The 288,358-nt window shown below is 42.8% G+C and overlaps 3 protein-coding genes across 6 annotated transcripts in view; 2 read left to right on the forward strand and 1 right to left on the reverse strand.

The window, feature by feature from the left end:
- The window catches only part of LDB3 (LIM domain binding 3), a 201,852-nt gene extending 168,634 nt beyond the window's left edge, over nt 1–33,218 (forward strand). Inside the window, exons 15-21 of one of the 2 annotated variants that reach the window (XM_088463088.1) lie at nt 1,253–1,300; nt 4,427–4,572; nt 20,490–20,808; nt 21,800–21,980; nt 27,677–27,797; nt 30,666–30,781; nt 33,056–33,160. In XM_088463088.1, coding sequence (XP_088319214.1) covers nt 1,253–1,300; nt 4,427–4,572; nt 20,490–20,808; nt 21,800–21,980; nt 27,677–27,797; nt 30,666–30,781; nt 33,056–33,145 — 1,021 coding nt within the window. In that variant the 3' untranslated portion in view covers nt 33,146–33,160. Of the gene's footprint in view, nt 1–1,252; nt 1,301–4,426; nt 4,573–20,489; nt 20,809–21,799; nt 21,981–27,676; nt 27,798–30,665; nt 30,782–33,055 lie in introns of both variants that reach the window. The other variant, XM_088463090.1, reaches the window with a different exon arrangement.
- A 62,351-nt stretch (nt 33,219–95,569) lies between these two features.
- BMPR1A (bone morphogenetic protein receptor type 1A) lies at nt 95,570–199,092 on the forward strand. Of its 3 annotated transcripts, none has more exons than XM_088463098.1 (13): nt 95,570–95,918; nt 135,013–135,125; nt 160,310–160,489; nt 175,044–175,206; nt 178,650–178,752; nt 181,315–181,414; nt 182,770–182,872; nt 184,819–184,957; nt 185,048–185,240; nt 186,946–187,243; nt 189,641–189,816; nt 190,588–190,718; nt 194,680–199,092. In XM_088463098.1, the coding sequence occupies exons 3-13, from the start codon at nt 160,405–160,407 to the stop codon at nt 194,803–194,805; spliced, it is 1,617 nt and encodes a 538-aa protein (XP_088319224.1). In that variant the 5' UTR covers nt 95,570–95,918; nt 135,013–135,125; nt 160,310–160,404; the 3' UTR covers nt 194,806–199,092. The 3 variants fall into 3 exon arrangements, with proteins under 3 accessions (XP_088319224.1, XP_088319226.1, XP_088319225.1); XM_088463100.1 differs by having other exon boundaries at nt 160,313–160,489; XM_088463099.1 differs by lacking the exon at nt 95,570–95,918 and adding an exon at nt 119,538–119,613.
- A 31,858-nt stretch (nt 199,093–230,950) lies between these two features.
- Nucleotides 230,951–286,166, reverse strand: MMRN2 (multimerin 2). The gene is made up of 7 exons (XM_088463077.1): nt 285,851–286,166; nt 252,799–252,921; nt 248,003–248,109; nt 247,147–247,221; nt 244,789–244,944; nt 241,141–243,003; nt 230,951–234,117 (listed from the first exon to the last, which is right to left on the reverse strand). Exons 1-7 carry the CDS (start codon nt 286,126–286,128, stop codon nt 233,735–233,737), a joined length of 2,985 nt encoding a protein of 994 aa, XP_088319203.1. The 5' UTR covers nt 286,129–286,166; the 3' UTR covers nt 230,951–233,734.
- Between the last annotated feature and the right edge of the window lie 2,192 nt (nt 286,167–288,358).

Below are 288,358 nucleotides of genomic sequence, written 5' to 3' on the forward strand. Positions count from 1 at the left end.
AAGGCTTAAAATTCAAAGGGTAGTTAACAAACAACTAAACAGCAAACTGATCAGTACAAACTGCATTATGAAACCCAATTTAAAACATCCAATTTTACTCCTCCCATTGTACATGAACCCATTTCTACCTAGTGTCCAATCTGGATATCTGATGGCGGTAAATAAAAACAGCCACAACCCCAAATTTAGAGAGTTCCAGTCAAATGTTGATTACCACTGGGAGCCTCCTGGATGGTGATAAACAGGGTAATGAAGTATTCATAATGTAATAAAGTAAATATTATTACCTCTATTAGTAATGCAATAATATGTATTACCCCATGTAAATAAAATGCTTATTAGTGCCCCCATACAAAGAAAATAATAAGTAGTTCCTCTGTATAAAGGAAATAAATAGTTCCAACATAATCAAAATGATAAGCAGTGCATCCTTATAAAGTAAATAAGTATTGCTTCCATGTAAAGTAAATGATAAGCAATGCCTGATCCTCTAAATTAGGCAAAAGATAAGTAGTGCCTCTATTGAAAGAACGTTTGTATTTGTCACATGTGATTAACCTCATTAAATTTTAGGACTTGGTGAGGACAAGATGACTGGTTATTATGTAACAACAGTAACACAGAAGTGAAAGAGGGTGTACTTTACTTTGTCACATGACTATATGTTTAATTTTTATATGTTTGATTGAAACCATAAAGATGATTGCATTTCAGAAAATGTAGCAGCATAAAATAAAGGGTAAATTGGGTTTATGTACTGTAGTTTACATAATTCTACTTAGATGTTTGAACAATTGGTGTTTACAGTAAATAGGTTGCCATCAAATTTATAACTATGGAGATTTTTTAAGTTCTGGTGCTCTGACACAACTTAGCCAAGAAAAAGTAACTTTATACAGTATAAAAGGAAAAGCGTTGAGGTAGCGTGGAAGAGCCTTGGGTTGTTGTCTAGCAATCATTCATGCCAGGGCAAATTTATTATGGTAATTTAAGAATATAGGGCAGGGGTTGATAACCTGCAATATTAACAAATAATGATAAAAGCACATCCAGCCAGTATTTTTCATCTCTCGGCAACATCACTTCATGCGTGATAATACTGATGAGTGTTAACTGACATCACCGTAGCTCATTCATTCTGCTTCCTGTTGGTAAACTGTTTCAGCCTCACCTGTGACTTTATTTTATATGGATGTACAGTACAGTCCTACAGTAACAGTGGTAACAGAGTTGAACTTTTGTCCTTTTTTAGCCTTCATCAGCAAGCATCCTTCTCTTCCAGCTACCAGTCGAAAATGAGGTATTGCCAAGATCTGTTATGTCTACAGTTGTATAAAGGAAGTGTAAACCAACCTAGTCATGTTCTTTAAAAGATCATTCGCACAGCTCACTACGTAGCAAACTTTACTGCCAAATTTTCAGCTTTTCACCAAAGCCGCAATTTTTTTAATTTTTCTTTTTAGGCAAAACCTATCTTCCTTTGACAAACTACAGAAAAAATAGCAATTTTGTAAACTCAGAACCTATTAAATTTCCCACTTTGTATAACTATGGTTAAGCCATGGTAGTTTGTAATAAAAGCACACGTTTTGGCATGGGCATGCTAGGGCACAAAATGACTTGAGTATGATTTACAATAATACTAACTGGAAACCCGTCTGTAACAATGTGCAGATTCTCCACTTAAAGGCCAACTATAGCAAATCTGAACAGCTGTTAATAGCTTTATTACAATTAGAAAGTAAAGTAGCCTATATAATAATGATTTTCATTAAATCCGACAGCTGCAAATTGCCTGCTCACAGTTATGCTTAAAGTATAACAATATTTTAAACCCCCAACTACTATCTTACTTTTGCGATAATAAACAATAATCTATTTGATTATATATATATATATATATATAAACATATATATATATATATATACATACATACATACATACCAGGGCCATAACTAGGGTAGTATGACCTGTGCCATGGCACAGGGCACCGCAGGGCAGGGGGCACTGTTTGGGTCTGTCAATTTTCCTGTGTATTATCATTCTTACTTGTAGCTTCCTCTTCTTTTATCCCCAGCATCTCCTGGCTGCCCCAGTAGTACTACCCTGTCCCTTCCCTATGAGGCCATGGTCCATTTTCAGGTGCACTATCTTATGTCCCTATTTAAAAAATGGAGGTAGGGGGGCGCCAATGCTCTCTCTGGCACAGGGCACCAAAAAGTCTAGTTATGGCTCTGAGATATATATATATATATATCAAATGAACAGGGGTCCGGCACTCGCCAACAAGTCAGTGTAATGCCCCGGTGCCACAATCAACCATAAGGTGTAATATGCTGGAAAAAACTGAAGGGCACTCAGCAGGACTTTAGCAACCTTAGCAACTTAAATAAATGAAACAGGCAGAGCCAGAATAAATGCCAATGTTTCAGCAGATTAGTGATTTTATCAAGATATATCTATATATATATCAATAATAGTTCTTAACTGTGATGGTACATTTGCTGAAATAATATTGATTTAAGTCACTGTAATACAGGGCACAGAATTGAGAGTGAGAATGTAACTCTACATTTCCTTAAATATATACAGTATATACACTGATCAGTCATAACATTAAAACCACTGACAGGTGAAGTGGATAACATTAATTATCTCATTACAACAGCACCTGTCAAGGGGAGGGATATATTAGACAGCAAATGACCACTCTGTTCTTCAAGTCGATATGTTGGAAGCAGGAAATATGGGCAAGTGAAGTCTAAAGGTGCGTACACATGGTACGATATGAACAATAACGATATCGTTCAACGATATATCATTCATATCGTTCATTCTTATGCAGTGAATGAGCAACGATGTGCGTTCCCGCATGAATGATAACGATATCTATGATCGTTCGTACATGCAGACCAATCTGGACAATTTCATCGACTTTGCCTGTTCAGAGATGTGGCAGGATGACTTCACTGAAAGATATCTTTCCAGTTGTTGGTGGTACAGATCGCTTAGTGTGTACCCAGCATAAGGATTAGATCAACTTTGACAAGGTCCAAATTTTGATGACTATACTACTGTGTCAGAGGCGACAGTGTTATGGGCGCTCAAGGCTCATTGATGCACAAATTGCTGAAAAGTTAATGTTGGCTATGATAGAAAGGTGTCAGAACACATAGTGCATTTTACTTGCTGCATATGTGGTGGCATAGCCACAGACCTGTCAGAGTGCCCACTCTGACCCCTTTCCACTGCCACAAGTGCCTACAATGGGCACATGATGGTCAGAACTGGACCATGGAGCGAAGGTGGCCTGGTCTGATGAGTCATGTTTTCTTTTACCCCATGTGGACAGCCAGGTGTGTGCACTGTTTACCACGGAAAGAGATGGCATCAGTATGCACAATGGGAAAAAGGCAAGTCGGTGGAGGCAGTGTGATGTTCTGGGAAAACTTGGGTATTGGCAGTTATGTGAATTTTACTTTGACACATACCACCTACCTAAACATTGTTGCAGACCAAGTACACCCCATATTTCAGCAGGATAATGTGCCATATTACACTACAAAAAAGGTTCAGGAATTGTTTGAGGAATACGACGTAGAGTTCAGGATGTTGACTTGGCCTCCAAATTCCCTAGATCTCAATTTCGATCGAGCACCTCACAAATTATAGGCCTTCAAGGATCTGCTGCTAATGTCTTGGTGCCAGATACCATAGGACACCTTCAGAGGTCTTATGGAGTCCATGCCTGGATAGGTCAGAGCTATTTTGGCAGCACTAGGGAGACCTACACAATATTTTTCAGATGGTTTTAATTTTAGAATGTTATGGCTGATATATGTTTAAAGAAATGTTTATATTCTCACTCTGAATTCTGTGTCCTGTAGATGTGACAGTACCACCTTTATTATAAGCAGAATATTTGTATTTAACATGCATGACGTCATTATCTGACTACATATGACTGCGTGTATGCACATATATGTGTCACAAACTTGTCTATTGTATAGCACATTTATGTTACAAACATGATCAGTTTTTTAAGCAAAAAACCCTAAAATGTGTGCCTTCCATATGCGGAAACTGTAAACAATTGAGTATAGAATACATTTGGGCAACAAAAAGAATCAGCTTTACATGAATTATAAAGATAAATTGTTGGAAAATAAAAAATGAAGCCAGAAATATACTTTAGTTATGGACAAATCAATAAAATAAAGTTGTTTGAAGGTGAAACACAACAGTAAATCTTTTTATAGCTGCTACACGCAGCTCAATAACATAGTCTTCAATGTAGACCATAATAATTGAATTGGATTTCTCCCTAGTCATAGAGCAAACAGTAGTGCAACTTTCAGATAGATAATACCCAATGCTGAAATGTAACAGTGCCTCATCATGCTCATGATATTTATCTGCTTTTAGTGCATCTAGCCAAGGTTATTCTTCAACAGCTGCCAAAGGTCCTGTGCCATATGGAGGAGGGTATAACGAACCCTCAGCCCCTGTGCCCAAGCCACGGGTTGTAACAACTGCAAGCATCAAACCTTCTGTTTATCAACCAAGCCAAGGTAAGGAAAACAAAATTGGCAGATACACTAAATGATTTAAAAACTGCTAATGTTATTGTTATTTGTTTGTGAATTTGTGAGTATTGGAAAAAAAACACTAGTGGCGTCATAGTGAGCTATATTGCAGCAGAAAGCTGCATGAAATTGGGAGCTGCTGCATCAGGTAAGCAAACTGAGGCAATAGGAATAGCACTGAGGGAAAATAAAGTTTTAACAAGATAAATCAGAATTCACTAACAAGGTTTTAAAGAACTGTTATGAGTTATAAGAACCATAACTAGGAGTGGGCGAGTGGTGGCACCGCCTGAGACGCAGTGCCTAGGCTGGTGGCACTGGCGCTGCCTTGTGGCACCTGTATTTGGCATGCAGAGTGCTTGGAAAGGCACCCTGCAGTCTAGAAAGCCACCGCCTAGTGCATCCTTGGGATTCTTCAGACACTCGCCCTCTCGCTAGTCCCTGTGGAAAACTGCTATAGCGTCGCCTGGAGCGTCCTTAGGTTGTGCTGGGTGCTCTCAACCGTTGCCTGGTCCAGTAACCCGCCCCTTTGTAGTGATCTAATGATGTCACATGCTAAGGGGAGGGGCATGCACAGGGCACATTACAGCCCTGCTATGGCACTGTGAGATATTAAAGTAATCACTGAGGTGCATAAAAATGATTAATCAATGTATTCCATTGTTTCCTGATCACTGAAGGTAATAAAACATTCTACTGACATTACTATTTTGAAGAGTTACAACCTCCATTGTTTCTGTTCCAGTAATTAAGTGACGCACAGTAATGTGGAGTCTGAGCTGCAAAGGTTATATGGTTTAAACTGGAATAAATAATTCCATGACTGATTCAGCAAAGGCAAATTGGGCCAGTGGCTCAAATTCATTTGAAAAACAAAACTCTAATCAGTTTTATTGGTAAAGCAGTCTACATATAAATGAGGCAGGGGCTAGCTTATATATTATTCTAGTTCTGCCAACTTTTCTGATAAAAAAATGTTCAGCCAATGACAGCATTTGGATAAATCCATATAGTGAAATATATGAAAGAAAGGGTTTGGATTAATCATTATTAATGATGTTGCTATTAATATCTCTACAAGTATACACTTAATATAGCTTCGGGACACTTTTTTCCCAAATAAGTTTGGATTATTAATGAAAGGCGTCTTAAGATAAGTTACCAAGAATTTAATACTTTATGCACAGATAGTCCTCTTTGGTTAATAAGGTTAAAAGCCCAAGGGGCAAACAAATCCAGGTGTGGTCATACAATAGTATTTACAGTCACTTCAACATTAACTGATAAACAACCGAAAAGGTAAACAAACCATTCTAAAGGTGTCCATCCACTAGCAGACATGAAAACGACTGCACGATTATGACATTGTAATTGTGCATTTGTTTGTCAGTCTGTGATGAGCCTGCACTGAACGAGCAGTCATTCAGTGCAGGCTCATCAATCATCTGCAAACATACTCAACCTGACGTTATTGTCAGGTTGTCCAGCATGTTTGCACGATGATAGATGTCTAAACAACCAGTGGGAGCACGCGCATCGCTGGTCGTTTTAGACATTTTTGTAAACAATTTATGAACAATTGAATAACTGAACGATCGTTATCATTCAATCGCTCATCTTTATCGTCTAGTGGATGGGCACCTTTAAGGTGCTCATATATGGCATCATTCTTCTGTTGGCCCAATAATAAGTATCTGGATCTTTGGCAGATTTGGCCATGTGTGTACAGAGCCAAATCTCAATGATCTAGTTGCCCATACACAGTGATATCTGGTAATCACCCAACTGTATATACCGTCTGTAAATCTACCTCAGGATCAACAATCTCTTTGATTGCTAAAGCGGGGCATTCAGATGTGAGCCATAAGGAACAAAATATGTTTTATGTGCTTATGTGCATGGGAACATGCTCATCTCTTCTTCTTCCCCTTGTGAAAAATGCACCTCATGTAGATGCTCAGGGGTGCTGAGAAGGGGGAGGCAGCAGGTACTAATTAGCCAGGTCTGGGCTTGCTGGAGAGGCACGGCAGGGGCTCGGGTCTGCAACTGCCCCCCCTGCCTCTAACCTCACAGCTGTCCAGCACACGCTGCTGTGTGCTGGGCTGCAGTGGGAGACTGCTTGCGGTGGCAGCAGTCTTCTATGCCTGTGGGGGGAGCGATCACACTGATAATGCACCCCCAGGCTTTGTGCCATGCTGAGGGGCTCACAGCACCCCCTCAGCGCGATGCAAAAATTATTTTTACATTTTTTTATCCTTAAGGGGCATGGTCCCACCTCCCATTATTAGGCCACGCCCGGCGAGGCTTTTAGTGTCCCTGTAGATGCTTCTGTTAGGGTGCACTTGCTCTTTGCCAACATCAGTCCTTGGGTACTGTTAACCCAGATTTATAATCTTATTTATTGTTATTAACCCTGCTATCCCTTTATTATATAAGAGCTCCCATTGCCCTACCTTTGGTTAATTTTCCTATTTACCACACTGGCCTATCACAAACCCGACTGCATGCGACTCCGATTGTTGGAGATCTGCACATACGCATGATCTGTACTGGACATGTGCAGATATCCTTCTGTGAGATCGCTCGCAGTGCCCGGGCGTGCAGATTGACAGGTTGCAGCCATTTGGTGATGGAGCAGGGGCAGCATGAGGCAGTGTCCCAGAAAATGGGGCTGACACCATTGGCTGCGTCCTTGTACTTCACTGGTTTCAGCTGCATGAAAACACTGTCCATCCTGAGAAACCTCAAGGTTATTCAGCTGACCTATGTTCTTCCAGTGGACTTAACCCTCCACCATTGGTGCATCATCATGATCACAATAAACACTTACGATTCCCTATGGCAGTGTCTCCTTCTGAATTTTCTCTAAATATGGTCTCTGTAGCTGCAGCTCTGCATTTGAGAAGGCACCAATGTTCACTGACACTCCCATGGCACTCCCATGACACGACCATGACACTCCCATGACACGACCATGACACTCCCATGACACGACCATGACACTCCCATGGCACTCCCATGACACGACCATGACACTCCCATGACACGACCATGATACGGCCTTTTGTTGCATTCACTTCAACCTGCCTCCCAGTCACCTCCCAGGTATGCCCATGGCTATCTGCCACCATCTCCATTACAATCGCTCCTTTCTTTCATTCTGTGCAATTTATTCCCAATCTCTCTGTTTCTATTTCTCATTTTGTCTCATTTTATTCCATGTTTTCTGTGTCTGCTGCTACAATGTCTCTATAACCCTCTCATTTTCCCTTTCTCTGTCATGCTGTCCCCCTCCTGTCTGTCATCTGCCCTACCCAGTCTATTTCTCTCCCCCGCCCCCTTGGTGCTATTCTCTCCCTATGGGCCTGACTCAGAGGTGCATGCTATTACAGCCAGGACTGCGTCTTTATGTTAATGCTGCAGCTAATCGTATTAGTACAGAGACACCCACCGGCTGCAGCACTAATCTGCTGCTATGCATATTAAGATGCACCATCAGATGCAGGTTATCTGTGTGAACATGGCCGCCTGTATCAGGAAAACTGTGTCTTAAGAGACCGAGACACACCTGTGACACGTCCCATGTCTGGCTAGCCACCCCCATGTTATCATTTAGAAACATCCACTGAAATTGCCTCTCTCTGCTCCGAAATTTGCTCTGCGGCTTAGAATGGAGCCCACCGGGATGCAGGCGCAGTGCGACTAGGACATATGCGCAGACTGATAACATTGTCCGCTTGTGTGCTGCATTGACACTGCGTGCTCCCCTGAATCAGGCCCTCTGTCTCTTAAATTTACTGTCAGTCTGTCAGTCTCTAACTTATCTTATGGCGGACTGATGCCTTTTCAGCTGGCAACTCCTCCATCTGTCTCCTCACTGGCACTGCTGTACTGGCCTCATGTCACATCCATAGACCACTGGGATTGTTTCTCCCAGTGAGTAGGGGAGGCTGGCCCTCTAAGCCTCTGGGCCCCTTAGCAATGGCAATCACTGTATCCACTATAATTAAGCCCCTGCCCGTAATTGGCTGTATCATACATATTTATTTATTTATTATCCTTGCAATTGGAGGCAGCAAAGTTGTTCTCTGTATAGAACTATATTCAATACAAAGAACACAGCAGATCCGTTTCATAGCAGACGGCGCTAAACCAAACAAGTTAGCCTGAAGCCATAAATATGGCTGAAAAGCACAAAGACGAGCCAGGAAAATAGAGACAGCTATTGAGTGAACCTGCAGGAGCACATGTGCAAGCCATTAAATGGAAATCACCTGGAGGCGGAAAATCCCTTTAAAGAATGGACGCTAAGAGACTGCATAGGCAAACTCCTTACACTCTATATATTAATTGAAACTACAGTACATTTATATTTTCTATGCAAATGGCCATAGTTCAGATTCTAGATCTCTAGATTTTCATCTAGGACCCCCACCAAAAAATAAATAAACAATGCATGAACCTAAAGACAAATGGGCCAGTTTTTATAACAGCATGTGGTTAATTTTAATAACAATTGCCTGTAAAATCATATTATCATCATTCCAAATAATTATTTTGAAATAATTAATATTAAAAAATAATTGAGAGTGTATATATTACTTGTTAATACATAAGAGGTAAATCAAAAGAAGAAATATTTATTTATTGTTGGTTAATACACAAAAGGTAAAATTATCATAGCATCTTATTCTAATTAATACAGAAACCCCCTTTTCTGGGGAGGGCTCACTAGTATTGGAGGGTGTTAGACAGAATAATGCAAAATTCATAAACCATTTAGATAAATCCATAACTATCTTAATGAAGCATACTTGCCTACTATCTAATTTTCCTGTCCAGGTTAGGCTGGGGTGCAGGGCAGACCATCCACGTTATTACCCACTCACGGTAAAATGACACTAATACCACATATTTAAATAGGGTACAGGGCCAAATGATGCACTTCTCATAGAATCATTAGTCATTGCCCCTACTCGAGGACCGCCAATTCTCGCCATTCTGCCCACGTCACTAGGAAGTGGGTGGGATGCGAGGGAAGTGCCTACTCTTCCAGGGGTGCATCAATTTACCCAAAAAATCGGGAGCTTCCCGCAGGTTCCGGGACAGTAGGCAAGTTATGTAATGACGTCTAGGCAAATTATTGGAAAAATGAAGACAATAGCAGTATATTGTTACTGGCGGACATCCTGAGTAACCTAAGGGTTACTCAGATGTCTGATGGCCCGGCGATGGTCACACAGATGATTTGATTCTTCATCTTTAGATGCAGCAGCGGATCAGAGAAGCCGCCTCCAGCGGCTTTTGCATATTTTAGCACAGCCGCTGCGTACACAATTGCAATGCCAGTGCCTTTACCGTCCACCTCTGAGTCAGCCCCTATGTCTGGTCTAAGGCATAGGTTGAAACATCACTTTACTGGTATTTTTAACCCTATTAAATGCTGGTGAAGCCAAGAAAAAGGGAAACAACATATACATCACACGCTCCCTGCAGGAAAACAAAATACTTTGTAGAGTGCATCTCTCCATTTCCAGCACTTTCCACTAGGTGGCAGACAGACCCATGTGTTCATAAGCAACGAATCATGTCTTTGAAATTGACATTTATATTGGGAAAAGCCTTGCCAGTTAATCAGTTATGCCAAACTATAAGGAAGGATAATATCAGCTGTAAGTTATGTACATTATGCTGTCATTACCTATTGTAATAATTCTCAGGTCAGTGATGTCTGTGTCTGTGTTTCCCCACATCTAAACTCTATATACAAAAAGCCACGCATTGAGTATAGCTCCATTTCAATCCTGACACTGCCAGGCCTTTATGCAATTGGCAGCTGTCCAATTGTGCAGTGCATTTGGCATTTTGGACATGCATGTTAAGTTCTTTCACTCATCACTCCACAAATGTTTTAAAAATAGCATTGCTTAATACCCATATGACTCTGAGACCTATTATTAAGGGAAAGAATGCAGCCAATTCTCCCCCAAAAAAAGGCTGGTATAGGAGAGTTGACACATATTGAGTCCATTTAACAATGGGGTACCTCAGCAGATATCGGAGAAATCTAATGTGGTCGACCTCTTGTCGCTTATAAAAGTGGTCTCCATAGCTTTTATTTGGGAACTGTGAAACAGCTGCTTTTTGGACCTGTTAGCTTTTTAGTTCACTTAATAATCTCGTTAGGCCATTGTAGTCTATGGACTACATTTCCACAGTAAACTTTTCTGGTAACAGAATGTGCATCCCGCTAGCCCTGGCATCTGACTAATAATTAATATTAAAGTCCATTCTAAACCAGTGCGATATGTGGCGATAAGGAATGTTACTTTACAAGCCTTGGCCATAATATTTTATAAATAGGCCCTTCTAAATGGTACAGCTTATTAGTTTTTAAGGTAATGCTATTTTTTAATTGCAAGGAGAATATATATACCACCTGTTTCAACGCCTGCGCTGCGGACTATGAGTGGGGCTCGTCCTCTGGGTACAGTAAGACTACAGAGGATGAGACTCACTCATCCTCCACAGCAAGGAACAGAAAAACCCTTTCTCCTTCTCCCCCACCAGTCCTAATGACCGGTGGGGACACCTGGGCCGCCACCGAGTCACATAGGGAAGTGATGCAACGTCACTTTAAAAAAAATGAAAATGGTGGGTGGAGGTACTTAAAGTCCCTCTAATTCATCAACCCCACCACCTAGAAAGATGTGGGTAAATAGCGGAGTACCCTCCTTCAAACTGTTTGCCCAAATAAAAGTTAATGCCTGGTAATTATACTGTACAGAAAAATACTGTATTCAAGACATGGGTAAGAGCTCCCCAATCTGGCTACAAATTATTTCTACCTTTAGAAAGAGCTGAGTATTCTCTTTCAAATGTTGGGGCCCATTAGAACATATTCCATGGTGATCACTTTTTTTACCCCACTCTAAGGAAGTCATATGTTTTTCGTAAACAGCCACTACGTGCCCTTCACTTCCCCCCCCCCCATAATGACAACTGCCACCAAGCGGGCACCCATATTTGAAAGTGGGTAGTCAACACTTTCAAATTATAGGTTACAGATCCAAATAGTTACCTGGATAGGGAACAGTAGGATCCCTCCCCGGCACTCTCCACTTGTGCATAGGTAATCTGCAAACTGCTCATGTGCAGTCGTGCCCACATCTCCTGAACAAGAACTGAAATATAGCTTCAGCGATCACTTCACTTCTAAAACACCGCAGGTGCTTCTTAATTTCTTATTGTAGCAAACAGTGGCAATAAGAAATTATAATTATCAGGTCTAGGACCCGATAATTAATAAATATGCCCTTAAGACCGAGAAGGGGCATGTCCTTGATAAAACCTAGATTGCAATGTAAAAATAAAGCTGTCCCGCATTTGTGCCTTACATGCAAAACAGTCAGTATTTACCCTATATGCAAAAACAATAACTGTATTTACACCCCTTGCATTGCAACATGGTTTGTCCAACAGCAAAGTTGTTCATTTTTCTGCTGTGCTCCCAACATTCCTTCAGCAATGGTCTCCACCCATTTGTGATGGTATATGGATAGCAGCGGCTCCTTACCTGCCTGGCCGGAGGGTCTGCTTGTCATAGGCAGCAGTCTATGCAGCCCGATGGCCTCATGAGGAGGGTGCAGACCACACCCGGGTGTCAACATCGAAAGGGGTGACACCAAAATGCCGGCTACTCTGTAGTGACAGGAGCCGGGTGCTGCAGTGTGACATTCTCCTTCTGTACCCGGCTACTGTCATTGAGGAGGAGCCGACAGTGCAGACTGCCCAGTCTCTGCAGGCATTCCAGAATATCGGTGATGCTGGGCTGCTCCCGGAGTGACGTTAGCGGGATCCCCCATGAGGCCATGCCCCTTTTATTTAGGCCATGCTCCTTTTTTCAGCCGTGCGCACCTGCTGCACGTGGTGGTTATACAGAGTGCCCACCGGGTGTCATCAGACCCGGTGACGCCTCTGCGCAGCCCTCACCTCCCTGCCATCCCGGTGATTTACAGCTGATGTCACCAGTAGGCGTGGCTTAGGTCCGGCGACAGTGAGGAGTGGAACCTAAATGAGGGGGCATGGTTTAAGACCAGCGCTGTTAGCAAACAGGCTGGTTTCTAGGGACAGCATAAGCTGCAGCCCCTAGCAGCCAGATAGGGCTGCAGTAATAGCAGGAGCATGGCTTCTCTTTGCAATTGTAGTCTGGGCTGGCAGTCCCGGAGGGAGAAAACACTTCCCGTTAGGACTGCTTGTCTGGCTGTAATGATGATCAGCAGGTAGTGCTTCCCATGAGAAGTCACTGCCACTGCTAGGCAGACCCTGTAAATGGCAGATTTCCCTGTAGGGTGGGAGGGGGGTTGCAGTCTCACAGCCCCTAGGTAAAATCCACCACTGGTTATGGAGCCAACAGGTCAACAAAAATGTCAATAACAGGTTTGCAAATACGTCTTGTTTTGTATTATCTTAAACATTTGTGTTTTGTATCTATTTTACATTTTATTGTTGCCATTTAAAGGAAACTTTTATTTTTGTTTTTAAATACCTCTCCAACATGTGCAAAGTATACGTAAACACATTAATAACTTGGGGGTCTCTGCATGCATGTATCATGTTTGAGATGCTTCTAATACCCATTATATATTACTTACAGTACCGCTCTGCTCCAGAGCACAGGAGCTTCTAATACCTATTATATATTACTTATAGTACCGCTCTGCTCCAGAGCACAGGAGCTTCTGATACCTATTATATATTACATATAGTACCGCTCTGCTCCAGACCACAGGAGATTCTAATACCCATTATATATTACTTATAGTACCGCTCTGCTCCAGACCGCAGGAGATTCTAATACCCATTATATATTACTTATAGTACCGCTCTGCTCCAGAGCACAGGAGATTCTAATACCCATTATATATTACTTATAATACCGCTCTGCTCCAGACCACAGGAGATTCTAATACCTATTATATATTACTTATAGTACCGCTCTGCTCCAGACCGCAGGAGATTCTAATACCCATTATATATTACTTATAGTACCGCTCTGCTCCAGAGCACAGGAGATTCTAATACCCATTATATATTACTTACAGTACCGCTCTGCTCCAGAGCACAGGAGCTTCTGATACCTATTATATATTACATATAGTACCGCTCTGCTCCAGACCACAGGAGATTCTAATACCCATTATATATTACTTATAGTACCGCTCTGCTCCAGACCGCAGGAGATTCTAATACCCATTATATATTACTTATAGTACCGCTCTGCTCCAGAGCACAGGAGATTCTAATACCCATTATATATTACTTATAATACCGCTCTGCTCCAGACCACAGGAGATTCTAATACCCATTATATATTACTTATAGTACCGCTCTGCTCCAGACCGCAGGAGATTCTAATACCCATTATATATTACTTATAGTACCGCTCTGCTCCAGAGCACAGGAGATTCTAATACCCATTATATATTACTTATAATACCGCTCTGCTCCAGAGCACAGGAGCTTCTAATACCTATTATATATTACTTATAGTACCGCTCTGCTCCAGAGCACAGGAGCTTCTAATACCTATTATATATTACTTATAGTACCGCTCTGCTCCAGACCACAGGAGCTTCTAATACCCATTACATATTACTTATAGTACCGCTCTGCTCCAGAGCACAGCTCTGTTTGTGTTAGTACATAGAGCACTTGGTTTCTATGTGATTAAGTTTATTTATCTGTACAGAATTGTGCTCTTGTAAAAGATAGGTGCTGGAAGTTTGTGGATGAAATTCTTTCTGCTGACAGCTATGTTACTGACATCAGCAACTGGCAATTCTGCAGTTACTGTATGTGAGGTTACAGTATCAGCAGATAAGTGCTTTAATATTGTTTCCTAGGCATTTATTTACCAGCATAGCGTGATCCCTGTGTTATGCACATGACTGCCTATAGCTATATCTCTGTGCTTTTACCATGTTTGCTAAGCAAACTATCCACAACACTACTCCACTTTGACTAAATATGGGCTTTATCAAATAATACATTTGTTATACATTTACCTCTATGGACTGAGATGATTTTTTATGACTGTGGGCCTGATTCAGTAAGGACCGCAATTGCAATGCTGCACGCAGGCTATAGATATGATGGATGCACACAGGCAGCTTTGCAATTGCAATCCAAGCAATTATGGTAATGCAGCAGAAGGTATTACGCCTCCTGCTGCATTAAGTATCTGAGCTGCGTTGTCCAACGCAGCATCGGATACTCTGCGGACCATCGGCCGGCTGCGTGACCCAAGGGGTCCCGCAGCCGGCCGCTGCAGATTAGAGTAAAAGGCCAGGAAATCTTCGTCAGCTGACTGATATCCTGGCCTTTTCTCTCCCCCCCAATGGCGGCGACACGCCTCCGTTTCAGGAAGCGGAGGCCATCACCGCCCCCTCCCCGGCCCGCAAACGCCAGCAGACTGTCAATCACTGATAGTCTGCTGGCAATCTCCGTGCAGCCTCGCTGACCAATTCTGCACATGCGCAGAACGGGTCTGGCACCTGTGCAGATTCCCAAACATTGGGAATCTGCGTTCAGCAGTGCACTAGTGTGCATTGCTGAATTAGGCCCTGTGCCTCATCGATAGCGTAAAACTAGAATCTGACCTAGTGAGTGATTTCATTGACACTAAGATGCTACTACACTGCTTATAAAACTCACCAAGGATAAAGTACTCTGGGAAACGCATAGCTAGATTAGTCACAACTAATATAGTAACTGTATTATGAGCTGTAGGGGAGGTATGAGATACTTTGCATACCCTAATGTTTCAGTATTGTGGGGATTATTGTGCAGCTCTTAAATACAAGGATATAGGGGCCTATTCATTAAACCTAAAAATTTGATGGCGATAATTAGGTTTAGAACTCTCATGGAGTTCTAGCTAATTATAGGTGGAATTCATCATTCCACCTCTCCATAAGTATCTATTCCGAAAAGCTGTCATTTTTGCGATGACAGCTTTTCGGGAAATAGATACTTCTCCCTGCCTACACTACCTTATCACATCTGGAAACAGTGCTGCACATGCGCTGTTACATCTGTAAAACCAGCGCATGCGCAGCACTGCCTACAGATGCGGTAAGTTTGTGTACCCCCCCGACCCTCCCCCCTCCGCTCACCTCCCCCCCCCGACTTACCTATCGGCGCAGTAGCCTCCGGCTCCGTCCTGCTGGTCTGTCATGTGGTTTCCCAGCAGACCACATGACAGATTAGAAAAAAAATATATATATTTTTCTAAACTTTCTTGTGCTCTGCTGGGGAGCACACATGTCCGACCAGCCTCCGGAGCCTGAGGACAGAGCAGAGCGCCGGAGGGACTCGTCAGGGGACCTGCACACGCGGATACAAGTAAGTCGATTCTGCTATTCGCCACCTCACAGTGGCGAATAGTAACTGCATCAAATTCCGAAAATTCATAATTTTTGGAATTTGATGATTACCACAATTTTCACATCCCCATACTAATGTATGGGGAGTGTGGAAATTAATGCAGGGGAACTTAGCAAGGAGATATCTGTGATATCTCCTGTGCTAAGTCTGTTCATGAATACCAAAATAACGTTATTTAAGGAAAATGTCCTTAAAAACTTTATTTTAGTGTTGATGAATAGACCCCATAATTTTTTTATTATATATATATATATATATATATATATATATATATATATATATAAATATATTGTATCTATCAAAAAAGAGCCAAGATCCAGTTATTTCTGATCATTATGTAACCATGGTATTTATAATAAACTTATTTTGTACATACAATTGTTTCAATATACTTTGAATTTGAAATCTCTATTTTTTGCAATCAAAGTAACTTTCTTAACGAAAATCCATGAAGGTATGTTTAGATCATTTATATTTATATTATATGGTAGAAAACATATTTTAAGATGGTGAATATATAAATATATATTTTTGCCTATCCTTGAGGACTCATTCACAGAATCATAATTTCCCCTGCACAAAAGACTGCATCATAGCCACCCATGTGTTAGGCCAAAATTAACAGTAATTTTGTTGCTCAAGCTATATATGGCCAATATTACTTTTAAAGTTGAATTTACTAATAGGTAACTGTTTTTTGCTTCTTCTCCACCACCATGTCTATACACTATTGCTAAATCCAATACTGTCTTTTCTTCAACATCGCTGTACTCACAAATTTAGTGCACCAGCAGCAACAAAAGCGCTCTTGCTGCAACCAAGGCCGGCCAAACCCTAATTATTTGAGGAAGCGAATATAGATTATGGCACCCCATGGTGAAATGAACTGTAAAGTACTACACCAGACTTCACCCTCAGATAACATTAATCATTTTAATTTATAGGTTCACAAGTCCCTTACATAAGTACTGTGTGATATAGAGCTGGCGTCAGGCTTTACCTGTGCTGGAATAAACTATGCTGTTAGACCTCATGTCACATATACAGTATGTGCAGCTTTACAACTTTAGGCCATAAAGGAGCCATGTTATTAACTTCATCACTGGACAGATTTGCACTAAGGCCCTGATTCAGACCCGCTCGCTGCCGAAGGCAGCTCGCAGGTCTGATGGGCGTTTTTTTTTTGTGTGTCCGGCCTCCTGGCCGCTTGCTAAGCTGTGGGGGACCACCCACAAGTTTTGCGAGCGGCCATGTGATGGTCGCGATTATTGCGACCATCAGGCTTGTGGCGAGACCCTTGTGGTAGGATCTCATCTGCTGCAAGCCCCAGTGAGCTTCCTGCTCAAATAGAGCAGGAAGCTCACTACTGGCATCACGAGTGTTGTCAGTAGGGCCGCCCACAAACGGCAGGCGTTCCTTCAAGAACGCCTCCGTTTGTCCAGACAACCCCCCTCCCTGCCTACAAAACGGGGCGAGCCGTTTGTAGTGAGCCCCGTAGCGAGTGAATTTCTCACTCGCTGCGGGGCTCACACACGTGCAGTGCGTGTGCACTGCCCAACCATCGACGTGCTTGCGAGCGCTATGCGCTTGCGAGCGGCTCTGAATCAGGCCCTAAGTTTGGCTTCATGCAGCAGTAGACCAGGGGGTGGAGAGATGATAAAGTCCATACACTACTACAACTTAACTAATACTCCCTGGGCACATGAGCCAAATCTAAGGACTGAGTCATAGTCAAGAAAAACCCGTACTCAAATAATGTTCTTTGGTGGGTGGCGTTTAATTTGTGTCAGAGTGGAGAGTCGCTCGCTACAGGAAGTGTTCAACTTCTTAACACAATAATAATACATTTGTTGCAAATTATCTTTGTGTGGGACAGTCTTCTGTACTATACCCTGAATTCCGTAACTGCTAACATACATAAATATATACATGTATTACAATTTCAGTCCCACAGTAGGTTGCATTGCGCCCTATGGGGTAGATGTAGCAAAGCTTGTATAGAGATAAAGAAACAACCAATCAGCTCCTGTCATTTTAAAGGCTGTGTTTGATAAATGACAGTTAGGAGCTGTAACTCACAGCTTTCTTTCAGGATGAGAGTATTATTTCAGCAGGGCAGTATTTTCTACTAGCAGGATGTACCTAGCCTAAACTTCAGATGACAGAGATAGGGACAGGTCAGGTACAGGAGAGGACAAAAGAAGGAAGGATACAGAACTTGGGGAAAACTAGGAAGGTAGGGGGGGAGAGAGAGGACTTCAGTCAAACCAAATGTGTGACCACCAGCCCCAATTAGTGCCACAATGTACTGTAATGTCTGGTAGCATGCTTCCCTTGTGGTAATGGCTGCATAGAGCACCTTCCATTGGTTGGTGTCCTATTCAGCTGTGTACCCAGAGTACCCTATGGGCTGGGCCATGTCTGTGCAAGCTACTTTCGGGTACAGCGGTTGCATTCCCATACTCCAAAAAAAAAACAAAGCATACTGGTAGGTTCATTTGCTTCTGACAAAAATGAATGAAATAGCCAGTGCATTGTCAGTGGGACGGCTGAGACTGTAGCACACATTCTGGTCGATTGCCTCCAACATCTTTACAATAGAGATGTGCACGGACCCCCATCAAATGTTATGGTTTTGGTTTTGGCAAAACTAACCTTAAGTGTTTTGGTTCTTTTCTGTTTTGGTTTTGTATTTCTTCAAAATGGATTAAAAGCTATAATCATGCAATTTGAACCTGTTTACATTCAAACCAAAACCAGAGATTTGTTTTTAAATCCTAGATCCAAACTTACAGCAGACCCGAGCCGGGACTTAATATGACTCGGAACCCCAGAGTTTGGGTGTGTTTGGTTTTCAGTAAAACCGTACCACACATCTCTACTTTAGATACTTTATCTTGGGGAAGTAAAGGAGGTAGACGAGACGTACTTAGTGTATTACATATGGTAGTTGGGCAACAGAGGATTTTAGAGTACAAAAAAAATGACAAAAGTTTATTTGAATGAACTGAATTTTATTATTTAGACAAATGTATTCTATATATTATTTTCAGTCTTCCAATGTTTGCAGATAGCAACAGATCAACGTTTTAGCTAATGTTGGTACAACTGACTTTTATTTTTTGTTCAGCTACAGATGTGCATTATTCAATTTAAAAGACTTAACATCTGCAATATAAGTTCCTTAACAGGATATAATAATTCATCCTACCTGCACTGATTAAGTATCATCCACCTATTATTATGCAGGACTTGCAGTCAGTTTGTGGTAACAATGATATGAGGTAGGAGCTAGGAAACATGTCTGGGCACCTGAATACTTTCTATGGCATTACAAGAGACACCTGCATGCTTGCTATGATGCCTCTCACTGTTTTGGCTTTTAGTTAAAGAATGTGTAATAACATTTTGGAAGATAGCAGAAACACCCCTTCACCTGCTGTTTCTGCATAATTAAGGGCAGAATTAGATGTCGCTGGTATGCAGGGCCGAATTAGGGTCTGTGGGGACCCCTGGGCAACAAACATGTGGGGGCCCCTATTAAATATATATATATATATATGCACACACTCAATGGACGAAATGGGGGTATGCGCAGTGGTGCCCCTTATGCAATGCCCCCAGTAGTGGCAGTGCCCACAGTGGTAGTGTCCCTTATGCAGAGCCCCCAGTAGTGGTGCCCCTTATGCAGTGCCCCCTATGCAATGCCCCCAGTAGTAGTGCCCCCTGTAGTAATGCCCCCTGTAGTAATGCCCCCTGTGTAATGATCCCAATAGTAGTGACCCCAGTAGTAATGACCCCTATAGTAGTGCCCCCTATAGTAGAGCCCCCTGTAGTAATGCCCCTTGTAATAGTGCTCCCTATAGTAATGCCCCCTGTGTAATGCCCCCAGTAGTAGTGCCCCCAGTAGTAGTGCCTCAGTAGTAATGACCCCTGTAGTAGTGCCCCCTATAGTGAAGCTGCCACACACCGAAAAAAAAAAAACAGACTTAAGTAAAGCCCCACTCCCGCATTCGCTGCCTCCGGTCCACCCGCTCCTCGGAACTATGGGAGAGATGTCATGACAATCACATATGCAATCTCCTATGGATTGCCAGGATAGGCTTTTATCTGAGCAGAAAAATAATTCTTATTGCCGCGATATGCAACGATTAGGTTTCCTGAAATTCTGAGTTCTAGCCACATACAACAATAAATATGCCACTAAGTACTGTAATAGGACATCTATGAGCAACACAAATTACATTTAATTTATTTTAAACTAGGCATATATAACTGTCCATAACAGTTTTAAAAATACTTTAATAATTGCTTACAAAACAGGAAGGGAGCCATATTTGTTCATTGCATATTAAGCATACTAGCATACTGTATACAGTCTGTTCTGCCCTTAGCTTTGATGATGGCATGTTTCCGATTTATTGCAGCACACTAATGTTATTATACTGTAATAGGTCCTTCTCCGGGATTTGCTCCACCACCTGCCCCTACTTACTCAGCTCCCCAGCAAGAGCCATCAAACCGTCCTCCATGGATTACTGATGATGCCTTTTCTCAGAAATTTGCGCCTAGCAAATCTACCACCACTGTTGCTAAGCAGATCTTGCCAAAAGCAGCACCTCCACCACCTGCTCCGATCACCACTCCAAGCTATACTCCTCAGCCCATAAGCAATCCACCACCCCAAGCACCAAGGGGTCTGATTCAGCGTGCTGAGAGATACCCAGCAAGCAGCAGAACACCTCTTTGTGGACACTGCAACAGCATCATCCGGTAAGCGTACCAAATAGATGGCACAAATATTTTTGTTTTTGGATTGGTCTACCAGTTATGATAGTTGGGTTTATGCTTTGGTCTCTTAAGCATTTGGTCTCCCAAACTATTTTTTGGCCTTCCAATATGTACGCTTTATAATTTCCATTGAGTGTAATTGCCTTCACCGGACTTTGCCTGCTCTGTTATTCATTTTCAAATATCCTCCCATGTAATTTAATTCTCTACCACCTCCACCACCCCTTTCTCCTGTAATTTATTTCTCTTCCAGTCTCCTCCTTTAATCCATACCCCATGGTAATTTGCTCTCAAGACCTGACTCAGAGATAGACGCACTGCCAATTTTTCTGTAGTTAAAATCCCTTGTTGTGGAAGTTAGAAATCCCTTACTGCGCACGTGTGAAACCAAGTGTCGTATGCCATTTGTAATTGCACATGGAATCCCTAATACTTGAGAAGGGGTTTGAGATCCTTGGACATTTCAGGGTGGAGACTGGGAGCAGACCTAAAGTGAACGCAAAAGGTGCCGTTTCATGGGCGTGTTATGGAAGCGCCATGGGCATGTTTGGTAATGCTAATGTATTCCCAATCACAAACCCACAGCTTCAGAGACCATGGTTAGATGGATTTGAGGAGAGTAGCTAGAATAGACCCTAGGCTACTGCATATGTTGATGGTGCAACCGATGTCACATTAATGTTGGGGTGTTTACAATTTCCATCACAAATGCACAGATCACGCAGCCTGAAAGTGGGCGTCTAAGCACTTGCACACTCCAATGCACAGTAGAGCACAAAGGGAAGGTGGGTTTAGCATTTACACATCACAGCTTACTGGATAATTATTTCAGCTAATTAAATTATACTTGCACTGAGAAAAAATGCTTATAATTCAGTGCTATTGAAACAACAGTGACATTATTTCACAGTATTGTTACCATAGTAAAAATACATATGTCTAATAACATTCATCTCTTGGTTTTAATATACAGAGGACCGTTCTTAGTTGCTATGGGTCGATCATGGCATCCTGAGGAGTTCAACTGTGCCTATTGCAAGACATCTCTGGCTGATGTGAGCTTTGTGGAGGAGCAGAAAAGCGTTTACTGTGAGCGATGCTATGAGCAGTTCTTTGCTCCAACTTGTGCCCGCTGCAACACTAAAATCATGGGGGTAAGTATCTTTCTGTATACTGACATATTAAGATCTGTACCTAACGGCCAGGGACAACCAACTGAACAACAAAACCAGGCCTGTGGTCAATAACCCGGCATGCTGGGTGCCTGCGATTAGAATACTCGTGCCGGAATCCCGTCATCCTTCAGAATCCCGGCACCGGCATCCCGAAGGTAAGTAGCGGGGTTAGGGGGAGGGTTAGAGTAGGGGTTAGGAGAGGCAATAGAGGGAGGGTTATAGCTAGGCACTAAGGGGGGAGGGTTAGGTTTAGGGTGCAGGGAGAGGGAGTTAAGGTTTAGGCACCAGGGAGGGAAGGTTAGGGTATGGAGAGGGGGAGGGTTAGGATACTGACCGACAGGATGCCGGCATTGGGATTTTGACTACTGGGATCCCAAGCGCCGGCATCCCGTACCCAACCGCTATAAAACTACCAATGGTGTATTTAGATAAAATATCATGGATTTGCCTAGATGACTGTTTGAAAAACAAAACAAAATCATTGCTGATTTTTTTTTTATGTTTCCAAAACAACAATACTTTGCTTTTATACCACTAGGGCCTGATGCACAACCGCAGGCATTGCTAATACTTACGTAGTTGAGCCATTTTTTGCAACGGTGCATGCACGACAATTTGTATGGTGCATGCGCTACACAGAAGAGCATATACAATTTGGAGTGAGGTTTTCTCAGCAAAAAAATCATGTGTACCTCGCACCCAATTGTGGTATACCACTTACTGGTCCGTTGGTCTCCGGAGGTCTCCCCGGCTCCCGGTCATCTCCCCTCCATCTTTGTGTTGAGGAGGTTGTTTTTATCACAACGATTTCAGAAATTAGCCTTTTAGGGAGAGGTAAAGTAGAGAGGCCTAAAGTACCAACTAATAAGCTTCTGTCATTTTTCTATCACAGCCTGTAAAAAGACAGGTTGGTACTTTATCTCTCTCCAAGGTTTGATAAATCTTCCCCATATAATCTTATAGACAAGTCTAGAAAGTGGACACAGCTTTATATGCTTTAGGGCAAAGGTGGCCAGACTTTTGGACTCGGTGATGTACTTTTAAAGCTGAATACCTTTCATGATCTACTGAGCCTGAAAAAGGGGGCGTGGCATGCAGCAAGGGGTTTGGTGTCTGTCCAGCCGAAATCAAACATAGTATCCCCAATTCAAATTACGTCACACAGTAGCACAATCTTATTCACATTATACCACATAGTAGTGCTCCTTATTCACGTTATGACACACAGTAGTGCCCCTTGTACACAATGCCCACAGTAGTGCCCCTTATACAATGTCCACTGTAGTAATGCCCCTTATACAATGTCCACTGTAGTAATGCCCCTTTTGCAGTGCCCCCAGTAGTAGTGCCCCTTATGCAGTGTCCCCAGTAGTAGTGCCCCTTATGCAGTGTCCCCAGTAGTAGTGCCCCTTATGTAGTGCCCCCCAGTAGTAATGTCCCTTATGCAGTGCCCCCAGTAGTAGTGCCCCTTATGCAATGCCCCCAGTAGTAGTGCGCTTAATGCAGTGCCCCCTGTAGTTATGCCCCTTATGCAATGCCCCCTGTAGTTGTGCCCATTATGCAGTGCCCCCTGTATATGTGCCCCTTATGTATGCAGTGCCCCATGTAGCTTTGCCCTTTATGCAATGCCACCTGAATTAGAGGCCCTTATACAATGCCCCCTGTAGTTGTGCCTATTATGCAGTGCCCTGTTTTTGTGCCCCTTATGCAGTGCCCCCCATAGTTGTGCCCATTATGCAGTTCCCCCTGTAGTTGTGCCTCTTATGCAATGCCCCCAGTAGTGCCCTTTATGCAGTGCCACCAGTAGTGCCCCTTATGCTGTGCCCCCAATACTGGTGCCCCCTCCCAGTATAGAACTGCCCCCCACTCCCCTGTGCAGCACATATCTGTCTTCACGCTGGGCACCGCTCCATACCGTCATCCCGCTGTCACTTCCGCAGCCGCTGACTGGATTTAACTGGATCCAGCAGGCGCACAGGCTCCTCACATATGTGTCACCCGTGCATTGCATCACTGGGAACGCTGACCTCTGAAGCAATCAGAGGCTTCTTTAGCCTCTGGTCGCTTCAGAGACCAGCGTTCCCAGTTGATGTAGCAAGTTGGTTGCGATCTACAAGATGGAGGGGAGGCCACCGGGAGAAGGAGACCCCCAGACATGTAAGTATAACTTTTTTTTTTTTTTTCACACTGCGTTGGGTTTTCAGCTCTGAAAACCCTGCAACTATTTTTTTTTATTGGCTACCGCAGGTATTGGGTAGCACGCATACCCGCGGTATTCCAAAATCGGGTGCGAGGGGCTCAGGGTTTTTTACCTCACTAAACATCGCACCCAATTGAATATGCCACTTAGCGTATGTCCTAGATCAGTAAAAATGAAAAACAATGTTTCATATGCAACAGTTACAGGCGCAGAATTCAAGAAGAGATTTGGCATGTACGTGGCTACCACTGGGGCAAACAATCATTTTGTGCTGGTTTCAAGCTTTGAGAAAGTGCTTGAATACTCCCTTCAGTGTAGAAGAAAGCTCAATGCCATGTCTTAGGTCATATACTTCAGACAGTCTGTCCAGATAACACTCCCAAACTGTGAATAGACCCAACAGTGCATTACAAGGTCACAATGCACTACATTAGCTAGATTAGAAAAGGTCTGGCAGAACAACAGAAAAACAGCATGACCTTATCGTGCTTTACTCACTGCTGCATTAGAAGAGGAGTGACGAACACTTGGGAACTGTTTCTTGGAAATTATTCTTCTATGGATGCCTTTCTATCTATAAGATTAGAAATGAGTAAGCTAGGAGTAAATAGCATTGAGGAAAGCCGCAATCATGTTTGGCAAACAAAGATGAATTATCATTTCTGTCTTTGATACAGCTGGTGCCAGAAACAGACTGTTTATAGAAAATGAAGCCACTGGGTCCTATACTGTAGCTCTTTTCTATCTATATTGAAATAAGACAGGATGTGATTTGTCACTTACAATTACAACATGGGTAGAGCCCTCAAAATACTGTATAACTTTGATATTGTTACAATGGTGACCCATAAAGGGGTAATGGAATCTTGTAATTTCTTTACTGTTCTTATAAATGACAAATAAGCCATCTCATCAGGTCTTGCCATTGTTCCCAATTCATTCTTTAGTGCTATGACAAGTTATTCTGGGGAATTCTGTAGAACGTTCGTTACAACAATAATCAGGTGTACATATATTTCACATAGATTGGTAAGAGTACATTCTTGATGAGTTACATGGGCTTGGCCTATTTCCAAGGTTGCCTCCCAGTATCCTTGGAAGGGCACCTGTTACCTATCACTTGCTAGAAGCTAGAGCTAAATTGAAGGGGGCGACAAAATGTCATCTTCATACCAGTATTCTCTGAATTTAGGCAATTGTATTGTAATTGCTTGATGTTCTGTATCTAACAAAGCCACTACCCCATGACTGTAATATTAAGGATAGAGCTTCTGCCAACATAACTAGGCCACCACTATCTATCTTCTAGACTTATGGATGGGAATCTCAAGGGGCGGCCCTCAGCCTCGGGGTCATAGCGTTTAAAGGCAGAGATCTACTAGATGGGGCAAGTGGTTCTTATCTGCAATCAAATTCTATGTTTCAAGATCTCTTTGACTTTATACCACTTTGTTTACATCTTCTGTAAATGGTTTAGCCTTGTACATCAAATTGGTCTGTGGAGCATATACCTGTACTTCTTGGCAACGCCACAGGTCTTCCGTCCATCTCTTCGAGGTTCTGGTTCAATATAACTGGGCCCATCATCAGGCTTGTGATCTGTTCTTCTTTCATTTTTCAGATTCTTTACCATGATAGCCCAATCAGTAAGTTGCTCTTGTAACGCATGGAATGGATCTCTAACTAGTTTTTGAACATTCTGGCCTTCTAATAATTCTGGAGGGAATCAAGCTGATGTGGGTTTGAATACCACAGCAACTCTGAAAACACAATGTCTGAAGTTGAACTGGTTCCAGACATTTAAATGAGGATCTTTTTAAGTCTAAGAGCCAGGTGCTGAGCCTCATTGGAATCCATTTTTTGCATAGCTTGGAAGGCTTCTTGTAAACTAGGGCATATTCACAAATCGATTCTCCCAGATATTGTCTTCTGGAATAAAAGCATATTTTCTATTCTGGCACAGTTCTTTGATCAAAGATTGTGGTTAATCTTTCTGGTACCTACTCAACACCTTTGCTTTAATTTGCGGGCCAGTAATTTACTTCTGCTATGGCTCACCCTTTCATCTGTCCTTTCAAGATCTTCATCTACTACTGCTAAGCCAGGTAATACAGATAGAATGTAGACCAGATCCTCTCCTTGAATTCAAACAAAATAAAGGAATTTACACCTTTACATCATCTACATCTACATTTACATCTACACCTATCACTGTCACTACTATATCTATTGTTTTGTGAATTTAACAGCAACGTGCATTCAACTCAAGTTGTTATTACAGTATGTCTAGATTATATACACCATGGCTCTTGAACGCCCCAGTCACCCAAAGCACACCTCTGCACTCTTGCTCAAGTCAACACACAAGCTCAGAAGAGGCACACTCTTTTCAAAAGCAAGGGACACTGGAGGCTATAATGACAACCCTGTGCCCCTACCTAAGTTTTTGCTATGAGGCATGGTGATGCACTGTTAGGTGAATAGCAATGTGTAATCCTAGTTTAGTATTCCCCACCATTGAATACTAACCATTCTTCACACTACCCCTGACAATTCCCTCTTAATTACAGGGAATGCCTTTCTAAGTGGTCAATTCCAAACCTGATTGCCTGTATTCTAGTGAGGAGATAATACATTGCTTCTTACAGAGCTGCAGTGGAATGTCAAGTTAACATTGATCAATGTTTTTTTTTACCTTTGTGGTTTATATCTGAGAATGTAATTTAGTGGTCTTTTAATGTACAACAGACTTTTGAAAACAAATTGTAAAGTCAATTTAACCCATTCAATTGTCAATATGTTAAATGCATTGTGTAGCTGCTAATTCAACCTTTTGAAAAAAAGGGATCTTTAACAGGTTTAAAATGAAAATCGTATTTTTTTATTTTTTTTTAAGTTTGTCTTACTACGTTATTGTAATGCAAGAATCCATAGGGCTAATGCAGAGGTTTATGCGTCTGCAGGCGACAACCTGTGCCACCCGTTGAATATATGCTAGCAACTATTATCATTAGTATTGGCACTTGCACCAACAAAAATATGATGGAGAGATGCAAAAATATGCAAATTCACATATGGGCATATGCTGCATGCAAAAATTCACCGTTTGCATCCACGAACAGAGATCCGTCCAACTCAGAATCAGCCCTTAAGGCTGAACATCCAACCTGTGCTCAGTTTACCAACGCTTGTTGATAAAGGGTCAACCATTCAGATCTGCCTGTGTATAGGACACTTTTAGGCAGAACATCAGAGTCTCCAACCACAAGTTCCCCCAGTACTAAGACATTTATAGTTATAGATCTTAGTTTGGGAGCACACACAGTGATTTGAGGACTGTTTGCTCTAAAACGGCTAAATTAGTCTGGCAAGTCGTGGCGTGTGGCAGCTTTAGAAATAGAAATTGGAGTGTGATGTGTTATTTTCTTCAGCTGGTTGTGATTGAGACTAATCTCTTATAATTCTCTCTTTACAGGAAGTGATGCATGCCCTAAGACAGACTTGGCACACTACCTGCTTTGTCTGTGCCGCCTGTAGGAAGCCATTTGGTAATAGTCTCTTCCATATGGAGGATGGAGAGCCATACTGTGAGAAAGGTAAGGTTGACAAAAAACCATTGCAAAGCCCTCAGGCTCATTAAACGTTATCGATTTGTAATCTGTGCATTTAAAAAATAAATATATTTGGTTTATAGAAAAACTGTTTAAAAATATATTTTTTGTTCTAAGCAGTTTAATATACATTTTAGATCAGGATTAGTAGCCGAGAATTTTAAAGTAAAATGGTTTCTTGTACAGCCAAGAGAAAGGCTACAGCTAAAACAGTGGATTATCTATTATATAAGCAGCTAATGTGTCAGTCTAGCTGTTGAGCAGCAGGAGCTGGAGGGAGGCCCTGCCCCAACCTCTCCTCACAGCTTTCACTCTCTGCCTGACGGACACAGCCTCACTTCTCCCACCCCCACCAGAGGAAAAGGTCTCTATCTGGGCTCATTCTCCCCCCCCCCCTTTGTATCCTGGGAGAAGGACTGAATCCAGGTGCCCCTACCCACCACACAGTGGGAGAAGCCAAACTGTTCCCCCCAAACACACAAACAATTGCCCCAAACCATCCCATAATGAAAGACATACTTCATGTCTCTATGCCACAATTCATATTACCAGCCCATTATATAATACCATACACTATATGTCACACCACCAGTCACTGTGTGTCCATCATTATGTCACTATTTACTGTATCAATACTGCTGACACGCGCAGTCAGACACATTATTTCCTTTATTATATGTCCGGTATACTATTTACTGTGCCAGCTGACTCACACATGACATGACAATGTCAGACACATCACAAATTGCATTCACTCCAATTGGATTGACCCTCTCCCCTTCCAACCACTGGTCTAATCAGAAGAACCTATATATGCTATTAAGCAAGTTAGCATGAAAGCAGGGAGTGACTCCTCCTCATGGCATCTGTGGCTGAACCAACCGGGAACCTTTTTGTTGCTGATTACTATGTGCTGCTCAAGACTGGCAGTGGTGGTTCTAGGGAAAGGGCGATCATTTTGTACTGATCTTTCCAGGACTGATGCAGTGGGTCTCATGACAGTGGCATGGGAAATGCGTTTACTCCTATGTATAAGCGGAGTTGATTATTAGTTTTCAATGCTTTCCCATCACTGTTGGATTATTGTATTTATTTGAATTCTAGCACAGATGCCCCTTGTCTCATACAGCAGTGACAGGGAACCAATAAAGGTAAGTGATCAGTTCCTGAAGAGAAGCAGGTTTGATGTGAAAGTCAATAGTTCCTTCCCTGTCACTACTGGATGAGTATTGGTTTTATACTACTATTTGTTTTTATAGCTGCCTAATTTTTACTATGATTTACTATTAATTTATCATTGTGGCAGTTCAGTAATGCTCAGTTATGTGAAAGTCCAGCTGAAACATACATTCAGTATGTCCGGCAGCTAATTGATAACTCCGCATGGGGAAATACTATTCAGTTAAATAGCATTTTCCTCACACGGTAAACCAGGGGTTGACACACGTTAATCCATTGATTCCACGTAAAGTGCAGAATCAGTGGGTTTTCCCTGCGCGTTAATCCCCATGGGTGCCTTTTCTCACTGACTATTCCTTGCAGCTCCTGAAGCTGTGAGGAAACGTCCACCTCTAAGTATTAATCCCGTGGCTAATTGGATTTCCCCCAAAATGTACTAAATGACAAATTAAGTTTTATACCCTTTAAACATTCTTTAAAACAGGTATGCATAACATTGACAATTTTAATATAAACAAATTGTAAATTAGCACATTTTTGAACCCTTGACATAAAACAAAAATGTCCCCTAAACTGATCCATGAGAATATCTCAATTCTAGCCATGATAATTCCTTACTATGATTAGAATAATAATACTCTTATTTTATTTTATCATGTTTGTTTTGCAGCTGGTAGAAATATGCAAAAGGAAGTAAAAATTCACTGGCTGTTGCATTTGTTTTATTTAACTATTTTTGTATGTAAAAGGAAATGTTCCGTGCAAAACAAAGTCTAGTTTTGTTAAAAACAAAAATCATGGGGGTGAAGATAAGTACATAAAGTATAACAATAGTACTACAATAAACCATGTTTGCTACCGCACACCACCTAAATGTAAGGCCCTTTGTGAAATAGAGCTGACTCGCCAATTGTTATTTTTATGCATTCTTGTCACTTTGGGCCTGATGCAGAGGTGCACACAATTCAAATGGAATGTCAATGGACTCCAAAAAGTATACAGGTTGAGTCTCCCATATCCAAATATTCCGAAATACGGAATATTCTGAAATACAGAATAGTTTTAGCATGACTGAAAAAGTGAGACATTTGCTTTCTGATGGTTCAATGTACACAAACTTAGTTTAAAGCACAAATTATTAAAAATATTGTATAAAATAACCTTCAGGCTGTGTGTATAAGGTGTATATGAAACATAAATTCATTTTATGTATGTACACAAACTTTTTTTGATGCACAAAATTATTAAAAATATAGTATAAAATTACCTTCAGACTATGTGTATAAGGTGTATATAATACATAAATGCATTATGTGTTTAGATTTGTGTCCCATTCCCAAGATATTTCATTATTTGATGCAAATATTCCAAAATATGGAATATTCCGATATCCAAAATACCCCTGGTCCCAAGCATTTTGGATATGGGAGACTCAACCTGTATTTAGTTTGGTAAGAAATTCACAGATTGGTGATTACAGCCCACTTATAATACTTACCACCATGTAAGGTAATTAAATAAACCTTCTAGAAATCAATTGTTCCATAGTATCTGAAACCTTCTAAGATAAAACACTCTGATGGATGAAAAAAAAATATAAAATGTAATATAACAATACTCAGAATAAATCAATTATAGATGGATTGGTTTTTAGCTAAGCTTTGTGTTTTGCAGATTACGTTGCCTTGTTTAGTACAAAATGCCATGGATGTGATTTTCCTGTTGAGGCTGGAGACAAGTTCATTGAGGCTCTTGGCCACACCTGGCACGATACCTGCTTCATCTGTGCTGTGAGTATCCCTTTACACTTGTAACATCATCATGAGCACATCAAGCAGCGTTTTTTTGCAAGCTGATGCTTATCTAAGTTTAAAGGGGCACGAATATTAAGTGCAAAACATGCCAGGCTTTGCATTTATTATTAGTGACACTTTAAATATTGAGGTCAAACCCGCCAAGAAGCGTCAGCTTGCAAAAACCACTGCTTTGTAATTATACTCAGGGCCGGATTGAGTGCCACATGGGCCTGGAGCAGAAAATGACCAAGGGCCTATTATGATAAGCAGAGGAGGCATGGCCAGTGCCATGTGGGCGTGTACACCTCTATACTCTCAGCCCCAATGTTCCCGCTAATTATGTAAAAGGAAAAAAATGCTTCATTTTGTGAGGTAAATAGAAGTACATTGTTACTACTATATGATTTATGGCTGGCCGTGTGGAGAGCAGATGGCCAGTCATCATGTTGTCATGACAATGGGCCTACTTTTACGTGGAGGCCTGGAGCTGTAGCTCCATCCGCCCCATTGTTAATATGGCCCTGATTATACTCCCATGTCTGAGCCATCCTGTTATTCCACAATCTATGTCATAGAACACTGTACCACATTTGTGATACAAGACTAGACATGGAATGCTTTCCTACCCATGTAGATGCTAGGCTGCCATGTGAAAACACCTACTTAGTAGGCCTGCCACTTTATACCTGCACCGCTCCCATCTAGGCACACTTATTCATGTAACTTATATTATGGTATACCTTTTTTAATATAGATTTATACTTGTCCATACTTATTGTGCACTATATGCAACATGATGGAGCGATAACAGGAAAGAAATACTGATTATCAACAGCTCCAAGAGGTATATATAATATATGGTGGCATTTCAGTACCTAGAATCTCACGGAATTCGTCTGGGGGTTGAGCTTTCAGTTTTGTGGCTCCAACCTTTTGGAACTCACTTCCCCGCACAGTTCGAGAGGCCTCCACTCTAGAATCCTTCAAAACTAGACTCAAGACTCACATATTCCCCCAAGCATTTCACTAATCCCTTGCTTAAGCTTATTTTGTATTTTGTACTGTAAATGTAAAGCACTTTGAGTCCTTTAGGAGAAAAGCGCTATATAAATAAAATAATTATTATTGTTATTATTATTATTATTATTATTATTATTATTATTATTTCAAAGCCCGTCATTGCTGGTGGTTTGCCCACAAGATTTAAAACAGCAATAACATTAAATGCAAAAACAGACAGATGAGGACCTGTTTTTTAGACAATCAGCCTTGGCTTAAAAGCCTAGTGCTGGTTATCAACTTACAGGGAAACCCTACATAATTTTTTTCACAATATCATAAAATATATACATACAGTGTATATATGTGTATAAATATTTATGTATATAAATATATATATATCTATAAAACAGCACACTTCAGCGCAATATGTCCCAACAATGTCCAGATATTTCTTCCAAATATATATCGCAGCTCAATCCCCAAAGGCCTCTTGCCAGAAGGATCATAATTTCTAAGGATGCAAACAATATGGAGAGCGCAGACGTGAGCGTTATCAGCCTCCGTCGGCTCATAGATCTCCACAGCCGTCAATGACTTAGTCAGGGTGTGTCTGACGAAGTCATCGATGAAAAGCGTTGGCCGTGGCCAGCTTACGTGAGACATTGTCACGTCAATAGCTCTTTCCAGAGGCAGCGGTACTCCGGGTGTACTTACAACGGCTGTGGAGATCTGAGCTAACGGGGGCTGATAACCGGGCTATGTGTGAAGTCTTTTACTCTGATGTATGTGAGCATTATTACAAGTAAAGTTGTTTTTATACTATTCTCATGACTGCGCTCTCCATATTGTTTGCATATATATATATATATATATATATATATATATATATATATATATTAGGGGTGTGCGGGTTCGGTTTTACTCGGATTTACTCGGATCTTTAAACGGCATTTTATTGGCAATCGCCTATCATGTGTTTTGGATAGCCAATATAATAAATCCGAATTTGCGGTAAAGTGGCGATAAGAACCGAGTAAATCCGAGTAAAACCGAGCCTGCACATCCCTAATATATATATATATATAATATATATATATATATATATATATATACACACACACACACACACACACACAGATCATAGGATAACTACTACTGACTTTAAGGGAAAAAAGCAGCACATAAATCACAACACAGATAAATGGGACATCATATACCCTCTACTATTATGCAAATAATAAAATTCCTAATTGTCTTGGGTTCCAGGTTTGTCACGTGAATTTGGAGGGCCAGCCTTTTTACTCCAAAAAGGATAAGCCTCTGTGCAAGAAACATGCCCACGCCATCAACGTTTAAAGAGCGTCAATGGATCTGAAGCTGGAGACAAGCAGTTAAAAAATGGAAAAAAAAATCACATTGTTTATTTTTAACTCGTTGCACAACATAGTGCAACTAAATCACTTGTTTTACATATGTATGCAAAGAACACCTCAGTGCATCTAAATCAGTTTATATAGAAATCAATGCAGAGTGCATGCAAAGAAAAAAGTTACCATTTTAATACTGTAACTTTGTGCCTAATTGTGATGTTTTTGTTAGGCAAGAGCATTACTTTAAATATGCACCAAGACCTTAAACAGATGGATATATTCCACATTGTGAGAGTGCCATCCTTGCAATTTAATACTGGCCATTGCTGGTTTATTAGCTCAGCAGAAGTTTAGCTTTTGATGACAAGTATTTTATTTTTATTTATTAACAGTTTCTTATATAGCGCAGCATATTCCGTTGCGCTTTACAATTATAAACATCAATAGAATAAAACTGGGTAATAACAGACAGATATATAGGTAGGAATGCCCTGCTCGCAAGCTTACAATCTATAGATAGAAAATGTTACAGAAATTATACAAGGATCTAACACTGATTATATTAAGTGTCAAACACAAGACCGAGTCTAGGCCACAATTTAATGCAGTGATACTGTTTACATGAGAACACTTTTACGTCCGTTCTCTGTAGCATCATCTCTCCTTCTCAAGGTGTGGGGTCCAAAAGTGACAGCAATTATTTAAAGTGTGTTAAAACTCTGTTACTAAAACATTACAAGACCTTTGTATATAGCTTCTGACCAATACATAGAAATGTTACCTCTTTGACGCCAGAGGGGTTTATTAAACACTCAGCATTTGAGTTTGAAGCAGCCTTGCATAAGTATTTGGACAGGTTATTGTTCTGACAGTGCTCCCAGGAGATTGAACGCAGAGCTGCAGTCCTAGCAGAAAAATAAGCAGAGTGCCAAGCAACCAGATGTATGGTATTTTTAGAGCCGCTGTGGATAGTGTTTTAAAATAAATGAAGTGCATCTTCGCCAAAAAAGGAAGTGCTGCTCACTGTTTATACCATGGTCCCGCAGCACCTTTCTAAGCATACAGGGAATTGGGAAATACAGAATCTGTTTGCCAGAATAGAATAGTCCTAGTTAAAAAAAAAGAAAACAATTGGATGATGCTCATTACAAAAAGAGTAGAATGCTCTGATTATTAGTATGATTGTGGACATACGGATGGGATAACACAGACTGTAGAATGATTGTCCATTTCTAAATCCATCATCTATCCCCACATGTCTCTGAAAATGGGTTCAGACCATTTCAGATTGGGTTTGTGTAAATTGAAAGACTTTCGACTGTCTCTGCCATGTAGTGTACCAGTTTGCATGTTTTCAGTATTCCTTTAAAAGAAAAAACTTACACCTTGTATGTGATCCGTTAACCATTCCATGTTTGTCAACTTCTGCCCAGATGATCGATTCACATGAGGCCGTTAATATTTGCCTTTGCGCAATGCCACTGCGAGCCAATCACAAACAGCCACACTAAGCTCTCCTGTCCTGTCTTCAAGTGACACCACCTCTGATAAAGATATTTGCATTCTGGCCAATATTAATACAGGAAATATTTTATATGACTTGGGTGCCTGGTTCATTATACAAACTATACTTTTGTTAGTGACACAGCCATAGATATATGAAAAATAGTGTTTCTGATTTTACTATATGACATAATTTTCTGGACTGTTAAGTGTATGTGAATAATCTCCCACTTTAGATTAGGTCTGATCAAAGAAAGTATTTGGGGGCTCATTCAGCTAGGGAATAACACATGTATATTGTGTACATGGTGTCGTGAAGTGTAGGAGTATTTCTATATGGGAATCTATAAATATTGGGGAAATATAAAAGGTGCAGACCAAAAAACATAAGTGTTAAGATTAACTAGGAAAAAAGGTTTGGCGTGAAACATGTTATGATGGGTATGTAAAATAAAAACAATATATTTGTATGGAATGGAGCAACATTGCTGTGCCTAAACAAAACATCACATCTGAGAAATTAAATGTATTACATGGTTTCAAGTAAATAAGTGATCATACTTTAGTGATGAAAGGTGCATCTCTCCCATAGGAACGATGCATGGCTAATTGCCAGATGTTCTACATATATATAGGTATATATACATAATATAAGTGTGTTCTTGTGTGTGTAAATCATGGGTAGATTTGCTGTGGTTGGGTGGATTTGCAACAAGTTAAGCCAGTGGCTTCTTAGAATATTTATTTCTGGAACAGCTGAAACTCCATTGTTTTATATTTTCTGAAAATAGCATGTTGTCAGATACTAGAGATTCTAAAAGTACTTTATTATATATAGCTTGTGTACCATTATTAATTTATCTTTATTGGTGAGACTAAATAAAATATAATACTGTTGCCATACCACAGTTACACTCAGGCAAACCATTCATTAAATAATCAATGATCACCCCATTTAAAATGTCACAGGAAGGTTAGACCAAAACATTCCGTTTCTTTGTATCAAATGGGGTGTTATTTAAAGTTAACCAACGTGAGGGTTGTGCTAGGATGTTAAAAGCGTTAAAATCACCCTTTGGCTCTTCTAACCAGTTACACTTATTTACTTTTTAGCAGTTGGAGAATAGAAAATGATGGCAATATATTTATACATTTCCTATATTTTTTTAACAATGGAATATGAGCTTTTATTCTTTTCTCTGAGACACAGGTAGAAGCTGGTCAGTGATGCCCGAGATGTAAATGATTTTCATTAATGGCTACATTTTTCATATTGTAGTATATCTAAGCTTGTCCTGATATAGAGCATTGTAAGGTTTTGTGGATGTACTATTTGTATCAAGAATTAGCACAAATTAATTTATGTCACACAGGCGCTTTGACCATTACCATTTTTCCAGCTAGAAAAGAGTTAGCTGTCATAAGAACTAAGGACTTGATTCTGAGGTTGACGCTATTCTGATTTTTCGCAGTTGGACAATATTTAGTACTGCACATGTGTGTAATGGTTTATCAATGGCGGCTGTAGTGAGTATTGGAACGCAGAGTGATAGATATGGTGCTTTTATGGTAGACAACAGTGACTGGCTAGCCAAATATGGGTATGTCTTGAGTGTTTTTTGGGCATCTGTTTCTTTGTATGTAGTTGCACTGGCACTGGCGGCCTATTTCTAACTGACATTCTAAGAAGCCATAGGGATGCTCAGAAGTTCAATGTTTTGACTGATGTGTGACCCATGGTGCATCTTCATATGTAGAAGGTTGGCTTCTCTGTACAAATTACAGTGGCTGTGGTATTAGCATAAATTCTCACTACCGCTGCTTACGAAGATGCAGCGGCAACGGGTTTAGCATCACCCTCTGAATCAGGCCCTAAATCACTCCCATGCTGAAAGTGCAATAATTAAGCTCAGAAAATAAGTTACATGCAACATTGTTAAAAAGTAGCTGTACCCGTGTGAAAGGAGAGTAATGTTCTCAATGCATCTCACCCTGTCACCAAGGGAGCGAGTATGCACTATGAAAATGTGAACATTTCTAGCTGTAAAAGTTCAATCATTCAAAGCAGCCTTAAAGCTACCCTCTTACTGTTTTATTACTATAAAACAGAGATTTGGGGATTTCAATTATCAGTATACCGAATTGATTATAGTATAGGATGCTTCTAAAAATGAATGGGCACACATTATTTAGAGCCCTTTAGTTAAATATAACTGGCAAAAATATATATATTTCTGCTTCTTTTGTTCGGCAAATAGTCATTATTTAGCATTTTACATGTGTTGTGTTTATCCTATTTACATCAAATATCCTTTGATTTTAAACACTATTTAGGAGAGCATGGCTGGGTTTGACCCACCTATTTTGGGAAACCTGTATTGCTTTAACCCTAATTGCTTTAATATAGTTTGTACTTTATTAATAGCCTTGTGTGGTAGTTGGGGCTAATTGCACTGCATTACTATAATCTAGCACTTAATTGCTTTATCAAGTATGGGTAGGGATAAAATCGATTGTTATTAATATTAACATTGTTTACCAAGGCAGGTAATTGTGTAACTCTTTTTCCTAACTTTTTTAATATGGTTTCTTGTGTAACTAATGTGATTTTTAGCCACAACTTTTTCTGTAACTAAATGAAGAATGCTCTAACAATATTTATGTAAAGGAAACTAGAACACATGGTGATTTCTAGCATTTAGTGGTTTGGGTGATTAGATTTCTGTTGTAGTTAGTTACTTATAGATTTAAAGATTGCAGTAAATATTTGTTTTTGTTTTATTTAATTATATGTGTGAATATTAATGGTAATGAGTTTTTGTGAAGTAATTTTAATATTGTGGGATAGCCGGAGTAATTGTAAGATTCACCATAGCTGTTATGCTTCGAAGTTGAAGTGGTTTTTGTACCTGTCCACTGCAGATTACATGTGTTCACAACTGGTGCATATCCATCGAGTTCACTAAGCCTGAGTACTGATTGATCGGATCTGTGCCCAATCTGGCCACACATTTTGGTTACAAAATTGGACTTCTTTGGCTACTCTCAAGCTGATTGACTGGATCAAATGTCTAGTTATAGTGTCTAGGTGTGCCAATGACCACACATATGGCAGATGAATAGGATTTTTAGGCAGTTCCAAACACCCCTGGTTCTCGAATAAAGTTGCCAAAATTGTCAGCCTAAACCACTGCATGAATGGACATTTAAAAGACATTTGTTAAAAGGAAGTTTAGATGACATGGAATTAAAGGACACTATCATGAAATTTGTGGATAAATATTCAATATTTTGCAGAGGTCTACAAATCACCATGAGCGATTTCATATAAACATAGTGAATACGTATATTTTGACATTTTATTTCAGTAGTCTTACTGCTTGCCAGGCTACTCAGCTTTCCGGCTCCCACATATACCTATTTATGCTTCTGTTGTTTGGCAGATAATCATTATTTAGCATGGGTTAATAACAATATATATATAAAAGGTGGTTTAAAATATAGAAAATAAAAGAAAAAAAGTGAAAAATTTAAGAAAAATGGAAAAATGTTTTATTATAGTAATAAACATTGTTTTCCTGTGGGCAGCCCACAAAATGCCACAGTGAGATGGTGATAGCAATTGGAGGGTAATGATGGTACTGCTGTTGCCCAGACTAAAGAGGCTTTACCATACTTTGCAGGAGGCAGAATCGTGGGTGAAGGATACTGCTGGCAATCGCCAGGGATAGTCATCATCAGTAAGGAGGTTCTATTCACTAGGTAGAAGCACTAAATCCTGCAAAAATGCAATGATACATAGACCCCTAAAACTTTTGTATACTTCTTTTGTATAAGCAAACTTGTATTTTAAGGTTATTAGTCCTCTAACACCAATATGAGCTGTACTTTTATAGCTGTTGCAGCAATCCTTGAATTTCTTACAAATTACAAGAGGTATATTTACTAAAGTGATGGTTTTATAGAAGTGGAGATGTTGCCCATAGCAACCACTCAGATTAAACTTATCATTTATCTAGCACCTCCTAGAAGATAATGGCTAGAATCTGATTGGTTGCTATGGGCAACATCTCCACTTCTATAAACCCGCACTTTAATAAATATACCCCCAAGAATCAATTTCAATATGTATTCAGGTCTCTAGTCCTCAGGAAAGTGATAGACTTGAATGTAACAAAATGTTTGCTCGGACACAGATAAGATAACAAGTTGCAGTGATTATTACTTGTATTGTAACAAGGATCTCTACTTGTTTGTTTCTGAAGAACAGGCTGAAACAAAAAGCTGAAACAACTGACAATACTGCATACTGCAGCAGCTTGGGTTGCACAAGTCTCACCCTGTTGTTCAATAGTGTAAAGGTGCTTAGTAAGTTAATATAGGTAGCAGTGTTTAAAATATTTATTTACATTTGTTTTATTTTTCGGAAGGAGCGGGTTATATTAATATATTATATGCAGTACTTGGGTTGTCGTTTCAAACATGTTGAATGGGATAAATATTAGAAGAATAAATAAGAAGCAAAACACTTTCTCCAAATGCTATTATTCAGCAAGTCTCCTGGGACTGAAATGACTGTGACAGCCTTATACAATACGATATAAAACTATACAGTACTAGTTCTAACGCAGCATTTCACGAAATACAACAAGGCATTCTCCTCTTTCTCCATCACTATCATTAATAAGAGTAGATGCCTTCATATGGGATAACACACAAGCTACTTGCTGCAGGGATAAAATTGATGTTTTACATCCATTACAATTTATGAGCTATATAATACTGATTTTATTCCTCCATTACAGGTGAAGAGTGAGTTAATGACATGGTGTAAAAGTGAATAATATGTGCAACCTAGAGCAAGAACCATTCGCTTAAGTTATTCTTTGACCATCAGCGTAGTTTAATAGACTTTGAGAATAAATATTAAATGTTTTAAAATAACTCCCATGTTTATGCTATAAGAAAAAATATTTCATTTAACAAAATGTTTTTTAGACTCTTATTTGGATATAAATTGTTATATGTTACTTTGAAAACAGATGTATATTTATTTCCATTGATGTTAAGGCAGCCACGCAAAGCCCAATGTTGCCTATTCTAAGCCTCATACTGTATAGAGAAGCCAAATGATATCACTTCTGGCCTAAGTAGGGGGAAATAGTGCCGTTGGAGAATGACCACAAACAGACCAAGCAATCAGACCATTGTAGACTGATTGATTTTGAGTCACGGTAGGCTTCCGCAGAGCATTTACCTACAGTAAATGCATTAAAGAGAAAGCAACACATCAGATTGCTAGTAAAACACAAAGTGGGATATTGGAAATAGATTTTATCTTCAGACCCATTTACATTTACTGCACTAGCAATAAAAACAATAGTAAAACCCTTAAAACTAATGACAATAGGTAAAAAGCCTTATGGATGCTTGCATCATTGACTGGCTAATTAAACCCATTGTGCTCATGTTGTGGGTCAGGGAAGGATAGTAAATGTTTGTAGAGTTAAACTTACAAGTATTATCAATATTACAATTGCTGATTCCTACTCCAAAACAACATTATCACAAATGAACAAATTAGCGAGGTAAGGGCCTCATTTACTAACGAGTTTTATCACCAAAACGAGTGATAAATGTCACTCTGTATGATAAATGGTGCTCCAGCCAATCAGCTCCCAACTGTCAACTGTTAGAAAAATGACAATGGGAGCTGATTGGCTGGAGCCCCATTTATCATACACAGTGACATTTATCACTCGTTTTGGTGATAAAACACATTAGTAAATGGAGACCTAAGTCTAGAAACAGTCACATGTTTTGGGGTAGATACTCATAGGTTAGGCCTGTTGAAGAATGGCTTATATAATGTTTTGAAGCAGAATCTATGTCTGAATTTAGTATACTACCAATGTTTCAATAGTTATGTTCTTTCTTGGCACTGTATTTGCTTAGCCTCATAATTGTTTCTGTTGAGGAACGGCTATACAGTTATATGTGACATTGACTCACAAAGGAAGTAGGGAGTTACCATATTTGGGGGAGATGTATCAGGCCATGGAGAGAGATTAAAAAAAGTACCAACCAATCAGCTCCTATCATTTTTCAAACACAGCCTGTAAAGTGGCAGTAAGGAGCTGATTGGTTGGTACTTTAACTCTCAATTTTATCTCTCTCCAAGTCTTGATACATAACCCCTTTTAGTTTGATCTCGAAGACCTTAGACAACAAATGCCAATGACCACTACACCATGGTCAACCCAACTAAAGCATCAACCATAACATTGATCACTTAACAAAATTATAATCTTTAGGGCATAGTAAACGATAATGGCAATATCTATATGTCATTTCTTATTACATATCTATAGAATGAGTGTACTTTTGCATGTAGTTTGAATGCTAAGTAGCCATGTTTTTCACCAAAACATTGCCTTTACACTGCCAAGTGCTCTTGCTTTTATATATCTTTTTTTAATGTTATCAGCAGTATTACAAAAGTAATGTGTGAACGTATAACGCATGTATTTGCTTTTGTAAAAATAAATATCCAGTAAACATGTCTGTGATGGAATACACTGAATCAAAAATAAAAGTGTTTTGCTGTTGTGTTATGTCTACTTGTCTCATATTAATACAAACTACTGATAAACTTTGATAAATACATCAGATCCATATTGAGAGACTTGTTTAAGAAAGTCTTTGGCTGAGAAACACAAACAGATTGCATAAGCATGTGGCTGAGCGTCAGCTGTTGCTTGGATGACAGATCAAAAGTAAATTCTATTCTCTCTCCCCTGCAAGTGGGCAGCAAATATAGTGTAAAACGTGTCACTTCACAATGCAGCATCATCTGCTTCCTTTATCACAGTGCCACCTCCTTCCTAGCTTTAGCTACAAGATTTAGGGGTCTATGTACTATGCAGTGTTAGGAGACAGAATGAAAAGTGATAAGTCAGTGATAAGGTGCCAGCCAATCAGCTCCCAACTGTCATCTCACAGGCTGTGTTTGAAAAATGACAGTTGGGAGCTGATTGACTGGCACCTTATCACTTTCTTATCACTTTTCACTCTGTCTCCTAACACTGCTTAGTAACTAGACCCCATAGGCAGTTCATACAGCCATGGGCAAAGTAGCAATTCTTGTATTTACTTTTTCTTGAGGGCAGCTTGCATGATCTATTCTTATTGTGTGCAATTTTACAAGCCTCAATGGGAATGCTGCAGAGAAAGACCCAGGGGGGAGGCACGAGGAGAGATGCCGAAATGCATTGTGTCAAATGTGCTCTTGTTCCCTATACAATGCTGCAATTTGCAACATTTTGGAGTTTGCGGCTTGCCACAATGATGTGAGTGTTCGCAAATTGTGTCATTATGGCCCTATTTCAGGAGGCTGGTCTGTTCTCTACAATTGGAGAGACTATGCAAGCATAATTTTATATATACTGAAAAAATATACAAATAAATTGTAAACCGTGAAGGCAATTCGATTGATCATGATGGATGTGAGCAGAGCAGTAACTAGACTTTTGGTTTCCCTGTGCCATTGAGAGCATAGGCGTCCCCCCATTATTTAAATAGGGACATAACACCTGTAAAAGGGCCATGGCCTCATGGGGAAGGGCTGGGAAGAGATAGGGGAGTAGAAAAAGGAGGGGGGTTTAACCCCCTAGTGTTCCTCAGCACACTGAATAGTACCTGCAACAATATATGAAAACTATATGGTCATAGATATCAGAGATATTAGTTGCATGCATTTGCAAATACATGGGAAGCTGCTAGGCCACGTCACGGCTTCTCTGTCACTAGCAGTCCCTAACACTAAGGGGTTCACATCTGGGGCGCAGTGCACCCCGAAAAACATCCAGCCCAGGACCCCCCAGGGCATCACACGAAAAATGGAAAAAGAGTGACAGTGCAGTGTAAAGTATAGGTGTGTAAGACTAATTAATGAGTGTTGGAAAAAGGGGTTAAAATATATGTGAATTATTACATGAAAAAAATACAAACATAATATGTGATGTAAAAAGCAACTATGTGTATTAAGTGGTGATGCCATGAGGGGGCCCAGCCAGACCAGCCCCGGGGGCCTTACGCCTGAACGCTCACCCCAAATGTAAAATATACCAATTATAAGGCCTCATGATAAAGGCACATATAAATTTTGTCAAATGTAAGGCCTCCTGATAAAGGCACATACATAAATGCATCCACATTGAGAGCCAGCTTACCTGGGAGTCACCCCTGGGAACCCCAACTAGCACTACTAGAACCAGCATGCCCTACTAATGCTGGCTCCTTCATGCCACTCATACCAAACAAACAATTTGGTATGAAACAGGCTATTTTTTACCAAAATCATAGATTGGCATATCATATAATGTGCGGTCACAATATACATGTTACTTTTACACTTATGCATACAAGTTCCAGCTTGGCGTCACTGCATTGCTTTGATGTTACGTGGGCGTGATTCCAAGTGTTTATTAATGTACCAATTTCTACATGACCCTGGTTTGGAACATTGCCTACATCAAGATCATTGCTGTGAACTTGATCATTGTTTTCATTCATTGTGATTTTGTATCATGCTGCTCAGTTAATGACCTAGGTCATATAACTGCAGCTCTCAGAACAATTGTGTGCATGTGGACACATACTATATATTATGTATCATAGTAACAGTTTAAAAAAGTAAGTGGCTTCATTTAAATATGGGGAAAAAATAGAGATTTAGGGGTTTCCCGAATAGTACTGAGAAGATTTCTGAAGGCAGTGTAATTAGTGTAATTAGCACAATCATTTTGCCATGGTAACGGCCACTGATTGGCTCACAGCTATAGAAGTGATGGAACACAAATAGTGTTAATAAAATAATTATAATAACAGTAGTAATAATAATAACAGGATTGCCCAGTTTTACTGGAGGGGAGACTTTGGATAAAGTCCTTAGGGTCACCATTCATTTTAATTACTGCTGAACATTTCTTCTCTGGATAAGTCACATCTTAATAATACTGACATGCTCTGCTGTTTCCCCTTGTGGTATGTACTAGGCGTGTTCACCGGCCACTTTTCGTGTTTTGTGTTTTGGTTTTGGATCTGGACTTTTCTTCGTGTTTTGGATCTGGATTGGTTTTGCAAAAACCACCCTTCCATGTTTTGGGTTCTGGGTTTTGTGTTTTGGATCTGTTTTTTTTTTAAAAAAAGCATAAAAACAGCTAAAGTCACAGAATTTCTGGGTTTTTCTGCTCCTATGCTATTATTAACCTCAATAACATTAATTTTCACTCATTTCCAGTCTATTCTGAACACCTCACAATATTGTTTTTAGTCCAAAAGGTTGCACCGAAGTAGCTGGATGACTATGCTAAGCGACCCTAATGGGCGGCACAAACACGTGGCCCATCTAGAAGTGGCACTGCAGTGGCAGACAGGATGGCAGTTTGAAAAACTAGGCCCCAAACAGTACATAATGCAAAGAAAAAAAAGAGGTGCAAGATGGAATTGTCCTTGGGCCCTCCCACCCACCCTTATGTTGTATAAACAGGACATGCACACTTTAACAAACCAATCATTTCAGCGCCAGGGTCTGCCACACGACTGTGGCTGAAATGATTGGTTCGTTTGGGCCCCCAAAAAACAAGCTGGCAATTAATCAGTCCCTGCACAAACTGGCTCTACGGAGGCAAGATGTCGTCCTCATCCTCCTCATCCACAGATTCCTCACCCTCTTCAGTGTTGTGTACATCCTCATCTTCACAGAGTATGAATTCGTCCCCGCTGAAATCTACCACCACAGGTCCCTCTGTACGTTCTGGAGGCTGGTCTCCCTGGAAGAGTTGGTAATTCATTTTTATAAACATCATCTTCTCCACATTTTGTGGAAGCAACCTCCTATGCCTTTTGCTGACAAGGTTCCCAGCTGCACTAAACAATCGGAGTACACACTGGAGGGGGGGCAACTCAGGTAAAATAGAGCCAATTTGTACAGGGGCCTCCAAATTACCTCTGTTATGTTCTGGGTTGTTTGTGGACCCGGGGTGGTAGCAGGAGCGATCACAGAAGCAGATTTGTAAATAAAACTAGGATTTTTAATAAGTGCTTGAGTAGACATATAATGTGGCAGTAAATAAAAAGTCCAGGAAAATATAAATGTGCACAAGAGTTCTGTGGTGGGAGCAAAAGGGTTAATGTCCAGGTAGAAACAATTAGAGCTGTCCAGGTGTGCAGGTAGTGAAACTGAAAATAATCAAGCCAGGTTTGCAGGTAGTGAAACTGAAAATAATCAAGCCAGGTTTGCAGGTAGTGAACTGAAGCACAGGATGTCAGCAGGCTCAGGCACTCAGGTATGGGCAAGGGTGGTGGAGGTAGCGGGGTAGTCCAGTGGGAACTAGGAGCAGACAGGCAGACTGGCAGACAGCGAATTCACAGGAACAGGAAAGCACAGGGAACTCCCTCTCAGCTAGGCTGAGATACACGATGCACTGGCAAAGAAGGAAGGCACTGACCCTTCCTAAATACCCCATGCCATGCTGTTACTGGCCGGAGGGAACATGTGACTCACAAGGATTGGCCAGCCGCATCACATGGCCAGAAGGCAAGATGGCGGCGCCCATGCCAAACGGAACGGAGACGCCGCCAGGCCTCACCAGCGCAGAGTGACAACAGGGCCGCACAACAACGCGCGCAGCCAAAGCCCCCCGCCAGACACCAGCTCCGCCACCAGACAGCCCGCGCCACAACGACCTCACAGGTAACACCCGCCTAGCGCCATGCTGAAATACCCTGGCCATGATAGTAACCCCCCTTTTGGGGTGGCCTCAGGACACTCACCAGGCTTCTCCGGATGGGCAGAATGGAATCTCCTGATGAGCGTTGGAGCGTGGACATCACGAGCATCGGTCCAGCAACGTTCCTCTGGACCGTAACCTTTCCAGTCCAACAAATACTGAAGATGACCTCTGCGCAGACGAGAGTCCAAGATCTGGGCGACTACAAACTCAACTCCTCTCTCCGTCTGGACTCGAGGAGAAGCAGGTAGAGCATTATGGAACTTATTCAGGACTAGGGGCTTTAATAAGGAAACATGGAAGGAATTGGGAATTTTTAGGTATGGTGGTAACTTTAAACAGTAGGCCACTGGATTAATGACTTCTGTTATGGTGAAGGGACCGATGAAGCGGGGTGCGAATTTCATAGACGGAACTCTTAGACGAAGGTTCCGAGTAGACAACCAGACCTGGTTTCCTACTTGCATGCGTGGAACTATTTTACGCTTCTTATCAGCCTGGGTCTTATAGCGAGAGGATGCCTTCAACAAATCAGACTGTACTTGAGTCCAGATGGCAGCAAAATTCTGCACCGTGTCCTCCACGGCCGGAACATCGAAAACAGGCAGGCTTCGGAATTCGGGAACACGAGGATGAAGGCCATATACAACCTGAAATGGCGTTTGGTTAGTTGACGAGTGGTAGGAAGCATTATGTGCAAACTCAGCCCACGGCAGCAAGGCAGCCCAATTGTCCTGGGAAGATGACATAAAAATTCTTAAGAAAGTCTCTAGATCTTGATTAACTCTCTTGGTGGAGCCGTTGCTTTGCGGATGGTAGGCCGTGGAAAAGTTTAACTTCACTTGAAGAACAGAACACAAAGCCCTCCAGAATTTTGCAGTAAACTGCACACCACGGTCAGAGACAATTTCAGCAGGAAGGCCATGTAGACGAAATATGTGTTGGACAAACAACTGTGCCAGGTCAGGGGCAGAAGGTAACTTCTTCAACGGTATATAGTGGACCATCTTAGAAAATCGGTCTATTACAACCCAGATAGTGTTGAAACCTTGAGAGACTGGCAGGTCTGTGATGAAATCCATGGAGAGATGCGTCCATGGACGTGATGGAGTAGGTAATGGAAGCAATTCCCCAGCTGGAGCTTGTCGTTATGATTTATGCTGGGCACAGGAGGAGCAGGAAGAGATAAACTCCATTATATCTGCCTTCATAGAAGGCCACCAATAGTGTCTTTTCAGGAACTCCAAGGTCTTCCGAGTGCCTGAGTGCCCTGCGAAGCGAGAGGAATGTGCCCAAGTGAGAAGCTGCTTCCTTAATTCCGGGGCCACAAATGATTTTCCCGTAGGAGGCTGAAGTTGTAATGCGGCGAAAACTCTTGATTCCATAACAGGGGTATTGCTTTGATTTTCAGATTGATCATCACAGAGGAGAGATCTCGATAGGGCATCAGCCTTCTGATTAAGTGCTCCAGACCGGAAGGTCAGGGTGAACTGAAACCAGGCAAAGAATATTGCCCAGCGGGCTAAATGAGGACTCACACATTGGAGGTTTTTGAGAAATAGGAGATTTCTATGGTCCGTAAATACAGTAAATGGAAACTTGGCGCCTTCTAGCAAATATCTCCATTCCTTCAATGCCAACTTTACAGCTAGTAGTTCTTGCTCACCTATGGCATAGTTCCTTTCGGCAGGAGAGAATTTTTTAGAAAAGAACCCACACGGATGGACTCGGTTGTCCTCATAAGGTTGAGACAAGACTGCTCCCACAGCTTCAGATGATGCGTCTACTTCCAACAAAAAAGGCCGGTCCAGATCGGGTTGTCGAAGAACTGGTGCTGAGATAAAGGCCTGTTTTAGAAGATGAAAGGCAGACTCTGCCTCAGGTGACCATTGGGCAGGATTAGCACCTTTGCGAGTCAAGGCTGTAATGGGAGCCAGCAGTGTAGAAAATCCCTTAATGAAGCGTCTATAATAATTTGCGAAGCCCAAAAATCTCTGGATGGCCTTCAGTGTTTGAGGTCGGGTCCAATCCAGAATTGCCTGTACCTTCTTGGGGTCCATTTCTAAACTGGAGCCAGATATTACATAGCCGAGAAAAGGTACACTGGGCACTCCAAAGACGCACTTCTCCAGTTTGCAGTAAAGGTGGTTTTCTCTCAAACGGGTCAAAACTTCTTTAACATGTTCTTGATGTTTAGCCACAGAGGGTGAAAAAATCAGTATGTCATCCAGATAGACAACAACCGAAACATATAACAGATCCCGGAAAATCTCATTAACGAAACTTTGAAAGACAGCAGGGGCATTACACAATCCAAAAGGCATTACTAAATACTCGAAATGTCCATCTCTGGTATTAAAAGCGGTCTTCCATTCATCGCCAGCTCGGATATGAATGAGGTTGTAAGCCCCTCTTAGATCTAATTTCGAAAAAATGACAGAGCCCTTGACCCTATCAAACAACTCAGTAATCAGGGGAAGAGGGTATCGATTCTTTACAGTAATGTCATTAAGGCCTCGATAATTGATACATGTCTTAGACCACCGTCCTTCTTGCCAACAAAGAAAAACCCAGCTCCGGCAGGTGAAGTAGAGGGGCGAATGAACCCCTTTGCCAGGTTGTCCCGGATGTATTCGGTCATGGCTTGAGTCTCAGGCAAGGACAGCGGATAGGTACGACCGCGAGGTGGTATCTTATCAGGTATCAATTCAATTGGACAGTCCCATTCCCTATGAAGGGGTAAGATATTTGCTTGTTGTTCAGAGAAAATGTCGGCGAACATCTGATATTCCTTGGGAATGGCAGAAGAAACTAATGGAACTGTCTTTCTCACAGGTCGAATTTTTTGGAAGAAAGGATTTCTGACAGTCCATACCCCATGACAGAATCTGCATAGAACTCCAATCAATCCTGGGATTATGTTGACGTAACCAGGGTAGACCAAGAACAATTTCTTGAGAGGCCTCTGATATCACCAGGAATTTTAAGGACTCAGAATGAAGTGCACCAATTCGGACCAATACTGGTTGAGTCTCTTTGGTGACTATCCCGTTAGTTAGAGGGCGTCCGTCTATAGAGGTCAGAGAGATGGCATGGTTGAGAGACAAACAAGGAATCTGAAATTTATCTATGAAACTAGACGTTATGAAATTTCCGGCTGCTCCCGAGTCGAGTAGAGCAGTAGCAAAGACAGGTTTGGGTTTAAGATCCAAGGCTATGGTAATCGTGAAATCTTTAATTTTTGGAGACGGGTTCATAACTCCTAACTTGATGTCTCCAGGGTCAGTTAGGATTTGGCATTTCCCGGTTTATGGGGGCAGGAGATCAGCAGGTGACCGGACTCTCCGCAGTAGACAGAGGTTCTTTTGCATTCTTCTCTGACGTTCTTCTTTAGAGAGGTGTGTATGATTCACCTGCATAGGCTCCTCTTCAGTAGGGGAAGGAATGGGACGGGTAGAAATGGAGGGGGTAAATGACCTTTGCCCGTCAGTTCTGTTTTTTTCAGCCTGACGTTCCCTGAAGCGTAGGTCAACTTTGATACACAACGAAATCATGTCATTCAGATTAGTAGGAAGCTCTCGAGTGACTAGATCGTCCTTTAGTCGGTCTACCAAACCCATGCCAGAAGGTCGAGGTGAGGGCTTCCTAATTCCATTTGAGCTCTGATGCTAAAATTTTAAATTGCACGGCATATTGACTGACAGGACGGACCCCTTGTCTCAGTGTCATGATGTTTGATGATGCTGATACAGTACGCCCAGGTTCATCGAAAATCCTCCTGAAGGATGACACAAAGCCTGCGTAATTATCCAGCAGCGGATTTGAGCGCTCCCAGAGTGGGGAAGCCAAGGCCTGGCCGGATACCAGAGAGACTATATAAGCCACTTTAGTTTTTGCAGTTAGAAAGTTGTCAGGCTGCAGGGTAAAATGTATGTCACACTGATTTAGGAATCCTCGGCAGAGTTTAGGATTGCCGACAAATTTATTTGGTAAAGGAAGACGTAAGCGGGGAGATGATCTGCTTCCTGTATTCCCAGACGCTGATGCGGATGTAGATGCTGGTACTTCAGGGGTAGAAAAGGAAGTTTGCAAACTATCCTGTCGCTTGGACATCTCTTGCAGAAATTTAGCCATCTGATGCTGCACGTTTTCCAGATTTTCTAAACGACCAGAAATGCACCTGAACAAATCCACTCTTGACTCCTGATCCGTGGCCGGCTCCATGTGGCCAGTGCAAACTGTTATGTTCTGGGTTGTTTGTGGACCCGGGGTGGTAGCAGGAGCGATCACAGAAGCAGATTTGTAAATAAAACTAGGATTTTTAATAAGTGCTTGAGTAGACATATAATGTGGCAGTAAATAAAAGTCCAGGAAAATATAAATGTGCACAAGAGTTCTGTGGTGGGAGCAAAAGGGTTAATGTCCAGGTAGAAACAATTAGAGCTGTCCAGGTGTGCAGGTAGTGAAACTGAAAATAATCAAGCCAGGTTTGCAGGTAGTGAAACTTAAAATAATCAAGCCAGGTTTGCAGGTAGTGAACTGAAGCGCAGGATGTCAGCAGGCTCAGGCACTCAGGTATGGGCAAGGGTGGTGGAGGTAGCGGGGTAGTCCAGTGGGAACTAGGAGCTGACAGGCAGACTGGCAGACAGCGAATTCACAGGAACAGGAAAGCACAGGGAACTTCCTCTCAGCTAGGCTGAGATACACGTTGCACTGGCAAAGAAGGAAGGCACTGACCCTTCCTAAATACCCCATGCCGTGCTGTTACTGGCCGGAGGGAACATGTGACTCACCAGGATTGGCCAGCCACATCACATGGCCAGAAGGCAAGATGGCGGCGCCCATGCCAAACGGAACGGAGACGACGCCAGGCCTCACCAGTGCAGAGTGACAACAGGGCCGCACAACATCGCGCGCAGCCAAAGCCCCCCGCCAGACACCAGCTCCGCCACCAGACAGCCCGCGCCACAACGACCTCACAGGTAACACCCGCCTAGCGCCATGCTGAAATACCCTGGCCGTGACAACCTCTTTTTCCTGCCATTACAGGTATGGACTGTCTGACATGCCTACTTGGATGCTGTCACCGATGTAATCCTCCACCATTCTGTCAATGGTGACAGTATCATATGCAGTGACAGTAGACATGTCAGAAATTGTTGCCATGTCCTTCAGTCTGGACCATGTGTCCAAACTTGGTCCTGCCTGCCCTGCATCACCGCCAGCAGGTTGCTTAGGATACCTAAGTTGTTTCCTGGCAGTCCCAGTTGTGGGAGAAACTGAAGAAGGAGCTGTTAACGTGTCACGTTCCACTTCAGCTGACAGTGTTTTCACCAGCAGGTCTTTGCACCTCTGCAGGCTTGTGTCGGCCAGAAAGAGAGACACCACATAGGCTTTAAACCTAGGATCGAGCACGGTGGCCAAAATGTAGTGGTCTGATTTCAACAGACTGACCACCCTGGAGTCCTGGCAAAGTGAATGAAGGGCTTCATCCACAAGTCCCACATGCCGAGCGGGCTCCGTCTTAGCTCCTCCTTCACTTTCTCCAGCTGCTTCTGCAAAAGCCTGATGAGGGGAATGACCTGACTCAAGCTGGCAGTGTCTGAACTGACTTCACGTGTGAGTCAGGTGCATACCCCCTCCTTTGCCTATGTCATAGGTGGATGTATAGGCTTGAATGGCCTTTTGCTGCTCCTCCATCCTCCGAAGCATATAGAGGGTTGAGTTCCACCGCGTCACAACCTCTTGCTGTAGGTGATGGCGGGGAAGGTTCAAGAGTGTTTGCTGGTGCTCCAGTCTTCGGCATGCAGTCACTGAATGGCGAAAGTGACCAGAAATTTTTCGGGCCACCCAAAGCGTCTCCTGCATGCCCCTGTCATTTTTCAGAAAATTCTGCACCACCAAATTTATTGTGTGAGCAAAACATGAGACGTGCTGGAATTTGCCCAGATGTAATGCCCGCACAATATTGGTGGCGTTGTCATATATCACAAATCCCCACTGGGCGATGATTTCCCTCAGTTTCTCTAAGAGGTTGTCGGTGGTGTGCCTCTTACTGAAACCGGTGATACACAGTGTAACCTGCCTTGGAACGAGCTGGCATTTCTGAGATGCTGCTACTGGTGACGCTGCTGTTGTTGCTGCGTAAGGTAATACATCTACCCAGTGGGCTGTCACAGTAATGTAGTCCTTATTCTGCCCTGTTTCACTTGTCCACATGTCCGTGGTTAAGTGGACATTGGATACAACCGCATTTTTTAGAACACTGAGGACACTTTTTCTGACGTTTCTGTACAGTCTCGGTATCGCCTGCCTAGTGAAGTGGAATCTAGATGGGATTTGGAACCGGGAACACACTACCTCCATCAATTGTCTAAATCCCACTGCACTAATGGTGGATACCGGATGCACGTCTAACACCAACATAGCAGTCAAGGCCTCAGTTATCCGTTTTGCTTCAGGATGACTGCTGTCGTACTTCATCCTCCTCGCTAAGGACTGTTGGAGGGTCAATTGTTTAGTAAAAGTAGTGGTATTCCTACTTCCTTTCTGGGATGAGGAACGACTCCCAGCAGCAACAGCAGCATCGGCAGCGGTAGGCGTAGGAGGGAGGAGGGAGTTGACGGTGTGGTTTGCAGGTACTTGGATACAACAGGACAAATGGATTTAGGTGTCCCTGGACTGCTTACGGTCTTAGCCAAAGTTTCTGAACTTGACAGGAACTTTTTATGAACGCTCTGCAGGTGACGTATAAGGGAGGATGTTCCTAGGTGGTTAACGTCCCTACCCCTACTTATTTCATCTTTACATATGGTACATATGGCAAGACAGTTGTTGTCCGGATTTGGATAGAAATATTGCCAGACCAAAGAGGTGGAATGTTTGGTCTTCTGCCCAGGCATGACCGTGATGGGCTTTTTCATCCCACGGACAACAACTGTCTCTCCCGGAGCCTGATTTAAACAAACCACATCATCATCAGAATCCTCCTTGCCAACTTCCTCCTCAACGCCAGCTACACCAGTATCCTCATCCTGTTGTACTTCAACAGTGACATCTTCAATTTGCATATCAGCAAGTGGACTGTGGGTGCTCCTTTCAGCACTTGCAGAGGGCGTGCAAATGGTGGAAAGAGCCACCTCTTCCCGTCCAGTGCTGGGAAGGTCAGGCATCGCAACCGCCACCACACTTGGACTCTCCTTGGGGATTTGTGATATCTTCTTAGAACGCACAGTTCTTCGCTGTGCTTTTGCCAGCTTAACTCGTTTGATTTTTGTACCGGGAGGAGGGCTTGCATCGTCATGGGAAGCTGAACATAGGGAAAGACCTTAGCCGTTCCTTGCCACTCCATGTCGTAAATGGAATATTGGCAAGTTTACATTTCTCCTCAGATGATTTAAATGTTATTTTTAAGGTAATTTTCCTGAACTTTGTCATTTGGGATTTTATATGCCCTCTACTATGACATTGGGCATCGACCTTGGCAGACGACGTTGATGGCATTTTATCGTCTATGTCATGACTAGTGGCAGCAGCTTCAGCACTAGGAGGAAGTGGTTCTTGATTTTTCCCTATTTTATTTTTATCGGACAAAGTTTTGTCCTCCATTTATGTTTTATTGATATATACGTGCGGCTAAGGCGCACACAAACACAGAAAAGAAGAATTTGTAATTTTTTTGGGAGTGCACTTTGGGGGTTACACCAATCTTTAACAGACTTATGACACAGGCGCACACTTGGCGCTGCTCCTTTGTTGATGCACGTGTGGCTACAGCGCACAGCCGGATGCTCTGACAGAGCCCTCGCTCTGAATCAGGGCCATCCTTCTTCATTTTTAGAGTGGCCTCCTGGCCGCTCATATAGCTGTGGGTGACCACCCACAGCTATAGCGAGTGACCAGGAAGATGGTCGCGATGGTCAAGACCATCGCGACCATTGGTCTTGCGACGAGACCCTTGTGGTAGGGTCTCATTGCTGCAAGCCCTGGAGTGCTTTTGGCTCTATCAGAGCCGAAAGCACTCCCACTGACATCACTTGTGATGTCAGTGGGGCCGGCCCCAGACGGTAGTCATTCCCATGGGAACGCCTCCGTCTGGCCAGCCACGCCCCCGGCACGCCCACCAAAGGGGGCATGCTGTCACTCACCATCGACAGCAGGCCCCCTTTGTAGCGAGACCCATAGCAACGGCTTGCCCGTTGCTATCCGGGTCTCGCACATGCGCACGACAGAGCCGGGTCCGTCATGCGCATGCGCACTGGGCCAACATCAACCCGCTTGCGAGCGCTCGCAAGCGGGTCTGAATTTGGCCCACAATTCACAACACAGAAAAGAAGAATTTTTTATTTTTTTTTGGAGTGCACTTTGGGGGTTACACCACCTTTTAACAGACTTATGACACAGGTGCACGCTTGGTGCTGTTCCTTTGTTGGTGGATGTGCGGCTACAGCGCACACAATTCACAACACAGAAAAGAAGAATTTTTCATTTTTTTTGTAGTGCACTTTGGGGGTCACACACCCTTTAAAAGACTTATGACACAGACGCACGCTTGGCGCTGCTCCTTTGTTGATGCACGTGCAGCTACTGCGCATACATTTCACACACAAACAGAAAAAAAAGAATTATTTATTTTTTGTGGAGCGCACTTTGGGGGTTACACCACCCTTTAACAGTCTTATGACGCAGGCGCACGCTTGGCGCTGCTCCTTTGTTGATGGACGTGCGGCTACAGGGCACACAATTCAAAATACAGAAAATAATTATTTGTTATTTTTTTTGGAGTGCACTTTGGGGGTTACACCACCCTTTAACAGGCTTATGACACAGGCGCACGCTTGGCGCTGCTCCTTTGTTGATGCACGTGCAGCTACAGTGCACACAATTCACAAACACAGAAATAAATGTTTTTTTGCACTTGGGGGAGCACCCCTGATGGACAGATCACCCCCTGGACAACACTACAGCACCCCTTTAGGACTACAGCCTTTATGGGACACTGCACAACACAGCCGACACAGCCCCTATGGACAACTTACTGCACAACACAGCCCAGCCAGCCCCTATGGACAACAGCAGCACAACACAGTCCAGCCAGCCCCTATGAACAACAGCAGCACAACACAGCCCAGCCAGCCCCTATGGACTTTGGAGGAGTGGACACAGCCCCTATGGACAACAGCAGCACAGCACAACACAACACAGCCCAGCAAGCCCTAACTCCCACACTTCCTCTTTACTGTCCACAGCTGGAGTGAAAAATGGCGCCGACGCGGGGACCTTTTATAGAATCCAAAACCCGCGAGATCTGGAAGGTGGGATGATGACATTTTGCCTCGTTTTCAGTTCCGTCAGGCGGGAAAACCTGAGCCGGACTCGGTTCCTGACTCGGATCGGGGGGGTTCGGATTTCAGAAATCCGAACCCGCTCATCCCTAGTATGTACTGAGAGAGCTTTAATAATACTCACATTGTGAACCTAAGTTTGTGTTTCTCCAAAATAGATGAGAATGGTGTGGCTAAAAGTGACTGATAGTACTGCATTTAGACTTGCTAGTCAAATGCTATAAAAGTTTTTGATGTGCAGAAACTGTAGCTCTTTTCCAGCATAAGAAAAGGGTGTGACTGCTGTTGTAGAGGAGGCTGTTAGCTTATCTGGATGAAAGGAATCAAAGTTCATGGGGTAAGAGACTGCTATTCCCAACGCATTTCATCCAGGGACTTCTTCAAGGGGAAGAAGAAGAATATACATATTTATTTAGATTTTATTTTTAGCCTCTATTATGACTGTGGCACTGGTTTGCATCCTTCAAGGTATAGTTTTAGAAATATATTAACAGTCAGCAGGTTGGTGATTAGCTTGTTGTGAATGGTTAAACTTCACGGCCCTAAAGCCTTTTTCTGTATGATAAATATAAATAAACAAGTTTTATATTTATAAATAAAATGCCTATAACTTATTTCTGTATAAGCAGTGAGTTTCCATGTCATCATTTTTAAATCAATATCGTTATATATATATTTACAGGACTGGTTATTTTTATTTTCCTAGTTATGTATTGACAATATAACTAAGGTTTTGGAAACCATAAGGTTATCTCTCTGCGTAATACTATGGGAAATGTTGTAAAGCAGCTTTACCGAGGAGCGAATATAAATTAAATACATTAGGGACAAGTTCTGTTACAGTAAATGCCACATTAAATATGTTCACCCAATGGACAAAATATTAGAGAAATGTATTCATGGTATAACAAGGATGGAAAACCTTGGGACACGTACCCAGGTTAGTGATTGTAAGCTTACCATACCATATTGCTTCTGATCTTTGAAGCATTATACCCACTATCAGCACTAAAAAGAGAACATATTCCATGTGCAAAGTATAAGGCTAGATAATTCAAGTCTTAAGCAATAGACAGTAGCAGTTCATCATCTGTGTATGTCATATAGATATGAAGCAGCTGTAGTGCCAAAGGTTGCATAACTCTGTAATAGGCAATCATAACATATAGGATTACAATAACACAAGGTAGCAATGAGAGGTACAAATAAGCCATGGCAGAATAAATGCCACATAGGCCTGGGGGCTAATCAAGAGCCTATTATGAGAAGCAGAGAAGGTGTGACTAGTGTTGTATGGGCAAATCTAGTGCCACGTGGGCATGTACACCCCCTACACTATCAGTCCCAATGTTTCCCTAAATATGCAACAGAGAAACATTTTAATATTTTGTAAAGGCAATTAGTAATACAATTTTAATATTTAGGATTTATGCATGTCTGTACGTGCATCACAGTTTCCTACCCTCACGATTACTGCGGGAGACTCCCGGGTCGCTGTGGAGTCTCCCGCTGCCCCGCAAAGCGAAATAAATCCCCCGGATTTTCTAGTCCCACTGTCCAAAATATGAATTGCACATGCACGCGCCCGAGTGGGACAGGGCGGGGGCAATCGCAGAATAATAGCCAGCAGTGAGAAGAGTGTGCATCATTACTGTGACAGCTCCTCTCCCGGGTGCCAGTGCGGAGCCAGCTTCCTGTGTAGTAGCATTTCCTGCTCTAAGTCCCAGTGCACCTGATACTACATTGCTGCTGCTCGTCTCTCAGAGTGGCCAGCAGCCCCATCCCCGGGCTCACATGCACCTCCGGCTCCAAGCCTTAAACATGATAGAAGCTGAGCACTGGAGCCAGGCAGACCCCTCCTGCTGCTGCACTACCAGGGAAGAAAGAGAGAGGTGAGTGGGGCCAGACGCAGGGCTGTGGTGTATGTGTGACAGGGAGGTGGCTGGGGTATAGATGTGTAAGAGAGGTAGGTGAATGTGAGAATGAAGTGGCTGGGGTATATACAGTCAGGTCCATAAATATTGGGACATTGATAGAATTTTCACATTTTGCCCTCTATTCACCACCACAATGGCTTTGAAATGAAACAAACAAGATGTGCTTTAACTGCAGACTTTCAGATTTAATTTGAGGGTAATTACATCCAAATCAGGTGAATGGTGTAGGAATTGCAATGGTTTCTATATGTGCCTCCCACTTTTTAAGGGGCCAAAAGTAATGGGACAAATTAAACAATCCTAAATCTAACTTTCACTTTTTAATACTTTGTTGCAAATCCTTTGCAGGCAATTACAGCCTGAAGTCTGGAACGCATAGACATCACCAGATGCTGGATTTCATCCCTGGTGATGCTCTGCCAAAACATACCACCTCATCAGCCAGCCCTCTACTGCAAATGTCTTCAGTTCCTGCTTGTTCTTGGGGAATTTTCCCTTCAGTATTGTCTTCATCAAGTGAAATGCATGCTCAATCGGATTCAGGTCAGGGGATTGACTTGGCCATTGCATAACATTCCACTTTTTAGCCTTAAAAAACTCTTTGGTTGCTTTTGCAGTATGCTTCGGGTCATTGTTCATCTGCACTGTGAAGCGACGTCCAATGAGTTCTGAAGCATTTGACTGATTATGAGCATATAATATTGCCCGAAACACTTCAGAATTCATTCTGCTGCTTTTGTCAGCAGTCACATCATCAATAAATACAAGGGAACCAGTTCCATTGGCAGCCATACATGTCCACGCCATGACACTACCACCACCATGCTTCACTGATGAGGTGGTATGTTTTGGATCATGAGCAGTTCCTTTCCTTCTCCATACTCTTCTCTTCCCATCACTCTGGTACAAGTTGATCTTTGTCTCATCTGTCCATAGGATGTTGTTCCAGAACTGTAATGGCTTTTTTAGATGTTGTTTGGCAAACTCTAATCTAGTCTTCCTGTTTTTGTGGCTCACCAATGGTTTACATCTTGTGGTGAACCCTCTATATTCACTCTTGTGAAGTCTTCTCTTGATTGTTGACTTTGACACATATACACCTACCTCCTGGAGAGTGTTCTTTATTTGGCCAAATGTTGTGAAGGGGTTTTTCTTCACCAGGGAAATAATTCTTCTGTCATTCCCCATAGTTGTTTTCCGTGGTCTTCCGGGTCTTTTAGTGTTGCTGAGCTCACTGGTGCGTTCTTTCTTTTTAAGAATGTTCCAAACAGTTGATTTGGCCACACCTAATGTTTTTGCTGTCACTCTGATGGGTTTGTTTTGATTTTTCAGCCTAATGATGGCTTGCTTCACTGATAGTGACAGCTCTTTGGATCTAATTTTGAGAGTCGACAGCAGCTGATTCCAAATGCAAATGTCACACCTAGAATCAACTCCAGACCTTTTACCTGCTTAATTGATAATGAAATAACAAGGGAATAGCCCACACCTGTCCATGAAATAGCTTTTGAGTTGATAGTCCCATTACTTTTGGCCCCTTAAAAAGTGGGAGGCACATATAGAAACCATTGTAATTCCTACACCGTTCACCTGATTTGGATGTAATTACCGTCAAATTAAATCTGAAAGTCAGCAGTTAAAGCACATCTTGTTCATTTCATTTCAAAGCCATTGTGGTGGTGAATAGAGGCCAAAATCTGAAAATTCTGTCAATGTCCCAATATTTATGCACCTGACTGTATGTGAGAGTGAGGTGGCTGGGGCAGGAGCATAGATGTGTAGGGTAGGTGGCTGGGGCAGGGCTGGGGTTAATGTGTGTGAGTAGGAGGTGGCTGGGGTATATGTGTGAGAGTGAGGTGGTTGTGGCAGGGCTGGTATATATGTGTGTGAGAGGGAGGTGGATGGGACAGGGCTCGGGTATATGTGTGAGAGAAAGGTGGATGGGACAGGGCTGGTGTATATATGTGAGAGAAAGGTGGATAGGACAGGGCTGGGGTATATGTGTGAGGTGGTTGGGGTATTTATATGAGTAAGGTGGCTGGGGCAGGGCTGGGGTAAATATGTGAGAGTGAGGTGGCGGGGGCAGGGCTCGGGTATATATGTAAGAGAGAGAGGTTGCTGGGGCAGGGCTAGGGTATATATGTGAGAGCGAGGTGGCTGGACTATATATGTGAGAGTGAGGCGGCTGGAGTATATATGTGAGAGTGAGGTGGCTGGGGTATATATGTGAATGGAAAGTGGCTGGGGCAAGAGCATATATGTGGGAGAGGTATGTGAATGTGGCAGGGCTGAGGTTAATATGTATAAGAGGGAGTTGGCTGGGGGTGGGACCCAGACATGACTGTGATCCAGGCCAAGCAGGTGGAGCCACAAGTCAGGCAGCAGCTGTCCGGACTGGTGGAACTGCTGGCCCGGTGCAGAGAGGACGGGCTGCCAGGGCCCTGCGAGTGGAACTGGACCAGCTAGCAAGCAGCTCCGTGGCCAGGCTATGGACGGCTTTGACTCTGTTGTTACAGAGAGCAGCTCTGGTATGGAGAGTGATAGCGAGGAGGCTGTTTGGAGCAGGAGTGCCCGGTTTCAGAGTGACTGCTGGCATTGCCCCCTGTGTGTATAGGCTGGAATTGTCCCCTGCATGTTTAGGCTGGCACTGCCCCCTGTTTGCTCAAACAGGGAAGGTTTTAAAAATATTTTGTCGGAGGACTCATTTTGGTTGAGTCAATCAGTGTCACATACTGGGACCAATTCTGACTTCTACACAGTAGCCGTGATCATGTAAATTAGCAAATTTTTGTGACTGCACATGCCACCCATACACAAACCTCCACTGGCAGCCGGCTGCACTTAGTACTTTAGTTTTCACCTTCCGCTACAGGACACACCCCTGAGTAGCGATAGATACACCCATAGCTGGATCTAGACATACCCTTTGGGTAAAGCATGACACACCCCACGGCTCGCCAACGGGCACTATGTGCTATGGGTTGTAGCCTCCCTGAAACTAGTTTTCAAAAGTAGGCAAGTATGACGTGCATACTGATATCCTGTCAGATGAGGACTGCTATTAAGCTGGGTACACATGATTCAATTCTATAGGGTCCCAACTCCTGACCAAACTGTTGACACAATCCTACTGGAGGCCTAAGTCACAGATACAACACCCAATCTATGCGTACACATGTCCAAGTTTGCTGAAGATCTCCAATCTGCATCTGCTGAAAATGGGTAAAAATGAGCTAATCTTACACTTTGAGATGTAATATCAGCAGATACAGCTGGCAACTGACAGATACCAAGCAGCATTTGTTACATCAAAGTTTAATGACATCACAAAGGCAGTTTATGATGTTAGCTTGTCACCTGATAAGCCTATTGATGTGCTAAATCTCAATCTAATGCATTTCACCACTGATATCTATCTATTGATCGATCAATCTTTCTATCTGCCTGTCTTTAGCTATCTAACATTATTTTGATATACCATGTAGGTTACATGTACACAGTGATATGTCATATGAGCAGCTTCAGTTGATAACTCATATTTCTAAACCAAGCAATGACTTTTATATGAAAGCTGAGAGACATCACAAAGGTAGCGAAAAAGGTTACCTTATACTGTGAGAAGATATAGTAGATACAACTGATAACTGTAAGTTCTATACCAAGCAGTGACTGTCATACCAAGACTGAGTGACATTACAAAGGACATTTATGATTTTGGCAAATCAAATAACCAGCCTGCTGATGTGATAAATCTCAACTTTCCTGCATTTTAACCACTGCTATCTATCCATCTATCATTATTTTTGTATAAGTTAGGTCATTAGGTCAAGCAGCAACTGTTACATCAAATTCCAATAACATCACAAATGCAGTTTATTATGTTAGCTTGTCACATAATCAGCCTTCTGAGGTGATAGACCTCAACCTACTGCATTTCATCACTAAAATCTATCATTATTTTTTAAACATTTAGATTAAAATAAGCTGTGAGAAGTCATATCAGACACAGCTAATAAATGACAGTTCTATATCAAGCAGTGACCAATATACCAAAACTGAATGACATCACAAAGGCTATTTCTGATATTAACTAGAAACATGAACAGCCTGCTGAAGTGGTAAATTCATCCTCCCTGGATTTCACCATTGAAATGTATGTATTTATCTATCTATGTAACTGTCCTTTTAACATTATATTCATACAGTATAATATTTCACTACTGATATCTATCGATTGATCGATCAATCTGTCTTTCTGTCTGTCATTAGCTATCTAACATTATTTTCATATAACATGTAGGTTTAAATAAGCTTACTGTGCACAGTGAGATGTCATATCAGCAGCTTCAGATGATAACTGATATTTCTATACCAAGTAGTGACATTTACATCACAAAAGCTGGGTATGATGTTAACCAGACATTCTGTCTACTGAGGTGGGAAATCTCAACCTGCCTGCATTTCACCAATGATATCTATCTTTCTATTATTATTTTTCTTCTATAACACTTCGATTAAAATAAGCTTACCTTACACTGTGAGAATTCATAGCATATACAGCGGATAACTGACAGTTCTATATCAGGCAGTGGGGAAGATGTATGAAGCTCTGAGAAGTGATAAAGTGGAGAGTGATAAACGACCAACCAATCAGCTCCCAACTGTCATTTTTAAAACACAGCCTGTAACATGACAGTTAGGAGATGAGTGGCTGGTCGTTTATCACTCTGCACTTTATCACTTTCCAAAGCTTCTTACATCTGCCCCACTGACTGTTATACCAAAACTGAATGACATCACAAAGTGAATAGCCTGCTAAAGTAATACATTCAATCCTCCCTGCATTTCACCACTGACATCTATCTCTACCTTCTAACATTATTTTTATATAACATTTAGGTTTAAATAAGCTTATCTTACACCATGAGATATCATATCAGCAAATACAGCTGATCCATAGCAGTTCTATACCAAATAGTGACTGTTAAACCAAAACAGAGTGACATCACAAAGGAAGTTTATGTTTATGATGTTAGTTAGCCAATCTCATAACCAGCTTGCTGAGGCGATAAATCTCAAGCTGCCTGCATTTTACCACTGCTGTCTATCTATCGTTATTTTTGTATAACATGCCTTAAATTTTGAGATGCAATAACTGCAAATACAATTGGTAACTTTCAGTTCTATACCAAGCAGCAGCTGTTACATCAAAGTTTAATGACATCACAAAGGTAGTTTAATATGTTATCTTGCCACGTGATCAGTCAGCTGAGGTGATAAATGTCATCCTGCCTGCATTTCACAACATCTATCTATATGTCTATTTATCTATCTATATATTTCTATTTATCTCTGTGTTTCTCCATGTATCTTTCTCTGGCTATCTTTTTACCTATCTATATAACCGTGCTGAGGTGCTAAATCGAAACCTGCCTGCATATTATCTATCTATCTATCTATCTATCTATCTATCTATCTATCTATCTATCTCTCGATCTAACTATTGTAACATCGTGAGATATTTTTCTTACTAGAATTCTCAGTGGTGCAGGGTTTGTGTGCTCAAATAAGTGTCACCATACAGCTTTTCTGGGTTGAAACAAACAAAATTATACTTTAATATTGTCAGCATACAGCAACAGAAAGTAAGAAATGACCTAGCCCTCATTCAGGTCACTACCTCGCTTCTTCAGGCCCTATCAAGGGCAGCTAGTGAGCGCACAACTTCAGTCCTGCCGGCTTCTAGCAGGTGTGGCCCACTTGCCTGGACTCCACAGGCTCCCTAGCCTCCACTGGCCTGGGAATGGGTATGTCCTAAGGTGAGCTCAGGGAGGACAGAAACCTCCCATTGAGCAGAAGGCCAAAAGCTTCAGGATGCCTCCTGTCACAATACCGACAGCGACATCCCGATGGTTGGTATCCCCCCTTCTCCTCCTAACCCTAACCCTCCCTTCTTGTTGCCTAACCCTAACCCTCCCCACCCAGCACCCTAACCCTAACACTCCCTGTTAGTGCCTAAACCTAAGGTTCCCCCCTTCATGCCTAATCCTAACCCTCCCCCCTTATTACCTAACCCTAACCCCCCCAGTGGTGCCTGACCCTAACCCTCCCCCCTAGGGGTGCCTAACCTTAACCTCCTCTCCCCAAAACCTAACCTCGCCTTCCCAAAACCTAACACTAACCCCGCTAATTTATCTAAACCTAACCATTCTCCCGCACGGCTAACACTAAGGGCGTCCCGGTTTACCTTCGTTTGGGCGCACGTCCTCCTGGATTCCGGCGTCGGGATTAAGATAAGCATTGGTATTTTGACGCCTATCTTAAGTCCCTTGTCGGCATTCCAGCATCGGGACTGAGACCAGCGGCCATCTAATAACTACATCCCACTGGCCTGGCTTGGCTGTAACAGCCCCACCTAGGCTGTATCCTCTCGGCAGCAGATAGGTGTGATCACCAGTGGCGTAACTAAGGAGGGTTGAGCAGGGCATGTGCCATGGGCGCCATAGGGCCAGCAGCACACGGGGTGCCACCGAGCACGGTACCGGCCCGCCCTAGTTAGCCAGTGTAGTGCCGACCGCAGTCAGTGTGGTCAGCACTACACATTTAAACTAGTCTTCCCTGTGCCCAGGGCCATCCTGTGCTGCACAGCCGAGCTCTTCCCTCCCCCTGAGCACTTACGCTATAGCACCAGGTGGAGGGTGGGAGGCGTGCTCAGGCTGGTGCATTTACACACACATCGCCGCCAGCGCTATGGCGATGTGTGTATTAACCAGCAGCCAATGAGAGTCAGACAGACTCTCACTGGCTTCTGCACACACATCGCCACAGCGCGGCGGCGATTTGTGTGTTAAGCAGCAGTCAATGAGAGTCAAACAGACTCTCATTGGCTGCTGCGCCCACTGCAAGAGCCAGCCTGGAGCCCACTCATGAGCTCCGCCTTCCGGCTCTTGCAGTGGGTAATGGGAGAGACGTCATGATGTCTCTCCCATAATGCAGTGTGCACCAGCCCAGGAGGACTGACATGCGGCGGCGGGAGCAGTGGATGGAGCCGGAGCCGGAGCTGGAGCGTGGATTCAGGTAAGTGTATTTTTTTTCTTACTTATATTTGTCTGCACTAATCGGAGGGGGGGGGACTACTACTGCTACTGGGGGCACTGCATTCGGAGGGGGGACCTCTACTGGGGACTACTACGGGGGGGGACTAATAATGGGGAGGACTATATAAGGGGCTTAGTACAAGATTCACTGCACTGGGGGGGACCACTATTGGGGGCACTACATTGGGAGGACCTGGGCAACTACAGAGGCCACTGTATAAGGGGCACTGGATAGGGAGGACCACTACTGGGGACACTGCATAGGGGGGACTACTACTGGGGGCAATATATAAAGGGCACTGCATAGGGGGTACCACAACTGGGGGAACTGCATGGGGGGAGTACTATTGGGGGCACTATATAAAGGGCACTGCATGGGGGGAGTACTACTGGGGGCACTATATAAAGGTCACTGCATAGGGGGTACCACTACTGGGGGAACTGCATGGGGGGAGTACTACTGGGGGCACTATATAAAGGGCACTGCATGGGGGGAGTACTACTGGGGGCACTATATAAGGGGCACTGCATAAAGAGGACCACTACACTAAATCAGTTCTTAACTTTTGTGTAGTTCTTATTAAAGCCATTCAGTTTTCTGAGTAGCTACTGGGGGTACTCTATAAGGGGCACTACTAGTGCCCTGCATAAGAGGGACCACTACTGGGAACATTGCATACAGTACCGTATAAGGGACACTACTGGGGTTAAGGTGCATATGGAAAGGAATGTTCAGAGAGACAAGAAAGGGGTGTGTTGTGTTGACATGCCCCATTTTAAGTAACCATGCCCCTTGTGACCACGCCCATTTTTTTGCCACACACGCACATAGGATGGGGGGTGCTCCATTTTTTACATTTGCCCTGGGCTCCAAATACCCTAGTTACGCCACTGGTGGTCACACCCCTTTCAAAACTTGTTTGGGCGGATCCCACCATCCCAGAACAGATATAGTGGCTCGCCAATGCCCCTTAGCTTCATTTTAGCACACTATCTATTATTATTTTATATACAATATTTAAAATAAAATAACTTTACACTGAGAGAAGTCATAACAGACGCAACTAATAACTGATAGTTCTATACCAAGCAGTGACTGGTATACCATAATTGAGTAACATCACAAAGGCTGTTCTGTGATGGTCCTGCCCGTGGCTTTTACTTTTAGAGTGGCATGAAGTAAATATTTAGAGGTATATTTACCAAAGGTTGGGTTTTTAGATGTAGAGCCCATAGCAACCAATCAGTTTCTAGTTATTATCTTATAGAATGTGCTAGATAAAGGATAAGTAGAATCAGATTGGTTGCTATGGGCAACAACTCCACTTCTATAAACCCGCATTTTAGCAAATATACCCCTTAGTTATGTATATATTTACATTATTACTGCATTTGAAGTAAAGTAATAATATCACTTTATCCCCTCCTATAAATTAGTTTTTAACTTTTGTGTGGTTCTTTTTAAAGCCATTCAGTTTTCTGTGTAGCCAGATTTTAACATTGGTTTCATTGTAAGATATCACTTATTGTAGTGATAGCTGATCTGCCCACACTGTCCCTCTCTCTGCCTGCGACTGTTTCCTGCTATGCCCTCTGCTCTGTTCCACCCCTCTCATCCTGCTACCCTCTTATTTGTCTGCTCACCCAGTCTGCTACTCCGAGCTCCAACCCGCCCCCACCCTTACCATTCTAGGTAAGGGCCTGTCCCATCTCCCTAGCATAGTAGCCATTGTGGAGCACAACCCAGCTCCGGCTAGGCTTCCACGTTGAAGATAGAACAGACCTTAGCATATTATTATATAGATAGTGGTTCTGACATTGCAATTGCTTGACTATGATGATAGTAGCTGCAATACTGATTTAAATGGTGAAACCAATGGGCCAGCATAGGGCCGTATTAAATTAGCCACGATATTTTCGCCGCTGACGGCGGAACCTAGTTTCCGCCTACATCACGTGTTTTGGATGCGGAAACTTATTGGGCGCCACCCAGCAATTCACCCTGTTCAATTCCAAAGGACGCGAAAACGGCAAGCCGCGATGTCGGAACAGGCGGAAAGTGATGTCAAAAATGGGGAAATCAGCCTGACACCCCCAAAAGATACACTAGCATTGGGGATCAGTATAGATGTCCCCGAATAGCCCTACTGAAACTATTTGGGATACTTAAGTGCTGTCAATTGATTCTAATTAGCGTCTTTACACTAGTGGTGAAGAATAAATAAGTAATCCTGTCAAATTTGGGGTACTTGAAATTAGGTGCAAGCATTGTTTAAATTTGCAAAAGTTAAGTTTTAAAAAACTTAAAAAATGCACCTTCAGCAAGTACCTGCAATCAAGAAAACACCTACACCATACTTGCAGACCCTCCAAAAACTTATTTTGCTAGTTTTTAAGTTTGTACCCCAACTTTGTACTTTTTCGCCCCCTTTTTCAAAGTGATTTTTTTGGGGTGGTCTCATTTTTTTTTTTTACGTAGTTATGCTGTGGGGGGCTGTCCCAAGGGTGCTGAGTGGTTTCCCGACGTTTGCAACCCAAAACCGCAATTCTGCATTTTTTTTCACAACCTATTCATAGGCGAATCTTTTTTGCCTATTACATTGCATTGCGTTTTTGCGTACACGAAAACTATTTGGAATTGAATATGGCGATAAGTTTCCACCTGGTGAAATTATGTCATCCGCGATACTTCTTCGCAGAAAACGGCTTTTCACGTCTAATTGAATACGGCCCATAGTTGGCATCAGAAGCACTGAGAGGGGGGTGGGGTGGATACTAATTACCAGCCTTGTCTGGGGGACCAGTAGAAGACCCTGAGCTGGCCTTAGAGAAAGTGAAATGCTCCCCTCAGTGTACACCACCTCTTCATGCACAGTGTTCACATTTACTGTTTATCTCTGGTATCGTGGCCCGCAAAATGTCTCAATGCTTCTGATTGGTAGAGTGCTTAGCTTTATTCCTCTCAGCTCTGAGATCTTGAGTTCAATTCCTGACCAAGGCACTATCTGTGTGGGGTAAGTATGTTATCCCCATTGTTTGCATGGGTTTCCTCTGTGTGTTCTGGTTCCTGCCACACTCATTCCAAAATCATACTGGTAGGTTAAATGGTTTCTGACAAAAAAAATGAACCATAGTGTGTATGTATGTCCGGGTGATCCGGAATATGGATTGTAAGCTCCACTGGGGCAAGGACTGATGTGAATGAAATATTCTCTGTAAAGTGCTGGGAAATATGTGTATGCTATTTAAATAACTGTTATATAAATAATTACAGTAGGCACTGTACCTTGAGCATTGGCCTGGTGGGGCAGCAGTTGGACTGCTATCTACTAAATTGTCAACCTTATAACCTAGCAGATCTCATACATGCATTACTACGCAATGGATAACATTACTGCCTTGTAGTGCTAGAGTTCAATTTAAAGCTTGGTCCAAAAATATACTGGTTTGTCCATTGGCTTCTGGCGGAATAAGCCCTGTAATGTGCTTGTGCACCTATGGCAAATTACACTGGGAGCTGCACTGGGGCATAGACAGAGGTTCCTGAATAAAGTATTTTAAATACACAGCACAATATGTTGGAGTCATATAGTAGGTTGATCTACTTTTCATGACAGAGGAACTATTGATGATACTAATTACTGTATATATTGGCAATACATATCACAGTTCTCTAATAAATGGCTGGGACTAATAATGAGTGAAGCTGCAATGATTTTATATGCAATTAAAATAGGCTTCTTAACTGAGGTACATAGACAAAATTCCGTCAGTGAAATGTTCAACGTTTATGCAGAATGAGGCAAATGTTTTGTGGAACGGTTTTAAAAATGCTTCTCTCCAACTGGGACATACTGTATACAGTGCATCCGGGAAAGTATACATTCAGAATGTCGATTTGGGCGGGAGGTGACACTAAATATGTCAACATCCACAATGTCGACAATGACACAATGTCGGAAAGACATAATATTGCCATTTTAAGTTTTTCATGATTTTAGGGTATAGGATTAGTTCTAGGGTTAGGCTGATGTTAGAGTTACATAGGAGCATTATAAGAAACCACATGGTTGACATGCCGAATGTCGACAATTTGGCCATGTCAACATAATACCAATGTCGACATTGTGAATGTCCATGTTGACATACTGAATGGAAGTTTTGGAGGAATTTATACTCTATTGGTTAACAGATGGTCAGGAAGGACTGTCCCCCTATACTGACATTAGTCAAATGACAGTATAGGTGTACATACTTGTGAGTTAGTGCAGGAAAAACATTCTGGATTCCGTACTTCTACTAAAATTAAAAATGCTAACAATTTTTTTCACTAAACGTTACTGTTTTCTGTCTTCATCAATGACGTAACCCTAGCACGTAAAACTTCATCCTTTCATATGTATGCACTTGTATCTATATTGTATGCACAAAGATCTAGCTTGTCTGACCTCAATAATATATCTTCAATTACATTTCCCTCAGGTTATATTTAGATAACTCAAAAAGATAGAACAGTGGTCATGTTATATGGTGAAAGCCAAAATGTGCAAAGTGTCCAACACCATAAGTACATACAGTATGAGAGAAAACTACATAATCCTAATCTGACACTAGTATCCAATGATAGATATCTGAGTATACGGCTAGATTCACACATATCACTCTGATTAATAAACTGTATTCTAAACTGGACTTGCTTTCTAAAAACAAATGTTGCCATCCTCTCATTGCCAGAAAGTTCATTACACAAAAGATTCTGATGCCAGTTACATACTATGGGGATCAGAAGCAGCTCTTACTTTATAAGTGAGAGGAGCTGCATGCCTTTAATCAGTGGCAGTTCTATTGTCACGTGATCACTGCCGTCAGCATGTGTGATGCACTTTCAACAAGGCCCTGCGCACTTCCAGTGCCGATTGCTAGGAAACAGCAGCCATGGTCCTTTCATCCCCTGGTCTCTTAGGGACAGGGCAGTGTTTCTTCTCAGGTGCAGCGGCTTCTTAGGAGGCATGCAGGTCATGTGATACAGAGGCTGATTCTCCCAAACTCAAACTTTTGGCTCTTTTGTACACCTGTGCCTTTTTGCTTTAACCTGGACCATGTATTAGTCTTAGGGAGAGATGTACTATAGCGGCATTTATCGCGCCTCTATAGCTCTTTCTGCTTCGCCTTTTATCGAGGCAAAACATGAAGCAATAACACAGAGATGTATTAACATCTCTGCCGCTGGAATGGGGGACAGAAAATGTGCAAGACCCATGTTGCATCAGACTAGTGCTGGTGCACCTTGTCTTACCCCCTTGGCGTTCCCATTGCACATTTGCTAAATCTCGTAGTCGGACACACACAGAAGCCGCCACAGGTTTGTACACATACCAGCAGGTAATCCTGCTAATATGTGGATAAACGATAAACCAAAAAAGTATGCTTATCGTTTTTTTAATAACATCTGAATCATTTTCTGTCGATACAATAGTATGATAACTGCAAAATCATTTGATGACATAGAGAAGAGTGTTTTTTTTCGTTTATCTGCTTTCATACATACCAATCTTCGTTGTAAGCATCACGTAACACTGATTATAATGCATTGGACACTTACCACCTCTTCTTACAACTCTTCCATTGTTACCTTTCAGTCTGATTCTGACCTTGGTCTGTTTACTGGACATTTCTTTTGATCAATATCTGCTGCTTTCCTTTGCCTTTTCACTGGGCATGGCTCTTGATCTCTGCCTGCCCATGTACTTGGTCTTATTGTATATTCCTCTTGTACGCTCTCAGCCCCAGACCCTTGTCAGTCTTTTGCTCAGTGCCCGGACTTTTTGGTTATATCTCATGAACTTCATCACTTTCTGTCAACATCCTACCGTGTATTTTCTGTCTTAACTACTCTGCAATAGTGAGAGATAACAAGCCCATACTGATCGGAACTTGAAGACCTGGTTGTCTTCAAGGTACTATCTGTGCAGGGTGTGCAGAGTTTATATATTATACCCATGTTTTCTCCCGCACTCCAAAAACACAGTGGTAGGTTTATTTGTGTCTGATAAAAATATTTACCCTAGCTTGTGTGTGTGTCTATGTGAAAGGAAATATAGATTGTAAGCTCCACTAGGGTAGGGACTGATGTAAATGAATGAAATAGTCTCTAATATTATAAAGCACTGCATAATACACTATGTAGACAAAAATAATTGGACACCGATAGCAAATAGATCAATGAGATGTTATTGACGTCGGTACTTTGTAGGTCCACCACATGCAGTGATTACTGCAGACACCCTTCTTGGCAAACTGTCCACATGTTCCTGGACAACTGCAGGTGGTATGTTTTGCCATTCCGCCTTAAATTTAGTGACCAACTGTGACACTGAAGAAGGTTAAGTCGGCCTAAAATGCACCTGTCACTCCAATTCATCCCAGAGGTTCTAAATGGGGTTAAGAACTGGACTCTGAGCTGGTCAGTCCATCCGGGTTTCTGTATACCAGTCCAACATCATCCTGGAAACATGACAGGTGGCATTGTCATACTGATAAAAACGTTTGTTGTTTCCATAGAACATGGGCCTCCCTACAAAGTGTTCATGTTGAAACCGTCACATTAGTGGCCATTTGGAACTTGTGTGCAATGGTATGCATGGTATGCATTTCGTTTGTGCGAGGGTGTCCAATTACTTTTGTCTACATAGTGTATGTGTGTGCTATATAAATAGCTGTTATTAAATACATATCTAGAACAATCTACACATACTTTAAATGAAAAGGTCATTCTCAATGTATTTAATTTCGACAATTTATTTGATACTATAAATAAACTAATCTATACGTATAATAAATTTGTAATGATTGTGTCTGTACATAGACATTGTTTTGAAGAAATGTACTCCTTGGACTGTGTATGAACTATAGAGACAAATAAAAAAATTTGTTTGTTGGTCTGCCTGTTCGTTCTGGCATCACACAAAAACTAAGGTATGAATATGGATTGTTTTTTCAATATTGTATAGCTTAGTCACCTAGAAAGAAACTTAGGTATGTATTATCTCAATGTGACATCAGGGAGAGGACCAATAAAGGAAAAAATAGGCACTTGACACTCGGTGCGTGCAGTGTGCAGGCTCCTCAAGCCAGAAATGACTAGATGTATATAAATTATAAATATAATTGTTTTTGGGACAAATATACTTTTAGGGACAGTTAATGAACTATGGAGACTAAAAATGTTTGCACGAGCTCCTCAAGTCCAAAATGACAATATATATATATATATATATATATATATATATATATACAATATATAATATATTGCACACCCTGAATGCAAACAGTTATATATGTATGCATGTAAATATATATATATATATATATATATATATATACAAACATAGATCTGTTTCACAGGAACATCCCACTATATATTAAGCACTAATCAGGCAGCTTGAAGTTACAGTTTACATGTCAGTCTAGTAGATGCTGCACCAATGGGCAGCTTTACGTGGCTTGCTCACGAGTTAGTAGTCCCAAGCATCTTTTTGTGTTAATCCCTGAAGGAAAAACTGCAAATGTTGTTTACAAAAACATTTTGTGATCAAAGTCTACAATATAAAATATACAGTACATCACAATATTAGATGCTGCTACTGTCTTTGTAAAATTTGTTCTGCTTAGCAATAACAGACATCCACGTGAGCAAAGCTGTGGGCAAACGCTAGTAAATAATAAAGGTTAACATCTAGAGGCTAAAAGCTATGATTGTGTCTGCTATGTTCTGGGTTGTTTGTGGACCCGGGGTGGTAGCAGGAGTGATCACAGAAGCGGATTTGAATAAAAAACTAGGTTTTTTAATAAGTGCTTGAGAACACATAAAATATGGCAGTAAATAAAAGTCCAGGAATATATAAATGTGCACAAGAGTTCTGTGGTGGGAGTAATGGGTTAATGTCCAAGTAGAAACAATTAGAGCTGTCCAGGTGTGCAGGTAGTGAGGCTGAAAATAATCAAACAGGTATGCAGGTAGTGATGAAGGAAAATAATAGCCAGGTATGCAGGTAGTGAACTAAGGCAATGAGCAGGATGTCAGCAGGCTCAGGCACTCAGGTATGGACAAGGGTGATGGAGGAAGCGGGGTAGTCCAGCGGAAGCTAGGAGCTGACAGGCAGACTGGCAGACAGCGAATTCACAGGAACAGGATAAGCACAGAGAACTCCCTCTCAGCTAGGCTGAGATACACGTTGCACTGGCAAAGAAGGAAGGCACTGACCCTTCCTAAATACCCCATGCCGTGCTGTTACTGGCCACAGGGAACATGTGACTCACCAGGATTGACCAGCCGCATCACATGGCCAGAAGGCAAGATGGCGGTGCCCATGCCAAACGGAACGGAGATGCCGCCAGGCCTTACCAGCGCAGAGTGACAACAGGCTCGCACAACAACGAGCGCAGCCAAAGCCCCCCACCAGACACCAGCTCCGCCACCAGACAGCCCGCGCCACAACGACCTCACAGGTAACACCCGCCTAGCTAGTGTTCCCGCTAGGCTGTTTTAGCGGGGCACGGCACCCTGCCCTCCTTCTGGAGGGCAAAAAGCACCCTGCCCTCCAGGAGGAGGGCAAAAAGCGCCCTGCCCTCACAGCCTGCGGGAGCCATTCTCACCCGCGGGACGCAGTGTCCCGCGGGTGGAGAAACATGCGGTGACTCGGTCACCGCCGGAGAATAGACGCCGGGCGCATGCGCCCGGCATCTATTCTCCCTGTCTGCAGGGCTTGGGGGCTGCCCGGCGTGTCCGTAAGTGCCGGGCACGCCCCCAAGAGTGACGAAAAGGGGACGCGTCTTATAGACATGCCCCCTTTTCCGATGACCGCGCCCCCTTCTCGGACTTCGGCGCGCGCGGGCATGCCCTCTCTAGCTCCGGCGCCCTGCCTCCCGCCGGAGCTAGAAGGAACACTACTAGCGCCATGCTGAAATACCCTGGCCGTGACTGTGTCTTATTGATGCAGTGCATGTGGACTGATTGCATAAAGACACCCTTAAAGTATGTACTCATATTATCAATTTCTATGGCTGTGTCAACATTTTAACCCAAAGATAACTTTCTTATTGTTATAACCTATACTGATTACTAAATTACATTAATTAACATTATTCCAAATGAGCAAATACAGTATATATTGTATGCAAAGATGATTACAAGGAAATAAATAATTTTACACTCGGTTACATTGGTGAATATAGGATGTTTCATCACCATAATGCTTATAGAGGATGAGCGTATCTATTGCAGTGTTGGCGGATTTACTGTGGCGTGGTCGGTGCACTAAGTTAGAAGTGCAGGGTATGGGATGCACACAGCCTCTGGGTTCAGGGGCTAACTTACTGCTCCACCAACACTGATATAATCACTGGGGAAATGGCACAGGTGGCATTTCCCCAATATCCCCAATGAAACACAGGGAAATGTCGCCAGAGATTGATTATACTGTCTAGTCTATAAAACCTATTCCCCAGAGTGGACTTATTAATAGTATCGCCGAAGCAGAAAAATCAATGGGCCCTGGTGTCCATGACAATGTGGATAAAACACCTATACACAACATAGTAGAGAAGGGACGGCACTCCGGGACTTAAAAAGTGCAAAACATATTTAGAAAATCCAAACAAATATGTTTATGTAATGTAGTATGTAATATATTTGTTTGGATGTAATGTGGATGAAACGATAGAATATGAAATAGTTGAAAGATGATGCTGTACACTTACAGTTACTACTGATAACTCTACTTATCCTGGGAATACATTGTTTATTCATTCAATATCCCATGGTAGCGTTATTGCACTTCTCGCTCGTCATTTGAAAGCATTTGCTAATATATTTTAGAGAGGAAATAAGAGAAGTATTGCAGGAAATCCTCTTACCTTCACTAAGTGGGCAATACATTCAGTTTTATGTAGAAAGGAAATAATTAATTGTGCTAGAAAGGAAAGCATCTGTATTTCCTGCTGCTCTACATACAATAGAAAGTGCCCTTATATCCAGGACGGGTGTCACGTTAACAGACATGTGGCAAGGGCTAGTTCCTGACAGACGGCAATGTGCGCTCAAATTCATGCTAGTAAGACAAAATGTAAGCTCAAAGTTATGTAATAAAATAAGAATATAATGGATAGTAATAGGGCCCATACACCTACATGATCAGCTTCCGATCCGCTTTACATCCGATTACCCTGCAGCGCCATCGGCACGTTTTTTTTTTCTTTACACAGGATCAGTCGTATGATCGATCCTGTGCCTCACGCGCTCATTAGGGAATAGGGACAAACAATCATTGAAATTACTGTATTGCCACACGATGGATCGCATGAAAAAAAAAATGCCACGTTCTGAACACGATATGATGGAACATATGTGCTGCACTTATGATTATAAGATACGATTGAAGGACCCACAGGAGCGCGCATCGGATGAAAAAATGCACGATTTCAACAAGACTGAATGTACGTCGAGTTGAAAATCGTGTGATCGTCTAGAAATCGCGTATGTGTATAGGGGCCTTTAAGGGTCCTACAAACTCCTGTGTCTATATGACCACTTAATTCATGACTATTATTATTAATTTAATTTGATACTTTGATGCTGGTTCATGTTGATAAAGCCTATATAAATATTAGCTCAGTTGAGTTTGGTTATTTGCAATTTAATTATGCTAATCATGTTTTATATTTTATAAGTCATTGGGATTTATTGCAGTACAAGACATTAGCAATAACTCGTCTGCATGTGATGAAGTTTGCTTAAGTGTCTATTTGACATTCTGCCAATTAGTTCTATCTGGTTGATTAGACACCTCACATTTATAGCTAACCCCTCAAAATGTGATTTTTGACATTTGCGTTCCCTGGGTTGTCATTTGGTTAATTTATTTAATATTCCCCCAAACTTTGAGTTCCAGATCATTACTATGGGTATATTTACTAAAGGATGATTTTAATCGATTTTGATAAATTTTAAAGCGATCTTAATAGATGTTGTTATTCTGGGGCTAAATCACACATTTACTTACACTTAAAAAAAAAATCAAAAATTGTCTGTTAGTAAATGTGTGATTTTAACACAACATTGATTTGGACTGATTTAAATCGATTTAAAACCGATCAAAATCAATTTAAATTAACCATTACCATTAGTGAATATACACACTATTCTTTTATTGGGTTCTTTATCAGTAGTAGTTACATATCTTTTGTCTACCATAACCTGACATGGGATTTAACATTATGTACCTGAGCTGATGATTTAAGTACTGCACACGCGTCCCATTTTTTATTGCACAGAGACGCAGAATGAATTTGGACGCAGGGAGCATGAATTTCAGTGGGCACACCTGGGAGGTAACATGGGGGTAGCTAGGCAGATGTCAGCGTGTCATCGGCATGCCTCTAAAGACCCAGAAATGCTCACACAGTGCCGGAGTTATAGACTCTGGGCACTATAGTGTGCCCAGAGTCTATAGTGTATGCACAGGTCACCGGAAAATGGCAGCGGCGGCCATTTTCCCTGTACTGCACATGCGCAAACGACAGGAAAATGGCCGCCGTGACCATTTTCCAGTCGTTTTACAGCACCGGACTCCCGCACCGACGTGGGACTCTGGAGAGGTAAGTAATATTATGGGTGCAGGGTGCGCTGTGCGTGGCCCCCCTGGACCCAGGGGCCCGTGTTCCCCGCACACCCTGCACCCATTATAGATACGCCCCTGGCTAGATGCATGTTAAGTAGAATCTGATAGGTTGCTATGGGCAACATCTCCACTTCTAAAAGCCTGCACTTTAGTAAATGGAATCGGTATGAAATACTGAAGGAGGAGATTCCGGCTGTCGGTACACTCTCAAAGGTTTTAATCTCAACAGAGGAACGGTGAGTACCCTTCCCCTGTCCTATTTACCCCCTAACCCTCCTTTTTGTACCCTCATACTAACCATCCCTACCTCGCACCCTAACCCTCCCGGTAAGTGCCTAAACCCTAACCCTCCCCCCTTAGTGCCTAACCCTAACCCTCCCCCTTAGTCTCTAACCCTAACCTCCCCTAGGTGGTGCCTGAACCTGACCCCCCCTGTCTGGAGCCTAACCCTAACCTCCCACCTCCCACAGCCTAACCCTAAGTTCCCCCGGCATGCCTAAACCTAACTTTCCCCCCTGGCGGCTAATACTTACCTTGCTCCGGTCTCCTTACGAATGAGATGCTGGATGCCGGGAGTTTGAAGTCAGCATCCAGAGTCATGTCGGGATTCCGGCGTTGGTGTTCTCTCTGTGATCGGGATTCCGGCACCGGGATTCTGGCAGTCGGCATCCCAATCGTCGGGATATTAACCGCATCCCTAGTAAATATACCCCTTACACTCTCCATGCTGCCAAACTATAACATTTATCCAGAAGGGAGCTCTATTAACCTTGTGGGTAATGTACAGTATAATGGTAAGATAACACATTGGCAAACCTACATGTGTCTAACTTGGGGCATTCAAGTTTATTACATAGAATTTTGTCAAATCCAAAAAGTATGGCTCCCGTCCTCTCCCAACCTTTAGATAAATCATGTCCAAAAGCTTCCTTAGTAACAACAACTAGCAGGAGGACGCTTAATGAGTTCATGGCCTCAATTGGTCTGTTTGACAGCTGGAGGACAAATAACCCCACATCAAATGAGTACAATTTTTAGGGATTATATTATCTCCAATCTGTGACTTGATCATTCCATTATATTATATTCATTTGATTTATAGAAAAGTGAGAGAGGTCACCTGGAATGGAGAATGAAAACTAGCTTCAAATTCTGCAGATTAAATAAAAAATAGCATCACAACTTCAAGATTATTTAGCTAATAACTGAAATTCAGACCAGCCTACTATGTGAGAGGCACACTGGGTGGTCACCATAGGGTCAATATGCTACAATATGCAAACAAACTAATAGATGTACAAAAAACTCAATAAGCAAATTTTATAGGCAGCCTTTAAAACTAAGAGGGAAACATCAATGATTGTTAATTTAAAAAAAATAATAAAAAAACTTTGATGGCTTATAAAAGTTATAAAGCAGATCTATTACACTAGGGAACAGTCAATCTTTTGCCAGGGATTTAGGAGTCGAATTCGATTAATTTTGTGCTCCTGATCATGAATATGCCATGCTTATTTTTCAATTGGCTCTAGTTTTTGAAATCTGCATATGTTTTTAATATTTATGGAAAATGCAATTAAACAATGTTAAAACTAGTTAAAAAGATATATATTTTTTATTCTGATTAAATTTCATTTGTAAAATGTTATAAAAACATACAGGATAATTACATACATAAGTATTAGGAAGCTATGAGAGCCGTTTTTTGTAGGATTTTCTTTTGTATTCTTGTTGCGGGCAGTCCCTCTGCAGACTCCAACAGTAAACGGCCATCATGTGACGATCCAACCTTCCTTGATATCTTTCTTCCAGTACCTGAATATCCTGGTGTAACCGTTCTCCCTGTTCTTCGCTTAAATCTCCTAGATTGGACGGGAAGTGATCTAAATGGCTGTACAAAATATGTACTTTAATACTCACCTACTTTCTCAAAACATTTTAGCATGTTGTGGACTAATTCATGATAGTTGTCTGCCTTGTGATTGCCTACAAAATTTTTAATGACATATAACTCAGCCATGCTTCAGATTCGGTTTCAGTCTTAGGGCCTATTGATTCCTACAAGTCGCTATTTAGCGCTGCAAGTCGCTTAAGAAAGAATTGCTTCCAGTCCAATCGTGTGGTTCCAAAGCACAAAAAGTTATTTATGTAAAAGGGATAACACAATGTAAGATTTAAAAATTATAGTAAAAAGCAATGTAAATAGTACAGCCCGATACATACTCGTGCGCACTGGTCTCAGTATACAGTCATCAGTGCTGATGTCTGCGATCGCAAGAAGATGTGTGTGTACTGGAATCAGGACACAAGCCTATATACCTTAAAGGTTTCAGAGTGAACAAAGGGACAAATTGACAGGTTCTCATTGGTTCTTGCTTCTGGTCAATCCGGTCATTGGTCAGTTCATACGGTGTCATCAGTGGTATAGCTCAATCTTCCAACAGTCACATTGTGTAGTTTCCCGTCGAAGAACTTGTTAATACTGGCTACAACATTGCATACTAGTAATAACATTCTATTCAATAACTCCCTATCATCCATAACTAGCGGACGCATGATGCGATTTCTTTGCCGATAGAAACGGATGTCTGCAAATAAACAGGGTCTTAGTATGATACCAAACATGACATGTCCACTATATTCTGAACCTTAGCTCTCTTTTAAGTACATCTTACATCATAATTATTAGCTAACAATACCTTTAATAACTCTGGTTATTAACTATAATGTGTGGGAACCATTTTATATGTATGCGTTCGCATATGTGCATCTGTGTATTGAAATAGCAAATGTGCGTCTATGTGTATGTACGTGAATATATACAGATGAGCGTCCATGTGTAAGTATGTGCATCCGCATATGAGCGTCTGTGTGTATATGTATATACATGTGTGCGTTATGTGCATCAGCGTATGTGTGTCGTGGATACGCGTTTTAGCGCATCGGATTGCACCGACGTAAAGTAGCGTCCTAGTAACATGTCATCAGACCATAGATGACTATATCGTCAGATAATAATTGTACAGCGATCATATCCAATTATTTGACTTTGACAGGCCGTATTCAATTTGGAGTGAAAAGTTCGTTTCGGAGATACCTTTTTGCCGATGACGTAATTTTCGCTGATTTCATTTATTCCCGTATTCAATTTGGCCGAATTTTCGCCGGTACGTAAAGTCAATGCATCAGACCCGGCGAAAAAGTATCGCCTATGAATAGGTGGCAAGAAAAAGTGCAGAATTGGGGTTTTGGGGTGCAGACTTCCAAAAACCACCCTGCAGCCTTTGGACAGGCCCCTAAAGGTAATCTGTGTAAAAAAATATTTCAAAAGTACCTTCAGATACCCCCAAAAAGTACTTTCATTTTGGGGACAAAAAAAAACAAAGTTGGGGTACAAAGTCAAAAACTAGCTAAATAGACTCAAGGGGGGTCCCCAAATATGCGGCAGGTGCTTTATGATTGCAGGTGGTTGCGGCAGGTGGACTTTTCATGTTTTTTAAAACGTCACATTAGCAACTTTAAAATATGCTAGTATCCATTTTCATGTTGACGGGACTAGTTATTTTCTCCAAAAATAATGCAAAATGCTATTCTTCACCACTTTTGAAAAGACGCAAAATAGCACCTATTGAGACCATTTAAAGTGGACAAATACCTTCAGCAGGGCTATTCGGGGGTATCCAGAGTGATTCCCCATGTCAGTGCCTTTTTTAGGGGTGTCAGACTGATTTCCCCAAAACTGGCATAACTTTTCGCTGATTTCAGTTTCGCCGGGTCCCGTTTTCGACGATTCCAAATTGAATACGGAGATGAGCGTGATACTTTTTCGCACCCAAAACCTGCGATGACGGCGAAAAGTCCAGCAACGGACTTTTCACTCCAAATTGAATACGGGCCATAGATGTGGCAAAATTTGGATCCTTCCCCAGTTTCTGTATCTGTGGGCCGTCAAATTCCTGCCTTTCATTTTTCAATACTAAAAGATTGAAATGTTCGACAAATATACGTGAATCTATCACCTGACTTGTCCAATGCTTTTGCAAATTGTTTCATTAAACCCAGTTTGATATGGAGAGGCGGCAGTATGATTTTTTTCTTGTCAATTAAGGGCTCATGTATGATGTTGGCTTCTCCTACAGTTATAACTTCTCTTGGAGGCCATACGGATTGCTGCCAATGCTTTTGCTTTGCACGAATATCCCATAAGCATATAAGCATATGTGACAAGGATACTTAGGATATCCACTTTGCTGCCCAAGAAGAAAGTTTAGCATTTTTAAATCGACACAAACAGACCACTGATGCTGAAAATAAGCAATTTACTAACTTGATATTTTCATACTGTTCTTTAAGTTGGGCAGCACAGACGGTGTAATGGTTAGCATTACTGCCTCACAGCACTGAGGTCATGGGTTCAATTCCCACTACGGCCCTAACTGTGTGGAGTTTGTATATTCTCCCTGTGCTTGCGTGGGTTTCCTCCGGGTACTCCGGTTTCCTCCCACACTCCAAAAATATACTGGTAGGTTAATTGGCTCCCCACACAATTGACCATAGTGTGTATGTGTGTGAGCATGAGGTAGGGATTATTAGATTGTAAACTCCACTGGGGCAGGGACTGATGTGAATGGCCAACTATTCTCTGTAAAGCGCTGCGAATATGTGTGCGCTATATAAATAACTGGTAATAAATAATAAATAAGTTTTGTTGAATGACCGATAGGAATTGACACAAATGTATTCCCATTGTGCAGTAATACGCATTTTAAGCTCCTTTAAGAACTATCCAAAAAGAGCCGCCAGTCTTCTGCTCGATATTCTGGTAAAACCATCATCTGGAGAAGTTCCGGAATATTGTTGCAATGCACAAGATTGTTATCTTGGCTAAAGAATGGCAGTATGGCTTGCTCTCTATTTCGATACGACGTTATAGTAACATCCGGCTCAAGGCAGTGCTTTTCTTGAAGTCTGGATGCTAAAAGCTCAGCTCCTTTTTTGTCTATAAATTCAAGTCACAAATTAAATCGTTTAGTTCCTTTCGAGAAATTTTTTTGGAGAAGAGGAACTTTCTTCAAACTCACTTTCATCTGTGTTGTCACTTGCACTGAAAGAAATTAACATTTCCACATCATAACATACAACTTCGCACAAAGAACTGAATGATGATACAGGTAAATCTTCGCTATGTGGTATCGGTTGTTTTGCAGAATTCATACTTGGGTATCCTATTTGTGTTTCTTAAATCGATTCATACCCTTCGCATTTACAGCACAAAAATAGCAGTCACTCAAGTGATCTTTCGGCTCACACCACATCATAAGTATGCTGAAATTAAGTCCTTTTCGATCACCTTTAGTCCAATTACAGAGTGATTCCACGCAGGTTTTACAAACTTTATGAGGCACCCAAATCTGGTCTTGCTGGCTTATGTGACGTCCAAAATAAGCCTGATATGCTTGTTTACGAACACAGTTATATTTTTTCTTTTTTTTTTGCAACACTATATTTGCCACAAATATAACAAAAAACATCAGGGTTGTTAGTACACCGTCTCCAAGAAGAACTCATTTTTATGGTGAAAAAGTTTTGTTTCACACATTCAGTGCTAACTCCCAACAAAAGCTGAGGACGCACTGAACAAAACAAGCCCAACTGGTGGGAAATTGGGTGTGGTGGGACAGAGAGAGGGCCGAACAAAGGAACAGGAGTTGTGCTATCTGCGTCACTCGGTCCTCTCAGTTGCTCCTCTCTGTATGCTGGGAGGAGACGTGGCTGTGGTCTGAGGATGTCCCAGCAGACTCAGCAGTGCACTACCACGCCTCCTCCCAGCATTAGTGAGGAGATATGAATGTGTTGTGTTGCTCCTCTCTGTATGCTGGGAGGAGGCGTGGCTGTGGTCTGAGGATGTCCCAGCAGTGCACTGCCACGCCTCCTACCAGCGTTAGTGAGGAGATATGAATGTGTTATGTGTCGCAAACATTACTACCAGCTACGTTATTACAAATATAACAAATTCTTGTTATTGTTGAAAGATTGTAGTTGTTAAAAAAGCAAAACTAAGTTGATTCTGTTAAGTAAAGCAGGCCTAGACTAGTAAGGTACTTCAAATGGAGAAAAATTTTGAAATTTATAATTTTTCATTAATTTGAAAACTGGAGCCAATTCAGCTATAGTGAAGATCTCCTGCGAAAATAAGATCTGCGAGTACTCTCAAACCGATCTTAAATCCTTGGCAAGAAAAAATATATATTTTCTTGTTCCCCAGTGTTATTAACTGAAAGTGAGAAATGCATGGCACCCCATGCAGGCTGTACGGGATAATAAAAGCAATCTTATATATGAGCCTAGTCTGATCAAAAACATATTTTGGGTCCTCTATAAAGCATTATATAATATTCATAGAGCAATCCCTAGCTTTGATTATATGTGGTATTTTCAGATGGTTGTAACTGGATCAAAAATTATATTATTGTGATTCCCCAACCTAAGAAATACCAATTACAGTCCCATGTCCCTTCATAGGACACACTAAAGATCTATGCTAAAACCTTGGCCATGGGCGTAACTACCATAGGTGCAAGGGGTGCAGCTGCTGTGGGGCCCAGAGCTGAGCTGGGCCTATCTTACTTGTCAAAGTTATATGTGTTATAAACATTTATCACCGTTGGGTGGTACATAGGGGCCCTTACAAACTTTTGCTCTAGGGCCTTCAAATACCTAGTTACACCACTGACCTTGGCCACTCTTCTTAAAGTCATTGATCCAGACCAATTGGGCTTTGTACCTTGTAGACATTCCCTGGACAATACCAGGTGAACAATAAATCTGATCTATAACATAAATAATGTTCTTGTCAGTAGTTTTAGCATTAAATACGCAAAACGCTTTTTAATGATTATGTTGGACCTTTATATACCAGAGAAGACACAAAACCCAGCGCTATTTATATAATTGTAAATGTACTGTTTATCGAAATTATAAAAAGATATAGGTCATCATATTAATCACATAAATAAGCAGCAGAAAAAATCAGATGCGCTAGTGGCAGCACACAAATATACCTGGAAACCAGGTGTATCTAGAAATATAAAAAAGTAAATATCTCTGCGCTAATAAATGTTATACTCCAAGAAGATCGATGTGAATGAAACACAACCAAGACAAAAACTATATTTTATATTTTTTACTAATATTATTTCAATTGACCAGTCAATATAAAAAACAATATACAAAGAACAATCACAAAAATGAAATCATTAAAAAATTAATTGAACATGATACATCATTATATCAGTACATTAAAAAGATTGCTAGAGGAGGTGGATCCAAAAAAAATATATTATTATGTATAAGCAATTGTAGTCATCCAATATGAAAACGTGGTTTATTCCTTAAATTAATTTAGAAATTGTTAAATCCTCATCCAAATGAGTGTGAAAACGTACAGATGTCGGAGGAGGCTATTGCACCCAGAAAGACAGGAGTAAAGCGGCTACCTTGCAAATAGTTGATGTTGTTCCTGCCGCGTCTCGATCCAGGCCTCTACTCGACTGTCAGCATGTATCCACCGGAATCGCGGGTCTCGCATCTCAGGTTGCAGTATTAAAGCAGGTGATCAAATGGATTTAGGTTGTCCCAATGGGTACAAAGAATGTCCATTGATGTGTTTTGCTCCACAGGTCTGGGGCTTTATCAAAGAGTTATCTCTCTTTGATAAAGTCCCAGACCTGTGGAGCGAAACATTTTCATACTCATTTGTATGTGGATTTAACAATTTGTAAATGAACCCCACATGATACTGTCTCCCAGGATATGAAGCTCTATGGAGTATGTCAAGATTGAATTCAAGTTATTTTAATCCCTGGTGAGATCATCGGATACTTAATTGCGGGTGTGGATTTTTAAGGAATAAACCATGTTTTCATATTGGATGACTACAATTGCTTATACATAATAATATATTTTTTTGGGATCCACCTCCTCTAGCAATCTTTTTAATGTACTGATATATTGATGTATCATGTTCAATTAATTTTTTAATGATTTAATTTTTGTGATTGTTCTTTGTATATTGTTTTTTATATTGACCGGTCAATTGAAATAATATTAGTAAAAAATATAAAATATAGTTTTTGTCTTGGTTGCATTTCATTTGCATTGATCTTCTTGGAGTATAACATTTATTAGCGAAGAGATATTTACTTTATTACCTTTATATAGCAAATTTTTAATTATGGATTACATGGATGGTTTCTACAGACCATGCAAGCCACACATTATCAGAGTTAATTTGGTGCCTTAGGCAAGATTTTATTACCAATTTGGTGCCCTAGGCAATATTTTGGCTGGTGCCCCCTAACAGGTAATCCCACCTACAAGCACCAATCAGAAAGCACTGCACTGGTTTAGCTGAGCTGCAACTGTACCCATTGCCTCATTATGAGCCCTTTTCCCAGCAGCACCCCTCATCTAGCACAGCACCCCTCATCTAGCACAGCACCCCTGGCCTCATTTTGTGCCCTTTTCCCAGCACAGCACCCTTCATTCAGCACAGAACTCCTGACCCCATTATGCGCTCTTTTCCCAGCACAGCACCCCTCATCCAGCACAGCACCCCTGGTCTGATTATGCGGCTTTTTCCCAGCACAACACCCTTGGCCTAATCCAGCACCCTTTCCCAGCACAGCACCCCTCATCCAGCACCCCTCATCCAGCACAGCACCCCTGGCCTAATTATGCACTCACTTCCCAGCATATCACCACTAATTCAGCACCAGCACAGCACCCTTCATCCAGCACAGCACCCTTGGCCTCATTATGTGCCCTTTTCCCAGCACAGCACCCTTCATCCACCACATCACCCCTGGCCTCATTATGCACCCTTTTCTCAGCATAGTACCCTTGGCCTAATCCAGCACCCTTTTCCCAGCATAGCACCCTTGGCCTAATCCAGCACCCTTTTCCCAGCAAAGCACCCCTCATCCAGCACACCACCCATGGCCTCATTATGTGCCCTTTTCTCAGCACAGCACCCTTGGCCTAATCCAGCACCCTTTTCCTAGCACAGCACCCATCATCTGGCACCCCTCATCCAGCACAGCACCCCTGGCATCATTATGCACCCTTTTCTCAGCACAGCACACTTGGCCTAATCCAGCACCCTTTTCCTAGCACAGCACCCATCATCTGACACCCTTCATCCAGCACGCACCCCGTGCCTCATTATGCACCCCTTTCCCAGCATAGCACCCCTAATTTAGCACCAGCACAACACCCTTCATACAGCACAGCACCCATGGCCTCATTATACGCCCTTTTCTCAGCACAGCACCCAGGGGTGTATCTAGGTATCTGAGCGCCCCTGGCAAGGTAATGGACTGGCTCCCCCCTCCCCCCATAATTTCAGGAAGTGTGTCCTAGTAGTAGTCCCCCCTATGCAGTGCCCCCAGTAGTAATCCACCCTATGCAGTGCCCCCAGTAGTATTCCCCCTTATGCAGTGCCCCCAGTAGTAGTCCACTCTACGCAGTGCCCCCAGTAGTAGCCCTCCTATACAGTGCCCCCAGTAGTAGTTCACCCTATGCAGTGCCCCCAGTAGTAGTCCCCCCTATGCAGTGCCCCTTGTAGTAGTCCCCCCTATACAGTACCCCAGTAGCGGACATTCCCCCCCATAATGTGCCCCCAGTAGTGGCCCCCACAATGCAGTGCTCCCAGTAGCATCTAATCCCCCCATAGCATGCCCCCAGTAGCGGCCACCCTCTATACGGTGCCCCCTAGTAGCCACACTCCCACACTGTGCTGTGCCAGAAAAAAAAAAGCAACTTACCTGATCCCCACTCCTGCCGACGACCGCCGCTGTCTACTCCTCCGGGTCCACTATCGCTTTGCACTATGGGATGGGAGAGTTGTCATGACATCTCTCCCATCACCCGCTGCGGGGGGGAGCTGGAAGGTGGAGCTCATGAGTGAGCTCCAGGCAGCTCCCTCCGTGGACGCAGCAGCCAATGAGAGTCTGTCTGACTGTCATTGGCTGGCGCTATAACAAACAGACAGCCGCTGCTGGCAGCTGTGTGTTTGTAAACTGTGTAGGGCAGACCGCTCTCACTGCAGTCTGCCCTACACTTAGGGCCCGGGGGACTAGCGGGATAGTCCAACCAATGACTGCGGGTGGCACTGCCAGACGGCGCCCCCCCTTTGGCCGATGCCCCTGGCCAGTGCCATCCTCGCCAATGGGTAGATGCCCCTGGCGAGTGCCATCCTCGCCAATGGGTAGATACACCCCTGACAGCACCCCTCATTCAACACAGCACCCATGGCCTCATTATGCGCCCTTTCCCATCATAGCACCCATGACCTAATCCAGCACCCTTTTCCCAGTACAGCACCCCTCATCCAGCACACCACCCAGAGCCTCATTATACACCTTTTTCCCAGCACAGCACCCTTGGCCTATTCTAGCACCCTTTTCCCAGTACAGCACCCCTCATCCGGCACCCCTCATCCAGCACAGCACACCTGGTGTCATTATGCACCCGTTTCCCAGCACAGCACCCCTCATCCAGCACCAGCACAGCAACCTTCATCCAGCACAGCACCCCTCATCTAGCACCGCACCCGTGGCCTCATTATGTGTCCTTTTCCCAGCACAGCACCCCTCATCCAGCACAGAACTGCTAATCCAGCACAGCACCACTGGCCAAATTATACACCCCTTTCCCAGCACAGCACCCCTCATCCAGCATCCCTCAGTCATCCAGCACCTCTTTTCCCTGGGGAAGTTCTTCCAGTTGACTTAGTTAGACAAATTCTTTAGTTAGGGCAAGGCATCTGCTGCCGCCTCTTTTCGTTTTTTCAGGCTCTTTGGACCTGGTGGGTGCTGGCTGCTGTAACTCACAAGCTTTGTAGAGGTACATGGGATGAGCGGCTGCAGCTAGGCATGTGCAGCAGCCCTCCTGTGGCCATTTTACTTTTAGACAGTAATAGATTCTGCGCACACACAGAAGGTCATCCTGACCTCTGCCTGATCAGAGCCGAACGCCGATCGTGGTAGCAGTAACCGCCACAGACAGAATGAGCTTTTGTGCAAATATTGCAAATTGGAAACTTAGTACATATGTCAATGCGTTTAATTAGACATATTTATTATAGCAGGAATAGTCACAGACCCTGCGAAAATGCACTTGGAAGCTAACATTTCTAGTTTATTGGTATAACAAGACTTGTTTGGTAAAGAGTTTACCAAAGAAAGATGACATAGAAAAAGTAAAGCTAATAAATCAGAAGGTGAACAATGTCATTCAGTATGGCCTTGCCAAGTATTACAGTCAAATTCCGTGTGAAACTCTGAAAGACAAGAAATCTTCTTTTAGACGAGACAACTGATGTGTCTGATAAGAAGACTTCTTGCAGTTTGTGCACTTTTTTTTAAAAAGATATAATCCAATTTGAAAGTGATGCGTTAGCTCTAGTGTAATTTCTGACTGAAGCACACAATCTGTATTTCTGCCAATCCAAAGCATTATTTTCATAAATTGCCCTAGTGAAAACTTTATTGGCTTCTGTGAGAAATAACAATAGAAAATGGATGATAATGATACCTCTTGTGGCCATATTGTAAGCAAACAATCGCTGAAAGATTTCTGCAACTACCCTAAGTTTGAATAATAAACTTTAAACCCATGCGAACAGTGGCACTGATTCAGAGATGGACGTTATTGCAGTGGTTGCTCCCTTGGCCAGGCTGCAGAAGCTGAAGCTTACCGCAGCCTGACCGGGTTCTGCTCACTTGCTAGACGCTTCTGGGAACAGTGGCCAGCCCCGCTCTCTGCTCTGCCAACAAATGCTGCAGCGTGTCAATCATGCTGCAGCTTGGGGGGTCTGCAAGTGACATCGCAGGACCCGTTCACGCAGATGCAAAAACATAAGGTTAGTGTACATCTCGGCATCAGGCCCACTGTGTTAAAGCATCCATCACTAACACACAGATACTTCCAATTAGGCAGACTGGCCAGGTCAGGGCATGAAGTAATAGTTTAAATTCATGTGATATTGCTTGCCCTATTGATCTTAATATATAAAAACACATGTCCTGACTCACTTACTCATCAACACCCAGCCCAAACCCCAGGATCTAGAAACTTTAAATTTGGGGAGTATATTCCTTCCATGACCTAAGCAGCTACTAAGCAGGGATTTTTCAAAATTCGACTACTAAGGGGCTAAAATGTTTCCTCTTGAATGAGATGATTGGGTGACAAAGCTACATGGCCAAAGTGCTGTGGGACTGTAAGCTCACTGTCTGAGACAAGTGGCGGCTCCAGTTGTGGGGATGCAGCACAGTCCAATATTCAAATGGGGGAGCCACACCAACTGCCAGTGATGTTTGGCAGCAGTTGGAATGACAGTTGGTGTGGCTCCCCATTTGAATATTGGACTGTGCTGCATCCCCACATCTGGAGCCGCCACTGCTAAGGACTTAACACTTTGACTAGATTTTTTCTTTTTAGAAAATTAACTTGATTTGTATTTGAATATTAAAAATTTACCTTAATTTGGATTGTAATATGGTACTTCACTTGATTTGTGATTTGAATTTCGAACGAGGCAATTGAGTTTTTGAATGTTAATGGGGAGATGGTGCCTCACACCATTGTCCCCATCACAGCAGAGGGAGCCTGCCTGTTCCAGTTCCTCTCCTATCTCATGTATGGTACTCAGCTAATGGCTTGAGAGGCGTGTGAGCTAATCATGAGGCACATTGTGGACAAATGGGAGGACGTCTCTATTATGTCCTATGACAGCTAGGGGGACAATTACACCAGCTCGGCTAAGTACCTCTTTAACATGTCCCGACCAGTGATGGCTCCAGCGCAGTCCAAAATTCAAATAGGGCAAACACACCAACTGCGATTTCAAATGCTGCCAAACATAGATGGCTGGGACTCACTGGCAGTTGGTGTGACTGCCCTATCTGAATTTTGGAGTGCACTGCAGCCCCACCCCTGGAGCCGCCACTGGTCCCAACCTTTTACTTATGACAGCTGATGCAAACTGGTGGCAGCTGGGCAACTGTTCGAGTTTGTATTCAAGGTATACCGCAATAGGGAGCTTTATGACAGTTTTGGTGCTGAACATTTCCCCATGAGGAGGCTACACTTTAAGCAGAATCTCTCTAATAGCAAATATCTAAGGTCTACCTAGGTGAAACCTGGCAAATCAGCTAGTTCTATATATTATAATGTTTTGATGAGTAAGATTAGATTCCAGTTTGTTATTATTGGACTAAGGGCCTGATTCAGCAAGGATCGCAATTGCAAAGCTGCACTCAGGCAGCTTGTACGACAGAACACCACCCTGCTGCATTTGCGATCCCAGCCCTGCACAGAAGTGGCAGGCTGGGATCACCATCGCGACCATCGGTGGTCAATGGTTGCAATGGTGGATGGCGCAGGGTGGCTGGACGGCTGAGTAGTTGGCTTGCGAGCTTAGCAGACTGCGTACTTCCATGCAGTCTCTGCGCTGGCCACTCCCGGAAAATGGGGAGGAAATGCCCCGTTCTGGGAACGCCAGCCTACCCCACCCCCGCATTGTCCCAATCAGGCAGAAGCATTCAAGGGCTTGCGTGCGATTGAGCAGGACACATTATGCACACTCGCAGAATGGGTCGATAATCAGGAATCAAGCCCTAAGATAGCATATCTCTCAACATTTGGAAGGTTGAGATAATGACATTAGGGCATGAACCATCAGCACGATGGCATGGGCTAACGTCATATCAGAGCCATAAAAGGGCGGCAGTGTGCCCTGTGCTGTCCCTGTCCCCTGAAACTTTGATGTCATGATGTAACACCTAGGGGGTGGAGCCGCCATCTCTGGAAAGAAGAGTTCTAGCCAGAGCATCCGAAGGATGCTCCAGGTAGCACTACAGGCTACAAGGTGTCTGCCTAGATTGTCCCTGCAGCTCTGCAGTGCCGCCATTCGCTGCCTTTCCAGGCACCCTGAAAATCACATGCAGGTGTTGTGGGGCAGCAATGGTGCCACCCCCAGGGCTTTGCACTCTGGGCCTGGTTCAGACCCGCTCGCGAGCACTGAGTGCTCGCAAGTGGGTCGATGTTGCCCAAGTGCGCATGCGCACGACAGAGCCGCACCCAAAAAAAAAGAAGCGCCCGTCCTCATTCAGAGAGAGCTATCGCTTCTTGCGACCGCCTCTGAATGAGGTCCTCTTTCTCTACCGTTTAGATGCAGCGCGCATGCGCACAGCATCCATGTAATGCGGCTCTGCTATAGAGAGCAACAGGTGAGAGAGGAACCTCCCAAAAGCGGGACTTGGGAGGTAAAATAGAAAGCGGAACACAAAGTTACTATTATTATTAATAATAATCTTTATTTATACAGCACCACAAAGAGTCCGCAACACCTTACAGCAGGGGTTCCCAACCACGGTCCTCAAGGCACACTAACAGTCCAGGTTTTAGGGATAGCCATACTTGAGCACAAGTGACTTAATTAGTACCTCAGTTATTTTGATTTAACCATCTGTGCACAATCATGGATATCACTAAAACCAGGACCGTTAGTGTGCCTTAAGGACCGAGGTTGGGAATCACTGCCTTACAGATTCTATATACAGATAAAGTACAACCATTAAGGGTATACAGGACCTCATTCAGAGGCGGTCATAAGCGGCCGCTCAGTCATACGCCTAACGACCAAGAAACTGAAAAAGGAAGCAATCGCATGGCCGGTCGGTCGCAACCAAAGTGACGCCCATACGTGAACAATGCACCTCCTCTAGCTAACGAGTGATAGCAGTTAGCGATCTAGTCAATCGTCAGTCGTTGTCAGTCACTGTATGTTAATTTTCTTCTGATGGTTGTGGCCGCTTGTGTTGTGTTGATGCCCGCAAAAAATAAAAAATAAAACGCATAGAGAAAGCCATCACCATGAAATTTATTTATTCTTATTATTCGCTAATGCAAACGCAGCTGAATCAATTACAAGCCAATTAGCAGTGTTATTAGCTTCAACAATCGATTATTAGCTGCTTGCATTGTGTGGCTCAAAATAGGAAAACATCAATCCTAACATCAGTTACGTTTGATATTATCGATTGTACTGTGTGGCTTGCTGGAGCTCCTACCCTACCTTAAGCTGTACGATCAGCCAGCCCTCTAACCTGCTCGCATAGTGACGTTTTACTACTTCCGGCCTTCTATGTTGGTCCTAGCAGGTAATTTACATACGCCCCTAAGACGCCCTCAAAACGCTGAGGCATGCCTGCGTTTTCAGACTACCACCCCCGTCAACACCCACAAACGGCCTTTCATTTTAATCAACTCTCGGAAGCCACTTCCTGCTCGTAAGCCGTACGATCTACAGCATTTTGGATCGCAAAGCCTCGTACGCACATGCGCACAACTAACCGCGCGCATACGTGGTTTGGAAACATCGGATGCGTACGACCGAGCGGCCACTTACGACCGACTCTGAATGCGGTCCACAGTGCAAAACACTAGAGAGAAATACTCTCCCCAGACCAGATATTTCCAAATTCTAATATCAACATGTAAATAAACGTGGTTGTAATTGCATAGTTTGCTATTACAAATATTTATTATTCTTTTGAAATATTAAAAGGTCATTATATTGTATTATTTTAGGTAGCAGACTGACTTTGGCTGCGGGGTACCAGAGATTCACTGTCCATGGCAGAGTGAAAACACTGGCATTCCTGCATAACCTGAGTGCTACTCAGATGGCCGATGAATGTGGATCACAGAAGCATGCAGGTGGTGCCTAATTACTCAAGACGGCTCTTGCAGCATTAGCATATGTTAGCATCGCTGCTGCGTCCAAAGATGCAGCAGCAATGCTATTATCACACAACTCTGAATCCTCCCCATAGTAAACAAAGTTTTGGTGCAGGGCGAAATGTGAATTTCCCTGTGCAAACAATTGTATATTATTAAACTACTTGTTAATTTGGTACCATTTGTATCAGTAATACGTTTATTTTTTGTTGTTGTTGTGAATTGATGTCCCCCAGCCTTTTCTTCTAAACCTGCAAGTTGTGGAAAATCTCCAACCCCTTCCCTCCAGTTCTCTCCAGCCTCATCTACCCCTGTGCCTTTCCAGCTTCCCCCCTCAGTGTCTCTTCAATCGCCTGTGTCACTCTAGGCCTCCCTGTGTCACTCCAGGTCCCCTATGTGCCACTCCAGCTCCAAGACCACTGTCTCTCTCCAAGGCCTCCCTGTAAATCTCCAGCTCCAGGCCCCTATTTGTCTCTCCAGCAGGGCTGCCATCAGAAATCGTGGGGCCCGGTACTGACAAAATAGGCAGGGCCCCCCTGGGGGATGGCACAGAGGTGGGCGGAGCTGTGTTTAATGTGGGTGGAGTTACACTGTGGGGTGGGACGTCAATTGGTGATTAAACCAGTTTAAGAATTCTCAAAGTTTGGGGTCAGGAAGGAAGGATGGACGTGGGGACACACGGCTGGGAAGCCTGGACTGGGAGGGCACAGTAAAGGCTGAGCTGGGGTGCACAGGGCAGGGAAGGCTGGACCTTAAATTGGGGGCACAGGGCAGGGAAAGCTGGCTGAACTAGAGGGGGGCAGGGCAGGGAAGGCTAGGTGTACTAGGGGGGAGGCACAGGGCAGGTAAGACTTGACTGGGAAGGGGGGACAAGGCAGAAAAGACTGGCTGGATTAGAGGGCACAGGGCAGGGAAGGATGGCTGGATTAGAGGGCACAGGGCAGGAAAGGCTGGCTGGACTTGGGGGGCACAAGGCAGAGATGGCTGTCTGGACAAGGGGAGCACAGGGCAGGTGAAGGCTGGCTGGAGTAGAGGGTTAGGGTAGGGAAGGCCAGCTGCACTAGGTGGAGGGGCATAAGGCAGGGACTCCAAGTCCTACCTTGTTTGTCAGCATCAGCGGGGCCCGGGAGACAGCGGCGCAGCGCTCCCGGCGGTCTTTCAAATATGGCATTGGCCGCGAGCCAATCACAGCTCGCGTACCAGCAGCCAATCAGGAGCGGCCATCGCGGCCACTCCTGATTGGCCGCCGGTCCGCGAGCTATAATGCTTGCGGATGGTGCCATGTTCAAATACCGTCGGCGGCGCTGCGCTGTTTCTCCAGGGCTGCCAAAGCTTGATTCTTCACATCTTCTGCCCTGCTGTCACCGGGCCCCCGCTCTCTCCGGGCCCGGGACTCCAGGCCCGGAAGACCCCCCTGATGGCGGCCCTGCTCTCCAGGTCCACCTGTGTCACTCCAGCTCCAGGCCCTCTGTGTCATTCCAGGCTCTCCTGTGTATCTCTAGTTCTAGGCTTCTCCCCCTGGTGCCCCCCCCCCCACTCCTATGTCACTTTCAACATCCCTCCGGCATCAGCCCAGTCACTTACCTTATTCTGTCTCTTCTGGCTTCTGCTCCTCTTTGCTCTGTGGCTCCTCTACTACTCAGTGGTGCAGTGCAGTGTGATGTCATGATGTCATATGTGCCCGAGCCACAATAACAGAAAAAAGTTTATTACACCGACTGCCGGTCCTGGAAGGTTGCCTGTGAATTGGCCTGGCAAGGAAGGGCAGCATGGGGCCAACAGATGTGTCCTGTGCTCACTTTGGCCCAATCCGCCAGTCCTGCTGGGACAGACATAACACAGAGGTTTTATTATTAGGCTGCAGCTGGCTTCGCTTTCCATGATGGTCTTTGTATGCCTATAATGCAAGGCTCAGTGCACCGTAGCAATAAGCTTTTAAGCCTATACCAAACTATTTTACTATTATTTTATAAGTTTACGACTGTAAAGCTGACTCCATTTATAACAAACGACCATCACGCATGACCATTAGTCAATAACCCATCATTGGCATTAGTATTGGTATGCTGCCAACAACTCAGCAGAGGATGGCGCATAGGAAGAAGACAGCACTGGACCTCGCCGGACGGTTATGTAAAATATCTGTGGCATATTCGTAAGTATCACAGTGATACAAAATTAAATGTGCCATCTGAAATTAGGATCGTCGTTAAATGAGGCCCTATACTAGGGATGGACATCGATGGTCCATGATTGCCAACCATCAGTGTTTTTCTTGTGATGGTAGAGTTTTTAACATTTGATGGCAGCATTCCGATGCTTGCCGCCATCAAATGGTAATGATTCGATGGTGTTGTGATGTTTTTTTTTTATTCTGAGAGCTGCACTGTCCCTGCCTGCAGCTCTCAGCATCGAGCGTCATGCTCCGCCCCCGGTCTTGCCCCCTGCCAGCCCTGAAATAGGGCTAATGCGCAAGTGCAAGAAAGATCTTTTGCACATACAAACAGCAAATGAATATTTTTTTTAATCTAATACTTTTGATGCAATGGTTACTTACCATCGCATGGAAAGTTTTGATGGTGTAAGCCCAGACATCATTTGATGGTGGGCTTCCGATGTCCATCCCTACCCTATACCTATTATGCATTCAACATGAAACTATTCTGATAATTATATTTAAAAAACCTAACTGCCACATAAACCAATATTATTATTAATTATTAGTAGTAGTAGTAGTCAGGGCTGCCACCAGAAATTGTGGGGCCCGGTACAGAGAAAATAGGCAGGGCCCCCCCTCATCACATTAATGTCTCCTCTCCTCCTCTACCCTCCACCCCCCTCCTCAGTGTTACACTCCTAGTGTGGTCCCCTCCTCACCATCTGGCCCATGCTATAGAGGTCGATGAGAATAAGGTGGAATACCCTCTTGTTCTGGGACCCAAGCGCCTGGCTGTCTCTGTTCCTGCAGTATACACCTGCAACCATGGAGAAATATAAACAGCGCTGCCGACGGCACTTGAGATATGTGGTGCTGGCCACGAGCCAATCACAGCTCGCGGACGGACAGCCAATCAGGAGCAGGCCGCTCCTGATTGGCTGCTGGTCCGTGAGTTGTGATTGATTGCGGCCATCGCCAATCAGGAGCGGCAGCTTCAGGTCTGCGATTTGTGATTGATCACGGCCAGCGCTGCAACGTACATCTGAAGTGCCGGCGGCAACGCTGTTTCTCACTGGCTGCCGGTGCATATCTGATTCTGCACCACTGCAACCCGGGCCCCTGCTCTCTCTGGGCCCGGGACTATGAGCCAGGCAGTCCCCCCCTGATGGCGGCCCAGGTAGTAGTATTATTATATCTCAGTACAGGTTGAGTCTCCGATATCCAAAATGCTTGGGACCAGGGTTATTTTGGATAACGGAATATTCCGTATTTTGGAATAATTGCATACCATAATGAAATATCTTGGGAATAGGATCCAAATAAACACACATAATGCATTTGTGTGTTATATACACCTTATACACACAGCCTGCAGGTAATTTTATACAATATATTCATTCATTTTGTGGTTCAAACAAAGTTTGTGTACAGAAATGAAATTAATTTATGAAAACACCTTATACACACAGCCTGAAGGTAATTTTATACAATATTTTTAATAATTTGTGCCTTAGACACAGTTTGTGTACATTGAACCATCAAAAATCAAAGGTTTCATTATTTCAGTCATGCCAAAAAAAATCCGTATTTCGGGATATTCCGTATTTTGGAATATTTGGATATGGGAGACTCAACCTGTAGTACTAGTAATAATAAAAATAAAATAATAATAATAATAATATAATAATAATAATAATAATAATAATAATAATAATAATAATAATAAATTTGTGGTTATTCGTTAATTTTATTTTCATAACAGTTTAGAGTTAAATACACCTATACAGGTATATATCCTGTATAAATAATAATTAGCTATGTAATTTTTTTGGACACTCTCCATTTGACCTGCATTATTGTCAAATCTTTTAAAAGTCACTTGTACCAGAGATGCTGCATTACTTATTTGTACACATTCACTTTATTACCAAAGTCCATGAGTGGTCTATGGGCATTTATCATGGATCGAACTAGTCTTGCGCATAGTGTAGCTATCTGATCCTCAGTCAGGGCGGGGAGTGAGTATGGGGAGGGCATGGAGGGAGACAGAGGACAGAGGAGGGAGGGGTGGAGAGAGGACAGGGAAGGGGGATGGAGTTGGATACAGTACATGCAGCAGTCTCTCACACTAGCTTATTTGCACACCGAAAGAACAAAGGAAATAACACAAGGAATTTAGATTTCTTAGCTCCTATGGTAAATCTATAGTCACCATTTTACATGCGCGTTGTGCTAGGGACATTTTCAGGGAAATTTGAGACTTGACGAGGAAAAATCAGGAACAACCAGGTCGTGTCCAGGAAATCAGGAATTTGAAAGTGGAAACACTGGGTGTGAGTTTTTCGGCCCAAGCTGCGACGAAGTGTGTGTGACCTGGGGGAGGATTTGTCCCGGAGTCCCGGGGAATAAGGTCTTTGGAAGTGCCGGCCATGGAGGCCAGGGGTGAGTAGTCACCATGCATTGTGATACTCTCTAGTAGATGTTATAATATGTTATGTGAGATACGTGCAAACTTATGTGCTAGTTACAGATACAAATTGTGGGGTAGGGGGAGGACTGAGATTTCTTGTTGTGCTATGGTTGTGCGATCTTCCCATGTCAGGCTGGTTCTCTTATGGGTAATTAGAAGGCCTGTGTTTACTATTTCTTGCATTGCTACTTGGTATATGCTAGTGTTGTGCTAGGCTTGTTTATTATTGTGGAATGGTTTTCCAGATGAAGGTAGGAATACAGTATTAAAAGTTGAATGTGTCATTACTAGACTTTGGGAGAGTTTATTTTTGTCTTGCTTTCTGACTTTTTATGTTTCCAAAATATTTTTCTTAAAATATATTTCTTTTAAATAAACTTTAATTTCGACTTGCAGCTTGACATCTAACATACAAGCTACATACAAGCTTACATACAAGAGATTTCAAGTATATAGCTGACCTTATGTAAATATGTAATTTCACATCTCTGATCACTATAAAAAGCGAATGTTAAATGCATGGTGTTATCTAGTGTCTCTTTAACTCCACAACTGGCCTTGGTAACCTCTCTATGACAGGATGTGGTATGCTCTTTAAAGGACTGTGACAATTTCTATATTCATGTGCATTGTTGGGAACCACTTTTTTAGTTCAGTATTTAAGTATACAAATGTATGTTTCATTTTTAATAAGAACATACATAGTACTGCCATATATGTTAGCATTTTGGATTAATACTGTCTAGTTTGTAGGCCTTAGGTATAGGAAATGTGGGAGATATCTATTGATCTATCATAATATCCCTTTAATCCGGGGCACATATGGATTACACACATTCTGTGGCTGGCCTGAATTTCACCTGGTTTTAATCAGCCACATAAACTGTGTATATCATTGCCCCAGATTAAAAGGATAGTCTGGCAAGCCTATATATATATGTGTGTGTGTGTGAATGTTTCTCTAGTTAGTAGGTAATTTTACACAATTTGCACATGGATTGGGGCTTGCAATATGACATGAATATTCACCATTTATTTGTTGGGTTTCACAAGACTGCAGCATCAAACAGTTCAAGTATTCGGGTAGCTATGGGGACTGGAGCGATTGCATGGCTTTTTACATTTCCTCTTAAATCTATTGAGACACTAAAAGATACAATAGTAATTGGTACAGCATTTCTACTGGATCCATTATGCGTGGATCTACTAGTATTTCTGTGCATTAAAGGTGCCTCCTATGCATTTAACAGGGCCTTTGTAACCTGCATAGAATGTGACATAATGACCTCATGAGAATATCCTTTTGCATGGCATTTACAGCTTTAACATAAGGAAAGTACTTTGAATGATATGTGTGATGATTGGGGGACCAGGAACCACTGTCAGAGGTGTTACCGGTCACCATTTGCCCAGTTCGGGGGCTTGTATGATGCATAAACTGGGATTGTTGGGCCCCATACTGTGCTATTCCTGGACCCACATTTTGCTGACATTAACAGCAGAGGTTCAGATTTATAGGTGGTTATGACAGTAATACCCCTTTTCCACCTAAATTCCGGGTCTGACCCGGAGTTGGAATAAAGTTCCTATCCGGATCAGACCCGGAATTTTGCCGACTCGGGATATTCCCGAGTCATCGCCGCTCACACCGCAGTCGGGTCTGCATAGACCCGGCTTTTGCGGAGTGAAAGTGGTCACTTGGAGATGACGTCATCTCCAAGCGCCACTGAAGCCGGACCAATCGGCCGTCATAGTGACCCGGAGTGCGCTGTTCTCACAGCTGGGTTTCACGGGCTACACCCGTGTTAAACCCTGCTAGTTGCCTGGGTTGGATTGCCGGGTCACTCTACCCGGCGATCCAACTCTCTCCCCTTTTACACCAGGGAGCTGCCCGGGTTAACCCCTCAAAAACCCGGGTATTAGTTCCGGTGTAAAAGGGGTATTAGCGAGTGCCATTTCCTGGAGTTGCTCATATAGACACCATATAGAATAAGGCCTAGGCCCATTTGCTAAGTGTGAAGAGCTGAGGGATTGTTTGGATCACAGGTGAGCTTAGTGCCTTAGTAGCCATTTTACTTTTAGCAGAGATTTGTCACGAAGTGTGTTTTTTCATAAACAAAAATAGGATTGCATGGTAAAACCCCATATACGACCATTGTCTATATACTGTTTTTTACCTTAGTTTGATAAAGTGTATTACTAGACTGTTAACTCGAAAGGTGCGTACACACACAACGATTTTTTGAACAATTGAACTATAACGACGTCGTTTTAAAAAATCGTTCAGTTTCTGAGTTAGAACGATGAACGATTATCGTTCATGCGCGTCCCTGTTTGTAGTTTGTTGTTCATCGTCCATTCTGACTGAACAACTTAACGATTTTCATCAAGGGAAAGTTATAGAAATCATTTGTAGTTCAAAAAAATCGTTCATTACATTTTGTAAATGATCGATTTTAGTAAACTATTTTCGTTCATTTTTCCCTTGAAAAAATTTACTAAAATCGTTTACTTAAATCATTCATTTACAAAATCGTTTTGTGTGTACGCAGCTTTGAATTCAATTGTTTTTAATGCGGTTTTAATTAATGGGCGCCCAACAGAGCAATTCCACAGCTGCCCAGTTTGGGCACACACATATTTGCTTGCAGCTTTCTAAGGCTAAACCCGGTACTATTGGCTGTGACAAGTGGGATAATTAATGGTCTCCCAAAACAATTGAATTGCTCTGTCGGGTGCCCATTAATTATCGCCATCCAAAAATATTTGAATTCCCCCTTTAATGAATGACAACATATATGAGCTCACAAACATGTTTATTTTTTACTGTACCCCTGGGTATGCATGCTTACAGTAGTCCCCTAAATAGATTTGTCATTTGGATAGATGTATTTTAGATACAAATATACTTACACAGATTTTTTTTTTTTTAACAGTTTGTTCATTAGGTGTTTTTATATTCTGTTGTGATTTTTGTTGCTGTTCCAGTTTGTTGTCACCCTGGGGTATATTTGCTAAAGTGCAGGCTTTTACAAGTGGAGATGATGCCCATAGCAGCCAATCAGGTTGTAGCTATTATCTTCTAGAAAAAGTGCTAGGTAAATGTTAAGTAGAATCTTATTGGTTGCTATGAGCAAAATGTCCACTTCTAAATACCTGCACTTTAATAAATATATCCATCTGTGTTTATTTTTGTATTTAAAAAATGTTGTAAATTGGCAGGTATGAACTAACAATGTGTCTCGTGCAGTACATTCAGTAAGAACATTTTCAGGTTTGCAGAAGAAAACTATTAAAGTTTTGATCAAGTAACACCATGAAAATGTTTTGGACACACAAATACATGTATGTGTTGTGTTTTTAGTAATCGCCTTAATGTATTTTGTTCATTAGCAGAAACATTATTTCAGTGTAGCAGACAGCCTTGGCAGTTTTATATTGTCACTACTAATGGGTAGACTGCTAGTTATGGGTATGCTGGTAAACTAGTTGCAACGTAAAAAAAAAAAGGTATACAACAGAAAGCCGTTTTATTTATTATTGGTTACTTGTATAGGGTCTGATGGAGAGTTGTACACAAATGGCTTCGCTGCTGCATGTTTGTACGCTGTTGTATCTTTGTACTCTGATGTAATGCAAAAATATGCAAATGTCGCAGCTACCGGGAGTTGTATTGAGACACCCACATCTGGCTTTACAAAGCCAAGTATCTGCATAAAATGCTGCAGCATCAAGTGTAGAAAGACGCATCATCGAGTTGCAGATTATTCGTTTGTTGCAGTCCTGAGTGAGTATATGGTCCCGCAGAATGTCCATGGGAATTGAGACCACGGAGCCATATACCCAGGGGCTGGCTGGCAACTTTCAGCCTGGGGGGCAACACAAGCAAGTGGCCCCGGCTTTCTAAAAAAAAAAAAAATCAACCTGTGAAGTAGTCTCACCGTGCAATATCAGCAAACAATAGGTCATCTTAATGCCAACGTTTGAATCTCCTTTATTTATTTTTATTTAGGGTCCTTGAGGAAGATCTCCAATAAAGGAGATTGATATGAAGCGATATATTAGGGTGAGACTAGGCTGGTTGTGGGACAGTGCGATGGTGGGGGGGGACACGAGGCTAGAGAAGGAGGGATACTGGCCGGGATGTACTAACAGTGGCGCTACTTACTACCAGTCACCGCATCCCTATTGATCGCATATGTACTAACATATGCCATCCGTACCGCAAAGAATAGCTCTTCCAATAAGAGCTGTCCTTTGCGAGCCACTTTTTGCCGTGGACTTCCGGGTTTATGACCCGGGAGTCCATCTGCGCATGCACAGAGTGACGCGGCAGCCGCGGGGCATGCTGGGAGGGATCCAATCGGATCCCTCATATCAGCGCGATGTGGTAGAAGCTCATAGGCTTCTATAGGGTAACGCCAGGTGGTGGTACATACGGAAAATGCGGTAAAACCCAGAAATTGGTGTTTTTACCGCATTTTTCGTTTAGTACATCCCGGCCACTGTGACTGGAATGGCTGGGGGTACAAGGTGAGATGGGAGCAGTTGACTGGTTGGGAAGGGGGGAGACACTGGGCTGGTTAGGTGGGATAAACTGGCATTTGGGGGATCAGTTATAGATTATAAGTGACACTGGGCAACAAGGGGAAGACACTAGGTGGGGGCCGGTGAGATGGGGAGGCACTGGGCTTGGGGAATGGGAGCACTGACCTGGGATTGCTGGTGTTCCAGTAGACGACATGCCTGGTCCCGCACACGCTCTCCTGCTCCTGTACCGCACACGCTGACAGCTGTCTCCTGAGCAGCCCCTGCTTAGTCTCCATCTCCCTGCTGCGGCTGCTGCTGGGATCAAGAAGAGATAGCGCTGCCTTACTTTTCCGTAGGAGCGGGGGAGGGAAGGAGGTCGCGGCTGCGGAGGTGGTGTGTCAGGCTGGCTTGGTTGGTTGTTATGCCCAGCCAGCCCAAACGTGCAGCCAGTCAGAGGCAGAGCTGAGGAGAGTGAGGACTGGAGGCGGGGCCTCCCTCCAGCTCTCTCTCTCTAGTTGTCATCACTGAGGGCCGGCTCCCAATCAGCGCTGGCCAGGGCAATGAGGGCACATGTTTAAGAAAAATAAAATACTACAATGGCCCGAAACTACCGCTGAGTTCTAAAGGCAATCTGCCCCTGGCCGGGAGACATGCAGAGGACATTCCTAGGCTGCTTAGTTTGTTAGAAGGGCTTCAAGGACGGCCGCACTGATTATCCTTTTTACACAAACTGAGTGGACGGGGAGCATTCCCTGCATGTCTCCCGGGCGCCAGACGTGCATCGAACATAAGGCAACTGGTGGCCCCATAGCACTGAAATCATACCGGCCCGGGGGGCAGATGGCATCCTGACCCCCCCCGCCCAGCCCGCCACTACATATACCCACCTAAAAGATTGTAGTTGCAAAAAAGACACACCCTCTAAACGGTAGCGACATGTCTGCGTTCTTTGTTGCAACTCCCCATTACCTCCCCAAAAGCTCACACTGCAAGTAATAGTTGCTGTGTTGGGCTATGGTGATTGATGTACCTTGACGCATGCGCAGTGCGACTAAGACGCATAAGAGGTTTACTGAGAATTGTTCAGATCCGTAAACATCAAAATAGCGTAGAACTCTGACACAGGCCCATAGTGCATTCCGCAGGGCTTTACAGAGACTATATTTGGTCAGTCACATCAGTCCATGCCCTATTTAAATTCTATGGGGGAGATGCATCAATCCTTCTAAAGTATGGAGAATTTGCCCATAGCAATCAATCAGCTTCTAAATGCTAGAAGCTAGTTGCTTTGGGCAATGTCTTCACTCTTTAGAAGGCATCCCCCCTCATATTCCCTATTACATGGACACACATACACACTAGGTTTAATTTTTGTCAGAATCTACTCAATCTACCGGTATCATTTTGGCTTACCGGAGGAAACCAGAGGACACCCATGCAAGCCTCGGGAGAACATACAAACTTCACACATATAGGGCCTTGTTCTTTTTGAGGGGGCAAAATAATCACACAGACGCTCTGATGTAAAGTTGGAAATTGGGTTTATGTTGCTTCAAAGAAATGTGCACAGGAGGATAAAATGTGTATATATTCCAGAATGCATAGTTGGACGCATCTGGAGATGCGACTGCCTCTGTGTGTGTCTGGTTTCCTACTAGTCATCTTTACCCTCAGTGCTATACTTGCACCTATCATAGGTACTAAAGATACGCCTCCAAATAGGTGTATTCTCGCTTACGTCCAGCTCTGCATAGGCTGCACTTTTGTCCTGTTTAGATGACTGAATCGTTGCATTTTAGACCACCTAAAGCAAATTCAACAAGGATGTCTGTCTTGTTGTTTGGCGATGAGCATAATCTTCCAGATTGGGCACTGTGGCAAGCATAGGTTTTGGCATTATTGTATATGGCCAAATGTAGTATGTATTGCAGTTTATTTTTATTTTTGTGTCCTGTGTGATCAGTTCAGCCAGTGTCTGTAGTTTTGTAATTTTGCGATTGTCAGCGCTTTGAAAATGTAGATAGATTAAATCAAAATGACAAACATAAGAGTCAGGCTCCATGAAAGGTTTCCAGTGACCCATTACTGAGCACGCTGGGTGTTCTGCCACAGACCCAGAAGTGACAATTATTCCATGGAATGCAGCTGATTGACTGCTCGGCTGTGAAAGGATCGATTTGGTGTTTGATAGCAGTTGTGACAGACGTGTAATAAATTCTTCCACAGTTGAGCACATATTGTTGTTTTTATGGTAGAAGAAACAGTCAGTGGGGAATGTCTAAAATAATCTGCATTGCAGTGTGCAAATGTAGCCTCATAAATTATAGAAGACAGAGGGGCCTAATTATTAATGTATTATTTGCGGTCAATCCTCTGAAAACAGACGCTTTAGGAGGATTGGCACATTCTTTACTCAGAGATGTCTGTGGCGGTCTCTTTATTTATGCACAGGTTTCTATGGGGGACTGTGGTAATGACCAACCTCTGAAAAACTAAGCTGATGAAAGCTGGCCCCAGGTAGCTAACGCCTTCTTTAAATGGCGTCGGTTATAGCGTATAGGCTACATTAAGACATCTTTCTCTCTCAGAAATTGATCTCTTGCATTCATCCCTAGCAGCTTATACTTGTACAGGTGCTGCCAGTGGGCCCCATAAGTATACCAATACTCTTTACTAGGACTGCATCTTTCCAGATTCTCTGGCCAGGCGAGTAGCAAAAATAAGGCAAAACCCTGAAAATTGATAGATAAGGCCATAAATGTTTCAAAGTATTTTCCGTGTGCCAAAACAAGAAAACACTTCCATTGCTATTAGGAGGATGAAAAGCTAATTACAACATTCTTCTTATTTACTGCCAAAATGATCTATGTAAATTAAAAAAAAAAAATACAAATAAATCACATTTTTTCATTGCCCTACTGTTTTCACTAACCACAGTATATTTATGTTACCGATAATTAACTGATTAGTATTGTCTGTGGACTGACAGTGCCCGTACATGGGCACACTGCAAATGTCAACTGCAGTGTTGCTATGGGATCTGGTCAATATCCCGACTGCAGGGATCCTGGCGATGAGAATGCCCATGTCGGAATCCCGAAACCTGTTAGAATCCCGGCGTCAGCAGAATGCCCGTTCACACTGCCCGATGGACAGATATATCTGGCATCAGCTGTGCAGCACAGCCGACGCGATGTGTCTGTGAACGATGTCATTCAGACATATCGCTGGTACACACTGGCCAACAGGCACCAGATATATTGGCCGATCAATTGATCGCCCAATATATCTGTCAGTGTTACCCAGCTGAAGACTTCCAATGCAGTGTGCTTTACAATAATGGAATATGTTACACATTTTGCAGGGCAGAAGATTAACCTATTGCTGTAATTTTTAAATGATAATTCCATCTGAAAATAATGAGCATCTTTGTGGGGAATTCAATTGTTAGCGCCAGGCGTCTAACTAATGGCCGTCTCTTGGAGCAATTCAATTGTAGCTCCAATCAGACGCATTTTTTTTCGCAGCCTCCAGAGGTGCGAGAAAAAATGTATGAAGACTTCATAGTTTGGGCACCCAGACCAGATTTTAGACAGGTTTAGCTGCTTTGCGGGACTAAACTCGATGCTTTTTGGCTTGTTAAATACTAAGATGTGTCTGATCGGAGCAACGATTGTCTTGCGCTGAAAGACGCCCATTAGTTAGACGCACTGCGCAAACAATGAAATTCCCCCCTTTAGTGTGAAATTATCTGAGAGATAGATCTTAGTGAAGCTTTTCTAATGGTCCAGAGAAGGCATTGGTACAGAGGCAACATAAATTTCAAATAAGCTCCACATACCGTACACTTGTGGATGATACTAGTAGAAGCAGCTGGCGTTTTGGTTTTGTGGTGGATTGCTGATAAAATTCTGCAAAGCTTTTTCCTTCCCACCATAACTTTTATGTTATGTTAGATAGAAGTCATCCAGTAGAGGAATTCATACTCCTGGGTTAAATGTCAGGACACCCACATACTGGTAATTGACATTTTTCTCAGGATGTGGCATCAGAAGTATGATTGAGGAGGAGTAATCCAGTACAAAAGTGAAAGTCCGTTACTATTTGTTTTCAAATAAACTGTATAAATATAAGCCTGCAATTTTTTTTTTAATGTATGTTTTGCTGTCTTTCTTCATCTGATTAGCAATCTAATCTTGGTCACACATCTAAAGGGCTGTATACAGAAGGAGTTTTCATCAGTTCAATAGAATGTGTGACCATTTGTCATTTGATTCTGAGGAGAGATGCTGTGCAGTAGCAGGGACCTGCGTTAAGACCTGCTCAAGCAGACAAATTAATAGAGTATTTTTACCGATTTGTTTTGTATCTGAATTGGTCTTTTCCTGATTACACAAGTGACCAATTAGATGGAGAGATTGTGTCTAAGCATGTGTTCCTAGCATTGCTGGTTGCTACTTAGTTGAAGGGTAAATTTTTGTTTTGTCAAAAGCTTGGCCATATTGTAGATAACATTCTGTTCGTGACACCTGTGACCTTATGTTTATCAGACGATAAAGAGATGTTATTGCGCTGCATTGTTCTCAGACTATAGCAAACTTTGCAGTTGTCCATATCTGTATGGCAGGGGGGGGGCAGCTGTTTGAGAGCTTTCGTACTGCCTGTGTACACAGCTACTCTCTTCATTAGGGTCCAGAATACAGCGGCCATGACGACAAGTGCACTTATCAACAGCTTTGTAGCAAACCCGATGGATTTAAAAGTAGTAATAAAGAAATGTTTTGAAAACAAAACAATCAAAAAAAAATCAATTTAATGCTGTATATTTTGTTATGGTTTAATTTAGTATAATTCAGAACAAACCAGAATATCCAAGTTGGGTCTCTGAAGATATCAGCTGCATTAACAGACAATAATGCTTGTTTTAAAAGTATTTTTAAGAAGACTGCTCTCATGTAATGGGCAAGTCCAAACATTGGATTTTTACCTTCAGTACATTGGACACATTTTTGCTCTGAATTTGCCATAACATATGGTTCTCATATTTTTTTTCAGCTCCGTTCTATTCACCAGAACTTCTCTTCCCCCTTCTAAATGTGTTACTGCAGTTTTCCAGCCATATTGTACTCTTTTCCACAGCCATTGACCTTGCATTGCTGCCGGGTCAGGTCGATCCTTGAGTCATTTAAAGGGGTAAAGGTCAACACCTATTTCTACAGAGTAGGAGTCTGCTGGGGTGAACTGCAATTATCTAAAATCCAGAAATCACAACTCCCGTCCCTGCTATTATGGTTGATTTTGTTTATTTTGAAGGTAATTGGAACCATATGCTCAGATTCGCAACACTATAGAAAATAATAAAGTGGAAACCAATTCATCTGTATAATAACGTCTATTTTGAGCCCTGTTTTTTTTCTTTTTAATTTTAAAGATCATATTTTCAGGTGGAATGGCTGACTAGATGTACTCACAATGTATGCATCTCAGTAGCAAGCTTTAAGCATTTACAGTGGTAAACATGTAAGTCTTCCTCATACCAATCACTTGTGATTATTGCATAAATTGGGGTTCTGTCCTTACTGGTTCCAATCGTCATGCCACTTGAGGAGCAGGCTTGCCTGCAAAAGCCAACTGAAGAATAACTACTAAAATACAGTTTAAAATATATTATATAGCAGAGGGATAGGATTTGGGGCTCATTCACAGATATGTACATTGGTCACTGCTTGTGATTTGTATGAGCCCATAAGAAACCATTAGGCGTAAACTTTGTCTCTGTTCTGCTGGTAATGTGCTTCTTTTGCTGGTCGATATTTTGGCCGATCAGTTGATCGGCCAATATATCTGCTGGCCAGTATGTACAGACGATATGTCTGTGAACAACGTCGTTCACAGACATATCGCATTGGCTGTCCTGCACAGCCGATGGACAGATATGTCTATAGACATATCTGTCCATTGACAAGTGTGTACGGGTGGTCTGCAGGACCCGCGGCTGCCGGATAAATGATGGTCGTTAAGTGTGTTTGAACGACCATCATCTACAGATATATCTGCAGATCACTTTGTCAGGTGTGTTATATGGTAATAACACCTAAGATGCATGATGAATAGTTTCTTATAGGCTTGTGTTTTAGAGAGGGCACTACCTATTTATCTTATATTAACGTTGGTTCTTTGTAAGTTCTGGTACTGTCTATGCTATGTAATTGGTGCACTAACTGGATTACTATTGGTAACTGCTATATGGTTTATGTGGGTTGGGTACAAGGTTGCCAGCGCTCGTGATCCCAGCGCCGGCTACTCGACTGGATTACAATCTTGGCACAACCACATAAGTATACTAACCCTCTCCCACCGCAGCCTAAACCTAATCTCTCCCCCATCCCCCTCCCCTTGGCAGTTTTAACCCGAACCCTCCCCTACCCCAATAGTTAACCCTCCGTATGCTGGCGTCGGGATTCTGATTGGTGTCGGGATTCCGACGCTGGGATCAAATTTGATGGAACTACTTATTTAAGCAACAAAAACCACCTAAATGCTTTTCTTCACCACCTTTTTAAAAACGCAAAACAGCAACTATTGAGACCGTTTAAAGGCCCCCACGTACCTTTAACAGGGCTATTCAGGGGTACCCAAAGTTAACCCCCATGTCAGAGCATCTTTTGGGGGGTGTCAGGCTGATTTCCCCAAAAATGACAGGACTTCTCGCTGATTTCGAATTTGCCAGGTCCCTTTTTCACCGATTTTCAAATTGAATACGGGGATACGCGGGCACGAGCGTGATACTTTTTCGCACCTGAGACCAACGATAATGGCAAAAAGTCCGGTAACGGACTTCTCGCTCCAAATTGAATATGCCCCATAGAGTACAATTTTCATGTAGTTAAAAACAAATTATGACCATTGGAAGTTATTACAATTATACGTTATTAAACTAAATATTGAAGATAGTGCCAAACTAGCATCATTAGCTTGCTACATAAGCCATTATTCCAAAGTACGGATAACAAAAATGTTATAGCCGCTTCAGCAGAAGTTATGTTTTAAGATCTACTATAGACCCATTTTTTGGGGGGGAATTCAATTGTTTACCCCAGTGGCTGTCAGTGATGGGTGCCTGACAGAGCAATTTCAATTGGTGCTCCGTTCGGGCCAATGGCGTCGGCATTTCTGCTCACTCCCTTCTGAGGAGGCGAGTAGAAATGTGTGAAAAGTCTGTGGTTTGGGCACCCTAACCAGGACTTTGATGGGTTTAGCATATATATGTGGGCGCACAAAACAATTGAATCTTCACCTTTTGTGTTCCTCCGCAGGCATGGCCACGCTCCATTGTGCATATACCAGGACACATCTTACATTCTGTGCCTCTATTTTGGGGGGTAATACAGCTAAAGCACAGAGGCTAATGCTTTTATATTAGTGTGATAAAGTAACAAGGTATGCAGTGACAATTGCTTTTCTTTACAGTACACTTTATTTTTTTAAATTTAACTGTAGACCAATCTCCTACTCCAATTACTAAGCCATCTGAGTTTTGGGGGAAGATGTATCAACTTTTTGAGAGATACAGTACCAAACAATCCCCTTCAACTGTCAATTTTCAGCTTGTAATGACAGAATCTGGTTGGTACTTTATCTCTCTCCACTTTGTCTATTTCCAAGGCTTGATACATTTCTTACATAGTCCTTTTCTTGTCGTCTTATGGTACGTTATTTGTGAATGAATACGAATATTAATAACTTGGAAAAACAAATTGGTTTATTGCACATACTAGGAAGCATTTTCTTTGAATGTCAGCGAGTTCCCAGGATCTCCCTTTATATATTTATATATATATATATATATATATATATATATATATATTTATATATATATATATATATATATATATAAAAAAAAGTGAATGAGGTAAATGTTCTATCAGTTTCCAGGCATCTTTAACTATTGTTTTGCTGCAAAGAGCTTTGCATTGCTTGTCCCTGAGGGCACATAGACTTAATCTGGTAACACGGCCTATCTGACGTTTGGTAATTGCATATACACTTACCAATCGTCTGCCCGATGTGTTGGGCTTGACATCACAACTGAACGGGCATTTCAATTTGCCTACCCAGTTGAGCTGTCACTCACCACCGAGTGCTTGCAGCAGTGGCCGGGATATCGTCAGGTCGCCTGTACACACCAGTAGATGCAGCAGTATAGATGTAGATATATATCGACCATCTGCTGTGCTGCACAGCCGAAGTGATATGTCTGTGATCGACACCATTCACAGACATACCGGGGATAGACACCCACTGACACGTCCACGATATATCGACTGATCAGTTGAACAATAACTATTGTTATCTGATGCATAATTATTTATTCAATAACTGCTTACTACTAGAGTTGAACCTAAACTACAGGTTAATCTAAAATGAAAAGCCAAGTCTGTTTTCAGATGTGCCACTTTCACGAGTGAATGCAAATTGCATATAATTTTTAAACTCTCTAATTTACTTGAGAAATGTATTTTGGCTTACTATTAGACTGTGATACCATGAGGTGAAGATTACCAAAAACTTTGCAGATGTGTTTTCTGTATAAAAATAATTACAATTATTTATTACCAATAATTTACAGAGCAAAACTTTACAGAGAATAATTGCACATCACATTTCACATCAGTCCCTACCCCAGTGTAGTTTGCAATCTATTCAGCAAGGAACGGAATTGCAAAGGTGCACACAAGCATTTCCGTCCTTGCAAATATGCATATTCAGCAGGAGGTGTCTGACACCTGCTGCAGTAATTGCAGTCCTGACCAACATCACAGGCTGGGATAACCATCGGATGGTGCCGGCCAGCTGAGTGAAGCTGGCCGGCTTGCGAGGGCCAGTAAACTGCCACCATTCTGGCCTTGCTACTCCCGGGAAAAGGGGGATGACACATCCGCGTTTTTAGGCAGAGGCATGGCAGGGGCTGCGTGCGATCGCGCAGGACCCACTCTGCACATTCCCGATAATAGGGAATCTGTGCATTCCAATGCTGAATCAGGCCTTATATTCCCTACCACATGTGCACACTTGCGTGCAATGCTGAATCGGGCCTTATATTCCCTACCACATGTACACTCTAGGGTAAGTTTGTTTTTCTTTCTTTTCAGGAGCCGACTAGTATATTTTTGGAGTACCAGCTAGGGCCGTGGTGGGAATCGACCCTACAAACTCAGTGCTGTGTGGAGGTACTACTAACCATTACACCATCCGTGCAGCCCCACACCATCTTTCCAGCCCTTCTCCCGGCAACAAAGTGCATTCAGCTAGCTGGAACAAGTTACTGATATCACATTTTGAGCACATCTCAGCCGTGTGCTATTTCACAATTGATGGGCCCTATGGCAGGTGCAAATTCTCCATCTGACTATGACCACTTATGCTTCTACCGTCACATACGCCCTACTCCCTTAATACGCCCACTGAGTGGCCCATTTTCGCATACACCACCAAGGAACGTCCATCACTCTTCGGCAACATTTCAGATACCGTCTGTCCTGATCGCAGCAGCACCTTTGTACGTTTTACACATGCATCGTAGGGGATTTCAATGTGCAGTTGCAAATAATCTCTCAACTACGCGAACATCAGCATCGCTTGCGGATTGCATGTGACTTAGGGGTCTATTTACTAAGCCTTGGATGGAGATAAAGTGGACGGAAATAAAGTACCAACCAACCAGCTCCTGTCATTTTTCAAACACAGCCTGTGACATTGCATTATTTCTGTTTACTTTATCGCCATCCAGGGCTTAGTAAATAGACCCCTCAGAATCATGCTCATTGTTTCTTTGGCCTTGCATCTGGATGGACATGGAAGCCGGGTACCTTTTGCAAACTTTTTCCACATTCTACACTTTAATTTCTCCCGTCTCAGCCAATAGGCACACAGGTTTTGTATCTCCCGATGTCAGTATTTTCTTGTGTATTGTGCGGACATGCCTACAAAGCATACAACTCATTTCCAAGCCTCCTAACATGGTACAGCCATAAACCCAATGTTGTTTGCCCAATGCATAGGCATCTATATCAGATTCCTTAATAATATCTCCATTATAGGCCCTATGCAAACTATTGTGGAAATTCATTCAAAATGACATACCCCAAATCTGCTAATTTATTGAGTTTTACAGATTTGTCATTTCCATCAATCCCAACATTTTAGCTGAGTACAGCAAGCAAGGACCATGTTGGAGAAACTGTATCTATTCCAGTATGTAGCCAACAGGCTAATCTCCACTATAGATTCCAGGGGGGCGACATCCGTGTGATTGTACGTACCCGCCATGACTTCTGCGAGTGTCATGGGCGTGTATCAAAACAATTCATGCGTACAGAGAAAGGAAACTTTTTTTCTGATAGATCTCAGGCGCCTAGCATAGGTCTGCTGCCAGTACTCACACTAATGACAGTTGCACCACTGGTGTAAAACGAATGGACAGCATAGGTTTCCGCTTGCAGGCTACCAACCCCTGCATTACTTGAACGGAATCTCGCATTAGCACCAGGTAAAAAATCTGGCTTCCGCGGCTGCCCGCAACTGCAGCCACTTTGTGCTGCACCTCAGAATCAGCCCCTATAGGACATATGTTCTCTGTAATATATTACATGAATTCTGCAGAATTCTGCCCCACTCTTTTACAAAATTAGGGATCAATGGCGGGCACATCTTAATGTACTGTCACTCAGTAGGCACTGATGGCTCTCATGTATCTGACTCCTTTCCTTTCACTGTGTTGCTTCTCTTGTTACATTTTTATTGTAGTCCATTTTTTCTTTATGTACAATGTTTTACTTTTTTTTGGTTATTAGAATGTTCCTGAAATCGGGCTGCCCGTATTCATGCCCATAGCAGTATGAAACATGCATTGGCTTTGCAACTAAGCAGAGTGTGTGCTCAGAGAGATGTAGCGTGGAGACATGGCGTCCAGCGCAGGGAAGGGTGCGGTACATTTAGTCCAAATTGATTTTGGTGCTAGGAAGCCATTATTTATTTTTCTTCTTCTTGATATGGGGATATTTATCAAACCTGAAGAAGACAATCAATCAGATTCTAGCTATCATTTTTTTTAAAATGTACTGGATAAATGATAGTTGGAATCTGGGTGCTATGGCTAACACTTCCCCCTGGTCTCTTTACATGGGTTTGATAAAACTTCCCCATAGTTTGTTATTCTTATCCATTAGGCAACCTGAAAAACTGAACGTCTAGCGTTCAGTCCTTCAGGTCGCCGGGTGCGGGGCCTGCACTAAACGGCGTTCACTGAACGTCATTCAGTGCAGGAGACCAACCTCCTGTCTGGGAACATGTGGAACCTGACTATCGTCGTCAGGTTGACGAGCATGTTCCACTAATAGTAGGGGTCGGCAAGGACCCAGCGTGCACGCGCATCGCTGATCCTTGCCGACTATCCATTAGACGACTTTCTGAACAATCCGACCAAAACCTCCTGGTTTTGGTCGGATTGTTCAAAAAGTCGTCTAATGGATATGCCCCATTAGATGCTCCTATTGAATTAGACATATGATATTGTAAATGTGTGAAATTGTTCAGTGTTGTTATGTCATAGTTAATCTAAACTTTATGTTGTGAACCGGGTCAGATCAACCAGCAGAGGCATTTCTGTTTTGGATGCTCTGTCCCTCTAATGTTAGTTTTTAATGTTGTGACTGTCCTCCCTTTATTACAGTTATGCTTATATAATTGATCGCAGTGGTGCCCCATTTTTCTGTAGCCTTCTGTCCCAAATAAATTTATTATTAACAGTTTCTTAAATAGCGCAGCATATTCCGTTGTGCTTTACAATTGGAAACAACATTAATAGAACTCAACTGGGTAATAACAGACAGACATATTAATACCCCTTGTGGAATTTAGAGCTTCACTTAGAGTAATACGATGTACTAGTATATTAGACCTGGCATTTGCCGCTCTGTCCCTCCCCTTGCTCTGTCTGGCTCCACCCTGACAGTGCTGCAGCTGCTCATCCTGAACGCTCTGGCGTCACTCCCCCTGCTCAATCCCCATACTCATCCCTTCCCTGCGGTGTTTGTCTCGTCTCCCTAGCAGTATCAGCCATTGGGGCGTGCATGCAGGCTTCCACTGTGTGCACACTGAAGGGACTGACCGATCTTCTGAAAGTATTATATAGATTAAAATTTTACATAATGGGCTCGATTCAATTGATCGTGAAGTAAATAGCGCCGGGAGGGAGCTCCCGGCGCTATTCAATTCTACGCACTGTTAGGTCGTGAAATGGCCGTTCTCCCACCCCTCACGCCTTAACAGGGTGTTTAGTCGCGAGAACGGGCATTCTCCGACTAAACTTCCTGGCGCAATGCTGTTTTCCTGGCGCTAAGGGCAGAGAACGGCATTGCGCCTGTAATTTTGTCTAATTTCTGCTCTAAATCCTTAACAGCGCGCTGAATTGAATAGCGCCTGGAGCGCCCTCCCAGCGCTGTTTACTTCGCAATCAATAGAATCGAGCCCAATGTCCTCTAGGTATTTAGGAAGCAGCATACGCTAGTTAAACGCAGCAAGTACAGCATTGCTTCTTGTTCAGTTAGTGGAATTGAGGAGTATTCTTACTATTGGAACCTTGTACTTCTATCACTGGTTCAGCTTTATCCCACGAGTGCACACATATAAGGTCCTATTATTTCTGATCACTAAAAAGCACTTCCTGTGTTTGTAAACTGAACACACTGCATGAGCCTGGAGGGACGGACTAATTTAATGTCCTGTGCCAAACATTTGAAACAGAGAACTTTATAATAGTCATTAAAATGAACCTCTGTTTACTACTGTGTACTGTTGCTAAATTGTTATCCTTTACGTGTGTGGTGATGATGATTTAGAGAGTTGTTTTTATTTGTGGATTTAACACTAATACAAAACATTCTGTTGTTGCACATTGGGTAGTTATGTTGTAAAGAAGTGTGAGTATGTACTACAAAAGTTTGCTGAGTACTAAACAAAGTATCAGCCACCAACTCATTTACTTTTTTTTTTTTTCTTGTTTGAAAGGATGATTTTATGGGGAAGATGTATCAAATATTGGAGAGAGATAAAGTACCAACCAGTCAGCTCCTTAAGCAGCAAACATACTAGACTATAAGTTGCCCATAGCAACCAATCAGATCCTACTTAACATTTATCTAGCACCTTTTAGAAGATAATAGATAGAATCTGACTGGTTGCTATGGGCAACATTTCCACTTCTAAAAACCCGCACTTTAGTAAATATCCCCTGTGTGGCTGAGATGTAACCTGAAGAATGGAAGTACTGAGCGCCTTAATGAAGACCTGAATAAATTGTTAAGCGTCTGGCGAAACTCAAAGTGGAAAGAATTCCAACGTATTATGATATTTCAGGTACCCTTATTAGTTTAGTCATGGTCTGCTGGGTGAAAGCTGGGCACCTCGTGTAAGGTTATCTGCTCACATTCCTGAAACTTCTAAATCTTACTGACCGTACTTTGTGCTATAGAAAACACGATTTAATGTTGGGACATTGCTATTTTTTTTTTTTTATACTTGATGATCACTGAGTACCTTTTTTATTTTCTGTGCTTGTGAATATTTTCCACCTACACAATGTAGCCTGTTGGTTTGTTTCGGAATATACTCTTGTTAGTGTAGATGACAAATAGCATGCTTTCAGACTGGGTTGCTTAAAAGTGTGCAGTGTTTCAAACAGGCAAATGCAGGGGGGGTATTTCCAGTTGCCTGGAAACCCAGCAGCACAGACGGTGTAATGGTTAGCATTACTGCCTTACAGCACTGAGGTTGTGGGTTCGATTCCCACTACAGCCCTAACTGTGTGGAGTTTGTATATTCTCCCTTTGCTTGCGTGGGTTTCCTCCGGGTGCTCCGGTTTCCTCGCGCACACGAAAAATATACTGGTAGGTTAATTGGGTCGTAACAAAATTAACCCTAGTGTGTAAGTGTGTGTGCATGTGATAGGGAATATAATGTGTAAGCTCCAATGGGGCAGGGACTGATGTGAATGGACAAATAATTGTGTGCGCTATATAAATAACTGGTAATAAATAAATAAAAGCACCAGCCCACACCATGATGACCACAATAGAGCATATAATACTAAAGCTGCATGCTTTTAAGATCTCTTCAGTGTCGCAAATAAAATAATTACACAACCTCTTGATTTTTATTTTTTTTAAATGTATGAGCCAGTAATGAATGCACTTGTGCACCAACTAGGAGATCTGGAAAACATGCACGGTTAGGAATGCACTGATATAGACCATCTATAGGGTCAATTGTTAATACTGTATAATAATACACTATCCAGTGCACACACTAGGCTGTTTTAGCGGAGCGACATGTCCTGCCCGATTTCTTTATTTTTTTTTTCATAAAGGGCAAAATGCGCCCTTCCCTTTTAGCGATGCCCTCTTAAAACAGTCTGCCCGCTGCCGTTCTGCCACCGCGTGAATAGATGCGCATGGCATCTATTCATTTTAAGGGAGCGCTTGGGGGAAGCCCCCATAAGTGACGCCACCGAGTGGTTATGCCCCCAATATTGACGTAGGTGGGGCCGCACCGCCCCCAACTGTGACATTGGCAGTGTCGTGCTCCCTTTTCGGGAAGCCGTCTGCGCCACTGCCCCTGCACCTGTGTGTCCTGCCGCCCCAAAGTTCTTTTACTGTGCCTCCTGATTCATGAATTTGCTCAAGTGTTCTGGAATGGAGCCGACATTTGAAATAAAAACATTCAGCTCAGGCAGGATGACTCTACTTCTGCATATAATGGCATACTGTGATCGCTGGTACTGTATACGAGTATGTCAGAATTATTACAATCACTATACATCGTATGATGGAATCGGTATGACATACCACCGGACCTAGGCCTGGCGGATGAAACACTGAAGCCGGAAGTCCGGCAGATGAAGATCCCGACGGCGCCTGGTAAGTACCCTAACCCTCCCCTCTGTCCCACCCCAACCCTATTCCTCCCTTAGGGGTGCCTAACCCGAACCCCCCCTCCCTGCTCCCTAAACCTAACCCTCCCAGTGGGGGTGCCTAACCGTGACTTCCCACCCGGGAGTGTCTGACCCTCACCTCCTCCAACCTACCGCACGGCTAACAGATCCCGACGCCCGGCTTACCTATGTACGGTATGCCGGGCGTTGGGATTTCGGCGTGGGGCTGAAGATAGGCGCTTCTATTTAGACACCTATCATTAGTCACATGCCTGGATTTCACAGTCGGGAAGCCGGCGGTTGACATTTCGACCGCTGGCTTCCTGACTACATACCGTATCTATAATAGCTGGTTAAGTGCTGATTATGCCCTATTCATGGATTGGAGACACTTGCTCTAAAATCAAGCATTTGAAAACCCCCCCTCTAGAAATCCTGCGACCAAGCTGTAAAAAAAAAATAATAAAATGATTGCAACAATTTAAGGCGGGAGTTAGTTGCACTTTTATGGACAGTCCAGGCTACTAAACCAGGCACTGATGGGTATTTCAAGGTAACAAATGTCTATTGGAGCTTTGTGAATTTGTCTCTCCTAGGGGGGCGATTCAGTTGTTTTTTTCGCTACTGATCTTACGTCCAAAATGATGGAGATCGGGGTGCGATATTAAATTGTTTTAGACGCCCATGCCTTTTCGCACATGTCGTGAAAAAGCACAAAAGCATCGAGTTTAGCTGCGTAAAGCCAGTAAACCCATCTAAAGTCCTGGTTAGGGCACCCAAAACCATGGACTTTTTGCATATTTCTGCTTGACACCTCAGGAGGCTGCAGGCAGAAATGGCGGCAGTGGCTCTCCCTCCCGAACGGAGCAACAATTTAATTGCTCCATTGAACGCCCATTACCAATAGTCACTGGCAAAAAACAATATAATTTTCACCCTTATGTCATATTGTCCTTGTTTTCACTAGATTAGCAAATGTAATTTAGTGGTTTTTGGGGTAGTTTATATTTTATGCGACCTGGAGCACCATTTTGCCCTTTATACTGTAAAGCAGTATGTGTGTGATTGCATATTTCAGAAAGGCTAGGTCTCCACTTCTGGTTTTGCTGGATAGTTGTAGCAGGCGACTGCACTGCATTTGAGACTTGGGTCTGCTCTTTTGTAACTGCCGGACAGCCTATAATATGAGCCACACGTGCTAGTGACTTGCTGCATTCATCTCTAGCCATGGTAATTGGTCAGACTCAGTCAGAATGTATCATTTTGGGTGAGATGTACTAAGCATTGGAGGGAGATATCATTGATAAATTGCCTAAGGCTGGGTACACACCTGGCAGACTTGTCCACCAACCCAGGGATGTGCAAAGCGAGAAGCCGATTGGTATGCCAATACAACCCAATCTCTCGCTCAATGTGTTTGCTCTGAGATCAAAACTGGACGGGCATTGTAATTTGCCCGTCCAGTTGAGATGTCAGTGTTGGCGGTCCCTGTAACATGCAACAGGGACCACCGACACTGACATATCAACTGGACGGCAAATTTCTATGGGCTGTTAGCAGGTCTCTTTAAACACAGCCAGATATATCTGCAAGATATTTCAGCATCGGCTATGCTGCAGGGCTGATGCAATATGTCTGTAAATGTCGAAATTCACAGACCTATCATCTTTACACACCCGCCGATGCACTATGCGATATGTCGTTCGTTGGCTGATTGAACGTCATATCGCATAGTGAGTACCCAGCATTAAGCAACCAATCAGCCATTTACCGTACACAGTTTTTTAAATTACTACTTTACCTTCTCTCCAAGGGGTTTGTGTATCAAGTTTTTTAAAATCTATAGATATCAATATATATATATAAAAAAAAAATATATATATATATATATTTCCCGCTAAGCTGTTTCAGTGGGCGCTGCGCCCTGCTCTATTTCTGAAGGGCAGTAAGCACCCTGCCCTCCAGCGCGGCACCCCGCTGAAACAGCATGCGGGTTCTGTCCTCCACACGCGGGCCGCATTGTCCCGCAGGTGGGGAAAACTGCAGAGCATTCACAGTGATCGCGGTGCTTGGGGGCTGCCCAGCACGTCCGTAAGTGCCGGGTACCACCCCAAAAGTGACGAAAAGGGAATGTGTCATAACGACACGCCACTTTTCATTGGACACGCCCTCTTTTCGGGTGTGCACGCCTTCGGCGCACTCAGAAGTGCCCTTTTTCTTGGTCCGGCGCCCTGCCTGTCGCCGGACCAGAACTCATATACATATATATACAGTTCACGGAGGAGAGGTGCAGCACTCCTAACGACTTGGTAACAAACAATTTCTAAGGCAATACGTTTCAGTGCTGTTTATTGTGGCAGTTTCTGCATAACTTTATGATCTGTAGCTATGTTCTAATAGCCTAATGCAGCCTAATCTTCGGCAGAATTCTAGTTAGCACTGCAGATCACAGTCCCCGTTATCATCAATGAGGACTCCGAAAAGTGAAGTTATTCGGAGTTTAACCCCGCTAGTTTACACCATCTTCAAATGGTGTAAAGCACTTTAAGCCTATGGGGCCGTGGCCTCTAGCCGATGGCGAATACTGACAATGTGCGCAGGTGCAGTGTTGGCTTCCCCCGCTGAAGTCTTTTACAAATGTGAAAGATATCTACAAAATGCTGGGGATATAACTCGCATGGGACAGCGGTAATCGTTGTCCCTGCGAGTTTCCCTTAGTACTACTTAATAATCACGGCAATTCCGCAATATTTAATGCACAAGCCCTCAAGGCTCAATTCCTCCCCCAATCTCATAGACCGAGACTAGTTGTGTTACAACAGTGTGCATGAACGGTAAAGTCGCCTACACACTTGATGTGCTCACGATGTACGATTTCCCTTGAATTCTCCCCCGGTAATCCTACACACGATTTGGAGTAAAAAAATGTCCAATCTGACTTAAAATCTATCGTGCATCCAGTGAATTGTGTCCCAGATTGGCAAATCTGCCCTACAGCACGGCTTATCTAAAGATCCAATGTGCGACCAGCGGGGACGCGCATCGTATAGTCATCGTGAGTGGGGACTCATGATTTCGGCAAGTGTGTAGGCACCTTTAGGGATAGGACAATGCACAATGTTCTGCGTAACTACAAAGGTAAATATTATTTTTGTCTGAAATATTTCATGTTAATTCACAAATATATTCTACGTAGTTTCCATTTACATCTCCTTTTCCTTAGGAATATCCAACTTCATATAAATAGTCCTGGTGCCTGTCTACTAATTTCTGCAGTCAGCAATATCTAACTAGAAAATGTTTTTATGGTGGTAATAGAAAATGCCCAGCAGCCCAGATAAGATTAAACAGTTTATGCAGGAGACCTGCATGTTACTGATTTCATTTATATGACACATTTATTTTTTTCAGGTGAGCAAAATAATATCTGCCTAAAGGTACCCATACATCTGCGACGGATTGCTGCGATCCTGCAACCCAACATCGCAGGATCGCAGAAATCCAACATGTTGGATTTCACCGATATGACAATTACGATCAAAAAATTATTGTGATTGTCAAATCGAAGAAATTTATCATGTGCAATTTCAGCGATCCTGGGACGGATCGCTGAACATCGTTGGTCCCTGGTCAGCATTTCCGACCTGCGGATTGGCATTTTCGCTTCCATCGCTACATTGCGACGATCCGTCGCAGATGTATGGGTACCTTTACCCTTGAACCCTTATTCTATATAACTATACATGTAGACTGGGTTACAGCAATTCATTGCTTTCAGGTTACAGTAATAGTACCAATCTGAGATTAAACTGACACCCCTCCTCTGCCAGGTAGTGAGTTGGCATGTATTCCTGTTTGTGACATTGCTACATTTAGCAGCCTGCTTTAATCTTCATTAACTTTATTATTTAGTGCTGGAAGGGTGACTTCTTGTTCAGGTTGATCACTAGTCTGTGCTGGGCCCTTCTTCTAGGGAGCTCAAATTACTTGTTAGATGAGGGAAGAGGAGGGGGAGAGATAGATCAGGTTACACATTCTGCCTTCCAGGCTTTGCAGCTACACTTGGAGGCTGGAGCCTTCCTGACTAGGAGGGAATATGCAATCTCTGCATTCAGCACAGCCCTGCCCCCCACCTTGGAGACGGAATGGTGAGGAAGCATGGGGCTTAACAAGAGTTTTTCCTTTTGGAGAGGATCAGCCTAGTACTTTCTCTTACATATACGGCTAAAAATATTTGTTTCTCTCCTGCTTGTGTGTGTATATGTGTGTATATATATATATATATATATATATATATATACACATATACACACAGACAAACTCAGGCTACAGATAGACCTTTATGAAGACCCTCTTAAAGGGCTGTAATAAGAAAGATATCTGATAGGTCTCAAAACTTTGTTGCTGTTGTGTGAATATATGCTTGGAGCTCCCGTGATTTGTGCCTTGTTATTGTGGTGTGATTGCTAGGGAATGGGTAAGTAATGCCGACTGTCAGGATGCCTCCAGTCACAATACCGACAGCGGCATCCAGATGGTTGGTATCCCGACAGGGGTCGAGTAAGTATACTTACCCTCCCCCCTTCTCCCCCTAACCCTCTATTCTTGTAGCCTAACCATAACTCTCCCCCCTTAGTGCCTAAACCTAACCCCCACCCCCAGTGGTGCCTAACACTAACCTCCCCCAAAAACCTAACACTAACTAACCTAAACCTGAGCCTCAATTTTTTACTATGTTTTCAATCTAAACACTTTGTAGCCAAATGTGATGAAAGGGCTATTTAAGCATTTGGTTTAACTGAAATTGTTGATAAACTGAGGATTTATGCAGTGTATTAACCCTTTCAGTGCTGGAGGTTTCTCACTGGATGTGCCAGGCCTGTTTGCAAGATTTTTTTATGCATATCCGTTTATGCCTTGATCTGTAAATGCATTCTTCTTTTACATGGGTAAATGTATCCCAAAGTTAGGCGTTATTTCTGTGATGAAAAAAATAAATAAAATTTTTAAAACGATGAACTGCAGAAAATATTAGGAGGCACATGAACATGTAACCACATCATGCAATCAAGTAAATGCCAGGTCAAGTGTATGGCAAACAGCAAATTGGCTAGGGTATTAGGTGCATCCTATACCCAACAAATTATACAATACACTATGCAAGAGAGTGCCCAACAGATAACCAGTTTGCCCCACAAAACTGACATGCTAGTTTGTGCCCCCATACAATTTATATGCCTGTGTGCCACTAAAAAAATGGATAAATCTGTATATTGAAAAGTTTTGAATACCAGCATATACTGAACCTTCCCCCAACAGAGTGATCTCCACAATTAAAACTTTCCACATTGGCCTCCCAAAAAAAAACACATTACACCATTTGCCATAACACCTGTTGGGAATTCTTAGAATGGGATCCTGACATTTGTTACTTAGAATTAAGTGTTGTGCTCTGCTGTTACGACTGAGTTAGAGGCACTCTTTTCTTTAGGAAGCCACAGTCAATTTCATTGTAGTTTCCTCTAGCAGCACTGCACAGCACTGAACACTGTGCCTGATTCAGCATGGATTGCTATTGTGATCGGTGCTGCGATTATGCACGCAGTTCTGCTGCAAAAATATGCAAATGTTTGCAACTGCTCAGCCAGCATAGAGACGCCCACTACCGCTTTCTCACATCCGCAATACATCGCAGTCCTGCGTATACATCGGTAACATTGAGTAACATCGGACCCTCATGCAGAATTACAGCAGGTCTGACGTGTCTCAGAAATGATAAAGACAAACCAATAGATCCTGAGCCAGAATATAATAAACAAATATAGAACCAACTATATTCTCAATAATAGAATAATTCACTTTGTTGGTGGTGCTCCCTGGGAAAAGTATACATCATACTCATAATTAGAAAAAAGCCTCTAGACTAGAGCTAGACAAGAAATTCCCTTTCTGGGGCACTCTTAATTCAATATATAATGTGAAATGATCGAAAAATAGATTAAAACGTAACCTTTATTGTAGTTATATAATTAAAAGGATGGGGGATATGTTAGACTCAAAATAGATATAAATATATGGATGAGTCTCCCCTATATTCAATAAAATTATTCAGCTCCGTAATCTGTAATTTATTCAATATAATGGCGAAAAATATTAGTCACCACTCAATATCGGTATTTAAATAACAGAAGAAAAATGTAGGGATAGAGGCCCTCATTCAGATCGCTAGATACAAGCGGTCTCTCTGAATGAGGGCGGCGGCTTGTGGTGTGAAGTGCGGCCTCCTGGTCGCTAGCTAAGCTGTGGGTTACCACCCACAGCTCTAGCGAGCGACCAGGTTGATGGTTGCGATGGTTAAAACCATCGCGACCATCGGGGCTTGCGACGAGACCCTAAGGTTGGGTCTCGGCAAGCGCAAGTCCCAGGGAGCTTCCTGCGCTGATCGAGCAGGAAGTTCTCCACTGACGACATTGCTAATGTCAGTGGGGCCGCCGCCAAACGGCAAGCGTTCCATCGGGAACGCCTCCGTTTGGCCGGCCACTCCCCCTGCCCGCCTCCCAAACGGGACGAGCTATCAATCACCATCGGCAGCTCGCCGCCTTTGGTGCGAGACCCATAGTGACGGAGCACCCGTCGCTAGCCGGCTCTCGCGCATGTGCACGTCGGAGCCGGCTCCATGCGCATGCCCAGTGGACATACATCTACCCAGTTGAGAGTGCTCAGCGCTTGCAACAGGGTCTGAATGAGGCCCAGAGTTTCCCCCTCTGAGTGCAGTTGTACCTAAAATTGTTGCTTCCCAGTAGTTATACTGGGCTAATTTGTGTGCTTATATATCTACCTATTGCATACTGACATTGGGGGTCATTCAGACCCACTCGCGAGCGGCTGTCCGCTCGCAAGTGGGTCGATGGTCCCCACTGCGCATGCGCACGATGGAGGGAGCTCCGTCGTGCGCATGCGCGAGACCCGACGAGCGAAGGACTTTCCTTCGCTCGGAGTGTCTCATCAAAGGGGGCATGCTGTCGATGGTGACTGACAGCACGCCCCCTTTGGTGGGCGTGCCGGGGGCGTGCCTACCGTCTGAAGCCGGCCCCACTGACATCACTAGTGATGTCAGTGGGAGTGATTTTGGCTCTGATAGAGCCAAAATCACTTCTGGCCTTGCGGTTGAAAAACCCAACCGCAGGCTTTTACTCGCAGTTCTGATGGTCGCGATGGTCAAGACCATCGCGACCATCATTCTGCACGCTCGTATATGCTGTGGGTGGTGAACCACAGCTATACGAGCGTCCAGGAGGACGCTCCATATTAATGGAGGTGGGCCCTGATTCAGAGCGAGCGCTCTGGTCAGAGCGTCCGGCTCTGAATCAGGGCCATTGGTAGTATACAACAAACTTAATATTGCACTTAGCCCGTTAAGTAGCAATTTTGATACAAATCAATCTATATATATATGCCTATTTAATGAAACATGTAGTAAATATTGCAATATAGCCCATTAAATAGCAATTATGGTACAAATCAGTTAATTCATATGTTCCTATTTAATAATACATGTACACAAAGTAATCCATATAATTAATTAACAAATAATCAATAATTGCACTTTACCCAAATTTACATGCTATCAGAGCATGCACATATGATTTCTCCAAGAAATGCGTTTAGCCAGGGTAAATCCTGAAAACCTGAACCATATGCATAAAATTCAGATTCCACCAAAATTAGAAAGAGATACTTAGAATGTATTCATCTCATATCCTAATCAATTTTTGGGTGCAATCCCATAGCATAGGGAAAGTAGGTAAGGTAAAGTACAGCACCTAAATCCTAATCACCACTTGCTGTCTGGGGTCTTCCTTGAGCGGACCCCAGATGAGAGAGGGATCCCGGGCAGTGCCGATGGAAGAAGCAGTAAGTGGGAGGACACTAACCCGTAAGTGGTGTTAGGCTGTCCTTGTTATCTAAGCAGCGCAGGGACTGGATGCGCCACCGGGAAAAGTCACTACCCACTGGAGAAAATACCCATGTCTGAAAGAAATAGTAGCAAGTTGCCAGTAATAAGCTGCCATGTGTTGCTCTCTACTGTACCAGGGAGTGAATGCCGTGGACGCGCATTTCGCCCTGCGGGCTTGATCTCCATGAGCCTTGCAAGTCTCATCGCATGCAGTGAGTACTCAAGCTGCGTATGCCGTCGCAGTGGCTAATTTATGCACGTCCATGCAACGGCATTCAAACGGACAGACATGCCTGCGTTTCTGCAACCAATCCCCAGTCACCATCCTCAAACACTGACATCCCATCACTTACTCTGCGATGGCTTTCTATCTGCGTGCATGATCGCAATGCTACCCTGCGCATGTTCGCTGCGGTGCATGCGCAGTACGCACCATCGGACGATCTGCGTTAGCTGTTGCAATTGCGATCCATGCTTAATCAGACCCACTGCTTGCTGTGTGCCAAAAACAGGGAAAGTACTTCTATTTGTGGTTGTTTAGTACATGCAACACATAAATCAAGCTTTTTTAAAAGTTTATTAAAATTTGCCAGATAACATAGCATGTGACCATCACAAAACTGTCCTAACCACCAAGACCAATATAATTCCTGGAAACTAAGAAATGAAGATAGTGGAAAAGCCATTTACATGTTTATATAACTTCTGCTACAGTCTTGAAAGCTTTATACACTTCTTACAAAAATATAGAAAAAGTTATGTTGCATACACACGGTACAACCTGCACAATCAAAGATATCACTGATAGATTTCCCTCCAACTTTCTGTAGTGCAGGGAAAACAATTTTGGGTGTACACACTGATAGATATTTATGATATCTATGATAGATATTTCATGTCTTTACAGGCAAATCTTGAAAAAATCGTCCAAGTTGGCCTGCGTGTACGGTTGACCATAGATATCGTTCATGCAGGAACGCGATTCGGCGTCGTTGGTCGATTGTTCACCACATAAAAATGAACGATATGAAATATTTATCGTTGAATGTTATTGTTAATTTCATTCAGGAGAATCGTCCCGTGTGAATGCAGCATTACTTGCAGCTGAGGCTCTCACACAAACCTTACATGCCAAGCAGTCCAAGTATAAAACCATAGGAAGTACACTGGGTGTACATGATATATATGTATGGGCTTACTTATAGTTGGTTATATCACTGGAAGATGGACTCTGTTTTGAAAACCCGTCAAGTATGTCTTTAAACCGAATAATGAATTAGCATCTTTGGATTTAAAATAGAATATCTGTAATTTGGTATGAAATATTTATGGATAAAACATATAATGGTAGCTTGAATGACCATACAGACCACGTGCTTGATTCTGAGGGGGGAATACCATTGTTTGCGTCGGTAGCCGTCGGCAATGGGCATCCGACGGAGCAATTCAATTGTTGCTACGTTTGGACACTTTAGGCGCCAGCATTTCTGCTCACACCCTCCTGAGGTGGCAAGCAGAAATGTGCGATAAGTCAGTGCTTTGGGCACCCTAACCAGGACTTTAGATGGTCTAATTGGGCATGACAAGTGCAATAATTAATGGGCACCCAAAAACAAATTAATTGCTACATTAGGCACCCATTGATTACCGCGACTAAAACAGCAATTGAATCGCCCATTGAGAGAGCAAAGACAAAAGAGCAAGTTACTGTGCAGACCACGAGGCAATGCCAGGACTGCAAATACATTTACTTATTGTATTTGTATGCAGGGTAAATACTGTCTGCTTTTGCATGTAGCCCCAAATGCTGGACAGCTTTATTTTTACACTGCAATTTAGATTTGAGTTTCGACACTCCCCTGTCATATCTAAAGACGCCTATACATGGTGCGATATGCACCTTGCGACGCAACCTGCGATCCAGCAGCCAATATATCGGGCGGTCCCCACACACAGAGCGATCTGCTGCCCGATATGCTGGCACCTCCCTTCCCCACCCGCATCGTGCTGCATGGGATCGTACATTGCATCCACAGATCAAGTGGAGGTGCGATGTACGACCTCACGGGAGTGCGCACTGTCCGATATCATGCCCATACATGGTACGATATAGCAGCGATATTATACCAATCTGTTGGATCGGCTGCTATGTTGCACCGTGTATGAGCACCTTTACACTCTCTGCACATTTTAAATCTTCCCCACCTGCAGTGCACTTTTTTGCTTTGCTCCCAAATTAGAATTTGCCCCAAGAATTACTAACCTACTTATTTTATCCCTTGGACTTGCACATTCAGTGTTTGTTGCTGGGAAAATAAATAAATATGTAATTTGGGAGCACAAATATTTTCCCTATGTACAGAGTAGTTACTAGTCTCTGGCGCTAGTGTATGTATATAACCTGTTATAAATGGTTGCATGTGGTTGACTGAACATGGATCTAACTGCAGCTTGAAGACTCCGCAGTGGTCTCCTAACTGTTGATATTTATGCAGTGAAAAGGTTAAAAAGCTTGGGATATACGTTTAATTCAGGGGTGGGGATCCTCAAACCCAGGGGCCGTATAAGGCCGGCGGAATCATTTGGTCTGGCCCCCTGAGCTTTTTTCTGCTAGCCTAGAATGGCACCCTGCAGCCAGAATCTATGTAGCAGTGCCGCCTGCAGCGTCCTTAGGATGCTTCAGACGGTCACACCACTGCCCTTTCAAACCTCCCTGGAGCATCCTGAGGATGCTCCGGGCATTGCTGTAATCACCGACTATTCTGGCCCCGCCCCACGTGACATCACATGGAGGGGGTGTAGCCTGCACCAGGCCCTCAAATAATGCTATATATATATTAAAAATGGCCCTCAGCAGAAAAAAGGTTCCCCACCCTTGATTTAAATAAATGAAGCAGAACAATGTATCCCATGTACATACAGTTAATACAGAAAACAGATTGCGCCCCCATCTGATAGATACAAGCCATGCCCTTATTTACTATTGCAGCACAGATGTTTTGCACCACAGACCGTTGTGCACAGCCTTGCTTAGATATAATCCAGCATTTATTTAGCAGCCGGTTGTGTATGAATCCTGCAGTCAATCAGCAGCAGTAGAGGGCGAGGTGTGTGTTTTGTCATCACTCGTGCCTTGGGATCCTGGACGGTTTGGCAGTGTTAGTAGACACACCTTTCTAGCTTCCAATTATAAACACATATACACTACAGAATACAGTTCTGCATGTAAAGTTCTCAAATCAATGAAAAATAAATTGAAAGGTGGAATGAGAGGACTAAAATAATACAAAAAAACAACCTATAATAAGACTACAGCCAAATTGTCACAATCATGCTGTGGAAGTGAATTCCCTGTTGATGCTGGTTTAATCGCTTTACAGATTGTTTTTAACAAACTTTGCTTAACTGGCTCAGTCTGTAGAACCGCCTACCTGGCGTGTTTGTCTCCTGTTCTGGCCAACAGCATACAGTAGTCCAAAAGAAAAAGGAGACAGAAGAGACACTTACTAAAATGTTGCTTTATTGAATATACTACTATAAGTAGACATCTTAAAATGCAGAATTTTGACCTTGCTGAAACAACCTGATCCATAGCTCACTTGGTAACACACATTGTATGGGTTATCTGCTACATACTTGTTTGATGATCAGAACATAGAGAGGAATGTATAGAGTCTAATGCTGGGTACATACTTTGACTTCTCCATGGGGACGATTGATTTGTTAGCGCAGACAGCTGTCAGTGCTGCGCACCAAATGGGACAATTAAATTGTTGCTTTATTCGGGCACTTACATTTCTGCTCGCCCCCTCCTGATTAAGCCAGCAAATATTTGCCAAAAGTCCTTGGTTTGTGCGCCCAAATGGCAGTTTAGGTGTCCTAACCTAGACTTTAGCCGATTTTATGCGTCTAAACCCGGTCTAATTGGGTGTGACAATTGCGATAAATAATGGGTATTTAAAAATAATTGAATTGCAACATTGGGCACCCATTAATTACCACGCCTTAAAATATATTTGAAATGCTTCTCCATGTGTCCCACTACTGGGCGGGCATTTAAATTTGCCCGCCCACTTCAGATGTCACTGTCGGCTGTGCTGCAGGGACCACCTGAAATATCTGTGAACAACATAATTCACAGACCTATAGGGTGTACACACCCACTGATGCACTCACGGTATATCGTTCGTTGATAGAACAAGCGATATATCGCCAAGTGTGTCAACAGCATTACATGCTATTAATTTATCTTTTCAAATCAAAATCTGATTGACACCATGAGAATAAACATGATGATCGCTTGTTTGGCCATACGCACTTCAATGTCTGCTGGTTTAATGGAAAATAGACTGACATCATCTCTGCCTATATGGCTAGCCATAGTGCTTCTGTGTTCCACTATTGCATATATTCTGTAGCTATAAGAGATCTGACACAGGAACTGTGCATCCTTGCATTAGATTAATTATTCTATTTAGATTTTGCAACATATGTAATTTCTACCACCGTCCCCTACACACATCTGTTCTAAAGCTACATACACACACAGCAATTTTGTAAATTAATGATTTTGGTAATAGATTTTTTTCCCCTTGAAAAAATTAACGAAAATCGTTTACTAAAATCGTTCATTTACTAAATGTAATGAACGATTTTTTTGAACTACAAACGATTTGTGCATATTCCCTTACTGAAAATCGTTGAGTTGACAAGTCTGACTGAACTACAAACGTGAACGCGCATTAACAATAATTGTTCATCGTTTGACTCAGAAAGTGAACGATTTTTTTTCAAACTATTATCATTAAACTATATTGTTTAACGATAATCGTTCAAAAAATCGTTGTGTATGCAATTTAAGGATTCTATTTTGCTGCAAGAGCTCTAACTCTCCATACACACTCTGTGCTTGTTATGCTGTCTGTTCCCACAAATCCTTGACTCTTACGTCACAATATATCAGATCTTAATTTTAATTGTCCATTTTATTTTTTCTTGTGACCTGCCAGAAGAAGGGGCCTTAGTGGTTTGATAGCTTGCAATTATTTAACTATTTCCTAGAAAATTAGCCATTGAAGCTAGTTTCTTTTCATTCACTCTTTTATTTTTAAAGTGCTTTACTCTCACATCAAAATTACCCCCCTCACAGCTAAATTACTCTCTGTATTGCAGGCAGACTCAACATAGATCAGAGGATTCCTTTCTGTGTAAATATTTCCACATAAGGAGTGAATCAAATGGTCAATCAAGACCACTTCCTGCTTTAGGTGAAACAAAGCATTTAGATGTATTTGTTAGAACTCTAATTCGTTTGGCTGAGATGTAAAATGTAACAAGCCTATAAGATTTTTACAGCCCTTTTGGAACTGCAGGTAACATTTTGGCCATGGATATAACTACCATAGGTGCAAGGGGTGCAGCTGCTATGGGGCCCAGAGCTGAAGGGGGCCCATCTTCCTTGTCAGTTACATGTGTTATATACATTTTTCACCATTATTACCAGTTATGTTTATATAGCGCACACATGTTCCGCAATGCTTTTAGAGAGAATATTTGGCCATTCATATTAGTCCCTGCCTTAGTGGAGCTTACAATCTATATTCCCTATCACATGCACACACCCATACACATTAGGACTTAAGGCGCACATCCACTAGCAGATATTAATGGATGACTGAACCATAACGACATCGTTATCGTTCATTCATCCATGAATCGGGCTCTAAAATGTTGGAAAAGACCAGCGATGCGCGCTCCTGCTGGTCGTTTCCGTCATCAATCATCGTCTGAGCATGCCGGTCAATCTGCCGATAATGACGGATTAACCATATTTGGGGATGACGGAGGGTGCCTACACTGAACGACTAGTCGTTCAGTGTAGGCACTGTGGGGGATGGGGAACGACAGTACGATTACGATGTCATAATCGTACTGTCTTCCCTGGGTCGCATAGTGGATATGCACTTTTATTTTTGTTGGGAGCCAATTAACCTATTTTTGGAGTGTATGAGGAAACCCACGCAAGAACAAGGAGAATATACAAACTCCACACAGTTTGGGGCGTATTGGGATTCAAACTCACGACCTCCGTGCTGTGAGGCAGTAATGCTAACCATTACACAGTCTGTTCTGTCCATTGAGTGGTACATAGGGGCCCTTACAAACTCTTGCTAGGGGGGCCTTCAAATACCTAGTAAAGAGGTTCCCACACTTTTTTGAATCACTGCGCCCTAGAGTATTGACGTTGTTTTCACGGCACCCCTAAGCCAAACTTTGTTATTGTGAAATTCAGAAAAACATGTAGTACAGTGAAGAAAATTGTGATTGCCTGTCATACTTGGGTTCAGTTATGTGGTGGTGGACAGGTTTGAGCTTCTGTTTGCCCACATATTTACATTACATTGACCATAAATAATTTGATTTGTTGTTGGACCACCAACGTGAGGCACCCCTGCAAGTGTCCCGGGGCACCCCAGGGTGCCACGGTGCACAGTTTGGGAACCACTGACCTAGTACATTGGGAGGGCAGAATCATTTACAATTCAAAGACTGGTCAGTCAGTACTAGCAGTCAGCAGGATCCTTTGAAGAATCAGGGAAGATGTGCATCCATTCACAATGATAGCAATGTGGGAATGGGCTGGTAAAATGGGCAAATGAACATTAAGACGTTTTTCATGCGTTGTGCTGATACATGACCATCTACTTTGCTGGTTGTGTGCGTCAACGTGTCAGAAATATGGCGGACTGCATTTGAAACTTTTAAAACAAGGCTTCTATGGCAATGTGTTTTTCATATTTTGCAACTGGAAAACACAAATAGGGAATAGGTGTAGAAATGTTGGGCACCAGCAGTGGTATGCAGTCGGGAAGCCGGCGGACCTAATCCCGACAGCTAACTTCCCGACTGCTTAATCCCAGCGAGGGTTAACTGACAGGCGTCTAAATCTAGACTCCTATCATTTTACCGACGCCGGGAGACCGGCGCCCGGCATCCCGATCGAAGGGGGGGCGAGGGTTAGGTTTAGGGTTCCCGGGGGGGAATTAGGGTTAGGCACCCCCTGGGAGGTTAGGGTTAGGCTAGGGGAAGGGGGGTTAGGCACCCCTGGGGGGACTTGGGGTTAGGCACCCCTGGGGAGAATTGGGGTTAGGCACCCCCCGGGGGAGACTTAGGGTTAGGCACCCCCCCAGGGGAGACTTAGGGTTAGGCAACCCCCAGGGGGCACTTAGGGTTAGGCACCTCCTCCGGGGAGGACTTAGGGTTAGGCACCCCTAAGGGAGGGTTAGGGTGAGGGGGTAGAATTAGGTTAGAGAATACTTACCTTGGGCGATCGGGATTTCCTCCTCTGCCAGGATGCCACTGTCGGGATGTCCAGCGGTAAATCAAACCGATTCCCCAGCAGTAACTATATTTTTATACTAGCTGATCTACCCGGCATGCCCAGGTTTAAATCTTCAAGTAATACATTTTTTTTATTATGTGGTATTGTCCAAATCCGTCCAGTGGAATTCACAGAGCAGGCTCCCTGGGTCAAAGTTCCGCCCAACATACACCAACGGGAGGTCCGACCGGGACCTCAACCCCCCTAGTATGTCTTCTGGGATCCAATGATACCACTCTCTGTGAAGTTTTCATCCAAATCCATCCAGTGGAAGGCTCAAATTTCTGTCTAGCATACATCAATGGGAAGTCTGCCTGGTACCCTAACCCCTCTAAAACCTGCCCATGATCCACCTAGACCACCTCGCATTGGTTTCATCCCAATCGCTGCAGGGGTGTCTGAATGCATAACCAAACAAACAGACCAAATAATTTTATATATAGGATTTGTCGCGTTGTTGCTATGTGGTCTAATAGTTATTTAGTATTAAAAAAGTAAGTATGTAAGATTTGGCAGCTTTAACTAGCTGTGGGAGATATTCGCCAACCAACAAACAATCAAACTTCTTTTATATATACTGTATATAGTAAATTAAGAATACTGGCTATCTAGCTCCTTGGATTTGTCCAGCCTTGCTTTAAGGACATCATTAATTCGTAGTAATATTTTGTCCCCTGGAATACATGCAGTCAGTAATGAAGTCCCTTTAATATACTATATAGCATAGAATTTATAAAGATTTTCTTAATTCGCTCCATAGGTCAGTAAAGGTGTTAAATTAGCGTTCCCGCTAGGCTGTTTCAGCGGGGCGCCGTGCCCTGTCCTATTTCTGAAGGGCAGAAAGGACCCTGCCCTTCAGCTCGGCGCCCTGCTGAACAGCCTGCAGTGTCCCGCGGGTGGGGAAACGGCATGCGCCCGGCATCCATTCTCAGTGAATGCGGCGCTTGTGGGATGCCCGGCATGTCTGTAAGTGCCGGGCGCGCCCACAAGTGTGACGAAAAAGGGACACATCATAAAGACACGCCACCTTTTATTGGCCACACCCCATTTTTGGACGCGCACGCAGAAGTGCCCCTGCTCTATATCCGGTGCTCTGCCTGCCGCCGGACCTACAGTGAATACTAATAAATCATAAATTGAGTTTATTGTCAAAGGTCTTTACTAGTAGCTGTGTTATTTAAAGACCTTCATATATTTTCTGCTTATCATCTGCTTATGATAATGACAGCTAATCGAAGGTTCATCTCATCTAATGGTGTAAGGTGTAAAATGTTACATGATTGTTTTGGCATCATTTCTCGGCATCATTCTGATTGAAGCTAAACTTTTCTCAGAAATTTGTGTTGTTTTCTGGCATTCTGTATCATCAGTCCAAGGAAGATGCTGTTCCACTCTGAGGGGCATACCCAATAGCGGGCAGGATATTGGAAAAACTAGGTTTTTCTCGTTCCCACAGCGGCAGGATTTTGCTATTCAATTAGGTGCCTGAAAATGAGACACGGTGACTTCTATGGAAAACGCTGCGTCTTTTTTTTTTTCTTGCACCTCCAGAGCAAGTCTGATTTTTTTTGTTTGTTTGTTTTAAAGCCGTTAATTTTAGGGAAAATCACCTGGACTTGCTCTGGGACACCGCTGGAACCACCCTGAGGACTAATTAAGCTATTGGGAGTTTCCAAATAGCTTAATTAGTCCTTAATTACTCACCTACCAAAGCAGTATCTTCTGCATCCATTGTCTGGAGCCAACTCTTCTGCAGTAGGGTGAGTGAGTGACTGACCCCGGTGTGTGTGACCCCCCCCGCCCTCAGTGTGAGTGTACCTCTCCCTTGTACCAGATGCTGGGAGAACTACATCTCCCAGCAGCACTTGCGCCTACCAGTAGCCCCCTCCCCAGTGACAAGATGGAGGGGAGGCCACCGGGAGCCACGGAAACCCCACGTACACGTAAGTATCTTTATTTTTCACCAACTGCTGGGATTTCAGCTCTGAAAACCCAGTGACCACTTTTTTAAATTGGATACCGCAGGAATCGGGAGCACGCACACCTGCGGTAATCCAAAATTGGGCATATTGGAGATTGTCTGGGATGGTTGTAATCATGCTCTCCTTGATTGGATTGGATGATAATTTTAAGCCCTTGAATAGACCTAATTTTATTTATTAGTATTACAGACCTGCTTAATGTGTTGCTGGCTGTTGTGTCTGGTGTTGCAGTTTTATTTTGAATTATCTGCTCTCTCCCCACCCAATCTCCGTCTCTACCCCTCTTTATATTGTCTCTCTCTTCCATTCACCTCTATTCTCCCGCATCACCGGCACCTCTCTCTCTATACCGCTGCATTGGTGTCTTCAGTTTGTGCGCACACCACCTTCCAGTACCACTGCAGATGATTATACTGGCGTCCTACAGATATAAAAGATTACCATGAGGTAGTGCCTATAAAGGAGTATAACATTAGTAGACAGCTGTCCCTGCAGTTTTGAGAAAAACTGTTGCCACAGTCTTTTGACACTACATCCCCTGACTGCTGCATCCTAACCTTGATTATGTTGAGTTTGATGCAATGTAAATGAAATATACTAATTCTCATACGCAAGCCAGTTTTATCACTTGTTGCGTATGATAATGGTGCTCCAGCCAATCCGCTCCGTTATCTGTTTGAAAAATTACAGTTGGGAACTGATTGGCTGGAGCACCATTTATCAAAAACAACGAGTTTTATCACTCGTTGCGGATGATAAATGAGGGCCTAATTTCTCCTTATGACCACGATTGTATTTATTGGTATGACTATTTTGGAGCACTTGAGACCTTTACCTGTAATCAGCAGGGCATTTGATTCCTTCCTTTTTGCAAAAAGCCTACCTATTTCCAAGTTAATTTATGAAAGTTGTAGGATTGTCAGATTTTTATTGTATAGACTTAACTCTGCTCCATTCAGTATGATAGATTTCCACCATAATCCTATCTGATTAACAATTCTATTTGTTTATCTACATTCCATCTTATTAGCTCCATTGTAGACAATACACATGAATTCTTTAGCAGTTCATTGATGTTTTGTTGAATGATTGGATTGTCGCATTTGACCATTTTACTAGTTTCCTACTAAGGGGTCTATGTACTAAGCCTTTGAGAGAGATAAAGTGAGAGTAATAAAGTACCAACCAATCAGCTGTGTCCACATACATCTTCGCTCCGTGCCCTACAACGCGCGTTAAACATAACGTGTGAGTGCTGTGCGACTCGGTAGCGCCAAACGTCTTTTCTTGCGACTTTTTACCTTCAAACATTTTCGCGACTAAACACCCTGTTTAAGGCGGGAGAGCGGGCATTCCCCGACCTAACCGCGCAGAATTGAATAGCTCCGGGAGCTCATTCCTGGTGCTATTCACTTTGCGTTTAATTGATACGAGCCCATTGTACGTTACCAGTACAGTGGATCATTTTTTTTTTTGGGAAAAGGTTCAACAAAATTGCATCAATGCATCACAAAAGTGCATGATTGTGTGTGTGTATATATATATATATATATATATATATATATATTCCCATTCCTCTCCCGTGTGCAAGGTGGTAGAGTGAAAAGCACATAGGCAATAAGGAGCATTTTGTACATTTGATTGCTGCAAATATGCCCAGAGGAACTTTTGAATTTAGGCTGTAATGCTAAAGTATATTATGCACAGCCTGTCTGCTTAAATGAAACTATATTCTATAAGAGCTAATGCCATTTAAAATGCCTCATACTGGGTTAGGTTCCCTGGTGTCTACCAAAGAGTAAACAATGGCAAATTACAAATGACTTTATTCTAATGGATTGGAAGAAAAGAGGTTGGTAACCTTGGGAGGAGGTCACGCGGATCCTGGAATTCTTCTTTAGTACTGCCATGAGTAGATAAGATTACTCACTGGGTGGTGAAGCCAGGATTATTGCATTCTACTTTTATTCAATTCCCCCCTCCCCCTCACCAAATCCTGCTCTTAGTTTGTCTTATTTTGGGTTATTCCTTCAATATAACATTTACCAAATGTTAACCTTCGAGCTAAACTGTAGCTAATATTGTCTTAATCCTGATTTGTGCTAATGTGTCCTTCATTTGCCTGTGTAGACAGGATTCAACAGGTAAAGACATTGCATTAATTCTCTAAAATAAAAGATGTTTGTTTATACTTTGAAATAATCCCATTCTCTCTTCAATGTTTTAGGTCTAGAAAAATATGCCTCAGTTTGACACTGCTTTGGAATTAATGAACTGGAAATACGGGTAATATCAAGGACCGCTTTCAGAGGGTTCTTCAGGCTGGCACTAATTAGCAAGGTACAGTACTTTGGACTAACTTTTTTTGTGACTATGACCACCTGGATGTTTCTGTAGTGTGATTTCAGATTTCATGTTCCCTTTTTTGTCTCCATGATATATATAATAATAATAATCATAATGGAACTATATAAATGTTTCATAATATGGTGAAACAAATCTCAGCTGCTAGCTTAACAAGATACAAAACGGAAATCACACTCCACACCTAGCTTAAAGAAGGTCAAAACAGTGAATTTATCTTAAAATGTGGTTTGAAAATCTTTTACAAAGCATTCTTACAAATATGATTTGCACATATTGTACACTGTGCTTCCGTGTCTGAAAAAAATGTAAGTTATTTAAGTTATTGCTTTGTTATGCCTTGCAGTCATTGCGTGACTTATTGGCTGAGCAATTACTATGGTGGATCTTACTGAAAAAAAAAAAAAATACTTTGCTTAGAAAATGGGCAGTGATCAAAGATTAAACATTCATCATATTATGTATAGTTGGCTTGTTGACTATTTGAATTATATATAAATTATCTGTGATTGGTCCTCTTAAGTAGCGACTGAAAACGCTATAGCATACAATCCTGTACCCCCCCCCCCAATACAGTTAAAAAACTATATATGGATGTGTATATATATATATATATATATGTGTGCGTGTGTATGTGTGTGTGTGTATATATATATATATATATGTGTGTATATATATATATACTGTGTGTGTGTGTACATATATATATATATATATATATATATATATATATATATATATGTACACACACACAGTCAGGTGCATAAATATTGGGACATTGACAGAATTTTCATATTTTGGCCTCTATTCACCACCACAATGGCTTTGAAATAAAACAAACAAGATGTGCTTTAACTGCAGACTTTCAGATTTAATTTGAGGGTAATTACATCCAAATCAGGTGAACGGTGTAGGAATCACAACGGTTTCTATATCTGCCTCCCACTTTTTAAGGGGCCAAAAGCAATGGGACTAACTAAACAATCCTAAATCTAAATTTCACTTTTTAATACTTTGTTGCAAATCCTTTGCAGGCAATTACAGCCTGAAGTCTGGAACGCATTTACATCACCAGACGCTGGGTTTCATCCCTGGTGATGCTCTGCCAGGCCTCTACTGTAAATGTCTTCAGTTCCTGCTTGTTCTTGGGGCATTTTCCCTTCAGTTTTGTCTTCATCAAGTGAAATGCATGCTCAATCGGATTCAGGTCAGGGGATTGGCTTGGCCATTGCATAACATTCCACTTTTTAGCCTTAAAAAACTCTTTGGTTGCTTTTGCAGTATGCTTCGGGTCATTGTCCATCTGCATTGTGAAGCACCGTCCAATGAGTTCTGAAGTATTTGACTGAATATGAGCATATAATATTGCCCAAAACACTTCAGAAATCACTCTGCTGCTTTTGTCAGCAGTCACATCATCAATAAATACAACGGAACCAGTTCCATTGGCAGCCATACATGCCCACGCCATGACACTACCACCACAATGCTTCACTGATGAGGTGGTATGTTTTGGATCATGAGCAGTTCCTTTCCTTCTCCATACTCTTCTCTTCCCATCACTCTGGTACAATTTGATCTTTGTCTCATCTGTCCATAGGATGTTGTTCCAGAACTGTAATGGCTTTTTTAGATGTTGTTTGGCAAACTCTAATCTGGTCTTCCTGTTTTTGAGGCTCACCAATGGTTTACATCTTGTGGTGAACCCTCTATATTCACTCTTGTGAAGTCTTTTCTTGATTGTTCCAAACAGTTTATTTGGCCACACCTAATGTTTTTGCTATCTCTCTGATGGGTTTGTTTTGATTTTTCATCCTAATGATGGCTTGCTTCACTGATAGTGTCAGCTCTTTGGATCTCATATTGAGAGTCGACAGCAACTGATTCCAAATGCAAATGTCACAACTAGAATCAACTCCAGAAATTTTACCTGCTTAATTGATAATGAAATAATGAGGGAATAGCCCACACATGTCCATGAAATAGCTTTTGAGTTGATAGTCCCATTACTTTTGGCCCCTTAAAAAGTGGGAGGCACATATAGAACGTTGTAATTCCTACACCGTTCACCTGATTTGGATGTAATTACCCTCATATTAAATCTGAAAGTCTGCAGTTAAAGCACATCTTGTATGTTTCCTTTCAAAGCCATTGTGGTGGTGAATAGAGGCCAAAATATGAAAATTCTGTTAATGTCCCAAAAGTTATGCACCTGACTGTATGTGTGTGTGTGTAATATATATATATATATATATTTATGAGATGTTGTCAGCATGCGGGATGCCGACGTTCAAAATACTGGCACCGGAATCCCGACAGCTTGGGGATCCTGACTCCAGTATCCCGAAGGTAAGTGTTGGGCACAAAGGGGGGAGGGTTAGGTTTAGGGTGCGGGGAGGTTAGGTTTAGGCACCGGGGAGGGAGGGTTTAGGGGGTAAGGGTTAGCATTAGGGTACTTTACTGGTAGTGTCTGGATTCTGACTGTTGGGGTGCCGCTGTTGGTATTCTGACCTGCGGCATCCCGAGTCCCAGGGCACCATACCATACATATATGTGTGTGTATATATATATAATCACTGGATATAGTCCGGCACTCAGGGATATACACAACACAGCTTGCCTGGGTGCACAGCCATACATGGAATGGAGAGCGGCAGGCACTCGGCAGGACCAAACAACTGAAAAGTAATGAAGCCAGACTGAGCCGGTGTATGGGTCAACGTTTCAGCAGAATAACTGTCTTGAGAAAAGCAGTTATTCTGCTGAAACGTTGACCCATACACCGGCTCTGTCTGGCTTCATTACTTTTCAGTTGTTTGGTCCTGCCGAGTGCCTGCCGCTCTCCATTTTATATATATATATATATATATATATATATATATATATATATATATAAATACATGTGTATGTATTATATATAGTTCAAACAAATACTTGGTAAGTGTCTAAGCTCACACGAGCAGGGCCATCTTCCCTCATGTGCTTCTCCTTATATTTTCTTCCAATCCTTTCTCCCCACAAGGGCACCTAACACTTGATTGCTGACTCCCTGCTGCTCATTATGAATGTTGTCATCGCTAACGCAGCAATGTGTATAAACCATGTTTTTCTCCTGCACTGTATTGTACTGTAAGTCACTGGATTTTTGTTCACTTATTTGTTTATGTACTATGTAAGGCGCTGCGTAACACTTGTGTTGCCACATAAATAAAGGATGATAATAATATCGGTGATTAGAATGCTAAGCAGTCTGGATATCACTACCAGCTATCAATTGCTTCACATCAGTCCTCTTCACCTGTTGGAGGCTCAGGAGGGGAAGCAGGGGTGTGGTGGGTAAAATACAGAAGTGACAGGTTGGTCCTGTATAACAAAGAAGTGTGGGATAAACCAGTGATGTCAAGTTCTGGCCTTGTTTTAAAGCGTTACTAAACTGTTGCAATACATCATCCAAACACAGTTGAATATCTGAGAAAAAAATGCACGTGCAAACTCTAACCATGCTAAACCTAATAATAACACTGCTACATTGCATCAGAGGTTCTTAGCATAATAATGGAAATAATTATGGGCCTGCCCACCGCATCCAGGTGACCTCTATCAGGCAGGTCCCTAACACTTCAATGGAACAAATACAGGGCACGGGACCCCCCAGGTCAACCCAGCAGAACTGCCCCACGGCATCACACTAGTGCGAGATTACAAGTGATAGTTAAAGAATTATAAAGAAACGCCTATGTGTTAAATCTTACATAAGTAAGAGGTTATAATTAAAAGTGTAAGAAGTGCTACAAATATAAAAAACAAACTAAAGTGAAAAAGTGTAGATAATGATGCCATGAAACAGTCCAGCCACACCAGCCACACCAGCCCAGAGAGCCCTGCGCCCCAATACCAGTCCCAAAACTAACACACAGCATATATATAGTAGGTCTTACCCTCAGTGTGCCTCATTAGATGTGCAGTCTTGGAGTGCAAGGACTCCTTGCTAATTAAAAACACCCTGGGACAGGTGGGAGGGGTGCTAATCAAGGTGGGAGGAGTCTTGTCCTTCCAGTGTACATACATACAGTACAGAATGCATAGGGGGAGGGGCCCTAGACTGCACACCTTAAGCACAATGTGAGGTGCTACCTGCTGAGACTTGTAGTGCTGCAAGCATATAAAGAGAAAAAAATGCAAGTGCACACTAACAATGCTAAACCTAATAACAATACTGCTACATTGCGTCAGAGGTTCTTAGCATAATAATGGCCATAATTATGGGCCTGCCCACCGCATCCAGGTGACCTCTATCAGGCAGGTTGAATATCTATTGGATGTGTTTTCATTAGAAATATAATTTTCTCACTGTCTTTGCATAAACTTGTATTAAGGGCATGATGAGGTTGGTAGGATATGTGAGCAGTTGTGACTCACATGAGTTTTGCTAGGTGTTATAAGCAGAATAGCTTAGGTAATTACATTTAGACAATGGTATTAAGTGTGACTAAAAATACATTTCCAAAATGCATAAATATTGCTGCACTTCTCATTTAGTTTACATTTAACTATCTTAGTTCAATGTACTTAGATTAATTTATCATCACTGTTCCAATGGATAGGTTATCTAAACATGTAGGTGGATCGTGCGGATATCCTAGCTTCGTTTGTAGGTTTTACTAAGATTAATAACAGTGTGTTTTACAAGGCATGACTGATGTCCATGCAGCAGCATATCACACTTGGCTTTTATTTTAAACAATTGAAACGAGCAGCTTAAGTTAAGTGATGGATATTTTTTTCTGTTTAGTATTTTAGATATGCTCCTCTCCCATAGTACATTGATTTAGGCTAAGATGTTATGACAATATTAAATTGTGTGCATGTCATCTTTATGTCTTGACAACTGTCACCTACACATTTTACAGATGGCAAAATTTTAATTCTGTTTACATATATTAAATTATCAAAAATACTTTTTTTTTTTTACATTTTTACTAGCAAGATCTTTCTGCCAAAAAGTAACAATATATTGGAACCCATTAATTACCTTAAGCCAGAAACACCTGGGCCAGACGTACTACTCACAGATTTATGTCCAATTTGTCCACACATGTAAGTAGCCTCATTTAAGGAAGGCTAGGCTGCCTTGATTGTATTGTACGCTAAAATTTAGTATGAGTCAATTATTGGTCACAAGTATGCAAAGTGCATAAAAAAGTGATCTGCATGGGTACCTGCAGCAGTTATGCCCAGCTTTGCTTGGTTTTGTTTTGCCTTTCTCTTTCTCTCCTCTCCCACTTTTTGCTTCTATACCCTTCTTTTCTCATTCACCTCACTCTTTTTTTTTTCTCTCCCTCTTTTCTCTTTTTTTTTTTTTTTTTTACCCACCTTTTTTTTCTCCCCTTCTTTTAGTATACCCTCCCTCCGATGTTTTTCTCTTACCCCCTCATTTCCCTCTCCACCCCCTTTTTTCTCTCTCTCCCACCTCCGTTCGGTTTCCTTTTCCCCTCTTCTCTCCTGCTTATCCTATGCCAGACCACCATTTCTCACTTCGATAGCATTAAGGGCAGTTGTTTGGTGAAGAGAAGACCCTGACATTGACAGTATTACATTTTCCATCATTAGTTGCAGTGGGTACTCTCAGCAGGAGGTGTGCACCACTGTATAATTCTCACTTCACACGTTTTAGTTGGATTATATAGTAGTTTTGTGGAACAGTTTTAAAAATGCTTCTCTCCAACTGGGACATACTGTATACAGTGCATCCGGAAAGTTTTCACAACGCTTCACTTTTTCCACATTTTGTTATGTTACAGCCTTATTCCAAAATTGAATAAATTCATTTTTGTCCTCAAAATTCTACACACAATACCCCATAAATGTGGAAAAAGTGAAGTGTCATGAATACTTTCTGGATGCACTGTATATGCTTTATGTAAACAAATATGAGAATTAGTAATGCACATATAGTAATATCAGGAAGTGTAGTTAAAGTTTCCATGAAGATGGGCAAACATATGTGAGAGCTGACTTGGTTACACATAACTATATATTAAAGCCTACTGCAAGTATTCTTGCAAATAAAGTTTTCATTAACCTCTGAGAATAGCTTCAATTTGACTCCACCCCTTCTACATGGATCTGCTATTTGTGTCATTTTACCATGAGGGGGCGGGGCCTAATGACAAGAAGCCCTCCCAACACATCTTCTGCATTTCCCTTTCAACATCCAAAGCTCCCCTTTTCTAAATCGCATTCGGTATGATTTACCGCTGGCCGCCCGACAGAGGAGGAAATCCTGATCGTCCTAAAGGGAAGTATAAACTAACCTAATTCTACCCCCTAACCTTCCTTTAGGATACCTAACCCTAACCTCCCCCTCTAAGTGCCTAAATCTAACCCCCCTTCCCCGCCGCCTAAACCTAAGTCCCCCAGGGGGGTGCCTAACGCTAACCTTCCCCCGGGGGTGCCTAAGCCTAACCCCCCTCCCCATAGCCTGATCCTAACCTCCTGGGGGGCTGCCTAACCCCAAGTACCCCCCGGAACCCTAAACCTAACCCTCCCAACCCCAACACGCGGCTGTCCGCGCCCGGCGTTCCTTCGATCGAGATGCCTGGCGTCGGTCTCCCGGCGTCGGTAAAATGACAGGCATCTAGATTTAGACGCCTGTCATTTAACCCTCACCGGGATTAAGCAGTCGGAAAGCCGGCAGTCAGCATTGCGTCCGCCAGCTTCCCGATCGTATACCCTCTAAATCCTGTCATATAACTAGTAGCCACGGTGATTGTATGTCACTTGACAAATTATACATAACGGCTTGAATTGAAATCAGAATGAAAAATTATAAAAAAAAAAAAAATATCTGATTATTTAGTAGACGAGTAGCCAGACTGAGCTATGTTAAAAGAACCACACTTTAGTTTTAGAGGGTATTACACCATTTAAATTCCTGTAATATTACACATTGACATCACAAGGTTCTGCTCTTACAAATGCAGAGTATAGTACTTTTGAACACTGTGCTGTAAATCTTCAATCCAGATAGTAATCTAACGCCAGTGGGAGACCAAGCTTACTTACAAGGATCAAGCTTGTCCCAATACAGGAGGTGGTCACCAGTGAGGGTTTTCAGGTGCTGAAAAATAGGTACAATTTTGGAGCCACCTGGGGTTTTGAAGGAAATATTTTTTACATTACGTGGGTCATCATATGTTAAAGCTGTGTTAGTGTGTACCACCATCATTACCATTAAATAGCACCTTGATTTAGATTTTTTTTTATGACCAATGTGACTATCTTGATTTAAAAGACATTTTTGCTTTAAAACCATTTTTTAAACTTCACGCTTCATCTACTTTTATCTTCTCTGTAACTCTTTCCTGAACAAAGCAGTATTTAGGCACTTGTTACTCCAACCCTACTGCAGATATTCTCGCAAGTGGGTCGATGTTCCCCACTGCGCATGCGCACGATGGGGGGAGCTCCGTCGTGCGCGTGCGCGAGACCCGGCAAGCGAAGGACTTTCCATCGCTCCGGGTCTTGCACCAAAGGGGGCGTGCTGTCGATGTTGATTGACAGCACGCCCCCTTTGGTGGGCGTGCCGGGGGCATGCCTGCCAGACCAAGGCGTTCCTATGGGAACGCCTACTGTCTGAAGCCGGCCCCACTGACATCACTAGTGATGTCAGTGGGAGTGATTTTGGCTCTGATAGAGCCAAAATCACTCCAGGGCTTGCGGTTGAGAAACCCGACCCCAGGGTTTCACTCGCAAGTCTGATGGTCGCGATGGTCAAGACCATCGCGAACATCTTGTTGGACGCTCGTATATACTGTGGGTGGTGACCCACAGCTATACGAGCGTCCAGGGGGACGCTCCATTTTATTGGAGGTGGGCCCTGATTCAGAGCGAGCGCTCTGGTCAGAGCGTCCGGCTCTGAATCAGGGCCAAAGTGTCTAAAAAGACGCATATAAAAATAGCATGTATATACATGTGTGCTGTGTTGGACACATTTCAATACGGGACCAGTTCTGTGCCAGTATCATGTTCGCTAGCTTTATGTCAGGAATACCTGGGATACATTTACACCCAACCAGGTCATAAGCTCAACAAGAGTTTTTTTTTTTTAATTTAGCTATTAGGTTTATACCACACTCAAATATGATGTACAGCAGCGGTGGCCAACTCGTGGCTCTCGAGCCGCATGCAGCTCTTTTGTTGTTGAGATGCAGCTTAGCAGTAAAATGGTCCCCGCAGACCCCCACTGCAACTGTGAATGCTGGCTTCTGAAGCAATCAGAGGCTAAAGAAGCCTCTGATCGCTTCAAAGGCCAGCGTTCCCAGTGACGTCACCCGCTATGTGAGGAGCCTGCGTGCCTGCTGGATCTAGTTAGATCCAGTCAGCAACAGCAGAAGCCCTGACGGGATGTAGTTTGGAAGCGGACGGTCTAAATGCCGACCGCTGGCTTCCAGACTTTCTAATCCCGACGTGGTACTAATGACAGGCGTCGAAAACTCGACGCCTGTCATTAACCAGACGCCGGAAGACCAAAGCCCGGCAGACCGAATGAAGGTAAGCTGGGCGCGGACAGCCACGGGGGAGGGGGAGGGTTAGGTTTAGGGCTCCCGGGGGGACTTAGGGTTAGGCACTCCCCACCGGGAGGGATTAGGTTTAGGATAGGGGAAGCGGGGGGGGGGGGGGGGGTAAGGCACCCCTGGGGGTTTAGGTTTAGGCTGCGTGGAAGGGTGGGTAAGGTTTAGGCACTTAGAGGGGGGATTAGGGTTAGGCACAGGGGGGAGAGGTTAGGGTTAGACACCCTAAAGGAGGGTTCGGGTTAGGGGGTTAAATTAGGTTAGTTTATACTTACCTTTAGGACGATCAGGATCTTCACCCTTGTCGGGCTGCCGCTGTCGGGATTTGAACCGCCGGCCCTGACAGCGTGGATCTGGCAATGCGATGAGTTAAGTACTGGGGACACTGCATATGGGGTACGACTTCAGAGGCTACTGCATATGGGGCATAGCAGGAAGCACTGCATAATGGGCACTACTACAAGGGGCACTGCATAATGGGCACTACAAGAACCACAGCATAATGGGCACTACTACAGGAATGAATGCATAATGGGCCACTGCGTAATGGGCACTGCGTAATGGGCGCTACTACAGGGGGCACTGTGTAATGGGCACTACTACAGAGGGGCACTGCGTAATGGGCACTACTAAAGGGGGGCACTGCGTAATGGGCACTACTACAGGAAGCACTGCGTAATGGGCACTGCTACAGGGGCCACTGCATAATGGGCACTACTACAGGGAGCACTGTGTAATGGGCACTACTACAGAGGGGCACTGCATAATGGGCACTACTACAGGGGGCACTGCATATTGGGCTCTACTACAGGAAGCACAGCATAATGGGCACTACTACAGGGGGCACTGCAAAATGGGTACTACTACAAGGGGCATTGCATATGGGACATTCAAAAATGATTGAAAACCAGGATTGTCAAAAGTCCCACTAATAATAATAACAGCAAATTAAAAATTTATATTGGGAAGATTATGTAAATTGTGCTGGGCTCGTCCCCCAAAAATGGGGGTGTGACACAAGGTCATGCTCCTGCAAATGTCATACCAAAGGAATGCACACAAAAATGGGGCGTGGCCTTGTGACAGCTAGGCCACGCCCCATTTTGCGCTCTCGCATGCTATCGGCTCTTTAACTTGACTACAGATATTTTTTGGCTCTTTACCTCTGACGGCATTACACCTGATGTACAGCCTTAATATACAGAGAAATTAGGTTTTATGTGAAGACAATAGGACTCGTAAGCAGGACCACCATGAGGGGGTATAGGTAGTACAAGTGTGTGAGGCAAGGGCAGACAGGAGGGGCCCGGTGGCTCAAATTGTCCTAATTGCAAACTGCCAGGATCAATGGTGCCAGCAGCAGGGACAGATTTTGATGTAGAAACCTACACTGGGGCCTTCCACTCTCAGACAGGTCCCCTCAACTGTATCAGCTTTCCTTCCTCCGCATCAGCAGTATCTCCATTTTCTACTCTTCTCCTCCCCCAGGTCCCCCTGCATACATTGGCCAAGCAGAAAGAATGACTTAACAGAAGTGATGATCATCGAATACTGTACCATCGATGGTTGATGGGTTTTGAACCATCTGTAGAAACCCATTGATAGTTTGATAGTAGAGTGCTGCCCTTGGCCATTGGACTGGCGCTGCCAATAATATTTCAACACCTGGTACCACCATTGTCCCAATGTCTTCTTTTAGAATTTGTATCTCAGCCTTTCCCCATATCTGTACCTTAGCCCTTCCACATATGTGTGCCTCCGTCCCCTCTCTTTATCTGTCCCTTAGCCTTCTCTCCCTATCTGTGCCTCTAACCCAATTTCCCATGTGTGCCTAAGCCCCTTCACCCCATGTGTCTCCATAATTGAACCAGTAAGGCTTTTTCTCACTTTTAAAAATGCTTTTATTCCTTTTTAATCTTTAGTTATTTTTAAATATTTTAAAGGTTTTAATATAGATTTTTTAAAAATATTTTTCAAGTACTCTTTACAGATGTGTCCTCCGACATCTATTCTCAATACGCCAGGCAGCGCAACGTGCCTAGTGTGAGTGAATCTCCAGATCCCGTGCAACACTGCTAGCGTTGGGCTTTTTTTTTTTTCCCTAATATGCATCTAGGGCGCACCAGCAGACTGTGCCTATTAGTTTCATATGCGACTCTTGTATATCTGTGTGTTCCTGAGTGTATATGAAGCACAACGGCACTTGGAATGAAAAAGCTGTTGCCGCTACGTTGTAGCACTTCGTATACAGATTCAGAGATTCAGTCGCACACAGATATAAAAATGTCACATTTCAAATACATCAGAACAGTCTGCTGGTGCGTTCTATTCGCATCACATTGCGACTTAGACACATTTTTTGGCAAAAAAAGACACCTGGCGCTAGCACAGTCTCACGAACCTGACGTGCCGAGAGGGGTTATTTGCCGCGACTGCAGCAAAGATGAGTAAGGACACATCTGTAATTGTTTTTTTACCATATGGGGAGATATGAGGGTCATGTGGGAGGTCTGAGGGCATGCAGGGAGATCTTGAGTACATTTGGAGAGGTGTGAGGGGAGAGCACATTATAGCAAGATTAGATATGGCTTGTTGACAGTAAAAAAGTTTACAAACAGTATGTGGACCCCAGAAGTCAGGTGCTGGGATGTCGCTACTTATTGCATTTTACAAGTGATGCCAGTGCAACTGTAACAATAATGATAGTTCATCATGTTTACAGTTATACTGCCGGCGGGTTATAATGTTCCAAGTACTTGCCAACATCACTGCGCCTGCCTTCTGGGGTCCACATACTGCTTGTAAGCATTTGATTGTCAACAAACACACCATTCCTCATAGCATGCACCTGCTATGAATACCAGAGCTCAGTGCAATCCTCTGAGGGTCGTAGTCATTTGGGGGGAGGCAGTCGATTAGTTTCATTTGTACTGGGCCCCACAATTTCTGATGGCAACCTTGTTGTTAAGACACACACAAGCTATTAAGAAACACTGTTGAAACACCTATTGAAATTTATAGAAACTAGTTGGTATCGTATGTAGAGACAAGTTTTTTTTTATCATCTTGCTGTTGGGGGAACCATCTTATTCCACGGGATTTCTTCTTATCCCCTTTATCACATCATGAACGTGCCCTGTCACATGCAGCCCTCTCCTCTCTAATATAATCCTACAGGTGGCAGGTCACATCTCCCACGATCAGCAGACACACCCCTTTCCTGCTGCTGCAAACAGTCCAGTTGTCTGTCTGCCTATTGGATCTTATCAGGATGTAGTTATGATGCGGTCGCTGGTCTCAATCCCGACACTACAATCCTGGCAGGGGATTTAACATTGGCGTCGAAATACCGACGTCTATGTTAATCCCGACGCCGGGACCCCGACAGATCGTCCAGTGCCAGAGGTAAGTAGCGATGTAGCCGGGGTTGAGGGGGTTAGGTTTAGGGACCACCCTAGGGGGACTTAGGGTTAGGCACCCCTCCAGGGAGGGTTAGGCTAGGGGAAGTGGGGGTTAGGTTTAGGCACCGGGGGGGAGGTTAGAGGTAGGCACCCCCCCGGGAGGGTTAGGTTTAGGCACTAGGCGGGGGTAGGTTAGGCACCCCTAAAGTAGGGCTAGGGGGAGGGATAGATTACTTCAGCTGTCGGGATTTCCTTCGCCTCGGGCTAGCGCTGTAGGGATTTGAACCGGTGGCTATCGCCGGCATTTCAATCCCATTCCGATTTTATCACTGCCCAGTTTAACTGGAAATGACTTCTTTGCTTTCTAGGTATAAGCACTTGTTAAAAGCGGATCATGTGTTTGCAAGCAATAATTCTTCAATTCTCATTCTATTTATTTTCATACCTGCTTACCATTAGGTATTCATGAAGCAGGCAACATTCATAACATCTCTTGAAATGTTACACGTAACATTTGTTACTTTGTAGAAGCACATACCTGTACTGATTTAATTTTTTTTTTGTGTTTAAGGGTTTGTTGCAGAATTATAACTCCTAAGTAAGTAAACTAAGAAAAAATAAAACCTTTGTGACTGATTATTGGGAAAAATCGCTGCATCTTGGATAACTAATTATAATAAGGTGGTAGGGAAGGGAGTGGAAGGCCCGTACCTAAGGAAACCTATCAAGGGAGGGGAACAGAGACTGTTGCTATTGTACTGTAAACATGACCATTGAACCCTGCTTTTGTTTGCTTGCTGAAAGAATAGGGGCTGGTTTGGACGCCATCTTTTGAACCGTTTACCCTGTAACACTAGACATTTGATTTATGCTTTTTAGAATTGTCAAGACATAATAAAGCAAAGATATGCAAACATAGTACTTAGGTCATATGTTAATCAGCACTGTTAGAGCAAATATTTACCTGGTCTGATTTTTATTTGTTTTATAAAAGTTATACCTACTCTTTCTTTATTTTTCATCGCTAAGGGTCATATTTATGAACTTTTATGGTGGAAAATCCCCTGAAACAACTGTTTTTTTGGGATCCCCACATAAGGTAAGTATCCACTGAATGTACTGTTATATCGGTCATGATCCCTCCCATTTCCAACCACAAAAACTGCCCCCATAGGTTTTTATGAGGAAACTGACAGAGTTACCAAGCTCAGGAATGTAAAGACGTTACCCCATAGTAGTCTATGGGCGACTCCTTTTTTTAATTTTTTTCTCAGAGTGGGATATGGAGGATTCCTTCCCGTTGGCCCCCACTGATGTATGTGCAGCCCGCTAGCTGCGAACATAGCCACTTATTATGGCACCCCAACATTGCAAATGGTCCTCATAACCGCTGTAGGACAAATTTGAGATGTTGGTGGTCTCTAGTTGAATTGTCTCCTTTAAATACAGCAAGTAGTGTATAGAAAATACTTAGTATATGGGTCTTGTGACCTATGTAATGTGTCTTGCAGAAGACTTCATTTCACACAATGGATTGCTCAATCTAGGCAAGACCGCTGTGACATAACATGGGTCCTGGACATGTTAAGATGATACATTTTTGTTTAGGACCTTAACTTTGTTCTTTTTTTCAAAGTATGGTTTATTTTAGCTGGATTATGTTAAATTCCATTTTCCTTAGTAGATGTGGTGGCCAGAGGTCAATATTACAGGGGTGATATTTTTCAAACCAGGAGAGAGGTCAATTCCCCCCCCCCCTCCCCCCCTCCCTCCAGCAGTGCAGGGGCTGCAGGAGCAACCAGTGATTGATCAGCCAGCACAGACTGTATTCCCTAGGGCAGGCATGTACGACGCGTTGATCGCGGCACAATTGGCTGTAGAACACCCTCGTCCGGGATTCCTCTGGACAAGTGTCTGGAGACTGTCTAATCCCTGCTGGTCATTGGATTGTGCAGTGTATACTGACCGCCCGATATGTCATTCAGTGGCACCTTCGGTCGTCGCATCAGAGGGTCGTCTAATGTGTACCTACCTTAAGAAACATTTTCAGGTGAAAAAGACACTTGGCGCAAGCCGTGGACACTTCTGTATGTGTGTAGATAATATATAAAAGGGGCAGCAGAGCCCACTGTAAAATACATCATAATTCTGAGTGTATCCCTACCTCACAAGCACTGTCATAGGCTGTCACCTTTCCAATAATTTAGCTAGCGTTGCCCAGGTGAACAGTGGGTGCTGTTGTTATAAAGTAAAGTCTAGGCGTATAAGCTGGACCACGTCACACCTGAGAATTCGGTTTATTGACTGATAGCACGTAAGTTATTTTCTGCTGAATACTGATTGGCTGCCAGCAATAGATGGAGAGAATTCAGATGATCGGTCAACAATTTTTAATATTAAGTAGCTCCTGAGTTGGTGGGAAGAGGGGGAACACTGACAGACTGGAGGAAACATGAAGCAGTTACTATATGCTGCATTTTGACTATAGGGCACCAGAAAAGCATAAGCATTGTAATAAATGGCAGCAGTGTAGCTCAGCCATGCAGACATTTGTGTAATTACTGAAAATCTGTGCCACACTGGAGCAAACTCTTTTAGAAAAGATAAATCCACTAATAATATACCCCAGCACCACATGAAATGTGTGGCTTGGGTGAGTATTCCGGGCTCATTAGATATTGGACTAATTTGTCATGCCCTGTAGCGATAATTTCAAGTTTTGTGCATAATCTTTTTGTATTTACAATATGTAAAAGCTTTGGGAAGCCTGCAATAAGATAACGCATTTAAAACCCAAATGGGTATGAACTCTATGGGGGATATTCAGTTGCCGCGCCGGAGCTATTCAATTAGCGGGGATTACTCCACACACACGATCCCCGCAATCAGACTGGACCTCGCAGCTCATAAAAGGTAAAGGCCGCGGAAAAGACGAGTACCAATTTTTTGGCATGGGAAATTGGCTATTTAATTGAATAGCCTTTCCCCGCACCGCGGGGATTTTGGCCGGCAGTTAATCACAGGGTAAACTCCACGGCTAATTTAATACCCCCCAATATTGTTTCAGTTCAGGTTAAAACACAGAATTTGTGTGTTCGTATACAACTTTTTTATTCTCATACTGACTATTCGAGACCTCCAAAGTGTCCCTTTTGTGGGTTTTATAATGCATGAAATGTACCCTGCAAATGATCTTCTACCATCTCCAGAACACTGAGAAGGGGGTCATGCTTTTGTTTTCATCCAGTAATCTTTGAGGTTGCATTTCGACATTGTTTCAGCAGCATTTTGTAGCAAACAAGCCTAAGGATTTTGGGCATGGACAGCCCATTAGGGATGTCTAGTATTTTGACAATAAGAATAGCATACATGATGTACATAAGTCTAATGTTGATTTTGCTATTGCTCTGTTGCCTTATGTAGATTCTGCAATTAGTAATCATTTATTTACACTTTGCCTTTTTCTCCCCTGTTGTTTTGTTGTCTTTATAACTACAAAATATATTTTCAGTATTTAACATAGCATGCATGTGGAACAAATGTTTAACTTGTATTTCTTATAAGGTAGGCAGGGAATGGGTTAACCTTGTTGCCTTTTTCAGGTACTGTAGATTTTGTTTTCGTATTTATTTTTACGTGGACCTTTTTCATGTGTAATAGAAGAATGTCAACAGGATATACCATCAAATCTGGCAAAGGGGCTCCCTGTCATGCAGCTTCACTAATCTTCAGTCTGCAGCTGTTATAAAAATGCAGCTCCCCAGCGCAGGCTTAAAATAATAGGCTTGCGTTATATGATGGTCTGTCGTCGCCTGCTAAGTGTTATAATTTCTCCAAAGGCTCTGAACGGGTTGAAATGATTTGTGTGGAAATTATACCAAAGTGAAAAGAAAAAGAAACTTGCCATGTATTAAGGTTGAGCGAAGGGAGGGGTGTTGCTTGCTTTTGCCTGGTTTTAAGGGAGGATGGTATTCTTATGCTAATCCAGGCCTTGGATAAGGAGCAAAGTAGCCCCCTGCACACAATAGAAGTGGAGCCAGGATGTCTGGCCTGTAGTCGAGCGCTCCTTGAAAAGCATGTCAGACAGGGCGCCTGAGGCAGCCTTTGGGGGCAGGAGCTGAAGGAAGAGGAGGGTCCTTGCTTCTCTGCTTCTTTATTGTGCTGGCGCAGGGCCAGGAGAGAAGACTGCAGATGTTAATTCAAGAAATGCAGCACCATGGAGCACTTCTCCTGCTGGCTTCACTTTTCTCTGTGTGCGTGTAACCCTTTCTGTAAAGAAAGTATTCACATTCATGTTGGAGCAGGAACACAATCCCAGCTAGAGAGATCGCAGCTAATTGCCTTGTTTCTAAGGACTTGGAATAAAGTGGTAGCGTACAAGAGAACAAGTACTTACTACGAGAAAAAGTACTTACTACCCTGCACTGGGTCCTTCACAGGCGTTCTCCGTGGAGGGGGGAGTTTTGCAGAGCGTAATAATAAAGAAGAGATGCCTGCATATTTTTATTTTGGAAACGGAGAAACAGTTTCCACTACTGAGTTGTTAACTGCAAGTTATTATTGTGTTATTGTCATTGGTTTACAAGTTAACAAGCTCTGTTTGAGGACAAAGAAATAAACATGTTTGTAAGATCAGAGGTATGAGTAGTGTTAATAAAGTTGGTGAGACTGAGGACCTCATTCAGAGTTGGCCGTTGCGGCCGCTCGGTCGTGTGCAGCCGATGTTCAGTAAACTGCGCATGCGTAAAATTCGCAATGCGCGTGCGCAAACTAGCTGTTACGATCGGAAATATCTCTCTCCTTGAACTTGGCCAGGTCGTTAGTTTGAGTGACAGGATGAGGCGTTTGTGGGTGGTAACAGGGGAAGGTGCTTGTGAATGGGGGAGTGGAGATCAGAACGCAGGCGTGTCTGACTATGTAAACGGCGTTTTATGGGAGTGCATAATTAACAAAGTAGTGTCATAGCACACGTGACATGGGAGGATTTTACACTGACTTGATCGTAGTGCTTAAGAGAGGGTATGGTCAACCTTAAGCTCTACGACCAGCTCCGATGGTCTCGATTAATCCTTATATGCCCGGAGATGATGTGTAATGCGAACGAGAAGGGGGCGTATTTTTAGTCTTACGGCTGCATCCTCCCCTTGGTCGTCCAGCTAACGATCCCATCTTAACGACGCAACTTGAGTGCATCATTTGCATATCCGGACCCTTTTCCCTTACGACCGTGCGGCCGCAACGACCGACTCTGAATGAGGTCCTCAGAGCCTGTGCCTTTTTTTTTTTTACAAAAATTGTGTTCTTGGTCTTATACTTGCCATGCTCAGTTACTTGCCATGCTCAGTGAGTTGTAAATTCAGTCAGAAAGCCATATTAACTCTTTATTGCTTGCTACCCACAAAGTTGTTCAGGTTAATGTCTGTTGTGGCCTTTTTCCCCCTCTAATATGCTATCTGTCTATCTTCTATTTCTCAGACCTGTACTTTTAGGGGTAAACGTAATAGCCTGCGAATTGCAGGTATCAACGACTTCCCGGCAAGTGTGGCCAATGTTTTAAAGTAGCAATCATTTAAAAGGCAACAAAATTGGTTTTGACTTTTAAATGATTGCAACTTTTAAACATCGGCCAGATTTTCCCGGGAGGTAGCAGATGCCTGCAATTCTCAGGCTATTACGTTTACCCATTAGGGTTTATAAGAACAAACAAAACTTTGGACGGGATGGATGACGCAAAATGCGATGCATCGTGCCACTCATTGCATGCATAACTGCAGAAGAACACAAAGGATGGCTCTCCTGGTAATAATGCGATAAAATGACTTCTGGGTTTAGGACCCAGTGATGCACCTGTGGCGGGAGGTGCTGGGAGGGATCCGTTTGGATCCCTCTCATGAGGAAATGAGAATAGAAGCTCAGAGGTTTATATTGGGTAATGCCATATAAACATGGAGTTGCCTACCACATCCAACTTCCGGAATGTATTGCATTCCAGAGCTTGGCACATATGCAGTAAGCAGCCAACCTCTGAAATTGCTTTTTCGGAGGTCTCACAAAATATGATTTGCTGCATCTCTCCTTATGACATTATTCAAATTGTAAAGCGCGATGGAATTTGTTGCGCTATATAAGAAACTTAATAAATAAAATAATAATAAATGTAGAATCCTTTCATAATCAAATGTGTTTAATTTATGAAGCCGTCCACATGCTGTAATCTGGTGGATTAGCACAGTTGCATCTGTGCCACATTTGGCCTCATAAAGTGGGCACTTTAGTATGTTAGCCATATAAAAGGTCTCACTACTCCCCAGTTTTCAATCACCCAATAATTGCTTAAATAAGACAGTAATCTGGATCTTTTCTGGTTTACTGGGGCCTGTAAGAGTGACTGGAAACTAAATGGGGCCTGTAAGAGTGACTGGAAACTAACCGGGGCCTGTAATGGCCCGTACACACGGGACAATCAGACAACTATCAGATATCGTTGTCTGATAGTCCTGCATGTGCTGGATGTTCGATATTGAACATCCAGCACATGCACCAACCACTAAACTACTATAACGACCCGCGATCAACGATCGCAGGTCCCTTTAGTAAACGGGCTAACCTGGTCGATATCGACCAGGTTGGCCTGCATGCACGGGCGATGATCGATATCGACCATCCGTGTCCGCACATCTATGGTCGTTTGGTCTGGGCTAAACAAAAAGGGCGATATAATCGATATATTGTTATCGTTTATATCGTCCTTTTATCTGACCATGTGTATGCACCATAAGAGTGACTGGAAACTAACCAAATACACAGCCATGTTCTGACAGTATCTTCTACATGTCCAATTATGATCAATCATTGTAGGTTGCAAAAGCATTGTGAACCATATTAGTTTCATTTAGATCTTAAATGTTGCATAAAAATGTGGGGATATTAGAGGAGAGATGTATCAAAACCTTACAGATAGGTTGCTATAGGAAACTTCTCCAATTTATCTGTCATTATGTTAGCTGTGCTAGAAAATTGACTGAAGCTGATTTGTAGCTATAAGCAACTTCTTCACTTTATCTCTCTCCAATATTTGATAAATCTCTCCATGAGGTTTTTATACGTATCCCCCTGTATTAATACTGGCTAACTCTAAGGATTTGGGCAGACCAGACCAGATTTGAGGTGTTTGTCCCTACATTTCATTTGGAATGGATATGAAGTCCCGACGGCTGAATAGCCCAACGCCAGAAGGCTGAAGATGTCGACAGAGGAAGTACGCACCCTAACCCTACCCTGTTTTCACCCTAACGCTCCCTTAGTGGTGCCTAACCCTAACCTCCCCCTGGGGGTGCCTAACCCCCCACTTTCCCGCACCCGAAAGCTAACCCTCCTGGGGGAGTGCCTAACCTCCCCCCGAGGGTGCCTAAGCCTACCCCTCCCTGGGGGCTGCCTAACCCTAATCTTCCCCTGGGGCCTTAAAACTAACTTTTTCCCTCCCCCCCTTGGCCAACATCTTACAGGGCCCCATTTAGCTTCGTTCAGGATACCGGCTGTCAGGATTTCGTCGTCGGCCCAAAGATAGGCGTCAGGATTTCCTCGCCTATCTTTATTCCCGGTTCGGGATTCCAATGTCCAGCATCCCGGCCGCCGGTAAATTAACTACATCCCATTTCATATGTATGCCTCAACTCAGTTGGGAGACATGTCATAGGGTTTTGGCACATTATTAAGTGCTAACCACTCCAAGTGATATGACCACACCCCTTATGCCGGGTACACACTAGACGATGTGTGTCCCGGCCACTGCACAATGCGATGAACGACATGTCGTTAGTTTAACACTGCATGGTCTGGAGAACGACCGCACAATATGTCGTTCACCAGCTGCCTCCACCAGCATGGGGTTGTTCATCAGATTGACAGACTGAGCCACATGTAGGCTCAATCTGACGATTCTATGAACGACCCAGCTGGAGCACGCATGGCAGATGTGGGTGACATGTCGTCTAGTGTGTACCCAACTTTACTGTGCTCACACTATTTGCATCGCTCACGGTGAAGTCTAATGTTGGTAGGTATGCTGTTGTGTAGGTGTCACTTGTGTATTTTGAATGTTTCTACTACATTATTCAAACTGGGCTAATTCACTTTCCTGCAGAATTGTAAAGGTGAAGGTTCATCCTATTATAAGTGGAAAACAAGCAGGGTGCTGCTTTGTAAATATGCCCCCTCCACCATTTCAGCTCCATTTATTTATCCCGTACAGCATTATGAAACCTTCATTGTGCAGTTTGTAAAATCGTGCTTCTAATATACTGTAACACAAGAAACTCCTTTGATCTGCCAGTGCACTTTTCCATTCACTACACTGCAAAAGTTGGTGGGTGACACCACATAAGGTGTATGAATCTCTTCTATTCCTTAATGTTCTCTGTGTTAAGAGATGGAATAAAGCTGCCTGAGATCATTTGCAAAATTAGCCCAGAAGGTGCCAGACACTGTTTGCTGTTTATGTACTTTATAAGTCATACACATTGTTTTAATATCACTAGATAAATATACTTGGGTATAGTTTATAAACATTAGGTGAGAGTTGAGTCATGTCCTGCAAATGGTTTTGATCAATGGAAGCCCCCAAGCACCTCCTTTACCAAAAAAGCAGTATTATCACAGCACTGCTAAAGTCTGCAGCAAATAGCACACCCTGGGGTCTATTTACTAAACCTTTGATGTAGATAAAGTCCCAACTAATCAGCTCCTAACTGTCATTTTTCAAACACAGCTTGTGTAATGGCAATTAGGAGCTGATTGGTTGGGACTTTAGCTCCGTTCACTTTATCTCCGTCCAAGGCTTAGTAAATAGACCTCTGACATATACCCCATTTGAATTTTATTCTCGCTCTCTTTATTTTCTTTAGTTCGATTAAATATTAGCATTCGCCTCTTCAGTCATAAGTGTAGATATCATCATGATGCATTTAGCTCTATTTCACCTTTAGACTGTAAGCTCTCGTGAGCAGGGCCCTCGTCCCTCACGTGCTTCTCCTTCCCCTACTTATGCTATCATGTACTAACTCCCCAATTGGCACCTAACACTTGGTTGCTGACGCCCTGCTGCTTGGGTTATGCAGCTATGTTTATAAACTATGTCCTTGTCCTGCATTGTTTTGTACTGCTAATAACTGTTTTTCCTTTGTGCTCATTTATATACTGTGTAAGGCGCTGCGGAACCTTTGTGGGGCCATATAAATAAATGATAAAAATATTGGCTTGCATTTCTTTTCTGACCACTCACAGTGCAAATTCCCGCAAATGTACGCTACTCAAGCGGTCACACATTCAAGTCTGCCTGAGCCCCCAGGAATGTCAGAGTGTTACTGTTCGCTGCTGCAGATAACATTCACCCAAAGCAAAATGTGATTGTCACTAGCACTTCCTGTCCTGGGGCTGTCAGTTCAAAGTGTAAACAAATGCACTCTGTGCTAGGTTTATGATGTCATGTTTCAAAGATGAAAACACCAGACACACACATCAGAGGGAACCTTTGTCTTGTATCTAGACCATTATGGAGATTATTCAGTAGTAAATACAGAAGATATCCTGTGACAGGTACTGGATCAGATAAATATGCTCGAGTTGATATGAGCTGGCTTGTACTTGTTTGTCATTTTATTTTTGATACCTTGTGGAATAAACCTTTTAGCATTTGCATATATTTTCTTTAAAAGCGTATTTAAAATTCTGGTGGTGTTCATTTTTCAGGCTGCTTCTCATAAAACATCCAGGGTTAAATTTACTAAGCGTCAGTTTTGCAAACTTGCCAGGGTTTGTTTTTTTCCAGCGGTTATGGTTCCCGCATATTTACTAAGCTGTCCCTATTATTTTTTATTATTATTATTATTATTTTTTTTTTTTTTACATTTAAATAATGTAAACCATGAGATTCATCTCATATCCTAGTGTCAGCTTGACCTGGTAGCCATTACAATTGGGAATGGTAGGTCTGGCAGGAACCTGTAGTGCACCAGTCAAAAAAAATAAAATAAAATTATATACATTTTCTGACATTAAACCATATTTTTTTTTTTTACCACAACAACACCCACAGCCTAAGGGTGTTAAGATGAGGCCTAGTGCTATCAGCCAGGGCTGGTTTCTCCAAGGAGGGGGGGGGGGGGGGGCTGCATTTATTTTGCACTCCCCATCCCCCTAGGGAATACAACCCTGTACTGTCCATCATAAGGCTGGTTGGCAAGCTGTGCATCTGGGATGCAGTCAGGAAGCTTACTGTCGAAATGCCGATGCCGGCTTCCCGACTGTGAAATCCCGGCCGGGTAATAATGACAGTCGACGAAATCCCTGACACCCGACGCCCGGCATACCAAACGAAGGCACCCCCCTGGGAGACTTAGGTTTAGGCTGCGGGGATGGTGGGGGGGGTTAGGTTTAGGCACTTGGGGGGGGGGTTAGGGTTAGGCACTAGGCTGGGAGGTTAGGGTTAGGCACCCCTAAGGGAGGATTGGGTTAGTTATACTTACCAAAATCTCCTGTCAGGATTTTCACTACTGCCGGTCTTCCGGCGTTAGGATTTGAATCGCCGGCGGTCATTCATACTGATTCCGTGTGTTCTAATGCAATAGTAGCACCAGCCATGGCTAGTAATGTCTAGTATCAGTTATACCTATTTCAGGAGGATTCCACACTCTCCTGCTTCTCAGCTTCTGCGGCTTACTCATGCTGATGTTACTTTCGGGGGTGGACCCCACACTTTTTTCTTTCTTTATGTCTTATAAACACACCCCCTGACCTCCCCCCCCCCCAAAAAAAAAAAAAAAACAACAACAAAACAGACCATTCAGAATGGATCCAAGGGAGTCCTGCATTGTGCAGCAGCATTGCGAGGGGATCCAGTTTGAAACCAACGTGGATCGATGGTAGGTTCAGTTTGAAAGATTAAAATGACCTTTAGTAAATTGAATTTCTTTGATCTGAAACCTGCCGTCAGTTTGGAGCTGATCCCACCACGTAGTAAATTTTGCCCTAAGTGCTAGAAGACTATACATGCAGTTTTGAAAAATCTAACATTAGTGCAGTGTGTATAAAAGCATTTTCATTACAGGTTGAGTCTCCCATATCCAAAGTGCTTGGGACCAGGGGTATCTTGGATAATGGAATATTCCGTATTTTGGAATAATTGCATATCATAATGAAATATCTTGGGAATGGAACCCAAATATACACAATGCATTTTTGTGTTATATACACCTTATACACACAGCCTGCAGGTCATTTTATACAATATTTTCAATAATTTTGTGGCTCAAACAAGTTTGTGTACATACATGAAATTTATTTATGTTTCATATAAACTCTATACACACAGCCTGTAGGTCATTTTGTAAATTATTTTATTAATCTGTGCCTTAGACAAAGTTTGCGTATATTGAACCATCAAAAATCAAAGGTTTCATTATCTCGGTCATGCCAAAAAAAATCAGTATTTCGGAATATTTCATATTTGGAATATGGGAGACTCAATCTGTATTTATTTCCCTTGGTGTGGACTAAAGACACACTGGCACAAATCTCATGTTATCATTAAGGACCATTGTGCTTAAGTTGGCAATTTTAATGCCACACATGGAACTTCCTAGTATATTTCATAAAGGAATGGTTTCGGTTAATTAACTTTATTGGCCACTGAAAGGAATCATTGCTTGAATGGATTGTGTCTGTTGTATCTGAGTAGTGTACTACTGGTCTGGTAAACAGTGTTTTATTTTTTATTTTTTTTTTTGTAGTCCTTCCAAAATATTTCAAGGTTAAGTAGTTGAGTGCAGATGGCATTGGAAATGTAAAACTATGCTCTTTTTGGTGGTTTTTTTTCAGGTTCAAGGACTGTTAATAACAGCATCACGGGTCTATTTACTAAGCAGTGTTAGGAGACAGAGTGATAAGAAAGTGATAAGGTGCCAGCCAATTGTCATTTTTCAAACACAGCCTGTGAGATGGCAGTTGGGAGCTGATTGGCTGGCACCTTATCACAGATTTATCACTTTTCACTCTGTCTCCTAACACTGCTTAGTAAATAGACCCCTACATCTTTTATTGCATTATAACTTCTCCATTTTGTTCCTGTGTCAGAAATCATGCATCTGTTAGACTGCACGCAATGGTTGCACCGAGTGTCTGGTAAATGAGCACTGTGATCAGTGTGTGTCCAAACTGCTTTTTAATTTTTCTCAGTTCAAAAAGATTTTCTGCAGTACAGGTGCCAAGTACATTGTGTGCATTCCGCCCCTGTCCTGCAGCACATGATCTTCTTTCAGTCTCTTTCGTGTCTGGAATATGGTTGCCCCCTGTTGTTGCCCTGTCTCCCTTCCCTTGTGGTGATGAATCCTCTTTGTTTCCTAATTACAGAGAAGTCACAGATGTGTGAAAAGTAGGCCACAGGTCGAAGGCTGTGTGCCCCATAACCAGTGAAATTGGAAGTGACAGGCATCTCTTTGCCTCTGTGTTAAATAGCTCCAGAGCCCCAATTAAAATGAAAAGTTCTCGGGTTCTGATGAACAGACAGATTGAGTTATTTATGGTGGAAGCAGTCACCAACAGTAATTGAGGCACATCCTTGAACAAATACAAATTATTCCATTCAGGAATAGCGCCAGGCTGACAGGGTCGTGCAGGTCAAGCTCACCGAAACAAGAGGCCAATGAAAGCCAAAATTTGCTTTCCATTCATCTTCACACAAATCTCCTTTTGTCCGTGTTAACTGCTCAGGTGTAGGAGTTGCAACAGAAGCTCTTTGCGGTCTAAATATGTTTTTTTATATTAATCCATGTGGTGTAAAAAAAACAAAAAAAAATCTTGAAAATCTTAATTAAATGTCCATTACCAGTCTAAGTTTTATTTTTTCCACAGATCAATATCTAGTGATCATAAATGCAGTTTTTACATATAGTAAACCTGTATTGAATTGAAAATGTATGCATCCCCCTCTCTCTGTGTTGGGACCATGACTGCTTTTGCTCAAACAAAAATGTTTTATGTTTGAGCAAGAAAGTTTTTGCTGGGCTAAACTATATTATACGTGCATGGCTTAAAATGTTTTCAAAAGTTATTGAAGCTTGAAACTGTTCAGGCAACTAGTAGGCTACCTTTTCAGCAAAGTCCTACATATGATTTATTCTTTTATTTACAGCAGAGGATTGCCAACCAAAGAAGAAAACATTGTACTAAACGGAGAAAATTCTGCATAGATCCTAACATTGTCCGCCTGTTTGCTGGTGCGGAGAAATGCTGCCATTAAAGAGCTTGGGAATGGCAGGACGTGTGTTAGCCGCTTTGCTGGGATGTTTGCTACTAGCAGTGCATGTTCAAGGTCAGTGATCAGTTAAATCTTGTTCCTCTTCTCCCCCCCCCCCCCCCCCCCCTCCCCTCCATATTAGTACTGGTCTGGTTATGGTTGCTACTGTTATGCTGTAGGGCGAATAAGAGACTGGCCACTTTTTCACTTTCAGATGCAATTTCACAGTAAGGCACTGACACATCTGAATATCTCCCACAGGAATTTAATTTACCTTCATAGATTTTGGAGTGGGTAACTGTTGTCATTCCTAGTGTTGAGCTGTAGTGTTTTTTTAGCATTTACTAAAAAGTCATCTTTAATCACTACAGTTTTAATTGTTGACCAAACATTTTTAAAATTGTCCCATCGCCAATTGTCCTTTTTTAAAATGTCAGATGTCCTCCGGATAGAAATGGGGTTCTGGCAGCTGTTAAAATCCTTTCCCATGACCTTAGACAGGGTCACTAGCTGCCTTTCTGCCCTGTAAATATAGGCACTCATCATTCAAACAGTAATAAGCATGACATCAAAGAGTGGGGAGAAAATGGACACATTCTTCTATATAAAATCTCTGATTCAAACCATTGAAGGGAGTACCAGAGTAACCCATTGCTCGACATGTCACGTTCACTATTCCTGCTAATACACAATCCAAGGATCACATTCACTGGCCACCTGACACTTTATATCCTGCTGACAAACCAAATTGGTTCCCAACCACGGTCCTCAAGGCACACCAGCAGTCCAGGTTTTAAGGATAGCCATACTTGAGCACAAGCAACTTAATTAGTACCTCGGTTATTTTGATTAAACCATCTGTGCTTTAGCATGGATATCACCAAAACCAGGACTGTTAGTGTGCCTTGAGGACCGAGGTTGGGAATCACTGGTGTAGAATAACACAAACCATGATCTAAGTGATGCCTCCAGGACTACAACCTAGCCAATCCCAGGCTCTCACCCTTTCTCACATAAATATGTATCCCTATTCAGCTCCATCTCAACCAGGGCAATTAATGAACACCCACTACCTTAAGGTGATTACACAATAGGAAGATGGTTCGCCCATCCGGCTGATCCGCTGTCCTATCTGACAATTGGTAAGTGCATACACACTTACCAATCGTCGACCCAATGTGTCGTGACTGACATTACAACTGGGCGGGCATTTATATGTGCCCGCCCACTTGCTGTCAGTCACCAGCAGCCTCTGCAGCAAGTGTGTGGGCGGTCAGGTGATCGCCCATACACACAACACGATGCCCCAATATACTTGCAATTTTTCACCGAAAACCTGGCCTCTGCTCCCAAGCCTCTCATTGACCCACTCTACAGCTTCTTAATGTGTAATTTAATAATTCCTAGGCCAATAATTGATAAATGCACTCTATCTGGCTTATACAGCCGGGGTGTTTTTGTCTTTCAATTCCCAATGTCTGATGGTAAAAGACTTCATAATACCCAGAAACCGGACACACACTTGCTTTCGCTTTTTACGGGTCCTGTTCTTTAACATTAGTGGTTTGTCTCTACACCAAACTTCCACCATGTGGAACCAAACAACTATGTAATTTGGCCTAAGTTACGGCATATGGCATTCTCCAACTGTAATAATTTTATATTACACATGACATTACCACCTGAATGCAGTATAATCACATCCTGGCCTTTCCTTGTAGAGGAATGCTGGGATCACCTGGACCGCCTGCATTGTTTTTCAAACCACATCAGCTCCACTTGACTAAAATAGAGTTGTAGGTTCGGCCAAAAGAGACTTCTCCACAGCTTTTATCCAACCCAATGGTTGTAGGATTCCCTGCAAATCCACATCTTGATGGGACGTTAACCTATAATGGTGCATACACACGGTCAGATTTTTCTTCAGATCTGAACGATCACTATTTAAAAAATCGTTCATATCTGAAGGAAAATCTGACATATCTGAAGGAGCGTACACACTAGACGATATGTTCCCTGAGCGATATCGTCTAGTGTGTCCTCGGCAGGGTGTGCTCATGACATTGAGCACACCCGCTGAATGATATCATTAACGATATCGTTCAGCGCCGGGCTTTCTCCCCCATTCCCCAACATGCAGCAACCCGACAGTATCGTCAGGTTGCTGCATGTTTACCCGATGAACGATAATGACAAACGAGCCACGGGAACGCGCATCGTCGTTATCGTTCATCGTTTTGGTGTTAAAAATGGACGATAAAGTGGACGACTGAATGATAATGTTATCGTTCAGTCGTCCACTTTAATCACCCAATGCGCATTCCCGATGATCAGATAACGATATCTGACATCTGATGTGTTTGCAGTAAGATTTGGACGATTCCATTCATTTTAATGCAGTCAAAAATCGTTCGTAGTTCAAATCGTTGGTCACATCTTCATTAAATCGTTCAGATCGTTCAATCATTCATCTGACACATCTGACAAATCTGACCGTGTGTATGCACCTTAAAACAAACACATTATTCCATGAATAACAAAACTTAAATTGCTTATACCAGTCATAGTTCCCACCCTCTTTCCAATCTCCCTTAAAACTGCTTTCTAGAGATTACTTACTGTATGTGTTAAACCTTTATTATATATATTCAATATGCATAATGCTATAACCACATTGAAATGGATTGAATTTGTCTATTCTTTCTGCATCCTCCTGAATTATTCCCTTTCTCAAATTTCCTTGTCCTGCTGAATCTCTTATCCAAGAGGTTCCCAAACGCGGTCCTCAATGCACCCCAACAGTTCAGCTGGTTAAATCAAATTGACTTGGATACTAATTAAGTCACCTGTGGCAAAGCCTAGATATCCTTAAAAGCTGGACTGTTAGGGAACCTCTGACTTCTCCCTTTTGCTGTGTATATGCTATATTTTATATAAAGAGAACTATAGGTTTTATTGGAAATCATTTTTAGGTTAATGCCCTGTTTATCTTTAATACGTTTGTCCTTTCATTTTATTATTAGTATCTGTACTCCTGGTTTTGAAGAAAATTTTAATTGTTACTGTAAATGGATGCAACATTTTGTCTACTTCAAAATCTAATGCTGGCCATACACTGGGCGATTTGAAAACGTACGACAATTCAGCCCGATGCATCGCATGCTGCTGTGAATCGTAAACGATGCATCTTACAAGATGCTTCGTTTACCTTTTTAACAGCATGACGGATCGCAGATCTTATGGTTTTTCCATAAGATCTACGATGCCGATGTACGACGGGGGTACGCGCATCGCCATCGTACAGCATGCCAAAACACGCACGATTGATCGTTGCGAACGATCGAAATTGTGCATATCGTGTGTAAAATCACCCCGTGTATGAAGCACCAGTAGGTTTTCATATGCTTCTATATTTTCCAAGCGTGTGTCTCTTAAACTACACATTTAGTGCTGCAACAAATCTGTATTTCCAAGCAAACATGTCCTGAATTATGAAATACATTAGATGTTCTTTTCTACTATCTTAAAATTATTGTAGTTCATGACTGTTCAGAGCATCAGTCAATGACATGCTAAGTGAATTTCTAGCATAAATCCTTCTATTAAAAGGAGTGAAATAAATATGTATAATTTTTTTTTTTTTGCCTTGACACAATTGACATGCCCCGTAAATCTGTCTTCAATGAAAGTTGCTCTATAACACCAGGGGCAGGATGCATAGCATTTTGCAAGCGATGAATCCTGCAATCCATTGCATGCATGCTGTCGTTAATTACGCTGGTATTCATGAACAAAAACGCAAAGAACAGCTCTCAGTAAGAGTGACCCAGAAATCCCCTGGCGTCCTTCATCGCATGCCAGGGAGGGGCGCTGGGAGGGATCAAATTGAATCCCTTCCAGGGGGCATCACAAATAGAATCCCATAGGCTTCTATTTTGCAACGCCATCTAAAGATGGCATTGCCCAACGCATCCAAATGGTGCATATGAGAAATGCAGTCAAGCCCCCGAAAACTGCATTTTCGGGGTTTGACCGCATTTCTGACATTGCTGCATCCCGCCCCAGAAGAGAGCTTCATTTTAACATGATGCACCTGAGGATTGTATATTTGTGTACATAGAGGAATAGTTTGCTCTTACTGTTTGTGGCATTTTGGGAATGTTAGGCCAGAAAATAGGGGTGATTTTGTAATAAAAAACATTACAAGGTGGAAAATGAATGATGCAGCATTTACAAACAAACATTTAAGGTTGTGATACTTCTTATTTTTCAGCACTAAAAATATATTTTTATTGTGAATTATCAGATTGGAATGGTTTACTAGAGCGGTAGACTTGGCATACGATTGCCTACTGGTTCATGTTGAAATTTGTTAACCCGGCACCACCGTTGTGCGAGCACTGTGTATATAGACCATAGATTTTAATCTAGACTGAGTTTACATTCTCAATTCCTTTAAATAGCGAGTCAGTCCTGCCCATAGTGTTTTTTCGGAGATATCTTCTTGTTTCCAGTCCTGTTTCTTTGCCAGTCATCTGTTTTCAATGGCACTTGGTGAAGGGGTCCCGGAGTGTCTCATTTCAAGCTTATACTAAGAAAATAAAGCGTTCTTCCAATGGCGCCAAGTAAATCAGATCCATAGAAAAGTTTGCTTTATCACCTTGACAAACACAAACGCGCACTTGTTCAACGTTTAAAATATGGTTTATTTGCTCTGTCTTGTACTTCACCTGTGACACACACAAACAGAAAATTATTAGTTTCACACACCCTTTTTCCCCCTTGACATTTTGAAAGTTCTTGTAAACTTACACTCTTAATTTGCTGCTGCTTGAGACGTGTATTATATTAGTTGAACATGGCACGGTACAGAAAACTTTGTCAGAGACAGCCTCGATGTGGTTATTTGCATGAGGAGAAATCACAAAGGCAATAACTGTAGCACATGGTTTTAATTTAGTGTGTGGAAATAACTTTACATATACAGAAAGGGATCTAAACTGTTGGCACCGTTTGCCTGTAGAGGAGAGTATATTGTGAGCTGATGTGATTGCTGCTGCTGCTGCAACATCACACAGACATGTGGCATGGTGACGCAGCTTGTCAGGAATTTTGCCTGTACAGGTTTGGCAGATTGGTTTGGGGAACCAGCTAGCTTCTCCTGTAGGCTGGTTTGTGACATTAGATTTATTATTTTTATTTATTACCAGTTATTTTTGTAGCTTGCACACATTCCGCAGAGCTTTATAGACAATATACAGTCATTCGCATCAGTCCTGCCCCAGTGGAGCTTACAGTCTATTTTCCCTATCTCACACACTCATACACACTACAGTTCATTTTTGCTGAGAGCCAAGTAACCTAACAGTATATTTTTGGATTGTGGGAGGAAACCCATCGAAGCACAGGGAGAATATAAAAATATTGTTTTTTAGGTGATGATAATTAATGCGAGCCAGACGGGGCAATTCAATTGTTGCCTCGACTGGGCGCGGGTGCCCACATTTCTGCTCGCCGCCTCCTGTGTTGGTGAGCAGAAATGTACAAAAAGTCTGACTTTTGGGTGCCCATTAGTTTAGACTGGTGGTCTTGGTGATTAATGGGCACTCAAATCAATCAAATTGCTCCTGAGGGCGTCCATTAGCCACCCAGAGACATTGTGTACTTTTCTTGCCTCAGTCAAGGTGAGGTGGCCGTAGAACAAATTACATACTATTTGCTGCATGTGTGGAACTTCATAAAGTAGTGATCCAACCTAAAATTGGTCCTATCTTTGGGAGCTCTTCCAGTGTATTGGTTCTGTTAGTCCTTACAGAGAAATAATTAGGCTTTTGCTGCCCTGCTCCAAGAGTCACTAAGGGAAATCAAACATTTGAGAGAAAAAAATGTTACCGATAGCAACCAATCAGCTACTAGCTGTCATTTATCTAGCACAGTCTGTGACAGGAGTAGGCAACCTGTGAAACTCCAGCTGCTGTGGAACTACACACCCACACATCCCAGCCTGCCCAGATTAAGCATGCATTAACAGGACACCTGTGGCAGGGCATGCCACAGGTTTCCTACCTCTGGTCTGTGAAATGATAGAGGCTGATTGGTTGCTATGGCCATCTTCTCCACTTTATCTCTCGGACGTTTGATACTGCTCCTCCCCGCCCCGAGTGAAACTATTTATTATGGAGCATACACACGGTCAGACTTGTCAGATTTGTCAGATGAACGTTTGAATGATTTGAACGATTTTACCAAAGTTTTGAACGATTTGAACGATTTTCGACTGCATTAAAATGAATGGAATCGTCCAAGTCTGACTGCAAACACATCAGATGTCAGATAGCGTTATCTGACAAACGGGAACGCGCATTGTAGATCGTCCATTGTTCAGGCATGTCAGATATGTCAGATTTTCCTTCAGATATGAACGACTGAACGATTTTTAAATCGTTATCGTTCATATCTGAAGGAAAAATCTGACCGTGTGTATGCACTCTAAGTCTCTCTTAGAACATAGCTTCACACTTGCTAATTCCTGCCTACCTATCCTATTTAAAGGCAGACTAGATGGGCCAGATGGGCCTTTTCTGCTGTCAAATTCTATGTTTCTATGTGTTCCAGTGATCTGGTAAAGCGCATATGTGACTTAGCATTCCTCAGAGATCTTTAACTCATCCCACTAATAAGTATATTTCACTTTGGGTCTTTTTATTTATTTATTTTTGATAAAAAAAAATTTCCATAGTCTTCCACCCTTTTCTGGGTCCAGGCTACACATTTTAGTTTTTTTGCGTGCTTAAGGTACAGAAAACTTTTTTGTAGAATGCCTAGCGTTTTGTGCATTCATAGCTGGTCCATGTTGGTGACTATTCATCTGCAGTTCACAGTAGATTACCAGAGCAACTGAGAGGCTGGAGGCAATTGTCTCTTACCCTCTGCGGACAGTCCAAACTCAAGGTAGAGCCTTAGAAGAGGGGAGGGGGGAGACCGCATTGGACAAAGCCATTCGCTTAAGAAAACAGCAAGAAAGGAAATAAAAGCAACTGTTGGAGAAAAGGCTGATTCAGTGCACATTGCCAGACCTCAGACTCCTTTGTGACTGCTGAGGCAATAAAACAAGGAGGAAAAAAAAACACATGTGGAGACATGTTGTATACTGAGTTCTCCAGAATTCCTTTGCCACATGCTCATGCTCCATATAGTTTTTCTTTTAACTAAACACTTTAATACTCTTTCATCTTTCTTCACCTTTTTTAATTGTATTTCCTTTTATTCATTCTACTTACAAAGTGTTTGTTTTTTTTTTTATTGTTTTTTGAAAGGGCGTCTCATTTGCACGGCTAAAAATATTGCTTACATGTTGTTTTATCCAGTGTTGTCGTTGGTGCCTGTTAATCTTTTTATTGTTAATATTATTTTTTGTTATAGATGTGCTGGCAGATTATTGAAACTTTTACATTTATTAGATGATTGTTGTTAGAGTCGGGCTCGTGTAGTCTGTCCGTGCACATTGATGTTATTATCTGCAGATGGATGCAAAAAGTATCGTTCGCACTCCCTAAGTGTTTGTTTCTCTCTTTTGGAATTAAGAGACACAGACTTAAGGCTTATTGATCGGCGATACCCGCGCAATCTTCTTGTCTATACATCGTCTAGCCATGAGTGCATAATTTGTCTCCAGTGACAGGCTATGCAGTCTTTTACATCCTTAGGAAGGATCAAGTCCAACATTCAGCGCAAGTTATTTTTAGTTATTGTTTCATTTATTTATGTTTTGCTTTTGTACAGAAATACATTCTTTCAGTACCTGCCATAACTTTTTGTAGTGGTTTTATAACCTGGAAAATCTTGTTTTAATATACAAATATTACATATATTTATTTGACTGATCTACACTGTTAGACATAGATGGCTATAAATATGAACACAACTGGCATTTGTATTTTGGCAGACACATCAGTACAACCTATTATACAGTGCTTTGCTGAATGCTTCATTGTTTGCCATCTTTTCCCTCAAATCTCTGTATCGCCTCCCAAGAGCTCTCCTGCCAGTCTAATTGTGGTGTGATATGCCTCCCACAATACAATAGATTGGCAGCAAGAAGTGTGTGCTATCATTGGTGGTGGGTGTGATGTAATTAGCTGTGCAAGTCAGCCCCAGAAAGGTATGACTGAGAGCAGACCACAGCACTACCTAGGTTTATTCATACAGGGTGACACAGTTAGCCACTAGGTTTCCTAGGGAACCTCACACTCTACTACAGATGTGTCCACATCCACTATTGCTAATTTTGCACCAAAGAGTTTGGGGGGCACGGACTCTCTTAGCCGTCCCAAGCGTCTTTTTCCTTAAATATGCCTCTTACACTCATTACTAATGCAACATAAGGTCAATGCAAGGGTACACAGACTACTGGCGCTGGCATATGGCATGTACATCTGTGTGCGACTAAGGGGTCTATCATTTTTCTAACACAGCCTGTGAGATGACAGTTGGGAGCTGATTGGCTGGCACCTTATCACTTTCTTATCACTTTTCACTCTGTCTCCTAACACTGCTTAGTAAATAGACCCCTAAGTCACAAATCTGGTTACAAAAGGCAAAAGATAGAGCTGTGATACGAACGGTAACACTAGTGTTCCTGGTATACTGTGAGTGTGTCTTATGTGCGGGCACGATGCAACGAAGATGCACAATTTCAGTACGATTGTCATACAGTACCATATGGCGCCAAAACGCTACATGGATATGATTAATGCGGTTATGCCCCCCCCCCCCTTCCCCCCAAGTAATGGGTTACGACAAAATATTTTGTAGCATATACACTTTTGTTGGTTCTAGGCACAATTAACTACATATATATATATATATATATATATATATATATACTGTATGTGTAAGAGAGAGAGAGACACATGTGTTTAACAGAAATACCACTCTTGGGCGTGATATGTATTCAACCACCCAAGGTGTGCGTTTATCAGAGCGCGGCCGCACACCCAAGAGTGATATAATCTATCTTAACCCCTGTTGTGACAAAAATAGTAAATAGTTCTACATGGAGAATGATGTAGGGTGACACAGGTACAGAGTAGGAGATCAAAATAGTTCAGAATAGGCTGTTTCATTTGAGTTATTGTTTAATGAATAAACATTTAACTGGATAACAGTGTAAGTGAATAAAACAGCTGAATACTCAGAATCGGCTGTTTGACAGCAGTCATTAATGTTCAACTGTTTACTTTAAGAGTGATTCATTTTGGAAAAAAAAAAGTGTTGAACAATAAATTGTGCTGGCAGGAAGTGCTTAATGTCTTCTCCCTGTTTGCTGTACTGGATTCTGGAGTGGCTGCTCAGGTTAGTCCTGTCCAAGTTCTCTGAATAGATCACCATTGTAGTCAATCTTTGGTGAGGATTGAGGTCAGGTCCTTTTTTTGAAATTTTTCTGTCAGAGATGTGTATGTCTGTCAGTGAGGCAGTGATGTGCTTCTTTTCTGTGAGTAGTGTCTCTATGAGAGATGTTATTGTTTACACTTGTGGATTGATACAGCTGTGGCTTTGTGATGAGGCTTTGCTACCAGTTGGAAGTAGATCATGGTGGTGGGATTTGTCTCAATTTACCACACCATTATATATAAAATGTGTTCTGGAGACCTAAGATGCAGTTCCTAGTAGATCTAATACATACCGAGTGACAAGACTGTGGGTTCTGATCTCCTAGTTGCGCAACTGTAGCTTAAAAAATAGATGTATAAAGAAAGCAATGATTTGCATTTCATATTTGCAATCAGATTTAATATTGGTGCATCGTGTGTTGTTGGGCATAGTTTTATACAATTATGCAAAGTTGAATGTCAGGAGGTGTTGTGGGACAGATTATAATCACAACTTCATTTCAAGCCTGTATAGTAGAGCTGTATAATTTTTCACCTTGGCTTATACTGAGCATTTTTGCCAAAACTTGAATGTTTAAACAGTCTGGCGATGTAAAATACTAATGCTGGAGGAGTGGATATTATCTGGTATCCCATGGATGTGGTTGTGATGATGTTTATAGAGCATAACTGGCTGCATGCTCAGCGCCTGGCACTGGGACTGGGACTCCAGGCTGGATGTTCTCATCATATCCAAATGAAACACTGTACTGAGGAAATGCTTGCAGCAGGAAAAAGGAGTATTTAAAATGAATTTCAGTATGTCTGGAAAACCTGTCTGCGTGATCTCCCCAAACTGCCAGAGGAATTTAAACCTTGTTTCCTTTCTATTTTTTTGGGTTCTGGTCTGTGTGTAAAGCTTACTGTTTGTACTGTGTATCTAAGTGTTCAGAGAGAATGTTACTTTAGTTTTTGTTAGGGGTTTATGGTTAACAACTTCTATGGTATAGATGCCCATTTATTCTTATCTACATGGAGAGTCAGCATGAGGTGTTATGGTATAAATGTAATTCGTATGAGCAGATGATGATAAAAATGGATAAGCCTGGTAAAGTAGTCCTGTGCCCACTTGATCAGCATTTACAGTCCTGTGCTCATCCATAATAGCCTCGTGCACTACGCTTACAGTAGTTCCACACCCAGCTCCATAGTGCCAACAGCCTCATACTGGCACATACAAGTGTCCTCATACATCTAGCCTCAATATGCCACGCAACACGACTTGCTTGGCAAGAGTGAGCCGACAGGTCCCGTGCTACTCTGCTAGTGGCGGGCATCTTTTTTTTGCTGAAAATGTGTCTAAGATGTGATGTGACTAGGACGTACCAGCAAACTGGGCCTATTGATTTTAAATGCAACATTTATATATCTGTGTGCACCTGAGTCCGTATATGAAGCACAACGGAACTTGGAATGAAAAAAGCTGCCGCTCATACATTGTAGCACTTCGTATACAGTATCAGGGACTCAGTCACTCACAAATATACAAGCGCCATGTATCAAATGAATCTGTGCAGTCTGATGGCGCATCCTAGCCTTATTGGGAAAAAAGACGCCCAGCGCTAGCAGTCTCACGGGACCTGGTACGCCAAGATGGGCTTTTTAGTGACTGTTGCAAAGCTGTATAAGGACACATCTGTAATGACTTCCGCCTATTGTAATTTAGACCAATGCCAACTGTGAACACACTTTGCCTAGCATGCCAACCTTATGTCCACTATTTATAGCTCCCTGCCCACTGTATATCATCTCTGACATCAGCACATCCACCTCATTTTCACTACATTTTTCTTCATTCCAGCATAACATCATCATGCTCACCACAATCCTTTTCTCCCCCATAGACATCCCTGGGCCCACCAAAGTAACCTCACGGCCAAAGGTGTGCAACCATACATTGCCATATAAAAATATATTGCTCTGCGCATAACAGCTTGGAACCCACCATAGATTTATTTAACACCATGCCCACCATTCACCGTTTGTGTATGATGCCTCATATCTGTCTTTACTCCATCCCACCCATCTGTAATATTCCTACCTTAAACCCCCTTTGTATCATTGGTTGTTTGTGTTCTCGGACTTGTCAATAGTTTTGTTTGCCTCTATTTATATAAGTATTTGTAATGTCTAGTGTTCCTGTAAAATATGTGCACATTGATACTGTACAATGCTATGCAATGTATCAGCATACAGGGTTTTAGAATAATTAGTGCTTTCCCTTCATTAAATAACCTCAGAAGTCATTACTGTGTAATGAGGCCAATTTACCTAATCCTTCCTGTTGTAGCTCTAACAGCCAGTATAACTAGTTTTAATCTAATCTTATCAACTATCAATACATGTGTTTGGCAAGAAAGTCATTTTGTTTTGTTAAGGTTTCGTTCATACTTTGAGAATTTGTTTCCTGACTATTTTGTAGTGTCAACACAATTGCTAGGAAATGTCTGTAGTTAGTAGTAACTGCAACAAAATGACATTCCTTGCTGCTATTAGTGATGTTGCCCAGTTACAGCAACAAATCCAACGATGTGGAGATAATCCATGACAGTTTGCCAATATACTTTACCTTAAACTGTAACAAATGTTTTGTTGTTGGTTGTTGAAACTGTTTCTACCGCTGTGGCACCTAAACTCCGTGGTGGGCAAAAATCGGCCGGCGAGTTTTCACATGTAGCACTAAGTCGACAGCTCCCAATCTGACCTACTCGGCTTTGTTTTAAAGCAGAGAATTCGACTTAATTGCAACCTCTGCACATTACATGGCGGCCACGCAGCCAATCAGCAGAGGAGGAGAGTGTGCACGACATAACCCCCCCCCCTGGTGTTTTCCAGTTATACAGGTAAGTATACTTAGAGAGGTAGGATGTGTGCTTCATGTATTGAAAGCATTAGAGGTCTGCGTGGCATGTAGAGGAGGTTTGGGTGGCGCATGTTAGGAGGTTTAAGTGTATATACTGGTAGCTTAATTGGATCCCAACAAAAATTACCGTGTGTGTGCGCATGTGGTAAAGAATATGGCCGAATATTCTATGTAGAGCGCTGCGGAATATGTGTGCGCTATATAAATAACTGGTAATAAATGTGAGGACATGTAGAGGAACTTTATGGCAAGTGAGACAAAAGGGAGGTCTGAGTGGCATGTGATGTCATTTTAGAGCAAGTGGAAGGGCATGCTGGACCATTTTGAGATGTGATTTGAGGGTTCTAAAGTCATTTTGGATCTGTTTTTTTTTTCGTTTTTTTTACTTTTCTGAATTTATAAGTAATGTGAGGCCCTTTTGAAGGTAGCAGGGTCGGTCATGCCTATCATTGCCCTAAACCTATAATCGTGTGCAGATTAGTTCAGGATAGTAGATCATAGTTTTCTGATAATATATTATCCTCTGCCTATCTGCATACTTTCTCCAGCAATAAGACTTTACTCCATTTTATTCATTCATGAATTACAATTCAAAAGAACAAACTTGTAAGACATGTTATTGGCATTGTTGCCTCTGAGCCAATACTATATCCACTATGTAGAAAATTACATTTCAAGTGCTGAAACATTATGCCCACTCCTTCCATTTTATGCATTATAGGATTATATGTAATAGGCTCAGATTTCCTGTAACTGGCGTGATTTTGATGATATAGCCAAGTTTAAAATGACAATTTGTTTTAAGGCACAACCAACCTGGTTTTGTCTTAAAACAAATTGCTGTTTTCAATTTAGTGACTGAATCACGCCAGATCCAGGAAATCTGAACCTTATTAATATACCCTATAGCAGAAGTTCCCAAATGCGGTCCTCAAGGCACCCCAAAGTTCAGGTTTTAGAGATATCCATGATTGAGCACAGGTGGTTAATTCAAATTGACTGAGGTACTAATTAAATCACCTGTGGTCAAGCATGGATATCCTTAAAACTTGGACAGTTAGGGTGCCTTGAGGACAGAGGGCCTGATTCAGCACGCTCATGTGTATGCACCACACTGCGCGTGCACGGCAATCGCACTGTGATCACGCGCGCAGACAGGAATCCATCGCAGAGTGAGTGATAGGCCTTCAGCGTTTGGGGGTGGTGACGGGGGAGTAGTCTGATAAACACAGACGTGCCTATCCGTTTGAACGCCGTCCCATTGGCGTGCGTATATCAGACACTGCGATTGCATACGCAGCTTGAGTACTCACTGGGTGCGACAAGCCTTGCAGTTTCTGAGGCAGGTCAGACCTGCTGTAATTGTGTATGACGGGCCGATGTTCTCCGATGATACCAATGTACATACAGGACTATGAGGTATTACAGAGGTGAGAAAGCCGTAGGGGGCGTCTCTTTGCTGGCTTAGCAGTGGCGGACATTAGCATATTTTAGCAGCTTCATTGCATGCAATTACGCAGCATTTGCGATCCCTGTTGAATCAGGCCATGAATGTGGGGGACCCTCTGCCCTATAGTGTTGATTTGCAGCATGGTGGCGTAGTGGTTAGCCTTCTTGCCTCACAGTTTTGGGGTCATAGGTTTCATTCTATTAGAGCCATATCGTTTCATTGAATCCTGACGATTTGGACCATAAAATGTTTATGTGGTCGGGGATCAGACTGTGAGGTTCATTTGGGGCAGGGATTGATGTGATTAATTACATATTCTCTGTACAGCACTGTGTAATATGATGGCACTATTTAATTATATCTCAGTAATGATAATAAACGTGCTCAGCTGAACTTCACCCACGGCCCCAACTCAGTATGAGTTAGGACCACAGCTAAAGCCCGATGTGGCATAAAGCAGAGTAAGTGCTGGGGACGACAGCTGCCTATTCCCGATCACTACTCTGACTGATGATCTCATATCGTTCCACTTGTGTAAAGTTAGCTTTGCTGGAATGCTTATCTGAAGATAAGTACATGTACATAGGTATGGTTTTGGTGTGTGTAGTATGATAGCCACATAATAGTGAACATGTCCAGCCAAAATTCCATATGCCATGTCTCCTAAATATAAAAGTAGTACTCGGTCTATAATTATGTGTTCAATATTATTCTTGTGTGCCTTGTTGGCAGGTAGACTATTTGGTAAAATAAATTAGCTGGTTTTATCAATATGCACTTGTTATAGTTTTATATATAACCTGTCGTCAACATCTTCGCTATTGTATATGAACACGTTGTGCCACAACCAAACATTGTTTTATACCCCTGCTTGTTTGCCTATAGGTCAGAATTTTGACATCCTGCCACACAGAACTGGAAAGAAAGCAAACTCTGACCCCAAGAAGCTGGAGAATGGTGTTACATTGGCGCCAGAGGACACATTGCCATTCTTAAATTGTTATTGTTTTGGGTATTGTCCTGAAGATGCTACAAATAACACTTGCATGTAAGTCTCATTTAGTCACATCTACATTATTGCTTGTTACACTGCTGCAGTATATTCCTGTATGTGTTCTTGAAGAAGAGGTATCTTCCTCAATGTTTCCCATTCGGATTACTCTCTAATATTATTATGGACAAAATAAAGAATGGAAGTTTGACATCCAAAAAGCTTTACACCAAACTGCCTGATTCTTTATAAATGCATGCTAAATTTATAACCCTGTATCATGAGAACATTTTGGTTGTATGGCTTAAATACTATAGGAGAGATGTATCAAGTCTTGGAGAGAGATAGCGGGAGATGTATGAACCATAGAAGAGTGATAAAGTGGAGAGAGATGCCATCCAATCAGCATTTAACTGGATTTTACAGGCTGTTTGAAAAATGTCAGGAGCTGATTGGTTCGTATTTTATCTCTCTCCAAGGTTTGATATATTTCACCCAGAATGTAGTGGTTACCAAAAGCAACCAATCCGCATTTGTCATTTTTAAGACTGTACTAGATAAATGACAGCTGATTGGTTACTTTGGGCAACTTTACTTGATCTCTTTTCAAGGCTTGATACATATCTCAGGATCTCCTATTAATGTAGCCTTGTGTTTGATTGAGATTACTGGTTTATTTTATAGGTTACACAAGTTTCTGGTCCATTTTTATATACCGCAGACAAATTGACAATCTGGAATATATATAAAGATTTGGCTATAACAAATTATTTGTTGGGCTTTGTTTTCTAATCTGAATTACAGAAATAATGGCTAAAATGTAGATGCTATTAGCAACACCAAATTTGTCTTACCTGAGCACACGTGTGTGTAACCTACTTCAGTTTCATCAACATCACTTTAATTAAAGTGATGAGCATGAATTTGTGGAGACTGTACGGTTTCGAGTGAAATCAGTGCAATGGCCAATGAGTGCCTACTGAATTAGAAAAGATTGTGTACCGCAGTACATAGTAATGTGCACAGCAGGACATCGTGGTAATGTCTGGCGGCACATGGCACGGAATTTAATTCCATCCCCTCCCTTTGCGTCAATTCAGGAAAAATAAACTCTTATATGTAGACTTTATATACTGGTTATAGTTTTGTTACTCTAGCTCAGTTTTGCCATTACACAAAAAGATTGTGTACACAAAAAGGATAATTGCGCTTAAATAGCTGCCAAGTGGGATCTCTGGTGTATAAGTGTCACACCACACTTCACCAACACAGTCACTAAAAGAAAAAATTTAATCAAAAAGTGTCACCAAAAATGTTGATCAATCCATGGTCTTAGCAAGAAAATGTATTCAGTCCTCAGAAAACCTTTTTACCCAGTTGGATTGTCCCAAAGTTATTGGTATACTCTAACAACTCTTAAAACAGAGAAAATACCATAGTGTAACACTGTAACACAGAATAACTATTACTTCTGAAGTAATATAATATAGATACTCCTACCAGAGGAAGAGGACTACAGATTCTAGTAGACAAACTGGCTTCATGGGGAGGAGGTGACCACGTTTTCACACTGATCCTTCACTCTACCTTTTACTGTCTTGTGGCACTAATCACAGATGGATATGTCTACAAAGAAACAGTAAGCAATATTCGCTAAAAATTAAAGGTGGCAACAGGCTTTCCCGGAACATCACATCCATCCACTAGGTTAATTCCAGTCTTTCCCAATTCCTCCTCCTCTCCAAAGCGTTTCGATACTTGGAGTGATACCAGTGGACTTTCTGGTGAAATGTTTTCTTTTGGTGACAGTATTATCATTAGCATTTGCAGCTGTCAAGACTGAATTTTACTGTTGACAATACCCATCCCCAACACACAGTAATAGTCCACATTTGACAAATTATACCCCTTTTACACTGACACATGAATGTGCTTCAACCCAGGATTTTTGTCAGTGGAAACGGCTCAACCCGGGGCCAGCGGTCCGGGTATGGAACACAGGTAGCTTGCAGGGTTGGACACGGGTCGTTCCCGTGTCACCCTGCAGTGTAAATGTCGGGACCCTGGTCACGATGTCCTGGGTCATGCCGCATTCTACCTGATTGGCCGTTTTTATGTGGCGCTTGGAGATTACATCATCTCGAAGTGTCCACTGCAGCTCTGGAAGACCCATGTCTCTGTAGACCTGGGTCCGGTGTGAACGGCACAGATCCGGAAATAACTCTGGTCGGCATCGCAGTATGAAAGGGGTCTGTCCCGGGTCTGATCCGGGTTGGAAACATGTTCCAAAATCCCGGGTTAGACGCAGGACATTGGTGTAAAAGGGGTATAAGTGACCCCAAGTTCAGAATCAGCATTACTGTACATAATTCAAAATATAGGCATATGCTGCCATCTAGTGTATAGTACTTGTATTATAGTCTGGTTTAAGGATCCACATTTAACCCTGATTTGCTGAGATTTCTATAGCTCACCCTACAGTGGGATGATTACTATACAGTAATCTCCATGAAAAGAATGGAGCTATTTTAGCAGCTGGTGCGGTGATGTTCTGGCTCATCAGGCGTTAGTGAAATGTTTTCACTGTGCCTATAAAAAAACTAAAAAACTGTAGGTAACACTTTTTCATTCGGCAGAGGTTTGTTTGTGTACCAGAGGCCACTTCCACGTGTTAAGGTGCACACACACTGTGTGATTTTTTTAAACGATATAGCCGTTTTCGACGGATTGGAACGACAAATCATTTAAAAAGTGGCGTGTCTAGGCACGATAACGAAGTCGATGCGCGTTCCCGCTGATTATTGGTCGTGATCTGTTGAACATGCAGAAAGATCACGACCAATCTTTCACGATTTGGCACACATCGCTGTGTATACGCACAATGAACGATTTCATGGACGACAAACGATTTATTGTCACTGGCCACTCCCCTTCACCATTTTGTGCCAGCTGACGGGGAGACAGAAAATGCGTCGCATATTTCTGCATGATATCATTTGTCCGGGAGTTTTCATGAGTTCAAGGGAAATCGTTAACGAGACCTTATCTTGTCCTAAATCACACCCTGTGTACTTAGCTTTAGACAGTACTTTCCTCATCGTGCAAGAAAAATCATTGTTCAGGCTTATTCTGATTTTCTTTCATAAAAAGCTTATGCTATAGCTGTCCCTAAAGCTCATAATCATTCACCATATAAAGATCTGATATAGGACCAAAAGCATAAATGATAAAACCTGTAATTAGAAGCACCACAGATATAAGTAGCTTGAAAATACTCGCTTTCTCCCAAATGTAGAACAGAAAATATAATGTATTTGTACATACATTTTTCATGAAATTAAAGCAATATAACTATGTATTGAGAAAAAAATGCTGTTTTATTGTTAATTTAAATGGTCAATTACTTGTTTCAGTATTTCACAGCTCAAAAGCTGGCAATTGTACATGTCTTTCCTATTGGTGAAGTGGTTAATAATCTGTGTATAATGGGTATATTGCAGTACAAATGGCCATTGCTTTGCAATAATTGAAGAGGATGAACATGGTGAAATCACATTAACGTCTGGCTGCATGAAGCTTGAAGGCTCAGATTTTCAGTGCAAGGTAAAACACTCTGCATATACAATGTAACAGGAATAAGAATTGATGTCTTATAATCATAGCTATGCACTAGAACAGTGGTCTCCAACCTTAATTGGGGTGAGAAAAATGAGACGTCTTGAAGAGCCACATTTTATTTTTGAAAACTAAAATCTGGCTAATAACCAAATTTTTCATAGCAAAACAATGCATTTATTAATAAAGTGATAAATATCACTGTGTTAATGCATTGTTGTTTTTCTATGAAAATTGTGGTTATTTCATCTTCAAAAATAAAATGTGGAGCGCTGTCAGCGGCTAGCAGGGGGGCTGCTGGATGGTTTGTACAGGTGGGTACAGTGGATGGGCAGGCCCCACACCCCTTTTGAAAGTGCCCAACTCTACCTCTGATGCATGAGAGCCTTCAGCGGGGAGCAGGGGGCTGAGGGGTAGAAATGGGATAAGTGCAGTACTGGGAACAAGGAGGGGGTTAGGGGCAGGCAGTACTGGGGATAAGTAGGGGCAAGGGTAGATAGCAGTTGGGGCAGTAGTGGGGGCCAAGGAAGTGGTTAGGAGTAGGGAGGGGGAAAGGTTAGATAACAGCTGGGGCAGTATCCCCTTCTGGCTGCTCGCCCGCCCCTCTTCACTGTTAGCAGCACCCGTGGAAAGTCGCAGTCAGCAAAACACACCCCCACAGCACCAGCTGCTCACCAAACCAACCCCCACACGCTTACTTCAATTATCCTCCAGGTCAGGGAGTGCAGCCACACGCGCAGACACCGTCTTCTTGTCACAGCTCATCGTGTAGCCGGGTGCCTGGTCCACTTTCGCAATATGCTGCCCGTGTTCCGCCTGTGTTCTTGTAGTGCCAGGGGTCGTCCTCACACTGGATGCTGCCGCGGGGCCGTCTGTGTAGCCGGGGGACTATTTGTATCTCTGTAGTGCTAGTGATGGCCTCTCGCCGGGTGCTGCCTGTGGTGTTGGGGGTTGTCTGTGGTGACTGGGGCCATCCTCACGCTGGGTGCCGCCAGGGGACGCCTGTGTTCCTGGGGCTGCTTGTGTCCCTGTGGTGTTGGGTAATGCAGCATCCAGGAGGTAAGGCACTAGAGCTCTCGCTCCACTTCCACTTTGTATAGTCCTCCCTGGCCAGGCAAGGGAGACATCAATCATTGAATAAGGAGCCACAGGATTGGTCAGCGCAGTGCATCCCCAGGGAACCACCCATTGTCCAAAAGTGAGTCCCCCGGTCCTCATATTCTTGCGATCAGTGGTGAGCCACCATGCTTGCCTCCGCGAATCAGAGCATCTCCAGAACTCCAGTGCTCTGGGCAATGTTCTGCTGGGAAACCTTGGGTCCTGGCAATCATGTGGATGTTACTTTGACACGTACCACCTACCTAAACATTGTTGTAGACCAAACACAACTGTTCATGGCAACAGTATTGCCTGATGGCAGTGGCATCTTTCAGTAGAATAATGGGATTCAATCGGGAAACCGGCTGTCGTAAGCCCGACAGCCGGCTTCCCGATTGCTTTATCCCGGCGAGGGTTAAATGACAGGCGTCTGAATCTAGACGCCTGTCATTTTTCCGACGCCGGGAGACCGGCGCCTGGCATCCCGATCGGGGAGGGTTAGGTTTAGGGCACCCGGGGGGAGGACTTGGGGTTAGGGTTAGGCACCCCCCCCCGGGGGACTTAGGTTTAAGCAGTGGGGAAGGGGAGGGTTAGGTTTAGGCACTTAGAGGGGGAATTAGGGTTAGGCACAGGGGGGGGAGGTTAGGGTTAGGCACCCCTAAGGAGGGTTAGGGGGGTTAGGTTAGCTTGTACTTACCTAGGGACGATCGGGATTTCCAGTGCTGTCAGGCTTCCGCTGCCGGGATCTCTGCATCTGTCGGGCTGACGCTGCGCAGAATCGAACTGCCGGCCTTTCATACCGAATGCAGAATAATGTACCCTGCCATACTGCAAAATGGTTCAGGAATTTTTTGAGGGACATAATAAAGTGTACAAGGTGTTGACTTGACCTCCAAATTACCCAGATTTCAATTGAGCAGCTGTGGTAAATGCTGTAAAAACAAGTCCGAGCCACGCCTCGCAACTTATGGCTTAAAGGACGTTCTGCTTCCACAGAACATGTATAGGACCCGGCAAAATCCCGACAGTTGGGATGCCAGTGCTTAGAACGCTGGCGCTGGAGTCCCGACACCTGTCAGAATCCAGGCGCCGGCATCCCGGCCGTAATTACTGGGGTTAGGGTTAGGCACTACGGGGAGGGTTGGGGTTTAGGCACTCGGAGGGGACTGTTAGGGAGAGGGGGAGGGGTAGGATACTGACCGACAAGTTTCTGTATCATAACCCTGTCTGGATTCTGGCATCAGGATTCTGACCCCCGGGAACCCAAGTGCTGGCATCCTGAGCACCCTATTCTCCAGTAGATTAACAGAATGTCATTCAAGGGTGATACAGAAAAGTGTATTGCATAAATGTATTAAATGTGTGGCTGGAATTCCTCTCTTTGGCCAGCACATAATTGTTTATGATTTTCATTAAAGAATATAAATACCCCTTTTATTCTCTTGCAAATAGGATTCTCCCAAAGCCCAGGTACGAAGGACGATAGAGTGCTGCCGGACTGACTTCTGTAATAAGCATTTGCAACCCACATTGCCACCAAATGGGGGACCAGGTAAAATGAATCATCAGCTTACAGCTAAACTTATAAAATGCTGCATGTAACAAATAATAAGAGCTACAGTTTTGTCCTCATACATCTAGCCTCCTTGCACGTTAAACAGCAGCGCTTCTAATCGCGCTATGCCGTGGCGTGACTAGTAGTGCCGGGCGTCTTTTTGTGCGACTTTTTACCTCCAAATGCATCTTATTCACACAGTGATGCAAAATAGCTAGCACAATCCGCTTATGTTGATTAAAATGATATGCAGCATGCCTATGTTCTGTGTGTGTCTGCAGGTGCATCTGTATGCGGAACGCTACGTTACAGTGTTACAGCCGCTGACACTGTAACGTAGCATTTCACATGCAGATCCCCTCGAAGACGCACAGAGAACATAGGCATGCTGCATATAATTTTAATCAGCAGAAATTGCTTGTGTTAACTATTTGCATCACTGTGTGGTTAAGATGCATTTGAAGATAAAAAGTTGCACGAAACACTATCGTGCGACTTGTAGCGCATGGAGGATAGATTTATGTGGACACATCTGTAGACCAATCCAGATTCATAAGATCTCTTTATTGCCAACCCCCATATACCTAAAATTCATCTACTTTTTCAGGTCAGAGAATATATCTTATCAATATATAAATGAAATACATTTTATATATTCTGTCAAATGCCTGTAGATTGGCTCTATATGTACTAACTTTACCATGTAAGCGCTCGTAACCCCAATAATTTTGGTCTTTGTGTGCGTCGGCCAGTGTGTACCAGCGATACGTCTGTGAACGACATCGTTCACAGACATATCGCAATGGCTGTGTTGCACAGTCGATTATCTGCAGATGTATTGGTGCATTATGGTGTGTGTACGGTTGCTGCATTGGCCGGTGGTGATTGCCAGCTCAACTTGGCAGGCACATGTAAATGCCCGCCCAGATGTGACATCAGTCACGGCGGATCGGGCAGCCTGTATGCAGAACATATGTCATGCACAGACTGTAGATATATCTTCAGATCAGTTGATCTGCAGATATATCGGTGAGGTGTGTACCCACCTTTAGGCTTTCAGAGGGGTCTATTACTAAACTGTTAGGAGATAAAGTGAACGGTGATAAGGTGCCAGCCAATCAGCTCCTAACTACCATTTTTCAAACACAGCCTGTGACATAGCAGTTAGGAGCTGATTGACTGGTACCTTATAACTGTTCACTTTATATCCTAACACAGCTTAGTAAATAGACCCCTGAGTCTCTTAACTCTAATAAAACGAGAACAAAATACAAGGTGTTAACGGTCTAAAAATAGATGCATTTGCTCTTGGTTTCTACTAAGTGTGACTAACGCATGCTTCATCTCTGCAGAAGGAATATATGGCAGAAGCGCACACCTCATTGCTCTCATAATATCCATTGTGGTCTGCTTATTAGTCATGATGGTCTTCATCCTCATCACCTGTATCTACAAGTAAGATTCTTACTGATAAAAGTTTTTCCTATACATCTATTTTATACCAGCGCTAAAATGTAAGCCTCAGACAAGTTTACTTAGATGGTAATTACAAGCTCTAGACTGAGAATGCATATAGAGGTATGAGGCACTGTAAAACCTTGCAATACAACAATCTATCTAGACAAAATATCCAACAGCGCAGTTCCGAGTCTAGAACCCCATAAACATATATACAAGACACAGCCGAATAGTATTTAAATGGTATACAAATTTTACAATTTAACATCCGTTTTATCAATTGCTTCATAAAATATAATATCTAGATATATCAAGATCTTCTGATGCTTTTAATACAAAAAATTGTATACTAACGTTTACATTTTTGGCTGGGAATACTATCATATGTTTTTGCCGTTCTAGTCTCTGCGCAGTACTTTGGTTTGACAGATTTGGCTACATGACAGGTCTGCAAATGGACATGATTTGCTATTGGTTTTGTTACCGGTCAATGGTAAAATGATGTAAAGTAGCGAAATATAGATTTAAAAAAGAGCTTGCATTCAAAAATAATGCCAACCTTTTAATTCAAAATGAAAAAAAAAAAAAAAATAACAAAGTTTGCATATTACCTTCATTGCATAGTTTTGACTACTGACTATGCCATCTAAATTCTTGTGAACAAATATTTTAAATTGTTTATGGCCCACACTGATTTTTCCCACTGCCTGAATACTTCCAATGTGTTTTTATATTCCAAAATTATTTTTAGTGCTCCATTTCTCTACAAATTATTAGCTTACCATCTATGTAGAGCCGGGATGGGGAACCTCAGGCCCGGGGGACGTATAAGGCCCCCGGAATCATTTGGTCTGGCCCTCAGAACTTTTTTCTGCTAGCCTCATCTGGCTATCAGGGAGCCTATAATGGTTCTATTCAGCAGTGCCGCCTGGAGCGTGCTTAGGACGCTTCAGACTGTCACACCGCTGTCCTTACAGCTCCCCGGAGCATCCTCAGGATGTAATCAACAGCAATTGTGGCCACGACCCCTTGTGACATCACATGGAGGGGCGTGGCCTGCACCGGGCCTGCAAATAATGTTATATATATCAAAATGGCCCTGGGCAGAAAAAGGTTCCCCACCCCTGATGTAGAAGATATGTACTACACATTTTTTTATTTCAATTATACTGATGATGTCACCTAGTTATTTGTTAATGCAATATAACTATACCTGTACATACCTGATATGTCTGCAACTGGACTTCACCTTTACATCATTTTCTTTCTTCCACTGAATGTGGGTGAGCATCTGTAATAGTACTGAGAAAATGGCGGTAGACTTGTTTTGCTTAATTTTGTAATGATGTAGAATATACACATCCTTAATTAGCCAACTACGGTGGCCAGTAAGGAGCTACAGGAGCAATAGTACCTGATGAAAAATGTTTACCACAATATATCGTCGCATACACAAAAAAAAAAAAAAAATGGATGGGTGAAATGAAAGTAAAGATATATTTGAAATGTATTATTTTGCAGTCAAGCCTACGACGCAAAACAACATTTCTATGTAAACATGCTTTATGAAGGTAATGCAAAATATTTCCCTTCTGCTAACATTCACAAATGTTTAAATTAGAATTTCAATCAGAAAACATAAGAAATGTTAATAGTTGGGAAACTGCATTACATTTAAAATATTGATACATCACTGGAAATTGAAAAACATAGTTTGATTTAAATAAAAAAAAAAAAAGGTTCAAAAGGTCAATTTGTACCAAGCATAACGTTTTTGTCCAGATTTTTTTTATGCTAACCTAAAAATAATTAAATGCATAGTTGCAAATAATTACTAACCATCTAACTGTATGTAGAATTGTGTTTTCTTAATTGTACAGTAGAAGGCAACTGCCACCTGGTATAATAGTGTTGTAGATCATTTATAGGTGTGTATTTTGCAGGCATAAGTTGACATCTCAGAGAATGCTCTATAATAGAGATCTGGAACAAGATGAGGCGTTTATACCAGCCGGGGAGTCACTAAAGGCTCTCATTGACCTGTCTCAAAGTTCTGGCAGTGGATCAGGGCTCCCTCTTTTGGTAAGTCAAAAATAATGTCAAACATGCATGGATATTTTACAGCATTTGTCATGGTGCAGGGTTTAGCAAAATATCCCTTTTCCCTCGCAGGTCCAGAGAACAATCGCTAAGCAGATCCAGATGGTGAGACAGATAGGAAAAGGAAGATATGGAGAGGTTTGGATGGGAAAATGGAGAGGTGAAAAGGTGGCTGTGAAGGTTTTTTTCACTGCTGAGGAAGCCAGCTGGTTCAGAGAGACGGAAATCTATCAAACTGTGTTAATGCGCCATGAAAATATTCTAGGTAAGAGGAACTTCAGCTAGCAAGAATGTAGTTGTTGTTATGTAAGATGTTGAGCCTTAAAATAGTTCTTGGGCGATTTATAGTAGTTCAACCCATATCTGCGCTATGTCAGCCATACTTAATACTTCACAACTCTACCTTATACCGCTTTTATACCTAAATTCCGGGTCTGACCCGAAGGTTGGAACAGGGTTCCAAACCGGATTAGACCCGGAATTTAGCCGGCGCCGACCCAGGATATTACCGAGTCGGCGTCGTTCACATCGGACCCGGGTCTGCAGAGACCCGGCTCTTCCGGTGTGGAAGTGGACGCTTGGAGATGAGGTCATCTTCTTCAAGAGCCACTGAAGCCGGCCAATCGGCAAGCATGCGGCGCGCACCAGGTCATCATGACCCGGATAGCGCTGTTTACACTGCAGGGTTTCAAGGGTCATTCCCGTGTTAAACACCGCAAGCTACCTTAGAGTTGGATTGCTGGGTCACTCCACCCTGGAATCAAACCCTGTCCTCTTTTACACCAAGGAGGTACCCGGGTTAACCCTGCAATAACCCGGGTTTTAGCTCTGGTGTAAAAGGGGTATAATATTATTTCTACCTCCAGCATACAGTAGCACATATTTAATAGAAAATTCTACTTTTGCTTTCATCAAGAGTTAAATGAAAAATAATCCTTGATTGAATATGTTCAGAAAACTTTAGTACAATAACCATCAAAGGGACTAATTCAGTTGGCTGCAAGTTTTTCAAAAACCTCACGCCGCAGGGTTTTTCCCGCAGGTGCAAGGGTTTTCGAAATTAATTTGGGCGCAAATATTTTTTCTTTTCCCTGCGACGCAAGTTTTTTTTTTTTTTTTTTATACGCACCTTCAGAGCAGATGTAAAGTTTTTAAAAATTGCTATCTTAAGTTAAAAATGTTCGGACTTGCCTCAGAACCTCTTGGACAGCCCCCTTAATGACTAATTGGACAATTTGAAGTTTACAATTTAATTAGTCCAATAATTTCAAGTCATTATTAGGTGTAAAAAAATGCCTCAAATTACAGCAAATTTTTTGTTAGTTTATGCACCCCAAATTTATTTACAGTATTTTAACAAAATATAATTCCTTTTTATAATTTTTTCAAAAAAGTTAAGGAGCCTCAAATTACACCAAAATCACTTTTCATTTTATTTGTTTGTAGTTAAATGAAAAAAGTTTGCTTTTAATCATTTCTCTACTTTAAAAATGCATTAAAAATCTGATTTGTGTATTTTTTTTTATTAAAGATCACAATATTTTTCTTTGGGACAGTAATAAACATCATTACTGTTACCCAATATACTTAAAATGTTTAGGGTCCAGGCACTTTGTTGAAAAAAGAAAAATTCCCAAGGGGGTTTGCCAGAAAAACTATTGCTGCCATTTTTTAAAAGATATCGGGAGCGCGCATACCTGTGTTAATGGAAAAATGGCCACGATGGCCGCAGCAATTTTCTCCACAAAATGCTTGCGACCAATTGAAGATGCCCCAAAGGTTTCATATTTTTATTGCAGAGTTTACAGTATATTCAATGTGTGGCCATTAACATGCTTATTTTGCCCAACTTCAATCATTGTTAGGAGCAATATAATGGCGTATGTATTACTGTATGCTGCTCACTGATCACTGTAAATGACTAGCTTATCTTTACGCTGTATGGAAATGAATATCTCATATCTTTACAGGTTTCATAGCTGCTGATATTAAAGGGACAGGTTCATGGACACAAATGTACCTGATAACAGAATATCATGAGAATGGGTCTTTATATGATTTTCTAAAGTGTGCCACTCTGGATACAAGATCTTTACTCAAACTGGCATATTCTGCTGCCTGTGGCCTATGCCACTTGCACACTGAAATATACGGTACTCAGGGAAAACCGGCAATTGCTCACAGAGATCTGAAGAGTAAGAACATCCTGATAAAGGAAAACTGGACCTGCTGCATTGCTGACCTGGGACTGGCAGTCAAATTCAACAGGTACCTATTTAATAACAATTCCAGCATGTGGATATCATGTGGCATCTCTGAGGTTTCCTTGCAGGATGGACTCTAGGTCTGCACTCTTAAGATCCAATAATCTTAGATGCCAAAGATACAGGTAAGGGGTAAAATAAACATTTTAATACCTTGGTAAAAGAGGCACAACAAGCACATTAATAGCAATAATAGGTATGGCTTATGTTTTAATTCAGTGTATAACATCCTAGCATGACCAATGTCTAGAAATCTGTTGGACTTGGCTGCTTGGCTAGAATTATGGATAGAATGTCTGAAAGAGATCTTTGAAAAGAAGGTGATTGTTGGGTTGCATTTACAGTAGCTGGAGCTTTAGGGGTCTATTTACTAAGCAGTGTTAGGAGACAGAGTGAAAAGTGATAAGGTGCCAGCCAATCAGCTCCCAACTGCCAACTCACAGGCTGTGTTTAGAAAATTACAGTTGGGAGCTGATAGGCTGGCACCTTATCACTTTTCACTCTGTCTCCTAACACTGCTTAGTAAATAAACCCCTTAGTGTCCAAGACAGCTCATATTGTTAATGTCACATGGGCACCCTAAACCTAACCTCTGGCCCTAGTGCCTTAACCGTCCCACCCTATTGCTTAACCCTAACCCTCCCCCCTAGATCCCAACCCTATCCCTCCCCAGGGCCGGATTAGCAATGGGGCGGGTGGAGCTACAGCTCCAGGCCTCCCATTGAAAATAGGCCCACAGGAAACTGACTGCCGTGCAGACAGGAAAAAAAAATATATATATTTTTTCCTGTCACAACCAACAGTCCAGGTCACTCACCTCCTGGCCGGTCGAATCTTAGCCCATTCCCACACCCCCTTGGTCCTCTCCTCTCTGCTGGTGGACACAAACATGCTGGCTGAAGCCCCGCCCACCTTAGACCCACCGAAGCTCCGCCCCTAGCCACCCGAAGCTCCGTCCCCGGCCGTCTTGCTCTAAAGATGTGTCCATGAGTAGCCTAGCACATGATCCGTTTACAGTTTCAATGTTGCAGAACCTGTTTCCATACTTTCGTGAGGGATTACGGAAAGGACTAGTGCAGGTTCTGCAATTTTGATACAGAATTTTAGTATTTTATACAAGCCGACCAGAGTGCAGCCCATTCGACTGCTACATGGTCCACTCCATTCATAGGCAAACGGTAATTAGGAGGACACCAGGCACCATACTTTGCACAAGAGTGCCGGCCTACCAATTGTGTATGTGTATATTGCTCTATTGCTTTCAAGGTTGCAGACTCCATACATACATACACCGTTAGCGGCCTGGCAGGTTACTGGTCCTGTTCACTAAGTGCATGACGTCATGCCATCGCACAGGGGGGCGGGAGTGTCATCACCTGGAAGTGCGAAGTGCAGCACTGCCAGGAGTGTCCTGAGGATGCTGCACAGACTGCAGGGTGTCTGTCTGAGCAGCACTGCATCAACGATACTGGCTGCAGGGCGCTGTTCCAAGCAACCTGTTTGCCAGTGTCAAGGACCATGGGGCAGCGACGGTGCCCCAAACAAAGCACACCTCTAGTTTGGCACGGTATACAGTCAGAAACGGCAGCACTCACTTTCGCCATGATTGAGAGACAACAAAGGTCTATTATAAACATTTCAGTCCTCTGTGGACTTTTACCAAGAACACTCCAGAGGACTGAAACATTTATCGGGCCAATAATTGGATAGTGTATATGCAGGAGGGCTAGCCAATAAATATCTTCAAATGCTCCTGCAATGGTCAGATAGGAAGTTTTGGATAGCGTGTTCTACACACACTATCTCGTTCCCGGAATGGTTTTGAAAATGCCGGCAGCTGTTTAGCCGGTTCAAATACTGACTGCGGATGCCCGACAGGATGAAGATCACAACTAGGGCAGGTAAGTACTAATACCCTCCCCTGTCCCCCCCACGCGAACCCACTTAGGGGTGCCTAACCCTAAAACTCCTGGGGTGGCAGCGGCACGCAATAGGCCCTTCATGAATTTCAGCTCCAGGCCCATGTGGACATTAATCTGGCACTGTACCTCCCCCTACTGCCTAACCCCTAACCCTCCCCCTAACCCCACTACTTACCATTGGGATGCCGGCGCCAGGATTCTGATTTGTCGGGATTCCAGCACTGGCATGCCGACAGCCGGCATAATAACTACATCTCTTTGTATGACATTGTAGTGTGTGATTATCTTCTCCCCATGGTGTTTCCATGTTAGATTTTTTTGGTTGATTCCTGTATATAAGCTTTCAAACTTATATGTAAAGATATAAAATGTTATCTTCACTGTTGGGAAGCAAATAACTAGTCATTGGTAATCTTCTATTCCTATGTCCTTATGAAAAACCTCAGGCAAGTATTACATAACTTTCCTTTTCTTACCAGTGATACCCATGAAGTGGATATTCCCCTGAGCACCCGTGTGGGAACAAAACGTTACATGGCACCAGAGGTTCTAGATGAAAGTTTGAATAAGAACCATTTCCAAGCGTACATAATGGCTGACATCTATAGCTTTAGCTTAATCATTTGGGAACTGACCCGTCGCTGCATCACTGGTGGTAAGCTTTTGCGTGTGTGTGACATCACTACTGAAAGGACGTTCTAGAAACAACATTGGACCATACTGTCATTTCATGGTGAAAACTCTATTTAACAAGTAACAAAATGATGCATATGCTTTTATTTTGAAAACTGAACACTGTTCAGAAGCGGTAAAGCCTATAAAGTTACACAGTTCTCTATTTTCAAGCAAAACAATAAGTTAGAGTTGTGGCAATGCATTTGTACTATGGTAATTTAGTACATTTATTAGAAAGGCATAGACTTTGCTCTGAATATATTTTTCAGCTTATCTACTGACAAATACCGTTTCATTACTGCTTGGCACTCTCAGCTAGGTAGGAATTAAAAACTCGCCTTACCTAGGGTACCCTCATTGATGGCATCTCTGTTTCCCAGGCTCTGTAGTTTGTCTCAATAGCTTTGTTGGAAGCTGGGTGAAGCTGCTGAGGGCTTATGACCATTTGAGCTTGTGAGAAGCCACAATCATGGAGATTGCAGCTCCACCTTCCAAAGCCTTCTGAAAGAGATGAGCTTAAACAATTTGTGGTTGCACTGGGATAAAAACATTTCAGTATGCGTTTCCTGGGGCTCCTCTGAAAGGAAGCATTGGGGCCGTAAAAACTGACATAGTTAGTGAGAATGTTGTTCTAAAGATGTGACCAGTCAAAATAAAAAAAATAAAAACATTTGCTGCACTCAGGATAAGGACGCTGTTCATTGTATTCTGTTTCTAAAATGTCAATTTTCTGATTTACGCTTTCTTCTAGGTATTGTTGAAGAGTATCAGTTGCCATATTATGACATGGTGCCACATGACCCGTCATTTGAGGACATGCGAGAAGTTGTCTGCATGAAATGTTTACGGCCCACGGTGTCAAACAGATGGAATAGTGATGAAGTAAGTGCTTCTCGCAGCTGCAGAGTGATGGATGCTAGAGTACAATTAAGTGATTATTTTTCTAAAAATATATATATTTTCTCATATTGCACACAAGGGTAAATTCATATGTTTTGCCTTTCCTTAAATTTCAGAACACGTTTGTTTAAGTAAATTATTGCTCGGGTGCTTTTCGGTCCCTTGTTGACTTTAATGAATACATAAAATGTCTTTGTAGTACCCATTGTTAAATCTTCTATTAGTATGTTATAGGAATGCTCTCCTTCACCCATTTACACAACACACTTTATAAATATAAAGCAAAGCATATTGTATAGTTTACTTTACCTTTGGTTTATGCAGCATGATACGGTCTACTTTATAATTGTAAAATGTATCAATTATTCCAAAATATAGTGTAATATTTAAATATTTACCAGATTTCGAACGCTGACTAAGATCACCATCTATTCCTAAAATACCTAGAAACCCTGATTGTCAGGTTCTTTAGAAACCACTTCATATAAACAGAGGAGCTGATTCAGACGCAAGTTACAATGCGCAGAGATTTCACATACTGCGCAAGTGCCAAAGAAAGGAATCTGTTTCCGCATAGACAACAGATCAGGTATATCACACGTACAGACGGAGATTGCTAGTGTGTATGGTTTGATCCGTCCATCAATGAAGCGCACTATAGCCCGTATTCAATTTGAAGCAAAAAGTCCGAGGTCGGACTTTTCGCCATCATCGCCGTTTTTCCAGGGGTTAAAGTATCGGACGCTTGCCCGCTTATTCCCGTATTCAATTAGGAATCTGCAAAAATGTGACCCAGCGGAAAGGTAAGTATCAGAGTCCTGTCACTTTTTGGGGAAATCAGCCTGTAACCCCCAAAGATGGTCGGACATGGCGAATCACTACGGGTACCACCAATTTGGCCTGCTGAAGGTAATTGAGGTTTTTAAACAGCCGCGGCAGGTGTATTAATGCTTCTTTGAAGAAGTGGTGAAGAATAGCATTTAGCTTTATTTTTTTGTAAAAATAACTAGTCCCATCAAATTTGGGGTGCAAGCATATTTTTAAGTCCCTAAAATGATTTTTAAAAATTCATCAAAAAGCCACCTGCTGCAACCACCCGCATTCTAGAAAACACCTGCCGCGTACTTGGGGACCCCCCTGAGTCAATTTCACAAGTTTTTAAGTTGGTTCCCCAATTTTTATTTCCACCCCCAAAATGAAACCACTTTTTTTGGGGTGTCCTGTGCTTATTTAAAAACAAAAATTGACAGATTTCTTTAAGGGGACATTTCAACGGCTGCAGGGTACTTTTTTTAATTCTACACTCCAAAACCCCAATTCTGCACTTTTTTTCCCCACCAATGCAGTTGTGAAAACTTAACCCCCTTTTTTACAAAGACTTTTTGCACCTGCGGAAAGTCTTTGAAATTGAATATGGGGATAAGTGAAAATGACGTCATCGGCGACAGACTTTTCGCTCCAAATTGAATATGGCCCTATGTGTGAAGATGGTCGCTTCTGAGCAGTAACTGGGCACACAACTCGCCTGAATCGTGGGAGTGCCGTGGGCGAGTATGCCAGCTTCCGTGTGCTGGATTGCAGTGTGAGGACGGAAATTGGACACCTGTTTCAGATCCGTCTTTTGCACCCAGCATGGGGTTGGTGCAAGTCCACAAACTGATGATGATGGTTGCTGCCATGGATGTAAAAACAGCGTGCGGGATAGGCTTTCAGTAGTTTAGTATACATGAGCGGATTCTTGCATTAGCATAAAGAAGTAGCCTGCTGCTGCCGTACACTGAGGCGGCAGAATCAGGCCCACCTAGTTTAGTTTGAAACAGTCTTTACCGCTGTCTTACCCAATAAGTGACACGTACTGTAGTGAACAATGTAAGAGATGAGTAGATGTACTATGCTCTGGAAAGTGATAAATTGGTGATTGATAAAGTACTAGCCAATCAGCTCCTAACGGTCCTCTTACAGGCTATGTTTGAAAATTGACAGGAGCTGATTGGCTGGTAGTTTATCACTCTCCAGAGCTTAGTACATCTGCCCCAAAACCTTGTGTGACTGTAGTGTCGGCTGAGGAGATACAGGTGGCTTGGACACACCTTTACCATATCAATAAGTGTGAATTTTTTTGCTGCCTTGTTTCTAAAAATTATTTTCAGGTTTATTGTCTAATACTAAGGGGTCTATGTACTAAGCCTTGGAAAGAGATAAAGTACCAACCAATCAGCTCCTGACTGCCATTTTTTTCAAACACTGGCCCATTTATCAACAAGTTTTATCATGCGCAACTAGTTTTAAAACTGGTTGCGTATGATAATGCTGCTTTAGCCAATAAGCTCCCAACTGTTATTTTTCAAAGAGATGACCTTTAGGATCTGATTGGCTGGAGCACCATTTATCATACGCAACGAGTTTTAAAACTTGTTGCGAATGATAAAACTTGTGATAAATGGGCCCCACAGCCTGTAAAGTGACAGGAGCCGATTGGTTGGAACTTTCTTTCTATCTCCAAGGTTTAAGGGTCTATTTACTAAGCATTGCAGAGAGAGAGAAGGTGGATGGAGATAAAGTACCAACCAATCGGCTCCTGTCACTTTGCAGGCTGTGTTTGAAAAATGAGTTAGGAGCTGATTGGTTGGTACTTTACCTCCATCCACTTTATCTCTCTCCAAGGCTTTGTACATAGCGAGACCTTAGTTCTCGTATGAACATTTGTTCATTTAAGGTATTTAATGCAGATTCTTAAAGCACTTAACTGTGCTTTGAGGCTATAAGTCTACAAAAAATACTAAAGGAAACAAATTGACCTATTCTCTCACACACACTTTCTGGCAAGAGTGTCAATTTCAAGATTGCCTGCAGCTTCCAGAAGCATTGATGCTTAGTAAAATAAAATGGAGTTAAGGACAAAGTGTACTGCTGCCTGGAAGTTTTTTTTGAAAAGTTAATGAAAGTGTGTCTAATGCACTGGCATAGCGAGGACAAAGTACGACATTGTGTCTCACGTCTAATGAGCACTGTTTTTCAATAGCCGCATTTACTTGCACTTAGTTAATGGCTTTTAAATGTATTAAATTGTTTTAAAAATGTATCTGTAGTCAGCCAGTTACTGCTGACTGCCTAAAGGCTCTATTAGTGTAAAAACAAGAAGCCATACATTCACTATTGCACATTTGCCAAGCACTATGAGGGAGATTTATCAAAGCTTGGAAAAAAATAAAGTGGAGAGAGAGAAATTACCAACCAATCAGCTGCTTCCTGTCAATTCTCAAACACAGCATGTAAAGTGACAGGTGCTGATTGGTTGGTACTTTCTCGCTCCACTTTATTTCTCTTTGAAAAATCTCATATTTGAAATCCCCAGGTTGAATAGATTTCTGTGCTGGGGACTTTCAGCTTGTATTTTTAAAATATGTTAGACATATACAGTAGTAACTCATGGTCAGTTAGTTTCAGAGTCAAATATTCCTTAGTAGTATTATAAGCTAACAACTAGACTTGAAATATTTATTTTTTATTTTGTATTGGGATTGTGGTCAGTTGGGAAGCATTTCTGTATTTGGACACCTGTGTCTAAATAATAAAACAAAGGAATTTAACTTTAGGTGTGGGTGTGTGGAATACGCTGTGAGCATCATACATGTAACTATTGGGTCCGCTGTCTTGAAACCAGTTATTCAGAAATCTGCAGAAAATTGAGTGTGGGGAAGAACAAACTGCTAATACACCCGCATAATGTCTGTATAAAGATATCATTAGGTGCCGCACCAACGGCAAAGCAAAGGAGCATTTCTAGACTGTTTCATTAGCTGTGATGGTTCGTAGCTGGTGCAGTATAGTGGAAGACAGTGGTAGACGGAACTCTGGTTAGATGCATACATTTTGACATTTACTACAGTGTATATAACAGTGATAAAAAGCTGTCATTTCTTTTTTGTTTCTTTATCTTCAGTGCTTGAGAGCAATTTTAAAGCTAATGGCCGAATGTTGGGCTCAAAATCCAGCATCCCGTCTTACAGCTCTAAGGATCAAAAAGACACTCGCAAAGATGGTGGAGTCTCAAGACGTCAAGATTTGACAGTGGGAATATGTGTCTCCAGCATTAGGACTCTGAACAGAAGGAGCAGAGTGCTAGAGGGGGCAACTGAGATGTCAGCCTTCCTACCTGTGGCATTTTGCTGGCTGCTATATATTGACTCAATACAGTACTATGTAGAATATTGTGCCGAGTGCATCTCCTCATCATTGGGAGCCTCTGTCTATGTCAGATCAGAAATATTTTTGTTTTTATATTTTATCAAGACTTCTCTCCGATTTCAAAGCTCCAGTTTAATGAGTAATGAATTGCATGCTCAAGCTATATTGCTTTCTGTGAAAGCAGCAACCAAGATGAATTTTTAATTTTTTTTTTGCTTACGCACCGTGGTGTAATAGAAACACGTGAGCATTGCCTTTGTAATATCTGTACCTTTCATGCTCAAAGCAAGAACTTTTTATTGTGCAAGAAGTCATCATTTTGCCTTGTTTTAAAACTCTAAATATTTTTTTCTTCTTTTTTTTTATGAACCCATTAAAATGCCAAACTTATTCTTGATATTACACATAAGCTTCCTTTCTGCACCGTAGAGAAACCACGGAACTTTTGGCATGTATGAACTTAATAGTCACGCCAAAGTATCATCAGCCTCTTTTACTTTGTTCTTATATCAAATGGCCTGAATGTCTGATAAAGAATTTACCTAAAACGCTATTTGATTCTGTGAGAAAATCTCACAAGACTTTCAAAATGTTGTCGTACCAAACAGTGTAAAATTCTACCAGTTTGTACAAAACAAAAAGCAAATAACAAACTTGTATTTTAACATGAAATTTTTGTTGCCAGTGTAAGTCTGAAAAAAATATATATTAGAATATACTAGAATTTATCTTATGATTATGCTGAAGACGGAACTTGGAAACATAAAGTATTCAAATTTATTTTATTTAGTGCCACACACAAGCCATTTATTTTAGACATTTTGCTTTTCAGTGCAGGCTAATTTCTTATTTTTAAAAAATCTTTTGCTAACAAATATATCTTAATGTGATGGTTCAGTGAACTCTGCTACCCTAGTGTGTCAAAGTGGAAGTAACATACAGATAACCCATATCACACGCTGTTGTGTTGCTTTTAATTATCTGCCAAACTGAGAAGACAGTGCCAAAGCAACACTGTTCAGTGCACACTGAAATAGGGATGGCCATTTGTGTGTTTACTATTGATGGTGCCATTGAAACCATCTACGGTGAATCAATGACGGTTTGCACTCATTGATACTTGTCCCTGCTGTAAGGAACGACAGGTTACAGGCCAATCAAGAAAGGGGCTTGGCTTCTGGGGTCAAGAGTGGGACTAAACTCTAAAGTCTGTAGTGGGGTGGGGAGAACAAGCACTAAGAAATCACCTTCCCTGCCATCGACGGCGGAGAAACATCGGATCGCCACCATCATTGGCAAAACCACTGACCATTGGTAGCTGTTACCCATCGATAGTTGATGGCAATCCCTAAACTAAATGTTTTTCCAAAATAATCTTGCCACTAGGGGCTGTGTGAAAGCAAGCACTAAGAAATCATTCCTGCTTTGAGTATTGTCACTTAGCTAAGAAAAACAAAACAGCAAAACTAGATGTGTATTAAATGCAGCATTGTATGATCAGAAAAACAGGAAACACTCTCCTCCATAGAGAGCTGTGCACAAAAACCAATTAATGAGAATCTTATGTAATTCACAGTTTTGAGACCACCATTAAATTAATGGAAAAGGGAGGGCTTTGTACTGTGATTTGTATGTTCATGTGCATCAGTCCCTAATGGCCAGATTATTGCACCTTCAAATTAACCATCTGTTAGGAACCTTTGTCTATATCTGTAAGGTAATTTGTCCCCCAACTTTCAGACTAATTCACTTCAACTTATCATAAAAGTGCAGTGCTTCCGGTGTCCACAATTCCATATATTGTTAATAGTTTATTTTTCTTTTTTTATATAACACAATATGGTGTGCACTTACCTTTAAGTGCTTTTGACTTGTGTCTTCAGTTTTGCTTAATTTTATTAAATTGCCTTAAGGAAATTAATAGTAAAATCCATTTATATGGCAATATACTGTACATTGGGTCTTAATCGATAGAGCCTTACTTTGGGAAGTAGAGGACTGTTTTTGAATATTACAGTCTGTGTCCACATTTTGTTATAATCCTTATAAAAAATAATTATACATGAAAGTAAAATGTCTATCTTATTTTATTGAAAGAATTGTCCCTGTAGTTTTTCAAAATTGACCTAGAAAATGTAGCTTAATAAGCAGATGTTTTAATGATTCCTAGTGTTTAGTAAAGCACAATTATCAGTGTCCACTTTGTAATTGTGTGCATATGGCAATAAGTGTATCACTTAAAAAAACAATCTTTTATGTGGGACAACGCCATTAATGTTGGTACATACAGTTCTCTTCACTAGATTTTTATGAATGACTGCATAAGCTAGGTGTCTTTTATACACCTCTTTAGGGAATTTGGGATTTCTGAGCAAGAAACAGACAACCATTTCCCTGGTAAAGTGTATAATTGTCTAAACCATTGCTCTATATAGGTGAGAATATACAATGTCTCAAATAAGCAATGATCTCATAAGCATTTGGGGTGTTTTTGTGAGTGATTATTTATTATAATGGTGGATATTTATGAACACTTTTGTGTTTGCATTAGGAAGATCTCTAATGGAACATTAGTGTGATTTTAGTCCCTGCAAATGTATACAAAGTCTTCATTTTGTTTTAATGGCCAATATCAAGCCTGTGTAACATGAAAACAAAAGTAATGACCAATAATAATCTAATTGTTTAATTTTATTACAAAATGGTAATAGCTTTAAAAGGGTAGTCCGGTACAGGAAAACATTTTCTTGAATATTTCCTAAACAAATCTGTTCCCTACGTTTAATAGAAACTAAAAAAAGTCACCCTTCACCCCTACTTATCTAACATAGGGGGCGATTAAATTAAGTGGGAATTGAATAGCGCTGGGAGGAAGTTCCCATAGCTATTTAATTCAGCGAGCTGTTTAGTCTGACGAATGATTTCTTCTCGCGAGAAGAAATCCGACTAAAGTGCGGGCTGCTAGGCTGTTTTCCGGCTTAGTGTAGCACTAACAGCCTTGCGGCCGGCTGTTTAATCTGAGAATGCCGGTTCTCGTGACTAAACACCCAGGTTAAGTTGCGAAAACCGTCATTCTCCGACTTAACTATTTCCCGTTGGAGTAAACATCGCAGTAAATTGAGTAGCGCCGGAAGCTCCCTCCCGGCGCTAATCAGTTCCCGCAGAATTTAATCACTCCCAAAGAGTGCCAGCTCCTGATGCAGCTTTTGGTGCTGCAGGACTAAAATGTGCCAATAGAACTTTTTTTCTGCAGCAAACCTCATCACCAATGGGCACTTAGTGCCACCTGACTTTAATTAGCGGGAGATGGACGACTTAAAAAGTTTATACAATTTTTATGCTCCTGTGGTCCTAAAATCCTAAATCAGTTCACTTTGTAAAAAGGCCCTGGTTCTGTTCCGTCCTAGTCAAAGCACAACATCAGTGATGAATATAATGGAAGACTCATTAGAATTTAATGACTGTATTAACCATAAAACTTAGCTCCACTGTGTTATACAGGCCATAATAAAGAAAACTTGCAGAATTGCTCCTAGAGAATACCAAAAGCTGTACTACTTGAGACTGTTATTCTGAGTTTTCTTGTTGCATTTATTTTTAAAAAGAAAATAATAGTAATAATGATGATGTACCATATGGATTGCAAAATGGTCAAACTAATCTATTTCGGTTACAGTAATTTAAGTGGTTTATGTAATTTTTTGTAAACTTATGTGTAAAGTGTTGAATAAGTTTCAAACCTTTGCATTTCATTAAGTATCCACAAATTTATCTTACCCAAACTCCTTATGTTTCTTTATTGGTTCTTCGTGTCCTTTCTTGTAGAGGTCAAAGGGACCATTCTGTAACCTGTGACAATGTGCTCTGTCCTAATGTACCAATGTCTGATCTAAATAGTGTATGATAATGTGTACAATAAAATAACATTGTAGGTAATATAGTAAGTGTAAATAATTAAGAGAATGATAACCTAAATCAGTGGCTATAATATTGATATCTATATATGCCATAATTGTAGAATAACCTTTGAAAATGTAACTTTAAAGATATTTTGTACAGCATCTGGTTTCTAAGGTGCCTTATATTAAGTTTACCATAAATTGCTTTGTCCTGTACACAGACTATGTCCAATGTATCATTTCTAAGTAAATAAGCTTATTTTAGTAAACACTTGTGTTTGTATGTTTCTCCAGTATTAATTCTGATCCTGCTTTTCATGACTTGTAGTAATGTAGTTTCAATTACACATATGAGAAACAAAGTACTGTGCATCTGTCCTACTGTGTATATGCTCATATAGTGTTTATATTTTAATAAGCTTTGAACGGCACAGCGGCTTAAAACCTACATGTCACCTATTTAAAGGGAAAATAAGACAAAACATAAACCATATGAACAAAACACTGTTAAGCATACACCAGAACAAATGGGTCCTTTCTTTAAGGAGACGTATGATGGTTCTTTTACAGCAGGGATGGGGAACCTCAGGCTCGGGGGCCGTATAAGGCCCTCTGAATCTTTTGGTATGACCCTCTGAGCTTTTTTCTTCTAGCCTCATCTGGCTAGCAGGGTGCCTAGAATGGCACACTGCAGCCAGAGTCTATGCAACAGTGCCACCTGGAGTGTCCTTAGGACGCTTCAGACGGTCACACCACTGCCCTTACAGCTCCCCGAAGCATCCTCAGGATGCTCCGGGCATTGCTGTAATCACATGCGATTGTGACCCCCGCCCACATGTGATGTCAAACGGAGGTGGCGTGGCCTGCACCGGGCCCACAAATCATGTTATATAGTGTATATAGCAAAATGGCACTTGGCAGAAAAAAAGGTTCCTCACCCCTGCTTTGCAGTAACGGCTATAGTTTGCAGCTTAAGCTGGGCACACACCTGGCTGTCAAGTCACCGACGGTCGGCAGGTCACCCTTACACACAGCCAGGCGTGCTGATATATCTGCATCGGCTATTCTTCAGGGCAGATGCGATATGTTTGTGAACTACGTCATTCATGGACATATTGTCTGGACACCCCCGGTGATGCACTACAGGTATAGTTCAATGGAACGAGCAGCATATCTGTCAGTGTGTAACCAGCATAAGATTTCAGTTAATAATATGTGAGCAACAGATGCAGATATGGCTGCTTCCTGACACCAGTTTATACTTTTTAATAGCAATAGGAATGTCCGAGTCCTAGCATGTGGATACCGAACCAGTTGCACAGTAAGCTCAATTGTATTTCTTCTTACAAAAATGGTTGCGATTGTAAATTTCCAATAATTGTCAAATGTTTTTTTTTGTGAAAAAGTATTTTTTTTTCAAATCTGTTATACCATACAATATCAGGACATAAAATATATTATCCTGTGCAGAGTATCCTTCAGCAGATATTACTTTGTCATCAATTATGCAACTGAAAATAAGGAACCCAGAGACACCTTGCGTAACTAAGTACGTACACCTTTTCTACATCAATAACAAAGATAACTTGAGCCAGGTGCTATTGATCAAATGCAATTCATTCTTTTATCACCAGGAAGAGCTACTACATCTATTGCCAATATTCCCAGGAGCAGGGCTCCCAGCAACTTACCTGAAATATTTGATTTTATGATGCTCTGCGAACAAATCTGCATCCAGGGCTCTATAGGTAGAAAATGGTAAATGTTAAAGTTCAGTATAGTTTTAGGCTTATGTATACAGATCTGTCCACATACATCTATCCTCCGTGCGCTACATGTCGCGCTACACATATCATGGGAACTCTGTGTGATACTGTAGCACCGAGCGTCTTTCCATGCAACTTTTTACCTTCAACTGCATCTTATTCGCACAACGATGCGAGTATTTAGCACAAGCAGCTTCTGCTGATTAAAACGATATGCAACATGCCTATATATTCTGTGTGCGACTGCGGGTGTATCTGCATATGAAACGCTACGTTAATGTTACACTCGCTGGCATTGTAACGTAGCATTTGGCATGCAGATACACCCGCAGCTGCTCACAGAATATATAGGCATGTTGCATATCATTTTAATCAGCAGAAGCTGCTTGTGTTAACTTCGCATTTGAAGGTAAAAAGTTGCATGAAAAGACACAGCGTTACCGAGTCATGCCACGGCATGGCGCCGAATAGAAGTGCTGTTTAGCGCGCAAGGAGGCTAGATGTATGAGGACACATCTGTAGCTCTCAAGAGAGACAAGCCAGGAAAAAGCCCCTTTTCTCCCACAGAAGCGTTGCTGCACTTCTTGGGTATCAGAGTTTCAGAAGTTCCATCTGCAGTAAAACACATCCTCTGGAACAAAATGCTTTGAAAAGAAGACCAAAGTGGAGCTGTTTGGTCTTTACGGATGTTGTCATGTTTAGCGAAACCAGACACAGCATATCAGCACTAGCATCTCATATTGTCACCAAAACGCAGAAACCACTTTGTGGCACTAGTTAATTATTATTATTTTTTTTACCCCATATACATATATGGAAGAAATACAGATGTGATCTTGTACTCCTAGCGTCTATATGGGAGTGCCTGAGCAGCGTAGAACAATGTACAGCACCATATTTTTCTTTAAATTCTGTGTCTTATTTACATCACAGAGGCAGCGGGTACTCTTTGCCTGGGCTTGTTGGAGGGTCCTGGATCAGCTGCTGAGTCGGACAAATGTTCCCCTTTGCAGTCCTCTTCATTGAAGCTCAGCACATCTTTTTTTGGTGGAGGTTTGGCCACGCCTCCCTAATTTGGCCACACTTCCTAGTACCCAGGCCCCATTTAGCTCTCGGCGGCCCGTCACAAACGCAGCGTAAAGCAGCTCACAGTTTACCAGAGACACTAGGCTGCAACTTTCACTACATATCAATTAGTTTTACCCATGTGCAAAGTTGAGGATGAAGCACAATGGAGCTTGTCATGAGAAAAAGCCTTTGTATCTTAGCACTTTATTTACAGAGTCAGACTCATTAGAACAGTGTAATGTAGTAAAGTAGTTTTGTTGCTTCCAGTTGTTTGTGTGAATAAGATGCACATTATAACCGATTAAATGCTCGTATGGCTGCGTCACACAAGGCCTGGTGAAACAAAAGGGTCTGTTTGGCATGACTGAAGCCACAGTATATGACTACACCTCTGTAGCTGCTAGCAACAGTGAGAATTTGAAGGCACAAATTAGCATCTATTATGTTACTAAGTTCTCCATTTATAAACGAACGAAATACCAGCGGAAATTTTCGTTTAGTATCACTGTGGTACAAACAAAAATCCACTGGTATTTAGTAGTACCCCTCCGGTGTGGTCCAGCAAAGTCCAGGTTCTCGGCGAGGTCCTCCGCTGGGCTGCTGGCAGCCTAACGGGGCTCCAGTGTTTTGCACATGCGCGACGGTCCGTCTGCGCATGTGCATGACTCGGCAGTGCCTGGAAGGCTTTGCTGAAGCCAGAAAGGCACCGCCGGGTCTCCATTGCCGGCAATGGGGCCCGCATCTCTCTCGCCATGATGGCGAGAGCTATGCTGTAAAAACAGCAGTAATCTAAGATTACCGCTGTTTTCTAAATACAGAAAGATGGTATAACCCCTTTAGCGACTGCTAAAGTTATATTTCGTTAGTAAATGGAGCCCTAAAGGATTAATCAAACCCATAGCAACCAATCAGATTCTAGTTAACATTTATCTCTATATAATATAATCTGGTTGCTATGGGCAACATCTCCTCTTTAGAAGGTTTTATAAATTCTCACCAAAGTAAACTTTGCAGTATGACTATGTCCTGGCTGTGAGCACTTATATCTGCTGCATAACATTTTTGTAAAATAGGCCCATACATTTCTAGCATTATCTTTCAAGTGCAGTCAGTATTATTAAAAGAGCCAAAGGGGGATAAGTATCAAGGTTTGGAGAGAGATAAAGTACCAACCAATCAGCTCCTAATGGTCTTTTATCAGTCTGTAAAGTGACAGAAGCTGAATGGTTGGTACTTTATCTCTCTCCAAGGTTTGATACATCACCCCCATAGTCTTGCACTGCTGGGTCTTGATGCTGTTAGGAATTGCCTCTGTATCCTAGAATTGCCACCTGGTGCGGGGAGGGGCATATAGGAGTCCTTGCATTGGCGTTGTATGGTAATTTGAACATTTTCAAGCTCTTGTACATTTTCTCAAACATCCTGATCATTTACAAAGAAAGGAGCTAAAACACAATCTCTCTCTCGATAAAATAAAAAATTGCATAGACTTCAATGGTTGGAACCACGGAGTTCTTAAAGTTCATTACCACCACTGAGGTCTATGGGGGAAGCGTTTATTAGCTGAGAGAGCTTGGGGGCTCGCCTCTCTCAGCCAATGAACGGTCATCCTATACATTTCTATGGAAAAGGCGGAAGCTGAACAGTCATTCGGTAAGTACAGTCCTTAGAGGCTAGTACTGTGTCTGTGGGCTCTGCAATTTCATTTTTTTATATTACCAAGACCATGGATGCCTACATAGACCGAATAGGACCTGAACCAAGAAACCCTTTAATTGTTGCGCACCAATTCTCTGCTGCTCGGCTTTGCTTATACCTCCATAACTGCTCAGCCGTTCGGACAATGCAGTCCCAATTATGACGCCGGTAGAGAGACCTCAAATCTGAATGGTTAGAAGGTATGATGAAGCCTATTCTTCCACTAAAAAATATGAAATCGAAGATCTCCATGTTGAAACTGAACAATGTTTAATGAAAGATTCTTTAAATTAAAAAAGTGACAGTCTAGTAAAATGTTTGTAAAGTTGGATTTTAGTACAGTACAATGAGGATGTGGGAAATGGAAATAATATCCAGACAGTCAAATCGGCACTGAGACTACAACACTGACCCAACAACGCCACAACAAACATGAAACATAAAAGATATGGTTAACAAAAACAAAAGATCACAAACTGCAGCAAAAAATTAAAAAAACAAACCAACCTGAGACCAGAAATAACAGGAACAACAAAACAAAAGTTTAAAAGTGCTTGGAATGTAACAAAACTAATCTCTAGTTATTAGTCATGTTTTCAATTAAAGAAAACTGAAAAGATAAGAGAAAAAAATTAGGTTTGAGCGCTTCCACTCAAGAGGAGAGGAGGGGGCCCGTGTGCAGGCTTCAATCAGGCCCCCTCCTCTCTGGCAGTGCAGTAGATTCTGGCATTGTGCCAGAGTCTACTGTGCATGTGCAGGTCTCCGGGAACATGGCACCCGCGCCGCATTCCCGGGAAGCTCTACTGCGCATGCGCGAACTGCCGGCAAATGGCCGCAGTGGCCATTTTCCCAGTGATTTATGCATCCAGCGCTGTGCCAACATAGGGGTAGATCCATATAGGTGCAGGGTGTGTGGGCCCCCCTGGACCGCACACCTTGCACACTTTATAGATACGCCCCTGGTATGAGCCTAGATAGCGGACAGCACCAAATAATAAATGGAAAACAAATGGGGTAAAGACGACTGTGAATATGTGTAACATGTTACTGCGTTGAATGATTTGTGTTAAATGAACAAAGCAATTAGCTATAGCGGTGCACTAATGAGGTGAGTTGTTTATTTTTTTTTTTATATCAATTATTTATATTGCGTCTACATATTCCGTTGCGCTTTACAATTGGGAGCAAACAGTGATAGAACAAGACTGGTTTATATATCAAGCAGTGAGAAGTGGACTAGTGGAGATGTTGCCCATAGCAACCAATCAGCTTTGAAGTAGCATTTTTCAAGTACAGTCTTTAAAATAATAGGTAGCAGCTGATTGGTTGCTAAGGGCAACTTCTTCACTGGTCCACTTCTCCACACTTTTCACTGCTTAATACATTTATTTATTAACGGTTTCTTATGTAGAGCAACATATTCCGTTGTGCTGTACAATTGGAAGCATTAATAGAACAAAACTGGGTAATAACAGACAGACATAGAGGTATCAAGGCCCTGCTCGCAAGCTTACCTTCTATAGGATAAAATGTAACCAACTGATTCTATAGAAATATATTTTGTTTCAGCAACAATGTGAAGTCAGCAACATAAACACATTTATAGAAAAATGTGCAAAATAAATAAAATGTCTTAAAACAATACCGTGTGCTCTAAATTCTAGAAATTATTATGCTTTATATTCTATGTAATACAGTTTGATTGTTCCTAGTGGTATATTTTGACAATTCCATATTCCCCTCAATCATATCTGAATCTATGATTTGCATTGTAATAAGTTTGAGAGAAATTATATTGTCTGTTTAGATTTTTGGGTTAGTGTGACAGCAACTCCAGAAGCTTAAATAGAAAGGAGCTTTTGTCCCTAATCGTACATATTTATTTAGGAGACATTTCAGGTTTTGGGAATATTTGTATAATATACTGGTTATCACCCAACTCCTTGTTGCCATGCTTCGAATGATTAAAAGACTATCAGAAGGTCCTGGTATTAGGTTAGAATCATTAAAAAAACATTTTGATAAACCTGGGGAAGCAAACATAAATTAATTGGATGGCTTGAAAATTCAGACAATGCAAAACATGGTTCTGGTAAACAAGATCTGGGATTAGGGTGTGTACAGGAATGCAAACTCACTATGGGGGGTATTCAATTTGGGAGCGAAAAGTCCGTGCTGGACTTGTCGCTCTACATCGCAGGTTTTCTTTGGAAAAAGTATCGGGCGCGTGCCCGCTTTATCCCCGTATTCAATTAGAGATCAACGAAAACGGGAGCTAGCGGAAAGGTATCGGCAGAAAATGGGAATTTTCAGGAAATATTCCAGGGACCCCCCTAAAGATGTCTAGACATGGGGTTCACTATGGGTGCCCCAAATTTTACCTGCTGAGGGAAGTCAGGGTTTCTAATAGCCGCAGCAGGTGCATATTTGCGGCTATGAAGAAGGGGTGAAGAATAGCACTTAGGAATAGTTATTTTTACCCCCAAAAAATCTATCAAATTTGGGGTACATGAAAATGAGGGTAAGCATATTTTTAAGTCCCTAAAATGATTTTTAAAAATTCTGCAAAAATGCACCTGCTGCTACTCCCACAATGAAGGAAATACCTGCCGCATACTTGGGAACCCCTCTGAATTTAATTTGCCTATTTTAGAAGTGTGTTGCCTAATTTTTTTTTACCCCCAAAATGAGTGACATTCCCAGGGGTGCAGGCTATTTTTTTAAGCCTGCACCCCTAAACCCCAATTCTGCACTTTTTTTCGCCATGTAAAACTTGGTGAAAAGTTATCCCCGTTTTTTTACAAAGACTTTTCGCACCGGCAAAAAGTCTTTGTAATTGAATAGGGGGATAATTAAAACATGCGAAAATGGCGTCATCGGCGATAAATTCAGACTTTTCCCTGCCTAATTGAATACGGCCCTATGTTTCTTAAATATGTTTCCCACAGTTTGAGAATAAATAGGAACCCACAAGTGTCCAGATCAGCAGAGTTTTGGAATCATCACAAATCTTTTCTTGTGTCTCCAGCAGAGGGTAGTATTACTCAGTCACCAAATGTCAGTACACCATGATATAAGGTTCTTTACAGTAGTAGTATATAAATCACTTAATGGTTATTAACACTGGAGGCAGGGGCGTAACTATAATAGGTGCGGGGAACACGGGCCCCTGGGTCCAGGGGGGGCCCCGCATTGCACACCCTGCACCCATAATATTACCTTTCCGGAGTCCCACGTTTGCGCGGGGGTCTGGCGCTGTAAAACGACTGCAAAATGGTCACCGCGGCCATTTTCCCATCGTTTGCGCATGCGCAGTACAGGGAAAATGTCCGCCGCAGCCATTTTCCCGCGGACCTGTGCATACACTTTAGATTCTGAGCACACTCTAGTGCCCAGAGTCTATAACTCCGGCGCTGGCCATGCACAGCTCAGTGCGCTTCCAGACACTTGGCGGAGAGGAGGGGGCCCGTGTCAGAGACTGCACACTGGCCCCCTCCTCTCTAGAAACGCCCCTGACTGGAGGTGTTGCTCATAACAACCAGATTCTATATATAATTTATTAGAATGCACTAGATAAATGATAATTAGAATCTGGTTGCTATGGGAAACACCTTCACTTCTTTTTTAAAAGGTTGATAAATCTACCCCCACGAGTGATACATCAGCATGGGTTATGATGACTCCCTCTAGTTGTCTCCAGAAAATATTTCTGTAAAAAATGCAGACTATCATCAGGTAGAACTTGTTGCCATATTTCAACACTTGGAGATTGACTATAGGGTAAAGAAAGAAGTCACATGGTGCTAGGTTTGGCGAGTATGGAGGGCGTTATAGCACTGCAATCTGTTTTTCGGCCAAAAGGAGAGCTGGTGCATTGTCCTGATGGAGGATGAAACCATTTTTCCACAAGTCTGGCCTCTTCTGATTCTTTCCCGCAAAGTTGATTCATCATCCGGATGCTGAGTTGCTGGTCAATTTGAACTTTTTTCTAAAAATGTTTTCTATATTTTAATTGTTTTTGATGTGCAATCTGTTTTTCAGCCAAAAGGAGAGCTGGTGCATTGTCCTGATGGAGGATGAAACCATTTTTTAACAAGTCTGGCCTCTTCTGATTCTTTCCCGCAAAGTTGATTCATCATCCGGATGCTGAGTTGCTGGTCAATTTGAACACTTTTCTAAAAAATGTATCTATATTTTCATTGTTTTTGATGTGCAAGGCCTTCTGGGACATTCATCATCTTGGACATTCTCATGACCGCCACTAAATCTTTTGTGCCACTAAAACCCGAGCATGTGACATAGAATCTGCCCCATAAGCTTTGGTTAGCTTAGCATACAGAAAGATACGGTGGGCGTTTTTGTTTGATTTAACTAAAGAAATTAACAAGTTGCTCTACTTTTGAGCTAAGAATTTTTATGATGCACAACTTTTCCAAATGCTGTGTGACGGCAAACTATCTATGCGAGAGATATGAAACTTGCAAAACCTTTAGGGATAGTCCACTCCAAGGTTAATGTTCATCCACTCCATTTTAACTCTCACAGTATGATTTTATTTTTACAAGTACAGTCTTGTTATTTAAAACTTTGTACTGATTTCTGTCCAGATATAGTGCATATTATCGCTACTAACTGTAGCTGGCACAAAATTACTAAAAGAAGAAAAACTAATAAAGGCTCTGCCTGCTCCTCTTCATTTCTGATGTAGGCACATGTTCAAGACCAATGTTACCGCTAAAAATAAATACAGTATATTCTCACAAGGAAGCCAGCTTAAGCTGGCCACACATCTAAAGATTATCTGTCCAACCAGCCAACTAGTTGATTGGCTGGAATGAAAATCTGGTAAGGTATGAAAGCAAATGATAATCAGCAATTTGCTCCCAAATGCCGTAAAATGGACAAAAACTGTTGTTTGAACAAATTGTTTAGATCAAACATTTGACAAACTTGTCTGACGGCCATTTTCATCTGTTTTCTGGCATTTAGGAGCAAATTGCTGATCATCATTTACTTCCATACGTTGCCAGATTTTCATTCCAACCAATCAACAGGTTGGCTGGTTGGATGTAAGATGGTCTAGTGTGTGGCCAGCTTTAGACAAACACAACGCTCCCTGATATTGCCTGTAGTAGGCCAAAACATTTGGAAACCCATCCTCAGAATAAGGGATGATGTGAGGGCTGGCCCATCACACTAACACACACTTTCCCATCCTGAAAATTCCCCCATTGTTGAATAGGAATCCTATACCAGATCGCAAGGGTGGCTCTAGCCGCTGGGAAACCTCCACGTAACCTATACTCCTCGCATTGGGCTTTGCATGAGCATTCTGGGGTGAATAAAATTGTTAAACAGGGATTCAGTTCTACAGTTATAAAAGAGTATTAATTGGTGCTCAGGAGTTCATAGACCTTCCTGATGTGCTAACTCCTTTCTCCTAATTATTGATGTAGCTCTTAATGCATTATTGGGTGATTAAACTGTCTGCTGATTTCACAAATAAGAATCTGAGAAAAATTAAATTAAAATGACAGTCACACCAGGTCCTATGGTATACTGTTTGTCAGTGTTTCCCAACCTCGGTCCTCAAGGCACACTGACAGTCCAGGTATTAATGATTTCCATGTTTGAGCACAGATGGTTAAATCAAAATAACTGAGGCACTAATGAATGCACCTGTGCTCAAGTATGGTTATTCTTAAAATCTGGACTGTTAGTGTGCCTTGAGGACCGTGGTTGGGAACCCCTGATGTATGTCTTTGACTAGGCAGCATAGGGAGAATAATCTGTCTACTCCGTTACATTTCTCATATCATAATAATCCCCTCTAATGGTTATCAGCAAGGCTTCTATACTGGGGGTCAAGCATTTAACAATTTAAAAAATGCTAGAGCAGGCTTATCAGAACTAGTACCTAAAGGTGCGTACACACTAGACAACTTTTGGAATGATATGCCCGATTCCAACGCATCGAAATGACATATTGCTCAAAATCGTCTAGTGCAGAGGTTCCCAAAGTCCGCCATTACAGTCCACGTTTTAGGGATATCCATGCTTGAGCACAGGTGACTTAATTAGTACCGCAATCCATTTGATTTAACCATCTGGACTCAAGCTTGGATATCCCTAAAATGTGGACTGTAATGGCAGATTTTGGGAACCTCTGGTCAAGTGTGTATGCTCTATATCGTTCGGTGCAAGCTGCTGTGGGGTCATCAGTCGCATCATCATGTTGGCCTGCACGTAGGGTCGACCTGATGATGTGGCTGATGACCCCATGCAGCAGGATGCGACATATCGGACGGTCAGGCACCAGATTGTCTAGTGTGTACCAGCCGCCCAATATGTCAACCTCTCAGCAGGGGGGTCACGGGTCACATGGCTGGGTACACACATCATTAAGTGCGGACCTGTTTGGACCAGAGATTTGGTCAGGAGTAGGATCTTGTTACAAGAATTTTATTTACTTTATATAGCTATCTATGGGCACGATTCAATTAAACGCTAAGTGAATAGCCCCGGCAATGAGCTCCCGGAGCTATTCAATCCGATGTTAGATTGGGGAAGGCTCATTCTCACGCCTTAAACAGGGTGTGTAGGCACGAGAACGGGCATACTCCAACTAAACTTCCTGGCGCGATGCTGTTTCCCGGCGCTAAGAGCAGAAAACAGCATCGTGCCTGGACTTTTGTCGGATTTCTGTTCGCATCCCCGGAGGGATGCAAGATGAAATCCTTATTTTGGCTTAGCAGCGCGATGGATTGAATAGTCTCGGGACCTCATTCCCGGCGCTATTCACTTCATGTTGAATAGAATCGTGCCCTTTGTGTACTTTTTTGTGGGAAATACCTAGATTCACTGTAACAGCCTATCATGTGAATATTTTAGACCAAAAAACAACAAAAGAAAAAAATATTTTACAAATACTGAGATAAAAGTAATGCCAAAGTGTTAAGATAAAGTATGTTTTTATTTGACTTATTGTTATTATGTTTTGTTCTTGTCATACCTATACGGGCAAGATGTTTTTAGTACAAATATATAACCGCAACAAATTGAATTGACCACTGCTGACTTTATTCTTCAGAGAAATGAATTACTTGGGCTGAAATGAAGGACATTTGACCTGAGCTACAGATCAGTCATAATCAACTTGTTATGATTGGATTTAGTTATCTATTTCTTGGGGGGGAGTGGATTATTATTGCTGCTGCAGAATGGCGTATGAGACTCAGCTCAGTTCTTATAACTTAAGTGTTGTATTCAAGTTTAGCCACATAGTGGCAGCATTGAGCTATATTTGAATATGTTATAATTTTTTTTTTAAACATTATCATCCTTTATTATTATGGCACCACCAATGTGCACACACGTCAGGGCTGCTCTGCGCATGCATCAAGTTCGATTGCTGTCATCGCTTGCAGTAAGGATTTATTAACAAAGGGAATGACAGGCAGGGACTATTGTTGGGCAGCATTGGGGGGTTAGCGACTCAATGCAGGCGTGTTGCAAACGTTTTCGGGGCACGTCTCAGCCTGTGACTCTGATCCCGTCCGTATGCAGTAAAAATGACTCTTGCATCTCCGTTCCTGTAGCCATTCTGCGCGACCATCGGGTTACTTAGAAGGCTGATAATCGACTGATCTGCGACTGATGCTGCGCTTTTGTATGCAGTCGCTTAGATTTGCAAAGCTGCCTGTCTCAATAGAAATCCAGGTGGCACTAGCATACATCTCTGATCAGGCCCAGAGTAACAATTATATTCATAACAACACAGTTCATTTTACAGACATTTAAAATGAATTAATTGTTAAAACTATTTTAGAGCTATAATTATTCTGATGCTCTATTGGGCTGTTGTACAGTGCTTTACTATTATTAAGGAATTGTTTGTCCTACAGGACTCCTGCTGCCTACGGAAGCCCTATACAGTGTCTGGCTGAACGCGCCCCTCAGCAGTGACAGATAGACTAGGCTCCAACACTCACCCACCGTCCCTCCCCTTGCTACTGCTTACTCCTTGACTCCAGAACTTAGACGGGCTGGCCGGCCGCAGAACATTTTTGCCCTGACCTCACCATGAATGGGTTGGCAGCAGAGCACTACCCATATCTCACCCACTTCTCTTGTGGTGACTCCTCCTCATAGGAAGCAGCAGGTCCTGCCTCATCCACGCTGTATGGGTGCCTCAAAATTAAGAGGTCAGCTACAGGTAAGTGACTCTGGAAGAGATGGTGTACCTGAGGGTAGCAACATGCTGATATTCAGATTATTACAGGCCTTAACAGCACCCTATGCTGGCCCCGCCCCTATGCTCATGATGAGAGGGTGGGGCCACCAGCACTCAGAAATGCAGCAGTGCCCAGAGCATAATCAAGATGCTCTGGGCAGCTGTATACACAGCAGGGTGCCTGCCTGTAGCACCCAATGGGGAAGATGTATGAAGCCCAGAAGCGGTATCCGCACGTTATGTGCGCTGATACCGCTTCTCCCCGATGTATGATCGGGGGTCTGGGCGGTAAATGACAGGGGTGCTACAAGATAGCAGCGCCGATAGCCTGGGCCATGTACAAACGGTCATATCGTCTGACCGTTCGGCCCGCTGTAGCTGTCGCTATCAACAGCTACAACCTGGTGCTACCCTATCCCCACAGCAGGGACAGCGATGTCCCTGCTGCGGCGGCTGCTGGCTCCAGAGACACAAAGCATCAGCACTAGGCTGATGCGCTGCTGTCTCTAGCGGGTAGCGCAGGGGGGGGAGTTAATGCTCCCCCTCTTCGGCCGATGAGATGTTCTTACATCTCATCGGTAGTGCTTCCTGTTTCGCCTCGGTAAAGAGGCGAAGCTTGAAGCATTATAGCGGCACGTTAAGTGCCGCTATCATACATCTACCCCAATGGATGCTACGGGCGGCATTGCCGGAGCGATACAGGCTGCAGATTGCAGTTCTAGGCAACCTCCTAACCAGAAGAATGAGCTGTGGGGCAGCATCAGTGCTACATAAAGAGTCCTCTTTAGGTAGCACTGTCCCTGTCCTAGTTACAGCCCTGATTAGTATTTCTCAACCCTGTTTCCTCCAGACCCCTAACAGTTCACATTTTCCAGATCACCTAGCTGGGCACAGGTTTATGGCCAACGTTCACAATTTAAAAATCCATAGGTGAACTGGAAAACATGAACTGTAGGGGCTCCTGACAGACCGAGATTGGATTATATAGAAGTGAGGGGTATATTATAGTATTACAGGATGAGGAATAATACACTGAAATGCAGTATTATATAGATGGGAGGGGACAGGACAGTCGAGGAGAGGAATAAAGCAGCTGTCAGTTCAAACTGATATGGGGAATTATTATATAGAAGAGAGGGTGATGTATGAAAGGAATTAGCCCATTCTATAAAAGAATCATTTATCCCTATTACAGACCTCCCAACATGACCCATTCCAGGAGGGACAAAATGCCCTGTTTCTGGACTTCCCTCTTAATTTGTGATTGCCGTCACCTGTGTCGAAACACCTTTCTTTTTCTTATCAATTAACTAGTTCATCACAGGTGATGGCAATCTGGAATGGGTCAAGTTAGGAGTAATGCTATTATTAGATGAGCATATAAATGTAACACCTTTTTATTTTCAGATTACCGGACAGGGTGCATGGCCAGAAGGCATGGTCAAAGCCGGAGTAGGGTTACGACCATTTTAGTTGTCAGATTTTAGGCCATTTTCTTTTCTCACCACTCATACATAAATGGATTTGTGACATCAGATTCGCACTGCATGCAACAATCTGTCCCAGGACTGACACAAGATATGGAGTGCATTTACCTCCTCCATATTACTAGACATAGCCCACTCCCCTCCATCCTCCATTCTCCAGGGTTTGATATAAAAGATGGACAATGTCTAGATAGACAAGAGTTCAAATGTTGTCACAAAAAAATAGGGGTGTGCACCGGCCACTTTTCGTGTTTTGGTTTTGGATCTGGATCTTCGTGTTTTGGAACTGGATTGGTTTTGCCAAAACCACCCTTCCGTGTTTTGGGTTCTGGATTTTGTGGGTTTTTTTAAAAAAAAAGCATAAAAACGGCTATAATCACAGAATTTGTGGGTTTTTCTGCTTCTATACTATTATTAACCTCAATAACATTAATTTCCACTCATTTCCTGTCTATTCTGAACACCTTACAATACTGTTTTTAGTCCAAAAGAGGTTGCACCGTAGTAGCTGGATGACTGCTAAGCGACACGAGTGGGCGGCACAAACACATAGCCCATCTGGGAGTGACACTGCAGTGGCAGACAGGATGGCTGTTTGAAAAACTAGGCCCCAAACAGTACATGATGCAAAGGAAAAAAAGAGGTGCAAGATGGAATTGTCCTTGGGCCCTCCCACCCACCCTTATGTTGTATAAACAGGACATGCACACTTTAACAAACCAATCATTTCAGCGCCAGGGTCTGTCACACGACTGTGGCTGAAATGATTGGTTCGTTTGGGCCCCCACAAAACAAGCTGGCAATTAATCTGTCCCTGCACAAACTGGCTCTACGGAGGCATGATGTCATCCTCATCCTCCTCATCCACCGATTCCTCACCCTCTTCAGTGTTGTGTACATCCTCATCTTCACAGAGTATTAATTTGTCCCCGCTGGAACCCACCACCACAGGTCCCTCTGTACGTTCTGGAGGCTGGTCTCCCTGGAAGAGTTGATAATTCATTTTGATGAACATCATCATCTCCACATTTTGTGGAAGCAACCTCCTACGCCTTTTGCTGACAAGGTTCCCGGCTGCACTAAACACTCTTTCGGAGTACACACTGGAGGGGGGGCAACTCAGGTAAAATAGAGCCAGTTTGTACAGGGGCCTCCAAATTGTCTCTTTTTCCTGCCAGTACAAGTATGGACTGTCTGACATGCCTACTTGGATGCTGGCACCTCTGCAGGCTTGTGTTGGCCAGAAAGAGAGACACCACATAGGCTTTAAACCTTGGATCGAGCACGGTGGCCAAAATGTAGTGGTCTGATTTCAACAGATTGACCACCCTGGAATCTTGGCAAAGCGAATGAAGGGCTTCATCCACAAGTCCCACATGCCAAGCGGAATCGCTCCATCTTAGCTCCTCCTTCACTTTCTCCAGCTGCTTCTGCAAAAGCCTGGTGAGGGGAATGACCTTACTCAAGCTGGCAGTGTCTGAACTGACTTCACGTGTGGCAAGTTCGAAGGGCTGGAGAACCTTGCATAACACGGAAATCATTCTCCACTGCGCTTGAGTCAGGTGCATACCCCCTCTTTTGCCTATGTCATAGGTGGATCTATAGGCTTGAATGGCCTTTTGCTGCTCCTCCATCCTCTGAAGCATATAGAGGGTTGAGTTCCACCACATCACAACCTCTTGCTTCAGGTGATGGCGGGGCAGTTTCAAGAGTGTTTGCTGGCACTCCAGTCTTCAGCACACAGTCGCTGAATGGCGAAAGTGGCCAGAAATTTTTCGGCCCACCCAAAGCATCTCCTGTATGCCCCTGTCATTTTTCAGAAAATTCTGCACCACCAAATTTATTGTGCGAGCAAAATATGGGACATGCTGGAATTTTCCCAGATGTAAAGTCCGCACAATGTTGGAGGCATTGTCAGATATCACAAATCCCCAGGAGAGTCTAAGGCCCTCATTCAGAGGCGGTCGGAGGATGCAAGCGGTCGCTCAGAAACTGGCGGCCGCTTGCATCCTGACCGGCCACCTCTGTTTCGGTCGTTAGGCTGTGGGTTTACACCCACAGCTCTAACGACTGCTAGGGTGATGGTCGCGATGGTCATTGACCATCGCGACCATCGGGGCTTACGACGAGACCCTAGGGTAGGGTCTCACTTGTCGTAAGCCCTGGAGAGCTTCTGGCTCTGTCAGAGCAGGAAGCTCTCCACTGACATCACTAGTGATGTCAGTGGGGCCTCCCCCAAACGGCAGGCGTTCCCATGGGAACGCCTCCGTTTGGGCTGCCACCCCCCCAGCCCGCCTTCCAAACGGGGCGAGCTGTCAATCAACATCGACAGCTCACCCCCTTTCGAAAGAGACCCGCTACGACCAGCGCTGTCGGTCATAGTGGGTCTCACGCATGCGCACGAAGGAGCCGGCTCCCTTGTGCGCATGCGCACTGGACAAACATCGAGGCGGCCGTGCGGTCGTAGACCGTACGGCCGCCTCTGAATAAATCCCTAAGTGTGGTAAGCCACTGGGTGATGATTTCCCTCAGTTTCTCTAAGAGGTTGTCGATGATGTGCCTCTTACTGAAACCAGTGATACACAGCGTAGCCTGCCTTGGAACGAGCTGGCGTTTCTGAGCTGCTGCTACTGGTGACGCTGCTGTTGTTGCTTTGTAAGGTGATACATCTACCCAGTGGGCTGTCACAGTCATTTAGTCCTTAGTCTGCCCTGTTCCACTTGTCCACATGTCCGTGGTTAAGTGGACATTGGGTACAACCGCATTTTTAGGACCCTGAGGACACTTTTTCTAACGTCTCTGTACAGTCTCGGTATCGCCTGCCTAGTGAAGTGTAATATAGACGGGATTTGGTACTGGGTACACATTACCTCCATCAATTGTCTAAATCCCACTGCACCAATGACGGATATGGACGCACGTCTAACACCAACATAACAGTCAAGGCCTCAGTTATCCGTTTTGCTTCAGGATGACTGCTGTCGTACTTCATCCTCCTCGCTAAGGACTGATGGAGGGCCAATTGTTTAGTAAAAGTAGTGGTGTTCCTACTTCCTCTCTGGGATGATGAACGACTCCCAGCAGCAACAGCAGCAGCGGCAGCAGTAGGCGTAGCAATGCAGGATCCTCCGGAGGAATCCCAGATAGGAGAGTCACTCATGCCAGTGACATGGCTTGCAGCACTTCTTCCGATCCTGACTAAGGAGGAAATTGACGAGGAGGGAGTTGATGGTGTGGTTTGCAGGCACTTGGATACAACCGGACAAAGGGATTTAGGTGTCCCTGGACTGCTTATGGTCTTAGCCAAGGTTTCTGAACTTGACAGTAACTTTTTATAAATGCGCTGCAGGTGACGTATAAGGGAGGATGTTCCTAGGTGGTTAAAGTCCCTACCCCTACTTATTTCACCTTTACATATGGTACACATGGCAAGACAGTTGTTGTCCGGATTTGGATAGAAATATTGCCAGACCAAAGAGGTGGAATGTTTGGTCTTCTGCCCAGGCATGACCGTGATGGGATTTTTCATCCCACGGACAACAACTGTCTCCCCCAGAGCCTGATTTAAATGAACCACATCACCATCAGAATCCTCCTCGCCAACTTCAGCGCCAGCTACACCAGTATCCTCATCCTGTTGTACTTCAACAGTGACATCTTCAATTTGCATATCAGCAAGTGGATTGTGGGTGCTAGTTCCAGCACTTGCAGAGGGCGTGCAAATGGTGGAAAGAGCCACCTCTTCCCGTCCAGTGTTGGGAAGGTCAGGCATCGCAACCGCCACCACACTTGGACCCTCCTTGGGGATTTGTGATAACTTCTTAAGGTGCATACACACTAGACGATATGCTCCCTGAGCGATATCGTCTAGTGTGTCCCCGGCAGGCTGTGCTCAATGTCGTTCATGACATTGAGCACTGCCGCTGAACGATATCATTAGCGATATCGTTCAGCGCCGGGCTCTCTCACCCATTCCCTGACATGCAGCAACCTGACGAGGTCGTCAGGTTGGCCTGCATGTCAGCCCGATGAACGAGGATGACGAACGACCCGCGGGAACGCGCGTCGTCGTCATCGTTCATCTTTTTTGTATTAAAAATGGACGATAAAGTGGACGAGTGTGCTTTTGCCAGCTTAACTTTGATTTTTGTAGCGGGTGGAGTGCTTCCATCGTCATGTGAAGCTGAACCACTAGTCATGAACATAGGGAAAGACCTTAGCTGTTCCTTGCCACTCCGTGCCGTAAATGGCATATTGGCAAGTTTACGTTTCTCCTCAGATGATTTAAATGTTTTTTTAAGGTAATTTTCCTGAACTTTGTCATTTGGTATTTTATATGCCCTCTACTATGACATTGGGCATCAACCTTGGCAGACGACGTTGATGGCATTTTATTGTCTATTGACTAGTGGCAGCAGCTTCAGCACTAGGAGGAAGTGGTTCTTGATCTTTCCCTGTTTTATTTTTATCAGACAAAGTTTAGTCCTCCATTTATGTTATATTGATATATACGTGCGGCTAAGGCGCACACAATCAGAAAAGAAGAATTTTTAATTTTTTTTGGAGTGCATTTTGGGGGTTACAGTACCCTTTAACGGATTAGCCAGCTGGCCCTTTACTTATGACACAGGTGCACGCTTGCCGCTACTTTGTTGATGCACGTGCGGCTACTGCGCATACATTTCACACAAACACAGAAAAGAAGAAGAATTGTTTATTTTTTTGTGGAGTGCACTTTGGGGGTTACACCACCCTTTAACAGACGAGCCAGCCGGCCCTTTACTTATGAAACAGGCGCACGCTTGGCGCTGCTCCTTTGTTGATGCACATGCGGCTACTGCGCATACATTTCACACACAAATGCTGCGGCCATTTTCCCAGTGACCTGTGTATGCACTTTAGACTCTGGGCACACTCTAGTGCCCAAAGTCTATAAGTGCGGCGCTGGCCGCACACAGCTCAGTGCGCAGCTGGCTGTCGGAGGGAGATGAGGGGCCCGTGTTGGAGACTGCACACAGCCCCCTTCTCCCTGCTTGGAGTAGGGTATTATAATACACCCAGCCTGTGATATTGTTGTTGTATACCAAGCCAGCTAGAGTTAGGGCCTTATGTATAAATAAATGGCCAGGTTGTTGCACATGCTAGGGAGAAGAACCAGGGTATTGCAACCATAGGATTGGGCTGCTTCTTTTTGTTTCTTTGCAGGTGCAGAGATCGGGATCAGTGTGTTTGGTGAGCGTAATCTGTATTGTGTATGTTATCCCCATCCCCTTTCCCTTCAGGCACTTTCCTTTTAGTTGCACCTAGGTGCTTGGCACTATGAGGCCAAAAGTGCCAATGATGACCATGCACTGTTCCCAGTGGAGTTCATCCTGGTTTAGCACGTGTTTTCCTTGCAGGTTGTATGAGCAGGAGTTCAGCCTTCACGGTCCGCGTCCGACCTGTCGCCCGGAGCTTCGATGGCCTAGAGCTAGGAGTGAGTGACTGAGGTAAGTGCTGGACATGCACCGCAGCAGGTTTTTGCACGGCCCACTAGCCACAACGCCACACAGGTTCAGACAGAAGAGAGTGATGCAGATAAAGAAACAACACAGGAGGTTGTTATTAATATTTTATGCACTGCACAAAATATTTGGATGTTATTGACTGAATAGTTCTGTCCACAGATAGCAGTTTTATACAGTTAAAAACAAGACATAGATCGATCTATCTATGTCCGATCACGCCAGCCAACGTATATTCAGCAGCTATTTTTGTGTCAAAATTAATAAAGACAAAAGAGTCCTGTAGGTTAGTGAAAACAAACTTGTTAAATTCCACAGCTACTTTTAGAAACAGTTTCAGAGAGATGTAGTATGAAGTATGAAATGATAGCTGCAAGCTATATACAGTATATTTACCTCCATAATGAATTTTCCTCTTCTTTTCCTTCAAATCTAGTCCTCTTCCTGGACAGGATCCATATGTAGAAATATATATGACAATCACTACTGAACAAGAAACTAACAGGAAAACCCATTTAAATCAAACCTGGGATTGTCCCTTTTCAAATAAATGCACAAATGAAGGCCTGGCCCAACTAATACAGTACCAAATACATTTAGCATGTTTACTCTTTATTAAGCATATACCTGTAGATGTTATGATGAAATTGTAGTGTATTTGTGTATTGTTAGAATTATGTCTTACGTTTTTTTCAGCAAAACTGGTCAGAAATCGCCGGGTCCGCAAGAGAATCTGGGGAGTCAGAGGAGATCCGTTCTGCAAAATCCATCTACAAAAACACAGCGGGGAGGTGCGGTTGCACATTGTCAGCTGAAACATAGCTGGCTGTGGTCACATCCCATACAACCACATCAGTTAAGTGGTTACGTGAAATTGTTAGTAAATGAGTTTCTGTATTGACTATTGGGCAAGCAGACACGGATAATGTTTATGGTAAATGTGTCGGTGGTATTGCATTGTAACTAACAGTTATATATTTTGCTATTGACCACAGAGGAATATCCAGTTAAATGAAAAAAACTGTGCTTGGAAAAGTGTGTGTTCATTGCTTAAAGAAAGAAAGGGATAGCCTTACTGATGCCATCGCGATGAGACCTGGCCTGTGGAGCTAGGTGTATTTGCTTAGCAACCTCGTCGCGGCAGGCTGATGTCATCGCGGTGGGACCCGGCTGCAGCGTGGGCGCGTTTTCCCCGGTCTGCTCCAGACCAGTGTCTCTCACCTCCTATATAAGGTGAGTGTTGTCCATTCATCGTGTTTGTCATTATTGATGTGTTTATTACATATTTGGCTGCCTTGATAAAAGAGCCCAGCTCTGAAACATCGGCAAGTATATTGCCAAATATAAATTTTTTTCGACAGCATTTTGGAGTGCCGCAGCTTTTTTCCTTTGGTGTATTTCATGTGCGCTGAGGGCACCCAACCCCTTTCCCGTTTACAGCAACGAGTGCCGGTCCTTCCCAGGATTCTATATATATATATATATATATATATATATATATATCTCCCTTTTAGAATGTAGGGCCCTCTACCCTCCTGTGCTTCTCCCTACTTTAGTTTCATCTACTTCTTACTCCCCACTAGGGCACCTAACACTTGGTTGCTTATGCGCTGTTCTTATCTGGGTGTTATGGTCGCTAATGTAGCAAAGTATATTATCCATGGCCTGGTTCTGTATTGTATTGTACTGTAAGTCGCTTGTCTACAATTTGTTTATGTACTTTGTAAGGCGCTGTGGAACATTTGTGGTGCCATATAAATAAATGATAATAATATATATACCTTCCCCCAGTGGCAGCTTGCTGAGACCAGGGGGCGGGACCGCTCACCCATCCTGCGGCACTGCCACTGGGTGAAGGTTTAGATATAAAGTAAGACTATTTGGTTTATTTCCCTAGTCGTGATGAAAAAAACGGATAAAAGCTTTGAAACATTGACTGAATTCTAATGCTGTCATGGAGTCTTTGTTTGAATGTTTGAAGAAGAACCCGCATGCACGTACCGTAAGATTGTTCTTTTCATCGTGAGGGTACCCGGTCAAGTAGCTTAAATATAGGGAGTGCCAGACCCTGCATTGAATAAATATATATATATATATATATATATATTAGGGGTGTGCACCAGCCACTTTTCGTGTTTTGGATCTGGATCTTTCTTCGTGTTTTGGATCTGGATTGGTTTTGCCAAAACCACCCTTCCGTGTTTTGGATTCTGGGTTTTGTGTTTTGGATCTGGATTTTTTCTTAAAAAATAAAAAAAAACGCTAAAATCACATAAAATGGGCCTTTTTTTGTTCCTACGCTATTAATAACCCCAATAACATTAATTTCCACTAATTTTCACTCTATTCTGAACACCTCACACCTCACAATATTGTTTTTAGGCCAAAAGGTTGCACCGAGGTAGCTGGATGACTATGCTAAGCGACACAAGTGGGCGGCACAAACACGTGGCACTGCAGTGGCAGACAGGAAGCCAATCAGCGTTATGGTGCCCATTTGCATGTAGCACGGACCCGGGAGATCCGTGCTACATGCATCTGTGTGATTCGCACAGAGCAATGACAGGTCCGTGAGACCCGTCTGTGCTGCTGTGGTAAAAAAAAAAAAAAAAACCTGTGTAAAAAAAGAAAAAAATGGCGTGCATCCCCCAAAAAAGAGCAACCAGCCCCGGGCATTAGTAACCCAGTGCTGGGTGTGCTTAAATACAGGGGACAAACGACGTAGGGGTCCCCTGTACTTAAGCACAACAAGCACCGGGCTAGTCAGAACCAGCGCTGGTTGCCAAAATACGGGGGACAAACGACGTAGGGGTCCCCTGTATTCTGCGCAACCAGCTCTGGGCTCTGATCCGGTCCTGGTTCTGGAAATACAGGGGAAAAAAATTAGTAGGGTTCCCCTGTATGTTCCAGAACCAGCACTGGACTTTTTCTAGCGGGGGGCTGATGCCACAGCCAGGGGAGCCCTTTCACCGGGCCCCCCAGCCGCAGCATCAGCCCTGACCGCTAGTCAGCCCAGACCGGGGATCCCTGGAGAGCTGGGGACCCCCCCAATAAAGGGGTCACCCTCTCCAGGGCACCCCAGGCCCAGGCTGATAGCCCGGGGCTATCTCCGCCACCCCTGGTAGTGGTGGGTGGCGGGTTGATTGTGTGGTGTGGTGTGGTGTAAATAAAGAATATCAAACATTGTCTTTACAAGTAGAACTGCAAGTCCCAGCTAGCCTGCCCCGCATGCTGGTACTTGGAGAACCACAAGTACCAGCATGCAGGGCATTAAGGGCCCACTAGTACCTGTAGTTCACCTGTAAAAAGAATGTTTAAAAAAACACAGGACACACACACCGTGCCAGTATAAGTTTATTAAACATACATACACATACACTCACACATGTACACATACTCACCTATGTAACCTGTAGCATCGGTCCACTTGTCCGGTAAAGTATCCCTAGGGGACCTGTGAAAAAAAACATACTCATCAGCTCCTATGCGAGGTTCTGTCCTCTTCGTTCCAAAGTAGGCATCCCCGGACTTGGCAAAAAAAAACAACGAAAACCCGATCCACGAACTTAGTACCGTTCTATAGAACGATACTTCCCGAATGAGAGCTTAGCGGCGGGGTATCACCATGGAAACCCCGCTGCTAAGCGTTCATTGGCTGAGAGAGGTCATCTCCCGTCTCTCAGCCAATGAACGGCTCCCTCCATTGTAGTCAATGGTGGGAACCACAGGGTAAACTTTAATAACCTTGTGGCTCCCACCATTTGTGGCTCCCGGACAAGTGGACCGATGCTACAGGGTTACATAGGTGAGTATGTGTACATGTGTGTGTGTGTATGTATGTTTAATAAACTTATACTGTCACGGTGTGTGTGTCCTTTGTTTTTTTTATACATTTTTTTACAGGTGAACTACAGGTACTAGTGGGCCCTTAATGCCCTGCATGCTGGTACTTGTGGTTCTCCAAGTACCAGCATGCGGGGCAGGCTTGCTGGGACTTGCAGTTCTACTTGTAAAGACAATGGGCCTGATTCAGACCCACTCGCGAGCGGCTGTCCGCTCGCAAGTGGGTCGATGTTATGCACTGAGCATGCGCACGACGGAGGGAGCTCCGTCGTGCGCATGCGCCAGACGCGACGAGCGAAGGAAAGTCCTTCGCTCGTTGTGTCCGATCAAAGGGGGCGTGCTGTCAATGTTGATTGACAGCACGCCCCCTTTGGTGGGCGTGCCGGGGGCGTGCCTCCCTGACGGGAGGCGTTCCCACGGGAACGCCTCCCGTCAGAAGCCGGCCCACTGACATCACTAGTGATGTCAGTGGGAGTGATTTTGGCTCTGATAGAGCCAAAATCACTCCGGAGCTTGCGGTTGAAAACCTCAACCGCAGGCTCCGGCTCGCAAATTCGATGGTCGCGATGGTCTCGACCATCGCGGCCATCACAAAGCACGCTCGTATAGCCTGTGGGTGGTGACCCACAGCTATACGAGCGTCCAGGAGGATGCTCCATGAAAATGGAGCCCGGCCCTCATTCAGAGCGTGCGCTCTGCTCAGAGCGTACGGCTCTGAATGAGGGCCAATGTTTGATATTCTTTATTTACACCACACCACACAATCAACCCGCTACCCACCGCCACCAGGGGTGGCGGGGATAGTCCCGGGCTATCAGCCTGGGCCTGGGGTGCCCTGGAGAGGGTGACCCCTTTATTGGGGGGGTCCCCAGCTCTCCAGGGATCCCCGGCCTGGGCTGACTAGCGGTCAGGGCTGATGCTGCGGCTGGGGGGCCCGGTGAAAGGGCTCCCCTGGCTGTGGCATCAGCCCCCCGCTAGAAAAAGTCCAGTGCTGGTTCTGGAACATACAGGAGAACCCTACTAATTTTTTTCCCCTGTATTTCCAGAACCAGGACAGGATCAGAGCCCAGAGCTGGTTGCGCAGAATACAGGGGACCCCTACGTCGTTTGTCCCCCGTATTTTGGCAACCAGCGCTGGTTCTGACTAGCCCGGTGCTGGTTGTGCTTAAGTACAGGGGACCCCTATGTCGTTTGTCCCCTGTATTTAAGCACACCCAGCACTGGGTCACTAATGCCCGGGGCTGGTTGCTCTTTTTTGGGGGGGTGCACACCATTTTTTTCTTTTTTTACACAGGTTTTTTTTTTTTTTTTTACCACAGCAGCACAGACGGGTCTCACGGACCCGTCAGTGTCAATGACACAGATGCAAGTAGCACGGATCTCCTGGTCCGTGCGTGCATCTGTGTCATTGAAATACACAGCAGCACAGACGGGTCTCACTGACCCATCTGTGCTCTGTGTCACTGTCAATCACACAGATGCATGTAGCACGGATCTCACGAGTCCGTGCTACATGCAAATGAGCACCATAATGCTGATTGGCTGAGAGCCATGACAGACGGCTCTGTTAGCCAATCAGCACTTTGCCCATTAAAGGCAAAGGCATTTTTTTAAAATGGCCGCTCGAGGCAAAACCTCGAGATCCGACAGCAGATCTCGAGGTTTTGCCTCGGGAGAGGGATCCGGGGCAGACAGGGAGATCCGAGCTTGGGCTCGTATCGCCCCGGATCCCCTAAGTTCGGGTGGGTTCGGTTCTCAGGGAACCGAACCCGCTCATGCCTAATATATATATAAATATATATATATATATATATATATATATATATACACAGTATAAATATATATATATATATATATATATACCCTGTGTGTGTGTGTGTATATATATATATATATATATATATATATGTGTGTGTGTGTGTGTGTGTATGTTTATAAATACCACATGTAGCCCTCCCACCACAGGGGCCCGCAGGATATACCTCACAGGCAGCATACAGAGTTAGGCTATATATAGGTGATTTCCTCCTGGGTTCTGCTGCACGAGCAGCACTGCAATGCACCATCAAACACACACGGCATGGGCAGGCACTCACTCAGTAGCTTGACTGTGGTTGTTATGTCTGGGATTGGGGACTATTACTGAGTTTAATTTCAGCGGCCATGAGCTCAGCAGCCTGTTGTCAATGCTACCCCACAGTCTCTCCACTCTCCAAATGTCCTAGGGGGTCAATCCAATTAGGTGTGAATTGCAAGTAGCGAGTTACTTTCTTGAACCTCGCAAACTTCGCACTAATGAGCGCTCCCAAGAACTGTCCAATCCAATAAAAAGTTCCTATTCGCAGTACTCGCAGTGGAGCGGTTCGAATGGACTGATCCCCCTTTTACGCCAGAGCTAAAACCCAGGTTATTGCAGGGTTATTTCTGGGTAGCTCCTTGGTGTAAAAGGGGACAGGGTTGGCTTCCCGGGTGTAGTGACCCTGCAATCCAAACCAAGGAAACTTGCAGGGTTTAACAAGGGAATGACCCGTGAAACACTACAGTGTAAACAGCGCGATCCGGGTCATGATGACCTGGAGCGCACCACATGCCCGCCAATTGGTCGGCTTCAGTGGTGCTTGGAGATGACATCATTTCCAAGCATCTACTTCCACGCCGGAGGAGCCGGGTCACTGCAGACTCGGGAATATCCTGGGTCAGCGCCGTCTAAATTCCAGGTCTGATCTGATTTGGAACCCTGGGCCCGATTCAGAGCCACTCGCTAGGCTCACGAGAGAATCCGACGTCAGGGCTCCTCTAGTGTAGGGCAGACCGCTGTGCCCTACACAGACACAAACACAGCCGCCAGCGGCAGCTGTGTGTTTGTAATAGCAGCCAATGAGAGTCTCACAGACTCTCATTGGCTGCTGCACGGAGGGAGCCGGCTCACTCATGAGCACCATCTTTCCGGCTCCCTCGTGCGTTATACAGCAGAAAGGATGGCAGCGGTAGCGGGGATTCAGGTAAGTTTTTTTTTTTTATGTGTGTGTGTGTAAGGGGGCATTACTGGGGGGCATACTATTACTGGGGGCCTGCTAATGGGAGGCATACTACTACTGGGGGCCTGCTAAGGGGCGGCATACTACTACTGGCGGCCTGCTAATGGGGGCAGTACTACTACTAGACTACTAGGAGCCTGCCAGTGGGGGGCATTACTACTGGGGGTCTGCTAAGGGGGGGCATACTACTACAGGGGGCCTGCTAAGGGGGGGCACTACTACTACTGCGGGTCTGCTAAGGGGGGGCATACTACTACTTGGGGCATGCTAATGGGGGCGCTACTATAGGGGGCATGTTAATGGGGGCACTACTACTGGGGCACTGCTGCTGGGGGGCATACTACTGGGGGGATACTACTTGGGGCCTGCTAATGGGGGCACTACTATTGGGGGCACTACTACGGGGGGCACTGCTACTGGGGGACATACTACTGGGGGCATACTACTGGGGGCATGCTAATGGAGGGCATACTACTGGGGGCACTGCATAGGGGGCCCTACTACTAAGGGGACTGCATAGGGGCCCCACTACTGTGGGCACTGTGTAAAAGGAGCACTGCTGTGGGCATTGTGTAAAAGGGGCACTACTGTGTGTCGTAACATAAATAAGAGACACTACTTTATGGTGTAATGTGAATCAGGGGCACTATGTGATGGAATGTGAATAAGATTGTGCACTGTGACTCCTTGGGCCATAGCCCACTATGTAAACAAGTACTGTGATTCTGCTGGCCGTACCCCACTGGGTGGGTGCACTACTTTTCATTTCTGCCACTGCTGTGTGGCAATGTTTCATTGATGTGCTTTAAATTGTGGTGTCTGTGCCGCTGCACCGCTGCTTTGTCGCTTAGTAACCAGTCAGCTCACTGCAACCTTTGGCCAATAATGTTGGAAACAATATTATAAGCTGTGAGGTGGTCTAAATTGACTATAAATGACTGGAAATTAATGTTATTGAGGTTAATGATACTCTAAGAAGAAAAAAGGACCAATTTATGTGATTTTAGCTTTTTTTTGTCAATTTCTGTAAAAAAAATCCAAATCCAATGCCAGTCACCGCAGTTTGGCAAATCCAAATCCAAAGCCAGACGACGAATTAGAACCAAATCCAAATCTGGCAAAAATGGTCCGGCGCACATCCCTAGTTCTAACAGCGTTTCAGGGGCGTGCATCGTTTACAAGGAGCATCATTGTACACGTCACCTGGCTGTGTTTCACACTGCAGCAATCGCAATGCTTGCAGCAGGGTATGGTCACCCACAAGTACTGCGTCTGTGTCCTATGGTACTCGATGTTACTGATATTGTATACACTTCCTGGAGATGATGTATGCTATTAAGAAAAAGTGGGCGTCTAATGACTGGCTAGGGGTGTCTTACATACAGCCCGCGATCACACACTAAGATATAGTGGGCGTACTAATGTCTTACCGTGCGATCACAGCTTTTGCATATTTTAGCTGCTGATAGCTGCGTGCGAACGCATCTTGCAAGCTGGTCTGAAATGAGCCCCCTGTTCAAACCTCCGGGTCAGACCCGGAATTTAGGAAAAAAAAGCGGTATGACAAATGAGATGTTAGAGAAGTGCACAATAAAGTGGGGAGACCATCCTGGACCCCTCAAAATTTGTCATTTTGTTAGCAGGACCCTATAGAAGGCTGTTTGTGGGCATTAGGAAGGTACTGCAGGTTTTTAAATAGTGTGAAATGGCTGATTAGTGCTTTTTATTTAAATGCAAAAAAATTTAAAAAAGCAAACTTTTTTAATTTAATCTCAAACTAATTAAATGGAAAAAAAGGTGATTATGGGGTATTTTGAGGGCACCTTGAAAAATTGTTGAAAAATTCTAAAAAAAAATAAAAGACTTATTTTTCAATTAAAAAAAAATATTGTAATTAAATTTAGGGTGCCTAAACTTATGAAAAAGTTGATTTTGGGGTAATTTGAGGAGGTTCTTTTTTACCCCCCAAAATTTAATTATTGGACTAATTAAGCTAATTGGAAACTGCCAATTGCCTAATAAATCATTAGGGAGATGTCCAAGGGATTCAGCACAGTGTCCCGACATTTTACCTTAAAATAAAGAATTTCCTTTCCATTTATCACCCTCAGGGAGGTGCGAATGGAAAAATGCTAATTCAGTCTCACTGGCTCAGTGCGAGTTGCTAATTGGATTGCAAAATGAATTCGCTGTGCATATTCGAAGAGAAATTAGCAACTCGCACCTAAAAAAATTGACCTTCCAGTCCACTGACTCATCACTTACTGCTTACAGGAGGCAAGAAGAGGAGGGGCAAAGCGATAGGCGGGCTTCGGCACCTGATGCAGGACCATATCTTTCATTGGGCTTGTTGGGCAGTTGCCCAAGGGACTGAAGCTTCCCGCCCCCTGCAGCCGCGGCCCCAGTTGGTAAATTTGTGATATTTTTATAAGATGGCCGCCGGTGCACTGTATTCTGTTCTACCCTCCCCCACCCCCACCCCCACCCCCCCTGTGGATGAGTACTCACCTCAGTCCCAGTTTCACTTCATCCGCCGGCTTCAGACCAGTCAGACAGAGTCTCTCTGCATGTGTGGGAGGTCTGATGGGAGTGCAGGAGGGTTTAATTTTATTGACCATTTATATTTTTTTTTTCCGTGAATGGGTGGGTAGGGGCCCCAGTGCACTGCTTTGCCCAGGGCCCACACTGCTGTTAAGATATCCCTGACCTGGAGCCATGTCAGGGTATGCTGCAGGCAGGCTCAAGAATTCCCGGACACCACCCATCCGGGAGGAACAGGCCTCTGGACTGTCTTGGTGATTACAGGACTGCCTGGAGCATTCCCGGGTGGGTCATAACCCTAAAAAGACAGACCAGCAGACTTTGAAAATGATTTGATGTTTTTATTACTGATTGACTAAAAAAGGGCTTATGATTATAAATTTAAAGTTTTGGGTTAATCTGTTTCTCTGCATCCTGTCAATCATCTCCCTTTTCCCTTCTCTAGTCCTGTAATCTAGACGGTCTGAGTGATAGTGCTGTAGTGCGTGTATGTGGCTGAGTGATAGTGCTGTAATATCCCTATTACATCTAGTGTACTAAAAGAAAGTCAGTCTGCTGCCTAAAAATAGTACAAAATTAGGAACTGTTAAAAATACAAAAGGGATATTATTATTAATAATAATAGTAAGAAGAAGAAATTATGCAACTACAACCACTTTTATTTATATGTTGATATTTGAATTTTGAAACTTCTGGGCCTTGATGATGTTGCTACTATATCCAGGGTATAGTCTTGATGATTATTAATTCTATACATTGTACCTAAGCAAAGAACTTGACATGGTCATGTAGGCATTAAATGACGATGTTCAAAAGTCTGGTAACATATAATCTGATTAGTAAACATGTTCCACCAAGGTTCTGTGGGCTCGATTCAGACCTGCTCGCTAGATGCGATCGCACGCAGCCATCTAATTAGTAAACATGTTCCACCAAGGTTCTGTGGGCTCGATTCAGACCCGCTCGCTAGATGCGTTTGCACGCAGCCGCTCGGCTGCTAATATATGCATAGACTGCGATTGCACGGCAAGACATTAGTACGCCCACTTTGTCTTAGCATGGGCCGGCATTGCGTTTGCAAGCCAGTGTAAAGACGCCCCCTTCGCTTCGCAGCACACATCATCTCCAGGACGTGTATGTTAAAACAGTAACATCGACTGCCATTGGAGCTGCTCGCAGCCCTTGAAGTTGACCCTACCACGCCGCAAGCATCGCGATCGCTGCAGGCTGAAATACAACTAGGTGACGTGTACAATGATGCCTCCATGCTAATTATGCACGCCCATGATACGACTTTAGAATGCACAGGCACGCCTGCGTTTGCACATCCACTCCCCCGTTTTCATGGACCATCCCCAATCACCACCCACAAATGGCACTATCTGTCATTCATGCTAGCGAGTGTTTTATGGCTGGCATGCAATAGCTTCCCGATTGCAGAGACTGGCTCGAGCACCTGCGCTGTGATGCGTACGTATGCGCAGAAAGCGAAAAATGGCCAGCTGCGAGCGAACGCAGCCTAGCGAGCGGGTCTGAAACGCCCCCTTTGTTCATAAGGCATTTTACTTATTATGGAGTGATAATGATCCACATCTTTCTATATGTGCTGAAGCCATACAATGTATTCAAAAGCAGAACAAATATACTATTGTGTACATCTATCTACAAATATTTGGTAATTCTAAAATGTCATAAACAATACATAAAAACACACCCTAGGACAATAATAAACATATAACTTTAGCATATCATATGCAGCTGCTATCTACATGCAATAAATAAGTGAGAAATAAAATTAAGCAACCAGATATTAGGTTCATTTATAGCTGGATCAGCACCCAATAATAGGTGTTTAGCCACTTCATTGCTGCCCGCTACTACAGATGTGTCCTCATACACCTTTCCATTCACTATATATAGTGAGGACTTTCGTATTCATTCTGAATGTAGCATCTAATTTGCATCATAGCTGCATCCAAAGTCACTCATAGGAGTAAATTTACTAAGTGAGAGTTTTTAGAAGTGGAGATGAGGCCTATAGCAACCAATCAGATTCTAGCTATTATCTTCTAGAAGGTGCTAGTTAAATGTTAAGTAGAATTTGATTGGTTGCTATGGGCAACATCACCACCTCTAAAATCTCTCACCTTAGTAAATTTGTCCCATAGTGTCTTGGGCATTTAGGATAAGTATTTTTGTTGCAAAGAATTTGTTATAAAGCCACAGATTGAGCACAATGATGGGTGGCGTGAAGCATGGCACAACCACTCTTAACGGTCCTCCGTCTTTTGCCTTTTTTGAGTTGCCCGCGGCAGCTGCATACAATGCTAGCACAGTGTCCAGGATACCCATGCATTGTACTTTTGTTGCATTAGTGATGCAAATAAGACACATATTTTGTACAAACGTGAGTGGTGGGACGCATAGTGCGGCTAAGTTGCAAAGTTCGTGGTGCGCCAAATGCTATCCCAAAATGGCTATTTGGTGCGATTTGGGCATAGGTGTATGTGTGCACATCTGTAAGTGGTAGTACAGCTTTGACTGTTTTTAACATTGCTCTCCATTTATGTCTTGATAAAGTACATTTAAAACATAATAATAAAACAGAAGAATGTATACAGCAGTATGAGAGTATATACAAGTAGTGTAGAATAGAGGTGGTGTGTTTTGTGAGCTCTGTAGTACAGATGCTCCTCACTTAACAACCTACCTGTTTAACAACTTCTCAGACTTACAACCAGCGCTCCGACCAGCTGGAACCATACTTGTCTACCTTCCCAATTTGGTCGGGAGCCTCCCGAAAATCGGGTGCCACTCATGGCCTCCCGGGAAGGCAGGCAAGCCTCCCGCAAGCTGCCAACACCTGTGACGCAATTCAAGCCAAATCGGGTAATTTTGGCCCTGCCCCCTGCTTCATAATGCCGGGATTATCGGCATTGTGTAGCGGGGACAGGGCCAAAATTACACGAACGCCACGCTACGCTCCGCCCACAATAGCCGGCCACACCCCCGATTTTGCCGATCTTGCTGCCCCCTCCCGGAAGGGGCAACCAGAATGTCGGCATCTCTGGCGGAAACCCATAGTACAATGACTAAAATGTTACCCTGGATGTCTTTTTTTATAACTTTAAATTGTACTGTATAATATGTAAGATTTATGCAAAGTAAAACACAGTTACAGCATGAAGTTTGAGTTTCCTTTAGCCCTTTTCTTTATTCAGAATAAATAATAATAATTACCTGTATTAAGTATATGCGGCTCCTCGTTTAGAGACCAATTCGTTTAGCGACCTCGTCGTAGGAATGGAACTTGGTCGCTAAGTGAGGAGCATCTGCAACTCGCTCCTACCCTGCACATAGTATAGAGTTACCTTTGCCACTTCACTTATTATAGGTACACTACTGAATTTGCAATGGGACCTTTCTACATATATAACATGCTGCTATCTTGGGCTATTTTTTTTGCAACCTTTTCCTAATGAACTGAAGTGTTCAACAGTTCAATTCTACTTTATTTATTGTAACATATAAATGTATTTTTTTTTATTATAGTTTTTCTGAAACCCTTTCTGTGCTGGTCAGAAAAGTGTTTTCCCTTCTTGCCCTCCTAATGAAAATAGCGCCCGGACATGTCTGTCCAACTCTCCGTACATTTCTATCTAAGCAGCTGACAATTAGTGACCGTGCTTACTCTATGTAATAGTTTTACTTCCACCTGTACAGATTCACCTCACAGGCTGGACTGAGATTACTACATTGGCCTATGGGCCCCATCCATCTGCGATGGATTGCCGCGATTCTGCAATGCTGCAACCCGGCATCACAGGATCACAGAAATCCAACAAGTTGGATTTTCCTGATTTGACGATCGTGATCAAAAAATGATCGCGATCGTCAAATCTTCAACATTTAACATGTCAAATGTCAGCGATCCGGCGACGGATCGCTGAACATCGATGGTGGGCGATCGGAAGTTCCCGTTGGGCGATCGGAAATTTCTGATCGCATCCCTGCATCGCGACGATTCGTCGCAGATGTATGGTCACCTGTTGTGAATGAATGGATTTAATATGGAAACTGTTTGGCATAAGGGATTGGTTTCTGTGATTTTGGCACACTATGCATAAAATATACAAAATTACTATGACTGTCCCAGACTATTCATGGCATTCTCATTGGAAAGTTTAGCACTGCTCCTCAAAGTATCTGTAAGATGAAGACTAAGCATTAGTGGAGCTGGCAACTAATGGGTTTTTTAAAGCCTTATGAGTGTGATTGCCTATCTGTGCAGTAGGGTGAAATATCTTGTTGTGATAGAGGGACCTTCTTCAGAGTTTAACACTATTGTTACCATAGCTGCGATTTTTTTCAGCTGAGGATGTGCGAAGATATACAGATGGAACAGCCACCGGGACTTGCACTGAGATGCCCACCAGAGCATTCGCCAGCTATCCGCAACTGTGTACACATATGCAGCATCGGGCACAGATCATGCAAACTCTTTGAGTAAGTTTATAGTCACTCAGAATGGGCGCCGTAACGGAGACGCCAGAGCAATGTTTTCAGACGCAAGATGTAACACCCCCGAAACAGTCCAGTCATGTCTGTGTTTTAGCTGACACTACCTGTTGCCTCCCCTAAATGCTCCGTTTGTCAATCAAACTACGAATAAAGAATCGCAGGGTGCGACTACGGTCATGTACCTCGACACATGCACGGTGCCATTCAGATGCATACACAGTGTCAACAAAATCGCAGAGTTGCATTGCATGCAACTCTTAATCAGGCCCAGAGTGACATGTTTTGGGATAGCTATGCATATGTATTTATAGATAAAAATTTACAATGTCATGACAGGATATATAACATACTGGGAGAACATTTATGAAAATTGGTGGAAATGAAAACATGGTATTTGCCAATGGTAATCAATCAGATTCTGTAATTTTGTAATTCAAATAAGAAAATTAGATAAATTGACTGGTTAGAGTTTCCTTTGCACCCATTTCATAAATGTCACAATCATATTATTATGTTTGTATTTCCAGCCCAGATGAGGAGAGTGAGATTGTGGTGAGGAGCACAGAGAACAATGAACGTGATTTAGCAAGGATCGCAGTTGCAAAGCTACACACAGGCAGCTTTGCAATTCCGTCCTTGCTATTATGCAAATGCAGCAACACGTGTATAACACCCCCCTGCTGCCTTTGCAATCCTAGCACTGCGACGGAGGTCGCAGGCTGGGATCACCATCGTGATCATTGGTGGTCGATGGTCGCAATGGTGGATGGTGCCGGCCCGCCAGCCAGCTGAGTAAGCCTCAATTTGGGACCATGCAGTCCCTAGCCTTGCCGCTCCAGGAAAATGGGGCGGACATGCCCCGGTTTCTGGGAATGATGGCTGATCCCGCCCCTGCACCGCCCCTTAAATGCCTCTGCCTGTCAATCAGGCAGAGGCACAGAAGAGACTGCGTGCAACTACGCAGGACCCATTCTGCACACTCACAGAATGGGTACTGCATGCATTGCTGAATCAGCCCCAATATGCGTAAGTCATACCTTGAAATTAGCTTTAAAGAAGAAACATTCATTTGAATCCTGTTAGTGATACAGGAGAAGGAAAATAAATCAGAGTACTGTCTTACAGTAGGAGAACTACGTGCTCTCCTTAAAACAGAATGCAACTGAGAGCTGACCAATAATGACTTGTCTGTAATGTCTACTGAAACTCTGTTCATGTTTTGAAGACCAAATAGCCAGCCAGAGATGTTCCAAGTGAGTTTTCCTTGATTGATCCCTGAAGCAGTTCAAACCAAACTCTCTCGCCCTTCTTCAGTTCCACCAACGTAAATTGGTGCTTAAGGCTTTCTGCTGGTTGATTGCTGCTGTTGTGCAGAACAAGTTTTTGCCATCCATTAAAAACTAGGTGTCCTAGTGCATTACCGACACCAAAATCCACTGTGATTGCAAAGGCATATACTCCACTATAAGGTGCAATGAACTGACCATCTTCAAGAGAAAAGGCATTGCCATAATTCACAATAATATCATTAAATCTTATCAATTTTGCTCCTTTTGCGCCCTTAGAAAAGCCAGCAGAGAATGCAACAGGAAAATCTAAAAGAGAAAAAGAAATAACATAAATAGTTCATTTGCATTATATACTGGTTTAGATTACAATACTTTATTAATCTACTAACTGGGATACCCGGCATTGCCAGGATTGAACGGACCTTGAAGTACATTTGCAGCCTTAATTTTTTACATTGCAGACCAACATTGGAGAGCATGGCATATGGAAATGTGCTTACAGGAAAGTAGTAACTTTCAGTGCAGGTGCAGTGTGACAGTTGATCCTCCGAGTCACTGCTCTTCCGTTGGAGCTCCTCCTGCCCCCCACTGATACATATCAGCCTGTGCCTTCACATCAGTGCAGTTTTAGGCACTGGAAGACATCCTGAGCGAACTTGCTTATCCCAAAATGTCAAATTAGAGACTCCATGGCTTTCTTGGTGGGCATCTTGGAGACCTCCATGGCTCTGACAACTTCAAACATAGCCAAAAACCTAATACTGGTCAAACTATACCGCCATGCCAAATTTGGTGGAGCTAGGTACAAAACTCTGGCCATGCATAAAGCACAAACAGACAGACACACATACACTTTCTCGCTAATTATACAGATTTCCACTAATGTCACTTAAAATAAATATCAGGTTCTAAATTACATATTGTATACATATACTCTGTGGGTAATTAATTGTGCACATACAAGCAATAGTGAGTTTTTCCATCATCTGCTTTCAGAATGGGCCAGATTCCTTTGGGTATTTATTAAACAACATGGGCATAACTACCATAGGTGCAAGGTATGCAGCTCCTATGGGGCACAGGGCTGAGGGGAGCCCATCTTCTTTGTCAAAGTAACATGTGTTATATACATTTTTCACCATTGTGTGGTACATTGGGGCCCTTACAAACTTTTGCTATGTGGCCTTCAAATACCTAGTTACACCCCTTTTAAGCATTTGAAATCAATATTGGCTTCTGCTAGCACCAATGTATCGCTTAAATTTGCAGCTGCGTACGCAATTGCGATCCTTACTGAATCAGGCCCAGAGAGTGTAAGCTCCTCTGGGGCAGGGACTGATGTGAATGGCCAAATATTCTCTGTAAAGAGCTGCGGAATATGTGTGTGCTATATAAATAACTGGTAATATATAAATAAATATTAATCCAGGAAGATGACAGTGAATCTGGCTTCATGCAGTGACTTTCCAGTCACCCGATGCAATCAAGGATTTGCTGGATGAAACTGCGGGCCTAATTCAGTGCTGGATGCAATGCTGATCTTTGCAGAGTTGAGTGATTATTTTTGTACTACACCAGAGCCGTAACTAGACTTTTTGATGTCCTGTGCCAGAAAAATCATAGGCGCCAGTAGCGCACCCAGGGAGGGTTTCTGAGTATCCAGAAACCCTTCCTGACAGCCCCGAGAGCAGGCACCATGTACTTAAGCCCCTCGTGGCAAAATACCATAATTTGTGGTCTAATAGTATACTAATGCCTGGGATGACAGAAGCACCTAATAAAATGAATAATTGGGGGAATTCAATTAGCCGTGAGGTTTATCCTGCAGCTAATTGATCTCGCTTCCCCGTGTGCTAATCCCTAAAGGTAGGTTTTTGTGTTAAATCCAAATTTTAACATGGGAAGAAACCTTTTGATTCTGAACTTTATTCAAAATCAATGGGTTAGCCCGCATTAACCTTTGGTTTTACCGTGTGGCTCGATCAAGTAGCTGTGGGGTATATCCAGGGGCAGATTGGGATGTAAAACCAGGCCAGGAAAGTTATGGAAGGGGGTGGGGTCTGTCGAGGGGGGCGGGATCCCTCCTCATAATGCCCGATGTCTGAGTTGCAGCCTTTCATGCGTCTTTTGCTGCAGTTGTGCCTTCAACTTTAGGTTCATGACGCTAAAATGCCTTTCACTGAGGTACAGCCGTACCTCCAAATATGCAAGGACTGAGATGCACACTGTCAGTGTCTACAGATGCTGCAATCATGCTATGTCAGGCTTGCCGACATAGCATGAGGGGGCAGCCAGGTCGGGCAAGCAGGAAGGAGTGACTCGTACAGAGGGGGCGTGGCCAGGGATACTACCCAGCAATGGAGGCGGGGAAGGGGCGTGACCATGAAATCATGTCATTTTGGCCCCGCCCCCGCTTCACAATGCAGAGGTTTTCGGCATTGTAAAGCAGGGGGCAGGGTCAGGATGACGCGATTTAGTGCGAATCGCGTCATCGTCCCCCTCCTCTGCGGGGGACTCGCGGGGGGTCTGGGGGCAGGCGGCTGGCCGGGAGGCTTACCTTCTTTTCTGGGGGGTCGGAAGCAGCACCCGATTTTCAGTAGGCTCCTGACCAAATCGGGAGAGTAGGTAAGTATGTGCTATGTGCATCTTTAGACCTGTGCTAGGTGCACATCATCCATCTGAGTATGGCCTCCAATGTGAGCAATACACCATCTCTATAGTCACCCCCTGTAACCCCCTGCATCTGAATCTGGACTGCCACTCTGTACGATACACCACCTGGATGCATGTGCAGATAAAAAACAATACACAAGAAAAAAAAAAACACATTGGCCCCCACAGGAAAAAACACATATATTGGCCCCCACAAAAAAAAACACAGTAAACTATCACATTATTACATTGGTCGAGTTGTATTTTAAAATGGGAAAACATGTGGATGAGAGTTTCTATCGTGACAGTTTTTTGAGTCTGAAAATATGCGAGTTTGCATGTTCTCGGACTCTATTACATTGGCCGAGTTTAAAAAAGTGTGAGAGTTTACTCTCACATTTTCTAAACTCTCACCCTATTACATTTAGCCAATCGAACCTCGACAAGAACAAAAATAAATACATTGGCCTCCACAAGGAAATAAATAAAACAAATTGGCCCCTACAGAAAACAATGAAACACTTAGGCCCCACAGGAAGAAAATACAAACACATTGGCCTCCACAAGAAAACAATAAAGCACATTGGCCCACATAGAAAAAAAGATAAAACACATTGGTCCCCATTGGGAAAAAAACTAAGTGGCTCCTACAGAAAACAATAAAACACGTTGGCCCCTACAGAAAACAATAAAACACATTGACCCCTACAGAAAACAATAAAACACATTTGCTCCCATAGGAAAAAAAACACACTGGCCCCCGACAGGTAAAAAAAAACAAACACAATGGCCCCCAAAGGAAAAAATAAAAACATATTGGCCCCCACAAAGAAAAAAGGGTGAGCAGTGTACATCCCTGGGGAAGGGAATATGGTGAGTAGTGTATATCCCTGGCCTTGGAGGGGTAATGTATGTCTAGTAAGACAGGGGGCAGGGTATGATCCAGAGGCCGAGGGGTAGGGCAGGTTATGGGTATGTTCCAGAGGCGGGGATGGTAATTAGGGTGTGTACTGTACAGTGAGACCAGGTGGTAGGGCTGGTTAGCCAATTGCCCTCACTAGTGCCTGAGCACAAGCTCCATACACTGCCGCCGCTAGGTTCAGGATGGGAATAGTTGTAGTGGAAAGCAGGGGACGCGATAGTGGGAAGCAGGAGGTTGGATGAGAGTAGTAGTAGTGCGGCTCAGGGGTCAGGATGGGAGTAGTAATCGTGTGGATCAGGGGTCAGGATGAAGGTAGTAGTCAGAAGTTGAGCAGGATGGGAGTAGTAGTAATGCAGAGCAGGAGCAGGCTTGGAGTAGTAGTGTAGAGCAGGCTGTGAGTAGTAGTAAGTCGTACCAGTGGGCTGGATGGGAGGAACAGTGGAAAGCAGGGGCACGATGGGAGTAGTAGTGGGAAGCAGGAGGTTGGATGGGAGTAGTAGTAGTGTGGATCAGGGGTCAGGATGAGGGTAGTAGTCAGAAGTTGAGCAGGATGGGAGTAGTAGTAATGGAGCAGGCTTGGAGTATTAGTGTAGAGCAGGGGGCAAGCTGTGAGTTGTAGTAGTTCGTAGCAGGGGGCAGGATGGGAGGAAGAGTGGAAAGCAGGGGCAGGACGGGAGTAGTAGTGGGAAGGAGGAAGTTGGATGAGAGTAGTAGTCCGGATCAGGGTCAGGATGGGAGTAGTAGTAGTGTGGATCAGAGGGCAGCCATAGGGTCCTGCAGCCAGCCGCCGCAGTTTAGAGGAAAAGGCCGGGAATACCCTTTCACCTGACGGAGATCCTGACCTCTTCCCTCCCCCCCCCCCTAACGCCGGGAACACGCCTCCATTTCAGGTAAGGGAGGCTGTCGCCGCCCCCTCCCTTCCCCCAAATGCAAGCGGAATTGCAGATCCATTCTGAACATCGGGAATTTACGTTCAGCAGTACACTAGCATGCACTGCTGAATCAGGCCCATAGTGTGTGTATGTTGTGGGTTTGACCTATCCAGGCACTATACCAAGGGAAGTAATTATGGTGTTTTTATATGCACTCTTCCTAATTGACTTTTGACTTTATATTTTTCACTTTCTCAACAAGCAGGGATGCTGAAGCAGCACCGAATTCTATTAAGCTGATTGAATTCAAAAGCTACTCATAAATATACAGTATATCACAGACATGAGCTTGTAATAGATTCCTGGAGGAGTACCAATATACTGTATAATCACCCAATGAATGTAAAATACAAAAATATGGTATCATGCGCACTTTGTAATTTGTCCAGTTCCCATTTCACACTATATACACTCTGGAAAACCTCCTTGCGATTATGTGCGTTAAACACCAACCGCATCTTGCGAGCGGGTCTGAATGAGCTCCATAGTGACTAGGGAGCTCATTCAGACCCGCTCGCAAGATGCGGTCGCTCGCTGGCAAAAAGGGGCCGGATATTTAAATGAAGCGCTAGCACTGCGTCACATAAGGATGCCCTCTATGTCTTAGCGAGCTACGGCAATGAGCACTCGCTAGTGTATAAAGATGCCCCCTTGCCACTCGCAACACACGTCATCTCCGGGAATTGTAGGATTAATCGGTAACATGGAGAGCCATTGGAGCTGCTCGCAGCCCTTGAGGTAGCCTTTCCCCACCGCAGGCACTGCGATCAGTGAGGACTGAAATACATGCAGGTGACGTGTACAATGACACTACTTTGCTAATTATGCATGCCCATTAAACAGCGTTTTGGCGGCCTGACACGCCTGCGTTCGCACATCCACTCGCCCGTTCACAAGCACCTTCTCCTGTTACCACCCACAAACAGCACTATCTGTCACTCAAAGTAGCGACCTCATAGTGGCGTACGAGCAACCATAATCAGATCGCAAAGACTGGCTTGCGCACGCGCACTGCTTATTATACGCATGCGCAGATGGGCGAAAATCGCTCAGTGTGAGCGAGCGCAACTTAGCGACCGGGTCTGAATCAGGTCCTAGGTGCTAGAGACACCAATGAAATGAGTCCTGGGCATAGAACTGTAATCTCAGGCTACTGATAATATATTGGTTCCAGAGCTAGCTGAAGAGGGGCCACTGAACCAGTGTCATCTTCTTGTGCCATTTATAAATGCCAGATGAGGTTTTATTGAAATCTGAGCTACTGCTTAAACCCATTAGGTGGTCAGGTAGGAACAATTTATTTCAGGGTACTTCATACAGTACAATTGTATTTTGTCCCTCTCTATAGTTTTATCAGGTCTGTCATATATGTAGGCCATTCTAATATGTCCGTACCCCCAATTACGTCATGCCCCTACTGTATTGTTAGAATAAAATAATCACTTCTCAATTAAATTGACAGGAGAGTTCTGGGAGCAGAATAAGGGATCTTTAGGAAGATATATCAAACAATGGAACCACACTAAACGGTGACCTCTGCAAGCAGATTTATTAGCACCATCATTCAAATTAGGTAAAGTTTTATTATTTACTTTAGTTACATAAAAAGTTTTGAAAATATGTATAGTGTCCATTTAAAGTTGTTTTATACCTTGAGAACACTTACATTTATTGACTTGTACATGCTCTCATGCATCTTTTACTAAATACATTGCTATGGACAGGATGCAGCCCGCCTTTCTTTGCACGCATGCCGGCTTTAGTAACGCCGGTATACATGATGATCACAGCAAAGGACAGCTCTCTCAGTAAGAGCGGACCTTTGTGATGGAGGGACTTCCGGGTCTATGACCCAGAAGCCCCTCTGGCATCCTTCTGTGTATGCACAGAAGGATGCATGCACCACGTGGGGTGCTGGGAGGGATCCAATTGGATCCCTCTCACAGCACTTTCCCGATAGAAGCCCATAGGCTTCTATGGGTAACGCCATCAAGAAGATGGCATTACCACCGTATCCAAGCCCTGGAGTGCATCGCATTCTGGGGCTTGGCGCATATGAGAAATGCATTTCTCCCTTTGATGCATCCCACCATTTATCTTTCTTGCTTTCTCCATTGCTTATCAGCCATACATTAATACTATCTAGCAACATTGTTGGTTTACGCTGATGGTGCCTATGGAACCTAAGCCTGCACTGTTTCAGAAAGTAAGACAGAGCTACCCCAGCACAGAAACCAGAGGGTGTGCTGGTCCCTCAGCCACAGTTTAAGTTAGGCCAACATCCCTAGACTCCCTAAACCCACAAGGAGCCAAAGAAAATGCCTCTTCCCATAAGCATGTGGAGTAGACAATACTATGAACAATAGGTAACTAAAACGCAGTTTAAATTTGGTGTGCAGAGCAGCGGAGAGAAAGTACTCCTCTAAGTCAACTCTCATCTCCCCAGCAGCTTGCCATAGGGTACTGTGGGTAGGATGGCAGAACTGTGCTTAAAAAGTGGGAGAGTTGGGAAATGCAAAATGTTCACCATAATTTAACAAAATGGCAATTGTGATGCAGGGCTACATTTTAAAAGTTTCCTAAATGGCACATAGGGGGAGATGTATCAAACTTTTGAGAAAGATAAAGTGGAGACACAACCAATCGGCTTCTGTAATATCATAATTTGTGATAGATAAATTATAGCTACTCTAAAAGCTGATTGCTATTGTCAACTTCTCCACCTTATCTCTCTTAAAGGTTTGATACATCTCCCGCTTAATGTCTTAATAATAGATAAATAAAGACAGTAAATATTAAGTATAACAATTTTTAAAACTATACCTTGATATGGTATCACCGTTCCATCAGATTGCCATTGTTCCTCAATATGCTTTTTACTGAGTTTTCTATTCTGTAATTCTTCTCCTCTCAGTTTTTTTTTCATTTTCTTATTAATCAAGGATTGAACCTTTGCAATGTTAAGAGTCACATTTGACGAAATTAAAGGTTCATAATTGTTGAAGATCTTATGAAATATTTCAATATGTCTACCATAAATATCACTTAAGTTTGCAATATCTAATTTCATAGATTCGATAGAGATGTTGAGGGGTTTAAATGTATTTATAATTGTGTCATTGAAAGAAGGTCCATTCGCAAAGTAAGACTCCAGATTATTAATTTTTACACTTAGATGCTCAATGTCACTTTTCAGTATCAGGATATCATTATATTCAGAAGCATCTGCATCTCTTAGTGCTTCATGGTTTGGCTCCATTTGCGCTAAATTGCTACGGTGAAAGGGAGCAGTGTGCTGCTCAACATTGAAGAATGTAGAAGAATCCGGTGAATTGTGGCTCTGAGATTGCATCTCCAGAAAGTGCAACCTGTCAATGAGGGAATCTGTAGTTAGCTGCTGCTTTTCAAGCTTGTCCAGAGTGAGGTTGAGAGCGTCATATATTTGTACTATTGACATATGAAACATTTCAGGATTATCTTCAAAGAAAAGATCGAGAACTTCTTCACCAAGCAAGGCTTCTAGGACTTTTTCATGCCTTGTTACATCTTCTAACAGAGAGCTGAATGAACTGTCAAGATGTTTAATATGTTTATGGATCTGATCATTGTCCAACCTGAGAAGCTTAACATCGTCTGTGAAATTTTTAGATTGGGATTGCAACTGGGAAGTGATGCGCATTAAGTTTCGACCTTGTTCTTGCTGGGCAGTTAGAGACTGACGGTTAAGCTGTAGGGCCTGTGATAGGTCTTCAACAGAATTTTGTAATGATGTCTGGGAACTTCCTTCCTTCTGCTTTACATCTTCTATTCCATACAAAGCATCTCTAAATTGATTAGAGAAGTTCCTTTGTATTTCCTCAAGAGCAAGAATATCCAAATTCATCTTGTGACAATCGCAATCCCTGAATAATTCGTCACTGCTTTCTTGTATACTGGCAATGGTATAATTGAGTTCCATTATCTGCCGTTGGATGAAATCTTTATTTTCTTCCATAATGAGGCTTTTCTCCATAAACTGGATTTGGACTTTGTCAGAGTTTGTTTTGAACTCTGTGCGAAGTTCATTAACCCATTTCTCCAGAGTAGAAATATTTTCAAAAGCAACATCTGTTTCTGTCAATAAATCATTAATCTGTTCATGATATTTAACGAGAGTCTCATTCTGAATCTTGTGACTTGTAATTGACATTGTGTCTTCTTTTGGCGAGCACAATAATGTGATATTTTGAGCTAGATCTAGAAGATCATCTTGAATTTGCTCCTGTCCTCTTCGAAGCTCAGCAATGCTAACGTTCAAGTGGGAATACTGTGACTGTTGCATCTTCAGGTGTCGCTTAAACTTTGTGTCTATGTCTGCCATGGTGAAGTTATAGTGGATTACAGCTTGCTGTTTGTGAAACTGGTTGTCTATTCCTTGTTTCAGTTGCTCAAGTTTGTCAACATTTTCCTGAATTTTTGATTCAAATTTTGTCCCTAGCTCATACAGGTCTTTCTTTGGCACAGTGTTCTCCAGGAAAATATCCAATCTCTTTCTGTTGGACTCAACGTTTTCTGAAAGGTTCTTGACCATGCTGTTAAGATTTTGCAGACTTTTGTTAAAACTGTTCCACACAGGGCTAAAATGAGCCTTAAGGAAGTTTTCCACATGTGGTAGAAACACTTCTCTGAGAAGACGGTCATTAATCTCTGAAATTTAAAAAAATAAAAATAAATTCAGTAACTATTTCCTCAGTGTCATCTTTAGTTTAAAAATAATTTTGTATTAAAGTTTATACAAACATAAATTCTTATTTTTTTATCACCTCCCTAGGGGATGCAGGTAGAGGAGATGCAGCTGACTTCTAGGGGTGGAGGGAGCGGTGCAGGGCTTTCACGTCTTTAGGCCCATTTTAGCCCGGCCCTTCCCCCTCCACAGACCACAATTACAGATGATAATATCTCTCTATCTTGCTCACTAGGAAGTAGACAGGATGCGGTAGATCCGGCCACTCTACCGGGGTTGCGGGGGACTGCCCAAAAAATCAGGAGACTCTCGCACCATCCAGGAGAGTAGGCAAGTATGCATATATGTATAAACACATATATTATTGGACACATATACAATTATTACCATGCTCAGTTTAATGTATGCAGCTAAGAATGAACAAAAACTAAACATACATTCCCTAAGATGCTCTAAACCTTATTAACCTAAATCATTTACGGGACTTACTAAATTGTCATTTAAAAAAAAAACAATTAGATATGTACAGTATATAACCTCTATAAAGCCTCCCTACAACCTCTACACAATCAGAAAACTGATCATTTAAGCTCAGTGAAATAACTTACATTTAATTTTAGCACACTGACGTAATTTAAAAAATATGTTGTGCTGCATGTTTACAACTCTTTACGTAATGATAAATGTCCAGAAAAACTGTCCTCTTTCTTCTCCTTGAGCATATGTGATAGTGCTAAATGAGGACGGCTGTGATGTCAGTGAGCTCAGTCATTTGCTGCTATAGCTACTGACATCACGTCTTTTTCATGTCCCAGGTTGCCTTGTAACCTCAGCTCCACTGTGCAGTAAATAAATTCTGCCTCTCAGAAGGGACTGATCAATGTACAGTAGCACTTTATAATTTAGCAACCCTTAAAGCCTAAGGGCCCCATTTACAAACGAACACAAATACCAGAGGAAATTTTCATTTAGTATCACTGTGAAACAAATGAAAATTCCACTGGTATTTAGTAATACCCCTCCAGCGAGGTCCAGCTAAGACCAGGTCCTCGGCGATGTCCTCCGCTGGGCTGCTGGACGCCTAACGCTGCCAGTGACGGGGCTCCACTGTTATGCGCTTGCGTGACGGTCCGTCTGCTCATGTACATGACATGGAGACCCGGCAGTGCCTGGAAGGCTTCGCTGAAGCCTGAAAGGCACCGCCGGGTGTCTATTGCCGGCAATGGGGCCCGCATCGCTCTACAATGCTCTACAAACAGCGGTAATCTAAGATTAACGCTGTTTACTAAATACAGGAAGATGATATAACCCCTTTAGCGAGCCCTAAATCAATGACACAATATCATAACACATTCAATGGTTTCTAATGTTGCCACATTGACCCCACAATCAATGCTTGCTGCCGACACAGAGGGGTAGCAGCCTGCAGCTTCAATACCTGCGGAACTGCTCATCCATACCTGTGATATGCAGTGTGTATGTGTTTGTGTAACATTTTAATATTATATATGTTATGCATGTTTGTGCATAAAAGATGTATTATAATAGATAATGTACCTCCTACTTTATATTATATTTATATTAGAAGCTACCACTGTGACTGATGCATTTCAACTGTAAAGGAATGCCTCTGTGACTTCTAATTCTAATACAGTTTTAGTCACACTACTGGGCATATTATCCGACAGTATATATTCTTTCCCCTTATGAAAATGATTTATTTTTGGTTACATTTCCAGCAACAGTACCTGATTGATTGTGGCTCTCATTTAACTCAATGCTGCCATTATTTCCGAGAGCATTCTGTAGATCCATAAGATGGCTAGTAGCCTCATGAATGTCATTTTGTATATCTTCCAGTAGGATTTCTTGGCTTTCAACTGCTTTAATAATTTCAGTCACCTCTGAAAAATGTCACAAGAAGACCATCACATATCTGGCCAATGAAATGTGATGCATACAGTAAATCACAACATAAAAAATAGTGTACAGAGAAAAATATAGGACCTAACAGGTTTGCATACAATTATATACTTGGTAATACTCACAAAATGTATGGTTTGGATAGGTTAAAGTTTCATTACAATGACCAAATGGGAAGTGCAAAACCTTCTTGTTATAGAGGCAAAGAAACATTGGGCCTTAGGTTACTCAGAATGACCAGGTAATATCCTACCCTCCAACATGACCCGTTCCACCAGGTACAAAATACTCTACTCCTGGACTTCCCACCTAATGTATGATTGCAGTCACCTCTGTTGAACTAGGTAATTAATGAGACAGGTGTTTCAGCACAGGTGGCACCAATAATAAATTAGAGTATTTTGTACCTAATGGAAAGGATCATGTTGGAGGGTCTGCTGAGGGTTAGACGCCCCATTTTCTGCAATGCTGGCTATTGACATCCCCGTTGCCACTCAAAATGGCCGCAGAGTCTGGAATACACACTACTGAAGCCAATGAAGCTGCGTCCAAGGACACAGCCACTGACTTCAGCAAGTGTGTATTCCCTGGTCATTCTGAGCAATCTGAGGCCTACCCTCCAATATGACCCCTTCCATCAGGTACAAAATGCTCTGTTCCTGGACTTCCCACCTATTTACTGATTGCAGTCAGCTGTGTTGAACTAGTTAATTGATGAGAAGAGTATTTCAGCACAGGTGGCTGCAATCATACATTACCAAGAACGTCCAGGAGCAGAGCATTTTGTACCTAATACAGAGGTTCCCAAACGTGGTCCTCAAGGCTCCGCAACAGTTCAGGTTTTAGAGATATCCATGGCTGAGCACAGGTGACTTAGGTGGTTAAATCAAATTGACTGAGGTATTAATTAAGTCACCTGTGCTCGGATACAATCCTGATGTAAAGAAATGGGAACAATGTTGCTGATAAAACTATACTGTATTGTTTCCAGCGATGATGGGATAGTTAATACAAAGAGCTGCTAAATAAATGGTCCCATAAATGTCAGAAACAACTGGTGTAGATGTGGCTCTACCGCTCGTCAGCGGGAGCGTGAATGCCAGCTCTTAGATCGGAGCGTGATGACTGACAGATTGAAGTCCCCAGTTCTGTGTTCCGTGGCTAGCGGAATGCGTCACCTGTGCTGTGGCTGTGAAGCCCAGCGGCTCGCGGCTGACTCACAGTAGGGAATGGAAGGTGTATGGAAGTCAGCTTGCTGTTGCTCTCAGTGTCTCACGGCAAATGGCCAGCCCAGGAGCTGGCAGCTGGTTAGCGGTCCTGGCGGCTCGCGGTGGATAGCTGGCACAGAGGGAGAGACTGGGGCAACACTCAGTGGGGGGAATCGTTGTGTCACCAGACCGATTCCCCCCACTGAGCCGCTGGGCTTCACAGCCACAGCACAGGTGGCACCCAGAGCTGTAGAGACTGCAGACATCATTGGTAAATATTCATATTCCAGTCACACATTTACCACCAAAGTGTTTTATTCTGATCATCTACACCAGTTGTTTCTGACATTTATGGGACCATTTATTTTTCATTTATTTAGCAGCTCTTTGTATTAACTATCCCATCATCGCTGGAAAAAACACAGTATAATTTTATCAGCAACATTGTTCCCATTTTTTTACATCAGGATTGTATCCACTTCAGGAACTGTGTCTTTCAGATGTAATGAACTTTTTTACCAATAGATTGTCTTCAATAGGGCCATTATAATAACGGTCTGAACCATTGCACTGCCATTTCTATATTGTTATTATCATTGTTTATTTTATTATTAAATATTTATATACTATCAGCATATTGTTTTTCTTCACAAACAAGCGCTCCTACACAACTCTTTAAGTTTGTTAAATGTTTGATATAAAAAATTTGCTCAAACAGTTTTTGTCCATTTTCCGGCATTTGGGAGCAAATTGCTGATTGTCATTTGCTTTCATACCTTACCAGATTTTCATTCCAACCAATCAACTAGTTGGATGGTTGGACAGAAAATCTTTACGTGTGTATGCAGCTTTAGTTGTATTGAATAAAAGATAAACAACTTTTTTTTTAGCTTGTGCAGGCAGGTATGATTCTCACTGAATGATATTCGTTTTAACTGAAGGAGCATAAACACCACTATAATTAGGTGACCTTACCTGTGCTCAGAGGGGGTTCTTTTTTTTCCTGAGAACTTGGTATATGTTCCAGAGGAATGTGAATAGCATTGGGATCTACGGCAAACAACGAGATACAGGTCAGTTTAATAAAGTTTACATAATTTCAATATCATAATTATGTTGATCCAGAGAAAACCAACATTAAATGTGACAACTGACAAATTATCCTTACAGGAGACAATAAATAGCTTCATGACTCCCAAACTTGCAGTCAGTCATTCTCATAGTGTCCCCTAATAAATATATCTGCATCTATAATCTCTTGGGAAGAAAGTCATCTAATCCATTTTTAAAAATGTTTAGTGCAGAGGTATCCAAACTCTGCTATGCAGTCTAGGTTTTAAGGATATCCATGTTTATGCACAGCTGACTTAATTAGTACCTCAGTCAATTTGATTTAATCATCTGGACTCAAGCATGGATATCCTTAAAACCTGGACTGTAAAGGCGGAGTTTGGGAACCTCTCTGCTAGTGAATTTGCTATCAGCACCTAACCGTAAAGAACCACTTCCTATGCTGATAATTTATGATCCATGAACTACTGGTTGTCAGGAAGGTAGCATGACTTTATGAAAAATGGAATATGCTATTAAACTTTGACATGCAATATGTATAGTGGCTTTAATCCTCAACACAACAGGTCATGTGTTTGAGGATTTTGGTCTGTGGAAGCAGGTGGGATAATTACTGACCCAGCAAAATGGATGAACTCACCTGTGGTACTTGAGGACTGGAGTTGAGAACCACTGTATCAGGACATAAAACTATTTTTACAAACATATGTAGAATTACTAAAATAACTTTTTGGTCTATAATTTATCATTCTGTTCTTACCAGCATATTCACAACTAGAGCCGGTATACCCAGGACAACATTTCCATTCCAAATTGGTTACAAATTTCCTCTTTATCTCATATATTGGTTTTTGCGCTAGTCGGTACCTGAAACAAGTTGAAAGCGCAGCTATTTATTGTGACTACTTAAAAGAAAAAAACACACATCACAGTGCTGAACTGTTGTAATAGTCCTGTCTTTAACTCAGAAGTTCCCAAACTTGGGCCTCAAGGAACACTAACAGTCCAGGTTTTAAGGATATCTATGGTTGAGCACAGATGTTTAAATCAGATCGATGTGCTAATCGAGTCACCTGTTCCCAAGCATGGTTATCCTTAATACCTGGTTATCCTTAACACCTGGACCGTTAGGTTGCCTTGAGGATCGAGTTTGGGAACCTCTGTTCTAACCACATCTTGAACAATGTTCTAAGAGAAAACATATTATAGTGAAGAATTGTGCAATTTTTATACAAAAATTCTCTTTTTTTTATGAAAGCAGTGTGCAATACATACAAAGGTATTATAAGAGTCGTATTAGCATAACTTAATCATCCATGATAGAGGGTCTCCTAGTTCTAAGCCATCAGTGAGCGTTATTAAATTTTATTACTATATTTTTCTTTCCTTATGTATGCATGTCAGTGTAAGAAAGTTAAGTACAATTTTTAATTGCTCTTGAAGTATGTTTTATATGGAGTTTAGATCAAGAGGTGAACAGAAGAGAGAAGCAGCAACAGCAGTATCAGATGGCAGAAAGTTTTGTCCATGCATGCTAATGCTTGTTAAAGGGTATACGTTCAGTATCCCGGCGCTAGGAATACTGGCACCGGAATCCCGACACCTGTCAGAATCTTGGCGCCGGCATCCAAACCGACGGCATCCTGAAGGTAAGCAGCTGGGGGGAAATTATCCTATTTGAATGTCTATATCTCTGATTTATTTTTTATCCAAGTATATAACAGTTACATAACGGCGACAAGGTGCAGTCAAGGATATTGCTAGACTCTTCAGGGAGTCAGGGAGTATTGCTACTAATTCAAGGAGTTACTTGACAATCAGGGAGAGTTGGCAAGTAATTATGTATGTAGTACAGTCAGCAGGATATTGAAGCGATATCTTCAGATGTACAAATGCACTGGTTTTCCCAGGCATGTGCCAAAAACAAATTAGTGTGCCTGTATCTACAGTATGTATGTAAAAGGTATGTGCAAGGAGAAATGTTTTGCGGCCCACTCTGTTTGCCAGTAAGTATATATTTCAAGCTAAAGGGGCCCATACACTAGCGATCACAAAAAGAGATTCACAGATTCTGTGATTTTTTGTCCCCAATTTAAAAAGTCCCTAATCCACCAATCTGCTCCTATACATCATTACAGATCTTTTTTCAGTGAATTGGATATTATTAATTTTCAGGAAAGACAGATCTGCCAATCTTGAAAGGCCCATCATTTTACTAGTAACAGTCTGAAAATATGCTGATTGTTATCACACAATAGCAATCTACACCCTGATTGGTTGGTGAAATCCAACAGGTTGGACAACCTGATTCACTGACCCCGATCACTTTTTGGTCAGAATCTGCGATCGGTGAACCCCCATATATTGCAGATTTTTTTAACACAATCATCTGCAAAACACAGAATTACTCCAATTTACTGCTGATACATCAGCAGTCAGTTGAGGTAATTCTGTGTTTTGCAGATGTTTGTCCTTTACACACAGCATTCTGCATCATCATTTTTTTACAAGGTGCCACAAAGTTTGCAACACCCTATAATTGGTATAACAAAACCAGGGCCGAAACTAGGATATCTGTCACCCGGTGCAAGGCAGCAATTTTGCGCCCCCTCCCTTCCCGTACCTGGATTTTGTCCTTAATCCTCCATAAGGCAGTGCACTACTCAGACGTCCCTGGTATAGTGACTTACATTATTCCACACACCATAATGCCCATTGCACATTATGCCACACACTGTAATGCCTATTAGCAAAGTGCCACTTACATATTTGCCCGACACTATTTTATGCCCCACAGTAAGGCTTCTAATTACTTTAAAATTACCTGCTCATTGTCAGGGGTTTTATGCTCTTTACTAGGGGTTCCATGCTCATTGCCAGGGGTTACATGCTCGTTGCCAGCAGGTTACATGCTCATTGCCAGGGGGTTTCATGCTTGTTGCTATGGGGTTTATGCTTGTTGCCAAGGGTTACATGCTCGTTGCCAAGGGGTTTATGCTCATTGCCAGGGGTTACATGCTCATTGCTATGGGGTTTAAGCTCATTGCCAGGGGGTTTCACGGGAGAAGATGCAGCTTTCAGCATCTTCACCCAGCACTTCTGTGTGCATTGCGCTGGCCTAACTGACACTAGAGGTCCAATATGACCTCTAGCATCTGTCTCCTCCTTGGCGGCGGCTAGTCCGCATGGAATCTGCTAAAAACGGCCATCCAAAAATGGCCGCTGCCAAGGAGGAGACAGACACTAGAGGTCCAGTAAGGACTTCTAGCATCTGTCTCCTCCTTGGCGGTAGCCTTTTTTGGATTGCCATTTTCTGAATATGCAGCCCCCAAGCCACCGCAAATCAGCCCTTTTTCACCCCCTGCATTCCGGCACCCGGTGCACGTGCACCTCTAGCCCCCTCCCGGTTGCGGCCCTGACAAAACAAACAAAATCTGGTTACAGACTAAGGGGGGTATTCAATATTTGAGCGAAAAGTCTGTGCAGGACTTTTCGCTCAACATCGGAGGTTTTATGGGGATAAAGTATCGGGCGCGCACCCGCTTTATCCCCATATTCAAGTTGAAAGCTGCGAAAACGGGACCCAGCGGAAAGGTATCGGGAAAAATTCAGGAATTTTCGGAAAAGCATCCAGGGATCCCCCTAAAGATGTCCTGACATGGGGGATCATTATGGGTGCCCCTGTTTTGGCCTGTGGAAGGTAAGTATGGTTTTTAAATAGCCGCGGGAGGTGTTTTTTCCCGACAGGGAAGAAGGAGTGAAGAAGAGCACTTAGCTTTTTTCTGTACAAAAAAAAACTAGGTGCATCAAATTTGGGGTACATGAAAGTGGGTGCAAGCATATTTTTCAGTCCCTAAGGTGCATTTTTAAAATTCTTCAAAAATGCACCTGCCGCTACTACCCGCAATGAAGAAAACACCTGCCGCATACTGCCCCTGAATTAATTTTGTTAGTTTCAAACTTGTTCCCCATATTTTTTTTTTACCCCAAATTTAAACTTTTTTTGGGGTGTCCCGATTTTTTAAAAAACTTTTTGACACAGATCTTTTCTAGGGGACTCTCCCATGGGTGTAGGCTATTTTTTTTAAGCCTGCACCCCTAAACCCCAATTTGCACTTTTTTTGCCACCTATTCAGTGGTGAAAAGTTATCCCCGTTTTTTATCAAAGACTTTTCGCACCGGCAAAAAGTCTTTGAAATTGAATACGGGGATAATGAAAATAGGCGAAAATGATGTATCGCCGATAACGGCCTTTTCACTTCAAATTGAATATGGCCCTAAGTAGGCATAAAAATATCACCCCATTTAAAAGCTGTCAACTCAAGAAATGATGCATGGGTACAAAACAATTGTTTGCCACACTCGCGCACGCAGGGGGGGGTTCCGAGTACCCAGAAACCCCCCCCCCCCGACCAATCAAATTCTTTTTTCAGAGGCTGTAACCAGGGTGGCCACACTGAGCGGAGAGTGCTCTTGGCGGACATGGCCTCTGGAGCAATTTCTATTTGCCGGGTGCCTGCTGCTATGTATATCAGCGGCGCACCCGGCTGTCCTGGCTGCTGTGAGGGTTTTGTATAGATCCCCTTCTGTTGATACATCTACAGAAGGGGATCTATCCATGACCCTGCTTTGAGCCTTTGAGCTCCGCCTCCTCCGGCTCCCGCATGGTGCGCTGGCTCTATGGAGAGACGACATGTCTTCTCTCCAGTGACAACTGCCACAGCGCATACAAGGGAGGGATCGAGGAGCTGGTCGGCGCAGTGAGACGTGGGAGGGCGGCACGGCACTGAGAGGCTAACTGCAGAATCATGTCAGGTCAGTTTCTTTGTTTTTAGTGTTGGCTGGGTAGGTGGTGTGTGTGTGCTGTACAGTATGTGTGATATATGTATGTGTTGCTCTGTGTGTGATGTGTGTGTGAGTGTGATGAATGTGTGTGACATTGATGTCCCAGGGAAGAAGGGGGGTGGGGGGAGGGTGTTTGTGATGTGTGTGTGTGAGAGGCATAGGAGTCCCAGGGAAGGGGGGGGGCTGTTTGGTGCCACCATGATTATATACAATAAAGCTATATCTACACAGACATTGCTGGTGCCAGTGTGGTCCAATTGACCAGGTGGGTGCTGTGCATCTAAAGTCCCAGGAGGGGAGGAGGAGGGGAATATAGTAACATGAAATACTAACAGCTCTAGAGTCTTTTTTTTTTCCTTTGTAAATAAACTCTATAACTATTCCATTTTCCTTTTTATTTGTTCATTGTGAATATTTAATTGGTATAAATGATAAGGGAACATGTATGTATGCTGTGTGTGTGTAAGTATGTGTTGTGTGTATGTATACTGTGTGTATGTCTCACACACACACACAACAATCTCTCTCTATATAAAAATCTCTCTCTCTCTCTCTAAAATATGGAAACCCCCCCTTAAAAATCCTGCGTTTGCCCCTGTGCCACCCTAGTGAAATGTAAATAAATGAACAATTACATGGTCTACTGTACAACCACTGTAATGAGCTGTTTTTTTTATTTTATGTATAGTAAAGTAATGTTTTCATACTTACATTGTCTTTTGGCAATCAGGTGTTCCATTAGGACATGGCTGCTGGGATCTTATCACATATTTCTCAGTTTTGCAAAAATCCACATAGGTCACTATTCGACTGCGCACAAAAGAACACCATTTTCTAGACAGGAATAAAGAGCCAAAAAAAAGAGAACACGTCATTTATTTTAAATGAGCAAATTTGCTTATAAGAAACTTTCTTAACAAAATTGTACATTATGTTATGTAATTAAACAGTTTGGATTGAGTCCCCCTTTTTGATATATTTGCCCTGCGTTATTGCAGTAATCATTTGCCTCTTGTCTCTGTGTAGCCTTTATATTAGATCTTCAGAGCAGCAGGAGACCAGTGCTGGTTATGTGTGAGGCAGAGAACTACCCATGTGTGTGATAATGGCTACATAGACAATGGTGTTTGAGATGCATTTTATAACATTAGTAACAACGCTTATGAAATGCAAACTTGTTCGATAGGCTTTTGATATACATTTTTATTTGCATTTTTACCTACTGTTTTGGAGATTAATTGCATATTATGTTATTATATGGAACTGTGGCAAATGTACGCAAATTAAACAACTAGCCTTTTAAAAAACACAGTCGCAGTCCGATACAATGCAAAAAAGGCCAATGAAAGGCTAAGAAACAATGATTTCTAGTGGCAGGTTTGATTATATGTCTTTTACATGTGTCATAAACTCATGTCAAAAGCATAACTCAAACACCAGTGGGTACGTATGTGAGGACGGGGCTCAATGTAACAGGTTTAGTGATAAGATTTGCGGAGGGCAATGTAAATCAAGTAAGGAGCCACATGCTGAGATTTAATGGAAGGAGCTGGATGCTCAATAATACAGAATGGTGACGTGAGGATCCTGACACACAGTTGCTGGAAGATTGGGTCATACACGCAGCCAGCTAACTGTTTCTATTAGGCTGTCTATTCCATTTTACATGATGAGCAGAAATACACCATAATGCACTGGTAAGCCACACGCAAGTTTAAAACAGTCTGTAGATGGCCTAGGTCATAAACTGATAGCCAAGTGCCTAAAACTATTGCCATATGGACATTTCATTCCAGTAGGTGCTGTAGGGTGGTAATACTGGAACAGAATGACCAAGATGTGTTTACCCCATGTGAAAATATAAATATTTTGTTGAGGTGTAAATTAAAATAATCTCCATCACTAGATAATCACTAATACGTAATTAAGGTCAAACTATGATTGTTTTCATTTCGGTCATGTCTGCCTAATTAGTTTGAAAATATAATGACTATCTTATATATAAAATTAATTGGCCTGTTTGTTTGTTTGTTTGTTCGTTCGTTTTTGTCTGTCTGTCTGGTTATGCATTCGGACACCCCTGCACTGATTGGGATGAAACCAACGTGAGGTGTCCAGTAGGATACTGGCCGGGTTTTAGGGGGGTTAGAGTCTTGGTTGGACCTCCAGTTGGTGTACACTGGGCAGAACTTTGACCTGGGGACACTGTGCAAAACTTTCACCCAAGAAGCCTGTTCTGGGCCTTCCACTGGATGGATTTGGGTGAAAACTTCACAGAGGGGGAGCAATTGGTCTGGTGGTCCCGGTCGGACCTCACGGCAGAGTGCACTGAGCAGAACTTTGACCCAGGTAGTCTGTTCTGGGCCTTCCACTGGATGGATTTGGATGACATTACATAATACATAAAACTTCAAACAGTGGTTACATTGCATCCCAGAAGACATACTAGGGGGTTGAGGTCCTGGTCGGACCTCCTGTTGGGGTACACTGGGCAGAACTTTGACTCTGGGACACTGGGGAAGAACTTTGACCCAGGAAGCCTATTCTGTACCTTTCACTGAAAGGATTTGGATGAAAACTTCACAGAGGGTGGCAATTGGTCTAGGACGCCTAACAAAGTGGTTGGGGTCCCAGTCGGATCTCACGGCGGAGTCTGCTGGGTAGAAGTTTGGCCCAGGGAGACTGTTCTGGGACTTCCGCTGGATGGGGGATTAGAGTCTCGGTTGAACCTCCCATTGGTGTACACTGGGCAGAACTTTGACCTGGGGGGGGCACTGTGCAGAACTTTGACCCAAGAAGCCTGTTCTGGGTCTTCCACTGGATGGATTTAGACGACATCACATAATAAAACTTAATAATAATTTGAAGATTAAAACCCGTGCAACGTTGGGTACTTCAATTTTGGCGTTTTCAGCATCCCATCGAGGTTACATCACCACAAAATCTCCATTTGTACTTTAGATAGTTCTTGGAAAAAAATACGTGAATTTAAAGTTACATGTGTTCTCTGACAAGTACACCATAAAATCCTTAAATTCTTTTTCTGAACCTTTCCAGACCACTATTACGTCATCTATAAACCTTTTGAAGGTCAAAATCTTAGAGAAGAAGGGGTTTACTCTGCTGTTCTCAATCATTGTTTTTTCCCATGCTCCGAGATACAAATTCACAAGATTCGGAGCAAAGGGGATCCCCATTGTGACACCGCATTTCTGTATAAAAAATTGGGATTGAAACTTAAAATAATGATTTTTTATATACATTTTATGCAGTTCAAAATAAAATATTTTTTTTGTCTCAGTTACTTCACTATCTGCATCTAGAAAGCCAGCAATCGCTTGTAAACCTTTATTGTGAGGAATAGTATATAGTGATTCGATATTGATTGAACACCACTTAAAATCCTCCCCCCACTGAAAATCATTAAAAAAGGCTAATACTTGAGTTGAGTCCTTAATATATGACTTAGGGGTCTATTTACTAAGCAGTGTTAGGAGACAGAGTGAAAAGTGATAAGGTGCCAGCCAATCAGCTCCCAACTGCCATCTCACAGGCTGTGTTTGAAAAATGACAGTTGGGAGCTGATTGGCTGGCACCTTATCACTTTTCACTCTGTCTCCTAACACTGCTTAGTAAATAGACCCCAGTTCACACACATACTTTTTTAAATGCAGATCTATATATTCAGATAAATGTGATGTTGCTGATTCTACCCCAGATACTATAGGACGAAACGCATTTGAGCGTGCCTAGGGCGGTGACGTGTATTAGCACTGTGTTAAGGACTCGTGAACTCCGTAGCGATACATCCTGACGGCGGCTGCTGAAAAGAACTCCCGTCGGGTATCTGAGTCAAGACTTGGCTTAGAGCTGAATAGCGGTGAACGTTAGTGTCTGGAGTGACGGGCAATCCATAGGCTATCACGCTTTTTTTCGTGAGCTTATTAATTTTTACTTCAATGTACATTTTTATGATATTTTTAGTACATAAAATTTAGTTTTACTACAGTGTGCGCTCCTATATTTTTTCCTAGATATATTTATATATATATATATATATATATATACACACACACACACACACACACATATATATATATATATATATATATATATATATATATATGTATATATATATACACACACACACACACATATATATATATATATATATAGAAGCATGAAGGTGCAGCACTCCCCTCTCAATAAATCAAACAGAGACCAAAGGATCAATAGAATGTTTCAGTACTTTTAGCACTATCTTCAACCATATATATATATATATATATATATATATATATATATATATGTGTATGTGTGTGTGTGTGTGTAATATATATATATATATATATAATTTTAAAAGAAATGGGCACTCCAAGGACCAACATTTAGATTAGGGTGCAGGATACAAAAATACAAATTTTGGGTGCAACTGTGAGTGTATCTGCATGCGATCATTTCGCATGCAGATACACCCGCAGTCGTACACAGAATATAGGCATGCCACAAGTATGTTGTAATTCACATAGTATGTACAGTATACTACTATATATCACTGTTTTCCATTAACTTGCAGGAATAATGGATGCCTGATCAAGGAACAATGTGAGGAAGTGGGGTCTATTTACAGATCATTGTATGTTGACGATTACATAAAATTTTCATCCCAGTTCTCAGCAGATTAACGCATTCTGTGGACTCAAGGACACACTATCTTCATTAAGACTGGGGTGTGTGCCAATTCCCACAAAAAAAATTGTCCTTTTCCTAAAAATGTCACATCAAAGTATCTGTATTTGAAAATGGAAACATTTTTTTGGGAAATGTAGTCAGTTACTGTTTAAAATATATTTTTTAAAAGTACATTACCATTCAGACTTTGGAGAGAATAATTCCCCTACTACAGTGATTCCAAAGCTGTGCGCCACACAGTACACTCTTGGGTTCGCCGTATGTGGTCTTGTCCCAAATCAAATTATTTGGGCCTGTAACTTTGAAGGCTCAGCGGTGCGCTGTCTGACAGGCAGCACATGCCCAGTATTGCTTACTGCAGCCTGTGCGGCCCATCCTAAACTTCTACCTCCTCCTCTGTGTTGCTTTCTCAGTTCAATCCATCAGAAGGCACTGTAAACATTTTGCACATTCTATATATGATTAACAAAACCATGTCCAGGGCTGTATACTGATGATTAGTGATGCACAACTTGCAAGTGATAGCTATAATATTGTCATTTTAATAATAATAATAATAATAATAATAATAATGTTATTTATATAGCACCTTTCTCCCAATAGAACTCAAAGGAGTCAATCCTTGGTGCGAATTGTGAGGTGTGTGGTGCGAGTTGATATTTTCTCTTCGAATTCGCATAGCGAAGTTATTTTGAAATACAATTAGCAACTCGCACTGATCCAGTCAGATTAAATTCACATTTACCATTCACACCTCCCTGAGGGCGAGAGATGGAAAGGAAATTTTTTATTTTTAGGTTAAAGTGTCGGGACACTGTGCTGAACCCACTGGACACCCTCCTAATGACTACTTAGGCAACTTGAAGTTTCCATTTAGCTTAATTAGTCCAATAATCACGTAATTTTTTGGGGTAAAAAAATAAATTGTCCTCAAATTACCTCAAAATCAACTTTCTCGTTAGTTTAGGCACTCCAAATTAAATTACAATACTTTTTTTAATCATTTTTTTTCAATTTTCCAGTGCCATCAAAGTACCCCAAAATCACCTTTCTTTCCTACTTTTCTTTTGCATTTTTCATTTAATTCATTTGGGATTGAGCAAAAAAAATTAGCTTTTTATAATTTTTTTGCATTTAACCCCCCCCCCCCCAAAAAAAAAATAATCAGCCATTTGACACCATTTAAAAACCTTCAGTGCTTTCCTAATGCCCACAAGCAGTCTTCTATTCGGTGCTGCTAACAAAATTATCAGCTTTGAGGGTTCCAGGATTGTCACCCCACTTTTTCATGCACTTCTCTCACATTGTATTTGGCATCCAATTTGCAAACCTCTGCTGCGAGTACTGCGAATAGGCATTTTTAATTGGATTGGAGAATTCTCGGTTGCGCGCATTTGTGCGAAGTCTCCGAGTTTCATTAAACAAACTAGCTACTCGCAATTCGCACCTAATTGGATTGACCCCAAAGTGCTTTACATTTGCATTTAAAATTCAAAATAAGCTTAACAGAAAAGAAAGACATTAGTGAAGTGACATTAGTGTAATGTAAGAGGTGAGTCTTGAGTCTCTTTTTGAAGGATTCTAGAGTGGAGGCCCCTTGAACTGTGCGGGGAACAAGTTCCATAGAGTCTGAGCCAAAAAGCTAAAAGCTCGACCCCCAGATGAATTCAGGGAGATTACAGGTACTTCTTATAGTCCTTCATCTACCTATCGCAGTAATTGAGTGGGGCATTAAGGAATCAGAAGCTGCTTCAGGTACCTTGGGCCCCGGTTATGTAGGGCTTTGAAAGTCATTAACCCAACCTTGAAATATATTCTCTATCTTACAGGCAGCCAGTGAAGGGAGTAGAGAATGTGTGTTATGTGTCTGGAATGAGACTCGTTGGTTCATAGCCTGGCAGCTGCATTTTATATCAGATGCAAGCTTAGGCTGGGTACACATGAACAAAACATTGGAAAATTTGACAATTTTAGACGAATTAGAATAACAAATCTTCCACATGGTCTAGTGTGTATGTACTATTGCACAATCCCGTGCATCGTTCATCGCATCTTATGATTTACTGTACATGCATGGTATATCAGAAGATATGTATAGTGATTTTGTAAAAATCGGGTAGTGTGTACGCCTCCCGGATGACCAGGCGATATGTTAACGTTATATAGTTAATGATGAAATGACCAAACGATGCAATATATATTGTTCGGCCGTTTGAAGATTGCACAGTGTGTATGCACTATATAATTTGTTCTGAGGATGTAGGGAAGTCGGGAAGATCACTGTGTTGTTTGCATGTCGTCTAATGTGTACCGATCCTTAGAATTGGTTGGAGACCCAGGTCTAGGGCATTACAGTAGACTAAGTGTGATGAAACAAATGTATGTATGACTTTAGGCAGATCTTCTGAGGGAATTAAGTGCTTGATTCTGGCTATGTTCCTCAGATGAATGAATGAGGATTTTATTGTGTTTCAGTAACACCAAGATGCCACACATGTTCAGTATTTTGCAATTCTGAATCCAGAGCTGCCATCAGAAATTATGGGGTCCGGGACTGCCAAAATAGGCAGGTCCCCCCAGCCCTGCCCACCCCACAAACTCTGACACCTTAGTTACCTCTCTCATCTTCTTCTGTTCTGGCTGCTCCTGAGTCCTCACATGCTGTGGCTCCTCTCTAACTCAGCGGTGTGGTGTGATGTTGTGACTTCACGCCGCGCCGACTGACAAGAAAAATGTAATTGCACCGGCTGCCCGCGACGTAGGTAGGAGGTGGAGTGGGAGACACTTCTTATGAGTGGCGGCGGGGGTAGTGGTGGGCTGCTCACTGGTAGGAGTGGGTCCTTGACCCCCTGTCACTCACTTACAAGATAATACTAGTATAGGAGTGGGCAGGCCCCCTTAGTCCAGCTGTGGCATCACTCACTTACAAGATAATACTAGTACTAAGAGCAGGAAGGCCCCCTTAGTCTGGCCACAGCGTTGTTAGGAGGCAGAGTGGGAGGGCGTCCCTGGGCTTGTGTGTCAGTGGCGGGAGGTATGAGCTGCCGGGCCCCCTGAGTGTCCAGGCCCAGGAATCCAGTCCCATCAGTCCCCCCTTTTGGCGGCCCTGTCTGAACCCCCAAGCGTAAGTCCAGTTGGTTGGCTAAGTTGCAGTCTTGTCCTTATCATAAGGACTGTCCCAGCCAACTAGCACTCATTCACTGCTGGAGCTCAGCTAGACAGCGTTTTAGGGATGGTATTGGAATCTTAGCACCCAGAGCAAAGTAAAGGTACAGTTGTGTATCATCTACATGGCTGTGGTAGACCAGGCCATGACGTCTGCTTATTTCACCCAGTGGTAGCATGTATACTGCAAAAAGCATGGGAGTTAGTCAAGATCCCTGTGGAACGCCGCATGGCAGTGGTACTTGTGATGATGAATATACTCCAGAAGAAACTCTGTGACATGTCAGTGAGATATGATTTCAATCAGCTTGGGCCTGTGCCATCCAGTCCACAGAAACGTTTTCATGTGCTCAATCAGAATCCCATGGTCCATGGTACCAAATGCTGCAGAGAGATCCAGAAGGATTAAGATAGAACAATATCCTCTGTCTTTTGCCATCAGAAGATCATTAAGCACACATACCAGGGCTGTTTCAGTGCTATGTCTTCTCCTGAATCCTGACTGGAATGGATCATAAATATCATGGGTAGACAGGTGGGTTTCCAGTTGCATTGCCACCACTTTCTCAATAACCTTTCCTAGAAAAGTAAGGTTTGATACCGGTCTAGTTGGTCATGCAGTCGTGGTCTAAAGTAGGTTTTTATAAATTACCTCCATTGGGTACTAGAAATAGAAAATGGTTAAAAATAGAGATTGGCCAAATCATTGTTAACATAAAATTGTATACTGTATATATGTATATATCTAAGAACTTCAATGTAAGTAGGGTGCAAGAGACGTTTTGCGGCGTGGTTGGGAGATATTCTCCTTATGATCTCAGTGGGGGGAGGTCTAGCAATTAAATTTTCCCAGCTCTGGAGTTTGTGGCAAACTCCCACTGCGAGGTGGTTATGCCCCCTGTGACAGTGCCTATTTAATTTGCTCCCTTTCATTTCAAATTCTGAATGTGCCACTCATGGGGCTGATAGTAAGTTGGATGCATTTCTGCTCATTATGTAATGTAAGTAAACAATGCTTTTAGGTTCATATGTTCAGACGGACACATCTCAAGATACATCCAGCTGTACTTCAGTAGCACATATACTTATGTGCAGTGTTAACATAGAGCAAGCAGAGAGAGGTGGCTGTGGCTAAAATATTGTTAGTAGTTAATGTAAAATACAAATGACCCTATTTGTTCACAGTATAATAATGTAATATAGTGTCATAAGCAAAAATATATAAATCTGAAAATCACACTTGCTATATAAAATACAGTTAAATATAGACACAAATCAAATTAAATTAAATACAAACATCCATGGTTTTCTTTAAAATTAAATGGGGGTCTTGTTTTCTGGTACAATTCAAATGGAAATTTCAATTAAGTTTTGCAAATAGATGCCCACCTTTTCTTAGGCTATAGCAACTACACTAAAGAATTAAGGGCCTGATTCAGAGCCGCTCGTAAGCGGCCGCTCGTTCGCTCTGAGCGATGTTCGCACAACTGCGCATGCGTATGGGTCGTAATGCGCATGCGCAAACCAGTCATTGTGGTCGGAAATCGTGCGCTCGCAAAACAGCGAGGGGCTGCTAATTTGATTGACAGAATGTACCGTTTGTGGGTGGTAACAGGGGAAGGTGCTTGAAAACGGGGTAATGGAGATCCGAACGCAGGCGTGCCTAACGGTCAAAAGGGCGTTTAATGGGAGTGCATAATTAGTAGAGCGTCATCGCCCACGTCACTTGGTTGTCTTTTAGCCTGAACTGCTCGCAGTGATAGCGGTAAGAAAATCCTACCACAAGCAGTTCAGATGCCTTTAGATGTACCCGATTAATCTAATAAATACCGGAGATGACGTGTGATGCGAACGGCAAAGGGGTGTCTTTACAAAATAGCGAGTGCATTTTTCATTCGCTCGCTCAGACTTAGAGGCGTCAACAAACCGCAAATAGCGAGCGCTCAATTTAAATAGCCGGCCCCTTTTTTGGAATTTACCGTCCGCAAATAGCGTCCGGCTCGAAATCAGGCCCTAAGTACAATCAACTGGAGGGGTCAATCTAAAATCACAGTTAGTGCTGTCAATCATCATCATTCCTAGTTTTGAACCAGCCCTTTAGCACCTGCAAGAGATACATCTCCTGACAAGTGTATATGCATCTGCATCCAGGTCTACTTCAGTCTCAATTATATGAACATGCCACTACTGTACTTGGCCTATGTCTGCACATCCCTTTCCTCCCATGTTCCACCTTTTCAAACATAAGTGAGCCGACAACAACCAACGTTAGGGGTTCCGAGTCGAACCGAATCTTAGTTCAGAAACACTTTGTGGTATCCAGTCGAACCGAGAGTCTGATTCTGTAAGGATCGGAATTGCAAAGCTGCACTCAGGGAGCTTTGCAATTGTGATCCTTGCAGATATGGAAATGCAGCAGGAGTACAAAAATACAAAAATATACAGATACTTTAACCAGACCAACTTGCATTCATCTCTGTAACAGCCCCATGTAGTTTAAAGCCTAAAAATTAAACATGACAGACACCGAATTACAATGAAGGACATTCGAGTAAGGTCCCAGGGCATTATTGTCATTTTTATAATTTGAGATCTGTGGGCCTGATTCAGCAAGGAACGCACGGTAGCAGACGCACGCACCCGTCCACTGCAAGAATATGCAAATTAATGCGTACGCACGGAGACCGCAGCACAAGATGCAGACGCCCAGCCCCATATTAAGCCTCCCATCTCCCTTTACTCCCAGCCTGATCAGTATGCAATACAGCGTAAACATCGGTAACATCGAGAACCATCGGACCAATACGCACAATAGTGGTTGACCTGACCTGGCGCAGGATTTTGGCCGCTTCCTGTGTACAGGTTATGGCATGGCTGTGTATGCCGCCACACTGCCTTAATTATGCACACCCCTATAACGGCATTATAACTCCTGCATTCGCCTGACCACCACCCACAAACGGCACTTCCTGTCAATAAATCAGAAGGGTCTGCATATACACTGCATGTAGTCTGCGTACCATAACCCGATCGCACTGGCTAGTTCACGCACGCGCAGTGTGATGCATGTGCAGAGCAAAAACATCGGCCAAGTGCATGCGTTCTCTCCTTTGCATTCCTGGCTGACAGGCCCTGTGTTCTAGTCACCAATAAGCAGGAATAAATAGATGGCTGCATACATAAAGCATAGTAGTACATATTTGTTTTTATTTAATTTAAAAAAAGATCTAGTTTTCTAATTTCATCCCACAAGAGGATATAAAGATACAGAGTACACATTTGTTCTGGCATACAAAGAATAAAAGCATTGCATTTCATTTTATGCTTGGAAAATGACATCTGGAAAAATTAATTTGCAGATGACGGCAGCAATGAAAGGAGATTAAGAGATGTAGGTTGGCATTTGTACAACTGAGCAATGCATGCTGTGTATATTGTGAGAGCCAAACAGTAGCTGCTTACATGAAACACTGTATTATTATGTTGTAGTTAGAAATAGGATGGAAATCATGGTGAGGCTCCCTTCACACTGAATGCAATGCAGGTGCACATGCCTTTACTGCTACAGGAGGAGTTTATTGCTCCATTAAAATAAAATGACCGTTATCTTCTGAAGATCGCCTTATTGCCTAGCAGAGCCTATCTTTCTATAAGTTTACAGAATGGTAAGTGATTGTAAACCCAGTGCACAGCTTCTGGGTTCAGATCAATTTCAGTTACCTGCTAGCAGGACATACACAATGAGATGTCATTGCTGGTTCAAGACTAATATGCAGATGCTTACCTGCTGTCAAGGCTAATATTCAGAACCATGTGCTAAAGTGCTAAGACTAATATAATTGGTGTCAAGATAAATAGGCAGAGCAATATCTGAGCTTAATCTAATATCATATCTACCAGTTGGATACGCAAAAGCGAGTCAAAATAAGCCCTGGCACCGATCTGCGGAAACCCTGCACCTATCAAACCAGATATGCTAATTTTGTCCAAAGCTGCACCCCGTTCAACGTCTACAAACTGGGAGTCTTTCCAAAATCAGCACAGTTGGGAGATATGTAATATGCAGCGTCATGTCTTGTGTTACGACTGGTATGAAGTGCTCTACCTTGTTCCAAGTATACTTTGCTGCTGCAATAATCACTACCTCTCTCCCCATCCATCCACTCTGTGCCACCAGGTTCTCACTCACAGCAGCACAACCATAGTGATTTTCTTGCTCTGCACTAATCTCTCACAGCCAATCAAAGCTCAGATTAGGATAGTAACACGAAAATCTATGATCTGATCAAGCTTGGAAAAGGGGTAGGCGGGATTGAATAACATTTTTATTTAATATAAATGTGTCTTTACATTTAGGACTCAAGCTCCATTCCAATTTTGTTTAGCAGTTCATTTCTCTATGATACATATTGAAGCACGTAGTTAGGATTCAGGAAGCTAAAGGTCCTGGGCACTGATCCAAAATCAGAACCGGGGCCCCTTGAGTAGATTCCTCACTGTTGTCTGTTTAGTTGGACCAGATATTTCTGATTTGGAATTTCCCCAGGAGTGCTGTGCATTAATACCATCATGTAATGTAAATGTTCCCAATATAGAAAGCCTTCCATGAATGCCATTCAGGCTATGTTGGTGTTTTTTTGTGGTTGCAAAGAAAGGGAAAGAACAAAGTAGTACTTGAGCCCTCATAAGCATATTGCAGTAACAGAATACCTAAGGGACCTGGATGCATTGGTTCTGCCAGATGAACAACCAGATATGACTTTACATGGTCACCTTAATGCCTCATCAGTCTGTATGTAATTACCAACTGTAGTAGATACCCAAATAACTTATACTGAGAAGAAAATAAATACATATATACTATATAGTATTAGCATGTTGCAGTGCTAGCTTGTGTTTTGAGGTAGTGGGATTTTAGTGCTGGAGTTGCCCTAGATATTGTCCTTTAGTGGTCTCCATTTAATGTCTTGCTGTAATTCTTTCTAGTTACACTCCTATGCATGTATATGGCAGTGCATTATGTGAAACACAGATCACTGCATTTCTCGGCATTGAAGTCCAGGGGTAATCAGCAATACTTAAAAAAAGGCTAATACGTTGTCCTGCTGGAATGGTAAACACATTGACATCCCATGCATGTCACATGTCCAGTGTTGGGAGGTCATATATGTATATATACAGGAGGAGATGGTTTCCCCAGTAACATATGCAAATACATCACATACACAAAACTATTATATCAGTTTAAAGCTAGCTGTAATTACTAAACCATTGAGCCGAGAAGGGGGTGGGGGTGGGGTTGGGGGGTGTTTAGGCATAAACAAACATATTTTTTTTAAAGTGGAGTTAGTCATAGAGATAAATCCTGCTTGAAGCAGTGTACCAACGTTGTGGTCTGGCCCCTGAAATGTACATTCTTTATCCAAAGTGGGGATGTGTAATGTTTTTACAGGACTGTTTTTATAGGACAGACTTCAGGAGCTCGTCCAATAAGAGCCCATCCTGGCAATAAGGAAAAAGTACAGTGAAGGCTAAAGCTATAATTTTATTTCTGGGTTTAGACCCGGCTGTGCAACTGTGCATGCTCAGCCATCAGAATACTCATCTACAAACCAAAACAATGTAATGTGTACCGTGAACAGTTTCAGCCCACGAGGAAGGGATCAAAAGATCCCTCTATGTCCGGACTTCCCCTAATTAAGTAAGGAGACAACCGCCATCTTCGCTAATGCAAACAAGCTCGGAAAAGCTAAGCTTTTTGGAGCTTGATAAACAGCCCAATAATGCTGTCCTCAAATAAAACTATGGGGACAGCCGCTGCAAGCTCTGTTGTTCATAAAGCCGGAGATACCTCCTACTTTAAAGGCTTGTTAAATAGGGGTGATTGTTAATCCTGCCTTGAAAATGCCAAAAATAGCTGTTTCTTTATGTTTAAGAACAACAATAATTTGATAAATAGTGCCCAAGATCTGTTGGTCAGGGGGCTCATGGCCCCTTGTGGCATCTCCCATATGGTTTCTTTAATGTCAAATTAATTAGAATTAACCATCTGGGTTGATAAGTGTTTAAGTATGTAGAATAAAATCTAAAAATCTTACCTAACCTAAAGGGGTTCTAGCCATCTACTTAAGAGCTTAGAGCTACACTCTTTAGAGCTGCTGCTAATATCTGAATTGTATGTATTTTCCATTACAAATATTGTTGTTCAAGGAGGCTTGCTCCCAGTGCCTTTTCTCCCTCAATTTACAAATATGTAAGTAGAGATTTGGAGAAAGTTGACATGTTGTATATAACTGAAATGACATAAATGGCATACCAGATGAGTGATAAGGAGGCTCAGAGTCAGATGCAGTAGTTCTCTGAAATAGTCTGTCACTGGGACATTTTGTTCAGATAACTTGGTATACTGTAATTCCAGGGTAGCCAAGGAGATTAGTTAGAAGTGTGTGGGATTTTTAGGAAAAACAAAATATTGTCTGCCTGCCTAGTAAGCTGCATGCAAATGTCTGGCAACACCTCGAAGACAAGAATGAAGGACTTGTGTGTTCCTTATATCCTTCTAACCACAAGTAACAAGAGGAGGCTATTACCTTTCCCACTTTCAAATTGATGATTTAGCATAAAGAACATAATTTTTCAAGAGTGCATTCATAGAGCACCCACCACTTCTACTCAAACCGTTCTATATGTAAAATCATCCTTGGTATGTCCTGCTGCTGAACTAGAATAGATGTATTAGATGGGCTGTTGCCATGTTGTCCTTAGCATCCCACCTGAGATACCAACCTCATTAGGAAGGACATTTACAGTTTGCTATATTTATTGCAGTTTTCAAACCGTAAGACTTAAGTGAGGCAAGACTGCAGGAAAATTACTATTTCACAATGCGCCAAATTACACATCGCTGTCCTGATTTTTTTTTTTATGATGAGAATACAAAGAGCTGAAAGAATCAGACAGAGATTGAGCCTATGCATACAGGAGTCACAGAAGTCCTCCAGAGCTGGGTACATTTGGTACTGCTGCTACTTTGTTGCTATAGTTATGGTGTCATTTGATGACCAGATCCTCCCCAAGAAGCCACATATTGACAGCGCTAAAGATCTTCCTAAAGAATGTATCTGCATGAGTCCTCTTGATTATGTAATCATGCCATCCCTGTACTCAAACTACTCTTGCATGCCCTGTCTGCACCCATTCTGGCTCTCCATGTGTAAGGATGTGCAAGTCAATGATATGCCAAAAATCTCTATATGGGTGTATGTATATCTTGGGAAATAAAAAATCTTAGATGCATGTTCAACCGCAGTGAGTTCATTATGAATGTGAGAGGTCAGCAGGACCCTTCTTACAGTTGGTAATTTTATGTGATTTAACCTTTCTTTTACAATGGGTATAATGTACCTAGAAATGTGCTTCGCAGCTGAAGTGCAACTGGAATAAGCATTAATAAAAAAAAATACGTTATTACCGCTTCTTCTTAAATAGTCTCCAATGAGTCCTTGGCTCTCAAAACTATTTAGCTTAAGTTAAGATGGACCTTAACTATTTAGTTGAAACAAATCATCAGCCTTATTGTAGGTGATAAAAGCATGCATTACAAAGTCCATCTTCCAGGTGCCGAGAAGTGAAATTATTAACTGATCTCATGGAAAGTTCGTATTGGAGCAGCAATGTACTTAAGGAAAATGTTAATCATATTCTGAAGTGTTTTCCTGTTAAAGTAACACACCGCAAGCATTTCCAAATGCTCCCATTGTTCTCATTTCCTCTGCTTGCTTTATGACAGGGCAAGTACATTACTGGGTTTGATCCTCTTCCAGATTTAGCTTAGGGTTTACCATGTCCACAATATTTGTACTAACTCCAACCATATAAAACAGCCAGATAAAGCATTAAACTAGGGGTGTGCACCGGCCACTTTTCGTGTTTTGTGTTTTGGTTTTGGATCTGGATCTTTCTTCGTGTTTTGGATCTGGATTGGTTTTGCCAAAACCACCCTTCCGTGTTTTGGGTTCTGGGTTTTGTGTTTTGGATCTGTATTTTTTTGAAAAAAAGCATAAAAACAGCTAAAATCACAGAATTTGTAGGTTTTTCTGCTCCTATGCTATTATTAACCTCAATAACCTTAATTTCCACTCATTTCCAGTCTATTCTGAATACCTCACACCTCACAATAGTGTTTTTATGTCCAAAAGGTTGCACCGAGGTAGCTGGATGACTATGCTAAGCGACACGAGTGGGCGGCACAAACACGTGACCCATCTAGGCGTGAAACTGCAGTGGCAGACAGGATGGCATTGAAAAACTAGGCCCCAAACTGTACATAATGCAAAGAAAAAAAAGAGGTGCAAGATGGAATTGTCCTTGGTATGTTGTATAAACAGGACATGCACACTTTAACAAACCAATCATTTCAGCGCCAGGGTCTGCCACACAACTGTGGCTGAAATGATTGGTTCGTTTGGGCCCCCACAAAACAAGCTGGCAATTAATCTGTCCCTGCACAAACTGGCTCTACGGAGGCAAGAAGTCGTCCTCATCCTCCTCATCCACAGATTCCTCACCCTCTTCAGTGTTATGTACATCCTCATCCTCACAGAGTATTAATTCGTCCCTGCTGGAACCACAGGTCCCTCTGTACGTTCTGGAGGCTGGTCTCCCTGGAAGAGTTGATCATTCATTTTATGAACATCATCTTCTCCACATTTTGTGGAAGCAACCTCCTACGCCTTTCGCTAACAAGGTTCCCGGCTGCACTAAACACTCTTTCGGAGTACACACTGGAGGGGGGCAACTCAGGTAAAATAGAGCCAGTTTGTACAGGGACCTCCAAATTGCTTCTTTTTCCTGCCAGTACAGGTACGGACTGTCTGACATGCCTACTTGGATGCTGTCACCGATGTAATCCTTTAACAGACAGACGCACGCTTGTCGCTGCTGCTTTGAGGATTCAAGTGCGGCTACAGCCCACACAATTCACAAAGACAGAAAAAAAAAAAGAATATTTTTATTGTTTGTGGAGCACACTTTGAGGGTTACACCACCCTCTAACAGACAGACGCACGCTTGTCGCTGCTGCTTTGAGGATGCAAGTGCGGCTACAGCCCACACAATTCACAAAGACAGAAAAAAGAAGAAGAATATTTTTATTCTTTGTGTAGCACACTTTGAGGGTGTCACCACCCTTTAACAGACAGACGCACGCTTGTCGCTGCTGCTTTGAGGATGCAGGTGGAATCTAGACGGGATTTGGAACCGAGGACACACTACCTCCATCAATTGTCTAAATCCCACTGCACTAATGTCGGATACCGGACGCACGTCTAACACCAACATAGCAGTCAAGGCCTCAGTTATACGTTTTGCTTCAGGATGACTGCTGTCGTACTTCATCCTCATCGCTAGGGACTGTTGGAGGGTCAATTGTTTAGTAAAAGTAGTGATGTTCCTACTTCCTCTCTGGGATGATGAACAACTCCCAGCAGCAGCAACAGCACTAGTAGGAAGTGGTTCTTGATCTTTCCCTATTTTATTTTTATCAGAGAAAGTTTGGTCCTCCATTTATGTTATATTGATATATATACGTGCGGCTAAAGCGCACACAAACACAGAAAATATTTTTTTATTTTTGCTGGAGAGTAGTGCACTTTGTGGGTTACACCACCCTTTAAGAAATGAGCCAGCCGGCTCTTTACTTATGGGACACAGGCGCACGCTTGGCGCTGCTCCTTTGTTGATGCACGTGCAGCCACAGTGCACACAAGTCACAAACACAGAAAATATATATTTTTTTGGTTTGGAGTGTACTTTGGGGGTTACAGAACCCTTTAACGGTCAAGCCAGCCGGCCCTTTACTTATGACACAGGCGCACGCTTGGCACTACTTTGTTGATGCACGTGCGGCTACTGCGCACACAATTCACAAACACAGAAAATAATTTTTTTTTTGGTTTGGACTGGAGTGTACTTTCGGGGGTTACAGCACCCTTTAACGGTCAAGCCAGCCGGCCCTTTACTTATGACACAGGCGCACACTTGGCACTACTTTGTTGATGCACGTGCGGCTACTGCGCACACAATTCACAAACACAGAAAATAATTTTTTTTCGGTTTGGACTGGAGTGTACTTTGGGGGTTACAGCACCCTTTAATGGTCAAGCCAGCCGGCCCTTTACTTATGACACAGGCGCACGCTTGGCACTACTTTGTTGATGCACGTGCGGCTACTGCGCACACAATTCACAAACACAGAAAATAATTTTTTTTTTGGTTTGGACTGGAGTGTACTTTCGGGGGTTACAGCACCCTTTAACGGTCAAGCCAGCCGGCCCTTTACTTATGACACAGGCGCACGCTTGGCACTACTTTGTTGATGCACGTGCGGCTACTGCGCACACAATTCACAAACACAGAAAATAAATTTTTTTTTGGTTTGGACTGGAGTGTACTTTGGGGGTTACAGCACCCTTTAACGGTCAAGCCAACCGGCCCTTTACTTATGACACAGGCGCACGCTTGGCACTACTTTGTTGATGCACGTGCGGCTACTGCGCACACAATTCACAAACACAGAAAATAATTTTTTTTTTGGTTTGGACTGGAGTGTACTTTGGGGGTTACAGCACCCTTTAACGGTCAAGCCAGCTGGCCCTTTACTTATGACACAGGCGCACGCTTGGCACTACTTTGTTGATGCACGTGCGGCTACTGCGCACACAATTCACAAACACAGAAAATAATTTTTTTTTGGTTTGGACTGGAGTGTACTTTCGGGGGTTACAGCACCCTTTAACGGTCAAGCCAGCCGGCCCTTTACTTATGACACAGGCGCACGCTTGGCACTACTTTGTTGATGCACGTGCGGCTACTGCGCACACAATTCACAAACACAGAAAATACATTTTTTTTTGGTTTGGACTGGAGTGTACTTTGGGGGTTACAGCACCCTTTAACGGTCAAGCCAGCCGGCCCTTTACTTATGACACAGGCGCACGCTTGGCACTACTTTGTTGATGCACATGCGGCTACTGCGCACACAATTCACAAACACAGAAAATAATTTTTTTTTTGGTTTGGACTGGAGTGTACTTTGGGGGTTACAGCACCCTTTAACGGTCAAGCCAGCCGGCCCTTTACTTATGACACAGGCGCACGCTTGGCACTACTTTGTTGATGCACGTGCGGCTACTGCGCACACAATTCACAAACACAGAAAATAATTTTTTTTTTGGTTTGGACTGGAGTGTACTTTCGGGGGTTACAGCACCCTTAACGGTCAAGCCAGCCGGCCCTTTACTTATGACACAGGCGCACGCTTGGCACTACTTTGTTGATGCACGTGCGGCTACTGCGCACACAATTCACAAACACAGAAAATAATTTTTTTTTTGGTTTGGACTGGAGTGTACTTTCGGGGGTTACAGCACCCTTAACGGTCAAGCCAGCCGGCCCTTTACTTATGACACAGGCGCACGCTTGGCACTACTTTGTTGATGCACGTGCGGCTACTGCGCACACAATTCACAAACACAGAAAATAATTTTTTTTTGGTTTGGACTGGAGTGTACTTTCAGGGGTTACAGCACCCTTTAACGGTCAAGCCAGCCGGCCCTTTACTTATGACACAGGCGCACGCTTGGCACTACTTTGTTGATGCACGTGCGGCTACTGCACACACAATTCACAAACACAGAAAATATATTATTTTTTTAGCACTTGGGGGGAGCACCCCTGATGGACAGAGCACCCCCTGGACAACACTACAGCACCTCTTTAGGACTGGGACACAGCCCCTATGGAGAACTGACTGCACAACACAGTCCAGCCAGCCCCTATGGACTTTGAAGTAGTGGACACAGCCCCTATTAACAACAGCAGCACAGCACAACACAGCCAGCCCCTATGGACTTTGAAGTAGTGGACAACAGCAGCACTACACTACACTACACAGCCCTAACTCCCACCCTCCCTCTTCACTGTCCACAGCCGAGTGAGAAAATGGCGCCGACGTGGGTACCTTATATAGGATCCAAAACCCGCGAGACTCGGAAGGCGGGATGATGACGTTTTGCCTCGATTTCAGATCCGAGTCAGGCGGGAAAAGTCGAGCCTGATTCGGATCGGACTCGGATCGGGGGGGCTCGGGGGGGTTCGGATTTCAGAAATCCGAACCCGCTCACCCCTACTTTAAACACACAGGCAAAACATATGTTCTGTAAGACAACTATTGCGCAAATAGGAGCAGAGGTATAGACGACACTTCAGATATTCTCATATAGATGTCATATCACAAAGTAAAATGACAAACAAAATGCTTAAACTCCCCATCGCCTGATGAGTGTTCCCTCCTAACAGTGCAGTGTAAACCATCAACCATAATCATAATGAAATAATGACACAGAGACTTGTATAAGGGGGAAAGGAAGGTCAGCTATATTTATTTTTAAACTAATTAAACTATTTAATATATAACTGAACTAACTAATAGAAGAATAAAGAAAGACAGACAAGGGATGATGGTGCAGAAAGAACGGCTCCACAATGCAAGATCACCAACTGCATACTCACACCGATCTTTTAAATGGGAGGCGAGCAGCCAGCCCATTACCTCGCCCAAGGTATCCACCTCCCACCCCAATGACACGACGTGAGGCCCACCTGGTTAGGTGGTTGCCGCTGACCCAGTAGGGTAAAATCAGCCTAAGCCATGTATTGGAAGGGAGAGCACCTCAAGCTCCAAAGACAGATGGCGACTGCTACCGTTCTTTCCTGCCACAAGAAAAGCCGACACCAAACAACTCAATGAATAAGGGAGGGAGGGCGGGAAACAGCCATCCAGAAAAATATGAAATGGCTGCCAAGCAGCTACTCTGACATAGCACTGAGAAAACCCACCCCCTGCCATTCCTATAGGCTAACTAAACCTAACCCCACCCCACACAACACTATCTCACTAAACAACTAGCCCCTTCTTGTCCAGAGGCCGACACCCACAGGCTAGGGTGTTTAACTCTTTGCATATGAAATGCACTCTGTCCTACTTATAGCAGAGGTTCCCAACTCTTGTTCTTAAGTACCACCAACAGGTTATGTTATGTGGATTTCTCTAATCATGCACAGGTGAGGTAATCTATGTTGCTGGGTCAGTAATTATCCCATCTGCATCCACAGACAGAAATAAAGTAGATAAAAAATGTTTGGGAAAACGTGAGGGCTGAGGTTGGGGACCACTGATTGTGATGAATATTACACAGAGATTACAAATCTAAATATAGCTTTCACTTTTTAATGTGTTTATAGCTAGAAGTGTTTACTGCCTACTTGGCAAGTTGTAATTATCCTGACATTTGGCTCAGCCAGTTGTGGATTAGAATGATCTACCCCACCCCCAACAAGTCTCAACTACATGTCAAATGGTCACAATTCTCAGCTCCATGCATTGCCATGACAAAATGCACCTTCCTCCAAGACCGGGGTCACATTACACAACACCACACACCTCACCATGGGGGAAGATTAATCAGATCATCTAAAGAGGTCAAGTATGGCACATACAGTAAATGTAATAGTGTGATATCCCAGACCCTGGGTGTCCCTACCTACGCTGGTACCTCTGTCAAATATATATCTATATACATATCTATTAAATAGTTTTTGTGTCTTTCTGCATGTTCATTTTAAATGTATTTTCTAGTTCACATATATTTTACCCCCTTCCTCCCTCACAGAAGAGAGAAGGAGTGAGTTATGGAGGGGTGAGCCAGCAGATGGCCACATGACTAATGCTGGGTACACACCTGACAGATATATCTGCAGATCGAGTGATGGTAGTTCATACACACTGAACAACCATCATCTGTCATCTGGCCATGAGTTCCGCTAGTTGTGTCACGCCCTCCCTGCACACGGCCTCTGCTGCAAGTGTCCGAGCAGTTGGCAGACCGCCTGTACATATAGCACTATGTGTCTGTTAATGACGTTGTTCATATACATATCGCTGGTACACACTGACCGACGGGCACCCAAAGTATTGGCCGATCAATTGATTGCCCAACATATATGCCAGTGTGTACCCAGCATAAGAAGCCGCTGGAACTAGCTGAAGATGGCTGAGGTGGATAGTTATGTGTGTTACAGGGAGTCTCTTCTGAGGTAACAGTCTAAGGCTGGGCACACACTAGGCGACTTGCCAATGTGATGCCCGATGGTATGATTGAGCAATGTATTGGGCGGTTGGTACCCACTGCACGATCCGGTGATCAACCTCCCGATATATCGATCACCTGCACCATACACCTAACTAGCGTCGGCAGCAGAGTCCATGGCCTATGGAGCGACTCCGATGTCGGCGCACGGAAGCACACATAGGCCTTGATTCAGAGCCGGATGCTCTGGCAGAGCGCTCGCTCTAAATCAGGGCCGTCCTTCTTAATTTTAGAGCAGCCTCCTGGCCGCTCGTATAGCTGTGGGTGACCACCCACAGCTATAGCGAGCGGCCAGGAAGATGGTCGTGATGGTCAAGACCATCGTGACCATCGGGCTTGCGATGAGACCCTTGTGGTAGGGTCTCGTTGCCGCAAGCCCTGGAGTGCTTTCGGCTCTATCAGAGCCGAGAGCACTCCCACTGACATCACTTGTGATGTCAGTGGGGCCGGCCCCAGACGGTAGGCGTTCCCATGGGAATGCCTCAGTCTGGGCAGCCATGCCCCTGGCATGCCCACCAAAGGGGGCATGCTGTCACTCACCATCGACAGCACGCCCCCTTTGGTACGAGACCCGGAGCGACGGCTTGCCCATCGCTATCCGGGTCTCGCGCATGCGCACGACGGAGCCGGCTCCGTCGTGCACATGCGCACTGGGCCAACATCGACCCGCTTGCGAGTGGGTCTGAATCAGGCCCATAGTGCATGCACACTAGACGATCCAGATGATATGTCGGTCCAATCCGGAATATTGTACGAAAAATCATCTAGTGTGTACCATGCATAAGAGTCGGCACTAGTGATGTGTGTGATGTGAGGACAGGAAATGGAAGAAGCTGGTCTGCGGCAGAGGCAGTAGAAAATCCCAACTCTGCTGAGGAGACCGGTGGCACTCAGTAATGGGGCAGTGGGAGGCAGATAGAGAAGCTCTACGAGGCAGCAGCTAGTAAGAGGGAGGTGATTCCCCTCTGAAGACGCCCTCCTAACTGAGCTTCGGCGAAAAGACCAAAGAGGTCTACCACCCTTGCCTATGCTTCTCGTTATTTGATAAGTGTTCTACCAGAGACTAGCTTATTGTTTATAGAATAACACCAGTCACAGTGCATGATCCAGCCTTAACCTTCTAGTCATAAGAAAAACTTTAATACCTACTTTAGGGAGCATTACCTCACCGCACCAGCATCACCAAGGGCATCAATTCACTGTTGATCGTCAGAGCCCTGCTAGCACTACCCAACGTCAGTTAGTATAGATTGAAACTGATGGTAATTGAGCAGAAAGGCATTACAGCCATTGCTCTGAATACCCTCTAAAGGACAGTAAAGGGGGTACCTGTCCTCACATTATTTAGACAAATTAACGTGCTCGTACTTCTAAAAGGAATCCAGCCTGCAGCATAGCAATCATCATTAATGACTCCGGCGCTGGAGTCTCTCTACTAACTGAGCCATAGATATCTTGAAAGTTCTCTTTCTACTTCCATTTTAAACCTGAGAGAGATAGGGATCAGCAAATTATATGTGTACCAGCGAAAGCATCTTGGCCAATATGGGTATTGTCAATTACGGGGAATAAACCTAGTCCGGACTAAGGTACTTGAGTAAAGTGGTTTAGTGAGCTGATTTAAGTGTAATCACTGTCATGCATTGAATTATTTCAAGAAAGTGTAATGAGAGATAAGATTGTAATGTTGCAGTGTGTATGTTATACGGTACAGTAGGGGACAAGGAATTTTACTCTGATTGCTGCATTTGCACCTCTATCAGTTGGAGTACCACAAGGTTCAGTATTAGGTCCTCTGCTTTTCTCAATATATATCACCTCTCTTGGCAAACTAATCAGCTCTTTTGGTTTTCAGTATCATCTGTACGCGGACGATACTCAAATTTACCTATCCTCCCCAGATTTGTCACCATCTGTGCTGGTCCGTGTCACTGAATGTCTCTCTGCCATTTCATCTTGGATGTCATCTCGCCACCTCAAACTCAATATATCCAAAACAGAATTAATTATATTTCCACCAGCCAATAGTAGTTACCAACCTGATATCTCTATTACTGTTGACAACGCGACAATCTACCCCACCCCACAAGCTCGTTGCCTAGGTGTGATCCTTGACTCTGAACTGTCTTTTGTTCCCCACATTCAATCTGTCTCTAAATCCTGTTATATACATCTAAGAAACATAGCCAAAATTCGACCATATCTTACGCAAGACACTGCAAAAACTCTTATACACGCACTCATAATTTCCCGCATCGACTATTGCAATAGTCTCCTTATTGGTCTTCCCAAAAACAGGCTCTCCCCAATACAATCTATTTTGAATGCAGCTGCGAGGTTGATCTTTCTCACCAAACGTTCAGTGTCTGCTGATCCACTCTGTCAGTCCCTCCATTGGCTGCCGGTCTTCTACCGTATTCAATTTAAAATACTTACACTCACACATAAAGCTATTAACCAAACCACACCAACATACATCTCTTCACTTATCTCAAAATATCTTAAAACCCGACATCTCCGCTCTGCACAAGATCTGCGTCTCTCATCCCCGTGCATTACTTGTTCCCATGCACGGTTACAGGACTTTTTTCGGGCTGCACCCACCCTGTGGAATACCCTCCCACGCACAATAAGACTTTCCACTAATTTCCAAACATTCAAGCGTTCTCTGAAAACTCACCTCTTTAGACAAGCTTATCAGATTCCAGGACCGCCCACCTAACCTTTTATAGCTCCCTATCTAACTCTCTTCTTATAGTAAACACCTATCAGATCTTCTCTTTCTTCAATTGAACATCCTCCTAACCCTAGGCCAACTTTCCAGTGTGATTGGATTATACAGCCCACCAAGAATATCTGCAATTGGGCTGGACCAATTTGCAGTAGCACCTCTCCTTGTGTATCAACACCTATTTCCCTATAGATTGTAAGCTTGCGAGCAGGGCCCTCTTACCCTTATGTATGTCATGTATGTATGTCTTTTACAACCCAGTATGATGTTAATCTTGATTCAAATTGTAAAGCGCAACGGAATTTGCTGCACTATATAAGAAACTGTTAATAAATAAAAGTACTAACCTTTCAATTCAAATACCTCCAGATCCAGAGTTCCAGCACAATAAATGGGGTTATTTAATGTTGGAATATATATATATGATGGCTATGTCCATGTTATAATTCTGAGCAATAGAGTAGGGACTTGCAGTAAAGTGGGGTCCCGTGACGGGGGCTGCAAGCTTAAATGCATTGATCAATTCATGAACCAAAACCCCACTGTTTATTATGTTTATTATTATTATTGTTAGTTATTATGGTGAGTGCAGAGCCCCTGTGATTTATATATATATATATATATATATATATATATATATACATATATAAGTTTGCCAATTAATGTATTATGATAAGTTGTTATAACTGTGGTTACCCAAACTTTATTAAAGCGCCATAATTTAAAATAAAATGAAAGTTATTTGGTAACAACAGGAATAATTTTCTTGTGTCTAAAGCAATCTTCCTTGTCTCTCTGGTAATTCAAGAGGAAAAAGAGAACTTAGTTTTACCAACCACTTGCATCATTGTGATTTGTATTAGTTTGGTTAGAAGATGACTACAAAAACAGACTGACTGATCGTTGTCCCAGAGCATTTCTAAAAATGCTCTATAATTGATTACAGCCATTATCAGGCATTGTCGATTTTAAGGCAACACACATGCATCCTTTCAGTTACCGAATAACTTGCAAAAGTTTTAGGAACTTATTTCACCTGAGCGTGCTAAATTGGAATCATTAAGAGTCTGCAAGTTCTATTACATCAACCGTTTGGGGGCAGGGAGGGAGTTGCATGTCTCCCCCTATTTCCTAGGAGTGCCGAGGCCAGGGTCTCCATCATACCCTGTGCTTGCGTGGGTTTCCTCCGGGTACTCCGGTTTCCTCCCACACTCCAAAAATATACTGGTAGGTTAATTGGCTCCCCACAAAATTGACCATAGTGTGTATGTCTGTGAGCATGTGGTAGGGAATATAGATTGTAAGCTCCATTGGGGCAGGGATAGATGTGAATGGTAAGATATTCTCTGTAAAGCGCTGCGGAATATGTGTGCGCTATATAAAATAACTGGTAATAATAATAATAATAGGATGCAGATTTTCTTGCCTCATAAGCAGACAGGAGCCAGCCAGGCTGAGTGAGCAACAGCTTACGCAGCTTGGCCAAAGCTGAAACTATCGCATTTGATGGTAGCAATAATAATCTGAGGCTGCGTCTACAGATGCTGCATTCGGAGCACAGATGCATGTAGGAGGTATCAATTTCCTGCAGACACCTCTTGCTGCATTAGCAAATTAGCATATAATTTGAAAGGTATTGGGGGCGTTTGTATTAATAGTCCAAATGTCTGTACTTACATTACCGTGGCAGATCGTAACATTGCAAAATTGTTTGTCAAGCTGTATCAGATTGCAGGTGCCAGGACAGCTCATCTGATATCTTTACGTCCCAGTAATGAAGAATTTTTTCTATCTGAAATGCAGAGGTGTATCTTCCTATTGGCCAGGGTGACACTCGCCAGGGGTGGCAGCTGGTGGTGGGGGGGGGGGCACCAGCACCACCCGGAAGTACCACCCGGGGCCAGTTCAGTCTATCAAAAGTCTGTGCTGCTGCTGATCTCTCAGTCAGAAGCATCAGTGCCAGATGATGAGAGAGGGTAGGAGGGCGATCGCCACCCGTACATCCACTACTGTGTCTGTTTACTAACTGCCAACAAGGGGGGCGCCAGTCCCTTACTTTGCAGGGATGCTCGGACCCTTAGATGCACCCTTGCTGAAATGTACCACTTCAGACCCTTATTAACTTCACTGGTAATGTCTGCAAGTATGGCAAGGTGAGCCAAGAGGAGGGTGTTAGGTTAGACCAGTGACAGAGAGGGGAGTGTGGCTGGGGAGCCTGGGAGAGGGTGATCGGTGAAGCCAGTGTCCAGAAGGAAGGATGGCGGGGGAACCCGGGAGAGGGTAATCGGTTAAACCGGAAGCCCAGGGAAGAGCTGCAGGAAAGCCAGGCGAATAGACAAGGGGAATAGTACATGAGGAAAAATTATCTTTAAAGACCTTTAGAAAAATAACCAGAATAATTGTTACTTTAGTATATTATCCCCTGCAATATCTGGGTCTGGGGTCTCTGCTGATAAGACAAGACAGGAGGAGCTACAGAGACACAGGGGAATATCTACAAAGAGCCCTGGTAAAGCCATCCACAGATCCTTTTGTTTACAAGCTCTGAATTTTTTTTTTTTTTTAAAGCTTGATACATTTCAAACAAATTGCCATTCTCAAAGAGGGTAGTGGAACAAAGATTTTGAAATGAAAATCAGCAGGAGATATTTGCTCTATATCATGTATTACATATTTAATACATATGGCCAATTCTTAAAAGTTGCAAAAAACTTTCAGAAAGCACCGTTTTAACATGTTTTTTGTAAAAATAAATAAATCTGCTGATACAAGTTCCCCTAGACAAGAAGCTAATAAATAACAAAACAATACATTAAATTAAAGTTAGGGTTGGCATTCAGTGTGTGTAACCCAAACCAAGCAGCTTCCTGCATTTATAATTGATGTGCGCTAAACCAACTATCTGCACCTCTCCCCTTCCATACAGCAAACAGAGCTACTTTACTTGCTTATCTGACATTTGTTTAGGGGGGAGGATGGAATGAGGGAGAACAGATGGGGCGGGATCTTAAGGCACCACTGACCACCACCCATGACTGCCCACTGTGATCATCTTTCATCCAAATATAGAACAGAAAACACAGTATGTTTACATGTACTTTCCTGCACACAGCATGAATAAATATAGAATTGTTGAGACTAGAGTTTCTTTAATGTCAAGGAAGTCTACTAGTCAGCCCTACCTGTCTTCTTCATTATTCAGCGTCTTCCATGCTGTCCATGGTTGGCGGGGGCAACTATGCCAAACACTGATCTACACTCTGCAATGTTACTCTGTTTTAAACTTACATTGCTGAAAACTATTTGACAAGAGATTTTCTCTGTTCCCTTTAATATACAGTAGGGCTCATAGGCTTTATAAATCCTATGAACACTGTAGAGTGAATAAACATTGCATTTAAATTAAAACTACCCAGACAACATTACCTTATGTTGTGAAAGGAGAACACGTTTTCTGGACTTTCAAGTAGGAATGCTAGGTCTTCTCCTGTGGTGGAACCGTATTATCTTTGATGATCGGTGATAAGTCTTCATATTTAAGTTATTACATTTTTGTGACTTTAAGGAGTTGTTACCTCTAAGATATAATATGGCCATATATTCATTCTGTACAGTAACAAGCTTTAGTGCAGGCATGGCCAACCTGTGGCTCTCCAGCTGTTGTGAAACTACAAGTCCCAGCATGCTTTACCAGCTGATCAGTAGGAGGATATGATGGGACTTGATGTTTCACAACAGCTGGAGAGCCACAGGTTGGCCAGGCCTGCTTTAGTGACTCTTGGGATCTTGGATAGTTCATAATTCATATGTCTTTAAGAAGGTCCAGTGTACCCATAAATATACCTGGGGAGAAGCCAGGGACTGGAATGTGTTAAAGAAACCAATCATGGCTCAAATGGTGGTAGTTACATTAAAATAACACTGGGGGAGTTACAAAAATGAAAAGGAAAAAAAAATGGTTTATGCTAAGCAAGACAGATTCTTCACAGGACAACAGGGAGTAGAAAAACATATATGAAAATATTATAATAACATGTCTTAGAAAACTGACCATAGTAAAGTCTGCTGAACAAACCTTCTGTCACATCCCATTGCTGGATGTGGAAAGCAAACATTAAAAAATGTGCTTTTTTTATTATTATTATTATTATTATTATTATTATTATTATTATTATTATTATTTTGCCACTACATTTATTTATTAAATAAAGACTGGGGCAATAAAAGAGAAGCTTGTGGCGGGGGCCTCCAACTCCTTTACAGGTGTCTGACTACTACAGTAACAAGCAAGTTAGCGCATCTCCACAGTAACGTGGCTTAAGAAACAAATGAAAGCACTTTATGTGTATGTTATGCCAATGTCTTTGTGCTTGAGCAATAATTGACAAACTGTGCATACATTTAAGTCGCACTGTGCATGCATCAAGGTATGTGACCATTGTGAATTGCAGTGATTATTTACTTGCACTGTGATTGACAGTCACAGAGCATTTGGGAAGGTAACGGGGAGTGGCGGCAAAGAATGCAGGCATGTCGTAACCATTTGGGGGGGGTGGTGTCAGCCTGCAACTGCAGTCCAGGACAAGAAATATGGCTCTGGTGTCTCAGTTCCCACACCCTTTCTGCTGTACCATAGGCTTACTCAGGACTGCTACAATTGAATGATCTGTGACTGATGCTGCATCTTTGTACGCAGATGCAGCAATATGTTACACAGTTGCATGGTGGGTGTCTCAATACATCACCCACTGAGAGATGTACACATTCACAGCAGCGGCAGCATTAGTGTACAACTCTGAATCAGGCCCCTTGTCCCTGAAGCCACATTGCTTTTCTGAATGACTGTTAGAATTATACTATCAGGTCAAGAATAGTATATTTTAATCAGAATATTGCTTTCAGTACTTATCACAAAGCTGCAGCAACCTGATAAAAAGTTAAAAAGTTTGTATAGCCATTTAATATATGTTGAGGAAAGATATAATGCTGCAGTGTGACTGCTCAGTCTCTGGGGGCAGCCCAGCATCTCCGGTGATGCTGGGCTGCCCCCGGAGTGATGTTATCAGGGTCCCTTTATTTAGGTCACCCCCCTTTTCGGTGGGTCGTGTCTCCGCTGCGTGGGGTATCCAGAGTGCATGCCAGGTGTAACCAGATCCCTAAATCCTGTTTTTATAGCAGACCAATTTTTTTCCCCCAAACGTTTCCAGTTCATCTGCTGTACCCAACCCCTTTCTGTTAAACCCAACTACCAGTTTACCCAGTCTGTTTGCTCACAATGAGGACTATCAATTATTTAATATTTAGGTACTACAAAATAACAGTTTTAGGCAAATCTCATCTCAGAATATATTCTAATTAGTGATGAGCAGCTCGGATTCTGCGGAATCCGAAACGCTCCAAACAATGGAATCCGAGTCCACCCGAGCCACAGCTCGGGAGTTCGCGTCTGACTTGGATTCCACTTCAAGGCGGAACGTCATCCTCCTGACGTGAGACTTGGTTCTATATAAGGCAGTGGCGTAACTAGGGTATTTGGAGCCCAGGGCAAATTTGAAAAGGGAGCCCCCCCTCCCCCCCCATGTGCGCGTGGCGAAGGCGCGCGCTGCAAAAAAATGGGCGTGGTCACTTAAAAATGGGGCGTGTCAACATGACACACCCCTTTATTTTCAAACTGAACATTCCTATCCATATGCACCTTAACCCCAGTAGTACCCCCAGTATGCAGTTGTGGTCCCTCTCATGCAGGCCCATAGTAGTGCCCCATATACAGTATCCCCAGTAGTGGTCCCTCTTATACAGCCCGCAATTAGTTCCCCTTACTCAGTACCCCCAGTAGTGGCCCCCCCAAATGCAGTGCCCTTTTATATAGTGCCCCCAGCAGTAGTCCCCCCCATGCAGTTTTCCCAGTAGTGGTCCCCTTATGCAGGCACCCTGTAGTGATCCCCCCTATCTAGTGCCCCCTGTAGTGGTCCCCGCAGTGCCCCTAGCAGTAAGCCCCTTATATAGTGCCCCCAGCAGTAGTGTCCCCCCCCTCCCATGCAGTGCCCCCAGTAGTGGTCCCCCTGATGCAGGCTCCAAGTAGTGACCCCCCCCCTATCCAGTGGTCCCTGTAGTGGCCCTTCCTATTATTGCCCCCATTAGTGGTCCCCCGAGTGCAGTGCCTCTAGTAATACTAGGCCCCTTTTAGAATGCCCCCAGTGGTAGTCCCCCCCCCAAAGTAGTAGTCCCCAGTAGAGTAGCCCCCCCCAGTAGAGGTCCCCCCCCAGTAGTAGCCAACCCCTCCCCTGTTGTGCAGATAGGTAAGGTTTAAAAATAAATAAATATATATAAAAAATATACTTACCTGATTCCACGCTGCTCCTGTCCGCGATGCTGATGCCGCTCCCGCCCTCCAGTCCGCCCGGGCTGGCGCGCTCAGCATTATGGGACTGATGTCATGACGTCATGACGTCAGTCCCATTACCCACTGCAGGAACCGGACAGAAGTCCGGCTCTTGCAGTGGGTGCTGCAGCAGTCAATGAGAGTCTATCTGACTCTCATTGGCTGCTGTTTAACACACGCATCGCCGCCAGCGCTGGCGGCGATGCGTGTGTTATGCACAGCCTGAGCCCGCCTCCTGGCGCTATTGGGCAAGCGCTCAGGGGGAGGGAACGGGCTCAGGCGTGCAGCACAGGACCGGCGCTAGAAGCCTAGAGCCGGTCCTGTGCAAATGTGTAGCGCTGACCGCACATTGCGGTCGGCACTACACTGGCTATCTAGGGAGGGCGGACCGGTACCGTGGCCGGCGGCGTCCCCCCGCGCTGCCGGTCCAACGGCGCCCAGGGCACGAACCCCGCTCGCCATGCCCTAGTTACGCCACTGATATAAGGTGCTGGTACTCGGCGCCATTTGTTAGTCAGCATGCACGCTGTGCAGAGCTCTGCATAGTTGGCTGTTTCAAAAGACTCCAGAGACTCCATTGGCTAATAATGTTATTTTTATAGCATTTACAGTATATAAAGCTGCCCATCATTTGTGGGATACATGCAAAAGCAGTCAGTATTTACCCAGGGGCATTTTAAGAGAGGAGAGTGCCCGTGTGCAGCCTCAGTGGGGGCCTCCTACTTTCTCCAGCAGTGCCGCGGTGGCCGCGGGTGCAGTAGATTCTGGCTAAGTACTAGAATCTACTGCACTGGTCTCTTGGAAAATGGCGCACGTGCCATTTTCCGATGGGCAGCAGTACTGCGCATGCGCGAGTCACCGGGAAAATGGGCACCGCCATTTCCCCAGTGATTCTTGTTGCTCTGCAGTGCCGGCCCAGCGCTGCAAAGCAGCACTCTGGAGACAACGGACAGGTAAGTATAAAGACTATAATGGGTGCAGGTTGTGCGGTGTGGGCCCCCCTGGACCCATGGGCCCGTGTGCACTCCACACCCTGCAAACGTTATAGATACCCCCTGTATTTACCCCACATGCAAAACAATGTATGTATTTGCACCAATTGCATTGCAACATGGTTTGTCCAGGTAAACAGTGACTTGCTAATTCTTACTCTATTCACAACTCTGAATCAGGCCCTTAGTGATGGTACTAGTTTCATTTTATTAGGACTACTTGTATATTAAAATAAATAATACATTCCTAGAGTAGATTATAAGGATATTTTAAATGCCCTAAATGAAGTGTTATGGGTCACTCAACTCTTCTGTCAGTTGTAATATCCTCAAAATTGTAGGTACAGCAGGTCCAGGTTCTTTATCACTTCCTAAATGAAAGTTAGTTTTAGCACTATCGCAATTGCCAGTTCATAGCCAATGACACTGATATACTATAAGTCACTTTGGAGAGCCATGACCATATAAAGACACAGAATTCCAAGCTGAAAGTGATGACAGAGTATAATAATAATATACTGTATATACCATACCATATAACCATGCACTATACAAACATATCTCTTGCAGTGTAACCCAAAATTTTAAATCAGATATACACATTCTCATTCAAATAAAGGATTGCTTAATTTAAATAATGCAACTTGTATTCTGTTATACGACAATCAACCTAGGCTACGCACACCCCATTGGACTATAAATGCAGAGAAAGAATATTTAAACACATGTTTAAAATAACAAAATAAATAAAATGAAATGTAGTAGATACATTTGTGTGGAATCCTCTAACAGATTGTCAGAAGAGTATGAAGGATTCATTTATACAGATGGTGTAATGGTTAGCGTTACTGCCTCACAGCAATGAGGTCATGGGTTCAATTCCCACTGTGGCCCTAACTGTGTTTGTATATTCTCCCTGTGCTTGCGTGGGTTTCCTCCGGGTTCTCCGGTTTCCTCCCACACTCCAAAAATATACTGGTAGGTTAATTGGTTCACAAAAATGAACCCTAGTGTGTGTGCGCATGTGGTAGGGAATATAGATTGTAAGCTCCACTGGGGCAGGGACTGATGTGAATGGCCAAATACTCTCTCTGTAAAGCGCTGCGGAATATGTGTGCGCTATATAAATAACTGGTAATAATAATAATAATTTATAAGAATGGGAACTTTAAAGATGATATAAAGGGTACTCAAAGCCAAAGTAACAGGAACAAATTATACAATCCAGTATAGAACCAGGGCAACCAAATAAACTTGTTAGTTTATTATGTGGCTGCATTACATGTTGTACCTTCTAACTAAGATATGGGCTTATCTTGTTTGCATGGTAACTAGTTCATTTACAACATGACATCTGAAAATGTGCCAATGAGGCATTTCAGAATAATGGAAACATTCTGGAAAATGATGTAGATTCATCACATAAAAATATGACTTTGCAGTGTATAGATTATAGCCATTCACTAATATTAACATGCATTACACCCGCTGCATGCATATATTATATGTGATGCAATATTTCATTATTGGGTTTAAGATACTACAAATTCAATTAAGCTAGAATGAGCAGATTAAAGCACCTAATGTCACTTACCCGGTGATAGGTCTAGACTGCTCTGATTGGGGGGAATGTGTCCCCTTGCTGCCTGATGAAATAGCCTCTGATGTATGTACATGGCTATGATGCACAGCATCTCTCCCATCAGTAGCTTCCTCACTTCCAGGCAGCCCATGAGAGAACGTTGATATACCATGGACTTCCAGCGTAGAGCCTATAGGGGAAGAACCAGCAGCATATGGCTTAACCAATGTAGAGGTGACCAAATTCATCAGTCCGAGAGAACACATAACAATGCACAGGCTCCGTGTCATGCTTCTCTCTCCTAAACACACACAGACGTACTTCAGCTTCTAAGTGCTGGAACTGAATGACTTTTAGAAGCCCCTATGAACTCCCTTCAAGTTTTAAACTAGGGGTGGGGGAATTTTATAACAAAGAACGGAAAATCGTACAATCCCTCCCAGCTACTGTGGAAATGTGAAAGGTCAGCAGACAATGTGAGGGCCTGTTCCTGTGTGTGTGGTGAACACAAGATGCAGCGAACACAGCCTGGAGAGGGGGAACAGGAATAGTGTTCAAGGAAACTGGGTTTCTGGCAGGGTCCTTAGAATGACTGCATTCAGGAACACAGGATTATCAGAGCCCTATGCCCAGCCAGTGTGAAGTAGGGATGTTAGTGGGAGGAAAAGGATGTTAGTTCAAGACAGAGCAAATATTGTAACGTTTACTTTAGGTTCCTCATAACCATGACATATACATAACCGTACTGTTTTATTGTTATAGAATACTAGTGACAATCTGTGAAAGAAACAAAGAAAATAAAACAAATCAGATATGTTTTAACAAATATATCAATTATTTTCTTACTTTACACTGTGCAATTAGCTTCTAACAGTATAATGTATAATATTATTTTTACAGTGACATTTTGGTCCATCTTACATGTGTAATAAGATGCTGCAATTCTTGTAGAGTTGGACGCATCTGTGTTCAAAGCATAAGCATCAAATCAATATAAAGACAAACTTGGATCAAAAATTGCGAGTTCAAAAGCTTTTCACGACAAACATCTGCTATTTGCATATCCAAGACTGCCACAACTGGACTCACTGTTTGGTCACGGCAAGAACACTTCAATTGCTACTAATTCTGCTGGCTTTCTGATTTTCACAAGCATCTCAATGATTACTGCTGTATATCTATACCTATGTCAGTTTGCCTCTTTCCACGTGGAAATACTGTCATTTTACCATAGCTCTCTTGCCTAGCCTCACATCCTCTATCTGCTAACAGTCTACTATAATATAAAATGTTTGCACCCATTGCATTTCTACTTTTATTCCACTCTATAATAACATTTTGTTGTTGTGCATACTAGGGATGTGCAGGCTCGGATAGGTTCGAGTTTGCACGTTGAGTTCGGATTTTTCCCTCCAAAAAAACGGAACTCAGAAAGAGGCTAAACGTCATCTTAAATGGACGAACATCATCATTCCTGGACAAAAGTCCAGGAATGATGATGTTCGTCCATGTAAGATGACGTTTAGCCTCTTTCTGAGTTCCGTTTTTTTTGAGGGAAAAATCCGAACTCAACGTGCAAACTCGAACCTATCCGAGCCTGCACATCCCTAGTGCATACACATTTACCTGCACTTTCTCTCAAGTTCATATTTCATTCCTACCTCCAGTTTTCTTCCCTCTAGTTACCTCATCCACACCATGACTATGTTTTCTTCAACTCCCCCCCTCATTCTACCTGATCATCTGTTCCGCCCCCTGCTTCCCCTTTTAACCTTTCCCCCTTGTCTCCTCCACTCCTTTTCCCCCTCCTCTGTCTGTCTCCCTTCCCCTCCTCTCCTGCTACTCCACTTTCACCCTGTTCTATCCTACATCGGTCCACCTACCCCACTGCTAATTCCTCCTCCTACATTCCTCTCCCTGTCACTTCACCCCACTGCCATTCACATCTCTTTAAACTCCCTCCCTGACTACCTCCTACAGGTTCCCTCTCTAGCTCAGGTGCCTGCACCATCGCTACACTCTATTCATATCGGTCACCCAAATTAATCTCACCTCCACACTACAGCAACCCTGATAATCTCATTTACATCTCCCCCACTAATGCTGTCCCTCTATCATGTGCACTCCCAAATTCCAGATTGGTTTGTAATAAACTAGTCTCCACCCATGACCTTTTCATCTCCAATTTCCTGCATCTCCTGGCCATTACCAAAACCTAGATTTCACCCTCTGACACCACTTCTCCTGCTGCTCTCTCCTCTGGGTGCCTCACCTTCTCTCACACTTCTTGGCCCAGGGGTTGCCATGCTGGTGGTATTGGGGTCCTTCTACCCCCCAGTTACTCCTACCAGTTAATACCCTCTGAACCATCCCTTACATTCTGGTCATTTGAGGTTCATGCTATACACCTCTTCCAACCAGTACACCTTTGAGTTGCTGTCATTTACCGTCCCCCTGGCCCTCCCTCCAAATTCATTGACAACTTTGCTTCCTGGCTCCCGCACTTTTTCTCCTCAGATC

This window comes from Taudactylus pleione, unplaced genomic scaffold, assembly GCF_031769625.1.
Source record: "Taudactylus pleione unplaced genomic scaffold, aTauple2 ptg001314l, whole genome shotgun sequence".
Classification (NCBI taxonomy): domain Eukaryota; kingdom Metazoa; phylum Chordata; class Amphibia; order Anura; family Myobatrachidae; genus Taudactylus; species Taudactylus pleione.

Coding starts and splice junctions, on each gene's coding strand:
- BMPR1A (XM_088463098.1), top strand. CDS start 160,405: ATGCTGCCATTAAAGAGCTTGGGAATGGCAGGACGTGTGTTAGCCGCT. Junction 160,490..175,043: donor ACTAGCAGTGCATGTTCAAG/GTCAGTGATCAG, acceptor GTTTGCCTATAG/GTCAGAATTTTGACATCCTG. Junction 181,415..182,769: donor GCCACCAAATGGGGGACCAG/GTAAAATGAATC, acceptor TCATCTCTGCAG/AAGGAATATATGGCAGAAGC.
- MMRN2 (XM_088463077.1), bottom strand. CDS start 286,128: ATGACACGGAGCCTGTGCATTGTTATGTGTTCTCTCGGACTGATGAAT. Junction 247,222..248,002: donor CTCTAGTTGTGAATATGCTG/GTAAGAACAGAA, acceptor TGTTTGCCGTAG/ATCCCAATGCTATTCACATT. Junction 234,118..241,140: donor AACGGTGATACCATATCAAG/GTATAGTTTTAA, acceptor TTTCTCTTTTAG/ATTTTCCTGTTGCATTCTCT.